This window comes from Mobula hypostoma, chromosome 9 (genome assembly GCF_963921235.1).
Source record: "Mobula hypostoma chromosome 9, sMobHyp1.1, whole genome shotgun sequence".
NCBI classification, from domain to species: domain Eukaryota; kingdom Metazoa; phylum Chordata; class Chondrichthyes; order Myliobatiformes; family Myliobatidae; genus Mobula; species Mobula hypostoma.
Genome location: NC_086105.1, coordinates 54,454,486 through 54,742,843, shown reverse-complemented (window position 1 = coordinate 54,742,843; position 288,358 = coordinate 54,454,486). Strand labels below are relative to the sequence as shown.

Here is a 288,358-nt window from a genome sequence, read left to right as displayed (position 1 = left end):
TTCCTTTTCATTTAAAACCCAATGTTTTTTTTTCTTTCCTCCTTTTAAACTGGTAAGAGGAGAATTGTTATTTTCTTTTTTTTATTATATATTTTATACTAGTTTAACAATATCTATGATTTTGACAATGTCTATTTTAATCTTGGTTACATATATATATATATATATATTTGAACTAATTCTCCTTTTGATTATATTTATGTTTTTTTTTTAATCAGTAAAAAGATTAATAAAGAAAGAAAGAAATGACTCCTGTGGATAGGAGGGGAGTAAATGTGTCCAAAGGATTGAAAAAGAGAGGGAGAGAGGCAACTAGGATCAACTGAGCTGTTAAACTGAAGCAGTGGTGGGGAAGATGTTGGAATTTCAATGAAAGTATGTGTTATTGCTTAGAAAGTAACAGTCTGAGATAAGTGAATTTCTGAAAGGGAAAATCATGTTGATTAATCTGTTAGATATTTTCATGGATGCATCTGGCAGAGTAGATAGTCATAGTCAGAGTCATACTTTATTGATCCTGAGGGAAATTGATTTCCGTTACAGTTGCCCCAACCAAGAATAGAGTATAAATATATCAATACAAAACCATAAATAGTTAAATAGTAATATGTAAATTATGCCAGGAAATAAGTCCAGGACCAGTCTATTGGCTCAGGGTGTCTGACCCTCCAAGGGAGGAGTTGTAAAGTTTGATGGCCACAGGCAGGAATGACTTCCTATGACGCTCAGTGTTGCATCTCGGTGGAATGAGTCTCTGGCTGAATGTACTCCTGTGCCAAACAAGTACATTATGTAGTGGATGGGAGACATTGTCCAAGATGGCATGCAACTTGGACAGCATCCTCTTTTCAGACACCACCACACTTTAAGTTCCCGTTGAAGTGGTTTCCACTGTCTTTTAAGTTTATTCTAAATCTTTTTCTCTTCCTCGAATACTTTTCCATGCCAAACTGGTGAAGTGCAGAGAGGGAGATGAGGAGAAGCTGGCATTCCTGTTTTGTATACTTGCTTCCTCTCAGTGCTATTGTGTCACACAGAAGCACCAAGACGATATATTTCCTCCATCCTTTCCAGTCCTGATGAAGGGTCTCAGCCCAAAAGATGCATCCTTCTGAAAACCTTTAGGGTTTCAGAAAACCTTTGGTAAAGTTTCATGCGTGACGTTGGTGAGTAAGATTACAGCATATAGAATTGGGACAGAGAATTGATTCAAAGAAAACAAAGTGTGGGAGTAAAGCTCAGTAAGACAGGCTGTAGCTCATCACAGGAAGGATGTGGAGACTGGGGAGGGTACAGAAGAGGCTAACTAAGGTGTTGCCCGGATTTAAGGGCATGAGCTATAAGGAGAGTTTGGACAAACTTGGGTTGTTCTCCCTAGAGCATTTGAGACTGTGGGGAGACCTACGTGAGATTTTCTAAATCATAAGAGGTATAGATAGGGTAGACAGAATCTTTTCCCCAGAGCAGAGTTGTAAAACAGCAGGGGTTTGTGGGGGGGGGGGGAAGAGTTTAATAAAAGAGGCAGTTTTTTAATGCTGAGAGTGGTGGGTACCTGGAATGGGTTACCCAGGTAGTAGTGGAAGCAGGCAGTTTGGTGGATTTTAAGAGGCTTTTAGATAGACGTGAACATGAAGGGAATGAGGGTCTGGATGATTCACAGTTGAACATTTTGTATAAATTATTTCAAGATTGGTGCAATATTATGGCCAAATGGCCTGTCCAGACTACTGTTCTATGCTCAGTGGTTCACCACAGCAATCAGTGTTGGGTCTCAACCATAGTCAATCTTAAGCAATACACACAAAATACTGGAGGAACCCAGCCGGTCAGGCAGCACCTATGGGAAAGAATAAACAGTCGATGTTTTGGGCCAAGACCCTTCTTCAGGACTGAGAAAGAAGGGGGAAGATCCCAGAATAAAAAAGGTGGGAGAGGGGAAACAAGCTATTTGGAAGGTGATAGGTGAAACCAGGTGGGTGGGAAAGGTCAAGGGCTGGAGAAGAAAGAATCTGATAGGAGGGAACATAAGAAATAGGAGCAGGAGTGGGCCATCTGGTTTGTCAGGCCTGCTCCGCCATTCAATAAGATCATGGCTGATCTGGACATGGACTCATCTCCACCTGCCTGTCTTTCCCCATAACCCTTAATTCCCCTACTATGCAAAAGTCCATCCAACCTTGTTTTGAATATATTTACTGAGACAGCCTCCACTGCTTCATTGGGCAAAGAATTCCACAGATTCACCACTCTCTGGGAAAAGCAGTTCCTCCACATTTCCATCTTAAATCTACTCCCCTGAATCTTGAGGCAATGTCCCATGGTTCTAGTTTCACCTTTCCTACCTCCATCTTATATATCCCTTTCATAATTTTATATGTTTCTACAAGATCTCCTCTCATTCTTCTGAATTCCAGTGTGTACAGTTCCAGAGGACTCAATTTCTCCACATGGTCTAACCCCATCAAATCTGGAATCAAACTGGTGAGCCTCCTCTGCACTGCTCCAAAGCCAGTATATCCTTCCTCAAGTAAGGAGACCAGAACTGAACACAGTACTCCAGGTGTGGCCTCACCACTACCCTGTACAGTTGCAGTATAACCTCCCTGCTATTAAATTCAATCCCTCTGCACAAGCACTTCCAAGTCCCTCTGCACAGCAGCATGCTGCAATTTTTTTTACTATTTAAATAATAATCTGCTCTTTCACTTTTCCTCCCAAAGTGATGACCTGGCATTTACCAGCATTGTACTCCATCTGCCAGACTCTTGCCCACTTGCTTAACCTATCTATATCTCTCTGCAGACTCTCTGTATCTTCTGCACAATTTGCCTCGCCACTCAATTTAGTATCATCAGCAAACTTAGATACACTACACTTGGTCCCCTCTTCCAGATCATTAATGTATATCGTGAACAGTTGCAGGCCCAGCATCGATCCCTGCGGCACTTCTCTCACCACTGATTGCCAATCAGAATAACACCCACGTATCCCAACTTGCTGCTTTCTATTAGTTAACCCAACTTCTATCCATGCTAGTACATCACCCCAACTCTATGCATCTTTATCTTATGGATAAGTCTTTTATGTGACACCTTATCGAATGTCTTTTAGAAATCCAAGTAAATAACATCCGTCTCTTCCCCTCTATCCACTGCGCTCATTATATCCTCAAAGAACTTCAGAAAGTTTGTCAAATGGGACCTGCCTTTGCTGAACCCATGCTGCATCTGCCTGATGGATCCATTTCTTTCCAGGTGCCTCACTATTTCTTCTTAATGATAGTTTCAAGCATTTTCCCAACTACAGATGTTAAACTAACTGGCCTATAGTTACGTGCCTTTTGCCTACATCCTTTATAGAACAGTGGCATGACATTTGCTGTCTTCCAATCTGCCAGAACCTGCCCAGAGTCCAGAGAATTTTGGAAAATTATCACCAAAGTTGCTACTATAACTTCCACCATTTTTTTAGTGCTCTGGGATGCATTCCATCAGGACCAGGAGACTTATCTATCTTCAGGCTTACAAGTTTGCTCAGTACTACCTCTTTAGTGATAGTTATTGTATCGAGGTCCTTACCTCCCATCGCATTCTTAACATTTCTCTTTGGCATATTAGGCATGACCTCCACTATGAAAACCAATACAGAATAGTCATTCAAAGCCTCTGCCATTTCCTCATTACTCGATATCAATTCCCCCTTCTCGTCCTCCAAGTGACCTACGATTACTTTAGCCACTCTTTTCCACTTTACACAACTATAGAAACTTTTACTATCCATTTTTATATTTTGTGCTAGTTTATTTTCATTATCTTGCTTCCCTTTCTTTATTGCCCGCTTAGTGGTTCTTTGTTGCTTTTTAAATTTTTCCCAACCTTCCAGGTTCCCACCACTCTTGGCAACTTTGTATGCACAAGCTTTTAGTTTGGTGCCTTCTTTTATTTCCTTAGTTATGCAAGGCTGGTTCTCTCCACCCTTACTGTCCTTACATTTAACTGGAATCACCTTTTGTTGGGCACCGTGTAAAATCTCTTTGAAAGTCTTCCACTGTTTCTCAACTGTTCCACCATATAGCCAAAAGTGTTCCCAGTCTACACTAGCCAAATCCTCCCTCATCCTGTTGTAGTCTCCATTGTTTAGGCATAATACACTGGTTTTCGATTGAACTATTGCACCCTCCATTTGTATGAGAAACTCAATCATACTGTGATCACTCTTTCCAAGAGGATCCCTAACGACAAGATCACTAATTTTACCTGTCTCATTGCACAGGACCAGATCTAAGGTAGCACATTCCCTTCTAGGTTCAGTGACATGCTGTTCAAGAAAGCCATCATGGATGCATTCTATGAAGTCCTCCTCAAGACTGCCTCGACAAACTTGATTCACCCAGTCTATGTGCAAGTTAAAGTTCCCCATGATAACGCTGTTCCAATATTCAGATATTTCTCTTATTTCCTGTGCCACTGTAATGTTATTATTTGGTGGCCAATAGACAACTCCCACCAGCGATTTTTTTTCCCCTTAACTATTCCTAATCTTTACCCAGATGGATTCAACATACTGCTCCTTAGATCTTAGATTGTCTGTCTTTGACTATCGCCCTGATCTCATCTTTAGTAAAGAGCGCTACCCCACCTCCCTTACCTTCCTGCCTATCCTTCTGTATTACCTGATATCCTTGGATATTTAATTCCCAATCCTCTCCACCCTGCAACCACGTCTCTGTAAATCATACCCCTTTTTACTGATTTATGCCACAAGTTCACTGACCTTGTTTCGAATATGACGGGCATTCAAATAAAGTGCCCTTACACTCATTGTGCTTTCAAAATCCTATAATCTTTTGCTCTTTTCCACTTGATTTTTCTACACTCCACTCTTACTTTTCTCTTTTGCTTTTTCTTTAACTTTATCCACACTTCTCTTTTTTACTTTATCCATACTTCTTCAATCTGTTGAAGCCACCTGTCTACTATTTAGTTTAAAGCCCTATCCATAGCCCTAGTTATGCAATTCGCTAGGATCCAGGTCCCACATAGTTCAGGTGGAGCCCGTCCCATTGGTGCAGCTCCCTCTTTCCCCAATACTGGTGCCAATTTTCCATGAATTCAAACCCACTTCTCCCACACCAATCCTTGAGCCGCACATTTAACTCTCTAATCTTCTTGACCCTATGCCAATTTGTGCGTGGTTCAGGTAGTAATCCAGACATTACCACATTTTTGTTTCTACTTTTTAATATAGTCCATAGCTGCTTAAATTCCCTCAGCAAAACTTCTTTCCTCATTCTGCTTATGTTGTTGGTACACAACAACTGGATCTTTCTCCTCCCCCTGCAAATTTCTCTGCAGGTCAGTTAAGATGTCCCAAGCCCAGGCACCAGGCAGGCAACACAGCCTTCGGGACACTCTATCCTCGTTACAGAGAACTCTCTCTATTATTCTGATTATACTATCCCCAAATACCACTATTTCTCTTTCTTCCCCCCTCTTGAAAGGATCCCTGAACTACTGTGCCACAGTAAGGTTGCTTATCCTTCCTAAGTCCCCACTCTAATCCACACAGGGAACAAGAATCTCAGACCTGTTGGACAAGCTCAAGGGCGGAGGCTCCTCCAGTACTGTCTCTTGGATCCCACTACCTGCCTCATTTGCAGTCACACCCTCTTGTCCCTGACCACAGACCGAATTTGAGGAGAGTGAACCACAGGAGAAAGGGACCCAAGGGGAATTCAATCTTGACTGATGGGACCAATGTAACATTATTAGTTTACTAGTAACACAAGTCTCAGTGAGGATGTGGGTTGTGATGTTAATGCAAAGTTTGAAATGAATACATGGATTTCCTGGGTGATGAAGACCTGACTGATGAATATCTGACTTTACACAAATTCTCCCATATACTTAAAGACTTTTCTAAGCTAGTAATAATAGTAGAAAAGTTAAGTGAAAAAGGGTTTTTCCTTTTGGAGCAATGGAGGAGGAGAAACGACGATACAGGTGTATAAGATTATGAGAGGCATAGATAGGGTGAAGAACCTATCTTTTTCGCAGGCCAGCAATGGCTAATAACAGAGGGCATCCATTTACTAGAGGTTTCAGAGGTAGTTTTTTTTTTAAAACATAGAGTGCTAAGTACTTGGAATGCATTAGAACATAGAACATAGATATCTACAGCACATTACAGGCCCTTCGGCCCACAATGTTGTGCCGACCATGTAACCTACTCAAGAAACAGCCTCGAATTTCCCTACCACATAGCCCTCTATTTTTCTAAGCTCCATGTACTTATCTAAGAGTCTCTTAAAAGACCCTATTGTATCTGCTTTTACCACTGTCATTGGCAGTGCATTCCATGCACCCACTATTCTGTGTGAAAAATTGTACCCACTTCGAAGCACCTTAAAAATATGACTTGTATTAGCCATTTCAGCCCTGGAAAAAAGCCTCTGGCTATCTACACAATCAATGCCTCTCATCACCTTATACACCTTTATCAGGGCATCTCTCATCCTCTGTCGCTTCAAGGAGAAAAGGCCAAGTTCGCTCAACCTATTCTCATAAGGCGTGCTCTCCAATCCAGGTAACATCCTTGTAAATCTCCTCTGCACTCGTTCTATAGTATCCACATCCTTCCTGCGCATTGCTGCGGGTGGTGGTATATTAATCTAAATCACTGATATGCAGCATAAAAAGAAGTGGTCCCAACACCGACCCCTGTGGAACACCAGGAGTCATAGCAGCCAACCAGAAAAGCATCCTCTAATTCCCACTTGCTGCCTCTTACCAATCAGCCAATGCTCTAACCATGATAGTAACTTTCCTGCAATATCATGGGCTCTTAACTTGGTAAGCAGTCTCAGGTGTGGCAACTTGTCAAAGGCCTTCTGGAAATCCAAATATACAATATCCACTGCTTCCCCTCTATCTATCCTACTTGTAATCTCCTCAAAGAATTCCAACACGTTTGTCAGGCAGAATTTTTCCTTAAGGAAACCATGCTGACTTTTATCTATCTTGTCCTGTGTCACCAAGAACTCCATAAACTTACCCTTAACAATTGGCTGCAACATCTTCTCAACCACTGAGGTCAGGCTAACCAGTCTATAATTTCCTTTCTGCTGCCTCCCTCCTTTCCTGAAGAGTGGAGCGACATTCGCAATTTTTCAGTCCTCTGGAACCACCATGAAAGAGTCCAATGATTCTTGAAAGATCATTTCTAATGCCTCCACAAACCTTACTGCTACCTCTTTCAGAACTTTTGGGTGCAGTTCACCCGGTCCGGGTGACTTATATCACATTTTTCTAATGATTTAATGCCATTCTTTAACAGCAGAGAGACACTACCCCCTGTGCCTACCTTCCTATCCCTCCGACACAATGTGTAACCTTGGACATTCAGCTCCCATCTACAACTATCCTTCAGTCATGATTCAGTGATGACCACAACATCATACTCAACAATCTGTATAAGTGCAACAAGATCATTCACCTTATTTCTTATACTCATGCACTGAGATATAATACTTTGACTACTGTATTTGCTACCCTTTTTAATTTTGCATCCCTAGTGCACTGATACTCACCCTGCTGGCTGCAATTTTGTCCTATCATCTGCCTGCCCTTCCTGACAGCTGGATTGCATGCTAACTTTGCTTTCTTACCATCCATTCTGTTGAGCCCCTTCACTCCAGTTCCCATCCCCTGCCAAATTAGTTTAAACAACTCTAACAAACCTGCCTGCGAGAGCATTGTCTCAATCAGGTTCAGGTACAACCCGTCCCTTTTGTACACGTCATACCTCTCTCAGAAGAGATACAAATGATCCACAAAACTGAAGTCCTGCCCCCTGTACCAGCTTCTCACCCAGGCTTTTAACTGCCAAATAATTCTGTTTCTACCCTCACTGGCGTGTGGCACAGGTAACAATCTAGAAATTACTACCCTGGAGGTCCTGCCTCTCAGCTTTCTGCCTAGCTCTCTAAATTCTCTCTTCCGGACCTCTTTGCTTTTCCTTCCTATGTCGTTGGTACCAATATGTACCAAGACATCCGGCTGCACCACCTCTGCCTCCAAAATGCTGTGAACGTGATCCGAGACATCCCTGACCATGGCACCTGGAAGGCAATATACCATCTGGATATCCTATTCACATCCACAGAATCTCCTGGCTGTTCCGCTGATGATAGAGTCCCCTTTCACTATGCCTCCCCTCTTCTACTCTTCTATCCCTTTCCCTTCGGCACCACAGACCCGTACCTGGTCTCCGTGGCATTTCCCTGGGAGGTCATCCCCCACAACAGTATCCAAAATGGTATATTTATTATTGAGAGACTCTTTGATGGGCACGTGGATGAAAGAAAGCTGGAGGGCTTTGAGCTGTGTTGGAGGGAAGTGTTAGATTGATCATGGAGTAGGTTAAAAGGTCAATAAAACTTTATGGGCCAAAGGGTGTTGTACTGTCCTATGTTCTCCGCTAATTCAGTATGTATTTCATTAGTTAAATAATGGGTAGTGTTAGGGTAATTATTTGATGAAATGGAAGCTTATCGTAAGTGTATGCTGACATGATACATACAGTAATTTTGGAGAATGGAACTTCTGACTAATGGACTTCAGGACTTACTGCTTGTGTAGGCAAACTGGGTGAGTGGGTAACAAGTTGGTAGATGGGGCACAATGGGGACAAGGGTGTGGGATCCACTTTAGTAGAGAAAGCAGATATGGAGACAGAAGAGAATGCAAATGCTAGAATCTGGAGCAACACACAACCTGTTAGAGGAACTCAGCAGTCCAAGCAGCAACAATGAGAGGAAAAGTTCTGCTTATATTTCAAGTCAAAACTGTGCATAAGGACTGAGTGTAGGGAGGTATGATAGCTGGTGTAAAGAGGAGAAGGGGAGTGGTGAGAGAAAGGAGTCCAAGGTGACTGGTTGAGTGAGGAGGGGTGTAAAATGACAGGTGGGTAGGGCCAGGTTGGGGAGGTGAGGGGTGTAGAGTTGGGAGACAGTGGCAGATAGATGATAGATGAAGGCAGACAAAGGGTAAGAGATCAAAAAGGGTAAAGGAAGTAAAAACATGGAGCAAGGTTGGCAGAGGGGAGTGTGAAGATAAGAAGCAGCTGCTTGTGTGAGGGAAGCAGGAATGCATATCTGTTCCACAGATGGACTCCGGTACAAAAAAGAGGTGAGAATGGAAAACATTAGGGGAGAGGAGAATGGCAGTTGGAACCAGGTGGGGTTACCTATGAGTTAACTGTGCATGTATCATAGGTGGATAGAACCAGATGGGGAGGGAGATGTAGATGGGTGAAGGGAGATGGGGGGTGATATTTAAGGGGAATGGGACAAAAATGGCTATAGGAGGATTAGAGGGGGTGGGGTGGGGGAAGGGTGAGGGGAAAGCGAAAAAAAGGGATTATCTAAACTTGGAAAACTCAATGTACTTGCTATTTTGTTGTATCCTCTTCAGGCACCAATATGGTGTGGAGTCTACTTGCACCACAAGGATTCACCTGTGACCTGCTGATAAGCATTTGTTTATGCCAATGACAGCATTTGCCACTCCAAACAAATGTGCCGAAGAGTATTCTCAGCAGTTTCCTTCCTCGTGGACCAGATCAGTCACTCAAATAAACACTTCCTTATGATTACGTCGCACAGAATTTATCTTGTAATCATAATTCACTAAACTTCATCCCAGATATGCTAGACTCAGAAAGTGATTAAAGATTGCTGCAAGGCAGTTCAGCTGAAATTGTAAGATTATCTTGGCTGTGTGTGTAATTCAAGAGAGACATAGAAAAGCAACAGGTCCTACAGTTCAGCAAGTCTGTACTGTCCATTAACCATCCATTTACACTCCATGATCAGTAATGCCCTGTTTTTCATTCTCCCTACATTCCCATCAACCCTGCTCAGATCCTGCCTCTCACCTACACACTGGAGACATGCTGATTAATTGCAAAATGTATCCATAGCACCTGCATCTTGAGGTGGAGCAATATGTTTGGCGCCGGAGGTGGTATTCTCCTCTGATACTGTGAATACTGTTTCCCCTCATCCCCACATGTTAGAGTGAATATTGGATAATTTCAGCTACTACAATTACACAGAAAAATTGGAGAAGCTGAGATGATTTTCAGACTAAAGAAGTGATTTGGGAGAAGTGTGCACAATCCACAGTGCTCAGGACCAAGTGAATAAAGAGGAACGGTTTCCATGAACAGAAGAGCCAAGGACCAGGTATGAGGTGATTTGCAAAAGAACACAAAGAGAAACCAGTGATGCTGATCTACACCTTGCTGTCTGAAAGGGTGGCAGAAGTACATTTAATCCTGTATTTCAGTGCACTTACATTATAACATTCACCCAACTCAATTATTTCTCTCACATTGTCCCTGGGTACTAACTCATTGCACCTACCTCCTCTTCTCAATCTATTGTAGTCTGAGTATATTTCCTCTCAAAAGTATGCTCTAGTGCTTTCATTGTCTACTGCAACCTTACTACCATAGATTCTAATCCTTTGACTGGTTCCTTTTTTGCCAGCTCTGACCTCCCGGCCATCTGTTCTGTCCCTCTATTCTTTTGTAGTGTCTCTCACTGTGTCTGCCCACTTTCGCATTGTTTCAACGCTTTTCCCATGGGCATTAACCCTTTGTTCATGTTTCCAATTCCCTCTGTATGCATCCTATGATGATACCATATCAAGAAAGTTTCTAACTGGCTTCCTCATCACTGTAGGAAAACACCAGATATCCCATTACCCCAGACATACCTTGAATGAGTAGTTTTGCACAGATGATGCAGGGGTACCTAGACAAGTAGACTGTACATCCCTGCAGAGACCTTGGAGAGGATAGGAGCACCTGCTCCACAGCATGAAGCCCATTCCTGGAGCACTCAATGGTAAGTATACGATTGCTTTCTGTGGTGTTCAGGATAGCAATCCCTGTTTTCGAAAACTGAAATTAAAACAAGAGTTGAGAGGATTTATCGTCTTCAGCTGAGCTTTATTTACATCTTCTTCTTAAGAATATAAGGAGGTTGTTTTTAGCCCATCTGGTCTAGGCATGTACACACTAAAAGCCAAGCCATAGAAGGCTATGGAAATTTGGCATGCCCCCATTGACCTGCACCAACTTTTACAGAAAGAGCATAGAAAGTATCCTGTCTGAATGCATCATAGCTTGGTACAGCAACTGCCCTGCCTATGGTTGCAAGAGTTATGGACACAGCTCAGCACATCATGGAAATCAGCCTACCCTCAATGGACTCTATCTGCACTTTCTGATGCCTTGGGAAAGCAGCCAACATAATCAAAACCCCTTCCTTGCAGATATTCTCACTTTTCCCACCCCTCTCATCAAGCAGAAGATACAAAAACCTGAGAACACAAACAACTAGACTCAAGCAAAGTTATAATCCCAGTGTTATAAGCTCTTGAATAGACCTGTAATGATAATGATGACCTTTTGATTTCTCTTCACGACCCTCGCACCTTATTACGGGTCTGCAATGCATTTTCTTTGTAACAACCTGAAATGAATCTGCCTGGATGGTAAGCAAAATGTTTTACTCTACCTCACTCCATGTGACAAAAATAAACCAATTACCATTTGGTTTATCCTGGCTCACAGAATGATCTTATTCCTAACTCCACCCCTTTAACTGTCACTTTGGAACTCAAGAGTCAGCGCAGGACCTTCATTCTGTACTGACTAGCAGGAGGGGACATAGGACAGCTGTATTGTCCCAGGGCAGGTCTCAGTACAGGTGATCTGTGGTATAAAGGAGGGGTGGGGGAGTCTTGTTGCTTGAAAAAGGTCCATATCATCATTTTCTATAACTTGAGGCCACACCATTTGGGCATGCATCATGACTTGTGAGTTGAAAACAAATTATTTTATGTTAATTTATTTACTTCTGTGCACAAAGATTCTGTAAAAATAAATTTTATTCCATACGTCAAGTTTGTGAATTCTATAAGGGCAGATTTCTGCGACCTGAATTGTGGTGATGCGACGATGGGGCCTGTATAATGAACCTTGAGGTCTGCCCAGATCTGAGTGTTTGACAATGTAGGGAGAGTTTTGCTCTGAGTCTGAACTGTTGCCAGATAACTTGTAGCAGAGTTCTATCTCAGAGCCCTACCGGTAGTGCTCACCAGCCTTGGCCCACCATAGACCCAGGACTTAAGAACATTGTTGGATTGAGTATGTGTCTTGATCCAAGATAATATCTAGCTGTGGACCTGGTGCCCTGTACTGGAGTGGCAATGGGTGGTAGTGGATCAGAACAGAAACAGGCCCTTCATCCTCTTTAGTCAATGCCGGCCTGGTATTCTGCCTAGTCTCATCTACCTGCACAAAGACCATAGCCCTCCAAGCCTCCCTCATCCATGTACCTACCCAAACTTCTCTAATGTTACAATTTAACCAACTCTACATCTTCTGCTGACAGCTTAACTTCACGGCTCTATCTACCTGTGATGCCACTTTCCGGAGATTATGGATCTGAACTCTCAGGTCCCTTTGTTCTACCTCACATCTCAATGCCCTACTGTTCACTGTACAAGTCTTACCCTGGTTGTCATCCCAAAATGAAAAATGTCACGTGTTTACATTAAATTCCATCTGCTATTTTTCAGCCCATTTAGACCATAAGACCACAAGACATATGAGCAGAATTAGGCCACTCAGCCCATCGAGTCTGCTCCACCATTCCATCATGACTGATTTTATATTCCCCTCAACTACATTCTCCTGCCTTCTCCCCGTAACTTTGATGCCCTGACTAAACAAGAACCTATCAACCTTTGCTTTAAATATACTCAAATGACTTGGCCTCCACAGCTGTCCGTGGTAACAAATTTTATAGATTCGCCATGCTCTGGCTGATGAAATTTCTCCTCATCTCTGTTCTAAAGGGATAAATCCTTGTACTTTGAAGCAGTGCTCTCAGGTCCTAGACTCACCCACTATAGGAAACATCCTCTCCACATCCACTCTATCTAGGCCTTTCAATATTCGATAGATTTCGATGAGATCCCTGCTCATTCTTCTAAACTCCAATGAGTTCAGGCTCAGAGCCATTAAATGCTCCTCATATTAACCCTTCCATTCCCAGAATAATTCTCCAGAACCTTCTCTGGATCCTCTTTTACCTGGTTAGCACTTCTCTTACCCAGCTGATCCAGATCATTTTGCAAGTTTTGGGAGCTTTCCTCATGTGTAAAGTGACTCATTTGATTCTAAGTGCCTATACCTGATATGTGCCTCCTTTTTCTTTATCAGGGCCTCAATATTTCTCAATAACCAAAGCTTCTTAAACCCGTTAGCCTGTCTTTTATACTAACAGGAACATACAGATTCTGTACTCTCAATCTTTCCCCATCGAAAGCCTCTCATTTGTCAAGCATCCCTTTGATGGAAAACAGCTTATCCGAATCTATGCCTGCCATGTTCCTTCACATGCAAACAAAATTCGCATTCCTCCAGTTTATAATTTCAACCCGAGAACCATTCCTATCCTCCATGATTATCTTCAAACTAATGGAATTTTGATCACTAAATCCACAGTTTTCCCCTACTCTCACTTGTGTCACCTCCTCTGTCTCGTTCAATAAGTGCTCTCTCTAGTTAGTACCTGGAAAAGAACAGGGCCGTGAAAGTCACCTCTGTACATGTCTAACATTTCTTATTCCCACATTCATATCTCGTGTTCAAAGACTCATCTCCCATTACTTGGAAAAGTGATGGTGGACACAGGTCTGTCAATGTGGCAAATGGAAGAAGGGGAGTGAGTGGGGAGCAAAGGGGTGGGGGAGGGAAGGTCAGTGACTGAGAATCATACACATGCTGCAATTAATAAACTTTGGGTTCTTGACCTTTCCACCTTTGTTGGGCCATTCAGGAATTTATCACTAGCATGAAAAGATGAATGTATGGGATGTTATAAAGGAAGGGAGCCATGGTCAGCTAGTCAGTGCTGTTGTATTTTGCCTCAACGGCAACAGTTTAAAAGGAGCTGGGTAGAATAACCACTGAAGTAGGTAATATGATTACTTGAATAAAGTTAAACAGATTGAGTAAAATCTGTAACACATGAACTACACGGCACAAGGGATACGGAGATGTTGGTCACGTGTACAGCTGGTCGGAGCTAGGAGAGACCCTCTGAGCATCAGTATCTGCACTGGGGTTCTGTACATCAAGCTGTAGGTCCAACTGGTGAGTTCAGCTGATGAGCGGATCCTGGGGTGAAAGGTTTCAGCCCTCTGCATGACTGGGACCGCTCTCAGACCACTTGGGTCTGACAGGAAAATTTAGTGGGCGTTCTGAAATTCCTGAATGGTCCAACAAAGAATTCCCTTTGGTGGAAAGGCCAAGAACCCAAAGTTTATTAATTGTGGCATGTGTATGATTTGGAAGTCACTGCTTAACCTGAAAATGCATAAACAGTTGTTGAAGAGAAATATAACTCACAAGGGAAAAAGCCAGGGGAAGAGACCAAATGGATTATGATTACATTATGATGGCATAGAACCAAAAAGCCAGTGCTCTCAAATGAGGACTTGGAGGCTTACGACATTTCCATTTTAGTGTGAGGCCTAAGAGCCTAAGGGAGAAATTAGGCCACAGTGATGACGAATGGTCAGGGTGGTGGAATGTGTAAGTTTCCCAAGATTCCAGGTTTGTCCCACTCATTTGGGAGGGTTGACATGCAACATTGTTTTTCATTGGGTAAGGTTGTGTAAACATGGGAAACAACCAATCAGCTGTTGGGAAATGGCTGGAGTTCACTGTTAAGAAAGTGGTATCTGTGTACCCAAAACACTCAGACAGAGGGAATCTGGTGTTTTGAAGAATGTATAGAAAGAAAAATGAAACCAGTAGACATGGCGTATCAGACTGTCATGGTATGAACCACTTCTGCTCCTATCCCTTGTATTATCAAAGTACTTACTTTAATGTTGCCACTTCCTTTTGGCGCCTCACACAAAGGAGATCTTTCCATATGTAAAGCCAGAAATGTCATCAGGTCATCCTTCTTTGGCAAGCGGCAAATGGCACCTACATCCAACCAAACAGACAGAGTAAAATCTCATTCTGAGAGGCCACAGTCACCTCTCTGACCACCTATTTATTCCTTAAAAAATATTACAGTAACAGTTATGACAAATGACATAAACTGATGAGGGTCCAAGGCAAAGGGTGCTGAGATCAGTCATTCTGTCAGTCACTCGACAAAGCCAAAAAAGAGGTCTGTCCTTGAATATACCGATTGAGGTTATATTTCCTTTAAATGCAACATTGTATTTACTGTTCTAATTTTATTTTGAGGAAGGGAGGAGACGATAGCGAAGCGACGCAGCGCGCGCGGCCGTTCTGAATTGATATCGATATGTGTTAACTAGGGGGCCGTGCACAACCTGGATTTGATGGAGACAGCTGTGAGGAACACCTGGAGTAACTTCTGAAATGCTTGCTTCTCTGCCGCTGCTACTGTGCGATCGAGAATCTCCGGAGGGGAAGGCCCCAAACCCTCGGCTTTACCTATTGCCTGTTGCCGGGGCCGGGGTTGAAGCGCTTGGCAGAGATGGTGCTCGGTACTCGGTGTCGGATAGCTGGTTGGAGGCTAGGAGTTTTCAGACGGACTCGGAGTTGGACTGTGGTCGGATGCTTCCAGTATGCTGCATCGGCAAGTTGGCAGCGCTGGAGGTTCACCGTCTGCGTGAGATGATGGGACTTTCGAGAGACTTTGAGACTTTTACCGTGCTATGGTCTACTCTTACCAAATTGCGGTATTGCTTTGTACTGTTGTAACTATATGTTATAATTATGTGGTTTTTGTTAGTTTTTAAGTCAGTTTGTTATGTTTTTCTGTGATATCATTCTGGAAAAACATTGTATCATTTCTTAATGCATGCATTACTAAGTGACAATAAAAGAGGACTGTGTGTCTTCATAATCATAATGATAATAATTCAGATAATTTGTCTTAAAATGAACTGAAATAGAAATTTCTGAACATATTCAGCAAGTTAGGTAGAGTTGTTGGAGAAAGGAGCAATTAGCCTCTGGGGCTGATGACTTTGCAATAGTATTGTCTCACACAGAGCTTATCTTGAAACCTGCGGTCTGCTCTATTTCCCTACTTGGTCTCTACTTTGCACAACCTTTCCTCAGCCCCGTCAAGAAAACATGCTCACTGAACCACTTAAAGCAGCAGCTTGATGAGTGCAATTAGGTTGAATATATTGTGAGTATTTGTGTAAGACTGAATATCAGGTACTGAACACGGGACCAGCATGAAGCCCATTTTCTCTTCAGCTGAAGAATCATAATATATTAATTTACAGATAACTTACTGAAATGTTTCACTGCAAAATCATTTGAATGATAAAATCCAAAATATGCATTCATGTGAATCAGGGAGAGGGTTATTATTCTTTCCTATGAAATGCTTATGAAAAATTCAGAATAACTTTAATATTCCTTCTTCTCCTACCCCAAACATCAGCACTGTGAGCAGGCAGAAGAGCAACCTTCTGATGAAATTAAATGATCATCTTAAGAATTGACATTAACTTGGGATGCTGCAGTTCACTCGTCACCTCAGTTTCATTTATCAGCTCTTTGGCTTCACTTGGTTCAGTGACTCTCTGCCATTGCTCGCAGTGATTGGGTCAGTACTCAGATCTTTAAAACCAGCAGGGAAAAATCTTTGTTCTCGTGCACAAGGATTGGCAAGACAATTATCCTTGGAGCATTGGAGATTGAGGAGTGCTCTTATAGAAATGTTTAAAATTATGAGAGGCTATAATCCTGTAGAGCAGTTAGAAATTGAGATATATGGGCATTACAGAATCATGGTGGAAAGAAGATCACAGCTGGAAGCTTTACATTGAAGGATACACATCTTATTGAAAGGACAGACAGGTGGGCAGAGGGGTTGGGGTGCATTTGTTGGTTAAAAGAAAATGAAATCAAATCCTCGGGAAGAAGTGACATAGGATCAGAAGATGTAGAATTAAAAAACTACAGGTGTAAAAAGGGCCCTAATGGGAGTTATATACAGGTCACTGAGCCAGGAAGTGGGGTGCAAATTACAACAGGAGATAGAAAATGCATGTAAAAAGGGCAGTGTTACAATGGTCACAGAGATTTCAATATGCAGATAGATTGTGTAAAACAGGTTAGTGTTTGATCCTAAGAAAATGGATTCTAATAATGCTTATGAGATGGCTTTTTTGAGCAGCTTGTGGCTGTGCCCACTGGAAAAAAAAAGGCAATTGTGAATTAGGTGTTATATAATGAACCAGATTTGATTATGATTATGATTATGAGGACACGTGGTCCCCTTTTATTGTCATTTAGTAATGCATGCATTAAGAAATGATAAAAATGTTTTTCCAGAATGATATCACAAAAACACATGACAAACCGACTTAAAAACTAACAAAAACCACATAATTATAACATATAGTTACAACTGTGCAAAGCAATACCGTAATTTGATAAGAACAGACCATGACACAGTAAAAGTCTCAGAGTCTCTTGAAAGTCCCATCACCTCACGCAGACGGTAAACCTCCAGCGCCGTCAACTTGTCGATGCAGCATCCCGGAAGCATCCGAGTCTGTCCGAAAAACTCCAAGCCTCCGACCACCTATTTAACACCGAGCACCGAGTACCGAGCACCATCTCTGTCGAGCGTTTTGACCCCGGCCCCGGCAACAGGCGGTACGCAAAGCCGAGGATCTGGGGCCTTTGTCTCCGGAGATTCTCAATCGCACAGTAGCAGCGACAGCGAAGCAGGCATTTCAGAAGTTTCTCCAGATGTTCCTCTGCGCTTCTTCACATCTGTCTCCATCAAATCCAGATTGTGCACGGCACCCTTAGTTACACATATCGATATTCATTCGGAACGGCCGTGCGCGCTGCGTCGCGCTGCCATCTTCTCCCTCCCTCTCCTTTATCTTAAGGGAGCTTAAGATAAAGGAACCTCAGGAGATATTGATCAAAATATGATAGAATTCACCCTACAGTTTGAGAGGAAAAGCTAAATTCAAGTGTATCAATATTTAAGTGAAGGGAGTTCCAGAGGGATGACAGAAGCGCAGGCTAAAGGTGTTTGGAAGGGGACATTAGCAGAAGTGAGTGCAGTTGCTCTTACTAAAGAGGTGTATGGAAAGCTGAAAGATCTGAAGGCAGATAAGCCACATGGACCAGACAGACTACACCCCAGGATGCTGAAGGAGGTAGCGGAAGAGATTGTGGGGGCATTAGTAGTGATCTCTCAAGAATCACTAGATTCTGGAATAATTCCACAGTACTGGAAAATTGCAAATGTCTCTCCACTCTTTAAGAAGGAAGGAAGGTAGGTAACAGGCCAGTTATCCTGACGTCAGTGGGTGGCAAGACATTAGACTTCATTATTAAGAAAGAGGTTTCAGGATACTTGGAGGCACATGATAAAATAGGCCGAAGTCAGTATAGTTTCCTTAAGGAGCAATCTTGTCTAACAAATCTGTTGGAATTCTTTAAAGAAATAACAGGCATGATTATCAAATCAGTGGACGTGGTTGAACTTAGATTTTCACAAGGCCTTCAAAAAGCCTCATGAAGCTGCTAAACACGATAGAAGCATGGAGAGATGATTAACTGACTGGCAGGAGGCAAGGAGTGAGAATAAAGAGGGCCTTTTCTGGTTGGCTGCCAGTGACCAGTGGTGCTTCGCAGGGGTCGGCATTGGGACCATTTCTTTTCATGTTGTGTGTCAATGATCTGGATGATTGGATTGATGACTTGGTGTGGCCAAGTTTGTGTTTGATGTAAAGGTGGATGGATGGGCAGGCAGTATTGAGGAAGCAGGGAATCTGCAGAGGGACTTGGACAGATTAGGAGAATATGCAAAGAAGTGGCAGATGGAATACAGTGTAGGGAGGTGTATGATTATGAATTTTGGTAGAAGGTATAAAGACTTAGACTATTTTCTAAACTAGGAACAAATTCAACAATTGGCAGAGCGAAAGGACTTGTGAGTCCTTGTGCAGGATTCACTAAAACTTGCAGGTTGAGTTGGTAGTGAGGAAGGGAAATTTCGTTTCGAGAGGTCAAGCATATAAAAGCAATAATGCAATGCTGAAGCTTTATAAGGCATTGATAAGACTGCGCTTGGAGTATTGTAAGCAGTTTTGGGGCTCCTTCTCTAAGAAAGGATGTGCTGCCAGAAGAGAGGATCCAGAAGAGGTTCATGAGAATAATCCCAGGAATGAAATGAGGACTGTTTGATGGCTCTGGCCTGTACTCGTTGAAGTTTAAAAGAATAAGCAGGGATCTCACTGAAACCTATTGAATACTGAAAGGCCTAGTTAGACTAGATGTAGAGAGGACATTTCCAGTAGTGGGAGAGTCCAAGAGCAGAGGGCACAACTTCAGAATAGGATGTCCTTTTAGAGCAGAGGTGAGGATGAATTTCTTTAGGGAAGAGAGTGGTGAATCTGTGGAATTCATTACCACAGACAGCTGTTGAGGCCAACTCATTGGGTATATTTAAAGTGCAGGTTGATACGTTCTTGATTACTTAGGGTGTCTAAGGTTAATGGGGAGAAGACAGAAGAATGGGATTGAGAAGGATAATAAATCAGCCATGATCGAATGCTGAAAGCAGACTTGATGGGCCAAATATGAGGAAATCTGCAGATGCTGGAAATTCAAGCAACACACACAAAATGCTGTTGGAACACAGCAGGCCAAGCAGCATCTATAGGAAGAAGTCAGTCGACATATCGGGCCGAGACCTTTCGTCAGGACTAACTGAAAGAAGAGACAGTAACTGATTTGAAAGTGGGAGGGGGAGGGGGAGATCCGAAATGATAGGAGAAGACAGGAGGGGGAGGAATGGAGCTAAGAGCCGGAAAGTTGATTGGGAAAAGGGATACAAGGCTGGAGAAGGGAGAGGATCATGGGATGGTAGGCCTAGGGAGAAAAAAAGGGGGAGGGGAGCACCAGAGGAAGATGGAGAGCAAGCAAGGAGTTATTGTGAGAGGAACAGAGAGAAAAAAAAGAGAGAGAAAAAAGGAAAAAAAGATAAGGGATGGGGTAAGAAGGGGAGGAGGGGCATTAACAGAAATTAGAGAAGTCAATGTTCATGCCATCAGGTTGGAGGCTACTCAGACAGAATATCCATCCTGACTTTGGCTCCTCCCACTTCCTCCACACTAAAGGTGTAGCCATGGGCATCCGTATGGGTCTCAGCTATGCCTGCCTTTTTGTTGGCTTTGTGGAACAATCAATGTTCCAAGCCTATACTGGTATCGATCCCCCACTTTTCCTTCGCTACATCGACAACTGCATTGGCGCTGCATTCTGCACGCATGCTAAGCTCGTAGACTTCATTAACTTTGCCTCCAACTTTCACTCTGCCCTCAAATTTACCTGATCCATTTCTGACACCTCCCTCCCCTTTCTTGATCTTTCTGTCTCTACCTCTGGAGACAGCTTATCTACTAATGTCTACTATAAGCCTACAGACTCTCACAGCTACCTGGACTATTCCTTTTCCCACCCGGTCTCTTGCAAAAATGACATCCCCTTCTCGCAATTCCTCCGTCTCCGCCGCATCTGCTCTCAGGATGAGGCTTTTCATTCCAGGATGAAGGAGATGTCTTCCTTTTTTAAAGGAAGGGGCTTCCCTTCCTCCACCATCAACTCTGCTCTCAAACACATCTCTCCCATTTCACGCACATCTGCTCTCACCCCATCCTCCCGCCACCCCACTAGGGATAGGGTTCCCCTTGTCCTCACCTACCACCCCACCAGCCTCCGGGTCCAACATATAATTCTCCGTAACTTCCACCATCTCCAACGGGATCCAACCACCAAGCATATCTTTTCCTCCCCTGCCTTTCTGCTTTCCGCAGGGATCGCTCCCTACGTGACTCCCTTGTCCATTCGTCCCCCCCCATCCCTTCCCACCGATCTCCCTCCCGGCACTTATCCTTGTAAGCAGAACAAGTGCTACACCTGCCCTTACACTTCCTCCCTCACCACCATTCAGGGCCCCAGACAGTCCTTCCAGGTGAGGCGACACTTCACCTGTGAGTCGGCTGGGGTGATATACTGCGTCCGGTGCTCCCGGTGTGGCCTTCTATATATTGGTGAGACCTGACGCAGACTGGGAGACCGTTTCGCTGAATACCTACGCTCTGTCCGCCAGAGAAAGCAAGATCTCCCAGTGGCCACACATTTTAATTCCATGTCCCATTCTCATTCTGATATGTCTATCCACGGCCTCCTCTACAGTCAAGATGAAGCCACACTCAGGCTGGGGGAACAACACCTTATATTCTGTCTGGATAGCCTCCAACCTGATGGCATGAACATTGACTTCTCTAACTTTTGTTAATGCTCCTCCTCCCCTTCTTACCCCATCCCTTATTTATTTATGTATGTATGTATGTACGTATGTATTTATTTATTTATTTTTCCTTTTTTCTCTCTTTCTGTTCCTCTCACAATAACTCCTTGCCTGCTCTCTGTCTTCCTCTGGTGCTCCCCTCCCCCTTTCTTTCTCCCTAGACCTAGCATCCCACGATCCTCTCCCTTCTCCAGCCTTGTATCCCTTTTGCCAAACAACTTTCCAGCTCTAAGCTTCATCCCCCCCACCTTGTCTTCTCCTACCATTTCAGATCTCCCCCTCCCCCTTTCAAATCTCTTACTATCTCTTCTTTCAGTTAGTCCTGACGAAGGGTCTCGGCCCGAAACGTCGACTGTACCTCTTCCTATAGATGCTGCCTGGCCTGCTGCGTTCCACCAGCATTTTGTGTGTGTTGATGGGCCAAATGGTCTAATTCTGCTCTTATCCCTTATGAACATGACATCTAATGTCAAAGAAGAAGGAAAACACTGCCAATACTACCATCTGACTGTAATTTGATTTTCTATCCTGACCTACACTGTTCCAGCAGACCAGCATAAGCTCAGCCAGTTGCGAAGCTAGCAAAGTTGCTGCCTCACAGTGCCAGAGACCAGAGTTCAATCCTGACCTTGGGTACTGCTGATGTGGAGTTTGCACGTTTTACTTGTAACTGCTCGGGTTTCCTCTGGATGCACTGGTGTCCTCCCACATCTCAAACATTCAGATAGATTAATTGTCCGCTGTAAATTTTTCATAGGGTATAGGTGAGAGGTAGTATCAGGGTGTGGAGAATGATGGGAATGTGGGAAGAATAAATAAAATGGAATTGGTGTAGAAGTAGTTAAAATGGGTGGTTGAGAGTTGGCATGAAATTGATGAGCCAAAAGGCTTGTTTCTGTCCTGAACCACTTGATTGTCTCATCTTCCAGCAAGGCTCTGTGACTTCAATAATTTCAGATTAGCAAATCATGTTCTTAAGTTTCAATTTTTCCTCTTCTTAGTTCTATATTTGATTTGTCTTCTTCTATTTACAACTCTTCCAGAAATCCCTCCTGTAATCTCTCTCATCTTGCTCCACCATTCCCTCGCTCTCCTCCTCTCCTCATGTTCTCCACATCAAAAGACTTGTTTGATTTCTAACTTCTCTCCTGTTCTGATGAAAGTTCATCAGTCTGAAAGATGAATTTTGTTTCTCTCTCCACAGATGCTGCCTGACCATTTGCGAGTTTATCTCCAGAACCATTAGCATTGGGAATAACTGCTTGGTGGTAATAGCATTGGGGATAAACATTCAATAGGCCAGGCAGCTTCTGTGGAGAGAGAAACAGTGTTAGCGTTTCTGGTTGATGACCTTAAGGATACAAAAATATAAGAAAAAAAATCAAAGGATAATACAAAGGGATGATTATTTAAAGTTATATGTCAGTGAATGAGCATGTTACAATATCCATTAACATTGCGTATTTTTACTCACCAGGTGATTCACTCTGTAGCTATAATAAAAAATGATAGAGGTATTAATTCTACAAAAGCAAACTGGAGAAGAATTACCAATTATTTGTGCACATGATAAATCACAGTTATTAACAGGTTCATTCATAATTTATCTTGAACAAATGAACTCTGCAGATTGTGCAGTGAAAATATGGCCCAAGGACACAAAGATGGAGACCAAGCAAATTCCCAACAAATAGCTACCACACACTCGTTTTTCCAATGGAAAGGAGCTTTCATACTTCCATATTAACTCTTGGCATAGAAAGAGGCTGTCTGGCCCATCAGGCCTATACTAGCTCTCAGAATGTTGATACCAGCTGGTCACTTATTTCCGGGTCACCCATTCTCCCGACCTTCACATCAATTCCTCTTGGATTGTACTGCTCACCCATACCCCAGGGAAATTTACTGTAGCCAATTAAACAGGAACTTCTATATCTTTGGGTCTTTGGGATGATGGCGGGGAGGGGAACTGGAGCACCCAGAGGAAAACCATGCAGGCACAGAGAGAACACGCAAAGGCACTCTCTCCTGCCATCACATACAGATGGCACCTGAGGTGAGGATTGAACCCAATTCACTGGAGCTTGGAAGCAGAAGTTCTAACAGCTGACGGCTCTGCCACCTTAGCTTGAGTTTCAGCTGATGACTGATGATCCAAAATCCCTTGCAACTTTGCCTGATGCCAGCTTCACTCCAATGCTGAGGATGGTACACACAGTAACTGAGGTTCAGCACGAGCAGCAAGGACTGGACTTTACCTGAGTATTGAGCTGTCTGGGAAATTGCTCAGCAACTGAAAGTTAACAAAATAGGTGTTAGAAGCAGCTCTGGTCCAAGTTAGAATTTGGCTACATGGAATATTTAAAATGGATAACAAAACAATGTTTTTGGAGTTATTACAATATTGACAACAAGATTAATGTTGGAATGTGCTGGGGAAAGGAAATTTATGGCAGTGTGGTGACTGAGAGGTAGGGGGAGGATCAAGGTGTTGGGGAATATAGGTGGCGATGCAAGGAAGGGATAACAGTTAAAGGAATGTGAGGGTTAAGGGGTTTGAAAAATGGAAGAAGGTGAAAGGAAAAGGTGGCAAATTGGAGGAGACAAGGATAGGGGACAGATGGGTAGAGGGTGAGGGCATTTCAGTTTCTAAATAAGATTGTTTTATTTCTCAAAATTCTTTCATGTATTGTAGGACTGGCAACAACTTAATGAAAGCTAAATGACAGAGTTACGGAATGTTGAAACTTTTCTTCTGAAATTTTACCACATTAGTTGTAGGAACAGGCACTAAGAGTTCAATTTGAAGAAGTTTAGTCAAAAGACTTTCATAATTTGACCTCACAGTGTGAGGTGCTATGGATGAAGAGAGCCAGTGAGGTCTGCAGTAATCCAAAGTGCTGAGGTTGAAGAAGTCCAGTCCCATCCTATCAAACTGTTTGAAGATGACCTGACTAATTCCAATAGCAAAAAGCCTGGTGGAAAGATCAAGCCAAGACTACTGGACTCAACCTGGAGCCAATAAAGGCAGCAGAGGAAAGACTGCCAGGATAAGAAAGCTTGTGCCACAAATCCAATGAGAATAGATAGATAGATACTTTACTGATCGAAAGGAAATTACAGTGTCACAGTAGCATTAAAAGTGCACAGATATACAAATATTAGAAGAGAAGTAAGAAAGAATTAAAAACAAATAAGTTACTTCAAATAATCTAACAGGAGGAGGGGTCATCACTTCCCCGGCTATAGGTTGACTTATTATAGAACCTAATGGCCGAGTGTGACCTCACATGACACTCTTTGGAGCAGCGCAGTTGCCTTAATCCATTACTAAGAGTGCTCCTCTGTTCAGCCAAAGTGACATGCAGAGGGAGAATAAGAGCAGTAGTAGTAGACCACTGGGCTCCTCAAGCTGGTCCCACCATTCAATATTATTGTGTATTTAATACTTAAGTAATGTCTGAGTAATCTTGTACATATGTTGGTTGATTAAGCAATCTTGTTTGTTTAAATAATTAATTATGGGTTATATGTATAAATATGAGAATTGCAATAGTCATCATAATATCACATGATAGGTCACGCCTTGCTTAAACACAAAGTTAGACCCAAATTCCCAGCCTCCCGTGTTTTCCTTTAAATTAGTTTAATATTTTGAAGTTCTAAAACAGAACACCTAGTGACAAGGTATTTTTAAAATGAACCTGAGATGACAGTGACCTGTTGAAGCGCAGTGAAACAGTTGAGATTTTAAAAATTAGTGCAGCAAGGAACTGCGCATAAAAAAGAAACAGCCCAGCACATGCAGACTGTCCAGCTGGAAAAAAAAGCAGCAAATGGAGGAATACATGTGTTCTTAAAGAGTGACTACTGGGTGATAATAAACATAAAAAAGCAGAAATGGCTGGCTATGTCAGAACAATTGACATTTGATTATACAAAAGATATCTAAAATAGGCATACTGAGCTAATTCAACAATATTTTGAAGCAAATTAAACAGCCAATGAGAAACAAATACCAATACCAATATTGCTGAGCGCATTGGGCTTAAAGTCACGCTTTGAAGTTTGACTGTTCCAACCAAATCAGTGGAAATTACCTTGGCTGATATTGTCAAAGTAATGCAGGAACATTTAGAACCAAAGCGATTGTTGATTAAGAACTTAAACTGGAGAAAAGATGACTCCTGTGGAAATTACATTCGTAACATGAAATATAACAGCCAACAAACAGCATTGAGCTTGTATGTGGTAAAAACAGGAGGACCAGCATTATAGGGCCAAGATCGGCTGAAATAATTACAATTGATGGAGATCCATCCACTGTTTGCAGGCCACATCCCCTGCAATGAAGCCAACTGAAAGTGAATTAAGAATGGCACTGGAACATGCCACAACTGTCACTATACTGAACACCATGAACCATTGCCAAACAGAGGACAAACAGGCATTGGTGCCAACCTCTGTGCCTCTGACTGGAAAGCACATTGGACCAAGGAAGGACCATGCTACTCAGAGGAAGCGTGAATGCGACAAAAGCACTGGTTCGACTACAACAGTGTTGTAGGCAACGTATCTGAGAAAGCTTCTGATATGTTAATCAGGCAGTTGTTGGTGAAATGTGTCTGGGTTTTAAGCTGGAAGAGAGTTCAATGAGCTTCAGAAAAGTTGCAAGCATTTGGCTTTTGTGAGTATAAAGAACCAGAATCTATCCTGATTAAGGTTATTGCATGAACCTCAAGTGGGAGACAAGAAGCTGCTTGTAAAAGTAGATGCAAAAACCAAAAAGCCCAGCTGGATGAATGGAAAGCGAAAAAGAATAGAGACAATGGAGATATGAAAACAGAGGATTTGTCAGATAATGTTGTGGATCTGGAAACCAAGAGGAGAGATCAGATCATAAAGGGAGCAAAAGAAGTATTAAATAATTGAATACTCCAGTGAACTAAATGGACCTTCCCAAGATCAAGATGCACACACTAGAAGAAGAAAAAGGAAGGAAGAGATGGAAAGAAAGAATGTGAACAAGAAAGGTATGAAAGGGAGAAAGAATGTGAGAGAGCATTCTTGTTTGTTTAAGTAATTCATTATAGGGTATATGTATAAATATGTGAATTGCATACGTCATCACACTACCATGTGATTCGTGCGTGCCTGGCTTAAAGTAAACATGAAGTTAGACTCGTATTCACCGACTCTCGTGTATTCCTTTGAATTAGTTCAATATTTCAAGGTTACAAAACATAACAAATATGCTTATAGTTGATCTGTCCCATGCCTCAGCTCAACTTCTGTATGTGATCCCCACAGTCATCAATTCCCTGATCTTTTAAAAATGTATCTTCCTCCTCTTTAAGTACCCTAATAATCTAATTAGGGCAGAGAGCTCCAGAGATTAGCCACCCCCTACAGAATGAAATTTTGATACTTCTCACTTTTAAATTACCACTTCCTAATTTTGTAATTATGTCACCTTTTTAGAGACTCTCTCACAAGTAGAAGCATCTGGACTTTCACTCTGTCGAGCCCCCATGTTTAAAAAGATTACCTTCTAAACTCACAAGAATAAGATCTATTTTCTAGAAATTTCTTTAACTTCTGGCAAAGAATGAATATTAACTCGATGTTCCAGATTACAATATTTGAAAGGATGTGCCTTACCTTGCTGGTCACTGGGAATTTCCCACTGCAAAAAAGGAATTGGAAATAGACTCATAGATTAATGTAGCACAAAATCAGGCCCTTCAGCCTAATTGACCTCTGCAGACCAAGATGCCACATCCAAACTAGTCCTATTTACCAGCATTTGGGCCGTAACCTTCTAAAACTTCCTATTCTATGTACCCGCTCAACTGTCTTTTAGAAGTTGTTACTGCATCTGTCTCAATCATCTACTCTGCTAGTTCATTCCACATACATAGAATAGGACAGCAAAGGAACAGGACCCCAGCCCACAAAGTGGTACTGAACTATTTAAACTAGTAATTAAATGCCAAACCCACACTAATTTGTTTGAATTAATTAAAATAGTTTTATTACTCCCTAATGAGTAGTAAATTGAACAGAGCAATAAACAAATGTGAGTCACTCACATTTCAGAATGCAACATTTCAAATAGAGAAGTGACATTTTATTCAATTTTTGGGATCTGGTTGCATGGTTTCAGAGGACAGTTATGAGCTATCCACACTATTGTGTTTGGAAACTAGGAAAGACAGAAGATTTTTTTCCCATCAGTTGATGTTAGTGGACTAGTTAGATTGTGTACTCATTTTACTAATGACTATATTGGGGGAAAATCCAGAATACTGACCTGAATGTATGGTATATTCCACAGCTGCTGTGATGGGATTTGAAGCTGAATTCACTGGAGTATCAGTCCAGCCTGGTAAATTACTTGTTTGGTAATGTAACCAATCCAATACATTGGGAAAACAGACCGGGCCACTTTCATAGTGACATGCGACTTCAAGTGATAGATCTTAACTGGGTCTTGAATGCTTTGTTTTTAATTTTTGGTTCATTCTGGGAATCTTTTCAGTTTTCAACTGAAAGTAGTGCTTTGTAAATCAACATTCACAAGATCTTTACAATGTGGGAGGAAATGGGTGCACCTGGAGGAAACAAACATGGTCCAAGCCCTGATCATAAAGCTGCTCTAACTTTACAAATTAAACACTTCAATGAACATGAATAGTGAATCTTCATAAGTCAAAACTAAATTAAAGGTGATGAAATATATACTAACCACCTGACACTAGTGATAAAAATGCAATGTATTTCCAGCTTACCAACATAATTTCAACGTCTGATTCTTTGTTAACTGCCAACAATTGCTGCATATTTTCTGATGTCATATCTTCCTCTTCTGAAGTCCCAGGTTCTCCTTCTGAATCCTTAGCACACTTTCCCAATCCTTTGCCTTCTGAAATGCCAGTATTGCATCCAAGTTTACCAGCTCCTTCCACATGCTTTACTTCTTTCTTGGTTTCTTTGACGGCAACCACAGTCTTAATGCCAGATGCGATGATCATTTTTTCACATTTACTGCAAGGTATTTTTGAAGAAAATAGCACGGCAGAATCTAAATCTTCGGCTGACCTATAACAGCAGAAACAGCAAATGCTCAGTTGCAGTTTCCCTAGTGTTGCTGAAATAGATTTTTGACTTCAATAAGGACAAGGAGAAATGGAGTACTATAGAGAGCGTGCAGAGGAGGTTTACAACAATGTTGCCTGGATTGGAGAATATGCCTTATGAGAAAATAGGTTGAGTGAGCTTGGCCTTTTCTCCTTGGAGTGACGGAGGTGATCTGATAGAGGTGTATAAGATGATGAGAGGCATTGATCATGTGGATAGCCAGAGGCTTTTTCCCAGGGCAAAATTTAACACGAAGGTGCATAGTTTTAAGGTCCTTGGAAGTAGGTACAAGGGGGATGTCAGAGGTAAGTTTCTTTACACAGGGAATGGTGGGTACATGGAATGTACTGCCAGCAACGGTGGTAGAGACAGATCCAATAGGGTCTTTTAAGAGCCTTTTAGATCGGTACATGGGGCTTAGAAAAATAGAGGGCTATGTGGTAGGGAAATTCTAGGCAGTTTCTAGAGTAGGTTAGGGGGAGGGAAGGGAGAGGGAGGGGGAGGGGGAGGAAGAGAGAGAGAGAGAGACAGACAGACAGACACACACACACACATTTAGTGTCTGTCGAGTTTTTTTCTGGGTTCTTTTGGGTTTCTTGTTTTGTGGCTGCCTGAAAGGAGATGAATCTTAAGGTTGTATCATGCAGCACACACAAAATGCTGGAAGAACTCAGCAGGTCAGGCAACATCTAAGAAAAGAATACAGTCGATGTTCTACCCTTTGGCAGGATCAAACATCAAGTGTACTCTTTTCGTAGATGCTGCCTGGCCTGAGTTCCTCCAGCATTTTGTGTGTATTGCTTGGATTTCCAGCACTGCAGATTTCTCTTGTTTGTGGTCATATAATGTATACATACTTTGATAATAAATGTACTTTGAACTTTGATGTAATGAAATGATCTGTAGGGATAGAATGTAAATAAAGTTATTCACTGTATCTCTGTACAAGGGATAATAAATCAATTAATTTAATCAACAGCGTATTCAGTGTCACAACCATACACAAACATTATATCCAAAAATCCAGCAGAAAGCCTAACCTGAAGAGAATGGCATTCACTTCTGCATGGACCATGAATTTGCCCTTGGCCACTTTCTGTTTATCGCGTCTTCCTCTGCGAGGGAAGTTTCCATATGATGCTTGCTTGATATAGCCATTGTAGCCAGCTCCAACCTTCAAAGAACAGGTGAATGATTAAACTGGTACCAGCATGCGGTTAAAACTCCAATTGTACTGTACAGCCTACATTATAATAAAGGACTATTTTATGTTTTAGTAACATGTTGTTGCATGTGCTATTAGGTGCATATTGATCTGTAGGTGTGTGCAAAGTTCAGACTCTACCAGTAAAGAACCATGAAATTTAGTTCTCGTCTCCAGCTTTATTATTAATAACATAGTTGTGTAGACAGGCCACATACACAACAAATTGGCGAAGAGAATTATGAACCTACATCCTATCGGAAAGCCGTGTTTTAGTTGATAACGACACATGACACTCGGAGGAGAAGAGAGAGAAGGGAGATGAAAAGGAGCAACACACACATCTAGACGGAGTGCGCTCGTGGTGCTATAAAAAAGGATATGTGAGCCAAGTGGATCGTGCAGCCACTGGAAGGAGCTAGTTAAAAAGAAAATAAAGGAAAAAATGGGACTAAATTAACATAACAAAGATGACGATGGTTGGAACCATTACAGCATTTGATAGTAGCATTGAAAACTGGGTAATTTACATTGAAAGAGTGGAGTTATATTGTGATGCTAATGGTGTTAATGATGAAAAGAAAGCCAGCGTCTTACTCAGTGTTATGGGAGCAAAAACATATGGGCAGCTACGGAGCTTGTTAACCCCTAAGAAGCCAGCTGAAAAAAATGTTCAAGCAAATAGCAGACATTCTCCAACAACATTTAAGCCCCAAACCACTGGTCATTGCAGAAAGATTGAAATTTCACAAACGGAATCAGAGCAAAAATGAAAGCATTTCTGAATATTGTGCTGAATTGCGCAAATTATCAGAACATTGTCAATTTGGAGCTCGTCTATCAATCATAGTCATAGTCATAGTCATACTTTACTGATCCTGAGGGAAATTGGGTTTCGTTACAGTTGCACCAATCAAGAATAGAGTATAGATATAGCAATATAAAATCATAAATAATTAAATAATAATATGTAAATTATGCTAGGAAATAAGTCCAGGACCAGCCTATTGGCCCAGGGTGTCTCACCCTCAAAGGGAGGAGTTGTAAAGTTTGATGGCCACAGGCAGGAATGACTTCCTATGATGCTCAGTGTTGCATCTCGGTGGAATGAGTCTCTGGCTGAAGGTACTCCTGTGCCCAACCAGTACATTATGTAGTGGATGGGAGACATTGTCCAAGATGGCATGCAACTTGGACAGCATCCTTTTTTCAGACACCACCATCAGACACATTGAGGGACACTCAACTGACATGCACTGTGAAACCACACAGAAGAAGCTCCTGTGTGAAAAAGACCTTACATTAGAGAAGGCGCTGAACATTGCAATATCATTGGAAATAGCAGCACAGGGTGCTTCAGAGATACAACAAAAATCTCTGGAATATGTTACAAATAAAATATCACTGAACAGAAATGAAGGAAAGAAATGTTACCGTTGTGGGAACATTTCACATGACCCTGACGACTGTTGGTTTAAAGACAAAGAATGCAGAAACTGTGGCAAACAGGGCCACATTGGCAGAGTATACAAAGCTAGTAAACAGCAGAAAAAGGACAAAATACAGAGAAACAGGAAACCCCAGAAAGGAAAATACAACAATGTACACAAAATGAAAGAAAGCAGTTCTGATGAAAACGACTCAGACAAAAGTGAATTGTCTTGTCTACAACTTCATAGCGTGAAAGAGACAGATGATCAAAGAGTAATATGGATCACTCCACAAGTAGCAGGCATGAGACTGAAGATGGAGTTGGACACAGGCTCAGCTTTAACAGTGATCTCTGTGTAACGCTCAGTTATATTGGCTCGTATATGTCTAGAGGAAATCCCACCCAGCACCTGCCTCAACGCTTCCCACGGAGTTGGTTGCCGCCCGAATCAATCCCAAACATCGATCATCAGTCAGTACACCCAGTACGTTTTACCAAGTACACTTTACAGAAATTACTAAGTCTATGACATTACTATAAATTCGATACAGAAAAGGAAGTAATGAAAAAAAAGGCACCAAGACTTATCAAATTCCAAGTTCTTTGTGCGCAACTGTTGGAGCTCAATAAATTCCTGACGACCACCTGGATCCTGTTGACTCATGGCTCGGGACCACCCGAAGTGATCGGAGCCTTTCCGCACGTCCGCCGTCCTCTCCGTTTCTCCTCCGACTCCCCGCCAAAAACCCCGTCCCCAGTCATATGGGACAGCATTATCATTCGAAAAAAAATGATACATGAACACCCATTGGCTAATAGCACCCTGCTATCTGTATTAACCCAAGAAAATGTCTAGCTAGAGATTTTCTTAGCACTTAATATAACAAAGAAGCATTCCCAAGTATAACATAACAAAGAAGCCATTTTAAACTTAACATACAAAAAAGAAAGACCCCGTACATCTGTATACAACTACAAATGACTGTTTTCTCACATACCTCTGAAACGAACTAAACTACTGCTAAAGACTTACACAGGACAGCGAGTGCGTCCCAAAGGTAAAATTAAAGTGACAGTGACCTACAAGAGACAAAACACAGCAGCTGAACCTCTATGTACTGAAAAATGGAGGACCATGATTGCTGGGATGTGAATGGCTCAAGAAAATTCAGTTGGATTGGCACACCATCAAGGCACTAGTTGTATCAGCAAAGGAGGGCAGCAAGGCTACATCTGAGAGACTGTCATAAATACTTGCTGACTCTGAGGAAGTGCTCACGAAAGGAAGAGGAATACTTCAGGTCATGAAGGCAAAGATTGAGATTGAGGAAAATGCATGTCCAAAATTTCACAAAGCCAGACTAGTGCCATATGCAATCCGCCCTACAATAGAAGCTGAGCTGAAAAATCTGGAGCAGACTGGGGTCCTGTCAAAGGTGGATTGGAGTGAATGGGCCTTGCCTACTGTTCCAGTGATGAAGAAAACCTCCAGCACAAAACCAGGAAAACCAAGCAAGGTGCGCATATGTGGAGACTTTAAAGTGACTGTTAACCCAGTTCTCCACACAGTACAGTATCCTCTACCTCATATTGAGGACATCTTTGCTTCCCTGTCAGGAAGGGAACATTTCACAAAAATCAATTTGGCCCAGGCTTATCTCCAAATGGAAATTGATGATGCATCCAAGAAATACTTGACAATAAATACACACAAAGGACTTTACCAGTACAACAGGTTGGTGTTTGGGATAGCATCAGCTCCTGCAATCTGGCAAAGGGCAATGGACCAGGTCCTGCAGGGGATTCCAGGGACTCAGTGTTACCTGAATGACATCATTGTCACCGGCAAAGATGACGATGAACATCTTTCTAACCTTGAACCAGGTTACAAGAATATGGGCTCAGAACTAATCGACAGAAATGTGAGTTTTTCAAAAAGGAAATCTCATACTGTGGGCATGTGATCAACAAGGATGGCTTACACATGTCTCAAGACAAGATAGAAGAGGTGCTTAAGGCACCATCACCTGAAAATGTGTCTCAGCTGAGAGCATATCTTGGACTAGCGAACTATTACCACCTGACGAAGGGTCTCGGCCTGAAACGTCGACTGCGCCTCTTCCTATAGATGCTGCTTGGCCTGCTGCGTTCACCAGCAACTTTGATGTATGTTATTACCACAAGTTCTTGCCTAACCTATCCACAGACCTACACCCACTAAATGCGCTATTACAGACAGGGACACAATGGAAGTGGACTGAGAGCTGTGAGAAAGCATTTCAAGAAACTATAAGACTCATAACTTCAGAAGTGGTGCTCGCGCACTTTGACCCCTCCTTACCAATCCGACTGGCTTGTGATGCCTCACCCCATGGGATAGGAACTGTGTTATTGCACAAGTTTCCAGATGGCTCAGAAAGACCAATAGCCTTTGCCTCAAGAAACGCTAACTTCAGCTGAATGCAGCTACGCACAGATTGACGGAGAGGCCCAAAGCCTCGTGTGGGGAGTCAAGAAATTCAGTCACTACCTGCATGGTCAAAAGTTTACCCTGTTGACTGATCATCAGCCTCTCGTGTCAATCTTCAACCCAAGGAAAGGCGTTCCAGTGATGACAGCACAAAGGTTGCAGCGATGGTCTTTTTTCTTAGGAGGTCACATGTATGACACTGTACACAAGGGGACCAAGCTACATGGCAACGCAGATGGTTTGTCACATTTACCACTGCCGACTTCAGAGATAACTACACAAATGGATTCAGCAGAGGTCTTTCACACAGCAATAGTTGAACAATTACCAGTGACAAACAGCCTCATTGAAAGAGAAACACATAATGACCCTATGTTGTCAAAAGTGTATGACATTACGGTAAAGGGATGGCCAGGGCGTGGTAACACACTGTTTCCAGCCTTCTCAGCGAGGAAGGAGCAGTTGTCAGTGTGTCGGGGAACACTAATGTGTGGTTCACGAGTTGTGATTCCTCCCAAGCTACGCACCAGAGTGCTGGAGGAACTGCACAAGGGGCACCTGGGTACCGTGAAGATGAAAAGTCTTGCCCATGCCTATGTGTGGTGGCCAGGAATTGATAAACAGATTGAGGACTTGACCAAGAACTGCTCTGGATGTCAAAAGACCCAGAACACATCACCACAAGCCCCTCTCCATCCATGGGACTGGCCCTCATCACCATGGCAACGAGTGCACATCAACTTTGTTGGACCATTCATGGACTCTATCTTTTTAATTGCCGTCGATGCACATTCCAAATGGCCAGGGGTGATCAAAATGAAGATAACTGCATTGGAAAAGACCATTACAGTTCTGAGGGCCATGTTCGCCAGGAGTGGAATACCAGAACAACTCTGCACAGACAATGGATGACAATTTGTCTCTGAAGAATTCCAAAGTTTTGTGAAGAACAATGGAATCAAGTACTTTACATTTGCCCCTTACCACCCATCCACAAGTGACTTGGCAGAAAGATTTGAGCAGACATTCAAGAAAGCCATCAAGGCAATGGACAGCGAAAATCGACCACTGAAACACAAGATAGACAACTTCCTCCTTGCCTATCGTAATACAGTACATGCAACCACTAATCAGATCCCAGCGATGACGTTTCCAAACAGGAACCTGAGGTCCCGCATGGATCTTCTCAAACCATATGTACGGCAAAATGTGCAGAACAGACAGTTCAAACACTGGAATGCTAAGTCAACACGGAGCTTCAGTGTTGGACAGTCAGTTCTTGCACGTGATTACCAGACTGAAAAGTGGCAGCCAGGTACAATTTTCGCCATAGACGGGCCACTGATGTATACAGTGGAGGTGGGAGAGAACGTATGGAGACGTCGTGTGGACCAAATCCTGGATGCTCAGGTGAAAAACACAACAACACCTTGCCTGGACTCCCTTGACATAGAAGCACTCCTGATGTGACCACATCAGCCTCATCTACAGATAAGCCTGTCATCAGTGCTGATGACACACCTGATGTACCTGTGGAGACTCATTCCCCAAAGCAAACGTTTCAGAACAAATGTTACCTGCAGAGGCAGAGAAGACCCCCCCAGAGACTTGAGTTCTAATGAAAGGAGGGGCACCAGAGGGAAGTGATAAGCAGATGAGAAGAGAAGGGTAAGAGGGGCATCAGAATGTGGAATGGAAAAAGAGAGAAGGAGGAGGGGGAGAAATTACTGGAAGTTAGAGAAATCAATGTTCATGTCATCAGATTGGAAGATACAGAGTCAGAATCTGGGGGTGTTAGTCCTCCAACCTGAGAGTGGCCTCATTGTGGCAGTAGAGGAGGCCATGGACCAATATGTTGGAATGGGAATGGGATTGGAATTAAAATGGTTGGCTACAGGGAAATTCTGTTTGTTGTGGATGGAACGAAATTGCTCAAAAAAGTGGTCCCCCAATCTATATTGGGTCTCACGATGTAGAAGAGGCTGCACCTGGAGCACTGGATACAGTAGATGATCCCGACAGACTCACAGGTGGAGTGTTGCTTCACCTGTTTCAGTCAGGGAGGAGGTGAATGGACAATTCCTCCTCTTGTAGGGGTTGTGTCAGGAGAGAGATCAATGGGGAGGGACAAATTGACAAGGCAATCATGGAGAGAGCGATCCTTACAGAGACTGGAGTCGAATAAAAATGTGTTTGGTGGCAAGATCCTGTTGAAGCTGGTGGAAGTCGCAGAGAATGACATACTGGATGCGAAGGTTCATGGGGTGGTAGTTAAGGACAAGTCCTTCCTCCAGAGTGAGGGAGTCTAAAACTAATGGAAATAGGTAAAAGGTGGGAAGGGGAAAAATTTTAAGGGGAACCTGAAAGGGAACATTTTACATCGAGGGTGGCAGGTATGTGGAATGTGGAATGAGCTATCAGAGGAAGTGGGAGAGCAGGTACAATAAGAACAATTAAAAGTCACTCAGATAGGATAATGGACAGGAAATGTTTAGGGGGATACAAGCCAAATGCAGGCAAATGGGATTACTTTAGGTCAGTAAATTAGCCAGCATGCATGAGTTAGGCTGAAGGGTCTGTTTTAATACTGTATAAATTTGTGACTCTTTGGCCAATACATGCTACACCTCCAAGATGGACAAGGGCAGCAGGAAGATGGGAACACGTCAGCTTCAAGAACTCCTACCCCACCTCATCCTTCATCCTTACTCCACACCCCCTACCCCCCCCCCAGTACCAACTTGACTTGAAAATCTGTCACCGGTCACTGTGTCTGGGCCAAAATGCTGGAATTCCCAACTCAAAAGTACCACAATTACCTCTTTACCAGGTGATCAGCAGGAGTCCAAGGAGAGGCTTGCCCTCACTTTCTCAAGTGTTGTTTGGAAGGGAAAGAAACACAAACTTTGCCCATATCCCAAGAGTTAATAAACCAAGGTGTTAAGTTTTACTCACAATGTACTGCTTCTGCTTGTTGTAGATTATGGCTCCAATACCATTTGCTGGATCATCTAGATAGGAAGTTTAAAATTGTTAGAGTTGGTGCCAGATGTTCTTACTCTGTTTTTGTTTTTTTTTCCTCTGATTTTAACAATGCCAGTGGCCTGTATGTGGTCCTGAGAGAGTCATGAAGCATAGAACCAGGCCCTTCAGCTCTTCAAGTTCATACTGATTTCTTCACATTCATCCTCCTCACTTTGCTCAACCAGTCAGAAAAGTTCCTGAGCAGAATTATTGCAGTAATTCATCCAACTAAATTGAGAGCTAAAAACTTTACAGGCTAAGTTTAAAATTCATGATGGAAGGATATGGAAAGTAAAATTGAAATGATCTCTGGATCTAAAATGCAGGTCCGTAACCCAGCTTTAGGTAAGTGATGGAGACACAAGAGACAGTCGATGCTGGAATCTGAAGCAACAATTAAACTGCTGGAGGAACGCAGCAGGTGGAGCAGCAACAATGGAGGGAAATGGACAGCCACGTTTTGGGTAGAGACCCTTCACCTGGACTGAAAGACAGAACGGAGATAGCCAGTATAAAAAGGTCCATTGAAGTGGAGTGGAAGGGTAGCAAGAGCTGAACTGGAATAGGTGGATCCAAATGAGGAGGGGTGATTTTCTGATGGAGCAGGGGAGGGTGGAAATGGGGTCAGAGGTGGGGTGGTGATTAATGGATGTGACAAAGAGCCACAAATGACAGGAGAGGAAGGTGAGAATGGAACCAAGTGTGGGAGGTGGGGAAGGGCAGATGGGAGTATCTGGTAAGGCTCTGAATACTTGTGCCAACCAACTAGCGGAAGTATTCAGGGACATTTTCAATCTATCACTGCTATGGGTGGAAGTTCCCACTTGCCCCAAAGAGGCAACAATTATACCAGAAGAATACTGTGAGTTGTCTTAATGACTATTGCCCAGTAGCACTCACATCTACAGTGATGAAATGCTTGAGAGGTTGGTCATGACTAGATCAAACTCCTGCCTCAACAAGGATCTGGACCCACTGCAATTTGTCTATCACCACAATAGGTCAACAGCAGATGCAAACTCAGTGGCTCTTCACACGGCCTTAGACCATGTGGACAATACAAACACCTATGTCAGGATGCTGTTCATCAACTATAGCTCAACATTTAACACCATCATTCCCACAATCCTGATTGAAAAGTTACAGAATCTGGGCTTCTGTACCTCCCTCTGCAATTGGATCCTCGACCTCCTAACCAGAAGACCACAATCTGTGCGGATTGGTGATAATATCTCCTCCTCGCTGACAATCAACTCAGTTATTGCTTTATCTTCTACTATCTCAATGGACTGTGAAATAATTTAATCATTATGATCAATATATAAGACAAGTTTTTCACTTTATCTTGGTACATGTGACAATAATAAACCAATTCCAATACCAATATCAAGATACTTTATGCTGATGCCAATAATACTATATCGAATTTTGACTCAGTAACAAACCTGATCGAGCAGCCAGGAGGAAGCAAAGTTGCAATGAGTGAGTAACATGCTCCAGGGACAATTCCTTGGTTTCAGTGAAAGTGCCATGGTTACAGTTCAGGAGTGCATTATAGCTCTGGAGTGTAGAGGCTATTTTGCTTTCCATGGTTGGTGAGACAGGCAAGTCACAGTCACTACAATATTCTACCATCTCTTCTCGCAAGTTGGTCTTTGGACTGGAACGCCGACATTCTTTACATTTCTGTCTGCGAGTACGCTGGCAGAGTATGAATTCAGCTAGCTTGTCATCAATGGCCGGCACATAGGGCAGCACAAAGGTGCTGCTGCTTCGGAAGATTTGGTTGACGTTTTTAAGGTCTTCCTTATAATTTTTGTTCATGCGCTTAAATTCAGGCTCCTTGGGCCAGAAAAATATGGAATGAACCCCTCCTAGAATGAATGAGCAAACAGCAGTTCTTAAGGTTAGATGGTTTAATAAATTAAACTAAAATAAACAAACAAGCACATGAATGATAAGTACTTGGAATCAAAGCAAATCAATTTACTAACTACAATGTAAATCCCAGGAGTTTCCATTTGTTTTAGAAATTAACTGCTGCGAGAAAGGAAACAAAAGGGGAGTTGATGGGGGTGTGGGAGAGAATAAGTTTCAAGGCCACAGGGAGAAGGGATAAGATATGGGATTGCTCTTATGGAAGTCAGCATGGACACACTGGGCTGAATCTTCCCAGTTGGTACTGAAATAAGTAAGAAATCTGTTAAGTCTCCACTCAATGGACCTTGTTTACACTTATCACTGTCTTGTTAGAGCGGGCAATATAATCATAGACTGCACCCAGCCCAGACATCATCCCTTCTCCTTGCCATTGGGCAGAAGATACAAGAGACTGAAAGCACGAACCACCAGGATCAAAAACAGATTCTATATCGCTGTTTTAAGATGATTGGATGGTCTCCTATTATGATAAGATGGACCTTTGACCTCACAATTTACCTCATTATGACCTTGCACCTTATCTATTGTTGGTAATGCATTTTATCTGTAACCATTAGCAAATTTATTCTGCATTGTTACTGCTTTTCCTTGTACTTATGTAATGAAATAAACTGCATGGATGGTATGCAAAACAAAGTTTTTCACTGTACCGGTGCATGTGACAATATAAACTAATTTACCAATTTACCAGTTGTAAGTCTGCCCTTTGAAAGGAAGTATCAGTGAGAAAGATGGGCAGACTGAAGGTGTGATGTGGCAAAGGTTGAATACATTGAAAGCTGCAGATCTGGAAGCAAGGAACACTTCAAGTTCAGAAGCCAGCGGCTTGATGGTGGAAAAATGAAATTCCACTTTCAATCTTTTTTTATTGATTTAAAAGAATAAGGGTAAATACAAACCAGAGGAGAGGTTATCTCAAATACATAATTCCATAATAATACAAACAGAGAAAGGAGCATACACTGTCAAAATCATGTATAGTATTAAGCTAATATAAAGAGAAAAGAGAACCAGCTCTCCTCTTAACAGTTCATGAAAAAAAAATTCATATTTTTCTATTATTGGAGAAAAAAACCACTAAACTAATCTAAAACAAAAAAACAAACCAAAAAAGGGGGACTGGGCAATCCATTTTGAGGATACAGTTAAAAAAAAGGGGAAATCCTTCTGATCAAATCTAAAAATTCACGGAGAAAAAAGAATAATTAACTATAAAAGTAATAAAAATTAGATCATATGAAAATATTGAATAAAAGGTCACCAAGTTTGCTCAAATTTAAAAGATGTATCAAACGTCCGCCTTCTTATTTTCTCCAAACTTAAACAAGACATAATGGAGGAGAGCCAAAAAAAAAATACAGTAGGTGGATTGGGATCCTTCCAGTACAATTGAATAGTTCTCCTAGCCAATAAAGTTGAGAAAGCTATCATACGTTGAGCGGAAGCAGGAACGTTTCCTGCTTCCGTTGGAATAACCCCAGAGATTGAAATAAGTGAATTAGGTTGTAGGTCCAGACCTATGACTTTTGATAATGTTCTAAAAACATCTCTCCAAAAGTTATTTCACTTCATGCAGGACCAAAATATATGAGTTAAAGTGGCTACCTCAGTGTTACATCTATCACACGTAGGATTTATATTAGAAAAAATATGCGCTAGTTTATCTTTTGACATATGTGCCCTGTGCACTACCTTGAACTGAATCAAGGAGTGACGGGCACAAATAGATGAATTGTTAACTAAATGACAAATTTTATTCCATTGATTATCTGAAAATGGTTCTTGAAGTTCCAATTCCCAAGCACGTTTAACCTTATCATTAGACATTATTTGTAAATTCAATAGCCGTTTATATATGATGGCTATCAATTCTTTTTGGAATGGTTTAAGCTGAAAGATAACATCTATCGTATTTAGTAAATGAGCAAATGGGTAATTTGGTAACAAATCACATAAAAATTCCTAATTTGTAAATATCTAAAAAATTGTGCATTAGACAAATCATATGTGTCCATTAGCTGAGAAAAAGACATTAAACAATCCTCTAAAATCAAATCTAGAGAAGTTATTATTCCTAAACAACAGGAATTCTGCAGATGCTGGAAATTCAAGCAACATACATCAAAGTTGCTGGTGAACGCAGCAGGCCAAGCAGCATCTATAGGAAGAGGCGCAGTCGACGTTTCAGGCCGAGACCCTTCGTCAGGACTAACTGAAGGAAGAGTGAGTAAGGGATTTGAAAGCTGGAGGGGGAGGGGGAGATGCAAAATGATAGGAGAAGACAGGAGGGGGAGGGAGCCGAGAGCTGGACAGGTGATAGGCAAAAGGGGATACGAGAGGATCATGGGACAGGAGGCCTAGGGAGAAAGATGGGGGGGGGTGACCCAGAGGATGGGCAAGAGGTATATTCAGAGGGACAGAGGGAGAAAAAGGAGAGTGAGAGAAAGAATGTGTGCATAAAAAGGAGTAACAGCTGGGGTACGAGGGGGAGGTGGGGCCTAGCGGAAGTTAGAGAAGTCAATGTTCATGCCATCAGGTTGGAGGCTACCCAGTCGGAATATAAGGTGTTGTTCCTCCAACCTGAGTGTGGCTTCATCTTTACAGTAGAGGAGGCCGTGGATAGACATGTCAGAATGGGAATGGGATGTGGAATTAAAATGTGTGGCCACTGGGAGATCCTGCTTTCTCTGGCGGACAGAGCGTAGATGTTCAGCAAAGCGGTCTCCCAGTCTGCGTCGGGTCTCACCAATATATAAAAGGCCACATCGGGAGCACCGGACGCAGTATATCACCCCAGTCGACTCACAGGTGAAGTGATGCCTCACCTGGAAGGACTGTTTGGGGCCCTGAATGGTGGTAAGGGAGGAAGTGTAAGGGAATGTGTAGCACTTGTTCCGCTTACACGGATAAGTGCCAGGAGGGAGATCAGTGGGGAGGGATGGGGGGGACGAATGGACAAGGGAGTTGTGTAGGGAGCGATCCCTGCGGAATGCAGAGGGGGGGGGAGGGAAAGATGTGCTTAGTGGTGGGATCCCGTTGGAGGTGGCGGAAGTTACGGAGAATAATATGTTGGACCCGGAGGCTGGTGGGGTGGTAGGTGAGGACCAGGGGAACCCTATTCCTAGTGGGGTGGTGGGAGGATGGAGTGAGAGCAGATGTACGTGAAATGGAGGAGATGCGTTTAAGAGCAGAGTTGATAGTGGAGGAAGGGAAGCCCCTTTCTTTAAAAAATGAAGACATCTCCCTCGTCCTAGAATGAAAAGCCTCATCCTGAGAGCAGATGCGGCGGAGACGGAGGAATTGTGAGAAGGGGATGGCGATTTTGCAAGAGACAGGGTGAGAAGAGGAATAGTCCAGATAGCTGTGAGAGTCAGTAGGCTTATAGTAGATATCAGTGGATAAGCTGTCTCCAGAGACAGAGACAGAAAGATCTAGAAAGGGGAGGGAGGTGTCGGAAATAGACCAGGTAAACTTGAGGGCAGGGTGAAAGTTGGAGGCAAAGTTAATAAAGTCAACGAGTTCTGCATGTGTGCAGGAAGCAGCGCCAATGCAGTCGTCGATATAGCGAAGGAAAAGTGGGGGACAGATACCAGAATAGGCACGGAACATAGATTGTTCCACAAACCCAACAAAAAGGCAGGCATAGCTAGGACCCATACGGGTGCCCATAGCTACACCTTTAGTTTGGAGGAAATGGGAGGAGCAAAAGGAGAAATTATTAAGAGTAAGGACTAATTCCGCTAGACGGAGCAGAGTGGTGGTAGAGGGGAACTGATTAGGTCTGGAATCCAAAAAGAAGCGTAGAGCTTTGAGACCTTCCTGATGGGGGATGGAAGTATATAAGGACTGGACATCCATGGTGAAAATAAAGCGGTGGGGGCCAGGGAACTTAAAATCATCGAAAAGTTTAAGAGCGTGAGAAGTGTCACGAACATAGGTCGGAAGGGATTGAACAAAGGCCTTGTCTAAAATTGATGGTTTAAAAATATAATTAAAATGGATATTACTAGAAAGAACAAAGTTATTTAAGTCAAAAGATCTGCGAAACTGTAACCAAATTTTTAATGTATGTCTAACAATGGGACTAAGATCTTGTCTACCAATCTTAGAAAACAAAAAGGGAAGAGGAGCTCCCAGTAAAGAAGCCAAAGAGAACCCCTTTACCGAGTTCTTCTCCAAGTCTAACCATGAAGGACAGTCCTGTATATCTATACAGTGAATCCAAAAAGTAATATAACGAGTATTGATTGCCCAGTAATAGAGCCTAAAGTTTGGTAAAGCCAAGCCACCACCTTTTTTAAATTTTTGCGGTAAAGGTTTACTCACTCTGGACTTTTATTATTCCAGATATATAATAAGATCATAGAATCTATTCTATCAAAAAGCGTTTTCGGGACAAAGGATGGAACAGCTTGAAACATGTATAAGAAATTCAGTAAAATTGTCATTTTTAGAGCATTTATTCGACCAATTAACGACAACTTCATAGACGACCATTTTGAAAGTGTTTGTTGTGTATATTCAATTAAAGGCAGAAAATTATGTTTATATAAATCTTTAAAATTTTTTAGTAATTTTAATACCAAGATAGGTAAAATAATTTTTAGCAACATTAGAAGATATTAGAAAATATTGATCCGAATAGTTATTAATAGGAAATAATTCACTTATATGTAAATTTAACTTATATCCAGAGAAAGTACTAAATTCAGTAAATATGGATAACATAGAAGGAATAGATTTCCTAGGGTCTGAAATGTAAGCTAATAAATCGACTGCGTACAATGAAACCTTATGTACTTTATCCCCTCTCTTAATACCCTGAACAGAGTTGGAATCCCAAAGAGCGATAGCAAGTGATTCTAAAGCCAAACTAAATAATAAAGGACTAAGAGGACAACCCTGATGGGTTCCTCTATATAGTCTAAAATAAGGAGATTTTTGATTGTTAGTTACAACTGCAGCCATCGGGGCTTGATAGAGAAAAATGCAATTCCAATGGTGTTATTCTAGAGAGGACGCAGAAATAAGGAACATGGTAAGGACTTGTGCAAAAGGGAAGGGTTGCACTTGAATCCAAGGGGGAAAAAAATATTCTTGCAGGTAGATTTACTAGAGGTTTTGGGAGTGGTTTAAACTAAGATGGCAAGGGGATGGGAACCCGAATGATAAAGCTGAGGATGAGCCAGCAGATTTACAAGTAGATGATGGGTGTAACATGACTGTAAGGAAGGACAAGCCAATGATTGGGTACAAATGCAGACAGAGCAAAGAGTAAAATTGTACCACAGAGGCAGAATTCAGAAGTGTGAAGAATGCAGGACTGAAGGAGCTGTATTTAAATGCATATAGTATTCGGAATAAGGTGGACAAGCACGTGGCACAGATAGAGATTGGTTGCTATGACATTGTGGGCATCACTGAGTCGTGACTGAAAGAAAGCCATAGTTGGGAGCTTAACATCAAAGGATATACTTTGAATGGAAAGGACAGACAGGAAGGCATAGGTGGTGGTGTGGCTCTGTTTGTAAAAGATGGAACTACATTTTTAGAAAGTGGTGACATAGGGTCAGAGAATGTTGGATCTTTGAGGGTGGAGTTAAGAAACTGCAAGGGTAAGGGAATCATATATAGGCCTCCAAATAGTAGCCAAGATGTGGGGTTGAGATCGCAAAGGGAGCTGGAAAAGACATGTAATAAGGGTAATGACACAATTGTAACAGGAGACTTCAATATGCAAGGGTATTGAGAAAATCAGGTTGGTGTCGGATCACAAGAGAGGGAATTTGTTGAGTGCCTACAAGATGGTTTTTTTAGAGCAGCTTGTGCTTGAGCCTACTTGGGGAAAGGCTATCTTAGATTGGGTGTTGTGAAATGACCCAGATCTTATTAGGGAGTAAATGAACTGTTAGGAGGCAGGAATAATATGATTGAATTCATACTGCAATTTGAGATGGAGTATCAGAACTCACATGTACCTGTGTCACAATGGAATAAAGGGAATGCAGAAGGATGAGAGAGGTGCTTGCCCAGGTGGATTGGAGGAGAACACTGGTGGGGATGACGGCAGAGCAGACATGGCTGAAGTTTCTGGGAATTGTTCACAAGGCACAGGATAAATATGTTCCATTGAAGAAGTTGTTCTCAAGTGACGGGGTAGGCAACTGTGGCTGACAAAGGAAGTTAAGGGCTGCATAACGGCCAAGGAAAGGGCATATTAGGTAGCAAAAGTTGAGTGGGAAGTTGGATGATTGGGAAGCTTTTAAAATCCAACTAAAAAAGCCATAAGAAGGGAAAAAATGAAATATGAGGGCAGACTAGCCAATAATATAAAGCAGGATAGAAAAAGTTTTTTTCTCAGTTATATAGAGTAAAAGTGAGGTGAGAGTTGATATTGGACCACTGGAAACTGATGCTGGTGAGGTAGTAATAGCGAACAAAGAAATAGCAGATGTACTTAATGGGTACTTGCATCTGTCTTCACTGTGGAAGACACTAGCAGTGTGCCAGAGGTCTCTAAGTGTCAGGGAGCAGGAATGATACAGGATTACAAAGGAAAAAGTACTAGGTAAAGTCAAAGATCTTAAGGTGGGTAAGTCACCTGGGCCATATGGACTACATCCCAGAGTCCTGAGGTAGGCTACTGAAGAGATAACGGATGCATTGGTCATGATCTTTCGAGAATCACTTGATTCTGGCATGGTCCCAGAGGACTGGAACACTGCAAATATCACTCCACTCTTTAAGAAGGGAGGAAGGCAAACAAAAGGAAATTATAGGCCAGTTAGCTTAACCTTTGTGGTTGAGAAAGTGTTGGAGTCTATTATTAAGGATGAGATTTTGAGGTACTTTAGAGATTAATGACAAAATAAGTCAAAATCAGCATGGTTTCTATAAAGGGAAATCTTGCCTGACAAATCTGTTATGAGTTTTTCAAGGAAGTAACAAGCAGGATGGGCAAAGGAGAGGCAGTGGATGCAATTTACTCGGATTTTCAGAAGGCATTTGATAAGGTACCACACATGAGGCTGCTAACAAGTTAAAATCCTATGGAGTTACAGGAAAGATACAGGCATGGATAGTGGAATGGCTGACAGGCAGGATGCAGCTAGTGGGAATAAAAGGGGGCTTTTCTGATTTGCTGCCGGTGACTTGTGGGTCAGGGGTCAGTATTAGGACTCTACTGCTTTTCACATTGTTTGTCAATGATTTAGATAGTGGAATTGACGGCTTTGTGCAAAGTTTGCAGATGATACAAAGATAGGTGGAGGGGGAGGTACTGCTGAGGAAGCAACGTGATTGCAGCAGGACTTAGACAAATTGGAAGAATGGGCAAAAAAGTGGCAGATGGAATACAGTGTTAGGAAATGTATGATAATGCATTTTGGTAAAAGGAACAATAGTGTGGATTATTATCTAAATGGGGAGAAGGTTCAAACATCAGAGGTGCAGAGGGACATCAGAGGCCTCGTGCAAGACTCCCAAAAGATTAATTTACAGGTTGAGTGTGTGGCAAAGAAGACAAACGCAATGTTGGCATTTATTTCAAGGGGAATAGAATATAAAAGCAAGGAGATAATGCTGAGGCTTTATAAGACAATAGTCAGGCCACACTTGGAGTATTATCAACAGTTTTAGGTCTCATATCTCAGAAAGGATGTGTTGTCATTGGAGAGAGTCCAGAGGAGGTTCACGAGGATAATTCCAGGAAAGGAATGAAGGGGTTAACAAATAAGCATTCGTCAGCTTTGGGCCTGTACTCACTGGAATTTAAAAGAATGTGTGGGAACTCATTGAAACCTACTGAATGTTGAAAGGACTAGATAAAGTGAATGTGGAGAGGATATGTCCTATGGTGGGAGTATCCACAACTAGAGGGCATAGCCACAAAATTGAGGGTTGACATTATAGACTTAAGGTGAGGAGGTAATTTATTTTCTTTTAGCCAGTGAGTAGTAAATCTGTGGAATGCTCTGCCACAGACTGCGGTGGAGCCCAAGTCTGTATATTTAAGATGGAAGTTGATCATTTCCTCATTGGTTAGGGCATCAAAGGATATGGCGAGAAGACAGGTGTACGGGGTTGAGTGGGATCCAGGATCAGTCATGATGGAGTGGCAGGGTAGACTCGATGCGCTGAATGGCCTAATTCTACTCCTAGGTCTTATGGACTTATGGACCCTGGTGGATGAGCTTTTAGGTGAGTCAACATTAAGAGTGCAGAATGGACAAGGAAGGTGTTCAAGTGACGAGGGTTGTTTTGATGATGGATGTGTTTAAAGAGCGTGGGGTAGTGAAATTGTAGCTGAGGGGTTGACCATGAAGCCACAAGACCATAAGACATAGGAGCAGAATTAGGCCATTCAGCCCATTGAGTCTGCTTTGCCATTCCATCATGTCTGATCCCAGATCCCACTCAGTCCCATATACCCGTCTTCTTGCCAGTCCAGTACCAGATGGAGAAAGAGACTATTAACACAGGTGTAATGCAAGGATACATGCTTATAGGAGTGAGATAGATTGGCTGGCTGAGTGGTATCACAACAACAACCTCACAGTCAGCATCAACAAGACCAAAGAATTAATTGTGGACTTCAGGAAGGGGAATCAGAGAACACACGCCAGTCCTTATTGAGGGGTCAGTGCTGGGAAGAGTAAGCCGCTTCAAGTTCCTTGGTTTCAACATCTCAGAGGATCTATTCTGGGCCCAACCCATTGATGTAATCATAATGAAGACACAACATCAGCTTCATTAGGAGTTTCAGGAGATTTGGTATGTCACCAGAGACTCTTACAAATTTCTATAGAATGTACCATAGAGAGCATTCTGACAGTTGCATGCACAGGATTGTGAGGCTGCAGAGGGTTGTAGACTTAGCCTTCTCCATTACTAGTGCAACCCTCCCCTCCATCGAGGATATCCTCAAGAGGAGCTACCTCAAGAAGGTGGCATACATCATTAAGGACCCTCACCATTCAGAAAATGTCCTCTTCTCATTAATACTATTGGAGAGGACATATAGGAGCCTGATGACCCAAGCTCAACATTTCAGGAACAGCTTCTTCCCCTCTGCCATCAGGTTTCTGAACAATTGATGAACCATTATTCCTCATTATTCCTTTTTATTTGTGCTACTTATTTACTTTTGTGATTTATAGATTTTTGCATTGTATTGCTGCTGCAAAACAACAAATTTCATGTCACATGTTAGTGACAGTAAATCATATTGTGATTCTGAACAAGAGCACAATGAACAATGTTATATAAACATTGAGGTGTTGAGGGAGTGGGGACATAGACACCAGGAGGAAGGATAAAGGAAAAGCACTAGAGTGCAGTGATGATTTGAAACAGCCTCAGGAAAGCTTGCCAGAATAGATAAAAGATGTGTTTGTACAAAAGTTTGGAACTTTTAGTGACGGACTTGTGAAGGTAAGAAATCTGCAACAATCCTTTGAGATGCTATGATGGTGAGTTAGCTTTTTATTCAAGAATGGCAAAAAATTGTATCAACTGCTTCAGCCTTAAGAACTTAAGAATTGTCTCACAATTCTCATCCCCAATCATACTGGCTTATTATTATTGACACAGTTAAAAGCTTTTATTTGTGTGTGTGCCATTTATAGATCATTCCATTTATAAGAATATCAAGATAGTAAAAATGAAATGGGAATATGGAATATTGTGTTTAAATTGCACTGCAAGTGTGGTCTAGGTAGACAATTAAAGTGCTGGGGCCACAACGAGCTAGGCTGGGAGACCAAGAGTTCATCTTTTTGTGTGTCAGAGGTCCATGCAAGGCTCATAATGGTGGGATGGAAACTGTCCTTGAGCCTGGTGAAGTGAACTCTCAAGCTTTTGAATCTTTTACATGATGGTAGAGGGAGAAGAATGAATGACCAGGGAGAGGGAGTGAGGAGATCTTTGATTACGTTGGCGGCTTTCTTGAGGCAGCAGGAAGTGTGGACAGATTCAGTGAAGGGGAGTCTGGTTTTCGTGTTGGACTGGGTTGCGTTCACAATTCCTATAAAAGAAATATGGCACCTGGTAGTGATATGAAGGCTATCTCCTCCAAGGCATCCAGCACCCAGAGCTTTGGGAGAGGAGAACATTGGGAAAGAACTGCACTGGGGTTAATGATTTAGTGAAGTTAAGAGCTTGCCTTGAACTAGACACTTTGCACACTCTGTGCAGGGTTTCCTGGACAGGTACACATTACATCCTGTGATTGCCTTGGACAGGTGCATGGTGACGAGCTGGGCAGCATGTAACTTTTTCCGGGAGCAATCCATCGCCACAATCCTCTGCACGGAACTAGACTCACACACGACAATTCCAGTTTTGTTAACCTGTGGGGACAGCCATGAGTTAAAACAAAAAATGAGAAAGGTTACTATAAAATGCACAGTAAACGTAGTCTGGGCCAACAGCAGCCATGCATCACATAGATAGAAACTGATCATTGTTCTTGGTGTAGTCAGGCTCAGAGTAAAAACAATCCAATAATGCCCACTGCTGCCTCAGGAAATGCTACACCAGAATCCCTGTGAGTTATAAAAGCAGAACTGTATCACGTTGATCCTGAACCAAAGGTCCTGTAAACCTGATTTGGAAAACACCCATCAACCACTAATGCACCAATTACATATTCACAGCCTTCTCTCTCCTAATTCCATGGGCTTCCAAAGAAGGGAGGTTGGTGTTTGTCTTCCAGATGCCCAATCTCTACAATAATACTTTCATCAACATCTCAAAAACTTCAAAGAAATCAGTTATAAGGACTTTAGAATCAGGAACAGGCCATTTGGCCTCTCCCATCTACTCAGCTCAACACCTGTGGGAAGTTTGTTGGAGATGAGGGGCAGCATTGCAGTAAGATAGATGATTATGTTGGGATAATGTTGCATTGCAGTGTTCTTGGCACTGGTCTGCCCTGACTAGATCTGTTGTTGTTAAGATCATGATATGCATGTCATCATGAAGCAAGTAGAATGAAGGTGAGTCTTTGTAGGCAGCTGAATCTGAGGGAAGTTCAGAGTTCACCCCAACTCATATTCTCAGCATCTAATCCTCCACAGCCCTGATGGTTATACAATTGCGTATATTCACCGTCTGGTTACTTGAGACTATTTTGCTGAGCCAAGAAAAACATCAACTTTGCATCTTTCCTGTCAAATCCCATAAGAACTTAAAACATTTCAATGCCCACTTACCTTGATAACCTCTGGAGGTTATAGGCCCAGGCTGCTTAATTTTGTTTTATGAGATAATACCTCCACCACATTCCCCATCCCCCATTGCCACCTGCCCAACGATTTCAAAGAGAATGTGCATACCCCACGCAGACATCACCAGACTTTGGTCACTTGAGTTAAGAGGCAGCAACTCTATTAATTCTGTACAATAGCATATGGATATTTTATATGAGGGATGAACTCTGATCTACTATAATGGGAGGAAGAATATCAATATCTATCCACAATAGGATTGAAGTCATCCAAGTGTGCTCAGTTTGGGACCAGGGATTTCTTTCATTTCAACTTGGAAAGTACACTTGAAAATTTCCAGATTCATAAATTGGTGCCAAAGCGTGGTGACTCATTGCAAGCTGCTCCTTGCAGATCCATTCATTACTTCTATTATAGTACTGCAATGCACTGTGTAATTATCTGATCTGTGTGAACAGTCTGCAAGACAAGCTTTTCCCTATCTCTCAGGACATGTGATAATAATAAACCAATTCCAATCCCAAGAGTCAAATTTGTTAAATCTTCATTGCACTCTGTTGGACAGAAGAAACTTCACTCTGATCAAGGACAGGGGAAGCAGACAAGCCAGTTGTCTTCCCCCAACCCACCAAATTTTGTGGACTCCAAACAGTTTCTCTGAACACGTAAGGAACAACATAATCTATCTGCAAATTAGTCCAAGGCCCTTCCACTGGTCTGATGTGTCGAAGGGCTCCTTTCTTTACATTTCTATCAGGATTATATTGTGCACAAATCAAGCAATTTTTGACATAATGCTCCACATCATCCTTCTTCAGGCCGCCAGCCCACTTCCTTGATCTTTTCCAGGGTGCTTTCGCACCCCTGGTGTCCTCATAGATCATGGTACCAATGGATCATCTGATTTCTTCCTCCCTCTGGAACCACAAACTTTCCTTCATGAAGGACAACTCCATCTTTGACAAACACTCCCTTGTGCTCTTTGTATATTTCAGACCTTGCACCTTCTATCAATTTTTAAAATTCTTTATCTTTCTTTTGCTCCTTTGTTAAATCCATAACTTTAATCTGTTGTCCTTTCTGCCTCCTAATCTCCCCAATCTGTGGCTGCCATTCCTGCGCAATAAAGCACCTTGCTTTGCCATTTCGTCAGCCTTTCTATTTCCCTCAGGAGATAATTTAGAGTGGGCTTTCACCTTTACAACTCCATATTCTTTTCCCTTTGCCTCTTCAAATATATATTGTAATAAAAGCGGCAGATGGGAGAGGCTTCCCATCAGCTGAAACAAACCCTCTGGCTTCCCACAGAGGCAAATGTTCTGTAAGGCTGTTACAAACATACATACTATCAGAGTGTATGACTGACCCGGGCGGAAAACATTCTGGGTGGCTAATCACATATGCTACAGCTGCCAATTCTGCTGCCTGTGCACTCATGGTTTTGGGTAACTTTAAAGCCATACTATACCTTTTCTGGCCATGTTCATCCTCTATATATATGCCACATGCAGTTCTCCTCTCACCATCCTGTACTGATGAGGAGCCATCTATGAAAATTTTAAAGTAGGGTTTTTCTTTTTCCTTTGTTTCTTTGTTCTCAGTCATTACTTTATCTGATTTGCTTCCACTCCCTCTTTTTTGTTTTGATACAAATGGACTCTTGGGATCATTTGCTATCACAACTTGTCACTCGTGTTCATTTCCTTGGTACACCAGGTTATCAGCTAACATAGAGGTAGTGCTTACTGGCTTTACACTAATGTTTCTTCCTTGCAACAGCAATGTCCATCTAGCAATTCTGTTTTGGCTTACTGAACCATCTTTAATCCTTTCATCTAACAGTAATTGTATGGGGATATGTACTGTCAGTATTGTAAGTCCCTATGTAGGCGAAATGTTGTACTGCCCAAAAAAACTACTAACAAGTGTTTTTCACCTGTTCTACTGGTGAGAGCATGCGTGATGCATACGCTACTGATCTCAACTTCCCATGCGTCTCCTGTAATAGCACTGCTGAGAGGGTGGTATCAGTTGTTGCCACCTCCAATGAGAATGGCTCATCTGGATTTGGTTTTTTAGAGCAGGCGCAGTGGCCAACGCTTGCTTCAAAGCTGTGATGGCCCGGGTGTATTCTGATTTCCATCCCCACGTCACATTCTTTTTCAGTAACTCCACTAAAGGAGCTGCCTTAGTGGGAAACCCATCAATGTGATCTCTACAGTATCCTACCAGCCCCAGAAAGGACCACAGCCCTTTCAGGTCTCGGGGAATAGGCAGTTTCATAACTGATTCTACTCTTCGCTTATCAGTTTCTCTTTTCCCCAATGTCAAGATCATTCCCAAAAAACTAACTTCTTGTTTCATTACCTGTGCTTTTTTAGGGTTTACCTTTAGTCCCAATGCAAGTAATAATTGCAACAGTTCTGTCAAGAGCTGATAATGTTCCTGCTTGGTTTCGGTCTGCAGGAGCAGGTCATCTACATATTGGACCAAGCACTTGGGTTCTGAAAACCGTTTTAACCCTTCACCTAAGCGTTGGTGAAATATAGACGGAGAATTATGGAACCCCTGTGGTAGGGCATTCCATGTATACTGCTGTCCCTGAAAGGTAAATGCAAACTTGTATCGGCACTCTCTTTCTAGTGGGATAGACCAAAATCTATTATTTATGTCTAAAACTGTGAACCCTTGCGCTCTTTCATTCTGTTTGACCACTGTCTCCGGGTTAGTTGCTATAGTTGGGGCTGTTAACAGAGTTACTATATTCAGCTCTCGATAGTCTATTGTCAACCTCCAACTACCATCCGGTTTCCTCACTGGCCATATGGGTGTTGTTAGTGGAGGCTACTGGCCTCAGTACCCCATGTTGTACCAAACTCTGCATTACCTTACCGATATCTTCCTCTGCTTTTTTGGGAAACCCATATTGCTTCTGTGGTTTGTGGTCTGGACCTTGTATGCACACACTGCCAGCCATCTTTCCGCAGACATGCTTGTGCCTTGCAAATACCCCCGAGTTCTGTGCAATAATTTGCTGCACCACCTGATCACTGCTCATCTCCCCTGGTTTTATCCACATTTCATCCATTGTACATATTCTGTTCTGATACTCTCCAACTGAGATCTGCATGTGGTGTATGTTATTCATGCCAGTTGGCATTTGCCAAATCATACAGTTAACTGGGTCATAAAAAAACCCTACTTGGCATGTAAACACTCCCCAGTATATGTTCCTGCTCCCTGGTGTTCTAGCAGGGAGCACACAGGTAGATAAGAGTGTGAACCCACCTGCTTTTTTAGTTGAAATAATATAAGTTACTTTGTCTGTATATACAGATTTTCTGTGCCTCACTGATCATTATTACAAGGGGTGATTCTTGTAACAGAATTGGCGTCCCTGGGTAATTTCACCAGCACTACTGAATGTTCCAATGGTATGTCTCCTGTTCTAACTTCCAATGGTACACTCACATTTCCCACTTGTGAATGTCCTGTGAATCCACGTAGGATAATTTTACCTTGTATCTCCCAATTCATGCTATTTATATTAGTGGTGTTGATGGTGGTTCGGGATCCTCCAGTGTCCCATAAAAAGGTAACAGGGCGGCCTCTGACCCTTCCACTCACTAGAGGTCTTCCGGTTTCATCCCACCTTGCGTCACACACCCATGTTGGTGAGGCCTGACACTGTCATTGAAACACAGGGTACAATTCCTTGGATGGTAATGTCTCCACCATGTTATTTTGTGGGCTCTGTCTTTCTGGCCCCTCCAAGGGCAAACTGCATTGCTCTGCTCTTTCTTGTTTTAGGTTTGGACATTCTCTCTTAACGTGCCCCTCTTGACCACAGTTATAGCATTTAATTTAATTACTCCACCTTCAGTTCTCCCCGTTCCTGGCCCTGTTCCATTTCCTCTGCCCTTCCTTGCCCCTTGATGGTGTGGCAGGGAGACCCTCAGGGTGGGTCACCTACCCTCATTTCTCGAGGCAGGTGCGTGACTTTTAACAGGCATCCCCTTCCTATTAGAGAGCTTAGATGGTCTTTGTGTCTCCTTTTCCCATGCTCTACACATTTCCCTCAGTACCCATGCCTCAGTATGTGTGGGTTCAGAAGGATCAAACATTTCCAGTGCCTTTTTAGATTCATCGGTACAGTGAGAGACCAGTGTCCTCAAACATCTGTTTGATGCTTCTGGTCCTAAATGGTCCCGCTGTAACGCTGTCCCATAAACCCCTTGGAACACAGTCCATAAATGGGATACAAATGCAGTGGGATGTTCACCTCTCCCTCGGTAACATTTGCCTAGCGCGTCTACCGGGTCCCCTCTGTTAACTACTATAACAGTCATCATTGCGTTTTTCAGTTCCTCACTTGTTCCCCCACCATGTCATTGTATATCTGGCAAAGCTGAGTGTATATTTGGGTGTAAACACATTACAATCAGTTTGCTTTCCTCAGAGTCGTTTAGGCCATATATTATTCTCTGATGACTAGTTGCTTGGAAAAGCTCTCGAGGATCGTCTCTGAGCACACGTCCCGATATCTTTAGTAATATCTCTAAGCTGCTGTACCCCGAACGGTGTGGTGTGTGTTATATTCTGGTTTTGATTTGCCCCCCCCCCGCTCCCCCCTCTCCGATAGTCACTAGGGGTGCCAATCATGCAGACGGTAACACCGGCTGTCGTTGGTAGGGTGTCGGTGGGAGTTCCTCGGGAAATGGTGCTTTGTAATTATTGTACCATATCTCGTAACTCCATTTGCTAAATCATGCCAATCAATGTCTCCATATTCACCTATTCAGATCCAAAAGCACATATTATTCCTCACTGTGCCACAAGTTGGTCCTGCAGCTTTTGAATATGCTTTAAACACTTTGCATGATCTCCAGTGTTACTCGTCCTTTCTGTGCTGATTTCTGAATCACATTCATAGCTGTCTTTAAATCACTGCACTGTTTCCTTAACCCTTCCACTTCATCCTTCACCAGTGCAGCTGCTTCCTCTTTACTTGTTTTCTGTTTGCTTTTCTCTTTAAGTTATTTCTCACAATTCAACTGAAACTGGTTCATATGCATCAGGTCCATACCTCTCTGACCATGTAAATCAGTAACCCTTTCTCTTAAGGTTTCTACCTCCTTTTGGAGCTTTTTATGTTCTCCTTCTAACCTATCTCGCTCGGCTTCTGCTTTATGCTGAAATTCTAGAATTTCCTGTCATAACCTATCTCGTTCAGCTTTAGCTTTATGCCGACCTTCGTTTTCCAATTCTAATCTATGCCGTTCTGCTTTAGCATTTTGTCGTAATTCTATCAAATCGTCAATTAAACAACCAACCGCTACTGGTATTTGTAATTGTTTAAACTTCCTGCTCGACAGCTTCCCTTGGGCGATTTTCCATATAGCATCACCAGCAGTTTTCCCTTCACAACCAGGGTGACCGACAAACTTCCCATATATGCCATATATGCCACTTAACCAACACGTATTTCTGGAGGTATCCACGTCCTGTGGACTTGCAGAATTTCCTGAATTCTTCATCCTGAGTCAGTAACCGCTAACTACCCAGTCCCAGATCTCTGTACCTCACCCACGTGGTCCGACTCAAGTCTCCCGCTGAACAAAGAGATTTATCCTTGAGTCCATCTAGGGACGCCAATTCTGTTACAAGAATCACCCATTGTAATAATGATCATTGAGGCACAGAGAATCTGTACATACAGACAAGTAACTTTTATTATTTCAACTAAAAAAGGTGGTGGGTTCATACTCTTATCTACCTGTGTGCTGCCTACTAGAACCCTGACACTCCATGAACAGTCAATGAAGAGAAAAAATATTACCTGGGAAAGGAGTCTACGCTGGCCAGGCATTCCTTGTGGTTCCAATCTGCAGTTTCTAATTTGCAGATAGATTACGTGGGTACCAATATCTTCCAGCAGTAATAGATACCTTTACCAAGTGGGTGGAAGCTTTCCCGGCTAAGACAAACACAGCAAAGGCTACTGCAAAAATCCTGTTGGAAAGGATATTCATTCGCTGGGAACTACCCCGGAGTACCGAGTCAGATCAAGGCACACATTTCACGGCCCAGATAATGCAAGATGTCATTGCACTTTTAGGGATCAAGCAGAGATTTCATATACCTTATAGACCACAAGCCAGTGGAATTGTGGAAAGGATGAATCGAACACTAAAAAATAAGATTGCACAAATGGTACATCAACATGAAACAACATGGCAAGTAGTTTTGGCTTATGCCTTGATGATAAGGAATACAGTGGTATCTTCAACTGATTACACCCTGTACAAACTCATGACTGTAAGGGACATGAGAGGATGGGAGTAGTTGTTAGGATTAGATATCTCAGAACCCGAAATCGATGGCATTGTCAGAAAAGTGGGTACAACAATTGGTAGAGACAGTGAAAGAGGCCAATTATGTGGCAGCCCACCAAATAGGAAAGAAAAAGCAACAGAGTAAAGCCTAATTTGACTCAAAAGTCAGTCCCATAGAATTAAGCCCAGGACAAAGAGTGATGATTAGAATACACCAACCCACCTCATTTTTAAATCCAAGGTTTGCAGGGTCCTGTGAAATTATAGATAAAGCAAGCCCTTCAGTGTACAAAGTGCTGACTTCTCCAGATAAAAGTGGGTGGTACCATATCAACCAGCTAAAATTAGTGGGGGAGAAACAGGAATGTTATCGCCATCAGCACATAACAATTGACGTGCACGATAGCCCTGATGATGGAACACCTATTCCAAGAAGATGGGAACAGGCCCTATCAAGGGGCTGATTTTCAGTCCTCTCATCCTGAGAATCAGGGAAGCTTTGTCAAAAAATCAAAGAAAAAGGAAGATAAGCCAGTGCTTGTCCCTCCTATCCTGAAACGAAACTGGGTGAGAAAAGATGGACAGCTTGAATCCAAAGACAATTGGGAACCTAGATTGGATGGGTTAGAAAAACAAAATATGGACTTAAAATAATTTAAGATTTAAGCTGGAAATAAGAGCAGCTATTACTCTTGTGTGTTACAGGTTTAATTCAACATGAAGAGAATAATGAATTTTGTTGCAATGGCATTAATCATGACTGGGGTCATGGTTAGTCTTGTTCCAGAGCCAGTACAGTGGACAAATGTGTCACAGTGATGTCGTTGCTTGGAAAACACTCAGTGAACAGAAACAAATCATCTCAATGGGGAATACAGTCTAACAAAGGAGAAATGGAGGACGTAAATTTGTATTATACTGGGGTAGATGGCTTAACATGTGTGGACAAAACCCTAGGTATTCCAGAAGGTACAAAGGTACAGTTCCTATGCCATAAAATTCTAGAAGTGACATTATCCAGCATCCCAGAGGGGATAATCATAAGTTGGTCTGTAGGTCCAATTATTGAGCACCCTTCAGGTAATGATGACCATGGTAAGATTACAGTTCTGTGGGATCACACTCATGTGAATATTGAGTGGGGCGGTGATCTACACCAGAGGTATATCGATTGGGGTAGTCACCCCAAACGTTTCTCAAAGGTTGCTTCAATGATTATAAACTGTCCACAGGGGAATGTAGTACACAGGGAAAGTAGAATGGGGAAGGCACTAAAGGACACGGAGAAGAGTTTTTGTCAGGGGCCAGGCCCTTTCCAGGTTTTCAAAACTGTTAGAGAAAACACTACTCCACACTCACAAGTGACGGAAACTATACCAGAGCCTAAACGTAGTGAGAGCCAGCGTAATACAAACGACTGGGAGACCGTTTCGCTACCCGACGCAGACTGGGAGATCGTTTCGCTGAACACCTACGCTCTGTCTGCCACAGAAAGCAGGATCTCCCAGTGGCCACACATTTTAATTCCACGTCCCATTCCCATTCTGATATGTCTATCCATGGCCTCCTCTACTGTAAAGATGAAGCCACACTCAGTTGGAGGAACAACACCTTATATTCCTTCTGGGTAGCCTCCAACCTGATGGCATGAATATTGACTTCTCAAACTTCTGCTAATGCCCCATCTCCCCCTTGTACCCCATCCATTATTTATTTATATACACACATTCTTTCTCTGTCTCTCCTTTTTCTCCCTCTGTCCCTCTCACTATACCCCTTGCCCATCCTCCGGGTTTTTTCCCCCCTTCCCCTTTTTTTTCTCCCTGGGCCTCCTGTCCCATGATCCTCTCATATCCCTTTTGCCAATCAACTGTCCAGCTCTTGGCTCCATCCCTCCCCCTCCTGTCTTCTTCTATCATTTTGGATCTCCCCTCCCCCTCCCACTTTCAAATCTCTTACTAGCTCTTCTTTCAGTTAGTCCTGACGAAGGGTCTCGGCCCGAAACGTCGACTGTACCTCTTCCTAGAGATGCTGCCTGGCCTGCTGCGTTCACCAGCAACTTTGATGTGTGTTGTCATAATACAAAAGGGGTAGGATTAGTGTTAGAGGATACAGGAGAATTTGTCACTTTGGTATCAGGGTACCAGCATGTGCAGGTAATTTTTAATCTAACTGAAATAACAGTGCCTGAATGATGCTCACCTACAACAAAACAATTATTTACTCACCTTCTTAGAAGACAATTAAGCAGGAGTGAGTTTAAGCCAGTCAAAAATAGAAGGAGAAGAGTACTATTGGAATTAGTGGGAGCAGGTTATGCATCAGGGGTAGCAATGGTCAACACCCTAGATATAGCAGAATTAGAAAACCAGATACAGTCTCTCCAGCAGAAAATAAGGGATATTACTGGAGAAAATTACTAAGATCAGGTACAAACTAATCAGATTGGTTGAGATGCATCCCAGGTAACTCTGGATGCAGTTAAATTTCTGAAGCCCCTTCAAGATACAACAGATTTGATTATTGACTGCATGGACCTCATGTCTAAGGAAATGCATATAACTGAGATCTGTGGTACATATGCTAGTTGGTTGCTTACCATAATTGGGTCTCAGATGAGCAGCTAAAAGAATGGGTTGGAGAACGGGTGCCATTGTGTCATATTAGAAGCCTTACAATAACCGACGGAGTACTGAGTACCTGTGATGATGGTAAAGGAAGGTTTTATGCCAGAGCAGTATTCCACATTCCCCAACATGGAAATAATTCAACCTACCCTTTGAAAAGGGTTCACAGTGTTGGCAAATATCATGAGGATACATGGATATCCTTAAGTAACCCACCAACATATGCTATTGTTATGAATGGTATTGGGAAAGGGATAGACTTATCATGATACCGTCAAGGGGAAGACCACTGGTCTTGTCCAGAAGAAATGACAAAGCAGAAGCTTACAAATTGTGGTTTCAGTACTTAAGAAAATTGTTCTTTCTTACAACATGCATTGGTGGGACAGACATATTATATAGCAACAGGGTTCACAAGTTATACCAAGGGATGGAAACATTCCCTATGTCGCCAAAGGGAATGTGACTTTAGATCTGACCATTGGAGGATGAACCTTGCCTCAGCCAGCAGGAGACACAGTAATAAAGGAGAACTTCAAGATCCAACCAAGTGACACAGATGACTATCTGTGGGACTATGTTGTTACTGAATTGCCACCAATTCCTCACTTGACTGCAGACTGGATACGCGTTGTGGAGGAGGCAAGAGAGATAATCCATCAATGGACTAAACACACTAAACTAATTAAAACACATGTTGGTAAGGCAAATGAATTATTGAGTAACCCAGGCTTTTGGAGTAAATTTTGGAATTGAGGGACAAATGTTCAGATACATTCATGGGTAAGAATAGTATCACATGCTGCTGTAATACTAATTTTATGTACCCTGATAATTGTATTGCTCAATGTATATCAACTGAGAAGATGGAAGGCTGAAATAATGGGAGAAATCGAGGATAATGCTTTCATGAAACAGCAGAAACGATTGTCAGTATAAAGTGGGTGAATTTAGTTAGTAAATGTTAATTCTTTTATAGAATGTAAGTGTTGCACACCTTCTGGAGTTCCATGGCAGTCCTGTGGGCAGTCAACTGAATGAGAGGAGCATAATGATCCTAAGATAAATATCTTTGGATTAAGAGGAAGGAGATGTAGGCCAGAAGAAACTTCAGTCTGATCAAGGACAGCGGAAGCAGACAAGCCAGTTGTCTTTGTTTCCCCCCTCCATTTTGTGGACTCTGAACAGTTTCTTGCTCTTGGATAATCTAATCAGAGCAACTGAATGTGGACACAAGGAGCTTCAGCTAATGATCTGCTAAACCTGAGACCATTCTCAAACAAGCAGCCATTTGTTATGTAAATGAAATGGACTCTGAACTGATTCTTGCTCTGGGACAATCTAATCAATGCAATATACCTAAGACCATTCTCAGAGGAGTAGCTACTTGTTATGTAAAATGCCAGACCTGCAATCGGTAATCTCGTTAGACTCTGTCTGGGTTGCCTCATTTAACTGGTTTGGACCAGTCAGAGTGTAAAGACACAAATACACAAGGCTGGGGTGGGCAGAGCCATGAAACAATGTTGGCTGTAGCTCTGGACCAGTAACCAGTAAGAAGGTGACCCAGGTAGGTCAGGTGACCTTGAGCCAATGTGATGGAGAGCCAATGGTTCAGTTGATGAGACGCAGGAGCTCCAAATACGCAGGGGCGATAACTCTCCAGCAGTCAGAGACCAACTATCGCGGATAAGGAGGACCCCATGGACACATGGAGATCGGGATCACGAGGAACGCAAATCCAGTGTAGACTCCTTTCCCGGGTAATATTTTTTTCTCTTTATTGACTGTTCATGGAGTGTCAAGGGTTCTAGTAGGAAGCACACAGGTAGATAAGAGTGTGAACCCACCTGCTTTTTTAGTTGAAATAAGAAAAGTTACTTGTCGGTATATATAGATTCTCTGTGCCTCACTGATCATTATTACAAAAGTTGATTCTTGTAACAAATCTCTCTCTTACATATACTATATATCCTTCCATGGTACATAGTGGTTAGCACAGTGCTATTGCAGTTCTGGACACTGACATTTGGAGTTCAATTCCAATGTCATCTGCAAGGAGTTCATACACCCTCCCCATAAAATGCATGGGATTTCCTCCAGGTGCTTCAGTTTCCTTCTACAGTCGAAAAATGCATTGGTTAGTAGGCTAATTGGTTATTGCAAGTTGTCCTGTGATTAGGCTAGAGTTAATTAGGGGTTACTGCGCAGTGTGGCTTGAAGGGCCAGAAGGGTCTATTCCAAGCTTTATCTCAATAAATAAATACATACACACATACATAAACAGGGAGACATTAGGTAGACATAAGAGGACTTTTAACTAGTCTTCTTTTGCAATAGCACAAACCTATTCAAATGAAGCAACACACATCAAAGTTGCTGGTGAACGCAGCAGGCCAAGCAGCATCTATAGGAAGAGGCGCAGTCGACGTTTCAGGCCGAGACCCTTCGTCAGGACTAACTGAAGGAAGGGTGAGTAAGGGATTTGAAAGCTGGAGGGGGAGGGGGAGATGCAAAATGATAGGAGAAGACAGGAGGGGGAGGGATAGAGCCGAGAGCTGGACAGGTGATAGGCAAAAGGGGATACGAGAGGATCATGGGACAGGAGGTCCGGGAAGAAAGACGGGGGGGGGGGGTGACCCAGAGGATGGGCAAGAGGTATAGTCAGAGGGACAGAGGGAGAAAAAGGAGAGTGAGAGAAAGAATGTGTGCATAAAAATGAGTAACAGATGGGGTACGAGGGGGAGGTGGGGCCTAGCGGAAGTTAGAGAAGTCAATGTTCATGCCATCAGGTTGGAGGCTACCCAGACGGAATATAAGGTGTTGTTCCTCCAACCTGAGTGTGGCTTCATCTTTACAGTAGAGGAGGCCGTGGATAGACATGTCAGAATGGGAATGGGATTCTTTCTCTCACTCTCCTTTTTCTCCCTCTGTCCCTCTGAATATACCTCTTGCCCATCCTCTGGGTCACCCCCCCCCGTCTTTCTTCCTGGACCTCCTGTCCCATGATCCTCTCGTATCCCCTTTTGCCTATCACCTGTCCAGCTCTCGGCTCTATCCCTCCCCCTCCTGTCTTCTCCTATCATTTTGCATCTCCCCCTCCCCCTCCAGCTTTCAAATCCCTTACTCACCCTTCCTTCAGTTAGTCCTGACGAAGGGTCTCGGCCTGAAACGTCGACTGCGCCTCTTCCTATAGATGCTGCTTGGCCTGCTGCGTTCACCAGTAACTTTGATGTGTGTTGCTTGAATTTCCAGCATCTGCAGAATTCCTGTTGTTTGCTATTCAAATGAACATTTATTTGTCTCCACCATCAATGCTAGTCTGCATAGATTCCAAGTTCATTCTCTTTCCTTGCTTGAAGAGTGACATGATTTTATCAGGTGCCACTGACATAGTCCCATATCCAACAAAGATTCAATGAGTGGAATTAATACTTTCTGTATCAGCATTTTTAACCCCAATTCCATCTGAACCAGGTTGTCCCCATACATTACTACCACTGGTTCCCATCTCCACCTCCTTCCTTTTATTCCATGGTCCACTGTCCCTTTTTAAAAATCAAATTCCAACCCTTCTCAACCCTTTAACACTTCTACCTATCACCTCCCAGCCTCTTGCATCATTCCCACTCTACTCTCTCCCTCACCTGCCTATCACCCTCCTCGTCTAGATCCACCTATCAGCTGCCAGCTTCCGCTCCAGCCCTTCCCCACCCCGCCCCATGATTTTATACTGGCTGTCTCCCCACAATCCCATCAGTGCTGATGAAGGGGCTCAACCCAAAATGTCGATAGTAAATATCCCTCCACTGATGGTGCCTGACTTGCTGAGTTCCTTCACTCTTTTGTGTTTTGCTCCAGATTTCCAGCACCTGCAGTCTCTTGCATCATCATTATCAATAGCGTTGACCTTTCATCTGACAGAATTGTAGATTCATACAGCACAGAATAAGGCCCTTTGGCTCAAATGGTCCATATTGACCAAGATTCCTATCTAAGCCATTCCCATTTGCTGGTGTTTTCCCCATATCCCTCTAAACCTTTTCTATCCATATAAGTATCCCAGTGTCTTCTGAATGCTGTTATTGTACCTGCCTCAACCACTTCTTCTGGCAGCTTTTTCCACGTCTATCTGTTTTATTCTGTTCAGTATTGGCTTATCACAGAATCATAAAAAGCAAAGAATGAATGTCAAGTTGTTGCTCTAAGAATTGTAGACTACTCAATGAGAGATACACAAGAGGTGATAAATAGGTGACTCTCTAAATCGGTGATAAAGGATCAGTATAAAATGAAGATCCATAAATTTAGAGATAAGACAAAGCCAGTGGGTGTATGAGGTATGATTGATTCTGAAGAGATGGTTGATGGGAGACATGCAAAAATGGGTGTGCGAGGCAATTGTCAAACATTACACATCTTCTCGGGCTAATGGAGTAGTGGTAGCAAGTACTAATACACATAAGAGTCCACCAGCCTTCAAAAAATCCTGTTGAAATGTAAAGTACAAGCAGTAATCAGTTTTTGAGTTGTATCTACAGAGCCTAGGCTACAGACCCACAGCAGTGCAACACACACAAAATCCTGGAGGAAATCAGCAGGTCAGGCAGCACCTATGGATAGAAATGAACAGTTGACTTTTTGGGCTGAAACCTGTCTTCAGAACTGAAAAGGAAGGAGGCTGACGCCAAAAGCCCTTTCCACCTATTGACTCCCAGGCCCTTACATTATCCCCCCTCCCCCAATGACATATTCTTCCCCTCACTCATTCTCTCCTATCATTTGCCAGTTTGTACTCATCCTACTCCCCTCACCTTATTCTGTAAAGACAGGAAGATACACAGCAGCATAAGGGAGATATGTAAGTGATACAGGTACTAGAACTGTAATAAATATGTGGAATGGTGCACAGCTAGATTGCATTTAGGAGATCCACAAGGGTAAAGGAGTTATTAAAAATGATTGACTTAAGGAAGCCCTTTTCATTCTCTTCCTGGGTCACTTCTTGGCAGTAAACTGGTCATAATTCTGGATGATTCTGTGCTGCTGGGATATTCCAGTTGCAGAGATCCCTACCCCATATACTCTCCTCCATTCCTACCATTGAAATTAATGAGTTAATTACACGTGCTGAATCTCCACCTTTAAGAGAACTATCCAAGTTCCTCTCCATAGATGATAAGAGCAAAGAGATTGGGAGAGGGACAAATCCAAGGTGTGCACCATCGTAATAGTGAGACTGGTCCAAAAGATGGATTCACCCTACAAACCACATTCCTTCAAAAAATGATCTGGAGTTTGTAAGGTAAGTGAAAAATGATCTGGTGCTTTCCCGGTGTATATGACAAATAAACTCTGAAGAAGATGTCAGAGTTTGTCATTGAAATAACGATTATATTGGATATCTGTACCTAGGTGGAAGCCCGAGAAGAGTTTATTCATACATTCCTTCAGTTGCGAACTGCAAATCAAGCAGAGTAAAGCTATTATTCAATTCAACCACTGTGTATCCCTGCACTTGTTCTGCTAGTCAACAAGTCCAAACTGCTGACCACTCACAACCTCTTGTTCTCTTTGTCAGTCTCTATGTCAGCCCCAGCCCCAGCCCCACATTCTGCCCGATTCTCATGCACATTAACAGTCCAGGTTGGTAGGTTCCACTCTGCCGATCAAATGCAATGTGATATCCTGCTCTTGTCTGGTACAGATGTCTCCACACTGAAATATATGACATGATATGAAGCAAGTATCTCTTGAACACACTATTGAACTTCCTGTGCACCTGAGTCACCAGCCAAGACCTGTCAGGTATCATATAGGTCAGGTGTCAAAAGATGAAGATAGAAGAATATGGAGGATGCTTGCTCTATCAAATGATACCTGAAGACTTAAGCAGGAAAAATCCTTAGATAAGAGGTTCCCAACATGGGGTTCACGGCCCCTCAGTCAATGGCGGGAGTCCACAACATAAAAAGCTTGGGAAACCCTGCCTCAGATGCTTAAAGTCATCATCCTTCAGTGTATGGGTATCAAAACTACCAGAATGGCACTAAAGTAATGAGAAGGAACAGAAAAGGCAGGCTGCCAGATAAGCCTAAGCCTGTTATCCCCCATTGTTTTATAACATCAACCCAACAATTCTCCTCAATATCCTGAATGGATATGACAGAGAAGTGAAGTTAAACAGTCTGTGATGTGGCAACAACTCTTCCCTTATTTTCCTGCTGCAGGGATCATTTAGCCTGTGGGTTCATGCTAGCTCCTAGCAGAACCATCCCATCAGTCCCTTTCCCATCTTGACTTGTCTCCCTGCAGCCCTGCAACTTATTTTCTCTTGGAACCAGAGCAACCTGGAGCAAACCCCCCCCATGTAGGTAGTCATAGGGAGAATGAGCAAACTGCATGCAGACTCTTTTACCATATCCCCGACATGTTCCTGTGTTGACGTGATATCCACCAAACCAAAATCAGTTGTCACCTCCAGTCTTCACAAATGTTCAGTTAGGTTAGATAGAAAACAATTATTGGGCAATAGATAAGGCTGCAGAAAGTAGTGAACACAGCGCAATGCAATACTGGCACATCCGTCCCAACCACTGACATTATCTACAAGAGGTTCAAGTTCAAGGTACTTTTATTATCAAAATATGTATGCTTTATACACCTTGAGATTCATTTTCTTACAGGCAGCTAAAAAACAAAGAACCCCAATAGAACCCATTTATAAAAAAGACTGTCAAACACCCAATGTGCAGGAAAAAAGTGCAAACAACAAAAGTAAGCAAATAGCATTCAGAACTGAAGTTCATAAAAGTGTCCACACTATGATAGTTGCAAGCCACAGCCACAGTTCAGTGCAGAGTTGAATAAACCTCGCAAAGCAGCGAGTCGAAGTTCAGCGCAGAGTCAAGTAAACCTCGAAAAGCAGTGAGTTGAAGTTCAGCGCAGAGTCAGGTAAACCTCACAGAGCAGCAATTGAAACGGTCCATCCCTCGTCTCTGGCCCGGACAGTCTGACCTTCTTCAATTTGGCCCAACGCTTAAATTGTTCAAACCTCAGGTCATTCCTTGCTCTCCGAGCCAGGCCCTGCCGCTTTCACATGCTCTCGGGTCGGTGCCCTACCACCACAATTCAGCCTGTACCCAAATTTTCCAATTCGGCTCAGCACTTAAATCGATCAAACCTCGGGTCGTCCTCTCTTCCTGCCTCGGTCCTGCCGAATCGAATTGCCTTCAAGTCCCTACCAGCCATTCCCTGCTCTCTGGCACGGACTCCACCACCTCGATTCAGCCCGCACACACCATCCCACAACCGGTCTGCAACCTTGAGACTTCAGTTCCCACCACAAAAATGCCACGTTGCGTTGGGGAAGTTACAGTCTATTGTTTGCAGTGATCGTTTACCAGAAAAAGTGTGATTAATAAAGTATTTGGTTGTTTTCTTTGTTTTATTTGCCACCAGCAAGTAGTCGCTGAGCTTCATCAGCGCCGTCTTAAACTGTTAAGAAGGCAACATCAATCGATCAAAGATTCCCACCATCTGGATCATGCCCTATTCTTGCTGCTACCATCAGGCAGCAGATACAAAAGAATGAAGTCCTACACCACTACCTTTAGCAATAGTTACTTTCTTGAACAGAACTGCACAACCCTATCCCTATCTCAGTAATGAAACACTACGGACCATCTCTTGCACAACCATGGACTCATCTCTGAATGGATTTTTACCCCCCTCCCACACAGTTTTTTTCAATGTATGGTATAATCTATATCTGTGTGCTGCTGCTGCTCCTGCCCAGTACAGGTCTTTTCACTGTACCTGTGCCTCACTAGACTTGAGCACCAGACAATAAACTTAACTTCAAGTACCATCCAATGACTCACACATCTTGATGCTAGCACTGGACATCACACTGAGGGAGAAGACTCTTTAAAATTGAAAATCTCATTTAGTTTTACTCATTTTCTGATCTCTGGTTTACACACACTTCTTCATATTTTACGCAAATATTTTTGGAAGAACTAACCAAGTTTACTCCAATAACAAGCTGGATACGGAGTGGCTTGCATACAAATGCTCTACACTGCTTGGTCTCTACTAGTAGAAATTCTCACATCTTGGCCAACCTCATCATTCAGCCTTGATTTTCCAGATGTGACTGAACAAGGTGCTTTTAAACATGGAGACACAAGACACTGCAGTTACTGGGATCTTGAAAACAAGCTGCTGGAGGAACTTAGTACAAAGGTGAGTCTTCTGCTGAGAATAGATCATTCTACATTGGAGAAGGGGATGTCAGAGGGGAGGTGAAGTCCCAGCAGGGGTTTGGTTCCTCCAGTAACTTGCTTTTGGCCTTCATATGCAGTCAAGAATGAGGCAGCTATTTTGAACAACTGCTGTAATTTCTCAGTGGCTTGGCCACTTTGAAGAGAACTTGTTTCATAATTGGCTAATACTGAAATGGATCAGAGAAAAGATTTAATCTAAATTGGGATAGATCTGGTAAAACCCTGCCATGAAATAACCAGTTGTTTCAGATAAATAATGTTCTGATGAGAGATCTCCCTGGATTGCAGACCGATAGTACCTATAGCCACTTGCAATAGTTTATATCCAACTTAAGACCAGTGTTTTGGGCTCTACATAGAGATGAGATGGATGAACACCAACCTTTTGTGTTAGTTTTCTACTCTTTACTGTTTGGAGTGAGCCAGCTTCCTTTGCTTCTCTGAATCTGCTGTGATAGTGATTAAGCAAATTTAATACAAATGATTAGTTTTATACTGTGTTATTTTTCTACTCTGATTACCTCACATTTGACTGGTTCCTCACAGAATGGAGACTCCTCCATGTGCAGAGCGAGTAACATAAAGAGAGTCTCTTTCGTATCCAGCCGCTCGATGGAGACACCACAATCTAGAACAAAAGTCACAACAACCTGCTTATATTCTACTATAAAAAGATTTAATCTGATCAAGCGTAGTTTGCATGAGACACAGAAACACTTAATCTCTGATTTATTAGTCACCCGGTGACCAGAGGCTAACCCACTGATTACATTCAGTAACTTAAACCAAGCCAAGGTGAAATGGAAGGGAGAAGGAAGACATTCAGAGATTTCCTCCGAGTAAACAGCAGGTAAGGGCATGAAGTGTGGATGTCACCAGGTGACTGTTGGAGATGTTGTGATGCCAATTGCCTGGTACAGGCTGGATGGACAGTGAGTCTTTTCCTTTCATTTATGGATGGAGTTATAGAATCATAGAGCAAGGAGACAGTCCTTCAACTCACTGAGTGAATGCCAGCATCAAGCATTCATTTACACAAATTCTACACTAATCTCATTTTACTTATTATTATTTAAATCCACCTTCATTATTTTAAGTCCAGACGCAGGGCATCAAATCAAAATGTTAACTGCTCATATCTCTCCACAGACGCTGCTTGACCCACTGAGTTCCTTCAGCATTTTGTTTGTAGCTACAGATTCCAGCATTAGCAGTCTCATCCATTCCCATTTAATTCTCCCTATATTCCCATCAACTGCCCCTGATTCTACCCCTCACTCACAGAAGGGAAAGTTCACCTCAGCAAATTAATGCATCAGACCACACATCTTTGAGATATAGGAGGAACTTGCAGCACCTGGAAGGTACTCATAAGGTCACAAGGAGAAGATTCAGTCTTTACACAAACAGAACATGCATCGGGATTGAACCTGAGTCTCAAGAGGTTCTACAATCCACAACACTGTCCAGGCCTGCATTCCCATGGCTCAGCACAGAGACAGCTGGAGTTCCAGGGAAACCAGGGAAAGGGGAAAGTTTGATCCAGGAGAGAAAATGATATGCATTCATCTAGCTGTGTTGGGACAATGTGACTCCCTAATAAAGCAGGAAAATGCAAACCATCATTACCTTCAGACGGCTTCTCATCCGACTGTTGGCTGGTACCTAGGGAAGAAAGGCATTGCTGAAATCTATTTCTCAACCTCAGTTCTTCTCTGTCAAGTGCATGCAAATTTTAGTAATGTACTCACCAAACTAAACTTATTTTGCACTATTTATTTAACTTGCGTCCAATATATATTGTGAGGTCTCAGCTGGTCAGGGTTGACCATGGATGTTGTGTCCTAGCTGTCTAGATACACAAGCCTGGGCAGTGAGATATGGAGAGCAAACTGCTGCCCTTGTGGCCAGCTTCCCCTCTCTGAGCATCTGATGAACTCAAAGGAATGGCAGAGACTGATACAGTTTGGCACCAGCAGCATCAAAGTAGTTCCCAGTCAGCATTGAACTCAAGGTAGGACTGCCTTAGGGACTTCAGCTCCAGATTCTGTACTCCCAAAGCCTTCCCTATAAGTGGATATAGCCACAAGGCAGCAGAGATTTCAGATCAGAGTTACTTCTTGTAAATGAGCAGCCAACCATAGGTGATGAGCCCCATCTGCCTGCAGTGATTGCTTTTAAGGCACCAGTAACCCACCTTTGCCCTTCTCCTGTCAGTAGAAATAGCTCTGCCAGGCTTAGTAAGGACCAGAGCTGGACAACTGTCAGAGGTTATTTGAGGTGTATGCCATATGGAGCATTTAATAGGTAGTGGGAGCTTGTCCCCATTACCAACCCTGTCTATAAAAATCTTAAGAAACCACAATACATATATATCTCTGTAGTGGCAAAACCATATTTCGCACCATACTCCTGGCCTGCATTCTCATGGCTCAGCAGAGAGGCAGCTGAAAATCCAAGGAAACCAGTGAAAGGGGAAAGTTTGATCCAGGAGTGGAAATGATTTTCATTCATCCAACTAGTCAAGACAACGTGACTCCCTAATAAAGCAGGAAAATGCAAACCATCATTACCTTCAGGCGGCCTTTCATCTGACTGTTGGCTGGTACCTAGGGAAGAAAGGCATTGCTGAAATTTATTTCTCAACCTCAGTTCTTCCCTGTCAAGTGCATGGAAATTTTAGTAATGTACTCACCAAACTAAACTTCAGCCTGACGTTTGGCAGGTGGAGTTTAAGAAATTATTATGATTGTATTTAATACATAGGAATGCCTTAAAGAATCTCATGCACCAGATTCTTTTCACCCATCCTGCACATGATATCCCCTTTGCCCATTTCAGAGAACTTGTTGATTAGATGCTCATTGATTCCTGCCTCAAACACATGGCTGGGAGCGAGGAAAGTCTGTAGACTAAATTGTGTTCATTTCAATGCAAGAGGCCTGACAGGTACGGTGGATTAATAGAAGACGTAGACAGTCATTGTGGAAACATGGCTAAGGGAGGGACAGGACTGAGAGCTTAAGTGTTTCAGGCCACAGATCCATTAGGCAGTATGAAGGTGGAGAAAAGAGAGGAGGGTAAATTGTATTTCTGGTTAAAGACACTGTCACAGCAGCAGTCAGAGATGAAATTACTGATGGGTCGTCCAACGACAAAGATCGAGCCACACTGGGGTAATAGGGCAGGGCAAGTGACAGAAGGGCAACACTTTCGGAGTAATTACCATAGTTCTATTAGTTATAAAATAGATTAGTTAGGGGGATAGAACTCATCCAATTTCTAAATAGGAGCAAGGTAAATTTTGATGATATGTGACAGGGGCTTGCAAAGGTTGATTAGGGCAGGTATTGTTTTGTCAAAGGGACCATTGGCAAGTGGGAGGCTGTTAAAGGTGAGGCAGCTTTAATGTTCCTGTTACAGTGAAGAGCAAGGTTGGAAGGAATAGATAAAGAGATATTTAAGCCTATGCCAGGAAATAGGAAGAGATGTGGGTCACGTACAGACAGCTGGGATCAACTGCATCCTTGAAGCGATATGTGGGATACAGAAGTATAATCAAGAAAGAAAGCAGGAGGGCGAAAAAGAAACATGAGATAACATTGTTAAAACAGATTAAGAAAAAATTCAAAGAAATTTTATAAATATATTAAGGAAAAAAGAGTAACTTTAGAGAGAACATCCTTGAGTACAGCCAGAGGAGATGGGCTAAGTTCTTAATGAATATTTCTCCTCTGTTTTTGCCATGGAAAAAGGCATGAAGACTTTGGAGCTAGAAAAAGTAAATGGGGAGTCTTTGGTTTAAGTCTACACTACCTTATGGATGTCTTAAAAGCTATGAAGGCAGACAAGTCTCCAAGGCCCGACCAGTTTAATCCAAGAACATTGTTGGAAGCTAGAGAAGAAATTGCGGGAACCCTGGCTGAGATATTCAGATCAACTTTAACCATGGGCTAGTAGACTGAAGAACAGTGAACATTGTAACTTTATTTAAGGAGGTGTCAAGAAAGAAAACTGGATACAATGGACAAACAAGTCTTGCACCTGTGGTGTACCTGTGGTACACCTGTGGTTACTGGAGAAGATTTTGAGGGATAAATACTTCTGGAAAGACAGGAATTGATTAAAGGTTGTTGGCATGGCCTACAAACTTGATTGAGTTTATGATGAGGTGACCAAGAAAGTTGATAAGGGGAGGTTGGTTAATGAAGTTTCTGTGGACTTCACTAAGATCTTTGATAAGATTTCACATGGAGACGAGCTCTGGAATGTTAGATCGCATCGGATCCAGAGAGAACTGTCTGATTGGATATAGAATTAGCTGGATGGTAGGAAGCTGAAGGTGATGGTAGAAGGATGTTTCTTGTACAAGAGGCTTGTGACTAGTAGTGTGTCTCAGTGTCAGTGCCGGACCCATTATTGCTTGTCATCTATATCAATGACTTAGTAAATTTGCAGGTGACACTAAGTTACGTGGGACAGTGGACAATGGAGATGTTTGTCAAAAAAAACATGAAGAACAGGTTGAAAATGTCGGTTTCAGATTGAACAATGTGAAATTCAATTACATTATGGCTACTTCCTTATGTGCTTCTTTACAGTTAGATTATTATTTCATGCATTCTCCTTGCACATAACTAGATCTATTCTCTAACTGGTTTCTCAACAGTCTGATCTACAAATTCACCTTGTATACATTGCAGGAATTCATTCTGAGCTTTGTAATTGCAAATTTCCTGGTTTATTTGTAGTTAAAAATCTTCATTGATTACTCTGTTATCCCGTTACACACACCTCCTATTTTCCTTTAATTTCTGTGCCTTAAATCATAATACCTTGGTATTATAATGCCTTGTACTTTGGTAGTTGTTTCAGACATTTATTTCAGAGTTCCTGCCTTTGATAAATATCATTGTATTTTTAGCTCAAACTTTGCTTCCAGAAACAGTGATACAAAGGAAGTCAGAAGCGGCAAAGAACAGCACAGAACTGATTTTCAGGATCTGTCATTTTGAGTAACAGTCATTTAACAGGTCATCAAACTCCATGTTACCCTTAATTTTGCAAATGCTACAAGTAAAATGTGCTAAAACAAGCAACCCTAGGGCATTAACAATAACAATAATGCTTTTTATAATAAAAAATCTGGTTATGTTGCATGTTATATTTACAAGGCTATACAGAGTACGGAAGTGTGTGCAGTTTAAACCTTTCTGCTAACTCAGCATGGTACCTTGTGCAGTTATAACAGGAAGATGGAGATAGGGTGCTTCACCCAGTAAGGAAATGTTTTATGACTCAGAGAATTTTAGCAACAATATTTGCTAAGATTTATTCTACTTTAGTCTATAGACATCATCTCTTCTATTTGCCTTTTGTCTGGATCTGAGCTGGTGCTGCTGAACAGCATCTGGCTGCTCCATCAGAATATCCCCAAGAAGACTAAAAGAACAAAAGCACTATTTATATTTGTAAGGATAAATTGTTTTTTTTGCTTTTACTTCTGTTTCATGACTGTGTTTAATTGATTTTAATTCTTAAGTGTTTTTATTTTTAAATATTTTTACTGATTTAATTAATTTTTAAGGTTGGATTACTTGTTAAATTGTGAGACAATCACAAACAGTACGTGTGCTTGCAACACTGTGTGTCCGACAGTGATCAGCAGCACTGGGGCTCCACAGGGGACTGTCTTGTCTCCCTTTCTCTTCGCCATTTATACCTCGGACTTCAATTACTGCACAGAGTCTTGTCATCTTCGGAAGTTTTCGGATGACTCTGCCGTAGTTGGATGCATCAGCAGGGGAGATGAGGCTGAGTACAAGGCTACGGTAGGAAACTTTGTCACATGGCGTGAGCAGAATTATCTGCAGCTTAATGTGAAAAAGACTAAGGAGCTGGTGGTAGACCTGAGGAGAGCTAAGGTATCGGTGACCCCTGTTTCCATCCAGGTGGTCAGTGTGGACATGGTGGAGGATTACAAATACCTGGGGATACGAATTGACAATAAACTGGACTGGTCAAAGAACACTGATGCTGTCTACAAGAAGGGCCAGAGCCGTCTCTATTTCCTGAGGAGACTGAGGTCCTTTAACATCTGCTGGACAATGCTGAGGATGTTCTAAGAGTCTGTGGTGGCCAGTGCTATCATGTTTGCTGTTGTGTGCTGGGGCAGCAGGCTGAGGGTAGCAGACACCAACAGAATCAACAAACTCATGGGTAAGGCCAGTGATGTTGTGGGGATAGAACTGGACTCTCTCACAGTAGTGTCTGAAAAGAGGATGCTGTCTAAGTTGCCTGCCATCTTGGTCAATGTCTCCCATCCACTAAATAATGTACTGGGTGGGCACAGGAGTACATTCAGCCAGAGACTCATTCCATCGAGATGCAGCACAGAGCGTCATAGGAAGTCATTCCTGCCTGTGGCCATCAAACTTTAAAACTCCTCCCTTGGAGGGTCAGACACCCTGAGCCAATAGGATGGTCCTGGACCCATTTCATAATTTTTATATTACTATTTAACTATTTATGGTTCTATTACTATTTATTATTTATGGTGCAACTGTAACGAAAACCAATTTCCCCCGGGATCAATAAAGTATGACTATGACTATAACTAAACTTTCAAACCCTGACAACTTTGGCAGCTGACACAAAAAATCCTGAGAGCACATACCACCAGGGTCAAGGATAACTTCCATCCCCCTGTTATCAGACCCTTGAATTGACCTTTCATATGTTGCCAATGAATTCTTGATCTCGATGAAGTATTTTTGCTATTATTTTGCACTATTTATTTAACTTATGTACAATATATATTGTGAAGCCTCAGCTGGTCAGGGTTGACCATGGACGTTGTGTCCTAGCTGTCTAGATACACAAGCCTGGGCAGTGCGATATGGAGAGCAAACTACTGCCCTTGTGGCCAGCTCCCCGTCTCCGTGCATCTGATGAACTCAAAGGAATGGCAGAGACTGATACAATTTGGCACCAGCAGCATCAAAGTAGCTCCCAGTCAGCATTGAACTCAAGGTAGGATTGCCTTAGGGATTTCAGCTCCAGATTCTTCCTTCTAAGTTTACTGTACTCCCAAAGCCTTCCCTATGAGTGGATATAGCCACAAGGCAGCAGAGGTTTGAGATCAGAGTTACTTCTTGTAAATGAGCAGCCAACCACAGGTGATGAGCCCAATCTGCCTGCAGTGATTGCTTTTAAGGCACCAGTAACCCACCTTTGCCCCTCTCCTGTCAGTAGAAATAGCTCTGCCGGGCTTAGTAAGGACCGGAGCTGGACAACTGTCAGAGGTTATTTGAGGTGTATGCCATAGGGAGCATTTAATAGGTAGTGGGAGCTTGTCCCCATTACCAACCCTGTCTATAAAAATCTTAAGAAACCACAATACATATATATCTCTGTAGTGGCAAAACCATATTTCGCACCATACTCCTGGCCTGCATTCTCATGGCTCAGCAGAGTGGCAGCTGAAAATCCAAGGAAACCAGTGAAAAGGGAAAGTTTGATCCAGGAGTGGAAATGATTTTCATTCATCCAACTAGTCAAGACAACGTGACTCCCTAATAAAGCAGGAAAATGCAAACCATCATTACCTTCAGGCGGCCTTTCATCTGACTGTTGGCTGGTACCTAGGGAAGAAAGGTATTGCTGAAATCTATTTCTCAACCTCAGTTTTTCTCTGTCAAGTACATGGAAATTTTAGTAATGTACTCACCAAACTAAACTTCAGCCTGACGTTTGGCAGGTGGAGTTCAAGAAATTATTATGATTGTATTTAATACATAGGAATGCCTTAAAGAATCTCATGCACCAGATTCTTTTCACCCATCCTGCACATGATATCCCCTTTGCCCATTTCAGAGAGATTGTTGATTAGATGCTCATTGATTTCTGCCTCAAACACATGGCTGGGAGCGAGGAAAGTCTGTAGACTAAATTGTGTTCATTTCAATGCAAGAGGCCTGACAGGTATGGTGGATTAATAGAAGACGTAGACAGTCATTGTGAAAACATGGCTAAGGGAGGGACAGGACTGAGAGCTTAAGTGTTTCAGGCCACAGATCCATTAGGCAGTATGAAGGTGGAGAAAAGAGAGGAGGGTAAATTGTATTTCTGGTTAAGGACACTGTCACAGCAGCAGTCAGAGATGAAATTACTGATGGGTCGTCCAACGAGTGTTTTTGGGTGGAGCTCGGAAATGAGATGGAGATGATCACATTATTGGGTTTGTACTTGAGGTCTCCAGGCAGTCAAAAGGAATTAAAATAACAAATATGCAAGGAGATTGCGCAGAGCTGCAAGAATAATTGGATTGTGAAGGTACGTGATTTCAACTTTCCTAATGGAGACTGGCACAATCATACTGTTAAGAGCTTAGACTTGTTGAAATTTGTTAACTGTGTTCAGGAAACTTACCTTGGGCAATATAAAAAGTGCCCCGCAAACGAGAGGGCAAAGATCGAGCCACACTGGGATAATAGGGCAGGGCAAGTGACAGAAGGGCAACACTTTCGGAGTAATTACCATAGTTCTATTAGCTATAAAATAGATTAGTTAGGAGATGGAACTCATCCAATTTCTAAATAGGAGCAAGGTAAATTTTGATGGTATGTGACAGGGGCTTGCAAAGGTTGGTTAGAGCAGGGATTGTTTTGTCAAAGGGACCATTGGCAAGTGGGAGGCTGTTAAAGGTGAGGCAGTTTTAATGTTCCTATTACAGTGAAGAGCAAGGTTGGAAGGCATAGATAAAGAGATATTGAAGCCTATGCCAGGAAATAGGAGGAGATGTAGGTCACATATAGACAGCTGGGATCAACTGCATCCTTGAAGCAATATGTGGGATACAGAAGTATAATCAAGAAAGAAAACAGGAGGGCGGAAAAGAAACATGAAATAACATTGTTATAACAGATTAAGAAAAAGTCCGAAGAAATTTTATAAATATATTAAGGAAAAAAGAGTAACTTTAGAGAGAATAGGACCTTTCAAAGTCTAGAGAACATCCTTGAGTGCAGCCAGAGGAGATGGGCTAGGTTCTTAATGAATATTTCTCCTCTGTTTTTGCCATGGAAAAAGGCATGAAGACTTTGGAGCTAGAAAAAGTAAATGGGAAGTCTTTGGTTTAAGTCTACACTACCTTATGGATGTCTTAAATGCTATGAAGGCAGACAAGTCTCCAAGGCCTGACCAGTTTAATCCAAGAACATTGTTGGAAGCTAGGAAAGAAATTGTGGGAACCCTGGCTGAGATATTCAGATCAACATTAACCATGGGCTAGTAGACTGAAGGGCAGCAAACATTGTACCTTTATTTAAGGAGGTGTCAAGAAAAAAAACTGGAAACAATAGACAAACAAGTCTTACACCTGTGGTTACTGGAGAAGATTTTGAGGGATAAATACTTCTTGAAAGACAGGAATTGATTAAAGGTTGTTGGCATGGCCTACAAACTTGATTGAGTTTATGATGAGGTGACCAAGAAAGTTGATAAGGGGAGGTTGGTTAATGAAGTTTCTGTGGACTTCACTAAGATCTTTGATAAGATTTCACATGGAGACGAGCTCTGGAATGTTAGATCGCATCGGATCCAGAGAGAACTGTCTGATTGGATATAGAATTAGCTGGATGGTAGGAAGCTGAAGGTGATGGTAGAAGGATGTTTCTTGTACAAGAGGCTTGTGACTAGTAGTGTGTCTCAGTGTCAGTGCCGGACCCATTATTGCTTGTCATCTATATCAATGACTTAGTAAATTTGCAGGTGACACTAAGTTACGTGGGACAGTGGACAATGGAGATGTTTGTCAAAAAAAACATGAAGAACAGGTTGAAAATGTCGGTTTCAGATTGAACAATGTGAAATTCAATTACATTATGGCTACTTCCTTATGTGCTTCTTTACAGTTAGATTATTATTTCATGCATTCTCCTTGCACATAACTAGATCTATTCTCTAACTGGTTTCTCAACAGTCTGATCTACAAATTCACCTTGTATACATTGCAGGAATTCATTCTGAGCTTTGTAATTGCAAATTTCCTGGTTTATTTGTAGTTAAAAATCTTCATTGATTACTCTGTTATCCCGTTACACACACCTCCTATTTTCCTTTAATTTCTGTGCCTTAAATCATAATACCTTGGTATTATAATGCCTTGTACTTTGGTAGTTGTTTCAGACATTTATTTCAGAGTTCCTGCCTTTGATAAATATCATTGTATTTTTAGCTCAAACTTTGCTTCCAGAAACAGTGATACAAAGGAAGTCAGAAGCGGCAAAGAACAGCACAGAACTGATTTTCAGGATCTGTCATTTTGAGTAACAGTCATTTAACAGGTCATCAAACTCCATGTTACCCTTAATTTTGCAAATGCTACAAGTAAAATGTGCTAAAACAAGCAACCCTAGGGCATTAACAATAACAATAATGCTTTTTATAATAAAAAATCTGGTTATGTTGCATGTTATATTTACAAGGCTATACAGAGTACGGAAGTGTGTGCAGTTTAAACCTTTCTGCTAACTCAGCATGATACCTTGTGCAGTTATAACAGGAAGATGGAGATAGGGTGCTTCACCCAGTAAGGAAATGTTTTATGACTCAGAGAATTTTAGCAACAATATTTGCTAAGATTTATTCTACTTTAGTCTATAGACATCATCTCTTCTATTTGCCTTTTGTCTGGATCTGAGCTGGTGCTGCTGAACAGCATCTGGCTGCTCCATCAGAATATCCCCAAGAAGACTAAAAGAACAAAAGCACTATTTATATTTGTAAGGATAAATTGTTTTTTTGCTTTTACTTCTGTTTCATGACTGTGTTTAATTGATTTTAATTCTTAAGTGTTTTTATTTTTAAATATTTTTACTGATTTAATTAATTTTTAAGGTTGGATTACAGGGCTATGGTAGGAAACTTTGTCACATGGTGTGAGCAGAATTATCTGCAGCTTAATGTGAAAAAGACTAAGGAGCTGGTGGTAGACCTGAGGAGGGCAAAGGTACCGGTGACCCCTGCTTCCATTCAGGGGGTCAGTGTGGACATGGTGGAGGATGACAAGTACCTGGGGATACGAATTGACAATAAAAAAAGGATGACAGGAGTGAAGGTAGGACTGATTAGGAGATAAAGGTAGGAAGATGTGCCTGGAGGCTGTGGAAGTGAGCGAGGTCCTCAATGAATACTTCTCTTCGGTATTCACCAATGAGAGGGAACTTGATGATGGTGAGGACAATATGAGTGAGGTTGATGTTCTGGAGCATGTTGATATTAAGGGAGAGGAGGTGTTGGAGTTGTTAAAATACATTAGGACAGATAAGTCCCCAGGGCCTGATGGAATATTCCCCAGGCTGCTCCACGAGGCGAGAGAAGAGATTGCTGAGCCTCTGGCTAGGATCTTTATGTCCTCGTTGTCCACGGGAATGGTACCGGAGGATTGGAGGGAGGCGAATGTTGTCCCCTTGTTCAAAAAAGGTAGTAGGGATAGTCTGGGTAATTATAGACCAGTGAGTCTTATGTCTGTGGCGGGAAAGCTGTTGGAAAAGATTTTTAGAGATAGGATCTATGGGCATTTAGAGAATCATGGTCTGATCAGGGACAGTCAGCATGGCTTTGTGAAGGGCAGATCGTGTCTAACAAGCCTGATAGAGTTCTTTGATGAGGGTAGTGCAGTGGATATGATCTATATGGATTTTAGTAAGGCATTTGACAAGGTTCCACACGGTAGGCTTATTCAGAAAGTTAGAAGGCATAGGATCCAGGGAAGTTTGGCCAGGTGGATTCAGAATTGGCTTGCCTGCAGAAGGCAGAGGGTGGTGGTGGAGGGAGTACATTCAGATTGGAGGATTGTGACTAGTGGTGTCCCACAAGGATCTGTTCTGGGACCTCTACTTTTCGTGATTTTTATTAATGACCTGGATGTGGGGGTAGAAGGGTGGGTTGACAAGTTTGCAGACGACACAAAGGTTGGTGGTGTTGTAGATAGTGTAGAGGATTGTCAAAGATTGCAGAGAGACATTGAAAGGATGCAGAAGTGGGCTGAGAAGTGGCAGATGGAGTTCAACCCAGAGAAGTGTGAGGTGGTACACTTTGGAAGGACAAACTCCAAGGCAGAGTACAAAGTAAATGGCAGGATACTTGGTAGTGTGGAGGAGCAGAGGGATTTCGGGGTACATGTCCACAGATCCCTGAAAGTTGTCTCACAGGTGGATAGGGTAGTTAAGAAAGCTTATAGGGTGTTAGCTTTCATAAGTCGAGGGATAGAGTTTAAGAGTCGCGATGTAATGATGCAGCTCTATAAAACTCTGGTTAGGCCACACTTGGAGTACTGTGTCCAGTTCTGGTCACCTCACTATAGGAAGGATGTGGAAGCATTGGAAAGGGCACAGAGGAGATTTACCAGGATGCTGCCTGGTTTAGAGAGTATGCATTATGATCAGAGATTAAGGGAGCTAGGGCTTTACTCTTTGGAGAGAAGGAGGATGAGAGGAGACATGATAGAGGTGTACAAGATAATAAGAAGAATAGATAGAGTGGATAGCCAGCGCCTCTTCCCAGGGGCACCACTGCTCAATACAAGAGGACATGGCTTTAAGGTAAGGGGTGGGAAGTTCAAGGGGGATATTAGAGGAAGGTTTTTTACTCAGAGAGTGGTTGGTGCGTGGAATGCACTGCCTGAGTCAGTGGTGGAGGCAGATACACTAGTGAAGTTTAAGAGACTACGAGACAGATATATGGAGGAATTTAAGGTGGGGGCTTATATGGGAGGCAGGGTTTGAGGGTCGGCACAACATTGTGGGCCGAAGGGCCTGTACTGTGCTGAACTATTCTATGTTCTGTGTTAAACTGGACTGGTCAAAGAACACTGAGGCTGTCTACAAGAAGGGCCAGAGCCGTCTCTATTTCCTGAGGAGACTGAGGTCCTTTAACATCTGCCGGACAATGCTGAGGATGTTCTACGAGTCTGTGGTGGCCAGTGCTATCATGTTTGCTGTTGTGTGCTGAGGCAGCAGGCTGATGGTAGCAGGCATCAACAGAATCAACAAACTCATGGGTAAGGCCAGAGATGTTGTGGGGATAGAACTGGACTCTCTCACGGTGGTATCTGAAAAGAGGATGCTGTCTAAGTTGCATGCCATCTTGGTCAATGTCTCCCATCCACTAAATAATGTACTGGGTGGGCACAGGAGTACATTCAGCCAGAGACTCATTCCACCGAGATGCAGCACAGAGCGTCATAGGAAGTCATTCCTGCCTGTGGCCATCAAACTTTACAACTCCTCCCTTGGAGGGTCAGCCACCCTGAGCCACTAGGATGGTCCTGGACCTATTTCATAATTTACTGGCATAATTTACATACCACTATTTAATTATTTATGGTTCTATTACTATTTATTATTTATGGTGCAACTGTAACGAAAACCAATTTCCCCCGGGATCAATAAAGTATGACTATGACTATGACTATGACTAAACTTTCAAACCCTGACAACTTTGACAGCTGACACATAAAAGCCTGAGAGCACATACCACCAGGGTCAAGGATAACTTCCATCCCCCTGTTATCAGACCCTTGAATTGACCTTTCATATGTTGCCAATGAATTCTTGATCTCGATGAAGTATTTTTGCTATTATTTTGCACTATTTATTTAACTTATGTACAATATATATTGTGAGGCCTCAGTTGGTCAGGGTTGACCATGGATGTTGTGTTCTAGCTGTCTAGATACACAAGCCTGGGCAGTGAGATATGGAGAGCAAACTGCTGCCCTTGTGGCCAGCTCCCCGTGTCCGCGCATCTGATGAACTCAAAGGAATGGCAGAGACTGATACAGTTTGGCACCAGCAGCATCAGAGTAGTTCTCAGTCAGCATTGAACTCAAGGTAGGACTGCCTTAGGGACTTCAGCTCCAGATTCTGTACTCCCAAAGCCTTCCCTATGAGTGGATATAGCCACAAGGCAGCAGAGGTTTGAGATCAGAGATACTTCTTGTAAATGAGCAGCCAACCACAGGTGATGAGCCCCATCTGCCTGCAGTGATTGCTTTTAAGGCACCGGTAACCCACCTTTGCCCTTCTCCTGTCAGTAGAAATAGCTCTGTCGGGCTTAGTAAGGACCGGAGCTGGACAACTGTCAGAGGTTATTTGAGGTGTATGCCATAGGAAGCATTTAATTGGTAGTGGGAGTTTGTCCCCATTACCAACCCTGTCTATAAAAATCTTAAGAAACCACAATACATATATATCTCTGTAGTGGCAAAACCATATTTCACACCATACTCCCGGCCTGCATTCTCATGGCTCAGCAGAGAGGCAGCTGAAAATCCAAGGAAACCAGTGAAAGGAGAAAGTTTGATCCAGGAGTGGAAATGATTTTCATTCATTCAACTAGTCAAGACAACGTGACTCCCTAATAAAGCAGGAAAATGCAAACCATCATTACCTTCAGGTGGCCTTTCATCTGACTGTTGGCCGGCACCTAGGGAAGAAAGGCATTGCTGAAATCTATTTCTCAACCTCAGTTCTTCTCTGTCAAGTGCATGGAAATTTTAGTAATGTACTCACCAAACTAAACTTCAGCCTGACGTCTGACAGGTGGAGTTTAAGAAATTATTATTATTTTTTTTTTAAATTTTATTTTTATTTGGATAAGGAGTTCACAATTATCATGTACTTTTTTCACACATATAACCTTTTCCATTTTTTTATATGTATAAAACTACAATTATTTATACATTCTTAAGTACACATTGAGATGATATAAAAGCAAAATAAACATTTAAATAAATAATTATGTACTGTGGTAAATCTAACCTATTAGGCTAAGTAATGAAATTAGTTGTTAAGAAAAATGGTAGTAATAGTTTCCATACAACCCTTCTGGACCATTTCCACTGGTCCAAAATGTTGCATACAAGCCTATATACCAACCATTGTGGGTGTTTATATCCCAATTTGTTCGTGCTTGTTCCTGCCCGCAGACATAATTATCCAATCCCTATGTACTTATTTACTTAATTTTTTCATTTTTTTTATCCCTTTCCCAAATCTTTCCCTTTACTTGTGTTAATTCTCTATTTTCCAAAAAAAAACAACAAACATTTAGACTAGGGGTGCTTACGTTAGCAATATTACTGTGTTGATGAGAAGAGCAATATAAATCATTAGGAGAGTCATCTAAAGTCTGCTTGCATTGGGGTTATATATTCAATCCATTTATTCCAGATTTGATAAAATGTTTCTTTTTGAGTTCTCAGGGAGTAGGTCAACTTTTCCATTTTAAATATTTCCAAGATAATTTCGTACCAATCTTCTAATGTAGGTGGTATTGGATTTAGCCATTTTCTAGTGATTGATTTCTTACTTGCCGCTAAGAGGGCCTGCAGCAACTTTATATCTTCCTTCTGTTCAAGGAACAATACATGCCCCAAATAGAGCGTCTCAAAGTTCAGAGGTATCTGGGACCTAAGTACCTTAACTAATGTTCTATGAATACCTTCCCAAAATAGACTTAATTTAGGGCAATCCCAGAAAATATGAAAATGATTTGCCTCCTTGGAGCCGCACCTTCTCCAACACATCACATTTGTATCTTTATATTTTTCCTGATATGGGGTCTTGAAGTATCTTATAATGTTTTTCCAACAATGTTCTCTCCATGTCAAAGAATTAGTCGAGGACCATTGAAAGCTGCAGATTTTCCCCCAAGCCTCCTCTGAAAGTACCAACCCCACTTCTTTCTCCCACTTCTCTTTAATATACAGTGTATTTACATTTTTAGCATGGGAGAGTGCATTACATAGGCGAGAAACTGATTTACTAGATATTGAACTGCAAGCCGAATTCAGAATCTTGAAAAATTCTAATTCTACTGTTGATAGGTCTGTATATCTACAACTCTGGTTAACATAGTTTCATATTTGAAGGTACCTAAAAAAGTCATTATGTTCTAGGCCATGTTTGTCCTGCAGGATTTGGAAACTTTGTAATACTCTTTTATCTATAAATGAGAGGTAGGTTGTAAGACCTTTCTTTATCCATAGCTCAAATCTTTTATCTCCTCTGTTGGGAAGGAATTCGGTATCATATGCACACCTTCTAAAGAGTTTTAGCATGTTATTAATTCCACATGAATTAACCACCTTCTGCCATACTTTTAGTGTAAGATTTATCCAAGCATTATTAAATTTTTCCAACTGGGCCATCAATCCTTTGTCAGCTATTGAGGCCTGAAGAGGAAAACTGTCAACTAATCCAAATTCTATTTCCTTCCATCTAGCCTTATATTCCCTATTACACCAATATAACAGAGGGGTTATCTGTGAGGCATAAAAATAATTTCTCAGGCAAGGAAGAACCATACCTCCTCTTTCCTTCCCTAACTGTAAGGTGTTATATCGAATTCTAGGTTTCCTTCCTTGCCAAATGAAGCGGGAAATCCATTTGTCCCATTCCCTGAATTGATTATCATCCACCTCCACTGGTAAAGTACGGAAAAGATATAATAACCGAGGAAGAATATTCATTTTTATAGTATTTATCCTTGAATTTAAACTTAAAAAGGGGATAAGATTCCATCTATGCATATCTGCTTTTATCTCTGAGATTAATGACCCATAATTTACCTGTGACAGTGTTGAAAGATCCTTCGGCAGGGTTATTCCTAAATATTTTAATGATTTAGCTTCCCACTTAAGATCGTATGTATCCTGCAATTTTTTGGATGGTGTATAATTTAGGGACATAACCTGCGTTTTCTTTACATTTATTTTATAACCTGATATTTTCCCAAAGTCATCCAACAGTGTAAACAATCCTATAAATGATTTTTCTGGTTCACTCAGATAGACCAAAACATCATCTGCGAATAACGCCACTTTCTGTTCAATCCCTGCCACCTTGATACCTTTTACGATTTCGCTCTGTCTTATTAGTTGGGCAAGTGGTTCAATATATAGCGCAAAAAGGAGAGGAGAAATTGGGCATCCCTGTCTAGTGCCTCTCTCTAAAATGAAGGAGTCAGAGAGGTCCCCATTTATCTTAATTCGGGCTGTTGGGCTGTCATACAGAGTCTGAATTACTTTAATAAACCTTTCTTGAAAGCCGAATCTTCCTAACACTCTGTATAGGAATGCCCAACTAACCGAATCAAAAGCTTTCTCAGCGTCCAATCCTACTACCATTGTCTCTGTCTCGTTCTTATTAACCTGTTCTAATATGTGCAGAGTTCTCCTTATGTTGTCCTGTGTTTGTCTTTGTTGAATAAATCCAGTCTGGTCTAAATGGATTAGACCAGGTAAAAGCTTTTCCAATCTGCGCGCTAATATAGATGTAAATAGTTTGTAATCTAAATTAAGAACACTAATTGGCCGATAATTGCCACATTCTAGTTTATCTTTACCCTCTTTAGGAATAACTGAAATAATCGCTTCTCTCCAGGAAGGTGGAGTTTCTCCTCTCTGCAAGATCCAATTAAAGGTGTTAAGTAGTAATGGGGCTAACTGTGTCTTCAGGGACTTGTACCACTCTGAGGTAAACCCATCAGAACCCGGGGACTTTCCAGCCTTTAACCTAGAGATGGCCACGTTCAGTTCTTTGACAGTTACTGGTTCTAATAAACTTTCATTTTGTAAATCTGTAAGTTTAGGTAGATCTAAAAAATTCAATACACTGTCTATATAGGGCTCATTGGGGGCCCGGGGTTGGGAGTACAGCTCTCGATAATATGTTTCAAAACTCTCTTGAATTTTCCCTATTGTACTCTCCACAAGCTTTGTCTTTGGATTCTTTATTTTATGAATTGTATTGTCTGCTTGTTGTTTTCGTAATTTATATGCTAATAATCTAGCTGATTTACCTCCTACTTCATAATTCTTTTGTCTCAGGTAAAGAAAATTTCTTTGAGTTTCCAACGTATAAATATCATCAATTTCACTTTGCAATTTCCTAATTTCCTGTTTTCGATTTGAATTACTTTTGTTGCTATCTACAACTTGAAGTTGTTTTAATTTTCCTTGAAGGTCTGCTAATTTTTGTGCATTGATTTTTTTCATGTGAGTAGTAATGGAAATAATTTTCCCTCTCAGTACAGCTTTCAATGTATCCCATAAAATCACTGGTGATGTTTCTCCCATGTCATTAAGGTCTAGATATTCTTTGATTTCTCCCCTTAATCTCTCCATTACTTTTAGGTTATTAAGTATATGTGAGTTTAGCCTCCATAGTGTTTTCCTCATTTTCCTTTCCAGGATTAGAGACATAGAGACTGGGCTATGATCCGACAGATCAATTGTTGCAATATTACAGTTTTTTATCCTGAGTCTATCTGTATTAAAGATAAAGAAATAGTCTATCCTTGAATAGGCTGAATGAGGGAAAGAGTAATATGTATAATCTTTACTAGTAGGGTGTAATTCCCTCCAGACATCTATAATTCCCAACTCCTCCATCAATGAATTCACTTTCCGAGTCAGAGGTTTATTCTGAGTAACTATTCTTGAAGAATCTAATATAGGATTTAATCTAATATTAAAATCCCCTCCACAAATTACTACCCCTCGAGAACTGACCATTAGGTCAAAAATGTGTCTATAAAATGACCATTCACTACCTGGAGGAGCATAAACATTCAGCAATGTTATTTCTGTACCTTCTATTCTTCCTGTGATTTTTACAAACCGTCCTTCTTTGTCTCTAGTCTCTGAAATATGTTCATAATTAAGAGTACTTGATATTAAAGTAGCTACCCCTCTTTTGTGACTCAATTTATATGATGAATAAAATACATGCTTAAAGCCCATTCTTTTTAATTTTCCATGTTCAGATTGGCTCATATGTGTTTCCTGGAGGAAAGCTATTTGTGCCCTCTCTTTTTTCAATTTAGACATAATCTTATTTCTTTTAATTGGATTCAAAACCCCATTAACATTATAGGAAATTATTTTTACCAATTCAGTTTGCATTTTTCTCTAGTAGAAAAAAAGCACTCTCCTTTTCTAACCAAACAGTAAGCAATCCCTTCTCAACAGTAAACCAAGACATATAACCACACCCTAGACATTTCTGAACGTATAACATTTGAAAATTTTCCCCGACTTCCCACAGTGAGGCCTGAGCACCGACCCGCCTCAGTTCAGAGGGATAACCTCTATCTTCACCCTGTGTTAGAGGGCCCTCAGCAGTTTGAATAATCATAGAGAATTTTCTCCTATTTATGTCTCGACCATATTGCTATCATTCAAGTTATTCCGCCTAGATTATTTTCAGTTACCAGTTTTCATTTTACTTTTAAGTCCGATTTACTCTTTTCAGTCATTTCTCTTAATTAATCTGTATTCTCTGTACATTCGCGTCTGAATATTTGCAGCTTTTCCTTGTAGTTTGACACTCTGGTTCGAGTGGAGCGTCCTCGCCCCACTAACTGCCACGACTTCTGCCGAATCCTCTCCAGTAGCGACGCCGGTTGGGTGATAACTTTAATAGGTAGTCCCCGGTCCGCCAGGTCCGACGTTGCCTCCTCCACCGTAGCGTAAGTTTTTGTCCCTTCGTCGTAAAAGACTCTCAGCCGAGCTGGATACAGGGTCTGGAATCTGATGTTGTTTTCCTTCAGGACTCTCCGTGTTTCCGTATATTCCTTCCGTCTGGCAAGAATCCCCGGTGCGTAGTCGTGGTCTAAACTGATTTTACAGTTGTTCCACATGAAACCTTTCTTTTGCCATGCTCTTTTAAGCACCTCTTCCTTCGTTCTGTAACTGAGAAATCTGATCAGAATCGATCTGGGCTGGGTGCCTGCCGGAGGCTGTGGTGCCAATGCACGGGTAGCCCTTTCTATCTGTAGGTCTTTTGCGGCCGGTATATCAAGGTTCTCTCTAAGCAGCTTCTCCACGAAGGGAATCATCAATCCGGGTTTACCTTCGGTTCCTTCGGGAACTCCGTAGATCCTCACATTTTCCCTTCTCGAATGGCCTTCTTGATCTATTAGTTTCCACTGGAGTTGGTCTTGTAGCTTCAGCATTTCTGCTATCACTTCCTCGGCATTTTGTAGCTTCTCTTCAATTCCAACAATCCTCGCTTCGGCTTCATCTATCCGCGAGTTAGTTTTTACTATTTCTCCTTTAATATCTTCCAGCTGTTTGCTGTTATCTTGTCGGAACTCGCGAATCTCTCCGAGAATCAAAGACAAAGTCACCGATTCCCCCTCATTATCTCCGTCCTGGCTTGCCGTGGGAGAGCTAGGCCCTTCGCCTTGCTGCATCTCTTTATGTTTATCAGCCTTCAGAGCGGACTTTTTATTCTTGTTCTTAGACATCATCCTTGCCCCTTTTATTAATATAGTTATGCAATATTAAGTATTTGTCTAAATTCGATTTTGGGGCAGTTTACCTTCTTTCTTGTCGAGAGACCTTTTCCTTACGCCGCCATTCCCTTGATGACCCAGAAGTCACCCCCGGAGTTTAAGAAATTATTATGATTGTATTTGATACATAGGAATGCCTTAAAGAATCTCACGCACCAGATACTCTTCACCCATCCTGAACACGAGATCCCCTTTGCCCATTTCAGATAACCTGTCTGTTGATTAGATGCTCATTGATTCCTGTCTCAAACATATGGTTGGGAGCAAGGAAAATGTGTTGGACCAAAATGTGTTCATTTTGATGCAAGAGGCTTGGTAGGTAAGGTAGATTAACTTAAGATGTAGGTACCATTGTGGAAACGTGGCTAAGGGAGGAACAGGACTGGCAGCTTAGTTTTGCAGTTTACTGGTGCTTTAGGCCGTATAAAGGCAGAGGAAAAAGAGGAGGGTAAGGTGTGTTTCTGATTAAGGACAATATCACAGTAGCCGTCAGAGATGAAATTACTGATAGGTCATCCAATGAGGCTTTATAGGTGGAGCTCAGAATTAAAATAAAGATGATCATGTTGTTCATGAGGCCCCCATGCAGTCAAAAAAATTTAAATAAGAAATATGCAAGGAGATTGAGCAGAGCTGCAAGAATAATAGGGTTCTGACAGTATGGGATTTTAACTTTCCTAACAGAGGCTGGGACTATTGTATTGTTAAGAGCTTAGATTTGGTCAAATTTGTTAACTGTGTTCAGGAAACTTTCCTTGGGCAATATAAAAAAGTGCCCTGCAAAGGACAGGGCAATGATCGAGCCACGTTGGTGTAATGGGGCAGGGCAAGTGACTGAGGTGACAGTAGGGCAACACTTTGAGAGTAATTACCATAGTTCTATTAGTTTTAAAACAGATAAGTAATGGGACAGTCTGGTCCAAATTCTAAATAGGAATAAGGAGAATTTTGACAGTGTGTGACAGGTGCTTGCAAAAGTTGATTGGAGCAGAAATAAAAGATTTTCACTGTATGTGTTTTGATACCTGTGGCAATAATAAATTGATTACCGATATTAGGGATTCTTGGCATTGTGGTTCTCTAGTCTTTGCTCATCCTTGTCAGCTATGAAGCAACAAATCCTCCTCACTGTAGTTTTGGACAGGTGATGACAGAGGACTCTCACCCATCACAGTTGGGAAAACAGCAAGAACATCTGTCAACCAGCAGGCAGTTCTGGCCTTTGATGTCCTGCGCCCAGATCAGTGCCAGCCACTCTGTGGAGTGCTTCCAACCTCTCTCTAAACAACAGGGTTCATAATTGCAGCACCAGCACCTTGGCAGTGCCCCCACCTCCAGGCCAGACTGCTGCTCACGGTGGGATGTGGTAGTGGTGGTGGGGGGGAGCGGAGAAGCAGCCCCTTGGTCCAGAATTAAAAGCTCCTCCCATCCTCCACTGCAGGAGAGAAACTTGGGGACACAATACAGAAGCACTTGGTAGAAGATGCAAGGTAGGGAGGAATGCTGGGAAGGCAAGATTTCACATGTTTAAATGAGTATGTTTTCATTTCCTGCACAAAGATCTTGATTCAAGTTCAAGTTCCATCCCTGCTCTCCTGGCTGGTGCTACAGAGTCAAAAGAAGGGGGCTATCAACTCGGGGATCTGGAGGAACTACATGGGTCTTCATTCATTGACACTGGCCGTCACTGACTTCCCATGAGTTTGAAAAGGGGCTTCCATCCACAGCTACCGAAGTGTGTGGACTTCATCTACCTGCACCTTGTACCATACAGACACTGAGGTAACAATGAAAGGAAGGTACAGTTTCTAGTGAACAAGCTGCATGATTTGGAGTGTATGTTAGCAAATAGTGAACCCTGTTAGGGTGACAATGTTTGAGGAAATGTAATGGGAAATATGGCTCCCCGGTGTAACAGTGCAGAAGTCAAACCACCAATGGGGTAAATGCCAATCCAAACTATCCTTGGACGCCTACTCACACTTAACAGAATAGGCAATGATTCGTGGCATTTTGGCAGAACTCAAAGGGCAAGTACATGCAGGGTTCCCTCTGGTCCAGGGATGATTGAGGGGCAAGTATAGAACTTTCAGCTGCCCTGGGCTTCATACAGTCATCAGCTAAATCCCAGACATTAGCCTCAATTACAGGAGAGGGGAATAACAACATTTATATGGCTACAGCAATTCTACTCAGAGAACCTCTGGCCACAACCACAAGATCAGCAAGTCATAGTTATCCCTTTTCTGTAATTGATCTATGGTCACTATTTCCTAAAGATTTCCCTGCTTAACCTCATTCCCAATAAGTGATCTCTTAATGACACTCTGCTCCTTGGACTGGGAAGATAATAATGCAGTAATTTCTCCTGAGCACACTTCAGTAATTCTCACTCCTCTTGCCCTACTGTTGTCCAAATCAATATTCAGGCAGTGACACCCCTCATTTCTTGTTACTCATTGTTCTTAAATACCTTTGTAAATTTCTGTACACATTTTCTATTTCTTTCCGCTTGTTGGCCAATAGAATACACTCAAAAATGTAACAGGACTTGTTTAACTCTAGTTATTCGAATTGTGTCTTTACCCCTCAAGACTGCCCTCTCTTTTCTGTACTCTAATATCTGCTTAAATAATTTTTCCAGTCTCTCCTATTCCTTATCTGTCTTTCCCAAACACTGAGAGTAAGTCTAGCCTCTAATCTTGTTCTGAGTCAGATCCCTGTGTCCCAGTATCACAACTCCAGCTGATAATTTATGCCTGCAGTCCACCAACTTAATGACTTTGACTACACAGATTAGATGAAAACTGGACTCCTGCCCTATCTGCTTACCGTGTCCATGGTCAACTACTCCCTCTGCCTGAAAGCAGACATGAGTTAGTGAAAGAGGCAAAGCAAGACAAAGCTTGGTGACAAAGGTAGCATTTCCAAGAGCTCGACCAGGTTTCTGAAACATAATCAGACTCACTCTGGTGCCTGGGAAGAAGAAACCATTCTGCATCTAAATCCTAGAAAAGCCAACTTTAAATAGCAGAGTCGAAAACATATTACCACAGCTGTGTCAGTGAGTGACTCATGCAGATGTTTTGTTGCTAAGCTATGAGCGAGAACTTCAGCAAACAAGGGAAGTTCTTTCCTTACATTTTACACTTAAGTTCTGTCTTAGTTTCACAGAGCACTTATCAGGTCATATGTGGTCTAAGTTTCAGAGAGCACTTACCAGATCTTATGTGGTCTTAGTTTCAGAGAACACTTACCAGATGTATTGTCCGCCATAATCGCCTCTTTAAGGGCTCACTGCCAGTTAAACTGTCAGCCAGATCTAGCTGCTGTGGTCTCACTGAGCAAGTCCAACACTGAGCAGGGCCAGCTTTGCTGTGAATGAGAAAAGCCCTTGAAATGAGACAGTGTGAAGGAGAAGAGAGTGACCATATAAAGATACTCAGCCACTATTCAATCTGCTTCACTATATTCAGAAAGAGATGAAGTTAATTTTCTTCCAACAGTTTTAATGAAATCTGCATCTACCTTAGATTTTTCAGCAGGTCAATTTAAAAGGCTGAGTTAAAGGTCTGCTGCACGCATCATCAGAAGAACTCTTCCCGGCAGTGTATTAAATGTCTTTCTACCTGTTTACCTATTTAAAAGGTTTCACTTTCCAAAATTTTTAGTTTCATTTTCTATTGAGTTCTCCACCCAAGCCAAAGAATTGAGAAACCATAACAAATTGCCTGAAGAAATACAGCAATCAAAACATATTTTAAGGACAATAACTATAATGTTTTTATGGCATGGTTATATATTACTTTAGATGTGCTAAATGACGTTCTACCTTAAGCTGGTCCGTGGAGACAACAGGCTGTTGCGTTGTTGAGCTAATGTGCAGCAGGCAAACTCTCAAAAGGAAATGAGGCTGCAGAAAGTGGAAGGGACATCTGAATTTAGAAACGCAAACACAAGGAAATCTGCAGATGCTGGAAATTCAAGCAACACACATCAAAGTTGCTGGTGAACGCAGCAGGCCAGGCAGCATCTCTAGGAAGAGGTACAGTCGACGTTTCGGGCCAAGACCCTTTGTCAGGACTAACTGAAAGAAGAGCTAGTAAGAGATTTGAGAGTGGGAGGGGGAGGGGAGATCCAAAATGATAGGAGAAGACAGGAGGGGGAGGGATGGAGCCAAGAGCTGGACAGGTGATTGGCAAAAGGGATATGAGAGGATCATGGGACAGGAGGCCCAGGGAGAAAGAAAAGGGGGAGGGGGGGAAAAACCCAGAGGATGGGCAAGGGGTATAGTGAGAGGGACAGAGGGAGAAAAAGGAGAGAAAGAAAAAGAATGTGTGTATATAAACTGTTACATGCCTCAAGGAGATCTGTGGTTTTTTTTGTGTGAGAATGATGTAATGGTCTTTTGGAGGTCACCTGATGTAATTTTCCCGCTGATGTGAAGTCACGTGATGACATGTGCACCATGGGTATATAAGGGTAGACCTCAGATGACGCAGTTAGTTTTTTAGTTTGTAGATTTCCAGGTAGAATGTGCTGCGTCTCCGTTTCTGTTGCATATTTGTTTTAATGACGCAGTTTCATTTTTAAAACGGTTGTACGTTCTATTGCAAGATAATATTATTGGACTGGGGTGTATGGGGTGTTAGGGAAGGGTAGCACCTCTGGTGGGGGAACATGTCGCATCCTTTTCAGGGCGTTTAGTCCACCTTTGGTCCCCACCTGGCACTCAGCTCTCACCTGTGGCTCCCCGTAGCTGTTTGCATGCGACAGCGGCCACACCCCGGGCAACGGCTTCGACAAGCCGGCTAAACCAGGTGAGGGTAGCTGACGGGTCTCAAACCCTCGGTGAGATAGGGAGTTGTCTATCCCAGCATGTGAAGACAGACTCCGGCGGATTGAGCGGACGAGACCAATGGAAAGTCCAACGGTCAAGAAGGCAGTCTCTACAAGCGTCGTGGAACGTGTAAAGCAGGATAAGACACAGAAGACGTCCTGGTCATCCATTGCGCCTAGTCCCATCTCCAGCCATCTAGACTCTGTCTTGCCACTGGATCCAGATGGGAACTGGGAAGAGAGAGTGAGGCTGACGCTGCGCAACTCTCCCTCACTTAAATTCAAATCACAGCGCTAGTCTCGACACCATCATAATGGTGTCGAGGTCCTCATCGACGTCAATGATGGACGAACAACAATTATTGGACTGGAAATTTTTGGTGAGATGTGCTGATTTACCCTATTCCAGCAGCAGAAGGGAGAGTGAAGACTTTATCGAAGTACAGGACCGAAGGACCGAGAGGAGTTGGCATCGCTCGGCAGTTTAACAAAGGAGCGACCTTATTGAGTCTTCATTGAAGGAGTATCTGCATTGAGATAACTCTTGCCAAAAGAGCAAAGAGTTCATGCAAAGGTTTGCTCTCTAGAAACCAAGGTCAGTTGTTTTAAACTGTTTTATTTACTGCATCATGAATCCTTCGGACAGAACCAGCAAGAAAGTTGCATCTATGAAGAAATCCTCCTCCAGAGAAGTCTCTCCCAATTGAACGTATAAATCTGTTGGACTTTCGAATTTACCATTTTAAGAACTATATCTGACTTTAACGCTTTAAGAACCAGTGCCGAGTGACGACTTGTTGAACGGCTGCATAATTGTTAACTTCCGGTTAAAGTTTTTGTTTGTTTTTTTCCTTATTGTTTATCCGTGTTTAATAAATGTTTGGTTGTTTTTATATAACCTGTGTTGATTGATATTCATTGTTGCCAGTTACGTAACATAATCTGTGGAGGCTCGTCCGGGATGTGTTCCGATTTTGAGTTTAAGTGCTGGTAATTGCCATTTTGATTTGGAAAAGGGAAATATCCAATTTTTTTTTGGTTTGATTGGTGTGAGTAGTATTCGGCAACAATGGATATTGATGGGTTTTTGGACACGCCTAACTTGGGGTCTTAAGAGAATGCGAGAAAAACTGAGGTATTGGAGATTGCTAGGAAGTTGGATATTAAAGGAATTACGAAAAATTCCACCAAGGTTTTTATACAACGCAAAATCACTGAGTATTATATTAATTTGAAATTATTTGATGAGGAGGTGTTAGATAAGTTTCCAATCAACAATCTGGAAATGCAGTTACATCTTGAACAGTTAAAGTTTGAAAGATTTAAAGCGGAACTGGAAGAAAGCGAGGCTAATAAAATAAGGGAATTTAAAGGAAAAGAAGCTGAAAACAAGAGGATATTTGAGCTAGAGATGCAGAAATTAAAGTCCGGGAATCATTCTTCTGGTTCTATGAAACAGTTTATTGCTAGTCGTGAGGTTATTTTGGCTCCTCCATTTAATGAAGCTGAAGTGGACAAATATTTCCAGCATTTCAAAACTATTGCTCTGAGTTTAAAGTGGCCAAAAGACCAATGGCCAGTGATGTTACAAAGTGTAATTAAAGGCAGGGCACAACAAGTTTATACAGCTTTAAATGCTGATCAGGCACTGAATTATGATATTGTTAAGCAGTACGTTCTGTTGGAAGATAATATTATTGGACTGGAAATTTTTGGTGAGATGTGCTGATTTACCCTATTCCAGCAGTAGAAGGGAGAGTGAAGACTTTATCGAAGTACAGGACCGAAGGATCAAGAGGAGTCAGCATCATTTGGCAGTTTAACAAAGGATCGACCTTATTGAGTCTTCGTTGAAGGAGTAGTGACCTGCATTGAGATAACTCTTGCCAAAAGAGCAAAGAGTTCATGCAAAGGTTTGCTCTCTAGAAACCAAGGTCAGTTGTTTTAAACCGTTTTATTTACTGCATTGTGAATCCTTCGGACAGAACCAGTAGGAAAGTCGCGTCTATGAAGAAATCCTTCTCCAGAGAAGTCTCTCCCAATTGAATGTATAAATCTGTTGGACTTTCGAATTTACCATTTTAAGAACTATATCTGATTTTATCGCTTTAAGAACTGTTTTCACATTTAACACTTTAAGAACCAGTGCCGAGTGACGATTTGTTGAACGGCTGCATAACGGTTAACTTCTGGTTAAAGTTTTCGTTTGTTTTTTCCTTATCGCTTATCCATGTTTAATAAATGTTTGGTTGTTTTTATATAACCTGTCTCGATTGATATTAATTGTTGCCGGTTACGTAAGAAAATAAATAACGGATGGGGTACGAGGGGGAGGTGGGGCATTAGCGAAAGTTTGAGAAGTCAATGTTCATGCCATCAGGTTGGAGGCTACCCAGATGGAACATAAGGTGTTGTTCCTCCAACCTGAGTGTGGCTTCATCTGAAAGTTTTTGTTGTACTGTGTCTCTCTAGGTAACACTGCATTTCTTATGACCTCAGTGCCCATTCTAACCTTTAATGTTTGTGCTATTCCTTGTCCTGGGTATCAGGATGTTGAAGACTTTCCAACATATACAAAATGAGCTGCCAGCAGAAATGATTGGGCCAGGTACAATAACAACATTCGAAAGGCACTTGGACAGGTATGTGGATAGGAAAGGTTGAGAGCAATATGGACCAAATGCAGGTAAATGGGACTACCATCGATGAGTTGGGCTGAAGGATCTGTTTTTGTACTGTGTTACGCTATGACTCTAAAACTCATAGCAAGACAAGTAAGCAATTATCACCATAAGACCCCAGGTTAGCAGATCAAACAGCAGGCTTCACCCATTACAAAGCCACTGACATTAAGCAGGAATGTAGAGAAAGAGTCAGAGTACGTGTTTTGTCTAACATTTGGAAAGCCATGTTACCTAGTCTTGATCGACAGACTGATATGGGAAAGAGTTTGGAAGGTAGCTACCTGGTCAAGAAGGGAATTGTGAGTGCACAGGGATCTCTAACTCTGGCTCCTCACTGAGGTAGACTGGGGATGCCAGCAATGGAAACAAGAGCTAGCATGCCAATTGTAAAACAAGGAATGGGTGCTCCACAGCTGGGTAGGGGAATGGTAGGTCTGCAACAGGACAGGGAGGTAGGTTGCCATTCTTTGGGCAAGCAGTATATATACCACCTTCGGAACAGAAATTGGGGATTCCAGTGGTGGTTTGGGGTGCCTTTTGAAATCTCATCCTTGTAAACAGTTTGGAATCTTCAAGCGTGATGGGCAAATCCTGGTAGACTGCATGGCAGCACTGGAGCTGCGTATGGACTCACTTTGGAGCATCTGAGATGCTGAGAATGTTGTGGATAGCACATTTAGTGAGTTGGTCACACCGCAGTTTAAGGATCTAAGGAAAGATAGGGAATGGGTGACCAACAGGAAGAGTAGTAGCAAGAAGATAGTACAGGAGTCTCCTGTGGTCATATAGATATACTACTCTGGAGTCTGTTGGGGGAGATGGCTCAAAAGGTGAAGGCAGCAGTAGCCAGGATCATGGCACCGTGGGTGGCTCTGCTGCGCATGAGGGCAAGAAAAAGAGTCGCAGAGCTGTTGTGGTAGGGGATTCCATGGTAAGTGGAATAGAGGGGAGCCTCTGTGGCCGCAAACAGGACTCCCATATGGTATGTTGCCTCCTGGGTGCAAGGGTCAGGGATGTCTCAGAGAGGCTGCAGGGCATTCTGAAAGGGGAGGGTGAGCAGCCAGCTGTTGTCATGCATGTAGTTACTAACGATATAGGAAGAAAGCAGGATGAGGTCCTACAAGCCGAATTTAGGGAGCTAGGAGATAAATTAAAGAGTAGGACCTCAAAGGTAATAATCTCAGGATTATTACCGGTGCCATGTCCTAGCCAGAGTTGGAATGGCAGGATAGCTAGAATGAATATGTGGCTTGAGGGGTGGTGCAAGAGGGAAGGTTTCAGATTCTTGGGGCATTGGCACTGCTTCTGGGGGAGGTGGGACAAGTACCATCCGGACGGTCTACATCTGGGCAGGGCCGGTCCTAGGGAGATTGCTTGCTAGTGCTGTTGGGGAGGTTTTAAACTAATATGGTAGGGGGATGGGAACCCACACAGAAAAGAGGGAAGTGATACAGAGACCAAAGCTACCTTCACCTGATGAGCCATCTGCCCCAACAAACTCCAGAGTAGTATATCTATATGACCACAGGAGACTCCTGTACTATCTTCCTGCTACTACCCCAGATTCTAAAAGGACAATGAGTATAAGGGCACTTTATCTAAATGCCCGTAGTATTAGAAACAAGGTTAGTGAACTTGTGGCACAGATCAGTACCAAGGCATATGGTTTAGTGGCCATTACAGAAACCTGGTTGTAAGGTGGAGATGACTGGGAATTAAATATTCAAGGGTATCAGGTAATACGGAAAGATAGGCCGGAAGGCAAAGGAGGTGGGGTGGCGCTCCTAATTAAGGGGGATTTTAACTTCCACATAGATTGGGTGAATCAGGTTGGTCAAGGAAGTCTTGAGGAGGACTTCATAGAATGCATCCGTGATGGCTTTCTTGAGCAGCAAGTTCCCTACAAGGGAAAATGCTATTTAGGTCTAGTCCTGTGCAATGAGACAGGTAAGATTAACAATCTTGTCATCAGAGATCTCCTTGGAAAGAGTGATCATAGTATGATTGAACTTTGCATACAGATGGAGGATGAAATAGGTAGATCTAAAACTAATGTATTATGCTTGAACAAGGGAGACTACAACAGGATGAGGGAGGAGTTGGCTAATGTGGATTGGGAGCACAGGCTATTTGGTAGGACAGTTGAGGAATAGTGGAATATTTTCAAAGAGATTTTTCACAGTGCTCAAAAGTATATTCTAGTCAAAAGTAAGGACAATAAGTGTGGGGAGAGCCAGCCTTGGATAACTAAGGAAATAAAACATAGTATCAAATTAAAAGCTCATTTGTACAAAGTCGCAAAGAGTAGTGGGAAACTGGAGGATTGGGAAAACTTTAAAAAACAACAAAGAACAACTAAACAAGAAATAAGGAAAGGGAGGATAGAGTATTAAAGTAAATTAGCACAATAGATAAAATCAGATAGCAAAAGTTTTTATAAATATAAAAAGCGGAAGAGTGTGGCTAAAGTCAATGTAGGTCCCTTGTAAGATGAGAAGGGGAAATTGATATTGGGTGATAAGGAAATAGTTGAGGCATTGAACAACTATTTTGTGTCGATCTCTACATCTAATATGCCAAAGAATGATGTTATGGACGAAATGGGAGGTGAGGACCGAGATAAAATCACTGTCACTAAAGCGATAGTGATGAGCAAACTAGAGGACCTGAAGGTATTTAAGTCCCCTGGTCCTGATGGGATGCATCCCAGGGTGCTGAGGGAATTGTCGGAGGTTACAGTAGACGCATTGGTAATCGTTTACCAAAACTCTCTAGACTCTGGGCAGGTCCTGGCGGATTGGAAGACAACAAATGTCATGCCATTTTTTTAAAAAAAGGATGTAGGCAAAAGACGGGCAACTATAGGCCAGTTAGCTTAACATCTGTAGTCGGAAAGATGCTTGAAGCTGTCATTAAGGAAGAAACAGCGAAGCATTTAGAAAGGAGGGGTTCCATTAGACAGATGCAGCATGGATTCAGAAAGGGCAGGTCCTGTTTGACAAACTTAATGGAGTTCTTTGAGGACATAATGAGAGCAGTGGATAGAGGGGAACAGGTGGATGTCGTATACTTGAATTTCCAGAAGGCGTTCGATGAGGTGCCGCACAAGAGACTTATAAATAAGATATGGATGCATGGAGTTGGAGGAAGTGTATTGGCATGGATAGTGGATTGGTTAACCAACAGAAGGTAGAGAGTTGGTATAAGTGGGTGTTTCTCCCATTGGCAGTTGGTGGTGAGTGGGGTGCCGCAGGGGTCGGTGCTGGGCCTGCAGCTGTTTACCATTTACATTGATGATTTGGAAGAGGGTACAGAGTGTAGCATAGCAAAATTTGCTGATGGCACTAAACTGAGTAGAAAAGCAAATTGTACAGAGGATGCGGAGAGTATGCAGAGGGATATAGATAGGTTAAGTGAGTGGGCCAAGGTCTGGCTGAAGGAATACAACATTGGTAAATGTCACATCATCCACTTTGGAAGGAATAATAGAAGAGCAGATTTTTATTTAAATGGTGAAAGATTGCAGCATGCTGTTGTGCAGAGGGACTTGGGAGTGCTTGTTCATGAATCGCAAAAAAGTTGGCTTGCAGGTACAACAGGTTATTAAGAAGGCAAATGGAATGTTGGCCTTTATTGCTACAGGGATTGAATTCAAGAACAGGGAAGTCATGCTGCAACTATACAGGGTACTGGTGAGGCTTCACCTGGAGAACTATGTGCAGTTCTGGCTCCATACTTAAGGAAGGATATACTGACTTTGGAGGTAGTGCAGAGGAGGTTCACCAGGTTGATTCCAGAGATGAAGGGGTTAACCTTCTGGAATTCAGAAGAATGAGAGGGGATCTTACAGAAACATACAAAATTTTGAAAGGGATAGATAAGATAGAAGTAGCAAAGAAGGGGACATTGCCTCAAGATTCAGGACGGAGATGAGGAGAAATTGTTTTTCCCAGAGAGTGGTGAATCAGTGGAATTCTCTGCCCAGGGAAGCAGTTAAGGCTTCTTCACTAAATATTCTTAAGATACAGTTAGATAGATTTTCCATAGTAGGGGAATTAAGGGTTATGGGGAAAAGGCAGGTAGATGGAGCTGAGTTTATGGACAGATCGGCCATGATCTTATTGAATGGCAGGGTAGGCTTGATGGGCCGGATGGCCTACACCTGCTCCTATTTCTTAGTTCTTATGTAAATTGGGGTGGGGGGGGGATGTGAAGAAAGGAAGTGGCACTGCAAGATTGATTAAAGAGTTCATTGTTGCAGCGATGGATAGGATATCCTAGAAGGCTCTTCAAATGAGGCATATGAGTTGAGTTTAGGAATAAAAAGTAAGTGATTACATTGTTGAAAGTATATTACAGGCCTCAATGGTCAGCTGGAGATGGAACAGCAGATATATAGGCAATTCACAGTGGAATATAAGAGTAATGGGATCACAGCAGGAAGGAATTTCAACTTCCCCATGATTAACTAGGATTACCTTACAGAGATTCATGGAGTTATGCAGCATGGAACCAGGTCCTTTAGCCCAACCTATTGATGCTGGCCAAGGTGCCCATCTAAACTAGTCCATTTGTGTGTGCTTGGTCAATGTTCCTTAAATCTTTCCTACTCACCTACTTATCCAAATGTCCTTTAAATGTTGAATTGTACCTATCTTTACCACTTCATCTGGAAGCTTGTTCTTTATACCCACTACCCCCAGAATGGAAGAATATTGTCCTGTAGGGGGGAGGGGTGCCTTATTCTGATTTCTAAAGTCGCTTCTGTCGTAATTGGTTAGTTGAGAAACTGCAGCTGCTTTTCCCATTGGTTATTTGCCTAGTGTACAGTTTCAAATATTCTGGGTGTATTCAGAGCATGTGTAGAAGGTTTTCTCTCTCTCCCTTTGTTCCTTTGTTTAAGGCAAGCAGTGGATATGCAGATATGCTCTGCATGCACTTTTAACTAAATATGTTTGTTGAATATTCAGCTTTGTAGTGTCTGTAACTTGGGGAACATGAATGTTTGGTCAAATTTTACTTTTTTTAAATAAATGATTAATATATTTATACGAAGACACTGCATTTTCTGTCTCACTTGCCAGATTCACGAACCTAATTCAACATTACATTTTGCTGCTGCGAGCAGGGTATGGGTTTTTGAGAAACATAGAAAACCTACGGCACAATACAGACCCTTCAGTCCACAAAGCTGTGCCAAACATGTCCTTACCTGAGAAATTACCTAGGGTTACCCATAGCCCTTCTGAGCTCCATATACCTGTCCAGGAGTCTTTTAAAAGACCCTACAATATCCACCTCACCACCGTCGCCAGCAGCCCATTACACACACTCACCACCCTCTGCATAAAAAACTTACCCCTGACATCACCTCTGTACCTGCTTCCAAGCACCTTAAAACTGTGTCCTCTCATGCTAGTCATTTCAGCCCTGGGAAAAGCCTCTATCGACACAATCAATGCCTCTCATCATCCTATACACCTCTATCAGGTCATCTCTCATCCTCTGTTGCTCGAAGGAAAAAAGGCCAAGTTCACTCAACCTATTCTCATAAGGCATGCTCCCCAATCTAGGCAACGTCCTTGTTAATCTCCTTTGCACCCTTTCTATGGTTTCCACATCCTTCCTATAGTGAGGTGACCAGATACCAGATACCAGGAGCACAGTACTCCAAGTGGGGTCTGACCAGGGTCCTATATAGCTGCAACATTACCTCTCGGCTCCTAAACTCAATCCCGCAATTGATGAAGGCGAATGAACCGTATGTTTTCTTAACTACAGAGTCAATCTAGGCAGCAGCCTTGAGTGTCCTATGGACCCCAAGATCCCTCTGATCCTCCACACTGCTAAGAGTCTTACCATTAATACCACATTCTGTCATCATATTTGACCAACCAAAATGAACCACCTCACACTTATCTGGGTTGAACTCCATCTGCCACTTCTCAGCCCATTTTTGCATCCTATCAATGTCCTGCTGTAACCTCTGACAGCCCTCCACACTCTTCACAACACCTCCAATATTTGTGTCATCAGCAAATTTACTAAACAATCCCTCCACTTCTTCATCCAGGTCATTTATAAAAATCACGTTATTATGTATCTTGTCAGGCTCAAAGATGGATAAATCCTCAGCGCCTGGTGAGATCTATCCCTGGTTGTTATGCAAAGGGGGAGAATGCTGGGGCCTTACAAATTCTTAACTCTTTCCTGGTCACAGTAGACTGGAGAACAGCTCATGTGGCTTCAAAAAGTTGTTAGAGATATACCTGGTAATTATAGGCCTGTGAGTCAAATATCAGCTGTGAGAAAGTGATCAGAAAAAGTAGTGAGGGTAGATTTGAAAATGTGAGAATTCATCGTGGCTTTGTTATGGGAGTGTCAGGCAGAGATGGTGGAGGTTTGCTTTTGAGATGAGAAGCTTGTGGCCAATGAATCATCCCAAGAATTATACACTTTAATAATTTGTGTAATAATGCAGAAAGTATGACTAGTGAGTTTGCATATGGCATTATTTACATTCTTAAGCCTTGGACTCCCTTGGACTCCTCTGCTCCAAGAAAAACAAGCTGAGCACATCTGGTTTCTCCTACTAAATGGTCCATCCCAGGCAACATCCTGGTGAACCTCATCTGCACCCTCTCCAGTGCAAGAACGTCCTTCCTGTAGTGTGGTGACCAGAACAGTATACAATACTTTGGCTGTGGCTTAACCGATGTTTGATAGTGTTGTACCATAACCTCCCTACTTGTATAATTTATACCCTGACAAATGAAGGCAGGTACCACACAGAACTTCATGACTGCTGAGTAAGATTCAGGGTTGGGGTTTCACCATTACTGGACCATGCTCCCCATTGTTTTCCTGCCTATGACATCCCTGCTTCCCCTCCCCTACCCTTTTGTCTTTCAAATTACTGGTCTTTCAACTGAACATACAATCATTCTTCAAATCCTTCCCCCTCCTTCTTTGTTCAGTCCTGACGAAGGATTCCAGCCCGAAACATCGACTCATCGTTTCCACTGATGCTGCCCGACCTGCTGAGTTCCTCCAGCGTTCTGTGAGTGTTGCCATGCTCCCCATTATTTGTTTTCTATTGCTGTGAAACACTGCTGGTCACACCTTCCTGTTACTGGTTACCAACCAGACCTTTACTACTGTTTACCACAAGGGGTATGACTGTCTGCCAGATCAATGTGTCCCTTGTGATTGCATTTACGTGCTGGGCACGGACATGTCATCCAATATGTTAACCACGTAATACTTTAAAGCTGCTGATACTCTCCACCACTAATCTCTCAATGTAGGCTGGTGCATGTTCACTCTCCTTCTCCTTCCTGAAGTCAAGTCAGTTCCTTAGTCTTACTGATGTTGAGTGAGAGGTTGTTGCTGTGGCAACACTCAAACCAGATGTCCTCATCCATTCCATGTGCCTGTCTAATAAAGCTTTCTCAAATTTGCCCATTGTAATGTACCTGTCATAGATAAAATGACTAATACAGTAAAGAGTATTCCAGGTATGAACTTGCCAGTACACTATATAATTGAAGTTTAACCACTCTACTTTAGATGTAGTTTGGATGTTAAGTCTTAACACAAAATATTGACCATTCCTTTTCCTCCACAGATACTGTCTTATTCTTTGAGCTCCTCTAGCAGTGTTTTGTCATCAACTTTCAGCCTTTGCAGTCTGTGTGCCTCCCTACGTTTGTATTCAATTGCCCTTGCAACAAACAATAATATTCTGTTAGCTATCCTATTATTTGGAGTAGCTATACACTGGCTTCTGAAAACCATTCATTCAGATCTCTCTGCATCTCATAGTTCTTTAACTCTCACTATTTCAAATTTCAAAGTAAATTTATTATCAAAGTATGTGTACATCACCATGTACTACCTTGAGATTCATTTTCCTGCAGCGTGTCACAGTAGAACAAAGAAATACAATAAAATCAATGAGAAACTATACAGAAAGACTGACAAGCAACATTGTGCAAAAGAAAACAAATGGTGCAAATAAATAAATGAATGAATAAATAAATAAATGGGGGAAAATAAATAATCAATAATAATTAAGTAATTAATACTGAGAACATGAATTGTAGAGTTCTTGATGAGTCCATAGGTTGTGGAATCAGGTCAGAGTTGAGATGAGTGAAGTTATCCACACTGGTACAGCAGTCTGATGGTTTCAGAGAAATAATTGATTCTGAACCTGGTGGTGTGGGACCCAAGGATCCTGTATTTGCTTCCCAATGGTGACGGCGAGAGCAGAGCATGACCTGAATGGTAGAGGTCCTTGATGATGGATGCTACTTTCTTGTGGTAGCACTCCTTGTAGATGTACTCAGTGATGGGGAGGGCTTTGCCTGTGATAGACTGGGCTGCATAAACCACTTTCTGTGGCATTTCCATTCTTGGGCATTGATGTTTCTATGCCAGGCTGTGATGTAACTAGTCCACTGTGCATCTAGAGAAGTTTGTTAAAGATTTAAATGGTATGTCAAATCAGTACAAACTTCTAAGAAAGTAGAGGTGCTGTTGTGCCTTCTTTGTGATGGGACAGATCTTCTGATATGATAATGCCAAACAATTTAAAGTTACTAACTCTTTCCACCTCCAATCCCCTCATAAGGACTGGCTCATGGTTTCTTCCTTATGTAGCCAATAATCAGCTTTTTGCTTTACTAATGTTGACTGAGGGGTTGTTGTTGTGGCACCATTCAATGAGACTTCCAGTCTCCCTCCTATCTTGTAGTTCTTCTCCACCTTTGGTTCAGCCAACAGTGGTGACATCAGCAAACTTAAGTACCATATGGGAGCTATACAGTCATAGGTATAAAAGCAAGTAGAGCAGTAGGGCTAAGCACACAGCATTGTGGTGCACCTGTGCTTATGGTGATTGTGGAGGAGATATTATATTATTTTAATTTTTTTATTTAGCAAATCAATGTGAAGTACGCTCTTCTGGCCCTTCAAGCCATACTGGCCCAGCAACCCCCAACAAATCTGATTAACACTAACCTAATCACATAACAATTTACAAAGACCAATTAACCTACTAGGTACATCTCTGGACTGCCAGGGGGAAACTGGAGGACCCAAAGAAAACCCACACACTCGACCGAGAGGACGTACAGAGATTCCTAACAGAACGGCGCCGGAAATGAACTCCGAACTCTGTAATAGTGTTGCACTAACCCTTAGGCTACAGTGGCACCCAATCCATTTGTTGGCAATCCATACTGCTTGGGGTGTGAAAATTGAGGATCAACTTGCACAGGGAGGTATTCAACCGAGGTCTTGGAGCTTAATGACTAGCTTTGAGGGGATGAAAGTGTTAAATGCTGAGCTTTAGTTAATAAAGAGCATTCTGATGTATGAATTTTCATTTTCCAGATATTCCAGAGATAGGTGAAGAGCCAGTGAAATTGCATCTGCTGTTGATTTGTTGGGATGGTAGGCAAACTGAAGCAAATCCAAGTCATTCTTCAGGCAAGAGTTGGCATGCTTCATGACCAACCTCTCAAAGCACTTCATCACAGTGGATATAACTGCTACTGGACAAAAGTCACTGAGGCAGGTTACTACGCCCTTCCTTGGCACCAGTATGATTGAAATCTGCTTGAAGCAGGTGAATACCTCAGATTGCCAAAGTGACAGGTTGAAGATGTCAATAAACACTAGCCAGTTGATTAATACAGGTCGTTAGAACTCAGCTAGTTACACCATCTGGGCCAGATACTTTCCATGGGTTCACCCTCCTGAAGGATGCACTCACATTGGACTCAGAGTATGAAATCACATGTTTGTCGGGGGCTGTGGGAGTGTGTGAAGGTGCCTCCATGTTCTGTCAATCAAAGTAAGCATAAAAGGCATTGAGCTCAACTGAGAGTGAAACGCTGTCATTTATGTTGCTTGTTTTTGCTTTGAAGGAATTGATGGCATTCAAGCCCTGCCTCAGCTGTTGAGCATCCTCTGTGATTCAGGTTTGGTCTGGAATTGCTACTTCCCATGTGAGATGTGAGATTTAGATAATATGCTCCAGTTTTTTTTATTGTAAGGGGCCCTTATCTGCCCTCACATTTTTTTCTTAATATTTATAAAAGCTCTTCAGATAGTTTTTACCTTTCTTGCTAGACTTTAACAGGCGTTTGAGAAGATCCCTCAGGTTAGATTGATTCAGAAGATAAAGATGCATGGGATCCAGGGTGAATTGTAAGTTTGGATATAGAACTGGCTTACTCATAGAAGAGAGTAGGATGGAAGGCTGTTATTCTGGCTGGAGGTCCGTGACCCATTGGTGTTCCACAAGTATCGGTGCTACAACCTGTTGATCAGAATCAGAATCAGGTTTAGTATCACTGGCATGTGATGCGAAATTTGTTAACTTAGCAGCAGCGGTTCAATGCAATACATAATCTAGCAGAGAGAGAAAAAAAAAATAAAACGTAATAATAAACATGTAAATCAATCACGTATATTGAATAGATTTTTTAAAATGTGCAAAAACAGGAGTACTGTATATTAAAAAAGTGAGGTAGTGTCCAAAGCTTCAATGTCAATTTAGGAATTGGATAGCAGAGGGGAAGAAGCTGTTCCTGGATCATTGAGTTTGTGCCTTCAGGCTTCTGTATCTCCTACCTCATGGTAACCGTGAGAAAAGGGCATGCCCTTGGTGCTGGAGGTCCTTAATAATGGACGCTGTCTTTCTGAGACACTGCTCCCTAAAGATGTCCTGGGTACTTTGTAGACTAGTACCCAAGATGGAGCTGACTAGATTTACAACCTTCTGCAGCTTCTTTCGGTCCTGTGCAGTAGCCCCTCCATACCAGACAGTGATGCAGCCTGTCAGAATGCTCTCCACGGTACAACGATAGAAATTTTTGAGAGTATTTGTTGACATGCCAAATTTCTTCAAATGCCTAATAAAGTATAGCCGCTGTCTTGCCTTCTTTATAACTACATCGATACGTTGTGACCAGGTTAGATCCTCAGAGATCTTGACACCCAGGAACTTGAAGCTGCTCACTCTCTCCACTTCTGATCCCTCTATGAGGATTGGCATGTGCTCCTTCATCTTACCCTTCCTGAAGTCCATAATCAGCTCTTTCGTCTTACTGACGTTGAGTGCCAGGTTGTTGCTGCGACACCACTCCACTAGTTGGCATATCTCACTCCTGTACGCCTTCTCGTCACCACCTGAGATTCTACCAACAATGGTTCTATCGTCAGCAAATTTGTAGATGGTATTTGAGCTATGCCTAGCCACACAGTCATGTGTGACATATATCAATGATTTGAATGAAAATGTTGATTAGCAAGTTTACTGATATCATCAAGGTTGTTGGAATTGTGGACCATGTAAAGTACTATCAAGAATAAGATAGGATATAGATCAGTTACAGATATAGGTGAAGAAGTGGCAAAGTGTGTTTAATCTAGGCAAGTGTGAGGTGTTGCAATTTGGGAGGTCAAATGAAAGGAAAAGTTATATAGTTAGTGGTAGACCCCTTTAAAAGCACTGAAGTACAGAGTCATCCTGAAGCCACTGCCAACTCCGGTGTCCCCTTCCCCTATGCCCACAACAAGCAACCATAAGGCATGAGGGACTAGTCTGCAACAATCGAGGCCATGCAGCTCATCCACATCAGCCTTGCCAATGAACCATTGAATTGGACTCATAGTATTCAACATTATCAATGTTCAACAGAGTCATGATTACAATAAAAATATCCAAGGAAATCACCTGCACCATACATTGGACCACACACTGCCTCTGACGCCTTCTTCCCCTGGTGGCTGAAGCAGGCTGCAACATAGTGCACACGTTCAGCTCCACTGCTATCGAACCACTCACTAGTGGAGTAGACCTACAGTATTTGATGTACGTAATATCCAGCAGTGACTTACAATAATAAAAAAGACAACGGATGAACAATTATACCTTTGTATGGACCCAAAGAGGCCGCTGCATCTGAACGTGCTGCCATCTTACTAGAAAACCTTACCTTGAGTCAGATAAGACTTGGAGTATTGCAGATAGTTGTGGTTGCCCCATTATAGGAAGGATGTCGAGACAGTGGAGAGGCTGCAGAAGAGCTTTACCAGGATGTTGCCTCGATTAGAAGGTATGACCTGTAAGGAACGTTTGGACAAACTTGGTTTGTTCTCTCTAGAGCGTCGGAGGCTGAGGGGACACCTGATAGAGGCTTTTAAAATTATGAGAGGCATAGATAGGGTAGACAGTCAGAATCTTTTCCCCAGGGTAAAAATGTCAAACACCGGAGCATATGCTTTTAAGGTTAGAGTGTGGGAAGTTTAAAGGTGGCGGGAGGGGCAAGTTTTTGATGCAGCGATTGGTAGATGTCTGGAATGGGTTACCAAAGTTAGTCGTGGAGACAGGCAGTTTTTGTGGAGCTTAAGAGGCTTCTGTATATGAATAAGAGGGCAATTGAAGGACCTAGATGATACACAGGAGGAGGACATTTAGTTAAATTGTATCAAGATTAGTACAATGTAGTGTGCCGAATGATCTGTCCAGTCCCATACTGTTTTATGTTCTGTGTTTACTTTAAATGACACACAATCTAAATCTTCATCAATTTCTCAATCCCCCTCTGCTGGATTTCTTTCTTCTCTTCCACCTTTAGTCCCCTTTTCTCAGCTCATTATGTAATCTATGTTGTGGCACTCATTACACCTTACCCCCTAGAGAAAAATCCATTTAACCTGATGGTGGAAAATGAAACCTCCTGGTGCCTTATCAAATACCTACTGAAAATCTATGCATGATACCTCAACCTGTTCTTTATCTATGAAATGTATTCACACAAAGATGTACAGCTCAGAAACAGGCATTTTGGACTACCGTGTCTATTCCGAACATAGTACCTATCTGCACTAATCTCACTTGTTGAAAAGGGTGCAAATACAGAAATTGGAGGTGCAAAGGATGTCTGAGTCCTAGTGCAGGATTTCCTAAAGATTTACTTGCATGTTGACTCAGTGAAAGAAAGGCAAAGGCAGTGTTAGCATTCATTTGAAGAGAACTAGAATATAGAAGGATGTGATACTGGGGCTTCATAACAGATTGGACAGACCACATTTAGAGTATTCTGAGCAGTTTTGGGCCACATATGTGCTAGCATTAGAGGATCCAGAGGAGGTTTATGAGAATGATCCCAGAAATAAAAGGGTTAACACATGGTGAGTAATGATGGCTCTGGGCCTGTTTTCACTGGAGTCTAGAAGAATGAGGGAGGATCTAATTGAAACCTAGTGAATATTGAAATCCCAAGATAGTAGATGTAGAGAGGATATTTCCAATAATGGGAGAGTCTAAGACCAGAGATCACAACCTCAGAATACAAGGATGTCCCTTTAAAACAGAGATGAAGAATTTCTTTAGCCAGAAGATCGTGAATTAGTGGTATTCATTGCCACATACTGCTGTGGAGGCCAAGTCACCAGGTACATTTAAAGCAGAGGTTGATAGGTTCTTGATTAGTAAGGACGTCAAAGATTACTGGGAGAAATCAGGATATGGGGTTAAAAGGGAAAATAAATCAGCCATTATCAAATGGCAGAGCAGAATCAATGGTCTGAATGGCCTAATTCTACCCCTTATTACAATGGCAGACATCAGGAAGATTAGGGTTACAGCCACAGATTGAATACAGGAGCTCCACTAGGTGGTCATCCGATCTGCATATAGTTTCTCCAGTGTAGAGGTGACCACACTGTGAACATTAAATGCAGTGCACCAGATTGTAAGTGTTGGGGAATTGCTGTTTCATCTGGAAATATTGTCAGTGTCCTTGGACAGCGGGAATGGAAGAAGTGAAAGGACACGAGTTACATGGGAAAGTGCCAGATGAATAGAGTAGTTGGCTGGAATGGAAGAGAAGCTGTGAAGGCAAGGGTCCCTGTGGAGTGCTAAAAGGGAGGAAAAGGAGATATGCCTGGCAGTGCAATCACTTTGAAGGTGGTGGAAACTATGGAGAATCATCTGATGGATTCAGAGACTGTTGGGGTGTTAGGTGAGGACCAGGAGAACTCTATCCTTTTTCTGTCCAGGAGATGGGGTGAGAGTAGAGGTGAGGGAAATGAATGAGATGCAGTCAAAGGCTTTATTAATAATGGTAGAGAAAAAGCCATGGTTCAGGAAGAGGGAGGACATTTCAGAGGCACCTTTATGAACGCTTCATCATTGGAGCAAATATGATGGGGGATGGAGGCTAAATGGAATACGGTTCTTACAGGAGACAGGATAGGATGACGTGTGTCCTTTTAGTATCTTCATCCTCGGTTAATTTATTGAGTCATCTCATACTGCAAAAGTAAAATAGCAGAACCACATCTCTACACTTTATTCACTGAAATCTCAAGCTATATACTCTGGATATGAAGGACTTCAGGCTACTCCATTTGATGTAGCTACAAGATAAGAGGCTGGTCATTTAAAACTGAGATGCTTAGAACTTTCCTTTCACCAAGGGTGGTGAATACCCGGAATTCCCTGTCCTGGAGGGTAGTGAAGTCTCATTCATGAGAAGTATTTAAGGAGGAGGTAGATAACTTTTAGAAAGATTGTGGGATTGAGGGCTGAAGGAACTGGCTCAGAAGGGAAGAGGTCTGGGGAAGATCAGGCACAATCACATTGGGTGATAGGGCAGGTTTGAGAGACCTACTCCTGCTCCTATTTTTCTTAAAAATCAGAAACTACAGATACTAGAATTCTGAAATAAAAACAAAAATTACTGGGAACACTGAACAGGTTAGGTAGCAGCTGTGGAGAGAGAAGCATCAGTTGTTAAAGATGAGGAACCCTTCATCAGTCCTGAGAAAAAGAGAAGCAACAAAAAGCAAAAAGTAAAAGGAGAAAGGTAGCAGTAGTGGGTGGAACAAAGGAAATTTCTGATTGAGTGAAGATATGTGGCAGGTAGGATCAGGTAAGCTCACCAAGGCTGTGAAATTTGTTACTGGTGTGGGTACTGACAAACTGGAACATGGTTACCTAGTTAACAATCATCTTCATAATGTGTCATGTCATATGACATTGGCGATCATAGTCTTCCATCTCTCTTTAAGACTCCCTTCACACTGTTGTTCTTATTATTATCTCTATCTATTACTATGATTGTTCTTGGCAAATTTTTCTACAGAAGTGGTTTGCCATTGCCTTCTTCTGAGCAAAGTCCTTACAGGACAGTAACCCCATTATCAATACTCTTAAATTAAGGAGTTGAAGCTGGATCTGGATGTCGTCAGATCATTTGGAAGACTGAAGGGATGATAAATAGGACATGTAGAGAGGTAGTTACATCAATGGTTCAGAAAACAGGAGAACGGGTGACAGTCAGGAAGGGGAAAGGGGTTAAATAGCCAGTGCAAAGTACCCCTGTGGCCTTCCCCATCAGCAACAGGTATATCAGTTTGGATACTGTTGGAGAGGATGACTCAGCAGCGGAAAGTCAGAGTGGTTAGGTCGCAGGCACTGAATCTGACTGTGATTCAGAAGGGGAGGGGAGAGAGGAGGCAAGCAGTGGTGATAGGGGTTTCATTAGGTGGGGTAACAGAAAGGAGGTTCTATGGAGGAGAAGGAGATTCCTGGATGGTATGTTGCATTCTGGCTGTCAGGGTCCAGGACATCTCGAATCGAGTCCTCAGCAGTCTTAAGTGGGAGGAGGAACAGTCAGAGGTCATGGTCCATATAGGGACCAATAACATAGGTAGGAAGTGTGGTGAGGTTCTGCAAAGGGAGTTCAGGGAGTTAGGTGCTAAAGGGCAGGACCTCCACTGTTGTGATCTCAGGATTGCTATCCATGGCATTTTCTAGTGAGGACGGAAATAGGAAGATTATACAGTTTAACACGTGGCTAAGGAGTTGGTGTAGGAGGGAAGACGTAAGATTTTTGGATCATTGGACTCTCTTCCAAGGAATGTGGGACCAGTATGGAGGAGACGATTTGCACCTGAACTGAAAGGAGACAAATATCCTAGTGGGAAAGTTTGCTAGTGCTGTACGGTGGGATTTAAACTAGAGTTGCAGGGGGATGCAAACCAGAGTGCCAGAACAGTTGGTGAAGAGGTTGTGGAGACAGATGTTGATAAGACCTCAGGAATCAAAAGGTTGAGCATTGTGTGACTAGTGTCCCGAGCTGCATATATTTCAATGTAAGAAGTATCTTAGGAAATACAGATGAGCTCAGGGCATGGATTAACACCTGGAATTATGATATTGTAGCCATTAATGAGATTTAGTTGAAGAAGGAGCAGGACTGGCAGCTCAATATTCCAGGGTTCCATTGTTTTAGATGCGACAGAGTGAGAGGGATTTTAGGAGGAGGGGTGGCTCTTACTAGTCAGGGAAAATGTCACGGCAATGCTCAGTTAGGACAGAAAGGAGAACTCAACGAGTGAGGCTTTATGGAACTGTTTGGGGCCCTAAATGGTATTGAAGGAGGAGGTGTAGGGGCAGGTGTAGCATTTGTTCTGCTTGCAGTTCTCAATGTAGCATAGGAAAATTTAGGGAGTGTCCCCAGTGTAGGCTTGAAACATAGACTGTTCCACATAGCTGACAAAAAGGCAGGCATAGCTGGGCCCTGTGTGAGTACCCACAGCTACACCTTTTGTTTGAAGGAAGTGGGAGGAGCCAAAAGGGATATTATTGAAAGTGAAGACAAGTCCTGCCAGATGGAGGAGAGTGGTGGTGGAGGGGAACTGGTTGGGTCTGATGTCCAGAAAGAAACGGAGAGCTTTGAAGCCTTCCTGGTGGGGAATGGAGGTGTATAGGGACTGGACATCCATAGTGAAAATAAGATGCTCAGGGCCTGGGAACTTGAAATAATTGAAAAGATCAAGAGCATGTGAAGTGTCATGGATGTAGGTAGGAGGGAAGTGAACCAGGAAAAGTTTCCTTAATCAGTACGTTAAAGTCCCCACAAGAGAGTGCATGATACTTGATCTGCTATTAGGGAATGAGACAGGGCAGGTGACAGAAATTTGTGTAGGGGAACACTTTGCATCTAGTGATCACAATGCTGTTCGTTTCAAACTAAATATGCAAAAAGATAGATCTGGTCTGCTGGCTGAGATTCTAAATTGGAGAAAGCCAATTTTGATGACATCAGAAATGATCTCTCAAGTGTGCATTGGAACTGGCTGTCTCCTGACAAAGATGTACTTGGTAAATGGGAAGTCTTCAAAAGCAAGATTTTGACAGTACAAACCTTACATGTGCCTGTCAGAATAAAAGGCAAAGATAACAGGTATAGGGAACCTTGGTTTTCAAGACATATTGAGGCCATGGTTAAGAACAAAAGAAGGAGGTGCACAGGTAGGAACAAATGAGGTGCTTATGGAGTACAAGAAATGCAAGAGAACACTTAAGAAAGAAACTAGGAGGGCTAAAAGAAGGCATGAGGTTGTCCTAGCAGACAAGGTGAAGCAGAATCCTAAGGGATTCTACAGGTATGTTGAAAGCAAAAGGATTGGAAGTGACAAAATTGATCCTCTAGAAGATCAGAATGGTAATCCATGTGTAGAGCCAAAAGAGATGGAGGATTATTTTTAAATGAATTATTTTACATCTGTATTTACTCAGGAGATTGACACAGAGTCTTTAAGACCACAAGACATAGGAGCAGAATTAGGCCATCTGGCCCGTTGAGTCTGCTCCACCATTCAATCATGGCTGATCCTTTTTTTTCCTCCTCCTCAACCTCATTTCCCAGTCTTCTCTCCATACCCTTTGATACCATGTCCAATCAAGAATCTATCAATCTCAGTTTTGAATACACCCAATGACCTGGCCACCACAGCTGCACGTGGCAAGAAATTCCACAATTTCACCACCCTTTGGCTAAAGAAATCTCTCCACATCTCTGTTTTGAAAGGGTGCCCCTCTATCCCGAGGCTGTGCCCTCTTGTCCTAGACTCACCCATCATGGGAAACATCCTTTCCATATCTACTGTCTAGGCCTTTCAACATCCGATAGGTTTCAATGAGATTCCCCTCTCATCCTTCTGAATTCCAGCAAGTACAGACCCAGAGCCATCAAATGTCCCTCATATGATAATCCTTTCATTCTTGGAATCATCCTTGTGAACCTCCTCTGTACCCTCTCCAATGCCAGCACATCTTTTCGAAGATAAGGGGCCCAAATCTGTTCACAATAGATAGAAGTGAGGCAAAAAGGCATCAACTTCATGGACCCTATATGGACTACAGAAGAGGAGGTGTTTGCTGTCCTTTGGCAGATCAGGGTGGATAAATCCCCAGGACCCTACAGACCCTACGGGACGCAAGTGCAGAAATTGCAGGGCCCCTAGCAGAGATATTTAAATCATCCTTAGCAACAGGAGAGGTACCAGAGGATTGAAGGATAGTTAATGTTGTTCAACCGGTTAAGAAAAGCTCTAGATATAAACCAGGAAATTATAGGGCAGTGATTCCGACATCAGTAGTGGGAAGTTATTGGAAGTTATTCTAGGGGCCAGATATATAAATATTTGGAAAGACACAGACTGATTAAGGATAGTCAGCATGGCTTCGTACATGGTAGGTCATGTCTAACCAATCTTATAGAGTTTTTTGAGGAAGTTACCAGGAAATTGGATGAAAGAAAAGCAGTGTATGTTGCCTACATAGGCCTTAGCAAGGCATTTGACAAGGTCCCGAATGGGAGTTTTTTTGTCAAGAAGTTTCAGTCACTCGGCATTCGAGTTGAGGTAGTAAATTGGATTAGATTTGGTTTTGTGGGAGAAGGCAGAGAGTGGTAATAAATGGTTGCCTCTCTGACTGGAGGCCTGTGACTAGTGGAGTACCACAGGGATTGATGTCCATTGTTGTTTGTCATCTATATCAACGATCTGTATGACGATGTGGTTAACTGGATCAGCAAATTTGCGGATGACACCCAGATTGAGGGTGTAGTGGACAGCGAAGGAGGCTATCATGGACCAGCCGGAAAAATAGGCTGAAAAATGGCAGATGGAATTTAATGTAGACAAATGTGAGGTGTAGCACTTTGGTAGGACCCACCAGGGTAGATCTTACACAGTGAGCGGTAGATCACAGAGGAGTGCGGTAGAGCAAAGGGATCTGGAAATATAAGTTCACAATTCATTGAATGTGGCGTCACAGGTAGATAGTGCCGTAAAGAAAGCTTTTGGCACATTGGTCTTCATAAATCGAAAAATTGAGTTCAGTAGATGGGATGTTATGCCAAAGTTGTAAAAGACGCTGGTGAGGCCTAATTTGGAATATTGTGTGTAGTTTCGGTCACCTAAGAAAGAGCCGACTTCAGAGTTTCAGTTAACTGATGCAGACCAGACAAAACATGAAAATAACAATGAAACACAAGAACTGTGTGAACCACTTAGAAGGTCTACTTGTGTTCGTAAACCCCCAGAGAGACTGATAGAGACATGTTAAATTATGTATTTGTTCTGATCAATGTTGCTAATTGTTTTTCTTTTCTGTTAGCTCCCTCAATGGAGCAAGCTGTTCCGAAAGATTGGGTATGAATTTTCCCATGTAGTTGACCATTCCCATAAACCTTTGAACATCCTTTTTACATTGCGGTCTTGGCATGTTCTCAATAGCAGAAACCTTCAATGGATCAGGATGCACACCCTCTTTGCTGAAGATATCACCCACAAAGGTAAGTTCAGTCACTCCTAGCTGACGTTGATATAGCATGTGAGTGGTTTTATGGTACACCTCAGGAGCTGATACAATTCCAAATGGAAGCCTAAGAAAACGGTATCTGGGAAAAGAGTGTTAAAGGTACACAACTTTGAACTCGGTTCATCTAGTTTAAGTTGCCAGAATCCAGAGGATGTATCTAATTTACTAAAGTACTTTGCATTAGCAAACTGTGACATAATTTCTTCACGAGGAGGCTATTTGAAATGCTCTCTTTTAATGGCTCAATTCAAGACTCTTGGATCTAAGCAAATCCTCAGTTTTCCATTTTTCTTATCAACAATAACAAGTGAATTGACCCATTCAGTTGGTTCATCAATTTTTTTTATAACTCCTAACCGTTCCATTCTGTCAACCTCTGTTTTCAGTTGATCACGTAATGCAAAAGGTACTTTTCTACATGGATATACTATGGGTGGCACTGTGTTGTCAATTTTAATCGTGTGCTCTTCTGGAAGACAACCAAGCCCTTTGAACAAGTCCTCATTCTCTTTCATCAAATCACTGTATCCTGACTCTGTGTCACTGTCCAGGACTAAAACTCTATTCACCAAATTCAGTCTCTCACAGGCAGATAAACCCAATATTGACTGTACATTCTTAGGCACGACCACAAATGAAAGCATGTGCACCATATTTTCGTGTAATACTTTCGCCACACGTTCCTTTAACTGGAATGTCTGCACCTGAATACCCAGTCACTTTTATATTTGTCTGATGTAACTTTGGTCTTGGCTTTAATGCATTAAACTCAGATTCTGCAAGAACATTTACTTGCGCTCCAGTATCCAATTTAAACAAAATAATGTTTTGATTCACTTGAAATGGCATAGTCCAGTCATTCTTACTTTGTTTGTTTTCACAAAGCACACCTATAAAACTCCTCGTGTTCATTTTCAAGCACAGCATTTATGTGTTTTATTTCCTTTCTACTTCTGCAACAGCGTGAAAAATGATTACTCTTACCGCAGTCATTGCACATTTTCCCATACGCTGGACACTGTTTAGGTCGGTGCTCCCGCCCACAGCGATCACGTAGCCTTTTTCATTCAGGTGACGTCTTGTTCTCTGTCGGTTCCATTGCCGTTTTATTATTTTTTCTAATATGTTCGCGCACAGCGTGTACGCTGCAGTTCTCAATAAAAAGCTCTTTAGCCTGTGACATCACAGATTCAGAAGCTTTGTAGAGTGCCACAGCTTTTTCCAAATTCAAATCTTGTTCTAACAGTCTTTCTGTCAGACCATTATCCAGAATGTCACAAACAATTCTGTCTTTAATGAGAGAGTCTGGCAGCTCTTCTTCTTCTATTTCCGGCTGTTTAGACGCATCTAGGCGTATTACAGCCCTCCGCAGGATGTATAATTAATTATAGAACTTCAAGGAACTCAAATTCTCGAATACAACCTAGTCTCATGTATAAACTGAATGACAGATTCTTCAATCAGATGTTGATTCTCTTGATGGCCAAACAAAGATTGAATAGAAAACCAAAATAAATTTAAGCCAGATAGCCTTTTGAACAGCATGCTTCTTTCAATTTTGTATCGATTACAGCTCAGCAAAACATGCTGGACTGTCACTGGACTACCACAGTCACATAATCCAGTAGGATGTTTTCTTATCATCTTTAAATAATAGTTTAGCCCACAATGCCCCAAACCAAGTCTTGTAAATTTCACCATATCTCTACGACTTAGGAGGTAACAGTCTGAGACCGTTTTAACTAGTGGGTGACTAGAAAAATAATGCCTGCCCCTTAATTCATTTTTCCAATCCTCCTGCCACTTCAACAAGGGAGATGAGGCTGAGTACTGGGCTACGGTAGGAAACTTTGTCACATGGTGTGAGCAGAATTATCTGCAGCTTAATGTGAAAAAGACTAAGGAGCTGGTGGTAGACCCGAGGAGGGCTAAGGCAACGGTGACCCCTGCTTCCATCCAGGGGGTCAGTGTGGACATGGTGGAGGATTACAAATACCTGGGGATACGAATTGACAATAAACTGGACTGGTCAAAGAACACTGAGGCTGTCTACAAGAAGGGTCAGAGCTGTCTCTATTTCCTGCGGAGACTGATGTCCTTTAACATTTGTCGGACGATGCTGAGGATGTTCTACGAGTCTGTGGTGGCCAGTGCAATCATGTTTGCTGTTGTGTGCTGGGGCAGCAGACACCAACAGAATCAACAGACTCATTTGTAAGGCCAGTGATGTTGTGGGGATGGAACTGGACTCTCTCACGGTGGTGTCTGAAAAGAGGATGCTGTCCAAGTTGCATGCCATCTTGGACAATGTCTCCCATCCACTACATAATGGACTGGTTGGGCACAGGAGCACATTCAGCCAGAGACTCAGTCCACCGAGATGCAACACTGAGCATCATAGGAAGTCATTCCTGCCTGTGGCCATCAAACTTTACAACTCCTCCCTTGGAGGGTCAGACACCCTGAGCCAATAGGCTGCTCCTGGATTTATTTCCTGGCATAATTTACATATTACTATTTAATTATTTATGGTTTTATTACTATTTAATTATTTATGGTGCAACTGTAACAAAAACCAATTTCTCTCGGGATCAATAAAGTATGACTCTGACTATGACTATGTCTTCTCTATGCGTTTTTTAATCCTACTTCTCAATTCTGCTCTGCCTAGGGGAACTCTAATTTCTACTTGCCTGCTCTGTAAGGAAGACTTTGCAATGCCATCTACAATTTCATTTCCCTCCACCCCAGCATGCCCAGGTATTAAGGAAAATCTAACTGCACAACTCATCTTCCCCACTCTAAACAACAATAAGAGGATCTCAATAACTATGTCAGGATGAGCTTTTGATTTACTCCCTTTTATAGCCTCTAAGGCAGCAACAGAATCCAAACAGATGATAACCCTACGTGGTCGAGAGTCTTCTATCCATCATAAGGCCTAGAGGATTGCTAATAATTCTGTTGCAAAGACAGAAACACCATCTGAAACCCGGTGACCAATCTTAACTCCAAGTTGAGACACATACATCCCAAATCCTGCCCTACTGCTCTCTGGGTCCACTGAGCCATCAGTATAAATCTTCAGATAAGATCCCCATTTGTTATTTAAATATTCATTTGTGATCAACGCTGATGAAATTGCACTGCTTCCTTTAAGCTGAAAAAGGAGAAATAGATCTACTTCTGGTTCTGGAAAGAGCCAAAAAGGGATGGGTGGCAAGCAAATTTGGCCAACTATGTCTTCCTCAGTCAGTTTCAATTTCACAGCCCAGTTATTAACCAAATCTAAAAATGGGTATCTTTTAATTTTACTTTGGTGCTCTGACTTCCCCTGCAAAAGACACTTTGATGGACAGCTGTAATTGAATCCATTTAGTTTTACCCAATACTGCAGGCCCAACTGAATTCATCTTAAATGCAGAGGCACTTCTCCATTTTCCACACATAATGCCGGGACTGATGTTGTTCTAAAAGCTCCACAACACAGACTGCACAGTGTCTAATCTTCCAAGCATAGCAGCAGAACCATAAACAATACAATCATAATCTATAACTAATCTAATCATAGCTAGATATATTAAGTACATGGTTTCCCGCCCTGCTCCCCAGTCGCATCCAGCAATACTTCTCATAACATTTAAAACTTTCTTACACTTTCCAATTGTTTTATCTATATGAACCCTCTAAGTAAGTCTTTCATCAAACCAGACACCTAAAAACTTGAATACCTTGACTCTTTCTAGTGGAGAATCATATAGACACAATTCACAATCAGGAATCTTTCTTCTAAAGCCAAAAATCATGTATTTGGACTTAGAAGCAGAAATCCTGAAACCCCATTTATTAGCCCAGTTTTCAACAGATCTTAAAGCCTTTTGTACCTGCCTTAATATATACTTGATGTTTCTTCCTCTTTTCCAGACTGCGCCATCGTCTGCAAACAATGATTTGCCAAATCCTGTCCCTACCTGATCAAAAATATCATTTATCATGACATTAAAAAGAACTGGACTAATGACACTTCCTTGAGGGGTACCATTACCTATTTTAACTGACTTGGAGCTTGTTCCACCTATTCTTACTTGAATTGTCCTTTCCTTAAGGAAATCTTTGATCCAATTAAACATTCTATCTCTAATTCCCACATCATAGAGTTTAATTAATAAGCCATCCTTCCACGCTTTTTTAATATCATGATCTAAAAGGGCAACAGATTCTATTGTTGATCTTCCAGTTCTAAAACCATTTTGATAGGCAGCAAGATGTCCCTTATTTTCCAAAAAATAAACAAGTCTGTTGGTGACCATTCGTTCCATAGTTTTACAAAGCACTGACGTTAAAGCTATAGGCCGATACGAACTAGGACTAGACGCATCCTTACCTGGCTTTAAAACTGGAACTACCACCGCATGCTTCCATTCTACTGGTAATTTTCCTTCTTTCCACACTGAATTAAACAATGCTAGAATTTCTATTAATACAGAGTCATCTAAATGCTTAAGCAATCCATAACACAGTCCATCCCTACCAGAAGTGTTTGAACCTGATTGGACAGCTTCCTACAATTCCTGAAGGGAGAAAAACAAATTTACGGAGCTATTATCATCCAAACTCCTGTCCAATTTCCAACTTTCCTTTAACATAATTTCCTTTCTCAAATCACCTAACTCTCCAGAACTGTGTAATGCTTGGAACACCTCTACAAACATATCAGCCTTTTCCTTATTGGTTACAGCTTCAATATCTCTATCCAGCAAAGCTGGCATAGATGGTTTCCTATATATCCCTGACATTCTGTGAATGATTGTCCATAGCTGCTTTATAGGTGTCTCAGGGCCCAGGGTTCCACAAAATCTTCTCCAACTATCCCTCTTTGCATTTTTAATTACTCTCCTTGCTACTGCTCTTTCCTTTTTATACTCCATAACATTATCTAACACGGGGTATTTTCTTAACTTCCTGTAAACTCTGTTTCTGTTTTTTACTGCTAAATCACAATTTTTATTCCACCATGGAACTAATGCTCAAGCCTCAAGTACATTCCGTAGCGCAACGGTCCCCAACTACCGGGCCGCGAGGAAACGATATGATTTGGCGATATGAGTCAGCTGCACCTTTCCTCATTCCCTGTCATGCCGAGTCAGCTGCACTTTTCCTCATTCCCTGTCATGCCGAGTCAGCTGCACCTTTCCTCATTCCCTGTCATGCCGAGTCAGCTGCACCTTTCCTCATTCCCTGTCATGCCGAGTCAGCTGCACCTTTCCTCATTCCCTGTCATGCCGAGTCAGCTGCACCTTTCCTCATTCCCTGTCATGCCGAGTCAGCTGCACCTTTCCTCATTCCCTGTCATGCCCACTGTTGAGCTTGAACGCACGCGAGGTCATTACCCGCGCTTCATCCATGTCAGCGTGGGAAGGAGATCAACTCCTCGAGCTTGCAAATGACGGCGGGCTGAAAAATATGTTTGACATAACATCTCTGCCAGCATTCCGGATCAAAGTCAAGGCTGACTATCCTGAGATAGCCACGAAAGCACTGAAAACATTGCTTCCATTTCCAACGTATCTCTGCAATGAATGCAACAAAAACTAAATTGCGGAATAGACTGGACATAAGGAACCCAGTTCGAGTATCGCTGTCTCCCATCACCCCTCAATAGGACCGTCTTGTTGCAGGAAAACAAGCCCAGGGCTCCCACTGATTCAGCGATATTGGTGTGTTGCAATGATTTTATATGTTCGTACAGGGAAAATATGTGCTGTGTATTTAATATCCAAATGTTACTTAAAATGTTATGATGCTATTGACTTATATAACCATATAACAATTACAGCACGGAAACAGGCGATCTCAGCCCTTCTAGACCATGCCGAACGTTACTCTCACCTAGTCCCACCGACCTGCACTCAGCTCATAACCCTCCATTCCTTTCCTATCCATATACCTACCCAATTTTTCATTAAATGATAATATCGAACCTGCCTCTACCACTTCTACTGGAAGTTCGTTCAACACTTACTTCAAGCTCCCCTGATAATTGACTTATCACTATATTCATGCGAGAAAAATATGCATTGTGTGTTTAATATTAAATTCGTTAGATAAACCCTTTTAGAAACGAAATTGAGTGTATTAGCCACTTATCACCTATATTCTGGTCGTGATTAACACTCCCCCCCGAACAGAATCGCCAATAACAATTTGCAGAAAAAAAAAATCGGCATGAACGCACATGCGCACTGGTGCCAGTGCAAGGCTTCAAGGTCATTGCAGTCTTTCTTGGGGTAAACCCAACGTTTTGACTGCTACTCTTGTCCGTTGGCAACCCTACCACCCTGGGTCGGCCGGTCCACAAGAATATTATCAATATTAAACTGGTCCGCAGTGCAAAAAAGGTTGGGGACCCCTGCCGTAGCAGAATATTTAACTGAGCAACTTTATGAATTATAGAACAGAGGGATTCATTCCAATCCTCTATGGAGCCCTCGCTATTAACCTCTTCTATTATATCCACAGCTTTCTCCTGGTACTCATCCCAATGGGCCAAAGCAAAATTATACCTAGCAGACCTCTCCAACTTCTACTATCAAATTTCTACCAAATCGACATAATATAGGATAGTGATCACTTCCTAGTGTGTATCTGTCCATAACATCCCATTCCCAACCCTAGACAAGTTTGAGGAAGTGATAGATAAGTCTAAGTGACAACACGTATTCTTTATAATATTGAATCTTGTAGGCCTTCCGTCATTTAGCAGTACCATGTTGTATTTATCTAGAAACTCCTCTATTACCGCTCCATTACTATCTATACTTTCACTACCCCATATAGGATTATGGGCATTGAAATCTCCAGCCCAGATTACTGGGGATCTTACCTTATTCATAATTTCATCCAAATCTGATAACATCATATTACCTGGATTATAAAAGTTAATCAAAGTTATTTGACCACGAGTGCTCCAAACCTCCACAGCCAATTTCAAGATTAGATTTAATATCAAGTCTTCTAAACTGGAGTCCTGTTTTTATGAAAGTTGTACACCCTCCACCAGATTTACCTGTTCTGTCAGCTCTCAAACTATCATATCCAGGGATCACAAAATCTAAATGAGGCTTTAACCATGTCTCCTGTATACAGATCAAATCAGGCTTGTCTTTAAAAGTTCCAACAAATCTTTTTAATTCTTGACCATTTGCAGATAAACTTCTTGCATTCCATTGTAATATTAAAAACATCAAAATACTAATTATTGGCCTCTTCATCCACATAAAGCTCCTCCATACTCTCTGATCCCGACAACTGGGAAGTATTCAGTGATTGTTTGTCTATCATATACTCATGTAACGTTTCCGACGAAATCTGTTTTATATCAAGGAATCTCTCTGCAGCTCCAACAACTACTTTTATGATGTCCGATCTCTTGGCTGTAGTTTTAGCCTCAAACAGTACATCAACAACAAACGCCAAAAAAGACTCTTTAGTTATCAACAACATGCCTGAAGGAACCAGAGTTGGAGGACTCAGAATGAACTGACTCCCCATCATTCCAATCTTTTCTTTACTTATCCTTTGCTCTCTATCAACTTTCTTTACTGCTTCAGCATATGATATTTTTTGTTGGATACTAACATCCTGAATCTGCTTTGCCTTACTAAAATACTCATATCCTCTGAACGCTGCTATATGGTCCCCTCCACAGTTACTACAATTAGGCACCGCTGCCTTATATGCTTTAATATCATGATCCTCTCCACATTTCATACATCTTCTTTTACCTCGACATGAACCAGCAACATGTCCAAATCTCTGGCAATTATAACAGCGTAAGGGAGGCCTAATGTATTCTGTCACTTGATAAGGCATGCACCCAAGATAGGCTCCAGTTGGAAGAACATCACCTGCAAAAACCAGAAGAACAGGGGAATCCCAATTACCACCTTCTCTCGATTTTAATCGTTTGGCTTCAATCACTCGTCCACCTTTAATATTGTCCAAAATTTATTTTTCAATCATGCCAGACCAAATACCATACACTACCCCTTTAACTCCCTTCCTTTCTTTCGGAGTAACACACTCCACTTTCACAACCAATTTTCCCACCATTTTAGCACTGTTATATTGGTCAATGTCTTTACAACAAATTTCCAGCAATTTATTAGATAAAATCTTGGCCTGGAATCCTTTACCTATTTGGTTCTCTAATACTGCTGCCACTTTCAAAGGATTAAGGGCTCTAAATCCTCCTTCTCCTTCCTTCTGACCTTCAATTTTATACAGAACTATAAATTCCTCCAACTGACCCATTTTCCTCAATTTGTTGTCCCCCATTACTTCAGGTCTTTCACCTGATGCACCCCTTTTTTGGCTACCCTTACTTCTGGAGTATTCCAGAGTCTCCCACCCTCCCCCTTCAATCTCAACCCCCCCCCTCCCTTTTGCAGCCATAGGCTACAAGCTAACCCTTTCCAAATTACTAGGCTCCTCCACACCAAAGTCTCCACCCACTCAATCCCATCACAGCCAAGTATGTCTGGCAGCTCTGTGAACTGGCATGTTTTACTGCAGTTTCTCAACTTGGTAACAAATTGATCAATCACTTCACCAGCATTCTGCTTACATGTGTCATAGTCCTGATGATTAATTTCCCTAATTGCTTCCACTTCTCTTTAATGATGGCACACCTGGTTTCCATCAAAGACTCAGTATAAGAACCCCTACATCACAACCACTAGTTGCCAGTTTGTTGGTCTTTTTTCTTTCCTGTGAGTAAATGATATTTCCTGACTGCTTAGAACTGTTTGTTCTAAATTTAGCTCCAGTTTCAAGGGTTACCTATGAGACTCCGTTTCTCTGAGTCAAGGCTCCGTGTCGAGTCTCTGAGTCAAAAGCTCTGTGTCAAGATCCCTCCTGCTTGCTGTTCGGTGTTTACATCCAAAACATGTAAAATATCCAAACTCAATCTCCGTGCCTGCGTCCTGCACTTGGGTTCGCTTCAGCTGCTCATTGTAACAACATGAAGAATTTCTATCTTTCATGTTACACTTCGGTATACAAAATGCTTCAAACTTGTTGATTAGGTCAAAGAACACAGGCTGTCTGCAAGAAGGGTCAGAGCTGTCTCTATTTCCTGAGGAGACTGAGGTCCTTTAATATCTGCCGGACAATGCTGAGGCTGTTCTACGAGTCTGTGGTGGCTAGTGCTATCATGTTTGCTGTTGTGTGCTGGGGCAGCAGGCTGAGGGTAGCAGACACCAACAGAACCAACAAACTCATTCGTAAGGCCAGTGATGTTGTGGGGATGGAACTGGGCTCTCTGACTGTGGTGTCTGAAAAGAGGATGCTGTCCAAGTTGCATGCCATCTTGGACAATGTCTCCCATCCACTACATAATGTACTGGTTGGGCACAGTACATTCAGCCAGAGACTCATTCCACCAAGATGCCACACAATGTCATAGGAAGTCATTCCCACCTGTGGCCATCAAACTTTACAACTCCTCCCTTGGAGGGTCAGGCATCCTGATCCAATAGGCTGGTCCTGGACTTATTTCCTGGCATAATTTACATATTACTAATTAACTATTTATGGTTTTATTATTATTTATGGTGCGACTGTAATGAAAACCAGTTTCCCCCGGGATTAATAAAGTATGACAGTGACTATGACTATCGCTTTTAGATTCAAATTGTCTCCAATTTCAAAAGTAAAATGGTTATATACCTCAATTGCGTCATTCCCTATCACGTGGAGTATGATCGCTGCTTTCGTTTTTTCTGTTTTATTTTCTGCTCCGATCGCCGATAAATAAATTTCAAAACGCTGTTTAAATCTTCTCCAGTTTTCTGTTACGATACCAGTCAGCTAAAGCATTGATGGGGGTATCAAAACTTCCATTTTCAAAGCTGTTAGCAAACAATGAAAAAGTGCGCTTTTTTTCCCGATTATCTTCGCTTCTCCCATGTTAGTGAAACGAATTATTCTTCCAGACCGACTTCTGACACCATGTTGTGTTCTTAATATGTACCATGGGTTACTAAGAACAAACCACGTTCTGTAAGAATTAAAAGTAGAACTTTTATTTAACAGCAACCACGTTTCACCATAAAGTTTCTAGATCATTCATTTCTGCGCATGCTCCCGACTCTGTCCAATCACGTTCTTACACGTGATATCCTTACACTACCTACAAGTAAGATGTAAATAAGATTGAAAGAGGACAAAGAAAATTTACAAGGATATTGCTGGGTCTGGAGGACCTGAGTTGTAAGGAAAGATTGAATTGGTTAGGACTTTATTCTTTTGAATGTAGAAGATTGAGAGGAGATTTTATAGAGGTATACAAAATTATGAGGGGTGTAGTGCAAATGCAAGTAGGCTTTTTCCAGTGAGGATGTCAGGGTTAAGGGTGAAAGATGAAAAGTTTTAGGGAACATGAGGGGAACTTCTTCACCTGAGGGTCGTGAGAGTGTGGAATGAGCTGCTAGTACAAGTGGTGCAGGTGAGCTCAATTTCAATGTTTAAGAGAAGTTTGGATAGGTACATGGATGGCAAGAGTATGGAGGTCTATAGTCCTGGTGCAGGTTGATGAGAGTAGGCAGTTTAAATGGTTTGGCATAGACTAGATAGGATGACGGGCCTGTTTCAGTGCTGTGTTTTCCTATGACCCTTCAGAGTTTGTCTGCCTGGCAACCGTTGTCACCCAACAAGGACTTGTGATATGGACCAGCTGCTCGTATGACCATCAACCACCTGCTCCCAATGCTTCACGTGACCCTGATCGGGGGCTAAGCAGGTGCTAAACCTTGCCCAAGAGTGACCTGCTGGCTAGCGGAGAGGAAGAGTGCCTTACACCTCCTTTGGAAGAGAATTAGCTCCACTCTGCCACCAAAGTTAACATATTTGTTAAACCAGTTCTTTATTTTGGATCAGTGTGGCCATCTATATGTAGAACCATGGGAAATTAGTAAGGTCTTAAATTAATACTTCCTACCTTTATTTACCATGGAGAAGCACAAAGTTAGCCAGTTCAGAGAGGGTGATGGTGACATCTTGGAGCTATCAGCATTATAATAGAGGAGGTCTCGAAATACAAAATGTTGGATGCCCTGGGGCCTGCCCTACGATATTATAGGAAATAGGGAGGAGATTGCTGGGCTCTGGTGGAGATTTTCCTATCTCTGTTACCCACAGGGTACTCGTTGCCCATAAGGGGCTGTTGGGTGAGGATGTCCAGTTGCAGGATTTGACCCATTCATTAACTGACACAGGTGCTGATTGACCTGCTGAGTTCTTCCAGCAAATTGCTCCATTGCCTACCTTGGGTATTCAGGTGAGCATCTGGAGTGGGGAGAGGGGGTTGGTCTGGTAATGGGTGCGGGGGCGGGGTTGATATGGGGCAAAAGGTTTGGTGATAGAATGTGAGTGGATGAGGTAGAAGGGAAAGGGTATGGTAATGTGGATTGATGAGATCATGGATGTGGGAGGTTGATAAAGAGGGTCGGGTGTGATGTATTGAAGGGGAGGGTGACTGGGTGTGGGGTGTAGGTGTAATGAGGGGATGATGGGGTAAGAAGGGCTGTGAGCAGGTGTGATGTGGTGAAGGGATGAGGGGGCAATGGTAAGGTGTAAGGGAAGATAAGTGAGATGTAAGCGACAGCGGTGACGTGAAGAGTTTCTCCTCGGTTTGGTGGGATGTACAATCGATGAAACGTCCACTGAGCAAGCGAAATCTGATTGGCCAACTCTCTTCACGTGACACGGGTGTACGTACTGGTCAGCTGATTGGGGGGAGGAATGAGGCCTGCGGAGAGTGATCGGCGTCGGAGGGGAAGATTGTGAGTGGTGTACTGTGGCCTTTAGTGTGCCAGTCGTGGCAGGGAACGTTCGTCAGGTTTTTGTCCCGTTCCGTTCAGAGGGAGCCCGCACCCGGGTCCAGCAGCCATGGCCTCGGCGGTGGAGCGCATGGACAAGCTGGTCCGCGAGTACCTTCTGTACAGGGAGTTCAGCAGTACCCTGAAGGTGCTGGATGCAGAGATGAAGGCCGACAAGGAAAAGGGATGCAGAGTGAGTGTGTACAAGTCAATCCTGGCGTTGGTGGCCCTGACGGGATCTGTTCCTCCCCATCACCCCTTTCTGAACCTGCAGCAGCGAGAACCAACATCGACATTGTCATTAACCAGTGAGTAAGGGCAGTGTTGTTTGGAGAACTCTCGCTTACGGAGACTGAATGTCACTCCTTCCTCCACCACTGTCAAACCCCGGGCCGTCCCTTCACTATCTGAACTTGTGGGGAACTTTTTCACCCAATGGGTGGTCAGTATGTGGAACGAGCTTCCAGAGGACGTTGAGGCAGTTACTTTTAACAGTATTTGGAAGATACTTGGACAGGTACACCGATAGGAAAGGTTTGTTGGATGGGCCAATAGTAGGTAAATGGACTGAGGATCATGGTTGGATTGTATTGTATTTTTTATTTAACGATATAGTGTGGAGTAGGCCCTTCGAGCCGCACCGTCCCGGCAACCCCCAATAAACCCAATTAACCCTAACACGAGAAAATCTGCAGATGCTGGATAGCCAAAGCAACACACACAGAATGCTGGAGGATCTCAGCAGGCAAGGCAGCATCTATAGAAAAGAGTGAGCAGTCGACGTTTCGGGCCGAGACCCTTCATCAGGACTGGAAAGGAACAGAAGTCAGAGTGAGAAGGTGGGGAAGGTGAGGAAGAAGTACGAAGTGATGGGTGAAATCAGGGAGGAAGTGAAGTAAAGAGCTGGGAATTTGATTGGTGAAAGTGATAAAGGGCTGGAGAAGGGGGAACCTGCTAGGAGAGGACAGAAGACCATGGAAGAAAGCGAAGGGAGAGGAGCACCAGAGGGAGGTAATGGGCAGGTAAGGTGGGTGAGATAGGGAAACTGGAATAGGGAATGGTGTTGGGGGGGGGGGTGTCAATTACCGGAGGTTAGGGAAATTGATGTTCATGCCATCAGGTTGGAAGCTACCTGGACAGACTATAAGGTGTTGCTCCTCCAACTTGAGCGTAGCCTCATTGCTACAGTAGAAGTCATGGACTGACATGTCGGATTGGGAATGGGAATTAGAATTGAAATAGGTGGGTGGCACCAGAAAAAGTGGGATCTGTTCTTCAACTGGTATTATTTCTGTTCAGGAATGAAATTGGGAAACAGTGTCCTTGTTAGGTGATAGTGGAAATCATAAGCTAGCTTTTTTTTTTAAAAAAGACTATTTAACACATTTTTGCCATGCAAATATGTGATGGAATATGGCAGGTCAGATGAGTTGAAATATAAATCAGTCATAACTGTGCTTCCTACAAATGTTTATCCAGTTCATGATTAACATGAAGATGCATCTGTTACGAAGTATTGCACATTTCACTAAGTCGCCTTGATAAAGCTTTCTTTAAACTTGTTCTTGAGATATTTCTGTGTGGGGCTTGTCTTAGTAATACAGCAATCATAAAAATCATTTCCATTATAGAAAGCAATCATCTAGTTAGGTGTCAGAAAAATTGAAAAAGTAGCCCACTCTTACTCTGTTCGGAGCCCTGTATTTTTCCCTGGTGCAGGGAGAGAGCTGCAAGACCATCAAGTTACAATCATTAATCTATATTAAGTGGAGTGACAAGAGAATGCACATGCTGGAACCTGGAGTGAGAATCTGCTGGAGGAACTTGGTGCGCCAAGCAGCATCTATGGAAGGGAAGGAATTGTTACAGTTTCAACTCAAATCCCAGGAACAATTCCCTGCATCCAAAGTGTGTACCTCAAGAATAAGACTGACATACTAAAGGCATTGTTGGGAAGTGGGGATTAGTTATGAATGAGATAAAGGATCAGCTTATCGCCACGTAGGTCAATGGCAGATGCAATCTCAATGGCTCTCCTCACAGCTTTAAACCATTTGGACAACACAGACTCCTACATCAGGATGCTGTTTATCGACTATAGCTCAGCATTTAAGACCATCATTCCCACAATCCTGATTGAGAAGTTGCAGAACGTTGGCCTCTGTACTTCCCGCTGCAATTGAATCCTTGACTTCCTAAAATGAAGACCACCATCTGTGAGGATTGGTATAATGTATCCTCCTCACTGATGATCAACACTGGTGCACCTCGGGGTGTGTGCTTAGCTCACTGCTCTACTCTCTATATACACATGACTGTAGGGCTAGGCATAGCTCAAATACTGTGTATAAATTTGCTGATGATACAGCCATTGTTGGTAGAATCTCAGATGGAGATGAGGGTGTGTACAGGAGCGAGATATGTTAACTAGTGGAGTGGTGCCGCAGCACCAACCTGGTACTCAATGTCAGTAAGACGAAAGAGCTGATTGTGGACTTCAAGAAGGGTAAGATGAAGGAACACATACTAATCCTCATAGAAGGATCAGAAGTGGAGAGGGTGAGCAGTTTAGGTTCCTGGGTGTCAAGATCTCTGAGGATCTAACCTGGTCCCAACATATCGATGTAGCTATAAAGAAGGAGTTTATATTAGGAGCTTGAAGAGATTTAGCATGTCAACAAATACACTCAAAAAGTTCCATAGTTGCACCGTGGAGAGCATTCCGACAGGCTGCATCACTGTCTGCACAGGACCAAAAGAAGCTGCAGAGATTTGTAAATCTGGTCAGCTCCATCTTGGGTACTAGCCTACAAAGTACCCAGGACATCTTCAGGGAGCATTGTCTCAGAAAGGCTGCTTCATTATTAAGGACCTCCAGCACCCAGGGCGTGCCCTTTTCTCACGGTTGCCATCAGGTAGGAGGTACAGAAGCCTGAAGCGCACTCAGTGATTCAGGAACAGCCTCTTCTCCTCTGCCGTCCGATTCCTAAATGGGCATTGAATCTTTGGACACTACCTCACTTTTTTAATGTACAGTATTTCTGTTTTTGCACTTTTAAAAAATCTATTCAATATACATAATTGATTTACTTGTCTATTCATTATTTTATTATTTTTATTTTATTTATTATTATTTATTCTCTGCTAGATTATGTATTGCATTGAACTGCTGCTGCTAAGTTAACAAATTTCACGTCACATGTCGGTGATAATAATCCTGATTCTGCTGTTAAAATGACTGAGTAAACTCAACAGGTTATATGGCTTACATCTTTAAGCCTGCCTTTATATTATTGCAAGGCAAATCACTGTCGACCACCGACGTTGCTGTTGCCACTTTTATATTTAAAATGTTAAGTGCTTCAGTAAGAATGTATCAATGCAAATAAAATTAAACTTAAAGATTATGCTCAAAATAATCTGTTTTATCTGGTAGGTAGATAAAATTGTAGAGCACTTGCAGCATTTGGTTCAGGGATATGATCTCAGTGGACTACGCGAATACTGGAACTACCTTGATCGTCGTTTGTTCAGAAGGCTGGAAGATGCGTATCGACACACTGTTAACAAGCTGAGAACCAGCCTGAACCGTTACTACCTGGTGCATACTGTTCAGGTAACTGCCTAGCTGTCCTTGCAGCAGTCTGATCCATGTTGCCAGGGTATGTGATTACAAGGTACTGTGTCTCACTATTTGGCTGATGTGTTACATTTACTGGGAATGTTCGCTAGGACAGAATAGAAGCAAATTTACTCTTTGTGTATTCTTGGTCAACAAGTTCCTGTTACTGAGATGGAAAAAGAAGTGAGATTGACAGTTTTTCCAGCTCTGATAATCACTTGTGAGATTGGGGTGGAGGGGGGGTAACGTTGCTGATGGTGAGCTGTTGTTTTCACTATGATCCTGCCTCTAGTATTGAGGAACATACATTTCCTCTTCTGCAAGAAATGGCAAGGCCACTCTCCAGCCCTGCTCTGGAGCTCCCTGCCTCAGACTCATTTCTCTGGATGCCACATTCCTCTGGTACCCGCACAGTCTTTCTTTCAAATGGTTCCTGAATTATGATTGAGAACATTTTCATATCTTTATGCAGGACTTTGAATGTTGCAGAGATCTTTTAATTTGCACATTTAATGTGTCCACACGTGTGCCACGTTACTGTCAAAGGTTTATGCAGAATAGTTGTTTGGAATTTATGATGCATGTACCTTGGATATTTGATAGCTGGTTGGTAACATAAGGGTTGACACCCTAATCCAAAGTTGGTTTTGACGATCTCCGGCCACCATATGCTACCCCCCTCCCACCTTGGAATTGGCTATAAAGGGCTATCCCACCCTGTACCTCCAGAGATGGCCCCTGGGTTAATAATTGCAGACTAGTTCTAGAGCAGGGGTGTGATGTTTGGCTTTGGATCTAGTTGGCATGGTGGGACCGCAACACATTTTGCCCCCTATAGACTTAGAATTAATTTTCTGAGACACCCCACTAGCTCACCCTCCTACTTTGTGCCTTTGAGCATACACCTCCTGTAGGTTCCCTAGACAATCCATGTTGGCTACTTAGGCCAAACTGTAAACAGGAACACTTGTCTTTGTGTTATGTAAGGTGTTTGCAAAATGGGTGGGGGAGGCGAAGGGTGGTAGGGTTGGATTCTTTGTTAATGATGGTAATGTGTCTGAATAATACTTCCATATGGCAGTGCACACTTGAGAGCTGGGGACTAAGGCAAAGTAATTTTCTTTCCTCTTGTTTTATTGTAGTCCAACAGGATTGATAAAACCCAAGAATTCTTCCAGAAATACTCCTTGGAACTGCAGAACCAGCCCGAATGGAAGGAGTGGTTCATCCTTCCCTTCATTCCAAATCCAGAGCAAAACCAGGTGTTTGCCACGTATTTCTCCAAGCAGTGGGCAGAAACGTTCCTGGTGTCACTGCACAATTTCCTAAGTGTGCTGTTTCAGTGCATGCATATCCTTTTGTTATAAATGAAAGATCAACTTTTCTTCTACTTGTCAGTCATTTGAGGAGGGAGCCAGTGCCACTGGCAGCAGACTGAAATCCAGACAGCTTGAAAAGTGCAGGTGACTGCTACGTACCAGCAATTTGGGTGACGGAAATTTATCCTTACAAAATTCACAGTCGCCTGAGATGTGGAATAAAATTTGCTGTCTAAGTAATTTTCTTTCAAATTTGCGCAGGAGATGTGACTTTGCCTTATGGAAAATCACAATGTGTCCAGTCTTCTAGGATGCCAACCCCTTTCCTGGTAATGCAAGGAATCCACTTAACAGCTTAGTTGTCCTCCTTGTTATTTCTCACAATCACACTTGTTTCACATATCAAACTGTCTGTTCTTAGACCTTTTCAGGCTCTCTTCTACCAGTGAATGTTTGACCAAACAAGTGAAAGGTTGGTTCTGCAATGAATTATCCTTTTCCACATTCCAAGCTGGCAACATTTTGTCTTATGATAAAACACTTTTAAACATACTAAGGAGGAACCTCTAACATCTGGCAAATTTAACTCTTCCTTGCAATATAGCAGCTCCATGACCACTTTGCCCTATATTGGACTCTATTTTATTGTGTACACTTTTCCCCTTTTCTTCGGAAGGTCATGCGGTTACAGTTAGGTTGGAAAGAATGTTTACCATGAAGCATTAGTGTTGGTTTGTAGCAGGCAGGTTGGTGGTCCAGCGGTTCCACCCATCATTCTTTATTCAGTAAGTGCTGACCACGTTGCAGGTAATCAGAATAACCATGTACATCCAGGTGGAGAGTCTTTGAGATCATTGAGGCATGAATCAGGGTGGCATGCACTGCACAGCCACTTTCCAGCAGGGATCACAGTAGCAGCTGCACCATTTGGTTCAACCCTGCTTAGATCACACTTGGAATATTGTGTTCGGTTCTGGTGGCCTCATTTTCGGAAGCTTTAGAAAGGATGTAGAGGAGGTTTACCAGGATGCTGCCTGGATTAGAGAGCATGTCCTGTGAGAATAAGTTGAGTGAGCTAGGGCTTTTTTCTTGGAGCAAAGGAGGATAAGAAGCATGGATTGCAAGGATAGCCAGACATCTTTTCCCAGAGCAGAAATGGCATACAAAGGGGTATAATTTTAAGGTGTTCGGAGGAAAGCATATGGAGAGTGCCTGAAATAAGATTTTTACAGAGAGTGGTGGGTCTGTGGACCACCCTGCTGGTGGTGGTGGTAGCAGTTACATTAGGGACATTTAAGAAACTCTTACTTAGATAGTCATATGGATGATAGAAAAATGGAGAGCTACATAGAAGGAAGATTGAAATTGATCTTAGAATAGGTAAAGGTTGGTACAAGATTGAAGACCGAACGGTTCTATGTTCACTTGATTTGTTTTCCTCCCCTCTCCTGCTTTGTGGTTTGTGGCTTAAATTGAGATGTTGCCTTCCAGTGGAACTGCTAACTAAAAAAGTGACAAAGCAAACAACAGGAATTCTGCAGATGCTGGAAATTCAAGCAACACACATCAAAGTTGCTGGTGAACGCAGCAGGCCAGGCAGCATCTGTAGGAAGAGGTGCAGTCGACGTTTCAGGCCGAGACCCTTCGTCAGGACTAACTGAAGGAAGAGTGAGTAAGGGATTTGAAAGTTGGAGGGGGAGGGGGAGATCCAAAATGATAGGAGAAGACAGGAGGGGGAGGGATAGAGCCAAGAGCTGGACAGGTGATAGGCAAAAGGGGATACGAGAGGATCACGGGACAGGAGGTCCGGGAAGAAAGACAAGTGGGGGGGACCCAGAGGATGGGCAAGAGGTATATTCAGAGGGACAGGGGGAGAAAAAGGAGAGTGAGAGAAAGAATGTGTGCATAAAAATAAGTAACAGATGGGGTACGAGGGGGAGGTGGGGCCTTTAGCGGAAGTTAGAGAAGTCGATGTTCATGCTATCAGGTTGGAGGCTACCCAGACGGAATATAAGGTGTTGTTCCTCCAACCTGAGTGTGGCTTCATCTTTACAGTAGAGGAGGCCGTGGATAGACATGTCAGAATGGGAATGGGATGTGGAATTAAAATGTGTGGCCACTGGGAGATCCTGCTTTCTCTGGCGGACAGAGCGTAGATGTTCAGTAAAGCGGTCTCCCAGTCTGCGTCGGGTCTCGCCAATATATAAAAGGCCACATCGGGAGGACCGGACGCAGTATATCACCCCAGTCGACTCACAGGTGAAGTGTTGCCTCACCTGGAAGGACTGTTTGGGGCCCTGAATGGTGGTAAGGGAGGAAGTGTAAGGGCATGTGTAGCACTTGTTCCGCTTACATGGATAAGTGCCAGGAGGGAGATCCGTGGGGAGGGATGGGGGGGGACGAATGGACAAGGGAGTTGTGTAGGGAGCGATCCCTGCGGAATGCAGAGAGAGGGGGGGAGGGAAAGATGTGCTTAGTGGTGGGATCCCGTTGGAGGTGGCGGAAGTTACGGAGAATAATATGTTGGACCCGGAGGCTGGTGGGGTGGTAGGTGAGGACCAGGGGAACCCTATTCCTAGTGGGGTGGCGGGAGGATGGAGTGAGAGCAGATGTACGTGAAATGGGGGAGATGCGTTTAAGAGCAGAGTTGATAGTGGAGGAAGGGAAGCCCCTTTCTTTAAAAAAGGAAGACATCTCCCTCGTCCTAGAATGAAAAGCCTCATCCTGAGAGCAGATGCGGTGGAGACGGAGGAATTGCGAGAAGGGGATGGCGTTTTTGCAAGAGACAGGGTGATAAGAGGAATAGTCCAGATAGCTGTGAGAGTCAGAAGGCTTATAGTAGACATCAGTGGATAAGCTGTCTCCAGAGACAGAGACAGAAAGATCTAGAAAGGGGAAGGAGGTGTCGGAAATGGACCAGGTAAACTTGAGGGCAGGGTGAAAGTTGGAGGCAAAGTTAATAAAGTCAACGAGTTCTGCATGCGTGCAGGAAGCAGCGCCAATGCAGTCGTCGATGTAGCGAAGGAAAAGTGGGGGACAGATACAAGAATAGGCACGGAACATAGATTGTTCCACAAACCCAACAAAAAGGCAGGCATAGCTAGGACCCATATGGGTGACCATAGCTACACCTTTAGTTTGGAGGAAGTGGGAGGAGCCAAAGGAGAAATTATTAAGAGTAAGGACAAAGCAACTGGTCAGGGAATGGGAACATTTTACAACCAGTACCAAGATAAACACAACTTTTATAATTGTGTAAGGAAGAAAGTGGCCAGGGGTGACATGGGAAGCGTATTAGTATTAGTTCATGATTGTCACATGTATTGACATACAGGTACAGTGAAAAGCTTGTATTCTGGTTATACAAATCAGATCATTATACAGTGCATTGCTCTAGAATAAGTTAAAGAAATAATATTGCAGAATAGACTGTAAAAGCTGCCAAAAGGGTCCAGTGCAGGTAAACAATAAAATGCAATATCATAAGGTAGTTTGTGAGGCCAAGAGTCCATCTTGTGGCACAAGAAGACCATTCAAGACTGATGATGGTGGGATTGTAGCTCTCTTTGAGCCTGGTGGTACGCACTTTCTGGCGTTTGTATCTTCTGCCTGATGGCAGGGGAGAAGAAAATGCACAAGATGTTTATGCTGACTGCTTTACTGAGGAAGCAAAAAGTATAGGCAGGTCGAAGAGGGGAGGCTGGTTCTTGTGATGTGCTGAGCTGTGTCCACAACTGCAGATTCTTGAGGTCATGTGCAGAGCAGTTGCCGTAACAAGCCTTCTTGTGTCCAGAAAGAATGCATCAATAAAAATTCGTAAGAGTCAAAAGGAATATTCCAAATGTCTTTAGCCTATAAGGAAGTTGAGGCAATGGTGAGCTTTCTTGGCTGTGACATCATTGTGGATGGACCAGGACAGGCTATTGTTGTTCACCTTTCGGGACCTGAAGCTCTCAACCTTGACGCTGTTGAAGTAGACAGGAGTGTGTGCACTTCTCCCTCCCACCCCTTTCTGAAGGTAATAGCTAGCTGTTTTGTTGATTTTGGACAATTGGACATGTTGAGGATGATATTACAGAATATATTTGCCTCATTATTTTCAATTGAGGATCAGAATAAGATGCAAAAAATTAAAAGAAAAATAATAGTTGAATAATTAGGGCCCTGAACTTGGAGAGACTAATGGTAGCAAATTCACATGAAATAATGGCATCAAAGAGCAACCAGTCACTACAAATAAATAGTTTCCTTTCCATTATTTTAAATAAAGTGAGAATATCCTAACTATGATCTTCCAGCACTTGTTTGATATTTAAAATCATTCCTTCATGTTAGAAATCTGCATGCTCATGTTAACATGAGAGAAGGAAATAAGGAAATTAAACTCAGTCACATTTTTGTCAAATGTATGTGCATGTAGGCACAGGTGCAATGAAAAATGCAGCAGTATCACAGGCACAATAGCAACATAACTTATACAAGAAAGAACACAAAAAGGAACTAAATCTGTTGTAGGGCAAAGTGGTCAGGAAGGTGCTCCATTGTAAGAAGAGAGTTAAATTGTTCAAAAGTTGCGGAGGTTCCATATTAGTACATTTAAAAGTGTTAACACAAAATGGTGATTTTAGGCAAAATGGTGTCAGCTTGGAATGTGGGAAATGTTTTCAGAACATAGCGGAGAACTGATACAAAGCCTTGTGAGTGGATAATCATGGCAGGTTTTTTCCCTGCAGAACTTGCAGTTTCTATCTTTATGTACCTAAATGAGAAAGAGAAGGAGGGACAGTAACTGGTACAATGGAAAAGTACTGAACTAGGGGTCTTGAAGGAGATGAAAAGCGGTGATTTTGTGCAAATTGGAACCTTGTTTTAGACTGGAGTTGCGACCAGTGCTATGACACAAGGCAGGGAGAGAGAAGAAAATTGCTGTTGGACACCTGAGCTTCCTTGGATCAGTTGATTGATTGAGAGGTATTCCGTTCCTCTGTGTTTTAGTAAAGTATTTACATAATCTTAAAAGTGGTCTTTGTAACCTTTAACACATGAATATCGCCCCCTATGTGATCACCTTTTGCTGCTGAAGCAAAGAACAAGAAATGATTTTTTATAACTTTTTGTTATAGGTACTGAAGTAATGATTAAGGATGGTGTAGGTTGAGGAACCAAATGATTGAAGGGAAGTAGCTGTTCTTGAACCTGGTGTGGTGTTTGATTTCAGACTTCTGTACCTACCAGGCCGATAGTAACTGTGAAAAGACGGTGTGGCCCAGATGGTGAGCGTCTTTGATAGGCATCGCCTTCTTGAGGCAGTGCCTTGTGTAGCTACTTTTGCTGAAAAGGACGGTTGTGCTGGGTCCACTATATCTGCAGCTTCTTGCATTCCTGTGCGTTTGAATTTTTGTACCAAACCATACTTCCAACAATACGTCTGTAGAGGTTTGTTAGAATTTTTGGTGACATGCTGAACCTCCTTAACCTTCTAAGAAAGTTAAGATGCTAACATGCCTTCCTTGTGATGGTACGGAGCTCAGGGCTGGTCAGGTGATAGGCTAAAACCCAGGGAATTTAAAGCTGCTGATTCTCTCAACCGCCAATCCCCTAATGTAGACTGGCGTATGTTAGCTCTCCTCCTTCCTGTAGTCAATGATCAGCTCTTTAGTTTTACTGACACTGCATGAGAAATTGTTGTTGAGGCACCATTCAATCAGGTGTCCTATTTCAGTCCTGTATGGTGACTCATTTGTATAAAGTTAGACTTGTATAAATTAGATTTATATAAAGACTAATTAATCTAAGGCTAGAATGAGTTTGCATATTTCTGGATGTTATTTGTGTGGATGTCCAGAAAACTTTATAAAGTTCCTCATGTGAGATTGGCATCTGAAATTAAAATTCATGGATTTAAATTATTCATCTGATTAGGAAACTTGTTGAATTTTAAGATGGTACATGTATTAACATTTATTCCTGGGACATGTATTGGGGCTCTTGACTTGGGTGTGGAATGGAAAACCAGATTTTCGTGTTTGCTGCTGTCTTACCCGGCAAAGCCAGAAAGCCTTCAGCTGGGGATTTGATATTTGTCGTGCAAGGCAAGTTTATTTGTATAGCACTTTTCAAACACAAGGTAGTTCAAAGTGCTTTACAAAGAACAAGATAAAAAAAAATCAAACATCAAATTTCAGACAATATAAAAGAATAAAGTCACACAAGAAATAGATTTAAAAAAGGAATAAAAGTTACAGTGCAGGAGATTCTACTTCAAAGTTACAGCGAAAAGAAAAGTTTTAAGCCTCAATTTAAACAAGCTTAAAGTTGGGGCAAACTTCAGATCCTCTGGAAGGTTATTCCAGATACAGTGGCATGCAAAAGTTTGGGCACCCCGGTCAAAATTTCTGTTACTGTGAATAGTTAAGTGAGCAGAAGATGAATTGATCTCCAAAAGTCATAAAGTTAAAGATGAAACATTCTTTTCAACATCTTAAGCAAGATTAGTGTATTAATTTTGTTTTGTACAGTTTTAGAGTGGGGGGGGGGAAAGGAAAGGAGCACCATGCAAAAGTTTGGGCACCCTAAGAGATTTGAGCTCTCAGATAACTTTTACCAAGGTCTCAGACCTTAATTAGCTTGTTTGGGCTATGGCTTGTTCAGTCATTGTTAGGAAAGGCCAGGTGATGCAAACTTCAAAGCTTTATAAATACCCTGACTCCTCAAACCTTGTCCCAACAATTAGCAGCCATGGGTTCCTCTAAGCAGCTGCCTAGCACTCTGAAAATTAAAATAAATGATGCCCACAAAGCAGGAGAAGGCTATAAGATAGCAAAGTGTTTTCAGGTAGCCGTTTCCTCAGTTCGTAACGTAATTAAGAAATGGCAGTGAACAGGAACAGTGGAGGTCAAGTTGAGGTCTGGAAGACCAAGAAAACTTTCCGAGAGAACTGCTCGTAGGATTGCTAGAAAGATAAATCAAAATCCCCGTTTGACTGCAAAAGACCTTAAGGAAGATTTAGCAGACTCTGGAGTGGTGGTGCATTGTTCTACTGTGCAGTGACACCTGCACAAATATGACCTTCATGGAAGAGTCATCAGAAGAAAACCTTTCCTGCGTTCTCACCACAAAATTCAGCGTCAGAAGTTGCCAGAGGTACATCCCGACATGCGGGACAGAAGCAAGGTCGCATTGTGTATTCCACGGAACAGCAAATACTGGCCGGTTTAGCGAACAGAGTGGCGGACACCCCTGCTGAAATCTGGAGGAAAATACACATAGGATGCAGGGGGATCACAAAGCCGAGAAAAGAGGACTGGGTCGAGACAACAGAGACTTTTGGAGAAGAGGAGTTTGGTGGGTAATACCATTCCGGCTGACCGGAAGCGCACTGAATGCGGTAAGCGTAAAGGAGTTGGGTGCTTACTGATCTGGTTAACAACAGATGGTGCAATCCGGGGCATATTATGATTGAGGAACGTGCTTGCAGACTGGATATTGAACTTTTTACTGTTGGACTTCGGCCACATTCCACCGTGATACAACACTTGGCTGCACGGGAGGTGGTTCCTGCCTGTGGCTATCGAACGTGCAGCTCCTCCTGTGGAGGGTCAGACACCCTGAGCCAATAGACTGGTCCTGGACTTACTTTCCATCTGGCATAGCTTGCATTTTGTTGTTTGATTGTTGGGGGTTTTGTATTGCTATATTTACGCTCTATTCTTGGTTGGTGCGGCTGTAACGAAACCAAATTTCCCTCGGGATTAATAAAGTACATCTATCTATCTATCTAAACAAGCCTGATGCATTTTGGAAACAAGTCCTGTGGACTGATGAAGTTAAAATAGAACTTTTTGGCTGCAATGAGCGAAGGTATGTTTGAAGAAAAAAGGGTGCAGAATTTCTCCAACTGTTAAGCATGGGTGTGGATCGATCATGCTTTGGGCTTGTGTTGCAGCCAGTGGCACGGGGAACATTTCACTGGTAGAGAGAAGAATGAATTCAATTAAATACCAGCAAATTCTGGAAGCAAACATCACACCGTGTGTTTTTTTAAAAAAAAGCTGAAGATGAAAAGAGGATGACTTCTACAACAGGATAATGATCCTAAACACACCTCAAAATCCACAATGGACTACCTCAAGAGGTGTAAGCTGAAGATTTTGCCATGGCCCTCACAGACCCCTGACCTAAACATCATCAAAAATCTGTGGATAGACCTCAAAAGAGCAGTGCATGCAAGATGGCCCAAGAATCTCACGGAGCTAGAAGCCTTTTGCAAGGAAGAATGGGCAAAAATCCCCCCCAAACAAGAATTGAAAGACTCTTAGCTGGCTACAGAAAGCATGTACAAGCTGTGATACTTGCCAAAGGGGGTGTTACTAAGTACTGGCCATGCAGGGTGCCCAAACTTTTGCTTCAGGCCCTTTCCCTTTTTTGTTATTTTGAAACTGTAAAAGATGGAAATAAAAAAAAGTAATCTTGCTTAAAATATTAAAAAAATGTGTCATCTTTAACTTTATGCCTTTTGGAAATCAGGTTATCTTTTACTTGCTTAGCTATTCACAGTAACAGTAATTTTGACCAGGGGTGCCCAAACTTTTGCATGCCACTATGTGGAGAATAGTAACTAAAAGTTGCTTCACCATGTTTAGTTTTCAACCTGGGGACAGTAAGCAGACTCGCCCAAGATGACCTGAGAGCTCAGGAAGGTTCATGATGCCATAAGAGATCAGAGATGTATTTTGGGCCTAGACCATTCAGTACTTTATAAACCACTAGTAATATTCTAAAGTCAGTCCTCTGGTCAGGAAGCCAGTGTAGTGATCTGAGAACTGGGGTGATGCGTTCTACTTCCTTGGTCTCTAGCAGCAGTGTTCTGAATAAGTTGCAGCTGTCTGAGGGATTTTTTTTTTTTACAGAGACCTGTGAAAATGCCATTACAGTTGCCAAACCTACTAAAAATAGATGCATGGGTGAGTGTAATGCAAAATGACAGGACATAATTAAAACCAATTAAGAAAATAATTAAACTTGCAACAGGATAGAAATAAAATCAAAATACCAAACATGTTAAGAAGCTTCTGTGGAGGAAGCCAGTTAATTTTTCCTCAAAATTGGAAAGTTAAAGATAAAGACTTAGTTAAGAGCAGTGAATGGGAAAAGATAACATCTGTGACAAAGAAATTAAATGGCAAGAGTGAATGGTAATTGTCCAAATAAAGCCAGAAAAGTGCCTCAAGATGAGGTAAAAGTATAGATAGCAAGAGTTATTGTTTATTGTTACTGAATTCTGTATGCTCTGATATGATGCGCTTGTTTAGAGGTGTGCTGATCTCAATTTCTCTTTACTGAGCTTGATTGAGACTGAGGTCAGAGAGGTAGTAGAATGGTCTTAATGTAGGACTGTTCCATGGTGACATTTGGTGTGAGAATGAGGTGATTCTTAAAGGGGTAAAAATGCTTACCATATCAATAAGTGAGATCCCTCTTCAATCTTAAACATGAGAATTGACATGTTGTTCAAGTTTTTACTTTAACTTGTGTCACCTGTTCCTGTGTTGCTGAGCTTTGATGAAGAGGTGCAGAGACGCCACCAGCTGCAAGAAGAAAATGAAGCTTTGTGGCAGAAGGTAGTGCTTTATTCTGCTGAGATCCAGGGGCTGGAGAACTAGGGATGGGTTTTTTTTTTAGGGTTTTGGGAGGGGCTGAGGACCTGGAAGCTGAACACCAATGTGCAGTGTTCCAGAGATGGGCTATGGATGGCTGGAGCAGTCCCAGTGATCCCAAGACGGTTGCGTGCTGACTGGAGCTGTCTATCCTGCACTGATGACAGGTTTTGCACCTTGGCCCCAGGTGAATGTTGTTTTGTTTGGCTGTGTTCATGTATAGTTGATAATTAAACTTGAGTTGGGTGGGTGATGATGAAGATGTGAGAGCCTGATGTGTAAGAATGGGTGAATTGGAAATAAGTTGCTGAGGACAAGAAAGGCAAGTCCAAGTGCGAGAATCACATTTCTTCATTCCTTTTTCCTTTTAGCTTTCTTACCTGGTGCGTAACAGCCTTGCACTTAAATTACAGAAATACTACTGCACAGAATGGTAAACCTATATACCATTTGCCCTGCAGAGTGCACCTGTTGTCCCCGGCAGTATTAGAACAGTTGAGCTTGTTTTTTGACCTGTTCATACCTTACCAACCAGTATGGGTATGTTTGATTTTCAACACAGGAGTTTTATTGTAGATTTTAACCAGTCAGTTTCAGGGATGTCATTTGTCACATGATCAAGGGTAAAGGAGGTGGGCAATAAATACCAGTGGAGTCTACGCCTTGATAAATTAATATATTTGAAAAATTATATTAGTTTATTGAATGTTTCATGTTGTACCCTAGTTGTTTGCACTTCAAGCAGAAGCAAAAATGAAGAAAGAGGAGGAGGTGATTCACCATAAGTTACCCTATTATGTACAGAATATGGACCGGTTGGGAGATTCTGAATTGTGAGTATTGCACCCAAACGGTAGTGATGTCTGTTTTTAATAAACTTTATACTTTTCTCCATGTTGCTCCAGGACCGACTATTACACAGGATTGAATCTGTTGCTCATAGGGACTGAGGACAGCTTGCTCTGTATGCTGCTTTATAGAGTAATATGGAATCTGGCCTTTTAACCCAACTCATTCATCCTAACAAGTCAGCCACCTGAGCTTCTCCCATTTGCCCATATTTGGCCTGTATCACTCGAAATCTTTCTGACCCTTGTACATCCAAATGCCTTTTTGATGTAATTGTTGTCTACATTCTCTGCCAGTTTGTTCCATAATTGAACTTGTTGCTATGACTATCACCATCTGAGTGAATGTCTGCCTTCTATATTGTAAGGAAATATGGAAATTGAGGTGGTGGGCCTTGGCAGGCTACTTGTTTATGGCAGGTTTCATTGGAAAGGCTATCCCAGTTTTCCAGAGCACAGAACCCCTAAAAACTTTTAACCTTTAGTACAGACCACGTGTATACATTTAACCTGACAACTCGGTCTAGGTTGAGAATCATACCTGAGCTCACTTGGACTTTCCATATTTCCCTACTATGTCAAAGGGAGCCATCCGCCCACCGAGCCTATGGCAGCTCAAGATCAATCCCATTCCTGTTGTGCCTACTGTTTTCCCCCCATCCTTTACGCCTTAAGCCGGAAGTCATCTTGCTTCTGCAGTGTCTGTGTTTTCACAGTATCAGTGTTTTCTACTGATACTGTGTCCTTATGGTAATGTCTTCACCATTTATAACACATTTATTTACATGGAGACTGATGGAATGTGGTCTGATATGGGAAGTCATGCGTCATACTGTGAGCTGACTTGGAAGTCAGTGACTGTGATAATACCTTCTGTCAGCTTAACTTGTGCTGTTTATATGCAGAGATTTGATGTCGAGTCAAAGGACCTCATCTCCAATGCCATCTCAGACTAAAGCTGGTTCATTTCTGTCAATGTTACTGCCGCAAAGCAAGAAACCCCCTGTGAAAGGTTCCGTGCACTTGGCACCTCCCCAGCAGTCTCAGTCACCTGTATCCACTGGGAAAAAAGATGTTATCAATAACCAGGTATTTGTTGTTGACAGTGAATCCATTTGATATTTCACTGTTTTCGCTTCCAATAATTGGCACTGCTTTAGGAAGCTGGCTGGCTTTTTCTCGTTCATGATATTCAGGCTGCCAAGAACAAAGATGGCTCAGCTGCCAGAGAAGGGAAAATGTTAGCAAGCACGACTGCTGACCTCAGCACTGTCCAGCAGCGTCAGAAGAGGGTGCAAGACCTTGAGAGGGAGCCAAGTACGCTACAACAACGACAGAGAAAAGTGCTGGACTACGGGAAAGAACGAAAGGAGCTCTTGTCCAAACAGACTGGCCAGGTAATGACCAGATTGATCAGTACGTCAAAGTTCAAAGTACATTTATTATCAAAGTATGTATATTGCAGTCTATACAACCTTGAGATTTGTCTCCTTACAGACAGCTACAAAGCAAAGAAATCAATACAACTGATTAAAAAAGAAAGTCAAGCACCCAATGTACAAAAAAAAGAAAAAGTCATGCAAACAATAAAAAGTAAGCAAATAGCATTCAGAACTAAACTTCATGAAAGTGAGTTTGCAGCCATCAAGCCAGTCTAGGAGCCCATTTGTTGCAGGCCAGAGCCTCAGTTCGGCGCAGAGATGAGTAAACTTCGGTGGGCAGCGATCTGAATGCAGGCCTATCCCTTGCCTCCAGCTCCAGCACTCTGACCTTTTCAATCTGGCCCAGCACTTAAATTGGGTCAAACATCAGCTCGTTCCTCACTCTTGAGCCCGGGCCTTGTCGCCTCAACTCTACCTTGCATCACCTCAGATCTCCTGCTTCAAATCAGCTGCAAGTCTGCTCCAGCAATGGTCAGACATCAGCTCATTCCTCCGTCAGGCCTGGGCCCCGCTGCCCCGATTCAGCTCTTGCACGCCATGCGCAACTGTCCTGTACCTCTGGGACTTCAGTTCACACTGCTAAAATGCCAGGTTGTACAGGTGGTTCAAAAACTCATATCTGAAAGGAAAATTGCAGGCTATTGATTGCAGTGATTGTTATCCAGCAGAAGTGTGATTAATAGTTAGTAGATCTGTTTGCTGGCAGTAATGTGTCATTGTGTTTCACCAGCGCCATCTTAAACTGGAAGCTCTGGATGTCATGTAATTTCTTAATAATACCAATTGCAAATGAGCTCATCAGATTTAGCTCTGGTGACATGGCTTTTGTGTACCGTAGTCAGCTGGCAACATGGTGCAATATCTTTACAGTAAAAAAAATTACTGTTGCAGTTATGGTAAATTGGACTGTCATTGTTAGCCTGCCATTCTCAGGCTGACTTTCCAAGCTTCCTGAACCGAACCGAAAATGCACTCAACAGCCACAGTCTCAGTCTCAACCTTTGCTGAACATCCCACCATCCAAAAATACTTGGCAAGAGTTGCTGTTTTCCATTGACGTATAAAAGTAATTTCATCACTGATCTTTAATTTCATGTAGTTAATATATCAGCCAGTTATTATGTAAAATAGTACAATTTATAATTTATTTTACTTCCTTTGACATTTTATAGTAAATCCTAACTGTCTTGAATCCTGTGAGGTGCAGTTCAATGACCTTAGGACTCTACTGCTACCTCTTGTAAACCTAGATAGAGCGAAACAGAATTTGTTCATTGCGGAATACATCAAAGTCGAGCCAGATTCTACTCTGTAAATACAATGTGTTCGGGCAGCCCCGATTCATCGCATCTACTGCTCTAAATGAAAAGGGCTACTTTGCTCAAAGATGAAATCTAGGACCCTTGGTCTGTTATTATTGTCCCTGTTGTAAAGAGTTGCATCAGATTTTTTATGGATGGCTTCAAGATTATGTTAATAAGGCAACCTATATAAATTTCATATATATTTGCTTGTTGAAGTTACAAAGTCACTGTGAATATACTTTTGCTACGTGTAGGGTACGGAGAAAAAGCTTGACTGCAGTAATGCAGAGATTGACATTCCTAGTAGTCCTGAATTGTCAGCAGATCAGCTGGATTCCTCTTCCAAACTGAAGAAGAGCAGCCTGGATGGAGGGAATGAGCAGCCTTTCATTGTCTTGAGTCAGGAGGAATATGCGGAGCATCACTCTTCAATCATGCATTGCAGGTGAGCAGCTCTGGGTATATTGTGAACAATTAATAGCTTGGATGTTAATTCCCTTATAAGTGATTCTGTGACTGTATGCTAAAGTTATAAACAAGTTGGAGGAATGTGATGGCCTTGGTTTATTGGAGGGTAAATTTCATTAAATGTATATTCTGGAAGTGCATTGTCTGTCTCTCTGTCTCTCTGTCTCTCTGTCTCTCTGTCTCTCTGTCTCTCTGTCTCTCTGTCTCTCTGTCTCTCTGTCTCTCTGTCTCTCTGTCTCTCTGGGCATGATAACTCTCAGCAACACTTCCAGTGGGAATGTATTCCAGGGGTTACCTCTCCTTCCAGGAGTATAACTAGCTTGTTTTGAATCTAATGTACACAGTGGACATCAGAATCTAAATAACACAAGATTGGTGGAGTTGTGCATTATGTAAAAGGTAGTTTTAGGTTACAATGGACCATTAACAGGATGAGAGCTAGGCTGCAAAATGGCAGATGGAGTTCTACCCTGAAAAGTGTTAAGTAATTCTCTTTGAAAGGTCGAATTTGAAGACAGAGTACATAGTTCTTAGCAGTGAGGAGGCACAGGGATCCCGGGGTTCGCGTCCATAGGTCCCTTAAAGTTACAGTTGTGTATGGTGCCTGAACCTTCATTAGTCAGGAGACTGAGTTCAAGAGCCACAAGGTAATGTTGCAGCTTTGTAAAACCCTGGTCAGACTAGACGTGGAATATTGTTCAGTTCTGGTTGCCTCATTATAGGAAGGAAGAAACTTTAGAGAGAGTGCAGAGGAGATTTAACAGGATGCTGCCTGGGGTAGAGAGCATGTCTTGTGAGAATAAGTTAAGTGAGCTAGGGCTTTTCTCTTTGGAGCAAAGGAGGATGAGAATCAATTTGATAGCAGTACACAAAATGTAAAGAGGAATAGATTGAGTAGATAACTAGAGTTTTTTTCCCAGGGCAGAAATAGTAAGTACCAGAGGGTTATAATTTAAGGTGATTGGCAGAAAGTACAGAGGGATGTCAGAGCTAATTTTTTTACATAGTGGTGGGTGAATTGGTATGGTTGGTAGTAGAGGCAGATACATTAGAGATATTTAACAGATCCTTAAATAGGCACACGAATGATAGAAAAATGGAGGACTGTTGGGAAGAATTGGATTGATCTTAGAGTAGGTTAAAAGGATGCTGCAATGTAGTGGGCTGAAAGGCCTGTTCTGTGCTGTTATGTTCTATGATTGGTGTTCTGAATCAAATTAACTTGCAGTACACTAAGTAAGTGTTTTTCCTTTCCTGTGCTGCAGAATTCTTGGCTGGTGATGAATGCTGTGTAAAGTTTAGTCTTTCAGGCTACCTTTGACAGGCTTCGATGCTGTAGCTGTTCATAGTTCTAAAAGCGCCCATTGGATCAACTTAATTCAGTAAACATCAGGGTGCTTAAAGATGCCATAAACTGCAGATGCAATTGGTATCTGGAATCCCACCAAAAAATGCTGAAAATACTCAGCAGATCAAGCAGTATCTATATAAATGACAAATGGTTAACAGTATGGATTGAAGACCCTTCATCAGAGCTTGTTTCAACAGTTAACTGAACTTTGTTACACAGCTGTATCCTTTTCAAGTGCTCTGAGTTAGCATTTTTGTACTGAAGTAGGAGGCAATGTTGGTGTCCATGGCGGACCTTCTCCATGTAAAGGGGATTTGAAATGTTTGTAAAGGGAAGGTTGATTATGGTGGGTGGGAAGAGGAGATTTAATACCAGTCTGCTTAGGTCTCTAAAGATATTATGCTGGTTTTGAAAATACTTTTTGTGATTGGTTTAGGGTGGATTGCTCTGGTAGGAGAGTCGCTAGTCTGGATGTGGATGGAGTGGTTAAAGTATGGACATTCAATCCCACCATGCAGACGAAGGCCACCATAATGTCCAAGTCACAGTTACTCTCCCTGGAGTGGGCCACAAAACCGGATCGATTGGTGAGAAATAATCTCTTTCCACCTGCAATGCTTACAGGAACAGTGTATTTTAGCTGGGTAACATATTATGTATTTAACTGAACAAATACCGAACAAATTATAACACTGTCAATGCCACTATTAAGACTATAAAACTGTTGGTTTCTAATAGCTATGGATGGAGGAATTCATCCAGTGTATGCTGTCGTGTTCTTTGACTGTAAATGAACAAAATCAGCACAGACATCTAGTGTGGATGATGGATTGCTTCCATATAATACTTTCAATGATTGCACCCTCCAAGTCTTCATTTTCATTGTAACATTCGAGGTGATTGTCGATACCTTCAAATTCTTCATAGTTCCTAACCTGCTGAAGTAGTGAAATCATTTCATTTTCACTCCTGGCTGTTTCTCCCATTTCTAAACCTGAATGCTTCAAACCACAGTGAGCAAAACAGTTCTGAATTGTCTTACTGCTTATTTCCCACAAAGTATCAGTGACAAAAGTCAATGTATTTTGAACACAAATACATGCAAATGATGCTGTTTAAAAACTTCACTTTAAGCACAGTGACCACACAAGTCCATGCAGCTGACATTGGTTAGAAACTCTTTGCAACAGTCTCCTGTCCCATTTACGTGGCATAGTATCTTAATAGAGACACTCATATTTCCTTCACCTTGACTTGAATTCCACATAGCCAGAGTGGAATCCAGGTCTCTCTCTCCAAAACCAATTTCAAAGCAAAGAAATAAAAAGACACAAACTTAAAACACAGATAAAACAACATATACTTTTCTTCCTTCTGAAGATTCACCAATAAACTGACAAAAAAACATGAAACGTACATTTAATGCGCAATAAACACATATTCCAAAAACAAAGGAAAAGCCTCACATCAGTTGTGGGAAAATTACTGGAAGGTACTCCATAAGTATTTGGATAGACGGGGACTGATTAGGGATAGTCAGCATGGCTTTGTGTGTGATAGCTTGTGTCTAACCAAGCTTATAGTTTTTCGAGGAAGTTACCGGGAAAGTTGATGAAGGCAATGGGTAGTGTTTACGTGGACTTTAGCAAAGTATTTGACAAGGTCCTGCATGGGAGGTTGGTCAGGAAGGTTCCGTCGTTTGGCATTCAAAATTAGCTAGTAAATTGGATTTGACTTGGCTTTGTGGGAAAAGCCAGAGGGTGGTGGTAGACTGTTGCCTCTCTGATTGGAGGCCTGTGACTGGTGGAGTGCAAAGAGATCGGTGCTGGATATATCATCTATATCAATGATCTGGTTGATGATGTTAACTGGATCAGTAAATTTTGGAAGACTATCATGGCTTGCAGCAGGATATGAGCACATTGGAAAAATGGGCTGCAAAATGGCAGATGGAATTTAATGCAGATAACAGCGAGATGTTGCACTTCAGTAGGACCAACCAGGGTAGATCTTGGCCAGTGAATGGTAGGGCATTGAGGAGTGCAGTAGAATAAAGGGATCTGGGAATACAGGTCCATAATCCATTGAAAGTGACATCACAGTTAGATAAGGTCGCATATGGCCTTCATAAATCAAAATATTGAGTACAGGAGATAGAATGTTGAAATTGTATAAGACATGGGTGAGGCTTAATTCAGAGTATTGTGTGCAGTTTTGGTCACCTGCCTACAGGGAAGATATAAATAAGGTTGAAAGAGAACAGAGAAAATTTGCAAGGATGTTTTCTGGGACTGGAGGATCTGAGTTATAAGGAAAGATTGAATAGGTTAGGACTTTATTCCTTGGAATGTAGAAGATTAAGGGGAGATTTGACGAGGTATGTAAAATTGAGGGACATAGGTTAAATGCAAGCAAGTTTTTTCTACTGAGGTTGGGTGATACTACAACTGGAGATCATGGGTTAAGGAAAGCATGAGGAGAAAGTTCTTCACTCAGGATTGTGAGAGAGTGGAACGAGCTCCCAGCACAAGCCGTGTATGCGAGCTCGATTACAATGTTTGAGAAGTTTGGAGAGGTACTTGGATGGCAGGGGTATGGAGGGCTGTGGTCCTGGTGCAGTTCAATGGGATTAGGCAGTGGTTTGGCTTGGCCATGGGCTGAAGAGCCTGTTTCTCTGCTGTACTTTTCTCTGACTCTAAAAGGTAGATACTCAAGACATCGTGCAAATTCTGTTACACATCAAGTTACAGAATCTTCCTCTTGTATTAATTGAAATAATTAAACACATGAGAAATTTAACAAATACACGATGGGCTTTGCACTCATTCATGCTGTATTCTCTCGAGGGAGAGGGAGCAAGAGAACTTGTGTGTGGCCACACTGCATGTGATATTTTTTTAATAAACCATTATTCATGCTTCATTTGCTCACTGGTTAAACATTCAGCATGCATTTATAACCATCTTCCAAAATCTTGGCCCTTAAGCGGTTGAAATAAAGAATGCTGGGAATTATTGGTCATAGACAAACATTCCACATCAACTAAAATTGTAACATCTGAGTTTTCCCAGATTCAAGTCTCTAATCTACAAAATTCTGATTATATGACCTGTTAGTCTTGGTCTTGGGCAATTTAATCTACTTTAGAACAACTCATCCTTTAGTTCAAACCCATATTTCCACTGGTGTTTGGGATTTTTGTGTGTGGGTTTATATAACTCTATTCCAATTGGGTATGTTCTGATTGGTTCACAATCTTGTTTGTGTTCAGCCTGTACCCCTTGGACTGTTTGACATAATCCCGATACACCATCCTGGCTCCAGTCCCTATTTATCAGAGCTGCTGTGGTCATGTTGTCCACTGTGTGACTCTTGTTTGCTGACCCTGACTTGTCCATGTAATCTGTCCTTTCCCTGAGTCTGTAACAGCACCTGCTTTACTAAGTGCATCTATCCCCAGAACTGTGTCTACATTGTTTGGCACATCCAGAAGTCCACCAGAAAATGCATTCTCTCTATCTCAAGTACTTGAGGCTCACTTTTTTCTGCCCTCATTGTTTTGCCCCCTACACCTGTGAGATAAATAGCCTCTCCAGGTATGGGCAAAGAAAGATGAGTTATAGATACTGAAGCTCCTTTGTCTACGACATACTGCATTGCTGGTCTCCTATTAAATCTCTTGTGTACATTGAGAGTGACCAGTACCGGCAATGGGGGCTATTGAGAGCTGCTGTGTCTGACTGGATGCTGTCTTTACTCATTCTATAATCTGGTCAAATCAACAGCGGCATACAACACTGTGAATCACAGAGGCCTTCTACTGAAATTATCTAAAATGTTAAAGAATGAAACCACAGTCAAAGTAATAAGAAGCCTCCTAGAAAATCGCAGATTTTATGTAGAAATGAATGGAATTAAGAGTAGGTGGCGCCCACAAAAGAATGGACTACCACAGGGATCAGTCCTGGCACCTCTACTATTTAATGTTTACACAAACGACCAACCAACCTTTCATAACACATGCAGGTTTATCTATGCAGACGACCTTATGCATAGCAACACAAGCCAATTCCTTCCAAGAGGTTGAAGTATGACTTACAGCAGTCCTCGAAGCAATGAAGCAGTATTATGAAAAATAGTCTCTGAACCTAAATCCATCAAAATCTCAAGTGTGTGCATTCCACCTGAGGAATCAAGAAGCAGCTTGGAAACTCAAGATCTTCTGGTGTGGGAAGGAGCTCGAATTTCCCTGGGCGTAACACTGGATAGGATGCTCTCATTTGCCACCCACGTCCAAAAACTCCAAGGGAAAGTTGGCTCTTGCAATTTTGTCCTGAAAAAATTAGCAGGCACGAAATAGGGAGCTAATGTTCACACACTTAGATCAACTGCCCTAGCACTCTGCTATGCACCCGCAGAATACTGTGCACCTGTGTGGGGCAGATCAGCTCATACGAAGAAAATAGACCCATTGCTTAACGAGCCCTGCCGAATAATCACGGGCACACTGCGCCCCACACCCACGAACATCATTTACAGACTTGCAGGCATTCTCCCCCAGAGATCCGAAGAACACACTACAACAAAAATTGAAAAAGGTAAACAGAACTCGGATCCACAGCACCCACTACATCATCATGTGTCAGTTTCAACTGCCTAAAGTCGAGGAAAAGCTTTGCTACAGTGGAGGAACTGCTGCACGGAACATCCCCCCAAACATACAAGATTGACCTCTGGCAACAAAGAGAAGCCAGAATCCCATCAAACAATACAGTGCAAGACCCCACAGAAACGTTACCAGACGGGGCACTGCTTGTCAGACGGAAGTGGTGCACTCTCAACAGATCGGGAGTGGGAGTTTGTAGGACGGGAGACAATTTGGTGAAGTAGGGTTTAAAGACCAGTGAATCCTGTGAGTGTGGCAAAAGGGTGCAGAACATTGAACACGTTCTGCGCAACTGTCCACTCTCACCTGATTTAGCTGATGCTGACGCTGACCTGCTCAACATCAACCAAACAACACTAAAGTGGCTGGCTGTCTGGTTTGACAAGCTATGATGATGATCTGGTCAACAGTCACTGCCTCACTTCTTTAAAATTCCGATACCTCCCCTCATTACTGTCATTCCCGTTAGTTGCTCATGTTCCATTCTGCACCCTTAGGGTCATACTGATCCACATATTTTCAGGCATTTAGCTTTAACCAATACACGTTTGTCTTTGCATCTGGTGGGTTTCTAATTTAATAACATTTCTTCTAACTTGTGCTAAAATTCTGCTTTGTCATTGGCAACTTTGTGTGGTTCGGATAAAATGCTCTGCTTTTCTCCTGGGGTGAAAGGCTTGTCATGAGTCTGAGTGGCTGCTTGGGATCATCAGGATTCTGAGCCTGCCGTTACTCGGTCTCGAAGTGTGCCATACCAGTGTGACAGGCAGTACTGGCAATAATCTCTTCTGTTTGTGGGCACTTACCCACTTGTCAAATTCCTGGTCTAACACTTCCCAATTTATCTCATTATCTTCCTCAGCTATCATTTCGATGGCTGCTACCCAGCGAACCCCATCCGCTGGGCCTTATACCATTTACCTGTCTGTCCAGATCCCTGACTGATTTATTCTTGTATTGTTCTAATTGTTCTACCTGTTTCTCACCCATGTCTCTCTCTCTAAATATTCTAACTGTTCCTTCAATCTGCCCAGCTCTATTTGTCTTGCTGTTCTCTGTATTCATCCATTTCCTCTTGTAGCCCTGTGATTTGTTCACTGTAATTTCTGACACTTTGTTTTCTCTTGTAGATACGCAGATTTATGAAGCATATACTTTGAGAGTTTTCCCCTCATCACAATTAAACCCATGACATCGCTGTATCCCTTTTTCATAGAAAGTTAAATATTCTTGCACTATCATCCCTTTAGGGCCTTGATTCTAAGGACGATAAAGCTTATTTGCAAAGGTTGTTTTAAACTTCAATTTACTGCCCGTAATTTACATTAATAATAAAGACTAGTTTGTGATTTACTATCCGTTGTATTCACCTGAATCCAGAGTACTCCCTAACACTCATTCTTCCTCTGTATCTAAATATTCTTTACAGTTTCTTTCTGAGCTTGGAATATTTAGTCTGGTTCTCACTGGAACTATTCACCAACTTTTTAAAATTTCATTGTCACCTGTCTCCTTTGTCTTTCATTAGACTCTGGTTATCCTACCTTTCCTTAACATCAGTGGTAGAGCACAGGAGCAGATCCTTCAGCCTTCCAGATCTACGCAGGTTAAGTTAAAACTATCAAAAACCAGAAAACCTGTAGATGTTGGAAATCCAAGCAACACACACAAAATGCTGGAGGAACTCAGCAAGCCAAGCAGCATCTATGGAAAACAGGTCTGAAATGCCAACACTACTTTTTCCCATAAATGCTACTGAGTTCCTCCAGCATTTTGTGTGTGTGTGTTAAGTTAAACCTATATGCCTGCATGTGATTCACATCCTCTTATTCTTGCATGTTTGTACTCCTGTCTAAATCCCTGTAAAATACCACAATCTCGTCTGCTTCCACTACCACATTCCAAGCACGCATATCTATGTCACACATCTCCTTTAAACTTTCCCTCTGAACTTTAATCCTTCTCTGGGAAACAGATTCTCACTCTATGCTCTATTTATGCCACTGATTATATTATAAAACTCTAGCAGATCTCCAGCAAAAACAGCCTAGGTTTGTTCTATCCCCCTTTATTGTCTGTAATGGAGCATTGGCTGGTCGGTAGAAAACAGCGAGTGGGAATAAAGGGATCCTATTCTGGCTGGCTGCCGGTTACCAGTGGAGTTCCACAGGGGTCAGTGTTAGGACTGCTGCTTTTTACGATGTATGTCAATGATTTGGACTACAGTATTAATGGATTTCTGGCTCCAGGTTGAGTCGGTTGTGAAGAAGGTGAATGCAATGTTGGCATTCATTTCTAGAGGTATAGAATATAAGTGCAGGGATGTGATATTGAGGCTCTATAAGGCATTCGTGAGACAACATTTGGAGTATTGTGTGCAGTTTTGGGCTCCTTATTTTGGAAAGGATATACTGACATTGGAGAGGGTTCAGGGAAGATTGACAAGAATGATTCTAGGAATGAAAGGATCACCATATGAGGAACGTCTGGCAGCTCTTGGGCTGTGTTCCCTGGAGTTCAGGAGAAGGGGGGGCGGTGTTCATCAAAACATTCAGAATTTTAAAAGGCCTAAACAGATTAGATATGGCAAAGTTATTTCCCACGGTAGGGGATTCTAGGACAAGAGGGCACGATGTCAGGATTGAAGGACATCCATTTAGAACAGAGATGCGGAGAAATTACTTTAGTCAGAGGGTGGTAAATCTGTGGAAGTTGTTGCCATGAGCGGCTGTGGAAGCCAAGTCATTGAGTGTGTTTAAGGCAAAGATGAATAAGTTCTTGATTAGCCGGGGATCAAAAGGTGTGGGGTGAAGGCAGAGGAGTGGGGATGGTTGGAAGAATTGGATCAGCCCATGATTGAATGGCAAAACAAACTCAATGGGCTGAATGGCTGACTTCTGCTCCTATATCTTATGGTCTTATAATCCTGATGAACCTCTTCTGCATCTTCCAGACCTTCCACATCTTCCTCGTAATGGGATGACCAGAAATGCACAGGTCATTTTGGTTATTGGGGAGGGGGCGCTGGGCCAGGGTTAGAAACAAATTTGGACCTGGAAAGAAATACTTCAAATGAGGCAAAAACTGAAGAGAAGACAAGCTGAATTAACATTACAGTTTGTACAGGATGAACTATTCCCAGAACTAGAGACCTCTAATGTCTGTTTCTCATTGCTTTATTATTATGTGTACCGAGATTCAGTGGAAAAACTACTCTCTTGCATACCGTCCAGATGCCTTATGCCTTACATAGTTGCATTGGAATTCCATAGAACATGGAATTGCAGCTAAAGAAAATTACAGTGTGGGTAGACAAGTGTAAGGGCTACAGAGAAGTAAATTGTGAGTACCAGGAGTTTACCCTTTAGTTGTTGAATTCAGTTTTGAGACCCGGAGGTTGTAACCACTCTAATAGGATGATAAAGTTATGTTTCTCAAGCTTGTTTTGGGCTTTATTGAAACAGTGCAGAGACCAAGGACGTGTCAGAGTAGAATGGAGGTAGCGGGAAGCTCAGGACCACCCTTGTAGTCTGGAACTGTTCTGACATCTGAATATTTTCTCCAATCCAAAGAAGGCCACATTGTGAACACAGAATGTATGTATTGGATTGGGGGTGGGGGAAGAAGGACAATAAGTTGTTAGTTCATTTGGAAAGAGTATTTGGGTTCCTGATGGTGGAAAAGGAAGAGGTATAAAGGCAAATGTTAGGGCCTCTGTTGCATGGATTGTACCTTGAGTGTGGGGTGGTGGTGGGACTAGAAAAATAAAGCGGAGGAATTGTTCCTTGGGAATTGTGGAGGGAAGATGACTCCAGTGATGGTATCATATTAAAGTAGATTAAATTAAGTTGCATAACATTTGAGAGGTATAGATATTTGGAAAAGGAAAAAAAATCTTGGTAGAGAATTTAATAACAATGAAGCATAGATTAGGATTAAAGGAGTTGAAAGGGGAGAAATGCACCCCTAGAGTCATGAAAGGGGGTGCTGGTGGAAATGCTCAGTCTACATTTTCAAGATAGCTACATAGGCGTTTGAAGAGCTCTACAGATAAGGCCACAGCGAGAGAGAGATGGGAAGTGGGGTACATCTAAACAGCTCCTTTCATTGGACATCATTGATGTGGTGACCTCAGTGGCTGCTTTTGAGCTGCAAATATCATTACGAAGACAAAAGATTGCAGGTGTAAAACAAAATTTATTTGTCTGTGCTTTTGGGGTTTCACTAATGCGTTCATCATTTACTACCCATCTGTAATTCCCTTAATCAGATGAAGATCTCACACTGGCAAGACTTGGTGAGGCTACAGAGTTCTTTCCCTCAGAAAAATTTATGAAACTGGTTTTAAAACAACCTGAGAGTTGAGGATGTGTCTTTATTTTTCGTAACCTTTACTTTTCTTCAATGATGAGCTTCTAATAAGCACAGTTGGAGAGTTGTTCTTATCACTATAGCATCACTGCTTGAGCAACGGCTTCAGGCCCTTTGCTGTTCTCTTAAAACATCTCAGCTACAAGGTTTCTGCTTCCTCTGCAGTCTGGTCACCCTCTCATTCTCCATGTCGTGAACTCAAATTCAAAATGCCATTCTCCTGTTGAGACAAACCTGTAACCCTTCAATCACCCTGTGCACTCCGCATCTTTTTGCTCAATCCACGGAATCTTCATCCACACTTGACAAACATTCCAGAATTCACTCCATAAACCTCCATTGCTCTTCAAGTTCAAAGTATGTAGATGTCACTATACACCACCCCAAGATTCAGTTTCTTGCAGGCATTCACAGTAGAATAAGGAGATACAATAGAATCAATGAAAAACTATACACAAATACTGACAAACCAATATGCCCAAGATGACAAACTAAGCAAATACAAAAATTCCAGAATTCCCTCTGCTCTTCTCCCTATTCCTTTAAGATCTCTTTTTTGCCAAAGTTTGTGCATGTTTCTTGCAGCACATGTATTTACCTGTTTGCATCTTTACAGTATTATGTTTATTTTGTTGAGGTTAACTAATTGCCCTATGATTTTATGTAACATTGAAAACTGAATGCCTTCCTTAATTGCCTCAGGTTTTCAATATCCCCTCATCCCTTCTTTATACTTGGTTGCCCATTTCTGACCAATTCATTTTGTCTGCAGTATGAATCCTCTTGGTTTCTTTCATCTGAAATCTTGTATTGTCATAGATTGTCAACTACTCTGGTGCTTGGGGACTAGACCTGATGGGGAGGCAGTTGTAGGTGTTTCTGTGTGTTAGTCCCAAGTGACAGATAATCTCCACAAGCATCCAAGAGCTGCACATAAATAGTGTTAGCTGTTCCTCAAATCCCTCCTCCAGTCCTCCCTCTCCTGTCTCCCTCCATCCCCTCACTCTCCAAAGCGGGGGATCTTGATCTACTTTTGGCCTAAATTGACTAAATCAATGATTGGTGACTTATTGTTAAAATATGTTTTGCACCAGCTGCATGTCATGGTGGGATTTGTGATGCTGACAGAAAAATTTGCCTCCTTTCTGTTGTAATTGGAAGGTGCTCATTTTTAAGCAGTCATCCCTACCTCTAGTTTCTTCCCAGGGGTAAATATCATCTCCACATCCACAAGGTCAGTAGCAGTTCTGTGAGTGATGCCAGATTTCTATGAACTTTAGAGATCATCTGTTGCATTTCATCTACACAGGAGTACAATTAAGAATAAAGTGTATAATGTCAACTCATCTTCCCCAGGGTTTGAGAAAGTATGTGTAGTAAATTGTTGATTACATCTCCTGCAGCTGTTGCTTGGCAGCGGAGTTGGGACAGTCCGACTTTATGACACTGATGCCAAGAAGAATTTGTACGAGTTAATAATTGATGAATCGTATCCCCGGTAAGTTTTAGAGTTATTGTGGCATGAAATGTACATGAAATACTGTAGATTTGCAAGATTGCAATTTTAAGATGCATCTTAAAATTGCTTGGGGCTGTAAATGAAATATTTGTATGTAGAAATGGCTCATTTTGCTTGCATTGCAATTGCCTGCAGGAGCAATTAATCTTTTACCATAAGACCATAATATATAGGAGCAGAATTGGCCATAAAGTCTGCTCTACCATTTCATCATGGCTGATCCAGTTTTCCTCTCTGTCTCAATCTCCTGCCTTCCACCACCCCCATCCCTGTATTCCTTCATGTGCTGACCAATCAAGAATCTGTCAACGTCTGCCTTAAATATATCTGAAGGCTTGGCCTTAACAGCTGCCTGTGGCAAAGAATTCCACAGATTCACCACTGTCTAGCTAAAGAAATTCCTCCTTATCTCTGTTCTAAAAGTACACCCCTCTATTTGGAGTCTGTGTCCTCCAGCTCTTAGACTCCTCCATTATAGGAAGCATCCTCTCCACATCCACGCTATCAAGCTTTTTCACCAATTGATAGGTTTCAGTGAGGTGGCCCCTCACTCTTCTGAATTCTAGTGAATACAGGCCCAGAGCCATCAAATGCTCTTGTATGACAAGCCATTCATTCCTGGAAACATTTTCGTGAACTTCCTTTGAGCTTTCTCCAGGTTCAGCACATCATTTCAAAGATAAGGGGCCCAAACCTGTTCACACTATTCCACGTGAGACCTCACCAGTGGTTATAAAGTTTCAGCATTAAATTCTATTCCTCTTGAAATGAATGCTAGCATTGCATTTGCCTTCCTCACCACAGACTCAACCTGCAAATTAACCTTTAAGAAATCCTACACAAGGACTTCCAAGTCCCTCTACACCTCAGTTTTTTTTGTAGTTTCTCTCTATTTAGAGAATAGTCAACCCTTTTGTTGCTTCTATCAAAGCGTATGACCATACACTTTAACACTGTACCATCTGCCGTTTCTTTGTCCATTCTCCTTCTGTAGCCTCTCTACTTCCTCAAAGCTACCTGTCTCTCCACCTCTATTCATATTGTCTGCAAACTTTGCAACAAAGCCATCAATTCCATCATTCAAATCATTGACATATAACATAAAAAGAATCAGTCCCAATACAGTCCACTGTGGAACACCACTAGGCACCAGCAGCCAGCCAGAAAAGGCTCCCTTTATTCCCGTTCTTTGCCTCCTGCTAATCAGTCACTGCTTTATCCTTGCTAGAATCTTTCCTGTGATACCATAGGTTTGTAGCTTGTTAAGCAGCCTCATAGAAAATATGTGCAGGAGTAGGCCATTCGGCCCTTCGAGCCCGCACCGCCATTTATTATGATCATGGCTGATCATCCAACTCAGAACCCTGCACCAGCCTTCCCTCCATACCCTCTGATCCCCCTAGCCACAAGGGCCATATCTAACTCCCTCTTAAATATAGCCAATGAACTGGCCTCAACTGTTTCCTGTGGCAGAGAATTCCACAGATTCACCACTCTCTGTGTGAAGAAGTTTTTCCTAATCTCAGTCCTAAAAGGCTTCCAAAAGGTTTTACCCTCAAACCGTGACCCCTCATTCTGGACTTCCCCAACATCGGGAACAATCTTCCTGCATCTAGCCTGTCCAATCCCTTTAGGATTTTATACGTTTCAATCAGATCCCCCCTCAGTCTTCTAAATTCCAACGAGTACAAGCCTAGTTCATCCAGTACTTTCTTCATATGAAAGTCCTGCCATCCCAGGAATCAATCTGGTGAACCTTCTTTGTACTCCCTCTATGGCAAGGATGTCTTTCCTCAGATTAGGGGACCAAAACGGCACATAATACTCCAGGTGTGGTCTTACCAAGGCCTTGTACAACTGCAGTAGTACCTCCCTGCTCCTGTACTCGAATCCTCTTGCTATAAATGCCAGCATACCATTCGCCTTTTTCACGGCCTGCTGTACCTGCATGCCCACTTTCAATGACTGGTGTATAATGACACCCAGGTCTTGTTGCACCTCCCCTTTTCCTAATTGGTCACTATTCAGATAATAATCTGTTTTCCTATTTTTGCCGCCAAAGTGGATAACTTCACATTTATCCACATTAAATTGCATCTGCCATGAATTTGCCCACTCACCCAACCTATCCAAGTCACCTTGCATCCTCTTAGCATCCTCCTCACAGCTAACACTGCCACCCAGCTTCGTGTCATCCGCAAACTTGGAGATGCTGCATTTAATTCCCTCATCCAAGTCATCAATATATATTGTAAACAACTGGGGTCCCAGCACTGAGCCTTGCGGTACCTCACTAGTCACTGCCTGCCATTCTGAAAAGGCCCTGTTTATTCCCACTCTTTGCTTCCTGTCTGCCAACCAATTCTCTATCCACATCAATACCTTACCCCCAATACCATGTGCTTTAAGTTTGCACACTAATCTCCTGTGTGGGACCTTGTCAAAAGCCTTTTGAAAATCCAAATATACCACATCCACTGGTTCTCCCCTATCCACTCTACTAGTTACATCCTCAAAAAATCCTATGAGATTCGCCAGACATGATTTTCCTTTCACAAATCCATGCTGACTTTGTCCGATGATTTCGCCACTTTCCAAATGTGCTGTTATCACATCTTTGATAACTGACTCCAGCAGTTTCCCCACCACCGACATTAGGCTAACCGGTCTATAATTCCCTGGTTTCTCTCTCCCTCCTTTTTTAAAAAGTGGGGTTACATTAGCCACCCTGCAATCCTCAGGAACTAGTCCAGAATCTAACGAGTTTTGAAAAATTATCACTAATGCATCCACTATTTTTTGGGCTACTTCCTTAAGCACTCTGGGATGCAGACCATCTGGCCCTGGGGATTTATCTGCCTTCAATCCCTTCAATTTACCTAACACCACTTCCCTACTAACATGTATTTCGCTCAGTTCCTCCATCTCACTGGACCCTCTGTCCCCTACTATTTCTGGAAGATTATTTATGTCCTCCTTAGTGAAAACAGAACCAAAGTAATTATTCAATTGGTCTGCCATGTCCTTGCTCCCCATAATCAATTCACCTGTTTCTGTCTGTAGGGGACCTACATTTGTCTTTACCAGTCTTTTCCTTTTTACATATCTATAAAAGCTTTTACAGTCAGTTTTTATGTTCCCTGCCAGTTTTCTCTCATGAACTTTTTTCCCCTTCCTACTTAAGCCCTTTGTCCTCCTCTGCTGAACTCTGAATTTCTCCCAGTCCTCAGGTGAACCACTTTTTCTGGCTAATTTGTATGCTTCTTCTTTGGAATTGATACTATCCCTAATTTCTCTTGTCAGCCACGGGTGCACTACCTTCCTTGATTTATTCTTTTGCCAAACTGGGATGAACAATTGTTGTAGTTCATCCATGCAATCTTTAAATGCTTGCCATTGCATATCCACCGTCAATCCTTTAAGTGTCATTTGCCAGTCTATCTTAGCTAATTCACATCTCATACCTTCAAAGTTACCCCTCTTTAAGTTCAGAACCTTTGTTTCTGAATTAACTATGTCAGTCTCCATCTTGATGAAGAATTCCACCATATTATGGTCACTCTTACCCAAGGGGCCTCTCACGACAAGATTGCTAATTAACCCTTCCTCATTGCTCAAAACCCAGTCTAGAATAGTCTGCTCTCTAGTTGGTTCCTTGATATGTTGGTTCAAAAAACCATCCCACATACATTCCAAGAAATCCTCTTCCTCAGCACCTTTACCAATTTGGTTCACCCAATCTACGTGTAGATTGAAGTCACCCATTATAACTGCTGTTCCTTTATTGCACACATTTCTAATTTCCTGTTTAATACCATCCCCGACCTCACTACTACTGTTAGTGGCCTGTACACAACTCCCACCAGCGTTTTCTGCCCCTTAGTGTTATGCAGCTCTACCCATATCGATTCCACATCTTCCCGGCTTATGCCCTTCCTTTCTATTGCGTTAATCTCCTCTTTAACCAGCAACGCCACCCCACCTCCCCTTCCTTCATGTCTATCCCTCCTGAATATTGAATATCCCTGAACGTTGAGCTCCCATCCCTGGTCACCCTGGAGCCATGTCTCTGTGATCCCAACTATATCATAATCATTAATAACAATCATGTGTGGCACCTTGTCAAAAGCCTTCTGAAAATCCAAGTGCACATCAACCGATTCTCTTGTTTAACCTGCTTGTTGCTAATTCAAAGAATTCCAACAGATTTGTTAGGTAAGATTACCTGTTTATTCAATCACTTTCTGGTCTCACCTCAATTATCTGCTACCCTCACCATCTGTTGTATCTCTGTTCCTTTCTTCTAAACCTGTATAGTTCAGTGCCTCTTCCCCTTGACCAGTCCCCCTCAGTTACTAGAAATGGTCATTTTCTGATGACCACATTTCTAATCAGTCCTGAAGAAGGGTGTTGACCGGAAATGTTGACTGTTTACACTTTTCCATAGAAGCTGCCTGACCTGATGAGTTCCTCCAGTGTCTTGTGTGTGTTACTTCCTAATCACTTACTATATTAAATAAACCATATTTTCAAATGTCCCATTTGGTTCTTTTGCTGATCAGGGATGGCACAGTAGTGTAGCACTTAGTGTTAATGCTTCACAGCAGCAACGATCAGGTTTCAATTCTCTCCACTGTCTGTAAGCTTGTAAGCCCGGTGACTGTGTAAGTTTCCTCCAAGAGCTTCAGTTTCTGCCCACGTAACAGTATGGAGTAGTAAGTGTTAGTAAGTTTCAGGCATCCTATTTTGCATGGTGACATTTTTGGGTCGCATCCAGCACATCCTCATAATGTGGTTGTTGACATAAACCACGCAAAACCACAACAATTGTTCATCCCAGTTTGGCAAAAGAATAAATCAAGGAAGGTAGTGCACCCGTGGCTGACAAGAGAAATTAGGGATAGTATCAATTCCAAAGAAGTAGCATACAAATTAGCCAGAGAAAGTGGCTCACCTGAGGACTGGGAGAAATTCAGAGTTCAGCAGAGGAGGACAAAGGGCTTAATTAGGAAGGGGAAAAAAGATTATGAGAGAAAACTGGCAGAGAACATAAAAACGGACTGTAAAAGCTTTTATAGATATGTAAAAAGGAAAAGACTGATAAAGACAAATGTAGGTCCCCTGCAAACAGAAACAGGTGAATTGATTATGGGGAGCAAGGACATGGCAGACCAATTGAATAATTACTTTGGTTCTGTCTTCACTAAGGAGGACATAAATAATCTTCCAGAAATAGTAAGGGACAGAGGGTCCAGTGAGATGGAGGAACTGAGCGAAATACATGTTAGTAGGGAAGTGGTGTTAGGTAAATTGAAGGGATTGAAGGCAGATAAATCCCCAGGGCCAGATGGTCTGCATCCCAGAGTGCTTAAGGAAGTGGCCCAAGAAATAGTGGATGCATTAGTGATAATTTTTCAAAACTCGTTAGATTCTGGACTAGTTCCTGAGGATTGGAGGGTGGCTAATGTAACCCCACTTTTTAAAAAAGGAGGGAGAGAGAAACCGGGGAATTATAGGCCGGTTAGCCTAACGTCGGTGGTGGGGAAACTGCTGGAGTCAGTTATCAAGGATGTGATAACAGCACATTTGGAAAGCGGTGAAATGATCGGACAAAGTCAGCATGGATTTGTGAAAGGAAAATCATGTCTGACAAATCTCATAGAATTTTTTGAGGATGTAACTAGTAGAGTGGATAGGGGAGAACCAGTGGATGTGGTATATTTGGATTTTCAAAAGGCTTTTGACAAGGTCCCACATAGGAGATTAAGTGTGCAAACTTAAAGCACACGGTATTGGGGGTAAGGTATTGGTGTGGGTGGAGAATTGGTTAGCAGACAGGAAGCAAAGAGTGGGAATAAACGGGACCTTTTCAGAATGGCAGGCGGTGACTAGTGGGGTACCGCAAGGCTCAGTGCTGGGACCCCAGTTGTTTACAATATATATTAATGACTTGGATGAGGGAATTAAATGCAGCATCTCCAAGTTTGCGGATGACACGAAGCTGGGTGGCAGTGTTAGCAGTGAGGAGGATGCTAAGAGGATGCAGGGTGACTTGGATAGTTTGGGTGAGTGGGCAAACTCATGGCAGATGCAATTTAATGTGGATAAATGTGAAGTTATCCACTTTGGTGGCAAAAATAGGAAAACAGATTATTATCTGAATGGTGGCCGATTAGGAAAAGGGGAGGTGCAGCGAGACCTGGGTGTCATTATACACCAGTCATTGAAAGTGGGCATGCAGGTACAGCAGGCGGTGAAAAAGGCGAATGGTATGCTGGCATTTATAGCGAGAGGATTCGAGTACAGGAGCAGGGAGGTACTACTGCAGTTGTACAAGGCCTTGGTGAGACCACACCTGGAGTATTGTGTGCAGTTTTGGTCCCCTAATCTGAGGAAAGACATCTTTGCCATAGAGGGAGTACAAAGAAGGTTCACCAGATTGATTCCTGGGATGGCAGGTCTTTCATATGAAGAAAGACTGGATGAACTGGGCTTGTACTCGTTGGAATTTAGAAGATTGAGGGGGGATCTGATTGAAACGTATAAGATCCTAAAGGGATTGGACAGGCTAGATGCGGGAAGATTGTTCCCGATGTTGGGGAAGTCCAGAATGAGGGGTCACAGTTTGAGGATAGAGGGGAAGCCTTTTAGGACCGAGGTTAGGAAAAACTTCTTCACACAGAGAGTGGTGAATCTGTGGAATTCTCTGCCACAGCAAACTGTTGAGGCCAGTTCATTGGCTATGTTTAAAAGGAAGTTAGATATGGCCCTTGTGGCTACAGGGGTCAGGGGGTATGGAGGGAAGGCTGGGGCGGGGTTCTGAGTTGGATGATCAGCCATGATCATAATAAATGGCGGTGCAGGCTCGAAGGGCCGAATGGCCTACTCCTGCACCTATTTTCTATGTTTCTATGTAATTCACTGTTTATTTCGACATACATTTAACAAAGCTGATCTGTAATCTCTAATCTCACTTTCATTTTGTACTCTGGTTCTTGGCTCTGCTGTCAGTGGGAAGTTTCTCACTCCTCTAGACCCTAATGTTAACGTGCAATGTTTCCAAGAACGTCATGGTATCGTTTATAGAACAAACACTTGGGCTCTGGATCAGAAAAAAACAACAACTTCCATATTACTCCCTCAGTACTGCTCTTCACCACCACCCTGGAACAACATTCCTTTGGAGCTGCTGTGTTGGTCTGAAATTTCTGCTAAATTCTTTGGAGCTGGAATCAGTGACCTTCTGAGCATGAGTGTGCTACCACTGAGCCATAGCTCAGCGTTGCCACAGGTTCAATGTTCTGAAAGTTTTCTTTTTTTTTAAAATTTTTATTTTTATTTGGATAAGGAATTCACAAGTATCATGAACTTTTTTCACATGTATAACCTTTTCCATTTTTTTTATATATGTATAAAACTATAATTACTTATACAATCCTAAGTACACATTAAGATATAAAAAGAAATTACACACTTAAATAGATAATTATGTGCAGTTGAAATTCTACTCTATTAGGCTAAATAATGATATTAGTTGTTAAGAAAGATAGTAATAATAGTGGATTAATAATAATTTCCATCTATCTCTTCTGGACCATTTCTTCTGGTCCAAGATGTTGTATGTAAGCTTATGTAACTACCATTGTAGATGTTTATATCCTAACTTGTTCATGTTTGCTCCTACCCCCAAACATAATTATCCAATCCCTATGTACTTATTTACTTTATCATTTTTCATCCCTTTCCCAAATCTTTTCCTTTACTTGTGTTAATTCTCGATCTTCCAAAAAAAACGGAAAACAAAAACAGTAAACATTTAGACCAGGGGTGCTTACGTTAGCAATATTACTGTGTTGATGAGAAGAGCAGTATAAATCATTAGGAGAGTCATCTAAAGTCTGCTCGCTTTGGGGTTATATATTCAATCCATTTATTCCAAATTTGATAAAATTTTTCTTTTTGAATTCTCAGAGAGTAAGTCATTTTTTTCCATTTTAAATATTTCTAAGATAATTTCGTGCCAATCTTCTAATGTAGGTGGTATTGGATTTAGCCCCTTTCTAGTGATTGATTTCTTACTTGCCGCTAAAAAGGGCCTGCAGCAACTTTATATCTTTCTTCTGTTCAAGAAACAATACATGCCCCCAATAGAGCGTGTTCTGAAAGTTTTCACCGGTAGAAAATTACCAAGAATTTTTTGTGGTTGGTAGAAAAATACATGAAAGAATGGGGAAGAAATTGATGATTGTAACTACAAACTGAGCTGTATCAGATGGCTTTCTAAACTGTCTAGAGTCAGTATGAAATATTCAATGTTTACATTTTTAACTTAAGAATACTGCTTTTGTGCACCAGAATCTTGTCTCTAGCTTGCAGTCCAAGTGGCACCTCATTTGTTTGCTCCTCAGCTGCTCCAAGCATCAAACTCGTGGCTGTGCCGGATACTGGAGAGAAAGGAGTGAACCTGGTTCCAGGCAATCTCCTGCTCTGGGACACAAAGACCATGAAGCAACAGGTAATACACCAGCAGCTTCTCAGAGAGAAGCTAGTGCCAAGTGTAATAGAAGATAGAACATTACAGCACAGTACAGGCCTTTCAACCCACAATGTTGTACCAATCTTTTAACCTACTTAAAGATCAATATAAACCTTCCCTCCTATATAGCCCTCCATTTTTTAAAATCATTCATGTACCTATCTAAGAGTTTTCTAAATGTCCCTAATGTATCTTTCTCTACTGCCACCTCTGGCAGGGTGTTCCATGCACACACTACTGTCTTTTTAAAATAAATAAATTACCTCTAACTACTGTTACGTACCCCGTAACTAGGTTGCCAAACCAGCAGAAATGGATCACTCAGTTGGAGTCTGGATTACTAGAACTAAGCAAGTTTTATTAAAGAAACAAGCAACACAGTACTCTAATCAAAAGGATAATAAATGCAACAGTTCAGCAATGATAAACACACATGTACACAGAATTAAGATAACAGGATCAATCAAGCTCTATCGTTGTCTAGGGGTAAATGACCAGTTTCAAAGTGACGCAAAGTTCAGTTCAGTTCGCAGACAGTGGGGGGAAGGAGAGAGAGAGAGTAAAACGAATGAATATTCTAACGGCTTCCACACACAGACCTTCGCAGTCAGCTTTCGTGCGAGCCCTTTGTGATGTCATCTGAGGTCACCGACCGTGACCCCTCCGTTTCCAGATACGATCGTTTCTCTGCGGTGAACCCGGCACCCAGGCAAGGGTGGACACACACCAGGTTCCCGCTGATCGTGCCTTTCCACCCTGTGCGTCTATGGCTTGTCCCGTGACTAGCCGTCCAAAACTTCCCACCGACTTGTGAGAGACGCACCGCTTCCAGGGTCTCGTTACCTCGGGGTGTCGTGTGTGTCCTGCTTTAGCGAACCTGTCCCTTTTTATCCCCCTGCTGGGGTATCACCTGTCCATCACTTCAAACAGCTCAGGGTTCAAAGGGGGAGCCGATCTTGACAGCTCTCCTTCCGTTACTCTCTCCTGTCCCTTCATTAACATCTCCAAATGCTGCTCCATTGTTTTCCTTATCTCTCTCTCTCCTGAAGACAGGTGGCAGACCAACTGCTGATCCCACTGGTGCCAGCACAGGACAGCTAACATCTTAATCTATGTGTATTCTTGTCACACTACCCTGTTACTTTCCTCCAGTCACATTAAAATTATGTCCTCTGGTATTAGCTATTTCTGCCCTGGGAATAAGGTAGCCACTCAATCTTATGCCTCTTGTACTCCTCTGTCCGTCGCTTCTCATCTGTCTTTGCACCAAAGAATAAAGCCCTAGCTCATAAGATATGCTCTCTAATCTAAGCATTATCCTTGGAAATCTCATCTGCACTCTCTCTTAAGATGTCCACATCCTTCCTATAATGAGACAACTAGATCTGAACAGAATATTCTAAATGTGGTCTAACCAGGGTTTTATAGAGCTGCAGCATAACTTGAGGCTCTGGAGCTGAATGCCAGTGAAGGCCAACATACCATGTGGCTCCTTAAGCCTTGGGGCTGTAAATAAAATACACTTGAATGCAGAAATGGCTCATTTTGCTTGAATTGCTATCATCTACAAGAGCAGTTAATTAATCTTTTACCTGTCTATATAATCAATTTCTGATCTTGCCTCAACAGTATGCCACCATCCCCACCTTATGTTATATCTCCTGTTCATTTCTTCTAAACCTGTTTAATTTTGTTCCTCTTCCCCTCGACCAGTACCCCTCAATTACTAGAAATGGTCATTTTCTGACAACTGCACCCCAAACCACTTACTGTGTTAAATAAATCTTTTCAAATGACCCACTGGTTCTTTTGCCAATCAGCGGCAGCACAGTAGTGTAGCGGTTAGCGCGAATGCTTCACGGTACCACTGATTGGCGTTCAATTCCCACTGCTATCTGTAATGAATCTGGTAAGTTCTCCCTGTGGCTGTGTGAGTTTGCTTCAGGTGCTCAAAAAGTTCAATCAATTTGCATGGCAACTTTGAGAGATCTGTCAACATGGACACCAAGATCTCACTTTCTCGACACTGCTAAGAATTCTACCATTAACTCTGTATTTCTGTCTTCAAATTTTACCTTCTAAAGTGAATCACCAGACATTTTTCTGCATTGAATTCCATCTGCCACTTCTCAGTCCAGTAATGATACTGGCTGGGCACCCTGGAGGTCATAAATTCTGTTGCTACATGGGAAATCTATGAGATTTATTAATTTAATCTGGTAACAGTGGCTGATTGTAGGACCATTGTATAAACACAACTGATAAACTAGATATGGTAGGACTTGTCCATAACCTCCAGAGTTGTCCATTATGTCTCGGTGGAAATGAGATTTATTCCATGTATATTCTGTTTTAGAAAAAAATTCTTCTTCCTCTATACAAAGTTTTGTATTTTTTTTAAAAGAAAGCCTGTGACCACTCTGAATGCACTGATACAACTGCAAATGCCTGCAGCCACTCATTCGAGACATTCAAAAGCATGTTAAGACTTCTGCCATCACTGTGTCATACAAACCTAATTCTACTAAAATTAATATTGGAGCAATTGATATCCCCCTGAGGTTGAACTGCTGTTTTTACTGTCAGAAATTTCCCTGTACTTGTGAATTTACCCTGCATTCCTTGCAGTGTCATCATGACTTTGTTTTGTTTAAACACACCTTGCCATTCTGGCATGTTGGTTCTTTATTTTTTGGTTTACTCTATATTTTGAAACACTATTACCAGGAATTTTGAGCCACTCTTTGCCCATCTTCTTCCTATTTTAGAGGCATCGACTTGTACAGCTTGGAAACAAGCCATATGGCCCACCACCTCCATGCCAACTAATGGCAATTACCAATCCTAAATACAAGCTCTTGGTCCATTGACTCAGGTGCTTGTTCAGACACATCTTGAATGCTGTCAGTGACTCTGCTTCTGCTGTACTCTCTCTGGCAGTGTGTTCTATGTATTTGCCACTCTCTGTGTGGAAAATGTCCCCTTTGTATCTCCCATTTTGTAAGCCTATGTCCTCTAGTTTTATCTACCTCTGACAGGGGGAGAAAGATTCCTGATCAACATACACAAAATGCCGGAGGAGCTCAGCAGGTCAGGCAACATCCATGGAAGTGAATAGTAGTTGACATTTTGAGCCGAGACCCTTCTTCGGACTGAAAAGGAAGTGAGAAGATGTCAGAATAAAAAGGTGGGGGGAGGGGAAGGAGACCTGCTCGAAGATGATAGGTGAAACGAGGTGGGTTGGAAAGATTTGTGCCTTTCACTTTCTATGCCCCTCATTATTGTATAGATTTCAAACATATCTGCATTTGGCCTCCTCCATTCCGGGGAGCAACGGATTTTGCACCTCTGGTCTCTCCTTATAGCTGAAACATTACATCCTAGGTAGTTTCCTAGTGAATCCCATGTGCACCTTCTCCAGTACAATCACATCCTGGAGCAAGTTTGCCTGCTCTTGTGTGTAATCTCCTGGCTAATGAAACCTTGTATCCTTCATACCTTATTAACCACATTGACCTTCCTGCATTGCCTCCTTCAAGGACCTTTGGATTTGTATCTCAAGTTCTCTATTCTTCAGTACTCCCAAGGATTCAGCCATTCATGTATGTTCAACCTTCATTAGTACTCCCAAAATGTATCACCTCACATCTACCTGAATTAAACACCATCTGCCATTTCTTGCCCGTTTTACAAACCCATCAATATCATCCTGTAACCCAATACTTCCCTCCACACTATCAACATCACCACCAATCTTCACGACATCCAAATAATTTATCCACACAGTGGATTCCGGTTAATTGGGCCATCGGTTCATCAAGGCAGCCACTTATTTATGACTACTCATAAAGAACAAAAACTAATCGAGAAAATAGCTAAGATTCCCTTCATCTTTTTGGGACAGTATGCTGCTTAATTGGGATAGGACACTTCCCTCCACACTATCAACATCACCACCAATCTTCACGACATCCAAATAATTTATCCACACAGTGGATTCCGGTTAATTGGGCCATCGGTTCATCAAGGCAGCCACTTATTTATGACTACTCATAAAGAACAAAAACTAATCGAGAAAATAGCTAAGATTCCCTTCATCTTTTTGGGACAGTATGCTGCTTAATTGGGATAGGACACTATTACCAAACAGTTTCTAACTAGAGTCAGTAACTTGGACTTGTGTGACCGTTAGACTCTACACTGTGCTGACAGCAAACAGCTTTTAAATGGTGTTAGTTGCATGTGTTTGTATTTAAAAAGCAGCGAGTTTTGTTACTGTTAGTTGGGAAATAAACAGTAAGGCAATTGAAAACTTGCTCACTGCTGTTTCAAGCATTCAGGCTTGGAGGTGTCAGAACAGTCGGGAGTCAGTTATTTTGTTCAGTCCCTTCACCAGTCTAAGGAGTAAATGTTGGATTCAGATCGGGTTTGAGGAGTACTGTGCTGATGTAGATCAACAGGATTGTGTATGTATTGAAGGATGTCAGTTTGTAGATTCTTACTGTTGAGGGTTTAAAGTTTCAACATGTTGACTTGTTTTCTGCAGCATCAGTTTTCCTTGGATCCTGAGCCCATTGCCATTAACTGTACGGCTTTCAGTCATAATGGAAATCTGCTGGTGTCTGGAGCAGCTGATGGCATCATCCGACTCTTTGGTAAGGTTGACCTTTCCACGGATTTAGGCTTTGAATGCTTGGTTCCAAATGTTCTTGCTCTAATTACTTGATTCCTTATTTGGTTAGATCTGAAAATAACACTGAAACTACAATGTCTGAACAGCCAATTGTCTGCTTTTCAGCTGGGTGAAGGTCTACTGGGGTCCAGATTTATAGACACTGCTTCACTCTAGTATTTTGTGAACTGCTTGCACATTGATAGCTCAGCAGGGTTAAATGCTGATGATCTGTGTAGAACCCATCTATTCCAATGCCCAAGATTCAAGTTCCCAAAACCAGTTACATCACCTCAGCTTGCTTGAATTGAGTAAGTACAGAGCAGACTCAAACTGCAAGATGCTGGAGAACCTCGGTGGGTCAGGTAGCATTTATGGATGAAAATGTACAATTAATGTACAAGGATGAGACTCTTCATCTGGGCAGCTAAACACAAGCATCTTGTGTGGTGCTTCAGATTCCAGCATCTGCAGTCTGTGGTGTCTCAGGGGTGAGAAGCCTGCAGCTTAAAGAGCCTGAGTATGAGGGAGGGAGTTGAGTAGTGAGGAATGCCTGACTTTGGTTTGAATTTTGTTTCCTCTAACTGATCTGAGCAGAAAATTAGGTGGAGGCACCTGACTCAAGCAATCAGCTCTACCTTGGTGTTCATGGAGCTCTCCGTTTAGTCACTGCTTGAGCTGCAATTCCCCAAAGTCAGGTACTACTTTAAACCTTTTTCAATGTGAGAAGATTTCTGAAAAGCAAAAAAAAACTGTGGAGGCTGGAAACCTGAAATGAGGACAGAAAATACTGATGAGACTCAGCAGGTCAGGTAGCATCTTCAGGGGGTGGGGTGTGGTGGGGGGGTGGCGAGAGAGAGAAGGAATGTTCCAGGTTGATGACCTCACATCAAATCTGAGCATGTGTCTACTTGTATGTTTCAGACATGCAGCGGTATGACTGTGCTATGAGCTGGCATGCACATTCTGGTGAAGTTTATTCCGTGGAGTTCAGCTACGATGAAAACTCTGTTTACAGCATTGGTGAAGATGGAAAGGTATTGGAAGTATTATTAAATACAGTACTACACAGTGTTGGAGAGAAAGCACCAGTGACTATACCCACAGGGATCATGAGAGGGGGAGGAGCTTCCTTGGAATGTTTAATGGCAATGGGGTTGGAACTGTTCCCCTGTAGTAATGTTCTCATTACAAGAAAAAGTGCCGTGAAGCTAAAAATCTGTTGACCTGTATCAGAGCAAAACTTTCCTTGCATCTTGGTGCCTGACGGGAAATTTGTTGACAATAATTTACGCAAAGTAAACAGCTTTAACCAATGCTGTTTACCCTGAAATGTTATTGTTTAAAGAGACAATTGTAAGTAAAATGGGGAGTATACCGATTTAACATCTTCCTTCCTCTTATCTAAATCTTTTTCCATAACTTTCTTAAATCTAGACAAATTGTACTCAATACCATAAAACTCTTGTCCCACTAGTTAGTCCTTTTGCTTGCTCAGCTTAATTTCCAAACATTAAATTTAAGTATTACAGCCTGGTTGTTTGGCTTGCTGTGTGTAAGCAAAACAAATGTCTTGAATAGAATTTTGGAATTGTGTACTGAATGTATTCAAGTTCCTAGTGTGAAATCCTCTATGATTGCCTTCATTTTTCCGTGTCCCTTGAAGTTTAATGTACACGTGAAAATATAATTGGTCTTCACCCTTATAGCGTCAATCAATAGCCATCACTTGGATCTTCCCTTCTTATAGTTGTGATTCTTTAATTGATGTCAGTTCTGGTTCTCGGCTGGCATTTTGCTGAGCCTCCCATTTTATGAAGGATCCCTGCCTGTGAAACCAAGGTTTACACACTCTTCCGCATCCCCCCCACTCCCACAACCTAACCTACACACAACTATTTTGTTTTTACAATTTCAGCTAGTAAGTGTTCAGTTTTATTTTGCAGTGTGAAGATGTATATACCAGCTGAAGAAAGTGCAGCTATTAACATCTCTGACTGATTTATTTTGATTTCTTGGGCCAATCCAGTTGATACAGTGGAATATTCATAAGAGTGGAGTCAAGGTTTCTGAGTGTGGGGTACAGCCGGATGCTATTGGCCCGTTTGTGCTGTCTGGTTACAGCGGGTACAAGCAAGTGCAGGTGCCGCATGGAAGACTGTTTGCCTTTGACTCAGAGGGACACTATGTGCTGACCTGCTCATCCACTGGTGGAATTATTCACAAGGTAAGACATGGGCCTCAAGCATTTATTATGGAAGAAGCTGGTGCATTTTCACACCCTCTGCTTTCTCCCTCCTATAGGAAGTGCTATTTATCTTGAAGTTAAACACTGCTGTCATTTTTTTTTATAAGTCAGCGTGTTAAGAGTGACATTAACAATAGAATTTTAAGCTAACAATTTGGTAGTGTTTCTTTTATAGTAGGGTTTGAACAAGGAGTTGAGCCTTCAGGAGTGAGGTTCTTCCTCAGGATAGAAGTTGAAACTCCCCTAAAATCGTGCAGCTGCCAGGAATTCACCGCATGATTGATGAATATTTACTGACAAGGGCCCTGGAGGTGGAATTTATTCACAGAATAGTCATGCTCCAATTCCACAATGGAACAGGCTTGGGGAACTGGTCTGCTCGCTTCACTGTTCAGTCCCTTTGTGACGTCCCTTTGTGACGTCCCTTTGTAGCATTGGTGAACATTCACATTGTCCAGGGTGAATAGTACTGGCCACTCTCAGGGGAACCCTAGTAATGCCATAGTGCTGGTCCAGGATCCTGGTTCGTACCTTTTCCCCCATCCTCACCCCATTTATTTCTTATGACTTGAGAGGAGGCCATTGAGCCCATGGTATACTGGCTGCCAGTGTAATCACATACACCAGCTCCCCCACCCCACTCCCTACTGGTTCTGATAACCAACCAAGTTGGAACCAATGATTTATAGCAACCTAAGAACCTACTAACCACTTATCTTTGGGATGTAGGAAGGAACTGGAGCACCTGGGGTAAATCCCATGTGGTTGTGAAGAGCGTGCAAACTGCACACAGACAGCATTGGTCAGGATTGACCCCGGGTCACTGAAGCAGTACCATCTGCTGTGCTTGTATCTGCACACACCACCCAAATATCCAGTTGTTCTGCTGAGCCCATGACTCTGTGATGCCATAAGCTGTAATTCTACGTCAGAGTCCTGCCTCTGATCTTTCTGTCAAAACCTCAAATTGCCCCCTTCTTGTCAGAGCAGCCCCCCCCCCAGCTCAGCATGCACTCTTTCACAAACTCTTGATATAGTTCCCCCTCAACTATATTTGCCTAAAGTTTATAGGGTGGATAAGAAGGCATATGGTGTGTTGGAGATGGGAAATTGAGTTCAAGAGCCATGAGGTAATGTGCAGCTCTACAAAGCTGGTTAGATCACAATTGTAGTATTCAGTTCTGGTCACCTCTTTATTGGAAAGGTGTGGACGCATTAGAGAGGGTGCAGAGGAGATTTATCAGGATGCTGCCAGAATTAGTCCTCTGAGGATAGGTTTCTCTTTGGAGCAAAGGAGGATGAGTTATGGTTTGATTGAAGTGTACAAGATGATTAGAGACATTGATCGTGGATAGCCAGAGACTTTCCCAGGGTAGAAGAGGCTAACACCAGGGGTATAATTTTAAAGTGATTTGAGAAAAGTATAGAGGAATGTCAGAGATCAGTTTTTTTTTACACAGTGGTGAATGTGTGGAAAGCCCTGCTGTGGGGTGTGTTAAAGTCAGATAGGTTTGTAATATTTAAGAGATCTAGATACGGTGCATGGATAAAAGAAAAATGTGGGGCTATTTGGGAGGGAAGGGTTAGATTGGTTTTAAAGTAGGTTACAAGGTCAACACAGTATTGTGGGCTGAAAGGCCTGAACAGTGCTGTGCTATTCTCTATTCTGCTCTTTAAATTCCACCTCCACCTGTCTAACACTTGCCTTTGATTTGTTCCCTCCCTATCATTTAACTATGATTGGTCTGTGAGCTCTACCTCACTATTTCACTATTTTTCACTATTTATTCAATTTTAATGTAATTTAGTTCTTTTTTTAATGTCTCGCAGTCTACTGCTGCCACAAAACAACGGATTTCACAATGCCTGTCAATGATATAAAACTTGATTCTGGGGGGACGTCACGTGATGACGTGGGATTGAGACGTGTAAATCCAGCTCTCCCGTAAAAAATCAGCAAAGTACCGTTTAAACAAAGCAAAGTTAATAAATACTTTCTGAAAACTAATAAACTTCTCAAGACTATTTTACGATATGCCTCGTAAATTGCAACAGAAGAAGTCTGTTGTGAAGTCGTTGCGAGATGGGAAGAAAAAAGGGCCTACTGCAGTGATGGAACCTCGCACTCAGGTTGGATCTCCTTCGGAGGAGACACATTTTATCTCTGGCATAGAAGAACAGGGAGCAATGGCAGCGGTAGCGGTCTCTGGGAAGAAGATGCTGGAATTGCGCATGCGCAAAGAAGTAGGCATGCGCAAATCGATACAACTCAAACTACAAGAACCGCCGGCCACTGCAAGCGAAAGTGACTCAGAGTCAGAATTGGATTCAGCAGGGAACACAGACAAAGAGGAAGAGGAAGAACTGGAAGAGACTGAAAGTAAAGGATATCATGGATCATAAAAGAGACTTCATTACAAGTAATGATTGAATTGAAAGGATTAAAAATAGAGCTTAGAAACATGAAGATGAGCTGTGATAAAGCTATGAAAAGGCAGGAGAAAGTGGATAAGAAACTTCAAAAGTTGGAAAGAACAATGGAGCATATTAACGATAGAGTGGAAAAAACAGAAAATGATATGCTTGTCTGGAAAATGGAAAGAAAGCGACTGTTGGAAAAAGTGGATGCGCTGGAAAGTTTTAGTAGAGGAAATAATATTAAGATTGTTGGTCTTAAAGAGGGAGACAATCCAATAGAATTTTGTCAAAGATGGATCCCGGAAACTTTGCAAATGAAAGAGGGGGACCGATCAATTGAAATTGAGTGGGCACATAGAGCTCTAAGACTAAAACCACAAGATGACCAATATCCACGATCAATTTTAATAAAATGTTTAAGATTTCAAGACAAAGAAAGGATTCTACAGGCGGCTGCCCAAGCTGCTAAGAATAGAAAAGGACCATTGATGATAGAAGAGAACAAATTTTTTTTCTTCCCTGACTTAAGTTATGAACTTTTGAAGAGAAGGAAGAAATTTAATCCAGTGAAAAAAGTCCTGTGGGATCACGGTTATCAATTTATATTGCATTATCCTGCAACCTCGAAGATTTTTTTGGCTAACGGAGAAAAAGGATTTCTTGACGATTACTGGAAAGCAGAGGAGTTTGTGCGAGATTCTTTGAAGATACAAGAACAAACCCAGGGGTGCGAGATGGATTAAAGATGATGATTGGGTCAAGGAATAGACTTGGTGGATTTTTAAAGGCGGAAGAATATAGAGTTACAGAATACAGGTGGACTAAGATGTTAACTGTCCTGTGCTATCACCAGTGGGATCATCAGTTGATCTGCCACCTGTCTTCAGGAGTTTCGGCTCGCTAATTATATAATAGAGGGGAAGAAAGGTTAAAGTTTGAGGAATATTAGTTGGGAATAGTGACATTAATTTATATATATATATATATACACACACACACAATTTTTTTGTTACGGGGGAGCTGGAAGAAATACTGACCAATCGCTATGGAATTCATGTGTGCAAGCGTGGCAATAGCCAAGACCCGCAGAATGGAGGGGATAGTGTTTTTTTTCATTCACAACATTAGTAGGGGGATATTCTGTTATTTTTCTTTTTGTATCATATCTATCTTTTATTTCTTTCTTTTTGCCTGGATGATTGGGAAGGAAACACATAGCAACATCGTGAAGTTTAAAGAGATTCCCCAAGGAACTATGAGAGTTGAGATGTTAAGTAATGTTTTAGATTGGAGTAACTTTGTTAAGAATAATGACTAATTTATTGAATTTTTTGAGTTTTAATGTTAATAGGCTTAATGGACCAGTGAAAGAAAAAGAATCTTAACACATATTAAGAAAATGAAGGTAGATTTAGCCTTCTTGCAGGAAACGCATCTAATAGAAACAGAACATCAGAAATTAAAGAGAGATTGGGTGGGTAGTGTTGTTGCAGCTTCATTTAATTCAAAAGCAAGGGGAGTAGCAATTTTGATCAATAAAACGTTACCAATTAGAATACAAAATGTAATAACCGATTCTGCGGGGAGATATGTGATTATACACTGTCAACTTTTTTCTGAATTATGGACTCTTATGAATATTTACACACCAAATGAAAATGATGCAAAATTTATACAAGAAGCTTTTTTGAATTTGGCTGATGCACATGAAAAAAAGTGTGCTGGAATTTGTAAGAGTGAAGGGCCAGGAAGTGATGGTAAACCTGTAAGAAGTTGATCCAGGAGTAGGTGATGTTCCGGACAGCACTTGTTGATTCCATTAACTTTGGTGTCTTGCAGCTGACCAACACGGATCGAGCCATGGAGCCCTGCCTATCACTTGGAGGTCATCGAGCTCCTGTAGTCACTGTTGATTGGTGCACCGCAATGGACTGTGGGACTTGCTTGACAGCATCAATGGACGGAAGAATAAAGCTGACCACTCTGCTGGCACACAAGCCATAAGGCTATGACCCATCTGGACAGGAAACACTGGTGTGCCTCCCTAAGAGAGATTGCTTCAGAGCCTGTGGGCGTTACAACACTTCAATTTGTATTTGAGGGTTCCACTCATGAAATGATTCCAAGTATTGTGCTAAACTCTCTCTAGCCATATGGATTAATGCTGTATTTAACAAGTTTTTTAATGAAAAAACATTCCTGCTATTGTTTCATGTCTTAACAACATTGCATTTAAATCAATTTTAAAATGGTAGCTAATTCTGGGAATGCTAAGCATGTGGGCCTTTTGCCCTTGTTTGTACAGTGTAATTGCCTTCTGTGTGAGCAGGGTATTCTACATTCTGGATTTCCCTCTCACTTACAACTTCAGGTACAACTTGTGCCTGAGCATTATGCAGCAGTTGTTCCTTTTCTTCATGCTCCAGGGGTGTGATCGCTGATGGGTCTGAGCCCCAAGTTCATGGTCATTGTTTGACCTTCATAACTGTTAGGTGCTGCACTTCTCTGCCCAGCTTCTGGAAGGGTGCAAGTTAAACTGCTGTGGCAGACACCTGCTTTGTAGCTTCACATGTAATGGTGGGCAGCTAAAGTGTATGAAAGCAGGGAATTGTTAAGAATGTTCAAACAAGCCACTTGTATTAGCATCATGTTAAATGCCCTTGAATGCAGAGATGTAAACTGGAAGAATCTGTCAATAGCTTTATCTGGCACATTTAGTAACAGTTTGAACTAACATGGTTGTCTCAAGTTTGGACAAGTTGGTGCTTTATGCAAAGGATCCAGGAAACTGATGCCTATCCCAACTCCAGATGTACCAAGCTTCAGGTCAGATATTTTCCTTTCTAAGGAGTTGATTTGTATTCTTGTGTCACAGTAAACATTTGGAATACTCAACTTGGCTCAGGCTCTGAGATCCATGATTATTGAGTTCTGAATCTGCTTTAGCTGTTCTCTTGGGTGTAGTAGTAATACTTTTGTTAAATGCTTTGTATTCCACGATATAGCTGAATTGCATTACTGTGCATTCAGGTAATTTCAAGTAATATTGTGATCAGAGTTGGAAATCCAAATGATTCATGCACCTATTTAACATTATTTCCACATTTAACTTTCTCTCCCTCAACTTTTACAATTTTATATTTCTATCACTGCCTCCTGCTAACATTTCCAGTGAACTTGGCTGTGTTTCTCTTGGACCTTTTTCCAGCCTGTTTTTCCGCCAGCACCACCAATCAGCCTACTGCTTTCCAGCCAGTCTCAAATGTTCCTCTCCTTCCACTCTCTCCCCTTTCCCTGCAATTTTTATTTCACTTAAAACATCTTCCAGTTCTGAAAATTATCAGCTGGAAATATTTACTATTGCAATGAGGTATTGTAAGATTTCTCAAACAACAGGAATTCTGCAGATGCTGGAAATTCAAGCAACACACATAAAAGTTGCTGGTAAACGCAGCAGGCCAGGCAGCATCTCTAGGAAGAGGCACAGTCGACGTTTCAGGCCGAGACCCTTCGTCAGGACTAACTGAAGGAAGAGTGAGATTCCTTACTCACTCTTCCTTCAGTTAGTCCTGACGAAGGGTCTCGGCCTGAAACGTCGACTGCACCTCTTCCTACAGATGCTGCCTGGCCTGCTGCGTTTACCAGCAACTTTTATGTGTATTGTAAGATTTCTTCCTTGTTCTTTTCTGATTCAGTAGCCAGAGGTATTTGCAAACAAAGAAGGCACTACACATGTTAAAGTTTATACAAAGTACTTTATATAGTTTGAATAAAGTATTGTACTTTGTATAAAAACTACTCATTTAACTACAGTCAAATACAGAAGGAAAAATGCATATCAGTTTAAACAAACTATCTAATACATTGCTGGAGAGAACCCCAGGTGTCTGATAGCATCTTCTACAACTTTTGGCGCTGTCTGGCTCACATATGTGCTGGTCACAACCCCTGGCCAACGGTGAGATTCTGATATGCACAAAAAAGTACCAATTTTTATATCCTTCAAAACTTCCACCTTAGTGCATTTCCATTTAGTTATGGCATCAGGCTGTACCTCACCTGTCTCAAATTCAAGGCAGGCAGCATGTTTTCCAGCACTATCTACTGTCAAGGCTTTGTACCAGTACATTTTCTAAACAGTTCCATATTCCAAGCTTGCACCATTTTGTCTTACAGCTACCATTTGCGCAACACACTTTTGCACATGCTGATGAGGAATCAAATATGACTAACTTCGTTCTCTCTGTATGTACATCTTTTCATATGTCCAGCTGAGTATTGCTAGTGCTTTTCATTTTCACTTTTGATTCTTGTTTCGCATCATTGAACTTTCAGAGACAGCGGTTGAACTGAATAAAATAATCTAATAAACTTAATTTTTTTTGATTTCATCTCTTTGGGGAGGAAAATTAAACCTAGGACCAGTTGGCTGGCTAAGTTTTGGTGCACATTTATGCTGTCCACTGCCTCCCCCCGTGAGTTAACATTCTGGCAAGCTCAAAGAACTGAGAATTCATCGTTAAATTTATTTGTCTGTCAGTTCTGACCTAAGAGGCGGTTGCCCATGCCTTTTGAAGGTTGAAACCAACAACGTCAGCCCGACACAAGTATACTTTAAGCAGAGTTCACATCAATTAAATCAGACTTCAGCAATGAGAAGAACATCTGGCTGGTAGGTCTGCATTATGAATGAGGCACAACAAATTATCACCTATGCTTTTAATAACACATTGTCAATGCGGGCAGCCTAAAGGATTTCTGTAAACTTTGAGAATGGATATTTGGATAAAGTTATAGAATGTAAAACAGTACAGCACAGGACCAGGCCTTCCGGCACACAGTTTTGTCAAACCAATTAAATTAATATTCAAATGGTCAACTAAACTAAGCTCTTCTGCGTACACGATGTCCATATCCTTTCATTTTCCCTCACATTGATGTGTGATTCTAAACATCTCTTAAAAGTCCCAATGCATCTGGCTCTACCACCACCCCAGACAGTCCATTCCAGGCACCCGCCACTGTATATCTCACATCTCCTTCAAGCTTACCTGCTCTCACCTTAAATGCATGCCCTCTGGTATTAGACATTTCAAACGTGGGGGGAAAAGTTGCTATCTATCTATCTATACCTTTCATACTCTAATAAACCTCATCATATTTCCTATCAGTTTTGGCCATACAGAGAAAACAACCCAAGTTTGTCCAACCTCTCATTATAGAACTTGCCTCTAATCCAGGCAGCACCCTTTCCAAAGCCTCAACAGCCTTCCTATAACAGGGTGACCAGGACTGTATGCAATACTCCAGATGTGGCCTAACAGAAGTTTTCTAAAACTGCAACACAGCTTTCTAACTTTTCAAGTTCAAGTTTTATTATCATTCAACCGTACATGAATATAGCCAAATAAAACACAAAGTATTCTTCCAGGGCCAAGGTGCAAAACACATTACCAATAGCACATAGGGATACACTTTCAAAAAAAAAAGTCACAAGACGAAAAAAAATGATATAGCTAAGTCTCTGGCATGACGAGATTGCTGGTAAATTGTTCAGGAACGCAAACACGAGGAAATCTGCAGATGCTGGAAATTCAAGCAACACACACAAAAAATGCTGGTGAATGCAGCAGGCCAGGCAGGATCTCCTAGTGGCCACACATTTTAATTCCACGTCCCATTCTCATTCTGATATGTCTATCCACGGCCGCCTCTACGGTGAAGATGAAGCCACACCTAGGTTGGAGGAACACCACCTTATATTCTGTCTGGGTAGCTTCCAACCTGATGTCATGAATATTGACTTCTCTAACTTACATTAATGCCCCACCTCCCTTCATACCCCATCCCTTATTGATTTATTTATTTATTTATTTTTAATCTCTCTTTTCTCCCTCTGTCCCTCTCACTATAACTCCTTGCCCATCCTCTGGGCTCCCCTCCCCCTTTTTTCTATGGTCCCATGGTCCTCTCCCTTCTCAGCCTTGTATCCCTTTTGCCAATCAACTTTCCAGCTCTTAGCTCCTCCTCTCCCCCTCCTGTCTTCTTTTATCATTTTGGATCTCCCCCTTCCCCTCCCACTTTCAAATCTCTTACTATCTCTTCTTTCAGTTAGTCCTGACAAAGGGTCTCGGCCCGAAATATCGATTGTACCTCTTCCTATAGATGCTGCCTGGCCTGCTGTGTTCACCAGCATTTTTTTTGTGTAAATTGTTCAGATCCAGCTTGTTCTTCCATCGAGTAACCACTGGAGGGCCTCACCGCATCAGCATTTCTTCTCATTGGTGATTGCAACAGAGGCAACACTGTAATTCTGTACTGAAGGTAACTGGGCTGAGATACAATAAATCTATGTAATTTCTCCTCATAGAGCAAATGACCCTCACTGTTCATGCTCCTGGAACCGATCAGCTAAACCTTTCCTGTTATTCCTGTATTATAAATACTATATTCTTCCTTTCAGGTGTGTACTCAAGGTGGTCTCCACAGACTTCAGGTGATTCGAACAAGACATCCATTTTCATTATAACATTCAAGATGATTGTTGATGCCTTCAAATTCTTCATAGGTTCTGACTTGCTGAAGTAATGAAATCGTTTCATGCTGACTCCTGGCCATTTCTGGCATCTCCAAGCTTGAATGCTGGAAAGTTTTGTTTGACAATGAACTTCAATAAAAAAAATTACAAAAAAAAATAAACCACAGTAGACAAAAGTGTTTGGAACTTGCTTACTGCTTATTTCTCGCCAAGTGTCAGTGACAAAAATCACTGCTATCTGAGCACAAACACATGCAACTGACACTACTTAAAAACTGTTTGCTCTAATGGTGTAATGGCCACACAAGTGCGTGTGACTGACACTGGTTAGAGACTGTTTGGCAAGTCTCCTGCCCCAATTAAGTGGATTAGTATCCCAAAATGAAGGAAATCCCAGCAACTGTCTTGATTAGTTTTACTTCTTTAAGAATTATCCCACATAAGCAAATGTCCTGATTAACTGATGGCCCAATTAAATGGAACCTACTGTATTTTCTCTACAGAGCAATATGCACAAAATGCTGTAGGATCTCAGCAAGTCAGGCAGCATGTATAGAAACAAATAAACAGAGGGGAAGAGAAGGGATTTTTTTTACTGGAAGGAGAAATTGATATTCATGCCATCAGGTTGGAGGCTACCCAGACAGAATATAAAGTGTTGTTCCTCCACCCTGAGGGTGACTCCATCGTGACACAAGAAGAGGCCATGGACTGACATGTCAGAACAGGAATGGGAAATGGAATTAAAATGTTTGGCCACCAGGAAGTTCCACTTTTGGCGGATGAAGCGCGGGTACCTGACAGAGCGTTCTCCCAATTTATGATGGTTCTCATCAGTGTAGAGGAGGTGGCACTATATTGTACAAGAGTTCTAAATAATTATATTATCTAACTGGGGAGAAGGTTCAAACATCAGAGATGCAGAGGGACTTCAGAGTCCTCAAACAGGACTCCCAGAAGGTTAATTTACAGGTTGACTCTGGTAAAGAAGGCAAATGCAATGTTGACATTTACTTCAAGGGGAGTAGAATATAAAAGCAAGGAGATAATGCTGAGGCTTTATAAGAGACAAGTCAGGGCCCACTTGGAGTATTATCAACAGTTTAGGGCCTCATATCTCAGAAAGGTTATGTTGTCATTGGAGAGAGTCCAGAGGAGGTTCACGAGGATAATTCCAGGAATGAAGGTCTTGACCTATGAGGAACGCTTGGCAGCTTTGTGCCTGTACTCACTGGAATTTTGAAGAATGTGGGGGGAACTCATTGAAACATACCGAATGTTGAAAGGACGAGATAAGGTGGATGGGGAGAGGACATTTCCTGTGATGGTAGTATCCAGAAATAAAGGGCACAGCCAAAATATTGAGGGGTGACCTTTTAGAACAAGAGTGTTGAGGTTGTTTTTTAGCCAGAGAGTAGTAAATCTGTGGAATGCTCTGCCACAGACTGCAGTGGGGGTCTGGTATGTCGGTATATTTAAGGCAGAAGTTGCTAGTTTCCTGATCAGTCAGGGCATCAAGGGATATGGCAAGAAGGCAGGTGTATGGGGTTGAGTGGAATCCAGGATCAGCCATGATGGAATGGCAGAGAGACTCGATGGGCTGAATGGCCTGATTCTGCTCCTATGTCTTATGGTCTTCTTACAGAACTGTCTGCATCCATTCAACCAAATTCTATCATAGAAACATAGAAAACCTAGAGCATAATACAGGCCCTTCAGCCCACAAAGCTGTGCTGCACGTCCTTACCTTAGAACCACCTGGGTTTACCCACAGCCCTCTATTTTTCTAAGCTTCATGTACCTATCCAGGAGTCTCTTAAAAGACCCTATCGTTTTCGCCTCCACCACCGCCGCCAGCAGCCCATTCCATGCACTCACCACTCTCTGCGTAAAATACTTAGCCCTGACATCTCCTCTGTACGTACTTCCAAGCACCTTAAAACTATGCCTTCTCATGCTAGCCATTTCAGCCCTGGGGAAAAAGCCTCTGACTATCCACACGATCAATTCCTCTCATTATCTTGCACTCCTCTATCAGGTCACCTCTCATCCTCCATCGCTCCAAGGAGAAAAGGCGAGTTCACTCAACCTATTCTCCTAAGGCATGCTCCCCAATCCAGGCAACATCCTTGTAAATCTCCTCTGCACCCTTTCTATGGTTTCCATGTCCTTCCTGTAGTGCGGCGACCAGAATCGAGCACAGTACTCCAAGTGGGGTCTGACCAGGGTTTTATATTGTCATGGCCTGATCCATTGACTTCTCATTTCAGTTCATTTCCCTTTCCCCGTGTTCCACTGGGCTCCTTGATTAGGGCACCTGATCCTCATTCGAACTGGCAGCATAAAAACTCCAGCTTACAGCTACTCGCTGCTGGTTCATCACCATAGCCAGTGTGGCTATGCTCGTCCTGGAGCCGCCAAGAATCATGGACTCTTAAGTTGCTTCACTGCCTGTGGCTGCTTAGTGAATTCAGTTGTTTTCATGTCCAGCTGATTGCTGGCTGTTTGCCGCTTCATGAGCTACTCCGTGTCAAGATTCGTATTGTCTGTCAGTTGGTTTAGTCGTCTTGTTTCCAGCTGAGTAGGTTCAGCCATTTGCTGCTTCTCCGAGTTGGGTATTCTGTCTCTCCATGTCCGAGGCCAAGTTCAAGTCCAAGTCCAGGCTCGGGGCCAGGTCCAAGTCACTTTCAAACTTTTTTTATTGATTTAAAAGAATAAGCATAAATTACCTCCTCAGGCAGGAGGAGAAGATGGCGGCGTGACGCAGCGCATGCAGCTCTCCGGTGAAATGATATCGTATTTGTAAGTAGGATGCCGTGCACAATTCTGATCTGATGGAGACAGATGTGAGAAGCAGAGGAACATATGGAGAAATTTCTGGAATGTCCGGTTCGCTGCCGCTGCTACTGTGCGATCGAGAATCTCCGGAGGGAAGGCCCCAAAATCCCCGGCTTTGCCTACTGCTGGCGACCGAGGCTGAGGTCGAAGCGTTCGGCAGAGATGGTGCTCGGTACTCGGTGTCGGAGGGCTGATCAGAGCTTGAAGTTTTCGGACGACTCAGAGTCAGACTGTGGTCGGGCATGGCAGGGAGAGTTTTCTTCCTTCTCCCGTCTGAGTGAGATATGGGACTTTCGAGAGACTTTGAACTTTTTTACTGTGCCATGGTCTGTTCTTCATCAAGTTATGGTATTGTTGCACTGTTGTAACTATATGTTATAATTATGTGGTTTTTGTTAGTTTTTCAGTCTTGGTCTGTCCTGTGTTTCTGTGATATCACACCGGAGGAATATTGTATCATTTCTTAATGCGTGCATTACTAAATGACAATAAAAGAGGACTGTGTGTCCTCATAACCTAAAAAAAATACAAACCAGAGGAGAGATTATCTCAAATACATATTTCAATAATAGTACAAAGGAATATACACTGTCAAAATCATATATAGTATTAAGCTAATCTAAAGAGAGAAAAGAACTACTTCTCCTCTTAACAGTTCATAGAAAAAAAAGACTCAAGATTTCTGTTATTGAGGGAAAAAAAATCCCCACTGAGCCAGCCTAAAACAAAAAAAAGGGACTGGGCAGTCCATTTTGAGGATACAGTTAAAAAAAAGGAAAAATCCTTCTGGTCAAATCTAAAACTATGCGGAGAAGAAAAAAAAATTAACTGAAAAAGTAAAAAGAATTAGATCATATGAAAGTGTTGAATAGAAGGTCGCCAAGTTTGCTCAAATTTAAAAGATGTATCAAACGTCCAACTCCTTATTTTCTCCAAACTTAAAGAAGACATAATGAAGGAGAGCCAAAAAAAACAGTAAGTGGAATGGGATCCTTCCAGTACAATAGAATAGTTCTCCTAGCCAATAAAGTTGAGAAAGTTATCATGTGTTGAGCGGAAGCAGGAACGTTTCCTGCTTCCTTTGGAAGAATCCCAAAAATTGCCATAAATGAATCAGGTTGTAGGTCCAAACCTATGACTTCTGATAACGTTCTAAAAACACCTCTCCAAAAGTTATTTAACTTTATACAGGACCAAAACATATGAGTTAAGGTAGCCACCTCAGTGATGCATCTATCACACGTAGGATTTATATTAGAAAAAATATGCGCTAGTTTATCTTTTGACATATGCGCCCTGTGCACTACCTTGAACTGAATCAAGGAGTGACGGGCACAAATAGATGAATTGTTAACTAAATGACAAATTTTATTCCATTGATTATCTGAAAGTGACTCCTGAAGTTCCAATTCCCAAGCACGTTTAACCTTATCATTAGACATCATTCGTAAATTCAATAGCCATTTATATATAACGGCTATCAATCCTTTTTGAAATGGTTTAAGCTGAAAGGTAACATCTATCATATTTGGTAAATGAGCAAATGGGTAATTCAGTAACAAATCGCATAAAAAATTCCTGACTTGTAAATATCTAAAAAATTGTGCATTAGCTAAATCATATTTGTCCACTAGCTGCGAAAAAGACATTAAGCAATCCTCTAAAAACAAATCTAGGAAAGTTTTTGTTCCCTTAGTTTTCCATGTTAAAAAGGCCTTATCTAAAATTGATGGTTTAAAAAAGTAGTTAAAATGGATATTACTAGAAAGAACAAAGTTATTTAAGTCAAAAGATCTGAGAAACTGAAACCAAATTTTTAATGTATGTCTAACAATGGGACTAAGATCTTGTCTACCAATCTTAGAAAACAAAAAGGGAAGAGGAGCTCCCAGTAAAGAAGCCAAAGAGAACCCCTTTACCGAGTTCTCCTCCAAGTCCAACCATGAAGGACAGTCCTGCTTATCTATATAGTGAATCCAAAAAATAATATAACGATTATTGATTGCCCAGTAATAGAGCCTAAAGTTTGGTAAGGCCAAGCCACCATCTTTTTTCTTAATTTTTGCAGTAAAGGTTTACTTACTCTAGAGCTTTTATTATTCCAGATATAGAATAATCAATTCGCAAGACAAGACAAGCCAAAGGAGCAGAAATAGGCCATTCAGCCCATCGAGTTTGCTCCGCAGCTCCCCCATGAGCTAAACTATTCACCCATCTAGTTCCAATTTCCGGCTTTTTCCCCATATCCCTTGATACCCTGACTAATTAGATACCTGTCAATCTCCTCTTTAAACACCCTCAATGATCGGGCCTCCACAGCTATACGTGGCAACGAATTCCACAAATCCACGACCCTCTGGCTAAAAAAATTTCTCCTCATCTCTGTTTTAACTGGGTACCCTCTAATTCTAAGACTATGGTCTCTTGTCCTGGACTCACCCACCAAGGGAAACAACCTTTCCACATCTACTCTGTCCAACCCTTTCAACATTTGAAATGTTTCTATGAGATCCCTTCTCATTCTTCTATACTCTAATGAATACAGTCCAAGAGCCGACAAAGGCTCCTCATATGTTAGCCCCTGCATTCCAGGAATCATCCTCGTAAATCTTCTCTGAGCTCTCTCCAACATCAGTACATCCTTTCTAAGATAGGGGGCCCAAAACTGCACACAGTATTCCAAATGAGGTCTCACTAATGCCCCATAGAGCCTCATCAACACCTCCTTACTCTTATACACTATTCTTCTTGAAATGAATGCCAACATAGCATTCGCTTTCCTTGCCGCCGATCCAACTTGGTGGTTAACCTTTAGGGTATCCTGCACGAGGACCCCCAAGTCCCTTTGCACTTCCGATTTTTGAATTTTCTCCCCATCTAAATAATAATCTGCCCGATTATTTCTTCTTCCAAAATGTACAACTGTACATTTGTCAACGTTGTATCTCATCTGCCATTTCTTTGCCCACTCTCCTAAACTGACTAAGTCTCTCTGCAACCTTTCCGTTTCTTCAACATTTCCTGCTCCTCCACCTATCTTGGTGTCATCCGCAAACTTAGCCACAAAACCATTTAATCCATAATCCAAATCATCGATATACATCGTAAAAAGAAGCGGCCCCAACACCGACCCCTGCGGAACACCACTAGTAACCGGCAACCAATCAGAATAGGATCCCTTTATTCCCACCCTTTGCTTTCTGCCTATCAGCCAATGCGCCACCCATTTCAATATCTTTCCTATAACTCCATGGGCTCTCATTTTATTAAGCAGCCTCATATGCGGCACCTTATCGAAGGCCTTTTGAAAATCCAAATACACAACATCCACAGCCTCTCCCTTGTCAATCTTATTCAAAATTACCTCAAAAAATTCCAATAGGTTGGCGAGGCAGGATCTTCCCTTCATGAAACCATGCTGGCTTCGGCCTATCTTGTCATGCACCTCGAGGTATTTCATAACTTCGTCCTTGAGGAATGTCTCCAATATCTTTCCAACTACCAATGTCAGACTAATAGGTCTGTAATTTTCTTTTTGCTGCCTCCTTCCTTTCTTAAATAGTGGAACTACATTTGCGACCTTCCAGTCCTCTGGAACCATGCCAGAGTCTATTGATTCCTGGAAGATCATTTCCAATGCTTCCACAATCTCCAAAGCCACCTCCTTCGGAACCCTTGGGTGCACCTCATCCGGACTGGGAGACTTATCTATTCTTAGTCCACTTAGCTTCCCAAGCACTTTCTCTCTAGTAATCTTGACTGTACCTAATTCTATTCCCTGATACCTCTGGCTATCAGGTATATTTCTCATGTTTTCCACTGTGAAGACTGATGCAAAATACTCATTTAGTTCCTCCGCCATCTCTTTTTTATCCATTATAATTTCTCCAGCATCATTTTCAATCGGTCCCGTATCTACCCTTGTCACTCTTTTACTCTTCATATATTTAAAAAAAACTCTTAGTATCTTTTTTTATGTTAATCACCAACTTCCTTTCATAATTCATCTTTTCTTTCCTAATGACTTCCTTAGTTTCCTTCTGTAAGTTTTGAAGTCTTCCAGTACTCATTTTTCCCACTAATTTTTGCTTCCTTGTATGCCGTTTCTTTTGCTTTTATTTTTGCCTTAACCTCTTCCGTTAGCCACATTTGTGCCATTTTTTCATTCATGATTTTCTTTTTTCTTGGAATAAATTTTTCCTGCATTTTCCTTATTTCTTGTAGGAATTTCATCCAATTCTGCTCTGCTGTCCCTCCATTTAGCTTACTTTTCCAATCGACTTGGGCCAGTTCCTCTCTCATACCACTGTAATTTCCCCTGTTCCACTGAAATATCGATACACCTGATACCAGTTTCTCCTTTTCAAATTTGAAACTGAACTCAGTCATATTATGATCACTACTTCCAAGGGGTTCCTTTACCTCCAGCTCCCTAATCGCCTCAGGTTCGTTACACAGCACCCAATCCAAAACAGCCGGTCCCCTGGTGGGCTTCTGGACAAGCTGCTCCAAAAAGCCATCCTGTAGGCATTCTACAAACTCCCTCTCCTGAGATCCATTACCTTCCTGACTTTCCCAATCCACTTTCATATTAAAATCCCCCATAATTATCTTGACATTTTCCTTCTGACATGCTTTTTCTATTTCCAGCTGTAACTTGTAGTCCACATCCCGGCTGCTGTTTGGAGGCCTGTATATAACTGCTATTAGTGTCTTTTTACCCTTGCCATTTCTTAATTCTACCCATAAGGATTCTACCTCTTCAGATCCTATGTCCCTTCTTTCTATTGATTTGATATCGTTACTTACCATCAGGGCCACGCCACCCCCTTTACCTACCTTCCTATCTTTCCTATACACTGTGTATCCTTGGATATTCAGCTCTCAATTACATCCATCATTTAGCCATGACTCAGTGATGGCCACAATGTCATATCTTTTAACCTGCAGCTGTGCAGCAAGGTCATCCACTTTATTTCTAATGCTGCGTGCATTTAATTCCCTCATCACAAGATCATAGAAACTATTCTATCAAAAAACGTTTTCGGGACAAAGGATGGAACAGCTTGAAATGTGCATAAAATTTTGGTAAAATTGTCATTTTTATAACATTTATTCGACCAATTAACAACAACGTCATTGGCGACCATTTGGAAAGTGTTTGTTATGTATATTCAATTAAAAGAAGAAAATTATATTTATATAAGTCTTTAAAATTTTTAGTAATCTTAATACCAAGATAGGTAAAATAATTTTTAGCAATATTGCCGGCCGTTTGCCGCTTCATAAGCTACTCCATGTCAAGATTCATATTGTCTGTCGTTGGTTGGTTTAGTCGTCTCGTTTCCAGCTGAGTAGGTCCGGCCTTTTGCCGCTACTCTGAGTTGTGTATTCTGTCTCTCCGTGTCCGAGTCCATGTCCAAGTCCAAGTCCAAATCCAGGCTTCAGGTCCAACTCCAAGTCCACGTTCCGGGTCTGAGTCCAAGTCCACTCTGGGTCCAAGTCCAGGCTCTGTGTGCAAGTCCAAGTCCAAATTCAAGTCCAGTCTCCATGTCCAACTCCAGGCTTCAGGTCCAAGTCTGAGTCTGAGTCCAGGCTCCAGGTCCGAGTCCAAGTCCGAGTCCGAGTCCGGGTCCGAGTCCGAGTCCAGGCTTCGGGTCCGAGTCTGAGTCTGAGTCCAGGCTCCAGGTCCAATTCCAGGCTTCGGGTCCAAGTCCTAGTCCAAATCCAAGTCCAGGCTCTGGGTCCAAGTCTGAGTCCAACTCCATGCTCTATGTTCAAGTCCGAGTCCAAGTCCAGGTTCCAGGTCCGAGTCCGAGTCCAGACTCCGGGTCCAAGTCCGAGTCCGGGTCCAGACTCCGGGTCCAAGTCCAAGCTCTGACCCCAAGTCCGGGTCCAGGTTCCACGTCCGAGTCCGAGTCCAATTCCAGGTTCCGCATCTGAATCCGAGTCCAAGTCCAGGTTCCGTGTTCGAGTCCAGGCTCCGTGGCCAAGTCCAAGTCCAGGTTCCTCCGGTTTGTTGTCCAACATTTATGTCCATGTAAGCATCTAATCCTCGGTCTCCGGCCTTCCTGGCATCTATTAATAAACACACTTCTGTTATTGTTACCACCGTGTTTGTGTCCTGCTCTTGGGTCTGCTCCCCATCGCCCTATTGTAACAGAATGGACCAGCCATACACAGACCTAGCGGACACAGACACTGTCTTACAAACTCTCGCTAACCAGAGTCCTCTTCTGCCAAACACCACCGCACCCCCCCCCCCCACCACACGCCCGGGTCATCGATAATCTGAGCAAGCCTGTTAGGTTGCCTGGAGGCTCCCGCTAGGGGGTGGTACTGTCATGGTCCGGTCCATTGACTCCTCATTTCAGTTAATTTCTTTTTCCCCATGTTCCACTGGGCTCCTTGATTAGGGCATCTGATTCTCATTCAAACCGGCAGCATAAAAACTCTGGCTTACATCTACTTGCAGCTGGTTTGTCACCGTAGCCAGTGCAGCTATGCTCGTCCCAGAGCCGCCGAGAATCATGGACTCTAAGTTGCTTCGGTGTCTGTGGCTGCTTAGTGAATTCGGTCGTTTTCATGTCCAGCTGATTGCCGGCCGTTTGTCGCTTCATGTCGGTCGTTTGTTGGTTTAGTCGTCTCGTTTCCAGCTGAGTAGGTCCAGCCATTTGCCGCTACTTTGAGTTGAAAATTCTGTCTTTTTGTGTCCAGCTGAGTGATTGCTGGCCGTTTGCCACTTCATGAGCTACTCTGTGTTAAGATATGGATTGTCTGTTGTTGTTTGGTTTGGTCGCCTCGTTTCCAGCTGAGCAGGTCTGGCCATTTGCTGCTACTCCGAGTTGAGTAATCTGTCTCTCCGTGTCTGAGTCCAAGTTCAAGTCCAGGCTCTGTGCCCAAGTCCATGTCCAAGTCCAGGCTCGCTGTCCAAGTCCTTGTCCAAGTCCAGCCTTCCTGGCAACTATTAATAAAATACACATCTGTTATTGTTACCACTGTGTCGGTGTCCTGCTCTTGGGTCCGCTCCCCATTGCCTTATTGCAACATATATAGATGCAACATTACCTCTTGGCTCTTAAACTCAACCCCAAGGTTGATGAAGGCCAAGGCACCATAAGCTTTCTTAACTACAGAGTCAACCTGCGCAGCCGCTTTGAATGTCCTGTGGACTCAGACCCCAAGATCCCTCTGATCCTCCACACTGCCAAGAGTCTTGCCATTAGTGCTATATTCTGCCATCATATTTGACCTACCAAGATGAACCACCTCACACTTATCTGGGTTGAACTCCATCTGCCATTTCTCAGCCCAGTTTTGCATCCTATCAATGTCCCACTGTAACCTCTGACAGCCCACCACACTATCCACAACATTCCCAACCTTTGTGTCATCAGCAAATTTACTAACCTATCCCTCCACTTCCTCATCCAGGTCATTTATAAAAATCGCTAAGAGTAGGAGTCCTAGAACAGATCCCTGAGGCACACCACTGGTTACCGACCTCCATGCAGAATATGACCCATCTACAATCACTCTTTGCCTTCTGTGGGCAGGCCAGTTCTGGATCCACAAAGCAATGTCCCCTTGGATCCCATGCCTCCTTACTTTCTCAATAAGGCTTGCATGGGGTACCTTATCAAATGCCTTGCTGAAATCCATATACACTACATCTACGGCTCTACCTTCATCAATGTGTTTATTCACATCCTCAAAAAATTCAGTCAGGCTCGTAAGGCATGACCTGCCTTTCACAAAGCCATGCTGACTATTCCTAATCATACTATGCCTCTCCAAATGTTCATAAATCCTTCCTCTCAGGATTTTCTCCATCAATTTACCAACAACTGAAGTAAGACTCACTGGTCTTTAATTTCCTGGGCTATATCTACACCCTATCTTGAAAAAGGGAACAACATCTGCAACCCTCCAATCCTCTGGAACCTCTCCCATCCTCATTGATAATGCAAAGATCATTGCCAGAGGCTCGGCAATCTCCTACCTCACTTCCCACAGTAACCTGGGATACATACCATCCATTCCTGGTGACTTATCCAACTTGGTGCTTTCCAAAAACTCCAACACATCCTCTTCCTTAATATCTACATGCTCAAGCTTTTCAGTCCGCTGTAAGTCATTCCTTTTCCATAGTGAATACTGAAACACAGTATTAAGTAGCTCCGCTATCTCCTCTGGTTCCATACACACTTTTCCACTGTCACACTTGATTGGCCCTATTCTCTCACATCTTATCCTCTTGCTCTTCACATACTTGTAGAATGTCTTGGGGTTTTCCTTAATCCTGTCTGCCAAGGCCTTTTCATGGCCCCTTCTGGCTCTCCTAATTTCATTCTTAGCTCCTTCCTGCTAGCCTTATAATCTTCTAGATCTCTATCATTACCTAGTTCTTTGAATGTTTCATAAGCTCTTCTTTTCTTCTTGACTAGATTTACAACAGCCTTTGTACACTATGGTTTCTATATACTACCATTCTTTCCCTGTCTCATTGGAACGTACCTATGCAGAATGCCAGACAAATATCCACCGAACATTTGCCATATTTCTGCCATACATTTCCCTGAGGACATCTGTTCCCAATTTATGCTTCCAAGTTCCTGCCTTATAGCTTCATATTTCCCCTTACTCCAATTAAACGTTTCCCTAACTTGTCTGTTCCTATCCCTCTCCAGTACTATGGTAAAGGAGATAAAATTGTGATCACTATTTCCAAATTGCTCTCCCACTGAGAGACCTGACACCTGACCAGGTTCATTTCCCTATACCAGATCAAGTACAGCCTCTCCTCTTGTAGGCTTATCTACATATTGTGTCAAGAAACCTTCCTGAATACACCTAACAAACTCTACCCCATCTAAGGCACTCGCTCCAGGGAGATGCCAATGAATATTTGGGAAATTAAAATCTCCCAGCACAACAACCCTGTTATTATTACACCTTTGCAGAATCTGTCTCCCTATCTGCTCCTCGATGTCCCTGTTACTATTGGGTGGTCTATAAAAAATAACCAGGAGAGTTATTGACCCCTTCCTGTTCCTAACTTCCACTCACAGAGACTCCGTAGACAATCCCTCCATGACTTCCTCCTTTTCTGCAGCCGTGACACTATCTCTGATCAGCAGTGCCACGCCCCCACCTCTTTTGCCTCCCTCCCTGCCCTTTCTGAAACATCTAAAGCCTGGCACCTGAAGTAGCCATTCCCGCCCCTGCACCATCCAAGTCTCTGTAATGGCCACAACGTCATAGCTCCAAGTGCTGATCCATGCTCTAAGCTCATCCACTTTATTCATGATACTCCTCGCATTAAAATAGACACATCTCAAACCACCTGTCTGAGTGCGTCCCTTCTCTATCACCTGCCTATCCTCCCTTTCACACTGTCTCCAAGCTTTCTCTATTTGTGAGCCAACCTCCCCTTCCTCCGTCACTACAGTTCTTTTCCCACCCCACTGCAATTCTAGTTTAAACTCTCCTCAATAGCCTTAGCAAACCTCTCTGCCAGCATATTGGTCCCCCTGGGATTCAAGTGCAACCCATCCTCTTTGTACAGAGTCATAGAGTTTGTACCGTCCAAATACAGGCCCTTCAATACTTCATGTCTGTGTCAATCTTTTTACCCACCTACACTGATTCCATTTGCCTGTATCGAGTCTATGAGTTTACTGGAAGCTGCAGCCCTAAAGATGGCCTGTCCTGGGGTTGGAGTAGTGTGTGTGTGTGTATATATATATATATATATAAAGTGGATGGGAGGAGAAACAGGGCTTGTTTTGCTGTTCTATTTTGTTGTGTTCTGTGAACTTAATGGGCATGCTATGCTAGTGCTGGAATATGTGGCGACATTTGAGGGTTATCCCTAGCACGTCCTTCCAGGCCTGAATCTGTATCCTTCCTTGCCTGCTCAAAGGTTGGTTTAAATGTCTCTCAACTGTTGTGATTGTATCTGATTCCACCAGCTCCTCTGGCAGATATCAATTCGTCTCTGTGTAAAATACTTACCCTTAGCACCCCTTTTAAACACCTTTCTCTCATTTTAAACCTATGCCCTCTTGCTTGTGCTACCCCTACCATAGGAAAAGTAGTCTGACTATCTGTCCATCTACTCCTCCTATAATTTTATCTATCTCTGCCAGATCATCCCTCAGCCTCTTGTGTTCCAGTATTTAGACCATAAGACCATAAGACAAAGGAGCAGAAGTAGGCCATTCGGCCCATCGAGTCTGCTCCGCCATTTTATCATGAGCTGATCCATTCTCCTATTTAGTCCCACTCCCCCGCCTTCTCACCATAACCCTTGATGCCCTGGCTACTCAGTACCTATCAATCTCTGCCTTAAATATACCCAATGACTTGGCCTCCACTGTTGCCTGTGGCAACAAATTCCATAGATTCACCACCCTCTGACTAAAAAAATTTCTTTGCATTTCTGTTCTGAATGGGTGCCCTTCAATCCTTAAGTCATGCCCATTTATAAGACTATTACTCTACATCTTCTGAATTTCATTGACCTGGATGAATGGGTAGGAATTTTCCCTTTCCCCACCGATTCCATCTGCCCACCACCCAAGCTCTCTTCCTATTGGAACCCTTTTCTCTACTGTTCCCATCTGCCCTTCCCCACCTCCCACACTTGGTTCCATTCTCATCTTCCTCTCTTGTCATTTGTGGCTCTTTGTCACATCCATTAATCACCACCCCACCTCTGACCCCATTTCCACCCTCCCCTGCTCCATCAGAAAATCACCCCTCCTCATTTGGATCCACCTATTCCAGTTCAGCTCTTGCTACCCTTCCACTCCACTTCAATGGACCTTTTTATACTGGCTATCTCCGTTCTGTCTTTCAGTCCAGATGAAGGGTCTCTACCCAAAACATGGCTGTCCATTTCCCTCCATTGTTGCTGCTCCACCTGCTGCTTTCCTCCAGCAGTTTAATTGTTGCTTCGGATTCCAGCATCGACTGTCTCTTGTGTCTCCATCACTTACCTAAAGCTGGGTTACGGACCTGCATTTTAGATCCAGAGATCATTTCAATTTTATTTTCCATATCCTTCCATCATGAATTTTAAACTTAGTCTGTAAAGTTTTTAGCTCTCAATTTAGTTGGATGAATTACTGCAATAATTCTGCTCAGGAACTTTTCTGACTGGTTGAGCAAAGTGAGGAGGATGAATGTGAAGAAATCAGTATGAACTTGAAGAACTGAAGGGCCTGGTTCTATGCTTCATGACTCTCTCAGGACCACATACAGGCCACTGGCATTGTTAAAATCAGAGAAAAAAAAAACAAAAACAGAGTAAGAACATCTGGCACCAACTCTAACGATTTTAAACTTCTTATCTAGATGATCCAGCAAACGGTATTGGAGCCATAATCTACAACAGGCAGAAGCAGTACATTGTGAGTAAAACTTAACACATTGGTTTACTAACTTTTGGGACCTCGGTGATATGGGCAAAGTTTGTGCTTCTTTCCCTTCCAAACAACACTTGAGAAAGTGAGGGCAAGCCTCTCCTTGGACTCCTGCTGATCACCTGGTAAAGAGGTAACTGTGGTACTTTTGGGTTGGGAATTCCAGCATTTTGGCCCAGACACAGTGATCAGTGACAGAGTTCAAAGTCAAGTTGATAGCTGGGCAGGGGGAGGTGGGGTATGAGTTCTTGGAGCTGACATATTCCCATCTTCCTGCTGCTCTTGTCCATCCATCCAGGTAGTGCAGCACATATTGGCCAAAGTCACAAATTTACACCGCATCAGCTTAATCACTGATCTGAGATAATCCCGCCTGCCTGCATTTGGCTCGTATCCCTCTAAATATTTCCTGTCCATTATCCTATCTAAGTGCCATTTAATTGTTCTTATTGTACCTGCTCTCCCACCTCCTCTGACAGCTCATTCTACACACCCGGCACCCTTGATGTAAAATCTTCCCCTTCAGGTCCCTTTAAAATGTTCCTCCCTCCCACCTTATACGTCTAACCTTTAGTTTTAGACTTGCCTCCTCTGGGGGGAAAAGACTTGTCATTACATACTACCCCATAAGCCTCTGCATCCAGCTTGTCATTCGCCGTGACTTCCACACAATCCCACCACCAAACACATCTTTTTGTCCACTCCACTCTACAAGGATCACTCTCTCCTTGATTGCCTTCTTCATTTGTCCCTTCCCACTGATCTCTCTCCTGGCACTATCCTTGCGAGAGGAAGAAGTGCTACAATTGTCCATTCACCTCCTGTCTCAGCATGAAACAGGTAAGGCAACACTTCACCTCCAAGTCTGTCGGGATCATCTACTGTATCTGGTGTTCCCATTGCGGCCTCCTCTACATCAGTGAGACCTCATGTAGGTTGGGGGACCACTTTGTCGAGGACCTTCACTCTGTCCACAAGAAGCAGGATTTCCCAGTAGCTAACCATTTTAATTCCAGTCCCCATTTGCATTCCAACAGGTTGGTCCATTACCTCCTCTACTGCCATGATGAGGCCGCTCTCAGGTTGGAGGAGCAACACTTCGTTTTCCATCTGGGTAGTCCCCGACCTGATGACATGAACATCAATTTCTCTAACTTCCAGTAATTTCTTCCCCCGCCCTTTTTCTCTTATTTTATTTCGGACTCCCTTCTTATCCCTTCTCTTCTCCTCATCTAAGTATCAACTCCCGCTGGAGCCCTTCCTCCATTCCTTTCTCCAGTGGTCACATTCCTCCTTCTTCAGCCCTTTACCTTTGCCACCCATCTCCTCTCAGCTTCTCACTTCATCCCCCATCCACCTACCATCCTCCTAGCCTGGCTTTACCTTTCACCTTCTAGCCTGTAGAGAAGGTGGAGCAGCAAATCAAATCATGAAATCAAGAGATTCTGCTGAGGTTGGAAATCCAGAGCAACACAAGTTGGAGGAATTCAGCAGGTCAGGCAGCATCTATGGAGGGGAATAAACAGTCAACATTTTGGACAGAGAGCCTTCAGCAGGTCTGTGGAGGGGATGAAACTGGTGTTTCTAGTATGGAAGGGAATAAACAGTTGACGTTTCTTCGCTACATATTTTTGGTATGGGTACATCAGCTCAGAATTATGCCCTCTCCAATGGGATCACAGATAGGCACCAAAACAAACATTGGAATGGGAAACAAAACCATAGATACATCACCATGAAAACATTGCCTTTACAACCACCCTGTAAATGCTCTGCTCAATGAGGTCATCTCTCCTCCTAAACTCTACAGCCTCCTGTGGTCCTGTGCGTTGGAGTATACTGGTTAAATGATAATTCACCATTTTAGATTAATCCTGCTTTTAGTGAATAGACATAACTGGAATTTCCATATTGTTGGTTAGATAACAAACTTATATCTGTACTAAAAACAGCTTGGCTAGATGTGAGGTTAGTCCATGAATACAGCTGTTCAGATCTACAGCTGGATTGCAACTGGATCTTGCCTTCCACACCAATAGACCACAAGCAATCAGGATAGGCAGTAAGAGAGGAGGCACAAGAGAGTGCAGATGCTGGAATCTGGAGCAACCAACAATTTCCTGGAGGAACTTAATGGGTCAGTCAAGCAGCATCTGTGGGAGGAAAGGAATTGTCAATGTTTTGGGTCGAAACCCCACATAAAGGTATACAGCAACACCCCTGCCTCCATTATCCTCAACAATGGTGCTCCACAAGATTGCATCCTGAGTACCCTACTCAACTCCTTATACACTCATGACTGTGTTGACAGAATCTACTCTAATTCCATCTACAAGTTTGCAGATGACACCAGAGTATTGGGTCCTATCTCAAATAACAATGAGTGGGAGTACAGGAAGGAGGTGGAGAGCTTAGTGTCATGACAACAACCTTTCCCTCAATGCCAACAAAAGAGCTGGTCGTTGACTTCAGAAAGAGGGGTAGTGCACATGCTCTTGCCTACATCAACAGTGCTGAGGTTGAGAGCTTCAAGTTCCTAGCAGTGAACATCATCAATATCCTGTTTGAGTCCAACCATCTGGATGCCATGGCCAAGAAAGCTCACTAATTCCTTTACTTCTTCAAGGGGTTAAAGAAATTTGTAATGACCCTGTCGACCCCTATCAATTTGTATAAATGTACCTCAGAAAGCATCCTAACTGGGTGCACCATGGCTTGGTTTGGCAACTGCTCTGTTCAAGACTGAAAGAAACTATGGAGAGTTATGGACGCAGTTCAGCACATCACAGAAACCAGACTCACCTTCACAGGCTCTGCCTAGACTTCTTGCTACCTCCATAAAGCAGCCAACACAAAGACCACCATCCACCCTGGATATTCTCTCTTCAGCACTCTCCGAAGATACAAAAGTACATACAACCAGGTTTAAGGATAGCTTCTGCCCCACTATCATAAGACTATTAAATGGAACCCTTGTAGAATAAGATGGACTCCACTTCCCAATATACCTTATCGTGATCTTCAACATTGTCTACCTGCACTGTACTTTCTCTGTAACAGTAACACTTTATTCTGCATTCTATTAATGCTTTTCCCTTGTTTACCTTGATGTACTGATGCAATGAAATGATCTGTATGGATGGCAAGAAGAAGTTTTTTTTTAAACTGACAGGCAACATCAGATCGATGTATGATGGTATCAAGAAGGCCCTTGGCCCATCGCAGAGCAAGACAGCACCCCTGAAGTCATCCAGCAGTGAAATAATCGCCGATAAAATTAAGCAGATGGAACACTGGGTAGTACACTACTCTGAGCTCTACTCGAGGGAAAATGTTGTTGTTAGCTCAGCCATTGATGCCATCGATTGTCTACCAGTCATGGATGAACTCGACTCTGAACCAACCACTGAGGACCTCAGCAAGGCAATTGACAGTCTGGCCCCAGGGAAAGCTCCTGGCAATGATGGGATTCTTCCAGACCTGATCAAACACTGCAAAAGCTCACTCCTCCAACCTTTACATGAGGTCGTCAGTCAGTGCTGGGAGGAAGGAGTGGTACCACAGGATATGTGCAACTCCAAAATCATCACTTTGTACAAGAACAAGGGTGACAGGAGTGACTGCTACAATTACAGGGGTATCTCCCTCCTGAGTATTGTCGGCAAAGTCTTTGCTCGAGTAACTCTGGCACGTTTACAAACTCTGGCAGAGTGGGTCTACCCTGAGTCCCAATGTGGTTTTCGCGCAAGGAGGTCAGCTGTCGACATGATTTTCTCACTCCATCAACTCGAGAAGTGCGGGAAACAACAGAAACCCCACTATGTCGCTTTCATTGACTTGACCAAGGCATTCGACCTTGTCAGCAGGGATGGGTTCTTTCAGATTCTCCTCAAGATCAGCTGTGCCCCAAAACTCCGAAGTATCTTCAAGTCATTCCATGACGACATGAGGGCTACTGTTCAGTATGATGGCAGCTCATCAGAACCCTTCGCTATTCGTAGTGGAGTCAAACAAGGATGCGTGTTGGCCCCAACATTACTCGGCATCTTCTTTCTGCTATTGAAGCACGTGTTTGGGATGTCAACAGAAGGCATCTACATCCACACCAGGTCTGATGGCCGGCTGTTCAACCCTGCGCGTCTGAGAGCAAGAACAAAGGTGCGAAAGATCTTAATATGAGACATGCTCTTTGCCAATGACGCTGCTATAACCTCGCACACCAAACAGCAACTACAAGCTCTCATGGACCGCTTCTCTAAGGCTTGCAAGGACTTCGGGCTTACCATCAGCCTAAAGAAAACAAATGTCCTTGCCCAGAACGTAATGGAGACTCCAGTCATTACCGTTGACAATACGATCTCGAAGTGGTCCACGAGTTCACATACTTGGGGTTGACCACTAGCGACACTCTCTCCCTTGATGCTGAAATCAATAGGCTATCGGCAAAGCAGCATCGATCCTTGCTCGACTCTCCTCGCAGGTCAGAGAGAATCCAAAACTCGCTACAAAGACCAAGACTGCTGTGTTCAATGCATGCGTTATCAGCACCCTCCTGTATGGTAGTGAGACTTGGACCATCTACTCCAAGCAGGAGAGGAAACTCAATAGTTTTCACCTGCACAGTCTTCACCGCATCCTCGCATCACCTGGAGAGACAAAGCCCCAAACTCTGAGGTCCTGTCCCGCGCTGGACCTCCCACAATGTTCAAGCTTTTAAGACAACGCAGACTGCGCTGGCTGGGCCACGTCCGTCGTATGAAGGATGGTAGACTGCCAAAGGACATCCTCTACAGAGAACTAACAACAGGCAAGAGGAACACTGGTAGACCCCAGCTTCGCTTCAAGGACTTCTGTAAGTGCGACATGAAAGCCTTTAAAATCAACACAGAGTGCTGGGAGGATACAGCAGATGACCACAACAAATGGTGAGGTACTCTTCAGCAACACCTCGAGCAAGGAGAAAGAGTGATCCTGAGTCAGTTTGAGGAGCGGAGAGCTAAACGGAGAGCACAGCGGACAGCGGACAACAATTCCACGATGCCCTACACAGGCAGCAACTGTAGCAGAGCCTGCCATTTCAGAATCAGCCTCAATAGCCACAGTCGATGCTGCTCGATAAGCCAGTGACTACCAGAGGTGCAGTACCCATGGTCGACCACGACCGACGGAGGCCACACACAGTACACGTGACAAGAATAAACCAATTTACTAGCTTATGTACAGCTCATATACTGTGTCAAGAATTGGCAAAAGGCAGGATTCTGTGATAGAGGGATCTCAGTATCAAGCCAAACTGCACCATCCATTTGGCACTTTTGATAGGTGCAGCAACCAGAGCTTTAGAATAGTATTTGTCACTCACCCATATCTGTGTTCTCTTGTTCCTCATCTAGAGGAAACAATCTGCCATTGTGTACCTTAAACTTTTCATAACTTCCCCTAAAGTCTGAGTAAGTGTTAGGAAAAACTGATCTGTCTGGGCCGGCTGTTGGCGCAATGACATCAGCACCGGACTCCAGAACGGAGGTTCCTGGGTTCGAACCCAGTCGGGTCCACTCCCGAGTGTGCTTTCCATCCGTGCCGGGTTGAGTGTCAAGATCGCAACTCGATCTCATAAAATAAAGGGAAAAATACTGTGAAATGTCTGTGTGAGGAGTGGTGTGCCACACAGTCTCTCTCTCTCGCTCCGCGCCTTGTAAAGGCATGAAAAAGACATTGTCCCGCCAACATCGCACACACACGGACGCAAGCACACAGACGCACACGTGTGCCAAAAAAAAAAGGAAAAGCTGGTTTGCGTTTCCGACCAAGCATAATCTCATCTTTGTCCATCCCTAGGTGTGCCCAGAAGGCTGCAGACCGTTACCTACACATCAATAATATACGGACCGGGATTTATGCTGATGCAGTTAGAAATTTATATTTTTTATTAATTACATTTCAGAAATTGTATTACATGCAGTAGAATAGTGATTACCCCTCATTTGAGGTGCAGTAGACAAGCCACAGCATCCTCAGTGGTAAAGCTGAGAGCAGCCCTGCTCAAAGGCCCAAAACAGGGGCAGAGAGAGCCCAGGGATTTGATGCATCACAACTACTGATCAGGCACCAAATTTATCCAGTTATATCTACTACTGTGTGAAAGGGCTAACTACTTGTGGCAAGTCTTTGTGTCTCATGAATTCTGGGAAATGTGATCAGGCACCACTAAAATGTGAAACTTTGTCCTTATTTGCATTTGCTAAATTTACTAATGTGTTGTGGTACATATGTACTGCCAAATTAATTTCATTTTGCTCGATTCAGCACCACAGTTTCCCTTCTGCATTGTTGCAACACTTCCAGCAGACTCTCCAGTTTAATAGTCATCATCGAAGGGGTATTCTGGGTGATCCTTCCACCTACAGTGGGAGAGCAGAGGGTGACAGTGTGAGGTTTGATTACAAAAGACACAACCAGATTCCGCTCTAATTCCATCTATAAATTTGCAGATTATACCACTGTGGTGGGCTGCATTTCAATAACAATAGGTCAGACTACAGAAAAGAAGATAACTTAGTAACATATACACAAGAGATTCTGCAGATAGTGGAAATCCAGAGTTACACACAAAATGTAGGAGGAACTCAGCAGGTCAGGCAGCATCTATGGAAATGGATAAGCAATTGATGTTTTGGGTCGAGACCCGTCATCAGGATTGGAAATCATTCTGGTATCTTTGCCCTTTCCTTCCAGTCCAGCTGTGGATTTTTTTTTTTGAACAAGAGCTGCTCCAATAAAGTTGGCAGGTTGTGTACTTCAAGTAGGTTGATCATTATCTGCTTGTACCTTATTAATGCTTTGTTAGTTCATCCCAATGGAATGGTTACATCAGTGGGAAAGGTCAGGGGAAAATCAAAGCGGTCATTCAAAAGAAAATAAGAAACATAACGGATTCTGCAGATGGTGGAAATCTTGAGCAAAACACACAATGTGCTGAAGTGGGTCAGCTACCACTGTCTGGTTAAAGAAATTCCTCCTTACCTCTCTTCTATAGGGATGTCCTATTATGAGGCTGTACTCTCTGGTCCTAGATTTGCTCACTATTGGATTCATAGAAACATAGAAAATAGGTGCAGGAATGGGCCATTCAGCCCTCCGAGCCTGCACCGCCATTTAGTATGATCATGGCTGATCATCCAACTCAGAACCCTGTACCTGCCTTCTCTCCATACCCCCTGATCCCTTTAGCCACAAGGGCCATATCTAACTCCCTCTTAAGTATAGCCAATGAACTGGCCTCAACTGTTTCCTGTGGCAGAGAATTCCACAGATTCACCACTCTCTGTGTGAAGAAGTTTTTCCTCATCTTGGTCCTAAAAGGCTTCCCCTTTATCCTTAAACTGTTCTGGACTTCCCCAACATCAGGAACAATCTTCCTGCATCTAGCCTGTCCAATCCCTTTAGAATTTTATACGTTTCAATAAGATCCCCCCTCAATCTTCTATTCCAGCGAGTATAAGCCTAGTCGATCCTGTCTTCCATCATATGAAAGTCCTGCCATCCCAGGAATCAATCTGGTGAGCCTTCTTTGTACTCCCTCTATGGCAAGGATGTCTTTCCTCATATTAGGGGACCAAAACTGCACACAATACTCCAGGTGTGGTCTCACCAAAGCCTTGTACAACTGCAGTAGTACCTCCCTGCTCCTGTACTCGAATCCTCTTGCTATGAATGCCAGCATACCATTGGCCTTTTTCACCGCCTGTTGTACCTGCATGCCCACTTTCAATGACTGGTGTACAATGACACCCAGGTCTCGTTGCACCTCCCCTTTTCCTAATCGGCCACCATTCAGATAATAATCTGTTTTCCTGTTTTTGCCAACAAAGTGGATAACATCACATTTATCCACATTAAATTGCATCTGCCATGAATTTGCCCACTCACCTAACCTATCCAAGTCACCCTGCATCCTCTTAGCATCCTCCTCACAGCTAACACTGCCGCCCAGCTTCGTGTCATCCGCAAACTTGGAGATGCTGCATTTAATTCCCTCGTCTAAGTCATTAATATATATTGTAAACAACTGGGGTCCCAGCACTGAGCCTTGCGGTACCCCACTAGTCACTGCCTGCCATTCTGAAAAGGTCCCGTTTATTCCCAGTCTTTGCTTCCTGTCTGCTAACCAATTCTCTCCAAACCAACTCTATGCAAGCCTTTCAATATTCGGTGGGCTTGAATGAAATCCCCCTCATCCTTCTAAACTCCAGCAAGTGTAAGCCCAGAGCCATCAAATGCTCCTCAAACATTAATACCTTCATTCCTGAGATCATTCTCGTAAACCTCCTCTGGATCCTCTCCAATGCCAGTGCATCCTTCCTTAGATATGACACCCAAAACTACTCACAATATGCTAAATGTGGTCTGACCAATAACTCAGCATTACAGCCCTGCTCTTATACTCTAGTCCACTCAGAATGAATGCTAACATTGCACTTGCCTTCCTTACTCAACCTGTCTGTTAACCTTTAGGGAATTATGCACGAGGATTCCCCAAGTGCCTTTGCACTCTAATTTGTGAATTTGCTCTCCATTTAGAAACTAGCCAATGCCTTAACTCCTTATACTGAAGTGCAAGACAATACACTGCCCTTTTGTCCCCCTGCACCTGCGTCTCAGTGAGCTCCACGCCCGCCTTGACGGTGACTTCTTTATCCACTCTCCTCGGTCTCCTGTGCTCGAGGGAGTAAAGTCCTAACCTTTTCAACCTTTCCCTACAATGCAGGTCCTCAAGTCCCAACGACATCCTTGTAAATTTTCTCTGTACTCTTTCAATCTTATTAATCTTTCTTGTAAATTCTGACCATCAGTGTAGTATATTCTCCTTCACAGATGCTGCCTGATTCCAGCTCCAGCATTTTGTGTGTCTTATCAAATAGAAAGTGTTGTGAGAACCAAGTCTAGAACTGGGTCTGGTTGAAATTAGTGAGATTTGTGTGAACAAGGGACCGCGTCACATTAAACAATCATCCCTCATTGTTCAATCAAAGTGATGCACATCACAGAAGCAGGCCCTTCTGCCCAAAAACTCCATATTGCCCATTGTACCAGTTTCCATTAGTTCCATTTTTCTGCACAGGTCAGTGCCCTTTTATGCCTTGGTGATTCAAGTACTTGTCTGGAGGTTTGTTTTTAAATGTTGTTAGAGAATCTGCCCCTACCACCTCCTCAGACGGCATGTTCTGGACTACTCTGTGAGGTAAAACTTCCTCCTCACATCCCCTCTCAACTCCTTCCTCTCACCTCAGACCAGAACCCTCTTATCTTTGCCACCCCACCCCCTAAATAGAGATCCTATCTGTTCTCCTTATGATTTTGTATATCTCTATCAGGTCACACCTTAAGGCTCAAAGAGGACACAAGCCCAGCCTCAAGTAGGTGGATGCTCTGAAATGAGACTGCTAGCAATGAGATCTGTTCAACAAATGGGAGGCTTACATTAAAAGCTCCACGTATCGTTGATTTTTGTTGAGTGCATCAATGGCTTTCATCTCTTCATCCGTTAAAGAAAAGTCAAAAATCTACAAATAAAAAGAGAATTCAAAGCAGTAAGATGAAAATAAAAGTTATTTGGTTTTTATCGACTGAAGTTCGCCCTTAAATTATTCCTTGCCTGGATAGTAACCGCACTGTTGCTCTCGCTTCCTATTCAGTCTGAGAGGAATGATTGGGCTGACATTGTGCTTGCTTCCACCAGAAACATTTCGGTGTCTATCCAGAGACCAGAACGAGAGTAACAGATTCGGTTGGGAATCTAGGACAAAGTTGCCCCCACAGAACAGGTGGAATACGAAGCTAGCTGTGACTCAAAGTAATTGAAGTGTGTTACGCTGCACGGAACAAAAACGGTGACGGAGTAAGTGGGAATATGGGGTATTATTGAGTGATGTCAGCCATGGTACATGTGGGCAGCCTACAGTGCGGGAGCAATGTACTGGGCCTGCGAAGCGTAAACGTGCGCACCCGAAAGTCTGCAAAATCAATTCACCATGTGATCGATTGGCCACATGCACACCTGCCATAGTCTTGCAATCGATCCAATACGGGTTCAAGGTGAATAAGTAAATTTAAGTAAAGGAGTTGGAGGAATATAAAGAGGTTCATATGGTGCAAAATCATTTTCATGGGTATATTCATGCAGCTGTTTGAAGTGTTTATCTCGTCATAAAAGAATCTTAAAACTTTACCTCAAAATTCTGCTTGATGCGCTCCGGGTTAAAACTTTTTGGGATGACAACAATTTTGCGTTGGATCTGGTAACGCAAGGCCACCTGTGCAGTGGTTTTCTTGTACGTAGTTGCCACAGCATTGAGGACAGAATCTTCCAACAAGGGGGGAATCTTCAGGTTCACCCTGCCGACAGAAAAGCAGCATGTCATTGGAGAATGCAGTGGCCCTTCCCGAGAGAAAGGTGTCCTGTTCTGCGGTGCTGCATATCACCTGGCGCCCGTGAGGCAAGATAGTAGTTACCAGGCCAAGCTGTTCGGCACCTATCCCGACTCTGCACACATTCGCAGTCTTGGGAAGATTGAACAGTGGTTGGCAGTGGGAGAGCACAAGAAGAATGGGAATTCACAGTAGAGATTGGTGTGGGGAGGAGTGATGGTGGTGATAATCCTCCTTAATTCTCCCCAACTCGGGACACGTGACTGCGGTTCACTCAGCAGAGAGTAGGAACTGAACCCCAGTATTTCTGGCTCTTTCCAGTCCAGTGGATTTGATCATGTGATTAATTTGCTGTGGCGACATTTGAAACCACAGACTTGTCACAGTAGAACGAACAGTGCACACTAAGAGACAGGGAACACCTGAGTGGTATTGGTTTATTATACAGTACTGTGATACAGCTAAAAGCTTGTCTTGGATACTGTTCACACAAATCAATTCATTACTCAGTGCATTAAAGTAGTACAAGACAAAGCGATAGCAGAATGCAGAACAAAGTGTAAGAGACGCAGAGGAAGTGCAGTGAAGGCAGACGACAAGTTGTAAGGGCCATGTGAGGTCAGGAGTCTATCTTATTCTACTAGAGAACCATTTAATAGTCTTATTGCACCGGGATAGAAGCTGCCATTTAGCCTGGTGGTATGTGTTTTTAAGCCCAATGGAAGAAGGGACAAGAGAGAATGTCCCGGATAGGTAAGGTCTTTGATTATGCCGTGTCTCCCAGGCCCCAAGGTCAGCTCTTGGGTACATGGAGCCTCCATTTTCCTCCCACCCCAACCTTCCTCTCTCATCTGACACGACCAACCCTTCTTCCCTGCTCTTCGATCCTAGCTCTCATCCGGTCCAGATATTCACAATTCCCTCTGACCTTCCCCTCTCTGAGGCAGAACATTCTGTCCTCATAGGGGCCTCATCTTTTGTCCCCCTGCACCTGCGCCTCAGTGAGTTCCACACCTGCCTTGACGGTGACTTCTTTATCCACCGCATCCGTCTCGGAGCCTGCTTCTTTGCAAGGACTCTCCAGCCCGTGCTGATGACCACTTCTCCCATCTTCAGCACTCTTCCTCCTCCTGAACGCCCTGCTCTGGTCTTCTGCCTGTTCTGGATCTTTTCATTGCTGCCACCAAGACATCAGCCATCTTGACTTTATCACTTGTCTCCCCAATTCTAACCTCACTCATTCCGAACACACTGCTCTCTACTCTCTCCGCACTAATCCTAACCTCACCATCAACCCACAGAAGTCTCGTGGACTGACCTCTACCTCGTTGAGGCCAGGCGGCAGCTCTCTGATACCTCCTCTTTCTTACCCTTTGAACGGAACTCCACTAAAGAGCACCAGGTCATTGTCTCCCACACCATCACCAACCTTATTGATTCTGGGGATATCCCATCCACTGCCACCAACCTCATAGTTCCTGCACCCTGCACCTCCCGTTTCTACCTCCTACCCAAGTTCCACAAACCTGTCCGTCCAGGTAGATCCATTGCTTCTGCATATTGCTGCCCCACTGAACTTGTGTCTGCATACTTTGATTCTGTTTTATCCCTTCCAGTTCAGCCCCGTCCTACCTATATCCATGACACCTCACATGGTCTTCATCTTTTCAATGACTAAGTTTCTTGGCCCTGATCTTCTCATTTTGACTATGGATGTCCAGTCCCTATATACTTCCACACCTCATCAGTAGGGCATTAAAGCACTCCGCTTCTTTCTGCACAACAGACGCTCCACCACCCTCTTCTCCATCTGGCAGAACTGGTCCTCATTCTCAATAATTTCTCCTTTGGCTCCTCCCACTTCCTTCAAACAAAAGGTGTAGCCATGGGCACTCGCATGGGTCTCAGCTATGCCTGCTTTTTCATCGGCCATGTGGAACAGGCTATGTTCCAAGCCTACACTGACATCGCTCCCCAACTCTGCCTACGCTACATTGATGTCTGCACTGTTGCTGCTACCTGCACCCATACAGAGCTTGTCGATTTCGTTAACTTTGTCTCCATCTTCCACCCTGCCCTCAAATTTACCTGGTCCATTTCCAACACCACTCCCTCCTTCTCGATCTCTCTATCTCCATCTGTGGAGACAGCCAATCTATTGATATCTTTTATAAACCCGCTGGCTCTCACAGCTATCTGGACTATATCTCTTACCACCCTGTTACTTCTAAAAATGTCATTCCCTTCTCTCAGTTCCTCAGTCTCTTTCACATCTGCTCTCAGGATGAAGCTTTAAATTCCAGAACAACTGAAATTTCTTCCTTCTTCAAAGAAAGGGACTTCCCTTCCTCCTCCATTATCTCTGCCCTCACCTGCATCTCTTCCATTTCACACACATCTGCCCTCACCCCGTCCTTCCACCGCCACACCAGGAATAGGGTTCCTCTTATCCTCACCTGCTCCACGTCCAGCACATAATTCTCCATAGCTTCTGCCATTTCCAATGAGATCCCACCACCAAGCACATTTTTCTCTCCCCCCACACCCACTTTCCGCAGGGATCGCTCCCTATGCAACTCCCTCGTTCATTCGTCCCTCCCCACTGATCTCCCTCCTGGCACTTATCCTTGCAAGCGGAACAAGTGCCATGCTTGCCCCACACCCCCTCCCTCACTACCATTCAGGGCTCCAAAAGGTCCTTTCAGGTGAGGCGACACTGCCTTTGTGAGTCTGTTGAGGTCATCTACTGTATCCGGTACTCCCAGTGTGGCCTCCTGTATATCGGTGAGACCCAATGTAGATTGGGAGACCACTTCGTCAAACACCTTCACTCTGTCCGCCATAAGGGTGGGATCTTCTGGCAGCCACCCATTTCAATTCTACTTCCCATTCACATTCCAACATGTCAATCCATGGCCTCCCCTACTGCTATGAAGAGGCTACACACCAGTTGGAGGAGCAATCCACTATCTTCTGTCTGTGTAGCCTCCAACCTGATGGCATGAACATCGATTTCTTGAACTTCCGTTAATTTCCTACCCCACCCCCTTTGCCATTCCCCATTCCTGTTCCACACTCTCACCTTATCTTCTTACCAGCCCATCACCTCCCTCTAGTGCTCCTCCCCCTTCCCTTTCTTCCTTGGTCTTCTGTCCTCTCCTATCAGATTCTCCCTTCGGCAGCTCTGTATCTCTTTCACCAATCATCTTCCCAGCTCTTTACTTTACTCCTCCTCCCCTCCTGGTTTTACCTATCACCTACTACCTTGTACTTCTTCTTCCCCTCCCCCTACCTTCTTTTTCTGACTTCTCCCTTTCCTTTCCAGTCCTGATGAAGAATCTCGGCCCAAAATGTCGACTGTTTACTCTTTTCCATAGATGCTGCCTGGCCTGCTGAGTTCCTCCAGCATTTTGTGTGTGTTGCTTTGATTATGTTGACTGTTCTACTGAAGCAGCGAGAACTGGAGTTCGAGTCTATGAAGGGGAGGCTGGTTTCCGTGATGTGCTGAACAAGCTGCAGTTTCACAAAGTGGTTGACCCTGGATACGGAGTGGGGAAAATGTGATATACAGTGTTCTAAACCACAAAGGCAAGGAATGGACATATGGTGATAAATAGCAAAGAAATAAAATTGCATAATTTTTTCAGTATTATGTGATTGAAAATTGATTTTTCCTCTAATGAGATATCACATCATTCTGAAAAGTGATTTTGGCATTTCTGGGTGTCATTCAGAATGACTTTATTCCTTGAGCAACATGTTCTTACCAATACGCCACTGAACAGGCTCTCTGCAGTGCCATCACACCACTTACGGCCACAAAAGCACACCAGTGCCTTTACTTCCTCAGGAGACTGAACATGTCCCCTTTGACCCTCACCAATTTTTATCGATGCACCATAGAAAGCATCTTATTCAGATGCATCACAGCTGGGTATGGCAAATGCTCTGCCCGAGACCACAAGACACTGCAGAGATTTGTGGACACAGCTCAGCACATCACTAGCCTTTCCTCCATGGACTCTGTCTATACTTCTCGATGCCCCAATAAAGCAGCCAACATAATGAAAGACCCCACATACCCCAGACATTCTCTCTTCTCCCTGCTTCCACTTGGCAGGAAACATACCACTAAGCTCAAGGATGGCTTCTATCCCATTCTTATAAGGCTATTGAACAGTTTCCAAGAACAATAAGACGGGCTCCTGACATTACAATCAACTTTGTTACAGCCTTGCACCTTATCATTTGCCTGCTCAGCGATTTCTCTGTAACTGTAACACTTCATTTTGCATCTGTTATTGTTTTTCACTTGTACCAACTCAATGCACTGATGTGAAATGATCTGTATGGATGGCACATAAAACAAAGCTTTTCCCTGTACCACAGTACCTGTGACAATAAAAAGACAATTTACCAGTTTTTTAAAAAATCAATTTACGTACATCCTTCAGCCTCCCACCCTGTTTTGAGCAACTTGCATCACCCTTCAGCATGTCCCAAACCTTCCCCACGAATGTTGCGTTCGCATCCGTCACCATCTCTTTCTCATTCTGCCACACAGGCCTGAGTTAGGTCTATGACCTCTGGTCTCTTAAACCCACACCTTACTAAAAGGTCTCTGATCCTCACACACGATTCCTAACCCGTTCCGGAGGACGAGGCCAAAATTTGAAGCTGAAGAGGTTGGCATTTTGGTTCACCATTCTAGGAGAATCTAAAGAGTAGACTAGAGTTCCTTTAGGCAACTCAGTTGTCTCCGAGAGAAACATACATCAAAGTTGCTGGTGAACGCAGCAGGCCGAGCAGCATCTATAGGAAGAGGTGCAGTCGACGTTTCAGGCCGAGACCCTTCGTCAGGACTAACTGAAGGAAGAGTGAGTAAGGGATTTGAAAGCTGGAGGGGGAGGGGGAGATGCAACATGATAGGAGAAGACAGGAGGGGGAGGGATAGAGCCGAGAGCTGGACAGGTGATAGGCAAAAGGGGATACGAGAGGATCATGGGACAGGAGGTCCGGGAAGAAAGACAAGGGGGGCGGTGTGACCCAGAGGATGGGCAAGAGGTATATTCAGAGGGACAGAGGGAGAAAAAGGAGAATGAGAGAAAGAATGTGTGCATAAAAATGAGTAACAGATGGGGTACGAGGGGGAGGTGGGGCCTTAGTGGAAGTTAGAGAAGTCGACGTTCATGCTATCAGGTTGGAGGCTACCCAGACGGAATATAAGGTGTTGTTCCTCCAACCTGAGTGTGGCTTCATCTTTACAGTAGAGGAGGCCGTGGATAGACATGTCAGAATGGGAATGGGATGTGGAATTCAAATGTGTGGCCACTGGGAGATCCTGCTTTCTCTGGCGAACAGAGCGTAGATGTTCAGCAAAGCAGTCTCCCAGTCTGCGTCGGGTCTCACCAATATATAAAAGGCCACATCGGGAGCGCCGGACGCAGTATATCACCCCAGTCGACTCACAGGTGAAGTGATGCCTCACCTGGAAGGACTGTTTGGGGCCCTGAATGGTGGTAAGGGAGGAAGTGTAAGGGCATGTGTAGCACTTGTTCCGCTTACACGGATAAGTGCCAGGAGGGAGATCAGTGGGGAGGGATGGGGGGAAACGAATGGACAAGGGAGTTGTGTAGGGAGCGATCCCTGTGGAATGCAGAGAGAGGCGGGGAGGGAAAGCTGTGCTTAGTGGTGGGATCCCGTTGGAGGTGGCGGAAGTTACGGAGAATAATATGTTGGACCCGGAGGCTGGTGGGGTGGTAGGTGAGGACCAGGGGAACCCTATTCCTAGTGGGGTGGTGGGAGGATGGAGTGAGAGCAGATGTATGTGAAATGGGGGAGATGCGTTTAAGAGCAGAGTTGATAGTGGAGGAAGGGAAGCCCCTTTCTTTAAAAAAGGAAGACATCTCCCTCGTCCTAGAATGAAAAGCCTCATCCTGAGAGCAGATGCGGTGGAGACGGAGGAATTGCGAGAAGGGGATGGCGTTTTTGCAAGAGACAGGGTGAGAAGAGGAATAGTCCAGATAGCTGTGAGAGCTGCGCAAACTCCCTCACTTAAATCCAAATCACTTGCTAGTCTCGACACCATCATAATGGTGTCGAGGTCCTCATCGACGTCAACGATGGACGAACAACAATGTTCATCCATTGTCAAATGTTAAAGCATTAGATTCAAGGTGAGCTGAGGATAGAATTGGAATTGGTTTATTATTGTCTCATATACTGAGATACAGTGAAAAGCTTGCCTTGTGTACTATCCACACATATGAAATTATCACACGTTGCACTGAAGTAGTGAAGAATGCAGAATGCAGAATAAAGTTACAGAGAAAATGTCGTGGAGGTAAACAGTAACATGAAAGACCATAACGAGGAAGCCTGTGAGGTCAAATGTCCATCTTATTGTACTAGGGAACCTAGAAGTCTGATAACAGCAGGGTGGAAGCTGCTCTTGAGCCCGGTGGAACATGCTTTCAGGCTTTTGTATTGTCTGCCTGATGGGAGAAGGGAGACGAGAGAATGTCTGAGGTGGGTGGGTGTTTGATTATGCTGGCTAATTTCCTGAGGGAACAAGAAGTAACTGGATTAGAATGAGATGCGGGTTATCTAATTGACTGGTACTGTGTGCTGACTCACGCTATAACACCAAGGGTCAATAAATGTGTATTACAGCAGTCTGTCTTAGGAGGATATCCAACCTCAACAAGGATAGCAGCTGAGGCACAATAGCCAGCTGCATCTTGATGGACACTCCATGTTCTGTCTGAAGGACTGAAGGACTTGGGAGAAACTTCAGCAGCTCCCACAGAAGGAAGTTAGTGATTCTGCTTACCATACGGGGTCACGGCAGGTGCCCAGAGGGCTGTATCCCACGATGACGATGCCGTGGAGGTTACAGAATTCCCTCAACTTGGGCTGCGTGAAGTATGGGTGACATTCGACCTGAGCGGAGACAAAGACAGAAAAGAAAAGGCTCTTCTATGTTTGACAAGCCAGCAGGGGCATTTGTTCTGTAGCAGCAGGAATGAAAATAAAACAGCTCTGCCATCTAGTTTGGAGCATCAAAGTTAAAGAGTCATAGATCACAACCGCACAGAAACGGGCCCTTCTGCCCATTGAATACATGCTGAACTATTATTCTGCCTAATCCCATCGACCCACACTTGGACCATACCCCTCCCATCCATGTACTTATCCAAACTTCTCTTAAATGTTGAAATCCACCACTTCTGCTGGCAGTTTGTTCCATGCTCTCACCACCCTGTGAGTGAAGAAGCTCCCCTTCACGTTCCCCTTTCCCCCTGTACCCATGATCATTACTTCTAGCCTCACCCAACCTCAGTGGAAAAGGTGCTTGCATTTACCCTATCTATACCCGTCACAATTTTGTTTTCGTTTTTATATAATTTTGAAGTCAAAGTCAAAGTGAATTTATTATCAAAGTATGTATACGTCACCATTTACTGCCCAGAGATTCACTTTCTTGCAGGAGAGTCAGGGAATCAGGAGCTTCGAGGTCAAGAGCAGAGAAAGTGTGTTAGGATTCAGTAAGGACATTCAGTTCTGGTCACCCCCCCATCATAGGAGGGATGTGGAGGCTTTGGAGAGGGTGCAAAAGAGGTTCATCAGGTGGCTGCCAGGATGACAGAGGATGTGCCCAATAAGGAGATGTTGGGAAAACTTGGCTTGCTTTCTTTGGAGCGGCAAATCCTGAGGGGAGATTGGATAGAGGTTTATAAGATTATGAGAGGCATAGATTGGGTAGAGAACTAGTATCATTTTCCCAGGGTTGAAATGTCTAATACCAGAGGGCATGCATTGAAAGTAAGAGAGAGAAATTTCAAAGACATGTAGGCCAAGTTATTTTTATGCAGTGTGGTGGCTGCATGAAATGGGCTGCCCCGGTGGTGATGCAATCAAATGGCTCTTACATAGGTACATACATGTGCAGGGAGTGGAAGGATATGGGCATTGTGCAGGCAGAAGGGATTAACTTAGTTAGGTATTTGATTGGTAATGTAAGGTATTCAGTTTGGTTACAAGGAAGATAGGAGAGACGTTAAAGGCATGAGTTCGTGAGCCATAATTTGTTGGAAATGGAGACGGACAAAACACTTGTAACGTTCAGTTATATTGGCTTGTGTATGTCTAGGGGAAATCCAGCCCAGCACACCCAGTAAATTTTAACAAATACACTTTATAGATATTACTAATTCTATGACATTAATATACATTTGATACAGAGAGGAAAGTAATGAAAAAAAAGGCGCCAACACTTATCAAAGTCCAAGTTCTTTGCGCGCTACGTTGGAGCTCAATTCGACTTCAGACGACCACCCGAATTCCGTCGACTCACGGCTCGGGACCACCCTGAGTGATCGACCGGAGCCTCTCCACACGTCCGCAGTCCTCCTCGTCTCTCCTCCGACTCCCCGCCAAAACTCAGTCCACAGTCATATCATACAGCATGGTATCCGAAAACAAAACGATACATAACCACCCATTGGCTACTGGCACCTCCCTTGGGGCCTCATCTAGCTCCTCCTCCTCCGGCACCTCCTCACTTGCGTCCCATGATTGATGAAGGCCAATGCACCGTATGCCTTCTTAACCACACAGTCAACCTGCGCAGCTGCTTTGAGTGTCCTATGGACTCGGACACCAAGGTCCCTCTGATCCTCCACACTGCCAAGAGTCTTGCCATTAATACTATATTCTGCCATCATATTTGACCTACCAAAATGAACCACTTCACACTTATCTGGGTTTATCCTATCGATGTCCCGCTGTAATCTGACACCCTCCACACTATCCACAACACCCCCAACCTTTGTGTCATCACCAAATTTACTAACCCATCACTCCACTTCCTCATCCACGTCATTTATAAAAATCACAAAGAGAAGGGGTCCCAGAACAGTTCCCTGAGGCATACCACTGGTCACCAACCTTCATGCAGAATATGACCCATCTACAACCACTCTTTGCCTTCTGTGGGCAAGCCAATTCTGGATCCACAAAGTAGTGTTCCCTTGGATCCCATGCCTCCTTACTTTCTTAATAAACCTTGCGTGGGTACCTTATCAAATGCCTTGCTGAAATCCATATATACACCACATCTACCGCTCTACCTTCATCAATGTGTTTAGTCACATCCTCAAAAAATTCATACTTAAAAAAGTTCAATCAGGCTTGTAAGGCATGACCTGTCTTTGACAAAACCATGCTGACTATTCCTAATCATATTATGCCTCTCCAAATGTTCATAAATCCTGCCTCTCAGGATCTTTCCCATCACACTGGTTTATAATTTCCTGGGCTACCTCTACTCCCTTTCTTAAATAAGGGAACAACATCCGCAACTCTCCAATCCTCCGGAACCTCTCCCATCCCCATTGATGATGCAAAGATCATTGCCAGAGGCTCAGCAATCTCCTCCCTCGCCTCCCACAGTAGCCTGGCGTACATCTCGACTGGTCCCAGTGACTTATCCAACTTGATGCTTTTTTTGGGGTGTGCCTGCGTGTGTGCGAATCTGTGCGTGTGCGTCCATGATAATGTCTTTTTCATGGCTTTTGTTTTACAAGGCATGGAGCGAGAGAGAGAGAGACTGTGTGGTGAGCCACTCCTCACACAGACACTTTTGCAGTATTTTTCCCTTTATTTTACAAGGTCGAGTTGCAATCTTGACACTCAATCCGGTGCAGATGGAAAGCGTATTTGGGAGCAGACCCGACTGGTTTCGAACCCGGGAACCTCCGCTTCCGGGTCCGGCGCCGATTTCATTGCGCCACCAGCCGGCCCAACTTGATGCTTTCTAAAGGCTGATTTATACTTGTGTGTTAAATGTACACCGTAGGTATGGCATAGCTGCGAACCCTACGCAGTATCTACACTGAACCCTACGCCGTAGCCTAACGCGGACCTCTCCCAAAATGTAACTACGCGTCGCGGCGTCGCAGACCACAACAGCTGTGATTGGTCCGCTTGGTAGCATCGCATTTCCTCCTGCGCTGTAATGGCTTCCCATTGGGCGACTGAAGGGCAAGGAAGGAACTCTGGCTGCAATGCTTTCCATAAAGCTTTGCAGACCTCCGAAATTATGGAGGACCCTGTGCTTGATGCCAGTTTGTAGCTAGCTGCTACAGCCTGTTGACTTCCATCCGAAGCTAAAACTTGAATGGTGATTGCCAGTCTCTGAGTATACTGTGCGTACACTGATGCAAAATAGATGGTTGGAGACGATGAGCCAAATCGTCAAACCTACCTGCCGACATCTGAAACTATTTGAAATGCATTTCCTCGTCCATGTCTCTCAGTGGCCGGCCAAGCACAGAAAATTCACCCTCCTTCAGTTTCAGTTGCCGTTGTTTGAAGTTTGAGTTTCTTCGTGTTGAGTTTCAACATGAAGAAACTGAACACAGTGGCATAGAAACCCCACCGCCAACTACCATTTTGGTGGTGAATTGCAGAGTGACGCAGACACACCAACGCACAAGTATAAATGCTCACAACAGCGTAGCCAACTTGTGTAGCCTGCAGCGTAAGCTAGTAAGCACAAGTATAAATCAGCCCTAAAAGCTCCAGCACATCCACTTTCTTAATGTCTACATGCTCAAGCTTTTCAGTCCGCTGTAAGTCATCCCTACAATTGCCAAGATCCTTTTCTATAGTGAATACTGAAGCAAAGTATTCATTGCATAGCTCTGCTATCTCCTCTGCTTCCATACATGCTCTACCACTGTCACACTTGTTTGGTCCTATTCTCTCACATCTTATCCTCTTGCTCTTCACATACTTGTAGAACGCCTTGGGGGTTTTCCTTAATCCTGATCGCCAAGGCCTTCTCATGACCCGTTTTGGCTCTCCTAATTTCTTTCATAAGTTCCTTCCTGCTAGCCTCTAGATCTCTATCATTACCTAGTTTTTGAACCTTTCATATGCTTTTCTTTACTTATTGACTAGATTTTCAACAGCCTTTGTACACCACAGTTCCTGTACCCTACCAGCCTTTCCCTGTCTCAATGGAATGTACCTATACAGAACGCCAGACAAATGTCCACTGAACATTTGCCACATTTCTGCCATACATTTCCCTGAGAACATCTGTTCCCAATTTATGCTTCCAAGTTCCTGCTTGATAGCCTCATATTTCCCCTTATTCCAATTAAACGCTTTCCTAATTTGTCTGTTCCTATCCCTCTCCGATGCTATGGTAAAGGAGATAGAATTGTGATCACTATCTCCAAAATGTTCTCTCACTGAAAGACCTGACATCTGACTAGGTTCATTTCCCAATGCCAGATCAAGTACAGCCTCTCCTCTTGTAGGCTTATCTACATATTGTCTCAGGAAACCTTCCTAAACACACCTAACAAACTCTAAACCCCTTTCTCTAGGGAGATGCCAATCAATATTTGGGAAATTGAAATCTCCCACGACAACCCTGTTACTATCACATCTTTCCAGAAGCTGTCTCCCTATCTGCTCCTTGATGTCCCTGTTACTATTGGTGGTCTATAGAAAAACACCCAGAAGAGTTATTGACCTCTTCCTGTTTCTAACTTCCACCCACAGAGACTTAGTAGACAATCCTTCCATGACTTCCTCCTTTTCTGCAGCCGTGACACTATCTCTGATCAGCAGTGCCACGCCCCCACCTCTTTTGCCTCTCTTCCTGTCCTTTCTGAAACATCTAAAGCATGACACTCTAAGCAGCCATTCCTGCCCCTGAGCCATCCAAGTCTCTGTAATGGCCACAACATTACAGCTCCAAGTACTAATCCACGTTTTAAGCTCATCCGCTTTGTTCATGACACTCCTTGCGTTAAAATAGACACATCTCAAACCATCAGTCTGAGTGCATCCCTTCTCTATCACTTGCCTATCCTCCCTCTCGTACTGCCTGCAAGCTTTCTCCATTTGTGAGCCAAGTGTCATTTCCTCCGTCTCTTCAGTTCGGTTCCCACCTCCCCCCACCCCCCACCCCCCAGCTTATACTCTCCCCAACAGCCTCAGCAAAGCTCCTTGCCAGGATATTGATCCCCCTTGAGTTCAAGTGCAACCCGTCCTTTTTGTACAGGTCACGCCTGCGCCTAAAGAGGTCCCGATGATCCAGAAATCTGAACCCCTGCCTCCTACTCCAATCCCTCAGCCACGCATTTATCTTCTACCTCATGCTATTCCTATACTCACTGTCACGTGGCACAGGCAGTAATCCCAAGATTACTACTTTTGAGGTCCTGCTTCTCAACTTCCTTCCTATCTCCCTGTAGCCTGTTTTCAGGACCTCTTCCCTTTTCCTACCTATGTCATTGGTACCAATATGTACCACGACCTCTGGCTGTTCACCTTGCCACTTCAGGATATCGTGAACACGATCAGAAACATCTCAGTCCCTGGCACCTGTGAGGAAAAACTACCATCCGCATTTCTTTCTTGCATCCACAGAATCGCCTGTCTGACACCCTAACTATAGAGCCCCCTATCACTGCTGCCAGCCTCTTCCTTTCCCTACCCTCTGAGCCACAGGGCCAGACTCTGTTGCTTCCCCCAGGTAGGCTGTCCTCCCCCCAACAGTACTCAAACAGGAGTACTTTCAACAGCCACAGTGGTACGCTCTAGTACCTGCCTCTTGCCCTTCCCTCTCCTGACTGTTACCGATTTATCTGTCTCCCAGGGTCCCGGTGTGACTACTTGTCTATAGCTCCTCTCTATCACCTCCTCACTTTCCCTGACCATACGAAGTTCATCAAGCTGCAGCTTCAGGTCCCTAACATGGTCCCTAAGGAGCTGCCACTTGACACACCTGGCGCAGATGTGGCTGTCCGGGATGCTGGGAGTCTCCCAGACTTCCCGTATCTGACACCCAGTACAGAACACTGGCCTCACAGAACACCATAAATCCCCTTACCCATTTTCCTTGGAGAAGGGATGGAAGGAATGATGATGGAGAGCAACCAGAGGGATGATTTTATTAGAGATTGAGTCACAAAATAATGCAGCCAATGCAGAAATGTTCTGGATTTTAGAGGATTGCTGATGAGGCTATTGGAAACAATAATCTATTCCGAGTGACTTTGTAGCAGATGCTTTTCCAGCAGTGGCACAGGAGTGGGCACGGCAAGAAAGCAGTAGACCAAGATGAAGTATGATATAAGGGGTTTATCATGAATGAACTCGGCATCCCCACTGACTCCTCAGAAACTCTGGCCCATAATGAAGAAAGGGTGTTCAGAGTGGTAGTGAGGACCTCTGAGTCAATGCACCAGATGCCCCAAGGAAGGAGTCGCCATGTCACAAAATCCCCACTGGCCTGCCCAGCAGCACCAGGCTCCGTCTGCTAGAGAGGCAAGCCCTCTACACTGGCCTCATTAGTTACTTCCGAACCCAAAAAAACCGGAGTGGGAGCAAATCACCTTGACCACTGAGGGATGTCAATGGAAAAGATCAGTGGAATGTTGTCTATACTGAGTTGGACAACAAGGCACAGGGATAGTCTTTGAAAATATGTTTGGGACTTAGACCATTAGACTATAAGACGTAAGAGCAGAATTCGACTGTTCAGCTCCTCAGCTCCAAAATTCCATCATGGCTGATTTATTACTGCTCTCAAACAGCATTCTCCTGACTTCTCCTTGTAACCTTTGACACACTTTCTAATTAAGATCCTATCAACCTTCACTTTAAATATTCCCAATAACTTGGAATTCACAGACATGTGCGGCCATGAATTCCACAGATTCACCAGCCTCTGGCTAAAGAAATTCCTCCTCATCTCTGTTCTAAAGGGATATCCTTCTATGCCAAGGCTGTGCCCTCTGGTCCTCGACTCCCCCATAATAGGAAACATCCTCTCCACATCCAGTCTATCTAAACCTTCCATTATTTGATAGGTTTCAATGTGATCCCTCCTCATTCTTTTAAACTCTAGCAAGTACAGGTCCAAAGGCACCAGACTTCTCCTCATTCAATAACACTTCCATTCCCGGGTTAATTCTTGCAAACCTCTTCATGACCCTCTCCAATGTCAGCACATCCCTTCTTAGATAAGGGGCCTGAAACTTTAATATGGAGGAAGACGGTAAGTTGGGGTAGGAAGCAGTAAACAAAGAAACAGGAGCATTCAGTACGAAGTGGAGATTGAGGTAACTGAAGTGGTGAGGTGAGTCAGTGCAGGAGTTGAGGGAAAGGGAGCAATGCAGACACACTCACTATGATTCCTGGGTGTTAGACTAAAGTCATGATATGAGAGCTGAGAAATGTAGAACACTGAACTGCTTCAGAGAAGGTGCCAGTGGATAAGATGGCCACGTTCTGTTGACTATCACAACACCGTCATCACAATGGTTTGACCAGGGAAAACAGAGGAAGGTGTACCTGGGCAGGAAAGCTGTACTCAAGGTAAAGGTTTCATCAGATGAGTTTGGCAAGGTGTGATTATGATACAGTGCCACGACTCTGCTGTTCTCATGGGATGCTACCTGATTAACTGCTGGCTTGTATTTCAGGCCCTTCTTGTGCAGAATCTGCTCCAGCTGCCTGCGATTGAAGTTGGACACACCAATCGACTTGACCAGGCCGGCATCCTTACATGCTTCCAGAGCCTAGCAAATAAAAAAAAACCCTTATTCAAGAGTGTAACTCTGTGCATGTTCCAAATCCAAAATCAGAATTGGATTTATTATCACTGACATTGGTTATGAAATTTGTTTTGCAGTGGCGGTACAGTGCAAGGCATAAAATACTATAAGGCACAATAAGACATTAAAAATATTAAGTAGTGCAAAAAAGTGAGGTAGTGTTCATGGGTTCATAGACGATACAGAATTCTGATGGTGGAGGAGAAGAAGCTGTTCCTATAATGATGAGTGTGGGTCTTCAGAATCAGAATCAGGTTTATTATCACCGGGATGGGACGTGAAATTTGTTAACTTAGCAGCAGCAGTTCAATGCAATACATAATCCAGAAGAAAAAAAAATAAATTAAAAATAATAATGATAATAAGTAAACAAGTAAATCAATTATAGTATACATATATTGAACAGATTTTTCAAAATGTGCAAAAAACAGAAATACTGTATATTAAAAAACAGTGAGGTAGTGTCTAAGGATTCAAGCAACACACATCAAAGTTGCTGGTGAACGCAGCAGGCCAGGCAGCATCTCTAGGAAGAGGTACAGTCGATGTTTCAGGCCGAGACCCTTCGTCAGGACCCTTCTCGGCCTGAAACGTCGACTGTACCTCCTCCTAAAGATGCTGCCTGGCCTGCTGCGTTCACCAGCAACTTTGATGTGTGTTGCTTGAATTTCCAGCATCTGCAGAATTCCTGTTGTCTAAGGATTCAATGTCCATTTGGGAATCGGATGGCAGAGGGGAAGAGGCAGGAGGTACAGAAGCCTGAAGGCACACATTCAGCTATTCAGTGACATTAATGGCCAAGTGAGAGATTTGATGTGGTGAATCTGATTGGGTCCTTTACCATGACCTCGTTCAAGCTCACTTTGCCATTAATATCACTGATGGTAGCAGGAAGAGGACATATCCTGGACGGTGAGGGTCCTTGACAATGGATTCCGCTTTCTTAAGGCGTCACCTATAGAAGATTTCCTCAATGCTGGGGAGGCCAATTCCCACGATGGAATTGGCTGAGAATACAAACCTCTTTAGCTTTTTCCAATCTTATGCTTTGTTGCCTCCAGACCAGAAAATGATGCATCAGTCAGAATACTCTCCTTGTTACATCTGTAGAAACTTAGTAGAGTATTTGGTGACATAACAAATTTCCTCAAATTCTTAATGAACTATAGCCACTGGTGCTGCCTTTTTCATAGTTGCATCAATATATTGGTCTCAGGATTAGTCTTCAGAGATGTTGATGTCCAGGAACTTGAAACTGCTCACCCTTTCCACCTCTGACTTCTCAATAATGACAAGTGTGTGTTCCCTCAAATTCCCCTTCCTGAGGTTCACAATTCATTCTTTAGTCTTATTGAGTGCAAGGTTATGTCGCAACACCACTCAACCGACTGATGTGACTCACTCTTGTACACCTCCTCGTTACAGTTAGACTGAAAGGTTACCTCTATTTGCTCTCCATGGATGCTGCCTGACTGTTCCTGCCACCTCCTGTTCTTGCGCACTGTAATAATCTTGTTCCTGGAAACACTTCTAACAGGGAAAGAATTGGGGAGGGGTACCAGAGAAAGGACTGTTCCACATAGCCAATAAAGATACAGTCATAGCTGGAATCTTTGCAAGTGTCTGTAGCTGCACATTTGAGGTGCAGGGAGTGCGAGAATTCGAAGAAGTGTTCAGAATAAGAATAAGGTCACCAGGAGGATGAGAGATTTGATGTACTGGAGATTGGGTCCTTTAGCATGACCTCATTCAAGCTCACTTTGCCATTAATATCACTTTAGTTTTTACTTTAATTATTAGAGATGAAGAATTCTTTTTGAGTATATATATAGTTTCTTATAAGACTGTCTTTCTCACCTTCTCTAATGCCAGAGGACTTAAACACACTGTTAAACGTAAGGCTTTATTCTTGTTTTTAAAGCAGCATAAACACGTGGACTTTTCTTTTAATCCAAGAGTCACACTCTGTGACTGAAGACATTAACCTATGGAAATCCCAGTGGGGGAATGATGTTTGGTTTTCACATGGTTCTGAACATTCTGCAGGTGTTCTTATTCTGATGTATAGCTTTAAAGGAGATGTTTTGCACTTTGAGGCAGATACGAATGGACATTTTTTGGTTCTTATTGTTCAATATTGTGGTAAAATGTTTCTTATTGCTAATATTTATGGTTATAATATTAAAAATGATAATGATAGATTACTTGGGATCTTGGAAAAACATTTGGATTATTGGCTTTTTAAATTTCCTGATCTGTTTATTGTTATGGGAGGAGACTTTAATATAGTTTTAGATGAAAATATTGATTGATGGCCACCAAGGCAACTCTCTACTTATAATAACTTCACAAGCTTTATTCAGAAGTTTAATATCATAGATATCTGGAGAGAGCACTTTCCTGAAGTTAGAAATTATACCTGGACTAATAAATCTATTATGTGCATGTCTAGATTAGATTACTAATCACTGTCCAATACCTTAAGAAATAATAATGTCACTTTTAATTTTTCTCCCTCACCTTTAACAGATCATAAAGCTATCTCTATACAAATTGCATTATCTTCAGCTGAATCCAACTTTAAATCTTATTGGAAACTAAATAATTCCATTTTGGGGCATGAAGTTGACTCTTTGCACATTAAGAAGTTGACAACCTACTTTTTACATAAAGCGATGGTAGAGAATAATTTCTCTACAAATTGGGAACTTTTAAAATTTGAATCTGACAAATTTTTTTAGGAAATACAGTAGTGATTTAGTAAAGAAAAGAAAATTGGAAGAACAATTATTGATCTCAAAGATTGCAAATTTATGTGAATTGTTTCCAGATAACCTTTCAGGGAGAGATAAAGAGGAGCTGGCTTTGTTAAAGGATGAGTTAAACCATTTTTATCTTATAAAGGCAGAAGCTGCATATGTGAGATCTAGAAAAAGCAGCATGCCCAATTCAATTTCATTCATCAGCTTAATATTGATGGTGTGACCACAGAGGACTCTAAAAAAAATAGCAAAATATTGTTCTGCTTTTTATAGTCTCTCTCTCTCTCTCTGGCTATCCATCCCATAGGATGATGATGGTTCCTTTCAGTCAGTTAGTGGGGTGGTACCCCACTCCTCAGAAAGGAATAGCGTGTGCATGAGTGGATTTTAGGTGAGTAGGTCCAGACCCACCCTCTCGACATTCCCTCCCGGATCCAGCGGCATGGTGGGGTCCAAGACAGCTGGGGGAAGTTCTGTTGCAGTGAATGGCCAGACCAAGCTTCGATGCAAGGGATGCCCTTTCCGCGCTTCACGACACGTGTTTGCTAGATGGAGGTTGACCCTACGAGAGGGTTCATCCGCCCTTTGACAGGTCTTGTTTTTCGTCCTGCAGGGTGTCTAGCCACCCTCCTCACCAGGCAAGTCTGGTGGGGGAGCCGGTTTAGTCGCCGGCCACCCGACCATGCAACAGGTAGTACTGGGTTACATGGTACCAGAGCACTCAGACAAGTGACCTGACCTGACCTTTTTCTAGTAAACTGTATAGCTCAAAATATTGTGAAGCATCTACACTACATTTCATGAATGATATTAATATTCTTAGGAACCTGTCCAATGATCAGAAAGACCTGTGTGAGGCTCTTATTATCTTGGGAGAGGTTAAGGCTGCCATTTCAAATTTAAAAAACAATGAGCCGCCAGGTGTGGACGGTCTGACTGCAGAATTTTATAAGATGTTTTCTGACACCTTAGCTCCCTTTTTGCTGAAATTGTTTTTAGAGTGTATTGATAAAGAATTTCTTCCCACTTCTTTAATACAGGGCCTTATTACCTTAATTCCTAAACCAAAAAAAGATAATTTATTTATCAATAATTGGCATCCTATTTGCCTTCTCAATAGTGATTATAAAATTCTGGCCCAAGTCTTTGCTAACAGAATGAAAGTAGTATTATTGATGAAACACAGTCAGGTTTCATGAAGGGTCGTCATATCTCTAATAATATCAGATTAGTTTTAGATCTTATTGATTATTCCCATCTTGTTCAAAATGATAGTTTTATACTGTCTTTAGATTTCTACAAAGCTTTTGATACTATTGAGCACCCGTTTATTTTCTCCGCTCTTGGCAAATTTGGATTTGGTCCATTATTTTGGAAGGCGGTTAAGGCTTTGTACACCAACACTAATAGTTCTATAAAGTTGAAGTTGGGGACTTCACCGAGGTGTGATGTGAATGGGGCGCGGGGGGGAGGGGGGTGAGACAAGGTTGTCCTATCTCACCTTATCTATTTCTTTAATGTGCTCAGCTGCTCACCTGTTCCATCAAGTCTAGTCCTCTAAAAGGCATTTCCTGTGCAAATTCCAATTTGCTGATTAGTCAGGTTGCAGATGATATGACTCTTTTTAAATGGTGTTTCTGAAATTTCATTAGCTTTAAATTGCATTTCCGTTTTTTCCAAAGCCTCAGGTCTCTGTTTAAATATTCACAAACGTGGATTGTTTCCTCTTAAAGGTTGCACTCAATCTATAATTAATAATATGTATTCCAGTAAAAGATAAAGTCACATATTTGGGGATAACTATTGTTAAAAATGAATACATAAGGTGTGTAGATAATTTTGAACCTCTTATAGACAAAACCAAAAATAGATTGAACCAGTGGCTTCAAAGGGACTTATCTTTGGAAGGCCGGGTTTTGCTTTGTAAAGCAGAAGCTCTTTCCAGGCTTATATATACAACTCTCCCCTTATACGTTGATAAAAAAATTTGTAAATTGATAGTATGATGAAAAACCAAGTTATCAGAAGATTGATGCTGATGAGAGAGATAAGGGAGACAAATGGAGAAACGTTCAAAATGTTAATGACAGAGGAGAGAGATAACGAAAAGAGACACAATGCAGAATATTGACAGACCAGTTGCTTTGAACCTGAACTGTTTGAAGTTTGATGGACAGGCGATACCCCAGCAGGGGGATAAAAAGAACAGGTTTGCTAATGCATGACACACCACAAGATCACAAGACAACGAGACCCTGGAAGAGTGGTGTGCCCCCACAAGTTGGTGGAAGTTTGGAGGTCTGATTCGAGGGAACCGACCATAGACTCACAGGGTGAAAAGGGACGATTGGCGGGAATCTGTTGTGTGTGTCCGCCCTTGCCTGGGTGCCGGGTTCACCGCGGAAGAACGGTCGTATCTGGAATGGAGGGGTCACAGTCGGTGACCACAGCGGGATAGAAGACATAAAAGGGTTCGCCCGAAAGCTAACTGCGAAGAACATCAAAGCTCTGTTTGAATCAAAATTTGCATTCTCTCTCTCTCCAACGGCACAACAGCGATTACTGCGAACTGTACTAAGCTGAACTGAACTCTGCGTCACTTGAGACTGATCATTTTACCCCTAGACTGCGATAGAGCTTGGTTGATTCCTATTACCCTAGTTCTGTGTACATGTGTGTTTTATCATTACTAACCTGTTGCATTTATATCCTTACGATTAGAGTACTGTGTTACTTATTTCTTTAATAAAACTTTATTAGTTTCTGTTAAACCAGACTTCAACACGTGGTCCATTTCTGCTGGTTTGGCAACCCATGTTGCTTAAATTTTTATGGAAAAACAAAGTTCATTATGTTAAAAAAAATCTGCTGTCATGAATAGTTATGACAAAGGGGGGTCTAAATTTTCTTGATTTTGACAGTCTTAATAATACTTTTAAAATTAATTGGATTGAACAATTTTTACATAAGCCTACTTCTATATGGAATTGTATTCCTTTTTTTGTCTTTTCCAAGGTTGGTGGATTGAAATTTTTTCTTTTATGTAATTACAAAATCGACAAAGTTCCTCCCCATTTATCTCAGTTCCATAAACAGATGCTTTTATCTTGGTCTTTGATTTACGAACAAAATTTTTCTCCTCATAGTTATTTTATCTGGAATAACCACAACATAACTTATGAGAATAAATCTTTGTTTGATAAAGGTTGGTTTGATAATAATATTTTGTTAGTTAAACAGTGAATTTCCTGAGACTTCAAAAGAATTTGCTGTTGTTTTGACCTGGTGTAATTATGTTGTTTAGAAATACATCATATTCGGTAGTTGAATTACCCAGCTTGGATCCATCCAGTACAGCTGTAGGAAAGATTTGTTTTCTTCCGTCTTTTTTTTTAAAAAAATAGAGGTATTAGAAGTTTGTTTCAAAAAGACATCACTTCTATTCCTACAGCTGTCAGTTTTTGGAATAGTTGCTTGGGAAATCTGAGGTGGAGGCGTATTTGGGGCTTATTTAATAAATTTTTATTGAGGAATAAAATTAAAGAAATTTCTTTTAAAATTATACATAGATATTATCCAACCAATGTTTATTTGACAAAGTTTAATTCTGATATTGAAACTAACTGTTCTTTTTGTGGTTCTGTGGTTTTGCTGTAATCTGAATGATTACCGTCCAGAATAATCTGAATGATTACTTATGCCAGAATCCTGTACATTGATTTCAGTTCAGCCTTCAATACCATCATCCCGCAGAGACTAGTGGAGAAACTGTCGCTGCTTGGCCTTAGCACTGCTATGTGTCGCTGGATTCTGGATTTCTTGACAGAGAAACCACAGTCAGTCTGTGTTGGCAGGAACATCTCTGACTCCATCACACTGAGCACTGGATCCCCACAAGGCTGTGTGCTTAGCCCATTGCTGTTTACACTGCTAACACATGACTGTGCAGCCAGATTCAAGGAGAACCTGATCATTAAATTTGCTGATACCACAGTGGTGGGGCTCATCAGCAAAAATGATGAAACTATGTACAGGGAGGAGGTCAAACAGCTAGAGAGCTGGTGCAGGGATAACAACTTGATGCTTAATGTCACCAAAACCAAGGAGATGATCGTCGATTTCAGACGGTCTCAGCCTGAGCACACACTCCTCAGCATCAGCGGCTCCACAGTGGAGAGAGTGGAAAACATCAAGTTCCTTGGGGTGCAGATCTCGGACAATCTCACGTGGTCCAGGAACACCACTGGGATTGTGAAACGGGCCCAGCAGAAATTGCATTTTCTGAGGAAGCTTAAACAAGCATCACTCCCCACTAACATCTTAACTACATTCTACAGAGGCATGGTTGAGAGTGTGCTGACCTTTAGCATCACAACCTGGTACTCCAGCTGCAGTGCTGTCGACAAAAAAGCCTTGCAGAGGGTGGTTAGGGGAGCAGAGAAGGTTATTGGGGTCTCCCTACCTTCTGTCCAAGACCTCTTTCAGAGTCGATGCCTCCAGAAGACACGGTACATCATTAAAGACCCCTCACACCCTCTCCATGAACTGTTTGTTCTTCTGTCATCAGGCAAACATTACAGGAGCATCAAAACTAAGACCACAAGGCTACTAAACAGCTTCCTCCCACAGGCAGTCAGACTGCTAAATAGCTGCTCTACCTGACTCTGCCTTGGACACTTTTAACTTGCACTGGACACTTATAACTGATTTTAACTGACATGTGGCTGTTGTGTTTTACTATTTATTGTTATGTTTATTATTTAGTGCTGCATTTGTTATGTTATGATTGCACTGCTCCTGGGAAACACTATCTCATTCTGCCCTGCAGAGCTGATGTACAGTTAGAATGACAAAGTTTTTTGAATCTTTGAATCTTGTATCTTTATATCCAGAGGATTTATTTAATCTGTTTTGGGATTGTGAATATGTTAAAACTTATTGGGTCGATGTTTGTCAATTTATAGATCAATATATTAATGTGGATTTTACTTTTTGTATTGAAAATGTTTTATTTCGGTTTACTAATAATATCAAATTTCATAGGGATCATTTCTTTATCATAAATCTTCTGTTAATTTACAGCAAATTTTATATCTATAAATGCAGATAGGCATCTGTTAGTCTCGTGAGACCATGGATTTGCGCCTTGGAAGGTTTCCAGGGCACAGGCCTGGGCAAGGTTGTATGCAAGACCAGCAGTTGCCCATGCTGCAAGTCACTCCTCTCCACACCACCGATGTTGTCCAAGGGAAGGGCATTAGGACCCATACAGCTTGGCACTGGTGTCATCGCGGAGCAACGTGTGGTTAAGTGCCTTGCTCAAGGACACAACACGCTGCCTCAGCCAAGGCTCAAACTAACGTCCTTCAGATCACTAGACGAATGCCTTAACCACTTGGCCATGCACCAACATGCAAATACAGCAAGAAGAAACCTTAATTTATATTTTTTATGTTAGACTTCAAACTATACATTAATACTTTGAAAACTTCCTACAACCAGAAAGCTGTAAAGACTGTACAAATTTGTCAATGTTTCGGGTTATTTCTGTAAATGGTTTTGTTTTGTGACTCTCTTTAGATATAGTTCTTTCTATCCAGCAGTATTTAGAGTGGATTTTTTTTGTTTGTGTATTTAAAATTAATAGCGATATATTTGTTACTGCTTAAGTGTGATTCCCTGGCATTGTTAGTATATGTTCAGTGTTTTTGTTTGTGTTTAATACATTTTTAAAAAAATCACTTTAATTTTATTTACAGGTATTGTATTTTATTTAGAGATAGAGCATGATAACAAGCCCTTCTGGCCCAATGAGTCTGTGCCACCCAATTATCCTCACGAACAGGAGAAAATCTACAGATTTGGAAATCTGGAAATCCAAAGCTACACTCATAATGAGATCTGATGAAGGATCTTGGCCTGAAACATTGACTGTTTACTCTTTTCCATAGATGCTGCCGAGTTCCTCCAGGATTTTGTGTGCATTGCTAACCTATTAACCTATATGTCTTTGGCACACACACAAAGTACTGGAGGAACTCACCTATTGAAGGGAATAAACAGTCAATGTGTTGGGCTGAGACCCTTCATCAGGACTGGAAAGGAGGGGAGCAGAAGCCAGAATAACAATGTGTGAGGGGTGGGGGGGGGGGAAGAACTAAAAGCTGGCAGGTGATAGGTGAGACCAGCTGAAGGGGAAGGAGGGGGTAATGTGGGATATAAAGTGAGAAGTTGGGGGGAAAGGGAAAGGGCTGTAGAAGAAGGAACCTGCCAGGAAAGGATAGTCGACTATGGGAGAAAGGGAGGGAAGAGGGGTGCTGGAGGGAAGTGATGGGTGTGGGGGTGAAGGAGCAAGAGGGGAACCCGAATGGGGAATAGAAAAAGTGAGGAGGGGGAGGAAGGAGAAATTAACAGAAGTTGAAGTACTGTGTGGAGGGAACTGGGCAGTCAGAGGAAATGCAGGCAGTCACAGAGACAACGTATACACTACCTTATATACAGCGGCAGAATTGAATCCTCGTTGCTGGTACTGTAATAACATTATGCTAATCGCTATATGACCCAAGATTAAATCCTGTCTCAAATTGTTGCTGGCCCTTCATTGCTTTAAGTGCAATGTAGTTATATTTCCAAATGGGCTCTCTTATTATTTTGTGACAGTAAACCCAACTCTCTCTTTTCAGCACCATGAAGAGGCAATGCCTTCTACAAGTCCCTTCCACACCCTCCAGCACACACCCCTCACTCCCACAGCACTTTCCCACGGTCCACGGGGATTGTTCTTTGAGTCTTCCCACCCCCACCGTCCATGGACACACACTCGGCGTGCCCCACTCAGTTTGTTCCCGGGAGCCGAGGAGACTGCGGGCAGTTGATGGTTCTACTCGAGTCGGATACCTGCCCTTCTCTCCCTGGAGAAACAGCACATGGTATCCATGGTACATTGAAGGTCTTCCAGGACCGATGGACGCCAGTACGTTCAAAATAGAGATGGCTGTGTTGTGAGGTTGTGAAGTTGGTGTTTGCAAATAGTGTGTATAGTGAAACACTGTAGTGTCATGAATGCTTTGGATCAGCAAGAGACCTCCAAGGGCTCCAAACCTTGGTATTCTACTTCACCTGAATATTGCTAATTTACCCTATTGTGGCTTGTTAACTGATCCCTGACCCCCCACCCCAGCCCCCTGCTGTTTATTGGTAACAGCGGGTTTCTCGTGCGACCTTGTACAATTTAAGTTACGCATGCTGAGCACTCGTCGCTGAGTCTTGAACTAGCCTTTCCACAGTGGCCTTCGTTCCGAGTGACCTGGGTATCTTCGTTGATTCTTCCGTGAATAAATTCTCGTTGGTGTTTTCACTCGAGTCTCCAGTTACCCCGTGCTTGAGTCTGTTACACTGTAATACTGCAATAACATGATGTTGTGTTCAGTGAACTAACTGTGAGATGGAAGGGTGAGGCTGATCTTGGAGCAGATTGACAGGTTGAAGGGCCTGTACAGTTCTATGTTCTATTCATGAAACAATGAACCTTACCTTGTTATTCTTTTCTTTTTGCACTTTTTTTTGTAATTTATAGATTTCTGTTTTTTCACTACCTCTGTCACAAAGTAACAAACCTCACTTCATATTGTCAGTGATAATAGATCTGATTTTTTGGAAAAGGGGATGGGGGTTGCAATACCCACTCCTTCTAGGTCAAGCACTCATTGCCAGTGTAAGGGGGTTTCGACTTTTATGTTACTGCGGAGGCTAATTAAAATGGCGTCTTTGTTATGTTAATCTGGGGAATGCAGCTTTGTTGTGTAAAACGCTGAGAAAGTTTGCGCTAGCAGCTTGTTTTGGTTTAGAGTGTGATAAGAAATATGTTATTAACCAATTGGGATAGTTGTTACGTTTTTGGTTTATTTGAAGATACTGTATGTGCGGGGTTTTGGGGCAGAAGGCGGGAGAGCAAGACAGAGGATGGACGAGGTGCTGTGATGTCCGCTAACGGGGTTGGACCCCGAGGAGGGCGTTCGGTGAGGAGACGGAGACGGACTCGTGTGGAGCGTCTGGTCGACCACCGTTGTTGGTCTCAGGTGGCCAGTCGAGGTGGTCCGAGGGGTCGCAGGGTGAAGAAGAAGGTTCTTGAGCTCCAACCGTTTTGTGCACGAAGAGATTGAACTTTGATAAGTGTGCCGCCTTTTATTTTCCTTTTATATTTTATTCTCTCTTAATTATATAGTTCCAGTAATATCTATAAACTGTAACTCATTTAATCGTATCTGGTGTATTGTCTGTTATTTGGGCGGGGTGGGGTACATCACACAGCATCCACACAAACGAATTATCCAGTTTGGCGGGGCCGAGGCTGTTTCCCTGGACGACAGCGAGCCGAGCGACCCTGAGGGTGGCCCGGGGGGACTACACCAGCGTTTCTGTCAATTTATTATGCTGCATTCACTACTTGCAGTGTGACCCCGCCTACAGCGAGAAATCAGAAACTGACTGGGTGACTGTTCTGCCGAGACTTTCCACTCTGCACGCAACAGAACCGCAAGTTGCCTGACGCTTAGGCTTCCCTGACCTTACCTCCCAGGTGGCGCACAGGTCTGTCTGGTGATACAAATACTTCCCATTTTCATCTTGTGGATAAATCACATCCCCAGGCTGGAAAAGGTACACACAAAGGTTTACAAGACGTGAAGCAAATGGACATCAGGCAGCATATGTACAAACATGAATTAGAAGCTGGAGTAGGATACACAAATCAACTCCATTAAACAAAACAGCCGTTTATCTGATCGTAATCTCAGCTCTGTATGCCTCTCTGTGTGTAGGGACCCCACCCCCCCCGCCTGTTTATCGTACCTACCTCTGCCTTAAACATATTCACTCTGAGGATAAAGACTAACTTTGTGTGTCACAAGTACATCAAAACATAAAGTGAAATGTGCTGTTTGCATCAAATCAAGTCAGTGAGGATAGTGGTAGACAGCCCACAAGTGTTGCCTTACTTCCAGCAGCAACGTAGTATGCCCACAATTTAACCCTAAACATATGCCTTTGGAGTGCGTGGGGAAACCGGAGCTAGAGGAGGAAACCCCCACGGCCACGGGGAGAACATACAAACTCTTCACAGGCAGTGGCGGGAATTGGTCGTCAATCGCTGGCAGGCGCTGTAAAGTTCTGTGCTAACCGCAACACTACCGTGTCGCTCGTGTGGAGGGAGTGAGTTCCCAGGGTGCACGATCCTCTGAAGAGAAAAAATTTTCTGTCAAGTGAATGAGTGACCTCAATGAGTTTTTGCGCAGCAACCTTCCAGTTCTCTCTCAAGGAAAAACATGCTGTCTGAACCCGGTCTTTCAGGACGCCTTGGCACCTTGAATGTTGCAGTTAAATTGCCCCTTAGTGTTCCCAACTCTGGTGGATAAATGCTATGTTTAACTCTTTCCTCACAACCTGCTCATACCGGGTATCAGGGTGGTAAAATGTTTTGTATTTTTTCCTAAAGTAAGGGCCCAAATACTGTTTTCAGGCCATGTCTCCAAGAAAATGTCAGAAGTGGTCTAATGAGTGCTCGATATATTTTCCTTCCCTTGGGAAGCCTCTGGGATTGAGGATTCCTTGTATTGCAGAATAGGCTTTGAACACCTGCTGCTGTGGTGTGAGGTGTTAGCTCAATGGCAGGGAGCTCTAAAACAACTCTATAGTTAGGGGGACAGACAGGCGATTCTGTGGATGTAGGAAAGAAACACGAATGGTAGTTTGCCTCCCGGGTGCCAGGGTCTGAGATGTTTCTGATTGCATCTACGATATCTTGAAATGAGAAGGTGAACAGCCAGAGGTCGTGGTACATATTGGTACCAATGACATAGGCAGGAATAGGGAGGAGGTCCTGAAAGCAGACTACAGGGAGTTAGGAAGGAAGTTGAGAAGCAGGACCTCAAAGGTGGTAATCTTGGGATTACTGCCTGTGCCACGTGACAGTGAGTATAGGAATAGAATGAGGGGGAAGATAAATGCGTGGCTGAGTGATTGGAGCAGGAGGCAGGGATTCAGATTTCTGGATCATTGGGACCTCTTCTGGGGCAGGCGTGACCTGTACAAAAAGGACGGGTTGCACTTGAATCCGAGGGGGACCAATATCATGGCAGGGAGGTTTGCTAAGGCTATTGGGGAGACTATAAACTAGAATTGCTGGGGGTTGGGAACCGAAATGGAGAGACGGAGGAAGGGGCAGTTGGCTCACAAACAGAGAAAATTTGTAGGCAGTGTGAGAGGGAGGATAGGCAGGTGATAGGAAAGGAATGTGCTCAGACTGATGGTTTGAGATATGTCTATTTTAATGCAAGGAGTATCATGAATTAAGTGGATGAGCTTAGAGCATAGATCAGTACTTGGAGCTACGATGTTGTGGCCATCACACAGATTAATGGCTCAAGGGCAGGAATAGCTACATAGAGTGCCAGGCTTTTAGCTGTTTCATAGAAACACAGAAAACCTACAGCACAATACAGGCCCTTCAGCCCACAAGGAGGCGCCGAACATGTCCCTACCTTAGAAATCACCCAGGGCTACGGTGGGAAACTTTGTCACATGGTGTGAGCAGAATTATCTGCAGCTTAATGTGAAGAAGACTAAGGAGCTGGTGGTAGACCTGAGGAGAGCTAAGGTACCGGTGACCCGTTTCCATCCAGGGGGTCAGTGTGGACATGGTGGAGGACTACAAATACCTGGGGATATGAATTGACAATAAACTGGACTGGTCAAAGAACACTGAGGCTGTCTACAAGAAGAGTCGGAGCCATCTCTATTTCCTGAGGAGACTGAGGTCCTTTAACATCTGCCGGATGATGCAGAAAACGTTTTACGAGTCTGTGGTGGCCAGTGCTATCATGTTTGCTGTTGTGTGTTGGGGCAGCAGGCTGAGGGTAGCAGACACCAACAGAACCAACAAACTCATTCGTAAGGCCAGTGATGCTGTGGGGATGGAACTGGACTCTCTGACGGTGGTGTCTGAAAAGAGGATGCTGTCCAAGTTGCATGCCATCTTGGACAATGTCACCCATCCACCACATAACGTACTGGTTAGGCACAGGAGTACATTCAGCCAGAGACTCATTCCACCGAGCTGCAATACTGAGCGTCATAGGAAGTCATTCCTGCCTGGGGCCATCAAACTTTACAACTCCTCCCTTGGAGAGTCAGACACCCTGAACCAGTAGGCTGGTCCTGGACTTATTTCCATCTGGCATAATTTACATATTTAATTATTTATGGTTTTATATTGCTATATTTATACTCTATTCCTGATTGGTGCAACTGTTACGAAACCCAATTTCCCTCAGAATCAATAAAGTATGTCTGTCTGTCTGTTACCCATAGCCTTCTATTTTTCTAACCTCCATGTACCTCTCCAGGAGTCTCTTAAAAGACCCTATCATATCCCCCTCCACCACAGTCGACCAGCAGCCCATTCCACACACTCACTATCCCTGCGTAAAAAACTTACCCCTGACATCTCCTGTGTACCTACTTCCAAGCACCTTAAAACTGTGCCTTCTCCTGTTAACCATTTCAGCCCTGGGAAAAAAGCCTCTGACTATCCACATGATCAATGCCTCTCATCAACTTATAAACGTCCATCAGATCACCTCTTATCCTCCACTGCTCCAAGGAGACTGGCCAAGTTCACTCAACCTGTTCTCATAAGACATGCTCCCCAATCCGGACAACATCCTTGTAAATCTCCTCTACACTCTTTCTATAGTTTCCACATCCTTCCTGTAGTGAGGTGACCAGAACTGAGCACAGTACTCCAAGTGGGGTCTGACCAGGTTTCTATCTAGCTGTAATGTTATCTCTTGGCTCCTAAACTCAATCCCACGATTGATGAAGGCCAATGCACCGTATACCTTAACCACACAGTCAACCTGCACAGCAGCTTTGAGTGTCCTATGGACTCGGACCCCAAGATCCTTCTGATCCTCCACACTGCCAAGAGTCTTACCATTAATACTATATTCTGCCATCATATTTGACCTACCAAAATGCTCCTGTCATAAAAGGAGGGGCGGGGGCGCTGGGAGCAGACCTAAGTGCAAGACACAGACACTGAAGTACTAGGAACAGGACTTGACTAGAGAGCTGGGACAAGAACACAGACTAGGGCTAGGGCATTGGCTAGGCAAGCGGGACCAGGACAAGGAACTGGGAACTAGGAGTCTGGGCTTGGACTCCAAGCTGGAGACTGGACAAGGACCCAGAACCTGGGTCTTGACTTGGGCTTGTCCCCGGAACTAGGCGAGGACATGACATGGCTACAGGACTGGACATGGCCTGGGTTCTTTGAGGCGAGGACATGACAAAGCTTGGGTTCTTCGATGCAAGGACATGACGAGGCTTGGGTTCTTCAAGGTGAGGACATGACGAGGCTTGGGTTCTTTGAGGCGAGGACATGACGAGGCTTGGGTTCGGACTCCGAGCCAGAGACTGGACAAGGACCCAGAACCTGGGTCTTGACTCGGGCTTGGACTCCAGGACTGGACGGGGCCACAGGGGCAGAACAAGAACACAAACCTTGACTTGGTACTCAGGAACACCCGAGCCTTGGACTTGGAATGACAGGAATCTCGGAACCTTGGACTCGGGACGACAGGAATGCAGAACACAGAGCCTTGGTCTTGGGGAGGATAGGAGCACAGAGCCTTGGTCTAGAGCACGGTAACACGGAGCTTTGGACTTGAGAGACAGGAACACCGGGACATGGAACACAGAGCCGGGACCCCTCCTTGGGAACTGGACTTAGGGCTGGGATTCTACACAGAATGCTGAACATGACGAGACGGCTCCCAACATTAGGTAGCGGCAAATGGCCAGACCTACCTAGCAAAGGCATGGACACAGAGACGGTACCCAACACTAGGTAGTGGCAAACGGCCGAACCTACCTAGCGCAGGTGTGGACACAGAGGCAGTTTCAACTCAACGATAGACAGTTCCTTATCTTGACACAGCAAGGCTCCGGTCTCACTCCGGTGATAGAACTTGATAAGGTTGCTGGGTAAGGCTGCAGAAGGAAGGAGAAGGGAAGGGAACAGTCCAGCCTCGGGGTAACGGCAAAGAAGGCCTGACTTACCCCATGGAGGCAAGAACAGGAAGGGACAGATCCATCGCAGGGTAATGGGAAAGATGGCCTGACTTGCCCAACAGAGGCGAGGATGGGATACTGACGAGATGAACCAGCAACCACACTTGAACCCAGGGTCACTTATATTCCCAGCCCCAAGACGAGCATCAGGGGCCTATGATTAAGCCCAACTGAAACAAGGGACAGCCGGAAGACCCAAAGTCCAGAGTCCATGGACCGGACCGTGACAGTACCACCTCATACTTACCTGGGGTGAACTCCATCTGCCACTTCTCAGCCCAGTTTTGCACCCTATCACTGTCCAACTGTAACCTCTGACAGCACTCTACACTATGCACAACACCCCCAACCTTTGTGTCATCAGCAAATTTACTAACCGATTCCTCCACTTCCTCATCCAGGTCATTTATAAAAATCACAAAGAGAAGGGGACCCAGAACAGATCCCTGAGGCACACCACTGGTCACCGAACTCCATGTAGAATATGACCCATCTACAACCACTCTTTACCTTCTGTGGGCAAGCCAATTCTGGATCCACAAAGCAAGGACCCCATGGATCCCATACCTCCTTACTTTCTCAATAAGCCTTGCATGGGGTACCTTATCAAATGCCTTGCTAAAATCCATAAACACTACATTTACTGCTCTACCTTCATCAATGTGTTTAATCGCATCCTCAAAAAATTCAATCAGGCTGGTAAGGCATGACCTGCCTTTGACAAAGCCATGCTGACTACTCCTAATCATATTATGCCTCTCCAAATGTTCATAAATCCACATACACACACACACACGCCCCTAATTTGTATATATACACAGGTACATGGACACACACTGCACACTCAGTTACATGTATACACACACACATACAGATACTGCTGCAACTTGGAATGTGCCAGTTGGCAGCATTCCTCCATGGACATCTCGATATCCTGGCTGACCAACAACTTTCAGGCAGACCAAATGCGTCTTTCACTAAGTTGATGATGTGCCAGCAGCACTTGATGTTTGTCTCCAATGAAACAGCTCGTGGATGAGAGAGTCCTCTGTCACTCAACTGCTCGGCCCTTACATCTTTCTCCACACTGTCTTCATAGATTCACAGTCCGCAACGAGGTGAGGTCAGTTCCCCACTGCTGTTATCCCGTGGACAGCGCATGGTGAGAGTGATGCTCTGGGCTTACAGGGAGACCTCTCTCACCGCAGTTAGCCATGGAAGAATTAAAATATGGAAGAAGAAGTCAAACTCAAATGGATCAAGGACAGTAGAAGCAGACAAACCAATTCTTTGTTCATGGGGTCAAAGGAATGGAGGCTGCCATTTTGTACAGCTGCTCTACATCCTCCATTTTGTGAATCAGAGTTGCTTGGCTTTTGGTGTTTTAAAGTAGACACAATGATGCTCAAGGAAATCTGATGGACTAGAGGTTATTTCCAAATAAGAAGTTATTTGTGAGGTGTTCTTTGGTTGGATATAACATCAGGTTTGTGGTTGGATATAACATCAGGTTTGTGACTGTTGGGATCTGTGTCTGCCCTGATTGATTCAAACTAGTTACTGGCTTTATAACTGATTTAAAACAAAGAGCATAAATTACTAGCTATCAGTTGTCATTTGCAGAAGAAGGGCAATAAATGGAATCTGGTTTGGACCAGAGCCAATAAGAAGGTGTTAAAGGTCATTCAGATGACCCTTAGCCAATAACACTAAAATGCAACATTTGAAATGGTAAGCAATGAATATCAAAACAGAGGTTTTCAGATACAAGATAGTGATAACTTCAGAGATTCACCATCTCTGGAAGAACCCCACACCAGGGGCTGGGAGAAGAAGGATCGATTGTCTGGCCAATAGGAGATCCCCTATTTTGGTGTTATAAATTGGAATAGTGGTCTGAGTGTGTATTGGTACAGAGGAACAGTAGAAGTCATGTTCTAAATTGTTGGCCCAGGGTTAACATAGTTACTTCGCCGTCTGCGCAGAGACAGTAAGGTGCGAGTTTGATTAATTAAGTGTTGCGTAGTGAGTTTCATAACTAGCTTCATTGATGAATGGTCAACACTGCCAGCCAGGAAAGGTCTTGGTTCCTGTTAGTGGGGTCTGGTGATGAGGCATTCTGCCAGATGGTTTGGACAGTCTGATCAGGGAATTGCCCCACTGTTTCCATCAAGTCCTTCTTCTGAAGTGTCTGCAAAACGTGCTGTGCTGACCACTGCTTGATGAACTTGTGGTTAAAGGTGTTGGACTGGAAGAACTTTTCCACGAAGGACAGATAGTGTGGCAACGACCAGCTGACTGGGATGTTGTGCCGCAATTAGGCCAGACCCATCCTTTGCAACACTGGGGACAGATAGCACCTTGGTATGTGGTAGTACTTGTTTTCTACGTATTTAAGTTCCATACACGGCCTGATGCAACCACACACAAAGGTCTATGGCAGTATTGGGTACGTTTTTGCTGCCGTTCTCCAGGGATTAGTGTGGCCTGTGTGACCTGCTCCATTCTTAGATCCTCAGGTGAGCCTGAAGACAGTTCTGGTGATTCTCAAGCTGGAGAAGCAGGGGATGGGCCCATACCTGCACCAAGTACAACTACCCTGAGATCACCTCACACCTGATGACCAGCTTCTTCCCAGTCATTGATAGGGAGTGCCTTCCCGCAGTCCCAATTTATGTTTTACCTTCCCAGTCCACTCTAGCCAATTCTAGTTGCACACTTCAGATTCCCAGCTGTCGACGATCATGGCCTCACTCTCCATGCGGTTAACTCTGGCCCTTGATGCCAACTCAAATTGACCTCAGATCCGAGCAGTAGACAGTGGCATTGTTCATGTACAAGGAGGATTGACGTTCCTCCGTTGCCTGACAACATCACCCCTCATATGCTTTTGTCCTTCCTGATGGCTTTGGTACAGGGTCCTATGCAGCACACAAGCAAAACGGGGAGAACCCTGCCTGACTCCAGATTTGATGGGGAAGCTATCCGTTTCCACCCATTGATTTGGATTGCGCTACAGATGTATGTGTAGAGCAGTTGGATCCAATTCTTGATTAGGTCTCCAAAGTCCATTTTGGAGCCAAGTACAACTCAGCCAGTAAGCCGTCACATCTGCTAGTTTTATTCGAGTCAATGAATCAGCCAATCCAGGGCTGGAGGCTCTTCCTCTTGCTGTTGTCTAACACCTCTGTGATAGAGAACAGGAAGTTCTGGGTGGCCACGGTGTCCATAGCCTTTCAAAGAACTTAAGGTAGATTTATATAAATTATACAACCTTGAGATTCGCCTGCTTACAGGCAGCCACAAAGCAAGGAACCCGAAAGAACCCAATCTAAAAAAAGACCAACACCCACTGCACAGAGAAAGAGGGAAAAAAACACAAATCATGCAAACAATAAAAACAAGCAACAGCATTCCGAACCAGATTGAGTGCATAGACCCAGAGCCTGACCAGCTGGAGTGGGCCTATAGCCTCAGTCTTAGTTCATCACCTGTCGGGGAAAATTGCCACAAAGCTCACAAGCACAAAGCGCATAGCAGCTGGAGCAGAATCACGGCCTCCATGTCATGGAGTGAGAAATAAACATTGCAGAAGATGATCAGAAGCAGTGCGAGACTTCCGGTAGCGCTCATGGAGTGAAGTCGCGTTCTTGACTCGCTCCATTACCTCTGAGTTTTTTTTCTCTATGGTCAGCTATACTTTAATTAACCATTAAGGCATCAACTCTTACAATACTTTGAATTAAACTGAATTCTCCGACAACTGGATGGAACTTAGATCTGCTATGTCTAAGAACGAGAAAGACGGCAAGGATGGTAAACCTCCGGTTAAACCGAAAGCTACGGATCTCCCTCCGACTGAATCACCGGTGACTTTGAAAGCGATAGCGGAGTTAATTCAGAGGGAAATTTCAACCTCTGTTAGGGAGATGATTCGTGCGGAAATTGCAGGCCCTGTTAAAGACCTGATTCATACGGAAATCTCAACTAATTTCCAGAAAATTGCCGGTTTAATTGATAAGATGCAAACATGTATTGCGGAACATCAGTCGGCTATATCTGATCTTCAAAAATTCGCGCAACAAAGTGAGCTTAAGATGGGGAAAATCGAAGAAACAATTAATGTAATGAAGAAGAAACTTGACTTTTTGACTTTTAAAAACTCTGACTTGGAATCTAGAATGCGACGGCAGAATTTACGAATGATGGGCGTGAGGGAAGCCGCTGAAGGTAACAACCCCATGAAATATTTCTCCCAACTTTTAAAAGATGCATTCCCTACTGTATTTCCTGACCAACCACCGCTACTGGATCGTGTTCACAGAATCCCATCATACTCGTCTAGGTCAGATAGACCTAGGCATGTTATTTTACGTTTTCATTACTTTCAAGACAAGGAGAGACTGTTTCGATTTGCTCGATCTAAAGGTTTCATTGATTTTTCGGATCTTAAGTTCCGATTCGTGGAAGATTTCAGTAAACCAATCTGGGACCAACGGGTCCGTTACAGATCCGTGATGTCGGAATTCTATAAGAGGGATTTAAGACCAGCGCTGCTGTACCCTGCACGTCTAAGGATTCGCATGTCAGATGGAGCCCTTCGTTTTTTTGATTCTCCATTGGATGCCCAGAGTTATCTGGATCAACTTTCATCTCCAACATCTTAATTGCTTTCTTTTTAATTTTCTCCGTCGATCGGAGGCTGTGAATTGGTTGGTTTTAACTTTTCTGTGCCCTATTTGGGCAGAAAAGTTTACTTTCGATTTCTTAATATGGCTACTAAACTTTCTTTTTAACTGCGTCATTTCTTTCTTTTCCCAGGGGATTCTGGGTGGTTACTTCCCTTTTGTCATCTTACGTATTTCCTGTGCGGCCTTAAATTTTGTAGTTTTTGTTTAAATTTTATTCTGTTTTGCTTTTTATAATCACTTTATGTTAATAATCCTATTTTTTTTGTTGCTGTGTCTATTCATGAGTTTGAGGTTTATTGTGGTTTTTTTTTAATATATATTTTCCGGCTTTTGTTCTGTTCTGTGTGTATTCTAATTGAGCTAACTTTTTTTTACTTATTTTTTTATTGTTTTACAATTAGCTGATCCTTTTCATATTTATACCTTTTTTTTAGGGAGCGTATACCGGAAGTCATGGGGGTAGTTTTAGCGCTTGCTTCTTTCTGGCGGGTCTGCTTTAGATTTTGCCTTGGGGTCTTGGGCTGGGGGGTGGCGGGAGGGGCTTCACGTTTTAGTTTGTTTTTCTTTGGGCTATATACATTATTGAAGTACTGGTTGCGTCCTTTTCCCCGGTATCTTTTGTATGTTCTGTTCCCTCTCCGGGTTTGTGGGTCGCGCCTATTGTCAATCCTCCCTGTTGTGGGTTGACTTTAGGATTTATGGAGTCTATTATTAATTTTGTCTCCTGGAATACTAATGGTCTTAATCATCCTATTAAAAGAAAAAAAGTTTTTAAAGTGTTCCGGAGACTTAAAGCACAAATTTTATTTTTACAAGAGACCCATGTACGGAGGGGGGACAGACTACGTTTTTTCAAATTCTGGAAGGGACAACAATTTCATTCGAACTCCAATGCTAAGATTCGAGGCGTCTCTATTTTTATAGATTCCTCAGTTACTTTTATACAACAGGATATTATCTCTGATCCGAATGGTAGATTTTTATTGGTTAGTGGTTTACTATTTAATAAAAAAGTAGTTTTGGTTAATGTTTATGCTCCTAATATGGATTGTCCGGAATTTTATAAATCATTGTTTGATCAGTTTCCGAATTTGAACGAGTTTTCATTGATTTGGGGCGGAGATCTTAATACCTGTTTATCTCCAGCTTTGGACCGTTCAGCTCCTTTACGGACTTTACCTAATAAATCTGCGAATTTGATTAATTTTTTCCTTACTGATTCTGGGTCGACGGATATTTGGCGTTTTCTGCATCCTCAGGAAAAAGATTTTTCCTTTTTTTCACATGTTCATCATTCCTATTCAAGAATTGATTATTTTTTTATTGATTCTCGTCTCATTCCTTCAGTGATTAAATGTGATTATGATTCTATAACCATTTCGGATCATGCTCCACTTAAGCTTTCTATTAAAATTATGGCCAATATACCAAACAATAGACAATGGCGTTTTAATTCGCTGTTGCTTCAGGACTCGGACTTTGTTAATTTTATGAATGAACAGATTGAGCTTTTTTTTATAATTAACCATACAGAAGATATTTCGGTTAACACTCTTTGGGACACTTTTAAAGCCTATATTCGGGGTCAGATTATTTCGTATTCCGTTGCTTTGAGGAAGAAACAGAAGCAGGAGGAGATGGCAATTGTGGACAAGATTAAAGAAATTGATAAGAAATATGTTATGGCTCCTTCTGAGGAGCTATACAAACAAAGAACTGAACTTCAAATGGAACACAGTTTACTACTCTCGTCCTCGATTGTAAACCAATTAAAGAAAACAAGAAGTGATTTTTATGTTCACAGTGATAAAATTGGCAAGCTGCTGGCTAATCAATTGAAATCTAATTATGTTAAATCTCAAATCAATCAGATTTATAACCAAAATGATCGATTGATATTGGATCATGTGGGGATTAATCAAACCTTTTGTGATTTTTATTTTTCTTTATATCAATCAGAGTCTCCTCGAGATTCTAAATATATGAATGATTTTCTAGATAAGTTAGACTTTCCTCAGATTTCACAGGATATGTCTTCTTTATTAGATACTTCCATTACAATGGATGAGATTAAGAATGTTATTTTTTCTATGAATCTGGGGAAAGCTCCTGGCCCTGATGGGTTTACCGTTGAATTTTATAAATGTTTTGCTTCTTTATTGATTCCCTGGCTCTATAAGGTTTTTGAGGCTTCTTTGAAACTTGGTAAACTTCCGGAATCTTTTAATAGAGCATCAATTTCTTTAATACTAAAGAAGGATAAAGACCCTGCTCAATGTGCATCTTATAGACCAATATCTTTATTAAATGTTGATTCTAAAGTCTTTTCTAAGTTATTAGCAAATAGACTAGAAAAAGTACTTCCTTCTATTATTTCGGAAGACCAAACGGGTTTTATTAAAGGTCGTTACTCTTTTTATAATATTCGTACATTGTTAAATATCGTTTATACTCCCTCACAAAATGTTCCTGAGTGTGTTATTTCTTTAGATGCCGAGAAAGCTTTTGATAGAGTAGAATGGCCTTATTTATTTAAGGTGCTTGAAATGTTTAATTTTAGCCTGAAATTTATATCCTGGATTAAACTGTTATATCACTCCCCTGTAGCCTCGGTTCGTACTAACTCTTTAAACTCACCTTTTTTTCCTCTCTTTCGTGGTACTCGACAAGGCTGTCCTCTTAGTCCCCTATTATTTGATATTGCATTAGAACCTCTTGCAATTGCTATTCGAGAATCTTCAAATATTACTGGGATAACTCGGGGATTAAAGTCCCATAAATTATCACTCTATGCTGATGATTTACTTTTATATATTTCTAATCCTGAGAGATCTATTCCTGCTGTTTTAGAGTTATTAGCACAATTTGGTCTTTTCTCAGGTTATAAATTAAATCTTAGTAAGAGTGAACTTTTTCCGATTAATAAACATCTTCCCTTATATTATAAATTTCCATTTAAATTGATTAATAATTACCTTTCATATCTTGGGATTAAAATTACTTGTAAACATAAAGATTTATTTAAGACTAACTTTTTACCATTAATAGACCATATTACTCAACTTTCATCTAAATGGTTTCCTTTATATTTAACTTTGATTGGTCGTATTAATGCAGTTAAGATGTTTTTTTTGCCAAAATTTTTATATGTGTTTCAGGCATTACCAATTTTCGTTCCTAAATCTTTTTTTGATAAAGTCGACTCTAAAATTTCTTCATTTATTTGGCAGAATAAGAATCCGAGACTGGGTAAAATACATTTACAGAAAGCTAAGAGAGATGGAGGTTTAGCATTACCTAACTTTAGATTTTATTATTGGGCTATTAATATTCGACATATGAAATTTTGGTTACTTGACCGGGATATACTATCTATTCCTAGATGGGTAGCATTGGAATTACAATCTGTTCAGGGTTATACACTTGGTTCTATTTTAGGTTCATCTCTTCCTTTTGATTCGAAACGCCTTAAGCAGGTCTCTAACCCGATCGTTAAATATGCTTTGCGTATTTGGTTTCAATTCAGAAAATTTTTTGATCTTAATCAATTCGGGTTAGCGATTCCTATTTTAGGTAACATTTTTTCCTCCCTCTTTTACGGATCGCGCTTTTCAAACTTGGAAGACTAAGGGTATTTTACAGTTTTTGGATTTATTTTTAGATGGTTCCCTTATGTCTTTTGAACAATTATCTAATAAATATAACCTATCAAGAATACATTTTTTTAGATATTTACAAGTTAGAAATTTTCTAAGTACTATACTTCCTTCCTTTCCAATGCTTCCTCCTATATATATTTTAGATTCGATAATTAACCTTAATCCATGTCAGAAAGGTGCATCGGCTATGATTTATAATATTATTATGAAACTCAGGAAAGCTCCATTTGATAAGATTAGGGTAGATTGGGAACAGGAATTGGGGCTTACCATTTCTGTGGATGATTGGGGGCAGATTTTACAATTAGTTAATACTTCCTCTATTTGTGCTAAACATTCCCTAATTCAATTTAAAGTGGTGCATAGAGCACATATGTCCAAAGATAAGTTAGCGCGTTTTTACTCGCATATTAATCCTTTCTGTGATAGATGTTCGGGGCAGATAGCCTCTTTAACTCATATGTTTTGGTCTTGCCCTACTTTGGAAACTTTTTGGAGAGATATTTTCAATATTATTTCTAAGGTATTAAATATAGATATCTCTCCTCACCCTATTACTGCTATCTTTGGACTACCTAAAATTTCTAGTAATCTTTCCCCTTCAGCCCGTAGAATGATTGCATTTCTTACTTTAATGGCGAAAAGATGTATTTTACAACATTGGAAAGAGCTTAATGCTCCAACTACCTTTTTTTGGTTTTCTCAGACGATTTTATGTTTGAATCTGGAGAAAATTAGAAGTAACCTTCATGATTCTTCATTTAAATTTGAACAGATTTGGGGACCTTTTATTCGATATTTTCATTTAATGTAATATTTACCCTTCTTGTTTTTTTTTTCACTGTTTTAATGGAGGTCGGGATTGAGGACGTGATTTTAAGTTTAACTCTGTTTGGTTTCAAGTTAGCCCATTGCTTTGCTTTGCTTTTAGTTAGTTGCACGGTGGGTTTTTTTTTTGGGGTTTTTTTTTCTTTTTTTCTATTGATATATATAAAATCTAGTATACTATTATGTTATTTTGGTTTCTTATGCTTAAATTACATTGTTTGTAGTATTTTCTTTTTGGTATTGTTATCTTTTGGAATTTTATTATACTTTAACATTGTATTAATGTTTATATGGCTTACCTTTTTTGTATACTTACTCAATAAAAAGATTTAAAAAGAAAGAAAGAAAGAAAGAAGCAGTGCAACCCTTATCGCCTGTCCCGACACCCTGCCCTTCTAGTCTATCAGGGTCGGCATTTAAATTGAATTGACTTTGTTTCTTACATCCTTCACATACATGAGGAGTAAAAATCTTTACATTAGGTCTCCACCTAAATGTGCAATCATAGTAATTTATAATAACTTATAATAAATAGAACAGTCAGTGAAATGATGTAACATAAATTGTCCGAACACTGGGTCATACTACGCACTAGGACCTGGGCCCTGCCGCAGTGATATGCAACGGGTCTAGACCTCACTGCCCAGCCCATGGCTGCAGCTGTACTCCACCTCTCCAAATCGGTACAGCATTTAAATTGATTCAATCTCGTTCCCAGTTTAGCTGGATGGGCTCTGAAACTCCTCTCTAAATTCTAAGTTTGTGTATGTTTACAAAATACAATTAAGTTGGTCAGTAAAACTATAGAAAATCTTTCTTTGTACTTTTGTCAGTTAAATAAAGGTTCACGTGAATTAACATATCACAGATTTTTGTTTTTATTGCATTTTGGAAAATATCCCAACTTTTCTGGAATTGGGGTTTGTACATTTGTTCTGCAGATTTGCTAAGTATGCCCACAGTAAAAGAATCTAGGATTGTATGTGGTGACATGCATGTACTCTGATAATAAATTTTATTTTGAGCTTTGATTTCTGAATGGTCCATGAATCTATGAACACTACCTTACTAACTTGCTCCCATTTTGCACTAGTTTTTAAAATGTACTTCTTACTGTAACTTATAGTATTTTTTATGTATTGCAATGTACTATTGCCATAAAACAACAAATTTCACGCGTACGTGCCGGAGGAACTCAGTAAGCATTCTATGAACACCACAACAAACTGCAACTGCCCTTCAAATCCTTTGAGGAAGAACTCAAGGTAACAAGAGCCAGAGAAGTGCTACAGTATAGGGACTCAAGTGACCCGAAGGTGGCTAGAGCAGGGATCCAAGAGAGGACTGGCAGGAAGTGGAGGGCAGAGGAAGCTGTTCAGGAAGCAGAGGCGAGGCTGCGTCACAGGAGGCTGGTGGGAGTGGTCACACGAGGCTGAGCTGGGCTAGGATCCTTTCCAGCTCCCCAAATGGACACCAGAGGGAAGGAAAGGCGTTGTCTAGTTCAGGAGGAGGTGAGAGCAGTAGTGGAGGAGATGAGAGCCTGCAAGGCGGTGGGAATGAAGCAACAGGGAGCTTGGACAAGATGGGAGAATGCGGTTGAGAGGCAAGTGACCTGGGCTGATCTTTGTAAAGCCAAACAACACCGCATCCAATTTCTCATCCAGGCAGTGTACGATGTGCTTCCAAGCCCATCAAACCTGCACACATGGGGCAAGGCAGAGTCATCTGCGTGCCCACTGTGCTCCAAGTGAGGAACCCTGGAGCACATCTTCAGCGGCTGCGCAAGGGCAATTGGTGAGGGACAGTACCAATGGAGGCATGATCAGGTCCTGAAGACCATCGCTGAAGCCATCAGTGCAGGTGTTGAGTGGGCAAAGCGGTCCCGACCCTCCAAGCAGACCATTGCCTTTGTCAGAACTGGGGAGCAGCCAATACCCGCCAAAAGGTCAGGTATCCTGACGTCTGCAAGGGACTGGCAGCTGTTGGTGGACCTCAAATGGCAGCTGAAGTTCCCTGACCATATCGCAGCCACCACCCTGCGATCAGACATTGTCCTTGTGTCTGAGTCTACTAAGCAAGTGGTGCTGCTGGAGCTGACAGTCCCATGGGAAGATCGCTTGGCAGAGGCCTTTGAGGACTGGTCAGCAAGCGTCAGCAGGCTGGATGGAGAGCGAGGTGTCTCCCAGTGGAGGTTGGATGTAGGAGATTCGCAGCCCATTCCTTAGCCAGAGCCTTCAGCATTTTGGGCATCGAGGGAGAGAGGAAGAGGAGGGCCATCCGCAGTACCACCAATGTGGCAGAGAGGGCCTCAAGATGGCTGTGGCTCAAAAGAGGGGAGCCATGGAGTCATAAGTAGCTAGCCATCTGGACACAAGATGGGGTCTGATCAGCCCCGGCTGGATCACCTGGAGGAGGGTGTATGATGTTGAAAGACCCGAAACACCCGATGATTCCAGGAACATCACTGAAAATGTGTCCGGAGGCATCAGTAGATGTATGTACACAGCATGGAAAAGAGTATAGTCAACTGTTTTCCCTTTCCCACTGATGTTGCCTGACCTGCTAAGCTCCTCCAGCATTTTATGTGCATTGCTTGGATTTCCAGCATCTGCAGATTTTCTCTTGTCAGTGATAGTAAACCTGATTTTGATTCTGATTGTATAACTTTATCAAGTAATTCTGTGTATTTTCTGACTTACGGAGAAAATTGTCTTATGAGTAGACGTAAAAACCCTTTGTAACCCAGGTATGTTATTCCTCAGTTCAAAAGTTGGTTGTGGAGCTGTACAAAATGGAGTGCCATGAAACAGCCATTGACACTAATCTTGTAGGTTGTGTGACCAACTCAGTCGTTCAATTTTGAATATGCCACATAAAGATGATGGCGGTGCGACACAGCTGAATATCTGTTATCTGTCAAGTAGGGTGCCGTGCACAATCCTGATTTGATGGAGACAGACGTGAGAGCACGGAGGGACATCTGGTGAAACTTCTGAAATGCCTGTTTCGCTGCCGCTGCTACTGTTTGATCGAGAATCTCTGGAGGGGAAGGTCCCGAGTCCTCGGCTTTGCTTGTTGCTCGGCAGCTGGGGCGGGGTTGAAGCGCTCGGCAGAGATGGTGCTCGGTGCTTGGTGTTGGAGGCTCGAAGTTTTCAGATGGACTCAGAGTCGGCTGTGGTCAGGTGCTTCCAGGGTGCTACATCGACAAGATTGCGGCGCTGGAGGTTCATGGCAGGGAGAGTTTCTCCCCTCTACCGCCTGCGTGAGATGATGGGCTATCGGGACTTTTTTTTACCATGACAATGGTCTGTTCTTTATCAAATTACGGTATTGCTTTGCACTGTTATAACTATATGTTATAATTACGTGGTTTTTGTCAGTTTTAGTTTTGGTCTGTCCTGTGTTTCTGTGATATCATACTGGAGGAACATAGTATCATTTCTTAATGCATGCATTTCTAAATGACAATTAATGAGGACTGAGTGTCCTCATAATCTAATCTAATCTAATATTTTACACTAAAACCCACCTTTGCTGAATCCATGGACTCCGCCCACTCGCAATGTCCCAGGTTTAAGACCCATGGAGCAGCACTGTAGAAACGGGGGGGGGGGGAGGGAATCGCAGCTGAGGGCACATTTAAGGTCCAGTGCGAGCTTCACAACCTATGCTTTCACGTGAAGAAGGAATATTTAGGTGAAGGCCAGTGTGGTGGACATGGGGCAGAAGACATCTGTGGGCTGTCCCAGACTGGCGCATGCCCTTGCGAGCAGGACGCATGAGGTGATGTGGGTCGGTTAGTTGGCATACTTGGAGATCGAGCCTGGAATTTGCGATTCTGTTGTCGGCTAGCCTAGGGATCAATGTTGAGGATCAAGGCTTGAAAGTCTGGAAATCATTGCCTGATGGCTAAAGACTGCAGACTGAAGACCTGGAGGGCTGTCCACGTGTGTGGGTGGGAGGGAGGTTGTTGTTGTTTTGTTGCTTGTTGTGTGCTCTGTTCTGCTGAGCATTGATGGGCATACCAAGTTGGTGCCAGAAGATGTGGCAATACTTGTGGGCTGCACCAGCACATCACTATGAGTATTGGGTGTTAGCACTAATAATGCATTTCACCGTATGTTTTGACATATATGTGATAAGTAAATCTGACTCAGTCTGAAGCTGATAAAGATAGCCAGCGAAAAGGGGACAGAGATCTGAAGAGGAAGATGAAAAAGCAACTTCTTTAGACAGCACTATAGATTTCAAGATCTCACCTTAAAGGTTAGCGGCAGCTCAATAATGTACAGGTCAATGTAATCAAACTTCAGGAGTCTAAGAGACTTTTCCAGGGCAGGCCTTACCAACTCTGGGGGATGGAATGTGCTCCAAAGCTGTAAGTTAGACAAGCTTGATATTAGAAAAGCAATCTGAATCAGCTTATCCAGGACTTCTTATCTTCATTATGCATATATGCTGTAGCTGTGTTCATGGCTGAATCTCAGGACGAGCCTAAAGGCTGTATGGGCTCCTGTGTTGTGGGAGAAGGGGGAACATGCACATGGTAAATATACAATGTCTGAATCACAGAAAACTGAGAGACTGCAGGTACCGGAATCTGGTGCAACATACAAATGGCTGAAGGAACTCAACAGGTCAGGCAGCAAATGTGGAGAGAAATATAGGGTTGACCCTTCAGGATGACACCCTTCATGACCTGAAATTCAACTGTTGACTTTTTTGAGTCACGGAGTCATGTTTGATTCATAAGCTAATAAGCTGGCACGCTGCTGGAAATTGATACTTCAGACCAGGAATATTCAAAGAGGTGGATCTAATGAGCCAACTCAGCCCGAAATGTAAACTGTTTATTCTTTCCCATAGATGCTGCCTAGCCTGCTAAGCTCCTCCAGCATTTTGAACGTGTTGCTTAGATGTATTTTTTTTTTTACCAGGATGCTACCTGCATTAGAGAACATATCTTATGAGGAGAGGTTGAACAAGCTAGGGCATTTTTCTTTGGAGTGAAGGAGGATGATGGAGTTGTATTAAGATTATGAGAAACATAGATATTGGATAGCCAGCACCTCCTCTCTAGGACTGCAATTGCCAATACCAGAGGAAATCAGTTTAAGGTGAGTGGAGGAAAGTTTTGGGGAGATGCAGAGTGCTGAGTGTGTGAAATGCACCACCAGGGGTGGTGGTAGAGACAGATACATTAGGGACATTTAAAAGACTCTTAGGTTGGGACATAATCTTCAAGGGTAATAATTTGTTCTATTCCTAATTCATCAGGACCTGCTGCCTTTCCTTTCTTCATCTTATTCATTGCATTATGAACTTCAGATTTTAAAATATTTGGACCTTCAATGTTCTTCTTAATTTCTGGTGTTTCGCCTCGATTGTCTTCAAACAATTCCTGAACATACTCAGTCCACCTGTTCATAATCTCATCTTTTTCCATGATAATGGTATCATCCTTTGCTTTCAAACATCCATCTGAAGAACAGAGGAGCTTTTTACCAGTGACATTCTTGATTTGTTGATGTAACCTTTTTGGATCAGTAATAGGGATTCTTTCTATTTGCTCACGTTCCTGGTTTAACGATTCTTCTTTGGCTTTTTGACATAAGCTTTTAACTTTTTTATCTAAGGACTTATATTCTATAGGATTTGCTTTCTTCTGTCTCCTTTCTTCAATTAGATTTTTGATTTCATCTGTCATCCATTTATTCTTTGTGCTTTTTCCTTTTTTAGGAATCACTGACTTTGCTGATTCTACTAAGGCATCCCTTAGAGAGTTAAACTTCATTTTTATATGATTGCTATCATCTTCAACAGATTCTATTTCTAGACTTTGAAATCTATTCCTTACTTCAGTTGTAAATTTTTGTCTTAAGTTTTCTTCTTTAATTAATTGCGAGTAGTCAAGGGATTGTTCAAGTTTTCGCTTCTTTAGTTTTTTAAGTTTTACTTTTACATGACATATTACTGGGTTATGGTCACTATCACAGTCTGCACCTGGATATGTTTTGCATTGAGTCACTGAGCTTCTAAATCTTTGGTTTATAGTAATAAAGTCAACTTGATTTCTGGTGTTATCACCTGGACTTTTCCAGGTCCACAAGTGTCTTGAATGGTTCTTAAAGTAGGTATTCATGGTGACCTGATTATTCATCTTGCACCATTCTACTCGCTTCTCACCTCTCTCATTTCTTTCCCCTAGTCCAAATTTTCCTATGGTATTTCCATCAGCACCTTGTCCTACTTTAGCATTTAGATCTCCCAATACAATAACAATATCTTGAGATTTGCATCCATTCTTTGCTTGTTCAAGCTCTTCATAGAATTTATCTATGTCCTCATTTGTTCCATCTATTGTTGGTGCATATACCTGCATAATTGCTAAATCGAATGGTTGTCCTCTGAATCTAACAAGGAGCACTCTTTCTGATATTGCCCAATGTCCTAAAAACACTTTTTGCCATGTTTTCATCCATAAGAATTCCTACTCCATTAGTATGGGATGTTCCACAAGAATAAATTAAGTGTTTTATTTCTATTCTGACATGTTCCAGCACCTGTCCGACGAACTTCATTAATTCCCATGATGGTAAACCTGGAGCAATAGAATGTGAATTACATAGGACCATACGTTTAATGAGTCATATCACGAAGATACTTCTAAGAATTCTGATGACGAGAGCTAAAAGTAAGATACAAGCTGAAATAGGTAAAGAGCAATGTGGTTTTGTGAAAGACAAAGGTACAAGAAACGCAGTATTGATGTTAGGGATACTATCAGAATGAGCTATTCAGATGCAAAAAGATTTCTTTGTTTGTTTTATCGACGACACAAAAGCATTTGATAAAGTGAAGCACAATAAGTTATTTGAAATATTACAGGAAACTCTAGACTAGATCTAGATTCGAAAGACCTCCGCCTAATCAGAAATCTGTAATGGGAACCAACTGCTGCTGTGAGAATAGATGGAGAAGTGAGTCAGTTTATGAAAATCAAGAAAGGCATTAGACAAGGGTGTGTTTTCTCCCCTGATTTGTTTAATGTGTACAGTGAAACAATACTACAAAAAAATAAGAGGCATCTTGGGGAATCAAAGTTGGCGGTGAAAACATCAATAATTTCAGATACGCAGATGACACTGTGTTAATTGCAAGTATGGAGGAAGAACTACAAAACTTAATAGATATAATTGTTGAAGAAAGTGCAAAAATGGGTCTATCTATCAATTGCAAAAAGACGGAATGTATGGTGATATCCAAAAAGAAGGAGAATCCTATCTGCAGGATGAGAATAAACGGGGAAGACATAAAACAAGTACAGAACTTTTGCTACTTAGGAAGCTGGGTGACATCAGATGGCAGGTGCGACATGGACATCAAAAGAAGAATAGGGTTGGCAAAAGACACCTTTACGAGAATGAAGAGTATACTGACCAACACTAAACTAGGCATGACAACCTGGTTCAGAGTACTGAAATGTTACGTTTATCCAGTTATGTTATATGGCTCAGAATGTTGGACAATATCTAGTAACATGAGAAAATGAATTGTAGCAGCAGAGATGTGGTTTTTGAGGAGGATGCAAAAAAAATCATGGATGAAACGAATATCTAATGAGGATGTCATGAACAGAGCAAACACAAAAAGAGAAATAATGTATGAGATCATGAAAAGGCAACGTAACTTCAATGGACGTGATTAGGAAAGATGAGTTAGAATGCACGGTAATTATGGGAAAGATCGAAGGGAAGAAAGCAAGAGGAAGACAAAGACAAATGATGATGGAGACAGCAGCCAGAGAACTGGAAATGAATACTAATGAATTGATCCACTTGACCCGAAACAGGAGTGTGTGGGCCATGGCAGTCAAAGCTCAAACTGGGCATGGCACCTGATGATGATGATGAGATTGGGACATGGATGAAAGAAAAATGCAAGATTCTGTGCTGTTTAGAAGGGATGGGTTAGATTGATTGTGGAGAAGGTTAAAGTTAGCTCAACATCATGGGCTCTGTACAGTGCTGTAGTGTTCTATGTTCTACTTGTTTGCATGTTTGATAGGTTGAGTGAGCTCAGGATTTTCTCTTTGGAATAAAGATGGATGAGAGCTGACTTGATAGAGGAGTACAAGAGGCGTATGATCAAGTGGATAGCCAGAAACATTTTCCCAGAGCAGAAATGGCTAATACCCCAAGGCATAATTTTAAGGTGATTGGAGAAAATTACAGGGGGAATGGCAGAGGTAAGTTTTATTTACACAGAGAGTGGTGAGTGTGTGAAATGTTTTGCTAAGTGTGCATTAGGGACATTTAAGAAACCTAGATAGGCACATTATGATAGAAAAATGGAGGGCTGGTTAAGAGGGAAGTGTTAGATTGATTGCAGAGTAGGTTAAAATGTCAGTACAACACTGTTGGTCAAAGGGCCTGTACTCCATGTTCTACATACCATATCTGCATAGGTGTCTTTGTGCTGGCTTTCAGGTATCTGCAGCCACTGGGTGAAAAGGCTGGTTCTCCAGACATTCGTGGAACAAACTAATTGAGAGTCAGCAGTTCGAGAGAAGGAGAGATCCTTGGAATGGAATTACCTTTCCACAGTAATAGATGTCGTCACGGTTGACTGTCCCATCAGTGATCTTTTCCTGAACGGCCCTTCCAACCTCATCTTCATTGCCATAGATCAATGCTCCGTCGAAGTGCCGGTAACCTACATCGATTGCTAATTTGACTGAATTATAACAAAAACCCTTGGGAGTCTGTGAAACAAGCAACATACGGTATATAAACAAAGTGAACAGAAGTTTGCAAATTATTTCAGACTGACAGAGCTCAGTGTTTAGTTATTACACCCTCTCCCCCTCGAGAACGCAAGTGGGCAATGGCATTCATAAAGCCCGGAGCTGCTTGCCTTCGTGGCCTTGACAGGTATATGTAACAAGCTAGAGTACAGGAGAATGAGAGGTGACCGCATGGAAATTTATAAACTTATGAGGGGAATGGATAAGGTGGACGGTCATATTCTTTTCCCCAGAGTTGGGAAGGCCAAAACTAATGGGCAAAGGTACGAGGTCGGAGGGGAGAGATTTAAAAAAGAGCGGAGAAATAATTTCTTTACACAGAGGGCAGTGTGTACCTTGGACAAGCAGCCAAGGGAAGTGATCGGTGCACTGATAACTCTCACTCTACAGACTCTCACTTCAGCGTCATGTAAACATTTAGAAGACACATCCTGTTCTTGTGTCCACAGTGTCTATGTCGCTGATGGGTAATAATGGTTTCAGCATGGAAACATCTGGGTAACCCCTGCCCTGGCCGCGACTCATTTTCAGTTTTGTAACCAACTTTCAATCCATCCTACAACTCAGTGTTGCATCGCACCCCTCCATAGGGACGTAAGCAATACCATATCATTTATTTTTTTATTATTTAGAGGTACAGCACGGAACAGGCCCTTTTGGCCTAATGAGCCCCCACTGCCCAGCAACCCACCGACTTAACCCTAGCCTAATCATAGGACAACTTACAATAACTAATTAACCTACTAACTGGACCGTGCAGGGAACTGGAACACCCGGAGGAAATCCACGCCATCATGGTGAGAACGTATAGTACAAACTCCTTACAGACAGTGGCTGGAATTGAACCTGGGTTGCTGGTGTTCTAAAGCATGACACTAGCCACTATACTACCATGCCACCCCACTATGTACATATGGAACTGCTTGCAGGCAGTCATTAACTGAAACATCAACTCTTTTAATAAGCCTATACTCACTAGAGTTTAGAAGAACGAGAAGGGCTAATCTTATTGAAACCTATTGAATTTTGAAAGGCCTAGATAGAGCGAACATGGGGAGACGTTTATAATAGTGGGGGATCTAGGACCAGATAGCACAGCCTCAGAATAGAAGAATATCCCTTTAGAACAGAGTTGAGGAGGAATTTCTTTAGCTTGAGGGTGGCGTATTTGTGGAATTCACTGCTACAGGTGGCTATTCAGGCAGAGTCATTGGGTAAAGCAGAAATTGATGGATTCCTGATTAGTAAGGACATTAAATGTTATGGGGAGGGGAAGATGGGAGAATGGGGTTGACATTGATAATGTATCAGCCATGATGCAATGGCAGAGAAGACTCAATGGGCCAAATAGCGTAATTCTGCTCCTATGTTTTATGTCGTATGGTCTTTTCTCTCCACAGATAATTGAGTTAAATAGATAGATAGATATACTTTATTAATCCCGAGGGAAATTTGGTTTTGTTACAGCCGCACCAACCACGAATAGAGCGTAAATATAGCAATACAAAAAACCCCAACAATCAAACAACAAAATGCAAAACTATGCCAGATGGAAAATAAGTCCAGGACCAGTCTGTTGGCTCAGGGTGTCTGACCCTCCACGGGAGGAGCTGCACGTTCGATGGTTATTGAGTGTTTACAACATTTTTCTGCTTTTTCTTCTCGCTTCACATCAACTGATTTTTGATGTCTCTTGTGCATTTTAACAAGGGTATCCAAAAGTCTGGTAAAGTTTATCTGTTTCATAATCTCAATTTTTTCTCTTTGCTTACTCAAACTCCATGAGACTACTTCAGTGTAATCTGCTTTTCAGAAACCTGCATTCTTGGCTGCATGATATTTGTGATTTCATCTTAGGAATGCTAATAGTACCCTTCCTGTTATAAATTCGACATGACTTCTTGATCTGAAGATTGGAATTACAGTATGCTGGTACTTAACGGATTTCCGCACCGATAACCATATCTGAATCCACCCATTCCTCCAAGCAGTACATGAAGGTGGCATTTGGCATACTTGCCTTCGTTAGTCAGGGTGTGGAACTCACATCTCATTTCCTTGCCTCCCCCGGTGCTCCCCCAGCTTTTTCTTTCTTCCATGGCCTTCTGTCCTCTCCTATTAGATTCCCCCCCTCCAGCTCTGTATCTCTTTCACCAATTAACTTCCCAGCTCCTTACTTTATTCCTCCCCCTCCCAGTTTCACCTATCACTGTGTGTTTCTTCCTCCCCTCCTCCCAGCTTCTAACTCCGACTCTCTATCTTTATTTCTTCAGTGCTGATGAAGGGTTTCGGCCCAAAACATCGACTGCACTCTTTCCCATAGGTGCTGCCTGGCCTGCTGAGTTCCTCCAGCATTTTGTGTGTGTTGCTTGGATTTCCAGCATCTGCAGATTTTCTCCTGTTTGTGCGTGGAACACAAGAGTTGAGATGTCATGTTACAACTATAGAAGTTGTTGGTGAGATCACACTTGGAGTATTGTGTGCAGTTTTGGGTCACCCAACTCTAGGAAGAATGGCATTAAGCTGGAAATGGTGCAGAAATGATTCACAAGGATGTTACTGGGACTGAAAGACTTGAGTCATAAGGAAAGTCTGGATTGGCTGGGACTATTTTCTCTGGAGCTTAGAAGGCTGATGGGTGAGCTTTTAGAGATTTATAAAATAATGTGAGATGTAAAGATGAGTATTGTGACGAGAATACACATAGATTAAGATGTTAGCTGTCCTGTGCTGGCACCAGTGGGATCAGCAGTTGGTCTGCCACCTGTCTTCAGGAGAGAGAGAGATAAGGAAAACAATGGAGCAGTATTTGGAGATGTTAATGAAGGGACGGGAGAGAGTAACGGAAGGGGAGCTGTCAAGATCGGCTCCCCCTTTGAACCCTGAACTGTTTGAAGTGATGGACAGGTGATACCCCAGCAGGGGGATAAAAAAGGGACAGGTTCGCTAAGGCAGGACACACACGACACACACGCCACCCGAGGTAACGAGACCCTGGAAGCGGTACGCTTCTCACGAGTGGGTGAGAAGTACCAGACAACGACCAGGGTGGAAAGGTACGATCAGCGGGAACCCGGTGTGTGTCCGCCCTTGCCTGGGTGCCGGGTTCACTGCAGAGGATCGACCGCATCTGGAGGAGGGGTCACAGTCGGTGACCTCAGGTGACATCACCAAGGACCCGCCCAAAAGTTGCTCGTGAGCAATCTCGCTGGTCTGTGAGTGAAGCTGTGCTGAATGATGAGTTGTTCCTATTCTATCTCTCTCTTCCCCCACCTTGTCCATCGCCATGGCAACGATTACTGCGAACTGAACTACTAACTGGACTGAACTTTGAGTCATTTTGAAATTGGTCATTTACCCCTAGACAACGATAGAGCTTGATTGATGCTGTTATCTTAATTCTGTGCACATGTGTGGTTATCATTGTTGAATTGTTGCATTTATTATCCTTTCGATTACTGTGTTGTTTGTTTCTTTAATAAAACTTTCTTAGTTCTAGTACTCCAGACTCCAACTGAGTGATCCATTTCTGCTGGTTTGGCAACCCAGTTACGGGGTACGTAACAGTATTCACAGTCTTTTGGCCAGGAAAGACTAAAAGAAGAGGGCATAGATTTAAGGTGAGAGGGGATAATTTTAAAAGGGACCTTTTTTTTACACTGAAGGACCTGTTCTCATGCTGTCTATCTCTGTGAACCTATGTCTGTTGCGGGAGGAAGTAATATCATGTTTATCTTCATTATTCTCTTTTTTTTAAATTTTATTTTTATTTGGATAAGGAATTCACAAATAGCATGTATTTTTTTCACACATATAACCTTTTCCATTTTTTTATATGTATAAAACTATAATTAATTATACATTCTTAAGTACACATTGAGATGATATAAAAGGAAATTAGACACTTAAATAGATAATTATGTACTGTGGTAATTCTAATCTATTAGGCTAAGTAATGGTATTAGTTGTTAAGAAAAATAGTAATAATAGTTTCCATATAACTCTTCTAGACCATTTCCACTGGTCCAAAATGTTGTATGTAAGCCTATGTAACAACCATTGTAGGTGTTTATATCCTAATTTGTTCATGCTTGCTCCTGCCCACAGACATAATTATCCAATCCCTATGTACTTATTTACTTAATTTTTTCATTTTTTATCCCTTTCCCAAATCTTTCCCTTTACTTGTGTTAATTCTCTATTTTCCAAAAGAAAACAAAAAAAAAAGACATTTAGACTAGGGGTGCTTACGTTAGCAATATTACTGTGTTGATGAGAAGAGCAGTATAAATCATTAGGAGAGTCATCTAAAGTCTGCTCGCATTGGGGTTATATATTCAATCCATTTATTCCAGATATGATAAAATTTTTCTTTTTGAATTCTCAGGGAGTAAGTCAACTTTTCCATTTTAAATATTTCCAAGATAATTTCGTGCCAATCTTCTAATGTAGGTGGTATTGGATTTAGCCACTTTCTAGTGATTGATTTCTTACTTGCCGCTAAGAGGGCCTGCAGCAACTTTATATCTTCCTTCTGTTCAAGAAACAATACATGCCCCAAATAGAGCGCCTCAAAATTCAGAGGTATCTGGGACCTAAGTACCTTAACTAATGTTTTATGAATACCTTCCCAATATAGACTTAATTTAGGGCAATCCCAGAAAATATGAAAATGATTTGCCTCCTTGGAGCCGCACCTTCTCCAACACATCACGTTTGTATCTTTATATTTTTCCTGATATGGGGTCTTGAAGTATCTTATAATGTTTTTCCAACAATGTTCACTCCAAGTCAAAGAATTAGTCGAGGACCATTGAAAGCTGCAGATTTTCCACCAAGCCTCCTCTGAAAGTACCAACCCTGCTTCTTTCTCCCACTTCTCTTTAATATACAGTGTATTTACATTTTTAGCATGGGAGAGTGCATTATATAATCGAGAAACTGATTTACTAGGTATTGAACTGCAAGCCGAATTCAGAATCTTAAAAATTTCTAATTCTACTGTTGATAGGTCTATATATCTACAACTCTGGTTAACATAGTTTCGTACTTGAAGGTACCTAAAAAAGTCATTGTGTTCTAGGCCATGTTTGTCCTGCAGGATTTGGAAACTTTGTAATACTCTTTTATCTATAAATGAGAGGTCGGTTGCAAGACCTTTCTTTATCCATAGCTCAAATCTTTTATCTCCTCCGTTGGGAAGGAATTCGGTATCATATGCACACCATCTAAAGAGTTTTAACATGTTATTAATTCCACATGAATTAACCACCTTCTGCCATACTTTTAATGTAAGATTTATCCAACTGTTTTTAAATTTTTCCAACTGGGCCATCAATCCTTTGTCACCTATTGAGGCCTGTAGAGGAAAAATGTCAACTAATCCAAATTCTATTTCCTTCCATCTAGCCTTATATTCCCTATTACACCAATATAACAGAGGGGTTATCTGTGAGGCATAAAAATAATTTCTCAGGCAAGGAAGAACCATACCTCCTCCTTCCTTCCCTAACTGTAAGGTGTTATATCGAATTCTAGGTTTCTTTCCTTGCCAAATGAAGCGGGAAATCCATTTGTCCCATTCCCTGAATTGATTATCATCCACCTCCACCGGTAAGGTACGGAAAAGATACAATAACCGAGGAAGAATATTCATTTTTATAGTATTTATCCTTGAATTTAAACTTAAAAAGGAGATAAGGTTCCACCTATGCATATCTGCTTTTATCTCTGAGATTAATGGCCCATAATTTACCTGTGACAGTGTTGAAAGATCCTTCGGCAGGGTTATTCCTAAATATTTTAATGATTTAGCTTCCCACTTAAGATCGTATGTATCCTGCAATTTTTTGGGTGGTGTATAATTTAGGGACATGACCTGCGTTTTCTTTACATTTATTTTATAACCTGATATTTTCCCAAAGTCATCCAACAGTGTAAACAATCCTATAAATGATTTTTCTGGTTCACTCAGAAGACCAAGACATCATCTGCGAATAACGCCACTTTCTGTTCAATCCCTGCCACCTTGATACTTTTTACGATTTCGCTCTGTCTTATTAGTTGGGCAAGTGGTTCAATATATAGCGCAAAAAGGAGAAGAGAAATTGGGCATCCCTGTCTAGTGCCTCTCTCTAAAATGAAGGAGTCAGAGAGGTCCCCATTTATCTTAATTCGGGCTGTAGGGCTGTCATATAGAGTCTGAATTACTTTAATAAACTTTTCTTGAAAGCCGAATCTTCCTAACACTCTGTATTGGAATGCCCAACTAACCGAATCAAAAGCTTTCTCAGCGTCCAATCCTACTACCATTGTCTCTGTCTCGTTCTTATTAACCTGTTCTAATATGTGCAGAGTTCTCCTTATGTTGTCCTGTGTTTGTCTTTGTTGAATAAATCCAGTCTGGTCTAAATGGATTAGGCCAGGTAAAAGCTTTTCCAATCTGCGCGCTAATATAGACGTAAATAGTTTGTAATCTAAATTAAGAACACTAATTGGCCGATAATTGCCACATTCTAGTTTACCTTTACCCTCTTTAGGAATAACTGAAATAATCGCTTCTCTCCAGGAAGGTGGAGTTTCTCCTCTCTGCAAGATCCAATTAAAGGTGTTAAGTAGTAATGGGGCTAACTGTGTCTTCAGGGACTTGTAGCACTCTGAGGTAAACCCATCAGAACCCGGGGACTTTCCAGCCTTTAACCTAGAGATGGCCACGTTCAGTTCTTTGACAGTTACTGGTTCTAATAAACTTTCGTTTTGTAAATCTGTAAGTTTAGGTAGATCTAAAAAATTCAATACACTGTCTATATAGGGCTCATTGGGGGCCCGGGGTTGGGAGTACAGCTCTCGATAATATGTTTCAAAACTCTCTTGAATTTTCCCTATTGTACTCTCCACAAGCTTTGTCTTTGGATTCTTTATTTTATGAATTGTATTGTCTGCTTGTTGTTTTCATAATTTATATGCTAATAATCTAGCTGATTTACCTCCTACTTCATAATTCTTTTGTCTCAGGTAAAGAAAATTTCTTTGAGTTTCCAATGTATAAATATTGTCAATTTCACTTTGCAATTTCCTAACTTCCTGTTTTCGATTTGAATTACTTTTGTTGCTATCTACAACTTGAAGTTGTTTTAATTTTCCTTGAAGGTCTGCTAATTTTTGTGCATTGATTTTTTTCACGTGAGTGGTAATGGAAATAATTTTCCCTCTCAGTACAGCTTTCAATGTATCCCATAAGATCACTGGTGATGTTTCTCCTGTGCGATTAAGGTCTACATATTCTTTGATTTCTCCCCTTAATCTCTCCATTACTTTCGGGTTATTGAGTATATGTGAGTTTAGCCTCCATAGTGTTTTCCTCATTTTCCTTTCCAGGTTTAGAGACATAGAGACTGGGCTATGATCCGACAGATCAATTGTTGCAATATTAGTTTTTTATCCTGAGTCTATCTGTATTAAAGATAAAGAAATAGTCTATCCTTGAATAGGCTGAATGAGGGAAAGAGTAATGTGTATAATCTTTACTAGTAGGGTGTAATTCCCTCCAGACATCTATAATTCCCAACTCCTCCATCAATGAATTCATTTTCCGAGTCAGAGGTTTATTCTGAGTAACTATTCTTGAAGAATCTAAAACAGGATTTAATCTAATATTAAAATCTCCTCCACAAATTACTACCCCTTGAGAACTGACCATTAGGTCAAAAATGTGTCTATAAAATAACCATTCACAACCTGGAGGAGCATAAACATTCAGCAATGTTATTTCTGCACCTTCAATTCTTCCTGTGATTTTTACAAACCGTCCTTCTTTGTCTTTAGTCTCTGAAATATGTTCATAATTAAGAGTACTTGATATTAAAGTAGCTACCCCTCTTTTGTGACTCAATTTATATGATGAATAAAATACATGCTTAAAGCCCATTCTTTTTAATTTTCCATGTTCAGATTGGCTCATATGTGTTTCCTGAAGGAAAGCTATTTGTGCCCTCTCTTTTTTCAATTTAGACATAATCTTATTTCTTTTAATTGGATTCAAAACCCCATTAAAATTATAGGAAATTATTTTTACCAATTCAGTTTGCATTTTTCTCTAGTAGAAAAAAAACACACTCCTTTTCTAACCAGACAGTAAGCAATCCCTTCTCAACAGTAAACCAAGACATATAACCACACCCCAGACATTTTTGAACATGTAACATTTGAAAACTTTTCTCGACTTCCCACAGTGAGGCCTGAGCACCGACCCGCCTCAGTTCAGAGGGATAACCTCTATCTTCACCCTGTGTTAGAGGGCCCTCAGCAGTTTGAATAATCATAGAGAATTTTCTCCTATTTATGTCTCGACCATATTGCTATCATTCAAGTTATTCCGCCTAGTTTATTTTCAGTTACCAGTTTTCATTTTACCTTTAAGTCCGATTTACTCTTTTCAGTCATTTCTCTTAATTAATCTGTATTCTCTGTACATTCACGTCTGAATATTTGCAGCTTTTCCTTGTAGTTTGACACTCTGGTTCGAGTGGAGTGTCCTCGCCCCACTAACTGCCACGACTTCTGCCGAATCCTCTCCAGTAGCGACTCCGGTTGGGTGATAACTTTAATAGGTAGTCCCCGGTCCGCCAGGTCCAACGTTGCCTCCTCCACCGTAGCGTAAGTTTTTGTCCCTTCGTCGTAAAAGACTCTCAGCCGAGCTGGATACAGGGTCTGGGATCTGATGTTGTTTTCCTTCAGGACCCTCCGTGTTTCCGCATATTCCTTCTGCCTGGCAAGAATCCCTGGTGCGTAGTCGTGGTCTAAACTGTTTTTACAGTTGTTCCACATGAAGCCTTTATTTTGCCACCCCCTTTTAAGCACCTCTTCCTTCGTTCTGTAACTGAGAAATCTGACCAGAATCGGTGTGGGCTGGGCGCCTGCCGGAGGCTGTGGTGCCAACGCGCGGTGAGCCCTTTCTATCTGTAGGTCTTTTGCGGCCGGTATATCAAGGTTCTCTCTAAGCAGCTTCTCCACGAAGGGAATCATCAATCCGGGTTTACCTTCGGTTCCTTCGGGAAATCCATAAATCCTCACATTTTCCCTTCTTGAGCGGCCTTCTTGATCTATTAGTTTCCACTGGAGCTGGTCTTGCAGCTTCAGCATTTCTGCTATCACTTCCTCGGCGTTTTGTAGCTTCTCTTCAATTCCAACAATCCTCGCTTCGGGTTCATTTATCCGCGAGTTAGTTTTTACTATTTCTCCTTTAATATCTTCCAGCTGTTTGCTGTTATCTTGTCGGAACTCGCGAATCTCTCCGAGAATCAAAGACAGAGTCACTGATTCCCCCTCATTATCTCTGTCCTGGCTTGCCATGGGGGAGCCAGGCCCGTCGCCTTGCTGCGTCTCTTTATGTTTATCAGCCTTCGGAGCAGACTTTTTAATCTTGTTCTTAGACATCATCCTTGCCCCTTTTATTAATATAGTTATACAATATTAAGTATTTGTCTAAATTCGATTTTGGGGCAGTTTACCTTCTTTTTTGTCGAGAGACCTTTTCCTTACGCCGCCATTCCCTTGATGACCCGCTATCTTCATTATTCTCAAAGAATATTCTTTTCAGGCTTGGAGGCCCACAATTAGCAATTCCCAGTTAGTGATCTTCGATGCCACAGTGTAAGAGTGAGGTGAATTTTTTCCCACTGAAACAAATGCCGTTTCTCCTTCTCACCCACCCACTCACAATACTGCAACACTAGGACAGGCCAATTCTGCCCTCTACTATCAACATCTAAAGCATATCAATAGTATTTAAAATACATTAAGATTGTGACGGGGTCTTGAATTACCCCTATGAACTGTGCTCGATTACCCCAATGAACTGTGCTTTTGAAAAGAGAGTTATTTAACACCAACATCTTGTTTTTAAGAGAGAGAGAGACAAAGACTGCTCACAGTTGTTCATACTTTCCCAAGGACATCGCCTGCCTGTACGTTCTTACAGACAGTGAAGGGAGGAGCTGTTATTTGAGAGACAGTTGGTATTCAGTACAGGGAGATAAATAGAAGGTCAGATGACAGACCTGAGACACATGATTTTGGACACTGAATGAACTTTGTTGTGTCCACAGAAAAAGTGAGTTTTTGAGGATCGATCAGTGGCTCTTGCAGTGTGAACAGGGCGTGACCAGTGGGGAGTTATTTGTGTGTCCAACCCTCGCCTGGGTTGATAGCTCCACCACAGAAGAACAGTCCCCTTTGTTGTGGTCACAGTTAGTGACTTCTAAAGGATTTCGGAGGACAACGGGAAGATCGACGGCGACAGTTCACCTGAAGACTCAAATCTCTCCCTCTCTCTCTCTCCATCACTACTCAACTCAATACCACGAACTGAACTGAACTCTACTCATCATCGTAAGACTGTATCTATTTATCCCTAGACTTGAAGAAGCTTGGTTTTCATATATTTCCACACTTACTGATATACGTACTTATATATAATCATTGCTAACCTATTTTATATATCTGCATTTATATTACTGTATTGCGTAGTTATTAACAAATACCATTAGTTAATAGCAATACTGGACTTCAAAGTGTTTTCCATTTCTACTGGTTCTTTAACCTGTCACGGGGTATGTGACAAGAAAATAATTTTATCTAATTGAAGGAGTTTGGTTGTATTAGTAGGCATCGTGGCGTATGCTGACAAATGACTGAACCCAGATGCAGAGGAACAAAAAACTCCTATGTTGAGACCAAAACAAGAATTTGTTCATTGGAACTCCAACTAAACTTCGGGGGCTTGACTGACTGTGGAGGAATTCTGCCAGCCTAGGGGTTCATACCTTTGGGCGACTGTAGAATTGCAGGTCTGCACTGCTCAATGCACAGATCAGCAGAGATCAGGTAGTCCCACTTAGCCCACCGGTGTCAGTCACAAGACACGAGGAAATCTGCAGATGCTGGAATTTCAAGCAACACACATAAAAGTTGCTGGTGAACGCAGCAGGCCAGGGAGCATCTCTAGGAAGAGGTACCGTCGACGTTTTGGGCCAAGACCCTTTGTCAGGGCTAACTGAAAGAAGAGCTAGTAAGAGATTTGAAAGTGGGAGGGGGAGGGGGAGATCCAAAATGATAGGAGAAGACAGGAGGGGGAGGGATGGAGCCAAGAGCTGGACAGGTGATTGGCAAAAGGGATATGAGAGGATCATGGGACAGGAGGCCTAGGGAAAAGGAAAAGGGGAGGGGGGAAAACCCCCAGAGGATGGGCAAGGGGTATAGCGAGAGGGACAGAGGGAGAAAAAGGAGAGAGAGAAAAAGAATGTGTGTATATAAATAAATAACGGATGAGGTACAAGGGGGAGGTAGAGCATTAGTGGAAGTTGGAGAAGTTAATGTTCATGCCATCAGGTTGGAGGCTACCCAGACGGAATACAAGGTGTTGTTCCTCCAACCTGAGTGTGGCTTCATCTTTACAGTAGGGGAGGCCGTGGATAGACATATCAGAATGGAATTGGGACGTGGAATTAAAATGTGTGGCCACTGGAAGATCCTGCTTTCTCTAGCAGACAGAGCATAGATGTTCAGCGAAGCGATCTCCCAGTCTGCGTCGGGTCTCGCCAATATATAGAAGGCCACATCGGGAGCACCGGATGCAGTATATCAACCCAGCCGACACACAGATGAAGTGTCGCCTCACCTGGAAGGACCGGCTGGGGCCCTGAATGGTGGTAAGGGAGGAAGTGTAAGGGCATGTGTAGCACTTGCTCCGCTTACAAGGATAAGTGCCAGGAGGGAGATCAGTGGGGAGGGATGGGGGGGACGAATGGATAAGGGAGTCGCATAGGGAGGGGTCCCTGCGGAAAGCGGGGAGGGGGAGGGAAAGATGTGCTTAGTGGTGGCATCCCGTTGGAGGTGGCGGAAACTATGGAGAATTATATGTTGGACCCACAGGCTGGTGGGGTGGTAGGTGAGGACAAGGGGAACCCTATTCCTAGTGGGGTGGCGGGAGGAAAGAATGAGAGCAGATGTGCATGAAATGGGGGAGATGTGTTTGAGAGCAGAGTTGACGGTGGAGGAAGGGAAGCCTCTTTCTTTAAAAAAGGAGGACATCTCCCTTGTCCTGGAATGAAAAGCCTCATCCTGAGAGCAGATGCAGTAAAGACAGAGGAATTGCGAGAAGGGGATGGCATTTTTGCAAGAGACAGGGTAAGAAGAGCAACAGTCCAGATAGCTGTGAGTCAGTAGGCTTACAGTAGACATCAGTAGATAAGCTGTCTCTAGAGATAGAGACAGAAAGATCTAGAAAGGGGAGGGAGCTGTCGGAAATGGACCAGGTAAACTTGAGGGCAGGGTGAAAGTTGTGGGCAAAGTTAAGGAAGTCAACGAGCTCAGTATGTGTGCAGGAAGCAGCGCCAATGCAGTTGTCGATGTAGCGAAGGAAAAGTGGGGGACAGATACCAGAATAGGTTTGGAATATAGATTGTTCCACAAAACCAACAGAAAGGCAGGCATAGCTAGGACCCATACGGGTGCCCATGGCTACACCTTTAGTTTGGAGGAAGTGGGAGGAGCCAAAGGAGAAATTATTAAGAGTAAGGACTAATTCCGCTAGACGGAGCATAGTGGTGGTGGAGGGGAACTGGTTAGGTCTGGAATCCAAAAAGAAGCGGAGAGCTTTCAGACCTTCCTGATGGGGGATGGAAGTATATAGGGACTGGACATCCATGGTGAAAATAAAGCGGTGGGGGCCAGGGAACTTAAAATCATCGAAAAGTTTCAGAGTGTGAGAAGTGTCACGAAGATAGGTAGGAAGGGATTGGACAAGGGGGGATAAAACCGTGTCGAGGTATGCAGAAATGAGTTCGGCGGGGCAGGAGGAAGCTGAGACAATAGATCTACCAAGACAGGCAGGTTTGTGGATCTTGGGTTAGGAGGTAGAAACAGGAAGTGCGGGGTGTGGGAACTATAAGGTTGGTAGCAGAGGATGGGAGATCCCCTGGTCGCAATCGCCGTTTTTTTGACTTTGTCATGTTAGGCAAGGATCGCAAGATCTTACATCTGCAGACGCCAGAGCCTGCTGGCCCCGACGCGAGCAGGCATGAACTTCAAATCGCGGCCCCTGTCATTGATCTCGCCTGCTCCAACACCTCAGGGCATATTCAAAACCTGAACTCCAGCAACGACCATGGACACCTTCAAAGCGATTGCGCAACCACCAACTGCGACTCCAGCCTTGAACTCCAGGCTGGGACCTTATGTGCTGCTATTGTGACTCCCGTCTCCCCTTCCCCCACCACCACTCTGCAACCCCGTCTCCATCAGATCCCACCATCAGCTCCTTGACCCTCAGAGGCTCCATCTTCCTCTCACCCCAACCCTCCTCTCTCCACTGACACCCCCAGCCTCTCCCCTCTGATCCCAGCTCTCATCCTTGCTGGGTCTTTACCATCCCCTCCGACCTTCAACTGTCTGAGGCAGAACGCTCTGTCCTCAGTAAGGGTCTCACCTCTTTCCCCCTTCGCCCACACCTCAGCGAGTTCCGCGTTCGCCATGACGCGAAACTGTTCTTCCGCCGTCTCCGTCTCCGAGCCTACTTCTTCGGCAAGGACTCTTCCATCCCCACCGATGACCCCTTCTCCCGCCTTCAACCCTCCTCCTCTTCATGGACACCCCGCTCTGGTCTTCTGCCTGCCCTGGATCTCTTTATTGCTGACTGCCGACGGGACATCAACCGTCTCGACTTCGCCGCACCTTCTTCCCATTCCAACCTCACTCTTTCCGAACGCTCTGATTTCCACTCCCTCTGCACGAATCCTAACCTTACTATTAAACCCACCGATAAGGGGGGTGGTGTTGTAGTCTGGCGCACTGACCTCTACCTTGCCGAGGCACAGCAACAACTCGCGGATACCTCCTCTTATTTACCCCTCGATCATGACCCCACTAAGGAGCACCAGGCCATTGTCTCCCACACCATCACCGACTTTATCAGCTCAGGGGATCTCCCATCCACCGCTACCAACCTTATAGTTACAACACCCCGCACTTCCCGTTTCTACTTCCCACCCAAGATCCACAAACCTGCCTGTCCTGGTAGACCTATTGTCTCAGCTTGCTCCTGCCCCACCGAACTCATTTCTGCATACCTCGACACGGTTTTATCCCCCCTTGTTCAATCCCTTCCCACCTATATTCATGACACTTCTCACGCTCTGAAACTTTTCGATGATTTTAAGTTCCTTGGCCCCACCGCTTTATGTGAAAAAGACTAAGGAGCTGGTGGTAGACCTGAGGAGAGCTAAGGTACCGGTGACCCCTGTTTCCATCCAGGGGGTCAGTGTGGATATGGTGGAGGATTACAAATACCTGGGGATACGAATTGACAATAAACTGGACTGGTCAAAGAACACTGAGGCTGTCTACTAGAAGGGTCAGAGCCGTCTGTATTTCCTGAGGAGACTGAGGTCCTTTAACATCTGCCGGACGATGCTGAGGATGTTCTACGAGTCTGTGGTGGCCAGTGCGATCATGTTTGCTGTTGTGTGCTGGGGCAGCAGGCTGAGGGTAGCAGACACCAACAGAATCAACAAACTCATTCGTAAGGCCGGTGATGTTGTGGGGATGGAACTGGACTCTCTGACGGTGGTGTCTGAAAAGAGGATGCTGTCCAAGTTGCATGCCATCTTGGACAATGTCTCTCATCCACTACATAATGTACTGGTTGGGCACAGGAGTACATTCAGCCAGAGACTCATTCCACCGAGATGCAACACAGAGCGTCATAGGAAGTCATTCCTGCCTGTGGCCATCAAACTTTACAACTCCTCCCTTGGCGGGTCAGACACCCTGAACCAATAGGCTGGTCCTGGACTTATCTCCTGGCATAATTTACATATTACTATTTAACTATTTATGGTTTTATTACTATTTGTTATTTATGGTGCAACTGTAACGAAAACCAATTTCCCTCGGGATCAATAAAGTATGACAACTACTACTAACGAAAACCAATTTCCCTCGGGATCAATAAAGTATGACTATGACTATATTTATTTTCACCATGGATGTCTAGTCCCTATGTTCTTCCATCCCCCCTCAGGAAGGTCCCAAAGCTCTCCGCTTCTTTTTGGATTCCAGACCTAATCAGTTCCCCTCCACCACCACTCTGCTCCGTCTAGCAGAATGAGTCCCTAAGGGTGATTTACCTCTGCGTCAATGCAGCGCCGTAAGGTCTGCGTCGCCGCAAACCCGGCGACGCGCACCTCTCCCAAAATGTAACCGCGCGTCGCGGCAACGCAGACTGTGATTGGTCGGCTTGGTAGCATCGCTTGTCATCCTACACTGCAGTAGCTTCCCATTAAGGGCAGGGAAGGAACTCTGGCTGCAATGCTTTCCATAAAGCTCTACAGACCTCCGAAATTATGGAGCACACATTTCGCACGAAAAAAGACGCTCGCGTCTTGTTTACCCCGAGACTACCATGACTATGAATCCTTGCGCGGGCAGGCGAGTGCCTATGCGTGACGTGCGCGAATTGACGAGCGACGCAGGCACACCAACGCACAAGTATAAATGCTCACAACGCGCATAGACCACTTGCGTAGGTTACGGCGTTCAGTTAATGCACAAGTATAAATCAGCCTTAATAATTTTTTCCTTTGGCTGCTTCCACTTCCTCCAAACTAAAGGTGTAGCCATGGGCACCCGTATGGGTCCTAGCTATGCCTGCCTTTTTGTTGGCTTTGTGGAACAATCTACAATGTTTGTATGTTCCAAACCTATTCTGGTATCTGTCCCCCATCTGTCCTTCCAGGTGAGCCGACACTTCACCTGTGTGTTGCTGGGTTGATATACTGCGTCCGGTGCTCCCGATGTGCCCTTCTATATATTGGCGAGACCCGACGCGGACTGGGAGATCGCTTCGCTGAACGCCTACGCTCTGTCCGCCAGAGAAAGCAGGATCTCCCAGTGGCCACACATTTTAATTCCACGTCCCATTCCCATTCTGATATGTCTATCCATGGCCTCCTCTACTGTAAAGATGAAGCCACACTCAGGTTGGAGGAACAACACCTTATATTCTGTCTGGGTAGCCTCCAACCTGATGGCATGAACACTGACTTCTCAAACTTCCACTAATGCTCTACCTCCCCCTCGTACCCCATCTGTTATTTATTTACATACACACATTTTTTTTCTCTCTCTCCTTTTTCTCCCTCTGTCCCTCTCACTATACCCCTTGCCCATCCTCTGGGCTTTTTCCCCCTCTCCCCCTTTTCTTTCTCCCTAGGCCTCCTGTCCCATGATCCTCTCATATCCCTTTTGCCAATCACCTGTCCGGCTCTTGACTCCATCCCTCCCCCTCCTGTCTTCTCCTATCATTTCGGACCTCCCCTCCCCCTTCCACTTTCAAATCACAATACTATGTGATTTGAGTGTTCCTGTGTGTTAGTACTCAGTTGAACAACAACTGGGGCAAAATTCTTGTCTTATCACTAATAATTAGTGATCACTAATCACTAAAACATAAAATAAAAAAAATAATTAAAAAAATCACTGATAATTTTTAAGTTGTGTAAAGCAACTCTCTCTATCCAAGGGAAGAGTCACCGCTCTTGAAATAAAGAGTCTCTTGAACACCTGGGTCCAAGTCTGGGGTGGAAATTGTGCTTAGTGGGGGTCTGCTTTAAATAATCACAGAATGCAGTGTTACGTACCCCGTAACTGAGTTGCCAAACCCGCAGAAATGGATCACTCAGCTGGAGTCTGGATTACCAGAACTAAGAAAGTTTTATTAAAGAAACAAGCAACACAGTAATCGAAAGGATAATAAATGCAACAGTTCAGCAATGATAAACACACATGTACACAGAATTAAGTTAACAGGATCAATCAAGCTCTATCGTTGTCTAGATGTAAATGACCAATTTCAAAATGACGCAAAGTTCGGTCCAATTTAGTTCAGTTCGCAGTAATCGTTGCCATGGCGATGGACAATGTGGGGGAAGGAGAGAGAGAACAAGAACGAATGATCATTCAAAACGGCTTCCACACACAGACCTGCGATATCGCTCACAAGCAGCTTTCGGGTGAGTCCTTTGTGATGTCACCTGAGGTGACCGACTGTGACCCCTCCTCCAGTTGTGGTCGATCCTCTGCAGTGAACCTGGCACCCAAGCAAGGGTGGACACACACCGGGTTCCCGCTGATCGTGCCTTTCTACCCTGTGCGTCTATGGCTTGGTTCCGCAACCAGCCTTCCAAACGACTCCCGCCGACTTGTGGGGGGGGCACCGCTTCCAGGGTCTCGTTACCTCGGGGTGTCGTGTGTGTTTTGCCTTAGCGAACCTGTCCCTTTTTATCCCCCTGCTGGCATATCGCCTGTCCATCACACTTCAAACAGTTCAGGGTTCAAAGGGGGAGCCGATCTTGACAATACCCAGACTGATGGCTCCTTCATTAACATCTCCAAATGCTGCTTCATTGTGTTCCTTATCTCTCCCTCTCCTGAGGACAGGTGGCAGACCAACTGCTGATGCCACTGGTGCTAGCCCAGGCCAGCAAACATCTTAATTTATGTGTATTCTCGTCACAGCAGAAATACTTTGAGAAAATTAGACAAAAAGCACAAGAGCTTAACATCTTGCTAAGACAACAATTAGTAAATGCAGATGCTGAAGAAACCTGGAAGTCCAACGCTCAATGGCAAGCCACAGAGCTCGTGACGGTTACACTGGATTTCCAGCATCTGCAGCATCTATAATTCCAAGTCCAGTATTTTTTTTGGGGGAGGGGGATGTGGGGAGGGGGATGTGGGAAGAAGCTGAAGCATGGGAGGAAACCCACATGTTTGCAAGACAAAACTGCAAACTATGCGCGACAATGCTTTTAACAAAGTCTGCAAGTGTGTTCCCAGCCGCCTCTGTTCAATTACATTTCCTTGTTCCCTTCCTTTCACAGTATTAGTTCTATGCTGGTTTGACTTTCCAAAATGCATCAGCTCAGATTTAACTGTAATGAAATCCATTTGTCTCTGCTTGGCCCAGTGAAAGTGACCCCACTGAAATCTACGATAACCATCTCAACCAACTCCTGACAGCATCTATGGAAAAAAGTATAGTTGGTGTTTTGGCCCATCATTCTGAAGCGTGCTGCTCGGATTTCCAGCGTCCACAGATTTTCTCTTACTTGTGATTCAACAACTCCTGATTCTGTTTCCGGATATTAGTGGAAGGAGCAGAGGATATAGTTGGGAAGACGTTCAGAAAGTAAAGATGCACTTACTGTTTTGGAGTTGGAGAAGGTTCCCAGTCCAATAAGGGGAATGCTGTGTCCATCATTTAAAGGTATTCGGTGATTCTGTGCTGTTGGATTCAAGCTCATGAACTTTGCTGATGACATTCCTGCAACTGAATGTTGATCTGGACTTGCAAGCCAAGTCAACAAAAAATGTGCAATTACTCATGACGAGTACTGTTCAAACATGCAACTGTTAACTCATTCAGTACCATCACAGATCTATATATTTTAATTTAATTTATATTTAATTCCTCTTTACAATTACTATCATTTGCAAAGGTAAAATTATTATCATTGAGGGCTGTGAGAAAGTGTGCCACATCATACCACAAGACAAAGGAGAATTAGGCCGGGGGGGGGGAGGCGTCACGTGATGACGTGGGATTGAGATGTGTAAATCCTGCTCTCCCGCAACAAATCAGTAAAGTACCGTTTAAACAAAACAAAGTTAATAAATATTTTCTGAAAACTATTTATAAACTTTGTAAGACTACTTTACGATATGCCTCCTAAACTGCAACAAAAGAAGTCTGCTGTTGCGAAGCAGCCGCGAGAGGGGAAGAAAAAAGGGCCTACTGCAACAATGCAGCCGCAGACTCAGGTTGGATCTCCTTCGGTAGAACAGAGAGCAATGGCGGTGGTAACGGGTTCTTTGAAGAAGACGCCGGAAATGCACATGCGCAAATCGACACAACGCAAACTACAAGAACCGACAGCCACTGCAATTGAAAATGACTCAGAGTCGGAATTGCATTCTGCAGAGAACACAGATGAAGAAGAGGAGGAAGAATTGGAAGCGATTGGAAGTAAAGAAGATGATAGAGACATAAGAGAGGCTATATTGCAATTAATGGCTGAACTAAGAAAAGTAAGAGAAGAGCTTAGAGATACGAAGATGTGCTGTAATAAAGTTATGGAAAGACAGGACAAAATGGATAAGAAGCTTCAAAAGATGGAAAGAGCAATGGGGCATATGAATGATAGAGTGGAAAAAACAGAAAATGATCTGCTTGTCTGGAACTCGGAAAGAAATCGACTCTTGGAGAAAGTGGACATGTTGGAAAATTTCAGTAGACGTAATAATATTAAAATTGTTGGTCTTAAAGAAGGTACGGAGGGAGAAAAACCAATAGAATTTTTTCAAAAATGGATCCCGGATGTTTTGCAAATGGAAGAGGAGGTTCGACCAATTGAAATTGAGCGGGCACATAGAGCTCTAAGACCAAGACCAAAAGATGACCAATATCCACGCTCGATTTTAATAAAATTCTTAAGATTTCAAGACAAGGAAAGGATTCTACAGGCAGCTGCTTGAGCTGCCAAGGATAGAAAAGGTCCATTGATAATTAAAGGGAACAAAGTTTTTTTCTACCCTGATATAAGTTATGAACTTTTGAAGAGAAGGAAGAAATTTAATCCAGTGAAAAAAACCCTATGGGATCATGGTTATCAATTTATACTGCGTTATCCTGCAACCTTGAAGATTTTTTTGCCTGGTGGAGAAAAAAGATTTTTTGATGACTACCAGAAAGCAGTGCAGTTTGTGCGAGATTCTCTGAATATTCACCAGATACAAGAACAAATACAAAGAACAAGGAGAATTAGGCCATTCAGCCCATTGAGTCAGCTCTGCAATTCCATGGCTGATCCCGGATCCCACCCAACCCCATACACCTGCCTTCTCACCATATACTTTGATACCCTGTGTGGGAGAAATGGTTAAAACTAGTGTATCGTGGGATACCTGACCTCTCTGGAGCAGCTGGACAAGACTGCTGATGCAAGTCAAGAATAAACTTGGATGATAAATGCAGTGCCAGGAACTCAAATAAACAAATGATCCCACCAATCCCGTGAGACTGAGACAGTACTCCCACTCCAAACTCCAGCCTGTATGAATGCCGTGTCATATACTACCCTGTTACAAATTAGTGCCACAGTACACTGCATAAAATTAAACGAATTATATTTATGAATCTTAACTCAACTAAAGGTTAGTAAAGAAAAACAAAAAGATAAGGGCCAATTTTAATTAAATAGTCAAATGTGCACAAGTTGGAGCTCAACGTTTCACCATACTCACCCCTCCTCAATTGATCTCAGCACCTGGCTTCATTGAATCATGGTCCTGCACCGGGTCGAATACTACAACCTGTTCTCCCCAGCATCTTCTCTCTCCATCTCAGGGGAACAGGGAGGTTTGTTAGTGCTATTGGGGAGGCTTTAAACTAGATTTGCAGGGGGATGGGAACCAGAGTGCCAGAGCCGACAGTGTGGCTGGAGTGAAAATAAATGATGTTAAAAGTTCAAGCAAAGCCGCAAATAGAAAGGCTGTGAGTGGTGGTAAAAATCTTCTGAGATGTATATATTTCAATGCTAGGAGTATTGTGGGGAAGGCAGATGAATTGAGGGCGTGGATTGACACGTGGAATTATGACGTTATAGCAATTAGTGAAACTTAGCTACAGAAGGGGCAGGACTGGCAGCTTAATATTCCAGGGTTCCGATGTTTCAGATGTGATCGAGGCAGAGGAATGAAAGGTGGGGGGATAGCATTGCTTGTCAGGGAAAATGTTACAGCAGTGCTCAGGCAGGACAGATTAGAGGGCTTGTCTACTGAGTCCTTATGGGTGGAGCTGAGAAACAGGAAAGGTATGGCCACATTAGTGGGGTTGTATTATAGACCACCCAATAGTCAGCGAGAATGGGAGGAGCAAATCTGCAGAGAGATAGCAGGCAACTGCAGGAAACATAAAGTTGTGGTGGTAGGGGATTTTAATTTTCCACATATTGATTGGGACTCCCATACTGTTAGGGGTCTAGATGGTTTAGAGTTTGTAAAATGTGTTCAGGAAAGTTTTCTAAATCAATATATAGAGGGACCAACTAGAGGGGATGCAATATTGGATCTCCTGTTAGGAAACAAGTTAGGACAAGTGACGAAAGTGTGTGTAGGGGAGCACTTTGGTTCCAGTGATCATAACACCATTAGTTTCAACTTGATTATGGACAAGGATAGATCTGGTCCTAGGGTTGAGGTTCTGAACTGGAAGAAGGCCAAATTTGAAGAAATGAGAAAGGATCTAAAAAGCGTGGATTGGGACAGGTTGTTCTCTGGCGAGGATGTGATCGATAAATGGGAAGCCTTCAAAGGAGAAATTTTGAGAATGCAGAGCTTGTATGTTCCTGTCAGGATTAAAGGCAAAGTGAATAGGAATAAGGAACCTTGGCTCTCAAGGGATATTGCAACTCTGATAAAGAAGAAGAGAGAGTTGTATGACATGTATAGGAAACAGGGAGTAAATAAGGTGCTTGAGTATAAAAAGAGCAAGAAAATACTTAAGAAGGAAATCAGGAGGGCTGAAAGAAGACATGAGGTTACCTTGGCAGTCAAAGTGAAGGATAATCCAAAGAGCTTTTACAGGTATATTAGGAGTAAAAGGATTGTAAGGGATAAAATTGGTCCTCTTGAAGATCACAGTGGTCGGCTATGTGCAGAACCAAAAGAAATGGGGGAGATCTTAAATGGGTTTTTTTCGTCTGTATTTACTAAGGAAACTGGCATGAAGTCTATGGAATTAAGGGAAACAAGTAGTGAGATCATGGAGACTGTACAGATTGAAAAGGAGGAGGTGCTTGCTATCTTGAGGCAAATTAAAGTGGCTAAATCGCCAGGACCTGACAGGGTATTCCCTCGGACCTTGAAGGAGACTAGTGTTGAAATTGCAGGGGCCCTGGCAGATATATTTAAAATGCTGGTGTCTATGGGTGAGGTGCTGGAGGATTGGAGAATGGCTCATGTTGTTCCGTTGTTTAAAAAAGGATTGAAAAGTAATCCGGGAAATTATAGGCCGGTAAGTTTGACATCAGTAGTGGGTAAATTATTGGAGGGAATACTAAGAGACAGAATCTACAAGCATTTGGATAGACAGGGACTTATTAGGGAGAGTCAACATGGCTTTGTGCGTGGTAGGTCATGTCTGACCAATCTATGGGAGTTCTTTGAGGAGGTTACCAGGAAAGCGGATGAAGGGAAGGATGTTGTCTACATGAACTTCAGTAAGGTCTTTGACAAGGTCCCGCATGGGAGGTTAGTTAGGAAAATTCAGTCGCTAGGTATACATGGAGAGGTGGGAAATTGGATTAGACATAGGCTCGATGGAAGAAGCCAAAGAGTGGTAATAGAGGATTGCTTCTCAGAGTGGAGGCCTGTGACTAGTGGTGTGCCACAGGGATCAGTGTTGGGTCCATTGTTATTTGTCATCTATATCAATGATCTGGATGATAATGTGGTAAATTGGATCAGCAAATTTGCTGATGATACAAAGATTGGAGGTGTAGTGGACAATGAGGAAGGTCTTCAAAACTTGCAGAGGGATTTGGACCAGCTGGAAAAATGGGCTGAAAAATGGCAGATGGAGTTTAATACAGACAAGTGTGAGGTATTGCATTTTGGAAGGACAAACCAAGGTAGAACATACAGGGCAAATGGTAAGGCACTGAGGAGTGCAGTAGAACAGAGGGATCTGGGAATACAATACAAAATTCCCTAAAAGTGGCGTCACAGGAAGATAGGGTCGTAAAGAGAGCTTTTGGTACATTGGCCTTTATTAATCAAAGTATTGAGTATAAGAGCTGGATTGTTATGATGAGGTTGTATAAGGCATTGGTGAGGCCGAATCTGGAGTATTGTGTTCAGCTTTGGTCACCAAGTTACAGGAAGGATATTAATAAGGTTGAAAGAGTGCAGAGAAGGTTTACAAGGATGTTGCCGGGACTTGAGAAACTCAGTTACAGAGAAAGGTTGAATAGGTTAGGACTTTATTCCCTGGAGTGTAGAAGAATGAGGGGAGATTTGATAGAGGTATATAAAATTATGATGGATATAGATAGAGTGAATGCAAGCAGGCTTTTTCCACTGAGGCAAAGGGAGAAAAAAACCAGAGGACATGGGTTAAAGGTGAGGGGGAAAAAGTTTAAAGGGAACATTGGGAGGGCTTCTTCACACAGAGAGTGGTGGGAATGTGGAATGAGCTGCCAGACGGGGTGGTAAATGCAGGTTCTTTTTTAACATTTAAGAATAAATTGGACAAATACATGGATGGGAGGTGTATGGAGGGATATGGTCCGTGTGCAGGTCAGTGGAACTAGGCAGAAAATGGTTCGGCACAGCCAAAAAGGGCCAAAAGGCCTGTTTCTGTGCTGTAGTTTTTCTATGGTTTCTATGGTTTTCTATCTAGCAAGATCAACAACACCCTGGCGAAGCTACTGACCCAGCTGGAGACCACCGTAAAGCCCCGTTGGTGGCCATCCACAGCTGCCGGAAGTGAGGCCTCCGCCGCCGACCTCGGAAATCGAGTCCGAGGCTAGGCTGGAGCAGAGGCCTCCGCAGCCGTGACTCAGCTCACGGACTTGTTTCTGCCGGCAGCCCAGGCCCCCGGCAGCTGGAAGTGGCAGTGGAGTCTCCCCTGTCACTTGGCCTGACCTGGAGCGCCGACGACGCGACCCGCCGATCGATCCCCGCGTCCACCAACCTCAAAGAGCTGACAAAAGCACACTGCATCGATGGAAGCCTGGAAAGATGCACTATTTACCGAGGAAGCGTAGGAAAAGAGCTGGGCTGCTGGTTAGATTGAAGCTGAGAGACTTCAGGGTGCAAGGTCCGTCTGCTAACCAACCTACTAGTTAATGTGCAAGCCATAGAGAACAAGGTGGATGATCTTAAAGGGAGATGCAGAACTGCTGTGTATTTTGTTTCACCGAGACCTGGCCCTCCCCTGCCACCCCTGACTGTGCCATCCGACCGGAGAGATTTTCGATCCATCGGATGGACCGCACAGCGTCTTCGGGCAAGATGAGGGGAGGTGGTGTCTGCCTACTGATCAACACTGCGTTGTGCTCGGACACAGTGGCACTGACAAGCTCCTGCAGCCCGGACCTGGAACACCTGTCGGTGAAGTGTCGTCCCTGCTATCTGCCACGGGAATTCACCTCGGTCATACTGACAGTGGTCTACATTCCACCCCCAGGTGGACGTGGAGTGTGCTCTGAACATACTGTATGCCAACATCAGTGAACTTGAGACTAGGTATCCAGAGGCTTTGCTCATTACAGCCGGGGACTTTAACCAGGCCAACCTCAGAAAGGTGCTGCCAAAGTTATACCAACATGTCTCCTGCCCCACTAGAGGCCCGAATATACTTGACCACTGCTACACAGCAGTCAAGGATGCCTACCGTTCCGTCCCACGACCTCACTTCGTAAAATTGGACCATCAGGCCGTACTCCTCCTCCCGGATTACAAACAGAAACTGAAGCGGGAGGTCATGGTGTCAAAAGTAGTGTCGCGTTGGACGGAGGAAACGGATGAGGTCCTCCGTGACTGCTTTGAATCGGTGGACTGGTTAGTATTCAAGGACTCGGCAGCTAACCTCGATGAGTATGCCTCAGCTGTCACGGACTTTATCTGGAAATGCACAAAGGACTGTGTGTTTCGCAAGACGATCCGGGTATTCCCGAACTGGAAAACTTAGATGAATTATAATGTCTAGTCCCTTTTGAAGGCTAGAGCTGCGGCTTTTAGGTCCGGGGATACCAGTCGCTACACGGAATCCAGGTGTGAACTCCGGAAAGCCATTAAGGGCACCAAGAGGCAATATCGAGCCAAGTTGGAAGCCCAGGCTAACCAGAGGGATGCCAGTAGACTATGGCAGGGTCTAAATGAGATCACTGGCTGCATAGAAAAGGCTGGGAATATCAATAACTGTGGCGCTTCTCTTCCTGACAAACTTAATGTATTCTACGCAAGTATTCGAACAGAAGAGGAGTGACCTGCTCCCTCCAGATGAACCGGACCTGGTGGCATCGAGATTCACTGTCACCGAGGAAGACGTTAGAAGGGTCTTCCTGAAGATAAATCCAAGGAAGGCGACGGGCCCAGATGGCGTCCCAGGACGGGTTCTCTGGGCCTGTGCAAGCGAGCCAGCTGGAGTGTTTGCTGACATCTTCATCTGCTCCTTGCTTCAGTCTAGGGTCCCCTCATGTTTTAAGAAGGCAACGATAATCCTGGTGCCGAAGAAGAGCAAGGTGGCATTTCTGAATGACTATCGACCTGTGGCTCTGACATCAATTGCTATGAAGTGCTTCAGCGATTGGTTATGGCACACATCAACCACAGCCTACCGATCAACCTCGACACTTTGCAATTCACCTACCAGAGCAACAGGTCAACAGCAGATGCCATGTCTCTGGCCCTACATTCCTCCTTAGAACACCTGGGGAATAAAGGTACATATGTAAGGCTCCTTTTCATTGACTACAGCTCTGCCTTTAATACCATCATTCCAAAAACTGATTCCTAAGCTCCGGAACCTGGGCCTTAGCACTCAGATCTGCAGCTGGATCTTCAACTTCCTCACAGTCAAGACCCAGGCTGTAACAATAGGGGACAAGCTCTCCTCTACAATCACTCTGAGCACCGGTGCCCCACAAGTCTGTGTTCTCAGCCCACTGCTGTACTCACTGTACACCCATGATTGTGTAGCCAAGTTTCCATCGAACTCTGTATATAAGTTTGCTGATGACACCACAATTGTAGGCCGTACCTCGGGTAATGATGAGTTTGAGTGCAGAGGGGAAATTAAGAACCTGGTGGCATGGTGCAAAGACAATAACCTATCCCTCAACGTCAGCAAGACGAAGGAATTAGTTGTTAACTTCAGAAGGAGTAGCGGACCGCACGACCCAATTTACATTGGTGGTGTGCAAGTGGAACAGGTCAAAAGCTTTAAGTTCCTCGGGATCAATATCACAGCCTCATGTGTGGCACCTCATCAAATGCCTTCTAAAAATCCAAGTAAATGGCATCCACTGCTTCTCCTTTGTCCACCCTTCTTGTTACTTCCTTGAAGAACTGTAACAGATTTGTCAGATAAGATTTCCCTTTACAGAAACCATGCTGATTTTTACTTATTTTATCATTAGTCTCCAAGTACCTCGATACCTCATCCTTAATAATCAACTCCAACACTTTCCCAACCACAGAGGTTAGACTAACTGAGCTATAATTTTCTTTCTTTTGCCTTCCTCCCTTCTTAAAGAGTGGAGTGACATTTGCAATCTTCCTGTCCTCTGGGACCATGGCAGAATAAAGTGATTCTTGAAAGATCATGACCAATGCATTTGTTATCTCTTCAGCAATCTCTCTCAGGACTCTGGGATGTAGACCATCTGGTCCAGATGACTTATCCACCTTAAGACCTTTGAATTTGCCTAGCACTTTTTCCTTTGTAATAGCAATGGCACTCACTCCTGTTCCCTGACACTCACGGACCTCTGACACACTGCTAGTGTCTTCCACAGCAAAGTACCCATTAAGTTCTTCTGCCATTTCTTTGCCCCCCCCCCCATTACTACCTCACCAGCATCATTTTCCAGTGGTCCAATATCAACTCTCACCTCCCTTTTACTCTTTATATAACTGAAAAAACTTTGGTATCCTGCTTTACATTATTAGCTAGTCTGTCCTCATAGTTCATCTTTTCCCTTCTTATAGCTTTTTAGTTGCCTTTTGTTAGATTTTAAAAGCTTCCCAATCATCCAACTTCACACTCACTTTTGCTACCTTATATGCCTTATATCCCTTGGCTTTTATGCAGTCCTTAACTTCCTTTGTCAGCCACAGTTGTCTACCCCTGCCATTTGAGAACTTCCTCCTCTGTGGGACGTATCTATCCTGCGCCTTGTGAACTATTTCCAGAAACTTCAGCCACCTCTGCCCTGCCGTCATCCCCACCAGTATCCTCCATCAATACACCTGGGCAAGCTCCTCTGTCATACCTCTGTAATTCCCTTTAATCCATTGTGATGCATGTGAGTTATGCTTCCCCCTCTCAAATTGCAGTATAAACTCAATCATATTATGATCACTGCCTCCTAAGACTTCCTTTATGTTAAGCTCCCTAATAAAATCTGGGTTATTACACAACATCTAATAGTCTTTCCCCAAGTAGACTCAAGTGCAAGCTACTCTAAAAAGCCATCTCGTAGGCATTCAACAAATTTCCTCTTTTACGATCTGACACCAACTGGATTTTCCCAATCCCTTTGCATATTGAAGTTCCTCATTACAATTGTGTCATTACACTTATTGCATGCTTTTTCAGCTTCCTTTGCAATCTCAACCCCACATCTTGGCTACTATTTGGAGGTTTATACATGATTCCTATAATGGTTTTTTTACCCTTGCAGTTTCTTAACTCCACCCACAAAGATTCAACATTCTCTGACCCTATGTCACCTCTTTCTAAAGATGGAATTCCAGCTCTTACCAACAGAGCCACACCACCACCTATGCTTTCCTGCCTGTCCTTTCGATACAAAGTGTATCCTTTGATATTAAACTCCCAACTATGGCCTTCTTTCAGCCACGACTTAGTGAGGCCCACAACGTCATACCGACAAATCTCTAAGTGCGCCACAAATTCGTCCACCCTATTCTGAATGCTATGTGCATTTAAATACAGCACCTTCAGTCCTGCATTCTTCCCCCTTTTGAATTTTGCCTCTGTGGTACAACCTAACTCTTTGCTCTGTCTGCATTTGTACCCAATCATTGGTTTTCCTTCCTCGCACCCATCATCTACTTGGCTCATCCTCAGCTCTATCAAATTGGTTCCTATCCTCCTGCCATATAAGTTTAAACCACTCCCACAATGGAGCACTTAACATTGAGGGAGTCAGCCACAGGGGTGCTCTCCACTATCAGACAATCCCCCTCCCCTCTTCTGACAGTCACCCATTTAAATGTTTCCTGTAGCCTTGGAGTGAATACCTCTCTGAAGCTCCTGTCTATCACTGCTTTACTTTCCCTAACAAGCCAAAGGTCCTCATGAAAGTGTGTAGCATATGAAAGGTTATGTAAGTCAGCTGTGGCTGAAGGGTGTGTGTGGGTCACTTCAGATGGGAAGTACAGGTTAACTATGCTCCTGAGATTTCAGTGTCCAGTGCAGACCTCTGCAGTACAAATCTACTTACTATGCACTATTCTCAGAACATGAACATACTTGTCTAGAAGCAGCAGGCACAGCCCTAGTATAGAGGAGCCTCCATTTAGAACAGAGATCAGGAGGAATTTCCTTAGTCTAGAGGGTGGTGAACCTGTGGAATTCATGGCCACGGGTGGCTGTGGTGGCCCAGTCATTGGGTATACTTAAAGCGGAGGTTGATAGGTTCTTGATTAGTCAGGGCATCACAGGTTACAGGGAAAAGGCAGGAAATGGGGTTGAGAGGGATAATAAGTCAGCCTTGATGGAATGGCAGAGCAGACTCAATGGGCCAAATGGCCTAATTCTGCTCCTATGTCTTATAAGAACATAGGAAATATGAGCAGGTGTTGGCCATCTGGCCCAATCGAGCCTGTTCTGCTGTTTAGTAATGTAATAGCTGAAAAGTAACAGAGAGACAAAGATCATGGTGCTTCAAGTACACTTACCATAGGTTTATTAATCATTAACATTGACTTCTATAATGCAAAGACACCGGAGAGAGGAACAAATGGTAGTTTTGCCTGCTTGGGACAGCTGCAGGCATGACATCATTTTTTGCCTACTGTTCTGCTGGCTGTTGGATGGGACCCTCATCACCCCAATGGAGCAGTAGAACCTTCTGAACTCTCAATACAGGAGCCCCACAGGGCTGTGTACTAAGTCCCTTCCTTTTCTCCCTGTATACTGTGACTGTCTGGCCACCCACAGCTCTAATCTGCTAATTAAATTTGCCAATGATACTACATTAATTAGCCTCAATGTTGCAAAAACAAAGGAGCTGGTTCAAGAGGAATGGAGACAGACTAACCCCTATTGACATCAATGGATCTGGGGTTGAGAGGGTGACAGCTTTAAGTTCCTCAGCATCTACATCACTGAGGATCTCACATGGTTTGTACACACCAGCTGTGTGGTGAAAAAGGCACAACAGTGCCTCTTTCACCTCAGACTGTTGAGGAAGTTTGGTTTGGGCCCCCAAATCCTAAGAACTTTCTACAGGGGCACAATTGAGAGCATCCTGACTGGCTGCATCACTGCCTGGTATGAGAACTGTACTTCCCTTAATCGCAGGACTCTGCAGAGAGAGGTGCGGGCAGCCTAGCACATCTGTAGTTGTGAACTTCCCATGATTCAGGACATTTACAAGGACCGCTGTGTAAAAAGGACCCGAGTCACCCCAACCACAATCTGTTCCAGCTGCTACCATCCAGGAAATGGTACCACGGCATTAAAGCCAGGTCCAATAGGCTCCGGGACAGCTTCTTCCACCAGGCCATCAGACTGATGAACTCACACTGATTTAAATGTATTCTACGTTACATTGACTGTTCTATTTCTTGTAAATTACCATAGATTACTATGATTGCACATTTAGACAGAGACATAACGTAAAGATTTTTACTCTTCATGTATGTGAAGGATGTAAGAAATAAAGTCAATTCAATTCAATATCCTACCTTCTGGGTTGCAAAAGCTGGCACTCACCCTCTGCCAGGTGACAGCATTACTTCTGGGAAATGAGTGTCCTTGATAAGAGGACAGACTATTACCGAAATGGAGAGAGATAGCAGCTGAGAGACGTTTCGAGGTAAGTTTTTAAACACGGAGTGGTGCATGCATGGGACGCCTTGATGGGGGTGGGAGTAGAGGGACTTACATTATGGACATTTAGCAGACTTTTCAATGGGCATATGGAGATAGGAAAATGGAAGGCTGTGTAGGATTGATCTCAGAGTAGGTTAAAAGGTCAGCACAACCTCATGGGCTGAAGGGCTATAGTATTCCATGTTCTGTTTGTAATATACTGTTGCTAATCCTGTGAAAAGCTAATTTTCATAGCACTTATACCCTGTGCATGTACAACAAAAACCATAATTGTGAATACTTGGTCCTGTCAAATTCTTAACTCCATAATTCTACCTCTTTTGTTATGATCACTTTAACATTTCTTTCGGCTCTCTCTTGGGCTGCACTGCTATATTTTGCAATCTCATGCTTTCACATTCTTTGCTATATCAAGGACGTTCATTGCACCCTGGTGCATATAAAAATTACTGAGTCAGTTTCTGACTAAGTACAATCCTTTCATGTCCCTGTCAGACTGCAGATATCACTGAATTGGTGGTGAATGACTTGACCACTCTGACATACTTTACAGTCAGCAGCCTTGGATTTGAGAATCTGCACTGCCACAGAGTCATGTGCTGGTAGTCAGTTCCCCAGTAAAAAACCTTTACTCATGCCATGGCTAAAAGCAATCTTCACTGCCTTGGCAGCAGACAGCAGTGAAGATCAGCCCTCATGTACACCTGGTGGCCTATCACATTCCTGTTGTGAACTTAACATACACAATGCACCACAGACCTTCAGCCAACAATGTTGAGTCAATCTACATAAACCTACTGCACATTAAATCTAGCCTCTTACATAGCTCATACTCCTTATTTTTCTTTCATCAATGTGCCTATCTAAGAGTCCCTTAAATGTATCTGTCTCTACCACCATACCTGGCAAGTGCATTCCATGCAGTTACCACTGTTAAAAAAAACACTCATCTCTGATATCCCCCTATCCTTTCCTCTATTCATCTTAAAAGTACGGCCTCTGGTGTTGGTCATTTCCACTCTGGGATAAAGTCACTGCCTCTCCACTCTCTCTCTCTTTTCATCTTCCTTCGCTCCAAAGGGAAAAATAAAGTTTCTCGATTGCTCAACCTGTCCTCGTAAGAGAAGCCCTCTAGTTCAGGCAGCATCCTGGTAAATCTTCTCTGCACCCTCTCTAAAGCTTCCATATACTTCCTATAATGGAGGAAATATCGTATCATTTCTTAATGCATGCATTACTAAATGACAATAAAAGAGGACTGCGTGTCTTCATAATCTAATGCAACCAGAACTGAATGCAATATTCCAAATGTGGTCTGACTAGAGTTGTATAGAGCTGCAGCAATACCTTGTGGCTCTTGAACTCAATCCCTGACTAATGAAGCTGAATAGAGCATATGCCTTCTTAACAATCCTGTTAACATACACAGCAATTTTGAGGGATCTATGGACATTGATCCCAATGTCCCTCTGTTTCTCCTACTACTAAAACTCCAGCCATTAACCCTTTACTCTGCCTTCAAGTTCGACCTTCCAAAGTGAACCCACTTTACTCCTTTCCAGGTTGAAATCCATCTGCCACTTCTCAGCCCAGCTCTACATCCTAACAATGTCCTGTTGTAACCTATGACAGCCTTCCTTGCCACCCACAACATCACTCCAACTTTTACATCATCTCTTCCTGACACCTTCCCTAAATTTTCCTCCATTCTCCTCAAAAGGATGCCCTCTTGTAATAGCCATTGCTGTTCTGGGAGAGAAGTGCAGACTGTCCACTCCATGTCTCTTATCATCTTACACACCTCAATCAAGTTACCTGTCGTCCTCCTTTGCTGATGAATCAACATTATTTCTTTTACGTTGGTGGTTTAACAGTAACTCCAGGCTGTAGGAAATTGGAAATGTGTTTCCAGTGGAAACAGCAGAATCCTGGCCAGGACAATGGCTTGGTTGCTACAGTAGCCCACCAGCCAGCGAACTGGGACACTAAGGCCAACTCTTTCAACAGGCAGTTGGGATTGCTGTAAAGATACAGTTCTGGAGCCATAACACCAGCTGCATTGCAGTGTTATTTAACACGCTGAGACTCAAGTGTTCCTCCACTTCTAGCCTCTTGATGCACAGTTTGGTCTGTCAACCACTCCACCCGAGACCAGAAGAAACTACAGAGAGTAGTGGGCACAGCTCAGCGCATCACAGAAACGGTCTATACCTCTCTCTGCCCTTAGTAAAGCATCTAGGATAATCAAAGCCCCTACCCACCCAGATATCTCTCTTCTCCCCTTTCCCATCAGGCACAAGATACAAAAGTCTGAAAGCATATAATATACCATCAGGCTCAAGGACGGCTTCTATCCGGTTGTGCTAAGGCTATTGAATAGTATTGTAAAATGATATATTACCTCATAATCTTCTTCATCATAGCCTTGCACCGTATTCTTTGCATGCACTGCAACACTGTAGTACCTCAATAATTGTGCTAGCTCAATAATCAAATGACCTGTACAGGTGACATGCAAAACATCTTTCCAACATACCTCAGGGCATTTGACAAAATAAACCAGTTTACCAATTTCTTCAGCTGTCAAAGCTGCACCATTGGTAACAACACCTTCAACGGCATGGGTTTAAGATGTAGAATTCAGCTCTCCCGCAACAAATCAGTAAAGTACCGTTTAAATAAAACAAAGTTGGTAAATATTTTTTGAAAACTATTTATAAACTTTGTAAGACTACTTTACAATATGCCTCCTAAACCGCAACAAAAGAAGTCTGCTGTTGCGAAGCAGCCGTGAGACGGGAAGAAAAAAAGGGCCTACTGCAACGATGGAGCCTCGGACTCAGGTTGGATCTCCTTCGGTAGAACAGGGAGAAATGGCGGTGGCAACGGTTGCTCCGAAGAAGACAACGGAATTGCGCATGCGCAAATCGACACAACGCAAACTACAAGAACCGACAGCCACTGCAATTGAAAATGACTCAGAGTCGGAATTGGATTCTGCAGAGAACACAGATGAAGAAGAGGAGGAAGAATTGGAAGCGATTGGAAGTAAAGGAGATGATAGAGACATAAGAGAGGCTATATTGCAATTAACAGCTGAACTAAGAAAAGTAAGAGAAGAGCTTAGAGATACGAAGATGTGCTATAATAAAGTTATGGAAAGACAGGACCAAATGGATAAGAAGCTTCAAAAGATGGAAAGAGCAATGGGGCATATGAATGATGGAGTGGAAAAAACAGAAAATGATCTGCTTGTCTGGAACTCGGAAAGAAATCGACTCTTGGAGAAAGTGGACATGTTGGAAAATTTCAGTAGACGTAATAATATTAAAATTGTTGGTCTTAAAGAAGGTACAGAGGGAGAAAAACCAATAGAATTTTTTCAAAAATGGATCCCGGATGTTTTGCAAATGGAAGAGGAGGTTCGACCAATTGAAATTGAGCGGGCACATAGAGCTCTAAGACCAAAACCAAAAGATGACCAATATCCACGATCAATTTTAATAAAATTCTTAAGATTTCAAGACAAGGAAAGGATTCTACAGGCAGCTGCTCGAGCTGCCAAGGATAGAAAAGGTCCATTGATAATTAAAGGGAACAAAGTTTTTTTCTACCCTGATATAAGTTATGAACTTTTGAAGAGAAGGAAGAAA

The 288,358-nt window shown here is 42.8% G+C and overlaps 3 protein-coding genes across 9 annotated transcripts in view; 1 reads left to right on the top strand and 2 right to left on the bottom strand.

Moving 5' to 3' along the window:
• Window positions 1–91,525, bottom strand: part of LOC134351730 (cytidine and dCMP deaminase domain-containing protein 1-like) — a 121,451-nt gene extending 29,926 nt beyond the window's left edge. For 2 of the 3 annotated variants that reach the window (XM_063058314.1, XM_063058316.1), the window contains exons 1-17: window positions 91,319–91,525; window positions 90,744–90,861; window positions 81,574–81,609; window positions 74,727–74,762; window positions 69,693–69,728; window positions 68,749–68,784; window positions 67,641–67,747; window positions 48,804–48,990; window positions 38,146–38,574; window positions 36,632–36,687; window positions 29,611–29,744; window positions 28,222–28,531; window positions 27,092–27,116; window positions 23,689–23,723; window positions 22,905–22,923; window positions 14,972–15,078; window positions 10,782–10,968 (exon numbers count right to left, since the gene is read on the bottom strand). In XM_063058314.1, the coding sequence (XP_062914384.1) occupies window positions 10,782–10,968; window positions 14,972–15,078; window positions 22,905–22,923; window positions 23,689–23,723; window positions 27,092–27,116; window positions 28,222–28,531; window positions 29,611–29,744; window positions 36,632–36,687; window positions 38,146–38,574; window positions 48,804–48,990; window positions 67,641–67,747; window positions 68,749–68,784; window positions 69,693–69,728; window positions 74,727–74,762; window positions 81,574–81,609; window positions 90,744–90,762 (1,759 nt within the window). In that variant the 5' untranslated portion in view covers window positions 90,763–90,861; window positions 91,319–91,525. Of the gene's footprint in view, window positions 1–10,781; window positions 10,969–14,971; window positions 15,079–22,904; window positions 22,924–23,688; window positions 23,724–27,091; window positions 27,117–28,221; window positions 28,532–29,610; window positions 29,745–36,631; window positions 36,688–38,145; window positions 38,575–48,803; window positions 48,991–67,640; window positions 67,748–68,748; window positions 68,785–69,692; window positions 69,729–74,726; window positions 74,763–81,573; window positions 81,610–90,743; window positions 90,862–91,014; window positions 91,111–91,318 lie in introns of those variants that run through there. The other variant, XM_063058315.1, reaches the window with a different exon arrangement.
• Window positions 91,526–126,500: 34,975 nt separating this feature from the next.
• Window positions 126,501–181,841, top strand: wdr91 (WD repeat domain 91). 2 transcript variants are annotated; one of them, XR_010019244.1, is made up of 16 exons: window positions 126,501–126,777; window positions 130,021–130,200; window positions 131,349–131,556; window positions 141,063–141,145; window positions 141,908–142,014; window positions 142,935–143,118; window positions 143,226–143,426; window positions 145,030–145,220; window positions 147,031–147,181; window positions 157,035–157,129; window positions 165,506–165,665; window positions 170,233–170,341; window positions 171,283–171,395; window positions 172,388–172,585; window positions 176,864–177,850; window positions 181,488–181,841. XR_010019244.1 is itself a non-coding variant. In XM_063058317.1 (15 exons), exons 1-15 carry the CDS (start codon window positions 126,655–126,657, stop codon window positions 177,026–177,028), a joined length of 2,268 nt encoding a protein of 755 aa, XP_062914387.1. In that variant the 5' UTR covers window positions 126,501–126,654; the 3' UTR covers window positions 177,029–178,480. The 2 variants fall into 2 exon arrangements, 1 of the variants encoding a protein (XP_062914387.1); XM_063058317.1 differs by lacking the exon at window positions 181,488–181,841 and having other exon boundaries at window positions 176,864–178,480.
• Window positions 181,842–201,733: 19,892 nt separating this feature from the next.
• Window positions 201,734–280,312, bottom strand: LOC134351729 (aldo-keto reductase family 1 member D1-like). 4 transcript variants are annotated; one of them, XM_063058312.1, is made up of 10 exons: window positions 280,269–280,312; window positions 273,040–273,181; window positions 254,567–254,734; window positions 250,230–250,346; window positions 232,233–232,310; window positions 220,741–220,863; window positions 213,090–213,199; window positions 206,059–206,224; window positions 205,310–205,392; window positions 201,734–202,230 (listed from the first exon to the last, which is right to left on the bottom strand). In XM_063058312.1, the coding sequence occupies exons 1-10, from the start codon at window positions 280,295–280,297 to the stop codon at window positions 202,188–202,190; spliced, it is 1,059 nt and encodes a 352-aa protein (XP_062914382.1). In that variant the 5' UTR covers window positions 280,298–280,312; the 3' UTR covers window positions 201,734–202,187. The 4 variants fall into 4 exon arrangements, with proteins under 4 accessions (XP_062914382.1, XP_062914381.1, XP_062914383.1 ...); XM_063058311.1 differs by lacking the exon at window positions 280,269–280,312 and adding an exon at window positions 278,589–278,718; XM_063058313.1 differs by lacking the exon at window positions 280,269–280,312 and adding an exon at window positions 278,589–278,718 and having other exon boundaries at window positions 273,040–273,176.
• Between the last annotated feature and the right edge of the window lie 8,046 nt (window positions 280,313–288,358).

Excerpts from the sequence above, each read along its gene's own strand:
- wdr91 (XM_063058317.1), top strand. The coding sequence starts at position 126,655 with ATGGCCTCGGCGGTGGAGCGCATGGACAAGCTGGTCCGCGAGTACCTT. Across the intron at positions 157,130-165,505 it reads ATTGATGAATCGTATCCCCG|AATCTTGTCTCTAGCTTGCA; the intron begins GTAAGTTTTAGA and ends TTTGTGCACCAG. Across the intron at positions 172,586-176,863 it reads CTGGTGGAATTATTCACAAG|CTGACCAACACGGATCGAGC; the intron begins GTAAGACATGGG and ends GGTGTCTTGCAG.
- LOC134351729 (XM_063058310.1), bottom strand. The coding sequence starts at position 278,365 with ATGGCCACCAACGGGGCTTTACGGTGGTCTCCAGCTGG. Across the intron at positions 254,735-273,039 it reads CCTTCTCCAACTCCAAAACA|ACTCCCAAGGGTTTTTGTTA; the intron begins GTAAGTGCATCT and ends CTTGTTTCACAG. Across the intron at positions 220,864-232,232 it reads ACCTGTGCGCCACCTGGGAG|GCTCTGGAAGCATGTAAGGA; the intron begins GTAAGGTCAGGG and ends TTTATTTGCTAG.